Source organism: Esox lucius, chromosome 7, assembly GCF_011004845.1.
Source record: "Esox lucius isolate fEsoLuc1 chromosome 7, fEsoLuc1.pri, whole genome shotgun sequence".
Lineage (NCBI taxonomy): Eukaryota > Metazoa > Chordata > Actinopteri > Esociformes > Esocidae > Esox > Esox lucius.
Genome location: NC_047575.1, coordinates 26,936,276 through 27,224,633, shown reverse-complemented (window position 1 = coordinate 27,224,633; position 288,358 = coordinate 26,936,276). Strand labels below are relative to the sequence as shown.

The 288,358-nt window shown below is 40.9% G+C and overlaps 2 protein-coding genes across 11 annotated transcripts; both read left to right on the top strand.

The window, feature by feature from the left end:
• Window positions 1–61,664: 61,664 nt before the first annotated feature.
• LOC105011014 (CXADR-like membrane protein) lies at window positions 61,665–157,254 on the top strand. The gene is made up of 7 exons (XM_010870741.5): window positions 61,665–62,136; window positions 142,695–142,852; window positions 145,211–145,409; window positions 148,984–149,151; window positions 149,707–149,829; window positions 149,963–150,104; window positions 151,901–157,254. Exons 1-7 carry the CDS (start codon window positions 62,106–62,108, stop codon window positions 152,253–152,255), a joined length of 1,176 nt encoding a protein of 391 aa, XP_010869043.1. The 5' UTR covers window positions 61,665–62,105; the 3' UTR covers window positions 152,256–157,254.
• Window positions 157,255–190,207: 32,953 nt separating this feature from the next.
• gramd1ba (GRAM domain containing 1Ba) lies at window positions 190,208–285,620 on the top strand. Of its 10 annotated transcripts, none has more exons than XM_034293196.1 (24): window positions 190,208–191,277; window positions 197,021–197,092; window positions 252,031–252,271; window positions 253,400–253,420; window positions 254,396–254,440; window positions 255,454–255,477; window positions 257,707–257,727; window positions 269,779–269,863; window positions 271,648–271,751; window positions 275,610–275,705; window positions 275,866–275,946; window positions 276,198–276,313; window positions 277,312–277,471; window positions 277,596–277,785; window positions 277,919–278,062; window positions 278,230–278,354; window positions 278,503–278,645; window positions 278,955–279,058; window positions 279,598–279,807; window positions 280,198–280,288; window positions 281,422–281,433; window positions 281,674–281,781; window positions 281,929–282,049; window positions 282,213–285,620. In XM_034293196.1, exons 1-24 carry the CDS (start codon window positions 190,769–190,771, stop codon window positions 282,300–282,302), a joined length of 2,913 nt encoding a protein of 970 aa, XP_034149087.1. In that variant the 5' UTR covers window positions 190,208–190,768; the 3' UTR covers window positions 282,303–285,620. The 10 variants fall into 10 exon arrangements, with proteins under 10 accessions (XP_034149087.1, XP_034149088.1, XP_019903869.1 ...); XM_034293199.1 differs by lacking the exons at window positions 190,208–191,277; window positions 197,021–197,092 and adding exons at window positions 215,101–215,166; window positions 215,461–215,639; XM_034293198.1 differs by lacking the exons at window positions 190,208–191,277; window positions 197,021–197,092 and adding exons at window positions 215,105–215,176; window positions 215,461–215,639.
• Window positions 285,621–288,358: the final 2,738 nt, after the last annotated feature.

Sequence of the window (288,358 nt, the reverse complement as noted above, 5' to 3'; positions counted from 1 at the left end):
CCCATTTTCAAAAATGTGCATTTCCAGGAAATCACACCAGCAAAACCGTTTATTTCCTTTCACCGGCAATGTTTTCTTAAGAGACCAATAAGACTATTCTCATCAAATTGATCAACCCACATCCAATTAAATTGCTAGAATATACAGCACTCTATTTTATGGATATTGTCTCTGTCTGTTATTTACATAAGCAGTTTATTAAAATTCTGAACATTTGTAAATGCACTTAGCAAATAAAGTTGATTCTAACACCAGATTTTTTAATTAGACATAGGAATCCTGCTATGAATTACATATCTCAGCTCACCAGCATCAGACTCTGTTCCACTTTTTATTTCTTCACTATTTTCACATTTTCCTTGCCTTTTCTTTTTACTCACAGGAAACCTTTCATGCATGGTAATATCTCAGTTGACCAGCATCACATTCTGTTCTATTTTCTATTCATCATTTCATTATTTTCTCTGCCTTCTTTTTATACACGCTAGAAAATCCTTCATGCATGACATATCTCAGTTGACTAGCTTTTGTGGATATGACAGAATAGAGAGTCAGAAGAGAAGGGGTCCTTAAAAAAAACACCACCTCTATGGGGAAAAATAACTTTCAGTTTAGCCTTGAACTGATCTGTACTGATGATACCTTAAAATACTGTAGGTAAATAGGGAAATGGAGCATGTTATTAGTTCTCAAATGAAATTCAAGGTGATGTAAGTTATTAAAATAATACAGCAAGTAATCAAACCCATCATATCTTCCAACCTCTATTTGAACTGCTATTTACACCTATGTTTGCACTATCTTGGCTTCTTGCTTGCTTTTTAACATTGACCTTAGTGCTGCTTGTAGTGTTTTGTGCCAGTAGAGAGCCAGGGCTATCAGACTTATGCCTTCTGAAGGGAAAAAGATCCTTTAAAAAATGTTTTGAACTGAAACAAGTTCATAGCATCCCTCAATTATTTTAGCCACCAGACTTAAAATCCAGCTGTAATACAACAGAATTAATACAAATAAACAGGACTGAGCCAAAGTATGAACCCAGTGGACCAGGAGAGGGGTGCACGTAATTTGGTTAGAGCGCAAAAGAGTTAAATGTTTGCTTCATCGTCCTTCTAAAATGAAGCATAGCCTACTTCTTACAGCTGTTGAAATGTTGAGCGCATAGCCTCAGCCTACAACAAGCAAAGGGTAGCCTAAATAACTGTGCTTCTTCTCAGATACCCTAATTCCAATGCTGCAGGGGTCGAATCTCCAATCTCTGACGCGGGGGTCAAATTGCCCTGTCTGTAATATTGGGAGGTTACAGATAAAAATACTGTAACAGAGCAAACTGGATTTTCATCATTGGCTTCTTAAGTTGACCTGTGTCTATAAAAAAATAAAAAAGCTTTCCATCCAATTTGTATTCCATCCAATACCAAAATAAAAAAGCTTTCCATCAAATTCGCTGGATGAAAATAAGCCCCAGCTGAGACAACACAAAAACAAGTCAAAATATAGTAAGATTACTTACCATTGGGAAAATCTTTTTATGCAGTTCAACACAATGTTTGAAGGCAAAACTGTTGGGTCGCATAAGCTACTGTTTAAAAACCATGCATTGTAGTGACTAGATGGAATCCACTTGAAGAAAAGGCATATGACATGCCTTCTGAAAGACTCCGAAAGCATGAGGAAAGATTGTCTGGTCTGATGATATTAGCCAGTTTCAAAAACAACTGAATCTAAAATCTTATTCAACATCCATATTTAAAAGGCAGATGTTAACAAAATTACTGAACACAATTGTTGATAATACCTAATGGAGCTTTTGCCATTATCAGTAAAACAAGGAAACTGTTTGCTCCATCCACCGTAAATTTGTTTCTACTGTCATTCCAAAATGCTTCATTAAAGATCCCCCCCACAAAAGGAAACAGAACATAATAGGTGGAGGCAGGGGTCGTGGGTGGATTTGCACCCACATGCTAGTACGAGAATCGTTGGAGAATCAACACATCTGACTGTGAGTAACCTGACGATTAAATAGATAGGCAGAAGAGATCCGACCTCAGCTGATGCCTGCCAATTTCCCCTCGGGTTTACTGGCTCAACTGGCTATACTAATGCCTTCCCTGAAGGCATAGGAGGCCTATTTTTTGCCAATAACAGGGCATGATAACTGCTTCCATTGGGTGAGTTGAAACAATGTATTCCAATAAAAAATAAGAACTTGTGTTGCTATTGATCTATTTATTATCTTTACAGCTATCGCTATAGCAATGCAATTCGCTAGTTAATCCGGGCACTGTTCACATTAGTGAAACAATAGTGTAGCAAGCTAGACAAGCAAGATGTTGATACAAACTATGGTAGCCAGTCTTTCTACCTGTGTTGAGAAAACCGGGGCACAGTGTACAACTTAATTACACGAATACTAACCACTTAAAAAGCGGTATGTATGTAAGTATGTAAAAATGCCATTATTTGTCATATTTCTTGTTGCATAATGCCCCAAAATGTTTTTAGTGGGTGACAGGTCTGGACTGCAGGCAGAACAGTTTAGCACCTGGGCTCTTTTATTACGGTACCATGCTGTTTTACTACATGCAGAATGTAGTTTGACATTGTCTTGGTGAAATAAGCAAGGCCATAACTGAAAAAGACAGCACCCAATATATGGTTTCTTCTTTGCATGATAGAGTTTTAACTTGCATTTGTGGATACAGCAAAATACTGAGATCACAGACAATGGTTTTGTCTGTGATCTGTGTTCCTGAGCCCATGCAGTGACGTCCACTAAAGAATTGTGTCTATTTTTTATTCGGTGCCACCTGAAGATAATGGCCATCCAATATTTGTTTTCGGCATTTCCCTTGCATATATTAAAGAGATTTCTTCGGATTCTCTGAAACATTTAATGATATTACATACTGTAAATGATGAGATCCCTAAACTTTTTACAATTTTACTTTGAGAAAATGTATTCTTAAATTGTTCTCTATTTACCTGAGCATTCTTTCGCAGAGTGGTGAACCCCGCCCCATTCTCATTTCTGAAAAACCCTTCCTCTCTAGAGTGCTCTTTTTTATACCCAATCATGTTACTAACCTGTTGCCAATTAGCCTAATTAGTTGTGAGATGTTCCATCAAGTTTTTTATTTTAGCACACGATTTTTCCAGTCTTTTGTTGCCCATCCCAATATTTTGTAAAGGTGTTGCTGGCATCATATTTAAAGTGGGCCTACATTTTTCAAGGACCAATAACATTTCTCAGTTTCAGAATTTGATATGTTGTGCTTGAACTATTTTCTATTTAATATAGGGGTTAACTTGAGTTGCATTCTGTTTTTCTTTACATTTTACACAGTGTCCCAACTTTTTTAGAAACAGTGTTGTACATTCCTATGGGAAATGACAAAATGGCAGTCTTATGCAGTCAGGGATTTTATTAAGTGGGCCTAAAAAATAAATTCTGGGCAGCCTAATAAGAAGTGACTAATTAAATGCCCAGCTTTACAAATTAAAAAGTTAAGCATTTCTTTACTTGTAGATTTCTTGAAATGGCATTAGCATTTCTGATTCAGGCAATACTGATACCAGTTGTTCAGTGGTCTATATAAATATCCACTTTATTAAATGTTCAGTGGTCTATATAAATATCCACTTTATAAAATACACATATTTCTTCAATATGTATCATATTGTTATGATATCAATGTTTTGTACAAGCATATGTGCCGAGGTGTGAAATTTTCCCTGGTGACAATGATTACATTTGCAGACGAAATTGTTAGCATAGAGTAGCTGGTTATCGTTAGATAACAGCCTTCTATAACTGACTTTTTGTGAGGTTGGAAGTGCAACTGTGGCATATTACTCGACAAGAAAAACGTGTTTTCATTACCGTCAGAAATAAAAAGGATCCCAAAGAGTCAGCCGTCCTCAGAGTCATTTATCGAATTACACAATGCAGAAACCGACTAGTTACATTAACTACTTTAAAGTTGGCTTTACTAGCAATGTAATGTATAATCAAGAGCAAAACAATCAATTATAACCAGGCGGTTCGAATGTTATCATTGGATTGAATGGGCGTTATCAGTGGTTATCAGCCTCATAGATATGGGTCAGAAGGGGCCTGCTACGCCTACTGGTAGGCTAAGAAGGCTGTTATCATCCATTCACATGGTTAATGTAGTATTTAGATAATTTAGTATTAACTAAATTATCAAAGTTTAAAGGGACTCATTTTAATGGTCTTACCTGTAGACTTCCGGTTAGCAGCGACCTGGATTCGTCTGGGATTGGATCTGGAGTCTTCTCGTGTATTTAACCCATGATTAACCAAATTTGAATATTGTGAAAAGGTTCAATATTACCTGATGCCACACTCTAATCAGCTAATTAACCCAAAAGCACTGCAAAGGCCTTTAAATGGTCTCTCAGTCTAGTTCTGTAGGCAACATAATCATGGGGAAGACTGCTGACTTGACAGCTGTCCAAAAGACGACCATTGACACCTTGCATATGGACGGCAAGACACAAAAGGTCATTGCTAAAGAGGCTGGCTGTTCACAGAGCTCTGTGTCCAAGCACATTTATAGAGAGGCAAAGGGAAGGAAAAGATGTGGTAGAAAAAGTGTACAAGCAATAGGGATAACTGCACCCTGGAGAGGATTGTGAAACAAAACCCATTCAAAAAGGTGAGGGAGATTCACAAAGAGTGGACTGCAGCTGGAGTCAGTGCTTCAAGAACCACCACGCACAGACGTATGCAAGATATGGGTTTCAGCTGTCACATTCCTTGTGTCAAGCCACTCTTGAACAAGTCACAGCGTCAGAAGCGTCTTGCCTGGGCTAAAGACAAAAAGGACTGGACTGCTGCTGAGTTATGTTCTCTGATAAAAGTACATTTTGCATTTCCTTTGGAAATCAAGGTCCCAGATTCTGGAGGAAGAGAGGAGAGGCACAGAATCCACGTTGCTTGAAGTCCAGTGTAAAGTTTCCACAGACAGTGATGGTTTGGGGTGCCATGTCATCTGCTGGTGTTGGTCCACTGTGTTTTCTGAGGTCCAAGGTCAACGCAGCCGTCTACCAGGAAGTTTTAGAGCACTTCATGCTTCCTGTTGATGACCAAATTTATGGAGATGCAGATTTCATTTTCCAACAGGACTTGGCACCTGCACACAGTGCCAAAGCTAACAGTACCTGGTTTAAGGACCATGGTATCCCTGTTCTTAATTGGCCAGCAAACTCGCCTGACCTTAACCCTATAGAAAATCTATGGGGTATTGTGAAGAGGAAGATGCAATACGCCAGACCCAACAATGCAGAAGAGCTGAAGGCCACTATCAGAGCAACCTGGGCTCTCATAACACCTGAACAGTGCTACAGACTGATCGATTACATGCCACGCCGCATTGCTGCAGTAAATCAGGCAAAAGGAGCCCCAACTAAGTATTGAGTGCTGTACATGCTCATACTTTTCATGTTCATATTTTTCAGTTGTCCAACATTACTAAAAATCCTTTTTTTGTATTGGTCTTAAAGGTCCCATGACATGCTACTTTTTGTAGGCTTTAATATAGGCCATAGTGGTCCCTAGTACTGTATCTGAAATCTTTTTTCAAAAATTCAGCCTTGCTGCAGAATTATAGCCACTACAATACAGTCACAGAATGAGCTTCCTTCAAACGGCCCGTATTGGTGTCTGTGACTTTAAATTTTAATGAGGATGAAAAAGGCGGGGCAAGGTGGTGGGTGAGCGGGGCATGGTGGTGGGTGGGCGTGGCCTTTACTATCTTGCGGCAAAGGTAACGTGCATGTTTACCGGTATGTCTGGATCATATTGCAATGGCACGAAGACACATTGAAGCATTTCAGTTTGACCCAGAATCCGATCCAGATGGAGAAGCAACGGATGAAGAAGTTGCAACTCAGCGCCTCCAGAAGGATGTTTCCGAATGGTTAGTTAAAAATATTATGTCTATATGATACTTTGTTAGGATGTCTGATTATCATGTAAGTTAAAGCTAAAGCTAATCTGCGTTTGCCTTTTCATGTTTCTCTAATTTGTGATGATTTTAAAGCTGTGTTAGCATCTATATCAGTAAATATTCTAGTTTAGAGAAGAGGGTTTTTTTAAATGTAAAAATTCTCCCTTCATATCATGAAGTCACGTTACACAAGATATATAAAGCCTATATATTTATGTGCGCGCAGGACTAAATCATTTTGTTGTGTAACATTATGTACATAGTCGTCGGTGAAATGTTTGCCACAGACATGCAAAACTTTGGGAAGCTGTGTCGGCGCTTTTCCGGAGAAAATGAAATCATTCCACTGGTTCTTCTGTGGCATGTACGAAGGAAGTAAAAAAAGGCTTTGTTGCTCATCTCTACATCCTATTACTGAGCAATTATTGTGTTTCCTTCGCTCAAAAGCCATGATGCCCCTCCTCGTCGCGTAGACAAATTGAAGTCGCGCTCACACACATGTGTGCCTCACACCTGGCTCTATTTAAATTCTTTCTCATGGCGGGCAAAGCAGAAAAAGGGGAGTTACCATGGGAGTTAACAATTTCTCCTTGCGACGTCACAAAGAGACGGGTCCAGATCAGCCTGTTTGATTCTCCGTTTTCTCCAAGTCAGAGAAAGATAGAAAATGCTCAATTTACACCGAATGGAATTTTTAGAAAATTTGGGACCATATATAGGCTAGGTGAACTCATATTAATGTTAAAAAACCTCACAAAATGAAAATTTCATTTCAGGGGACCTTTAAGTAATATTCAAATTTTCTGAGATACTGATTTTGGGATTTTCATTAGTTGTCAGTTATAATCATCACAATTAAAATAAATAAACATTTGAAATATATCAGTCTGTGTGTAATGAATAAATATAATATACTCGTTTTTTTTTATGGAATTTCTGAAATAAATCAACTTTTTGATGATATTCTAATTTTATGACCCGCACTTTTGTAAACGTTTGTTCAGGGCCATTCGGGTGATTTCTGTTATCATTATGATTTAAAAAGGAGCCAAACAACTATGTGATAATAAATGGCTTCAAATGATCACTATCCTTAAATAAAATAGTTTTGTTGCATGATCAGTCATATTTTCAAAATCAATGACAACATTTCTGCCAGGGTATGCAAACTTATAAGCACAACTGTATTCAGACACATTCTTAGAACCATATGATTTGATTTGTGCAATATAAGGGTGGTACTTTGAACCTCTGATTAGACTTTGGGTGTTTTATGTGCTTGATTGAGCTTGCCTTGCAATATAATAATCGCAGAACAGAAAACCCCACCCATCAGGCCCTCTAGCCAGCCTAGAGCAAATGCTCAAACTATTTGAATGATTTACAGTTTGAACCCAGGTTTTAACAGTGGCAGTATAACGCTGACACACTTCTCCATGTAGAGAAAGTCATGCATAGTCCAGAAATTGTACAAGACAAAGGCCCTAATGAGAAAGGACAGCATGTCCATGACTAAAGCCATTAAGTCGCAGCCCAACAGTACTAAAGAGATCCAATGCAAAGAGACAGCTGCCATGGTTTTATGGGCAGAGGTTGGCAGGAAAATCCATAGAGTGATGCAATCTTAATGTCAGGGGTGCCACTCGGGTCTAGGACGGCAACAGCCCCCAAGTTTGAAAAGATTCTTGTTCTGGTCATGTTTTTTTATTTATGGGATTGTTTCTCCTCACTTGTCAGACATATTTCCTATTTGTTAAAGCTGATTTCTATATCAAGATTCTAACAATAGCAGTGTCAAACCATAGCATGAATTCGTAGTTACTATGTTATTAGGGAACAGTTGTTATAATGACCCTAACCCTAAGTTGTAACATTCTGTTTTAGATACCACTGAAACCAAGGGTTTTCAGGGAAAAAAACTGAAAAGTAGAACAGAAACAGGGAACAAAAATGATTTATAGTGTTCCCTAATAATATACAGTATTTTGTATAGAATATTCTTAATGTCTTCTATATAATTATTTAATTCAGAGAAGTTGTGAAATGTGTATCTTATATATACTAAAGACAAATGGGTATATGAATCAGTTTCACAAAGAAGTAACTATGCTGTCATAAAACAAAATTGTACAACAAACAAACAAGAAGACTTTGAAAGTAATACTGGAAAAATAACTCATTATTTATGTATAGTATATCTGTATTCATTTGTATTCATTCATAGTTTGTAATTACAGTGGATTGCATAAATGTAAGTACTCACATAGGAACCTTTGCCAAACTGTTAGGGAAATGTCAGGTAAAACATGTGTTTTTTAAGTAAATATTATTGTATGAATAGACTTACCCCAAAATACAGAATCTGTATTGGTGTCAAATGTGGTTCTACCAAGTATTGACTCCAGGTGTTGAATACTTACCTTACACATTTCAGTTTTTATGATTAATTAAAATGTGTGTATGTAGTTGGTGAAGGGGAGATAATTTAATCTGAATCCATTTTCATTCCAGACAGTAAAACAACAAAATGTAAAAAAGGATTCCACTGTATAATGTTTTAACCCTCACAAACAACCTACGTTAATACTTTTAATGTAGTCCAACAGCAGGGCCATGAATTGGGATTTGGGAGGTGGGGGGCCCTACTTTTTTGGTACCAAATTAAGAGGCTGATCTGCCTGCATTTACACACTCAGACAGATTTGGAAATTTTACTCAGTACTCCATAGTAGATGTCTCAAGACCAATTACTGGATCAAAATTATTCTGCCTGTTTAAATGTAGACTCCTAAAATAATATGGATCAACAAAAATGACCTGCCTTAAATGCAGCCAATAGCCGATGCCCTAGGCCAATGAGAAGGAAGTATCTCTATATAAACTTTCCAGCGTCACCGGCGAGCTCAATGAGGAAGCTATTGAATAGAGATTATGGATGGCCCATGAGCTTGAAACCAATAATTGAACATGTTTATATAGGTTGGTAGCTTTGCCGAATGTAACTATTAAGGAAGAGAGTACCCTTTAGTATTAATTTACTAGCCTAGTCTGTGAGCGTAATAGTATAAATGTGCTGGTCATAAAATTTGAATATCATCAGAAAGTTGATTTATTTCAGTAATTCCATTCAAAAAGTGAAACTTGTATAATGTATACATTCGTTCCACACAGACTGATATTTTTCGAGTGTTTATTTCTTTTAAGTGGGATGATTGTAACTGACAACTAATGAAAATCCCAAATTCAGTATCTCAGAAAATTTGAATATTACTTAAGACCAATACAAAAAAAGGATTTTTAGAAATGTTGGCCAACTGAAAAGTATGAACAGGAAAAGTATGAGCATGTACAGCACTCAATACTTAGTTGGGGCTCCTTTTGCCTGAAGTACTGCAGCAATGCGGCTTGGCATGGAGTCGATCAGTCTGGCACTGCTCAGGTGTTATGAGAGCCCAGGTTGCTCTGATAGTGGCCTTTCACACCAAAATCTGCATCTCCATAAAGTTGATCAGCAGCAGGAAGCATGAAGTGTTCTAAAACTTCCTGGTAGATGGCTGCGTTGACCTTGGACCTCAGAAAACACAGTGGACCAACACCAGCAGATGACATGGCACCCCAAACCATCACTGACTGTGGAAACATTAAACTGGACTTGTGGATTCTGTGCCTCTCCTCTCTTCCTCCAGACTCTGGGACCTTGATTTCCAAAGGAAATGCAAAATGTACTTTCATCAGAGAACATAACTCAGCAGCAGTCCAGTCCTTTTTGTCTTTAGCCCAGGCCAGATGCTTCTGACGCTGTGTCTTGTCCAAAGTGGCTTCACACAAGGAATGCGACAGTTGAAACCCATGTCTTGCATACATCTGTGGTGGTGGTTTTGAAGCACTGACTCCAGCTGCAGTCCACTCTTTGTGAATCTCCCCCACCTTTTTGAATGGGTTTTGTTTCACAATCCTCTCCAGGGTGCGGTTATCCCTATTGCTTGTACACTTTTTTCTACTTGGACACAGAGCTCTGTGAACAGCCAGCCTCTTTAGCAATGACCTTTTGTGTCTTGCCCTCCTTGTGCAAGGTGTCAATGGTCGTCTTTTGGACAGCTGTCAAGTCAGCAGTCTTCCCCATGATTATGTTGCCTACAGAACTAGACTGAGAGACCATTTAAAGGCCTTTGCAGTGGTTTTGGGTTAATTAGCTGATTAGAGTGTGGCATCAGGTGTCTTCAATATTGAACCTTTTCACAATATTCAAATTTTCTGAGAAACTGAATTTGAGTTTTTCATTCGTTGTCAGTTATAATCATCAAAATTAAAAGAAATAAACACTTGAAATACATCAGTCTGTGTGGAATGAATGTATACATTATACAAGTTTCACTTTTTGAATGGAATTACTGAAATAAATCAACTTCTTGATGATATTCTAATTTTATGACCAGCACCTGTACATTTGATTTTTCTCATTACTTTTATCGTGAACACACATGAAGAGGTTTTTAGATGATTCATGAAGATTGAGATTCTGCAGTTGTTATATGAAAAACAATGTTGATTTGTGAATATTACTTATTGTCATATTAACTGAGACTTTTTACAGGAAATAATGAGATTGGACAGATGATTCAGTAAACAAATCAGTTTAAAAGAACTGAACTGAATGTTTCTCATTCTGTTGGAGAAGTGCATTTACAGTATTACCACAACATTCTTTTTTTCTCCTCTCCTTCCTTCTTATGCTTCCCCCTCCCATTTACGCCTTCTCTTTCTACCCCCTCAAGTGCATCAGAAAAAAATTACAGTAGATTGATTTTGCACTGGCCTCAGTGGAGGAAAGTTCAAGCAGAGTAATGTGCAGGAAAGCCCACCACACAGCATACCAACGAGTAGGCCTGACAGAAAAGTGCTGAGGCAACCCTCTGCTATATGGGATTGTCTCATCTCCTAAGTGACGTTATGGATTGAATATTGACATGCGCTGCCTGCCAGCTAGTGAAACAACGGCTGCAAGGGCAAAAGCTACAGTGCAGGAAGGAACCGCCCTATTTTATTCATGCAAAACACTGGAGGAATTAAAAGTACCCACGGTGAAGGGGATGGACTATTAAGAGTGGCTGTAGGAGGAAACTCTTGGGGAGTCCTTTCAATAATGAAACGCAAGCGGCTAGTTGGCTTGTGGGTCTGGAGATTGGCACTGTCAAAGATAGAATAGGGACGGACAGAACATAGAGCCTGAATCAAGTAGAATAGACGAGTCTAAGTCTTGTACATTGTCCAATTCACCCATTATTGTTCATTCAGCTCTACAAATTTTAAATGCTGGTCATTTGCATATTGCATATTCCAGAAATTCAAAAGCCCTTCACATCAGTGTCAAGCATGCTAAACTAGACTTATGGTTTTCAAAATGAAAAGACAAATATGATTTTAAAGGGATTGTTCAGTGTTTTGGCTTTGAAGCCTTTTATCTACTTCCCCAGAGTCAAATGAACTTGTGGACCATTTCTATATTTCTGCATACAGTATACAGGAAGTTGGAGGTAGTTTAAGAGCCAAAACTAACTAACGTTTGCCTGCTATTTCCCTGCTTGTTAGCACCTGTGCAAATGCTCGATTATAAATTCAGTCAAACTGCACACAAATACATGAAAATGGTCTCCGCATGTTATTTGAACTCTATGAAAGTAGACCAAGAGGTTCATTACAAAAATCCTGTACTATTTCTTTAACCAGGAAATTCAATTACAAATCAAATGCTAGTGGCCTATACGTAAACATGATCATAATGCACAATCGGAATTATAGATGAATAGATCAGGGGCTATTATTTGTATTTAAATTTTTTTGGTCAATTTCAGATCCAAGGCTATTCAGAAAAAAGATCCGGGGCTATAGCCCCGGATGCCCAGGCCTAACGACTCCACAGTCTTTCACAATACAATGCTTCATTACACAAATAAACATTTCAACTTAGGATCAACCATGTCACAGCTTTTTATATAATTATAGTGAAGTGCCAGTTGGCGCACACTCATTTAACATGTACAGTATTGACTCTGCCACAGGCATATGTTGCACACCGTGTGAGTCATCAAAATAACAATCTTGTGTTCTGGCCTTTCCGGCAGTCTTGGTGGCTTCAGTGGGCACTCGATCAATTGAGGAGTGGAAAAGCATTGCCTGGTCTGACAAATCATGGTTTGGTTTACTTGAGTGGCCTGCACAGTCCCAAGCCCTCCTAAAAGAGCATCTTTGGGATTAAATGGAACAGGCTTTTTGCGACATGAATTTACTGCCATCCAATCAGCAGCAACTGTATGATGTAATCATGTCAGCATTGACTGACTTCCCTGTGGAACGTTTCCGACACCATGTAGAATTTATCCATTGAAGAAATACAATTTGCAATGGAGGTAAAAGGGCCAGATACAGTACTAGATAGTTGTACCTAACTATCTGGCCACTGAGTGTACTACTACATTTTACAGATTATTTACCAGTTATCTGTAGCAAACCTGTACTGCAGCAATATGTCTTATTATTTTACAAATATTTCTCAACATGATCCCAATGTCACCTTACTGCTATTGTCAGAGTTTTAAAATAAAATATATAAAATAACAAAATATAGATGTACCATTTGTTATTCAGTACAAATAGAGAAGTATTCAGGTGTTATTCAGTACAATAAGAGAACTATTCACGGGTCTGAATACTTATCAAGGTACAATATATGAATTATGTTTATAGCGTCAGGGTTCAGAAACATTGGTTTACAAATATGAGCACCCACTCCTAGATATGACAACCACCACCCAAAAATAAGTGCTGTTAGCTATTTCAGTCCAGTTCAAGCCCAGTCTGTAACCCAAGTGATCATTGAGATACTATAGCACTACTAGTATATTTACAGTGCAGTTTCATAACCTGTGAAGTATCGGACTGTACTTTTTACACCTTTGGAAGGTAACAGTTCTAATTGAAGTCTCATCTTCAGTAGTATATTTCTATTGTTTAATGACTAACTAAAATAAAAATCTTCAAACAAATAAAAAAAAGTCACTGAACTGCATGCTTTGACAAAGCAAACGGAGTGTATAACTGATATCAAGTATTTTCTTGTGGTTTGGACATGTTGTAAGGTAACATGACCTTCCCTGCTAAAATAAAGGTTTGATATATTTTTTTTAAATATCAGCACTTCTCAGAAAAACTAGTTCACAAGGAATTACGTAAAATAGTTTACATAGTCACCTGAGACCACGTTGAAATATCAGGGGGGCCAGGAATATGAACTTTTCACATTTGCCCATCCAGGGATGTCACTACTGTTGTTTGCTCCTTGGGGTTTAAGGCCAGGTGTTTTGTAAAAGCACTTTGTGACATCTGCTGATATAAAAAGGGCTTTATAAATACATTTGATTGATTGATTGATTGAACACTGGGACATTTTATAGTAGGAACATATTACTTAGAAGCATTTTACTGCATGCTCATTTGTTATTTGTGTTTGATGTTGCACTTAAGAAAATTTTAGTCGTTTGTAAGAGTTAACTAATAAAATCAAGCTGTGCCTCAAATACTATTTCAAAATTAAATTTTCACTGTTATAATTGCCACCTACACTACAAAAAAATCGGGAATCAAATGTTTACTTGTAATTCTGAAACCAGCAACATTAGCAAATGTTGCTAATATTTGCAAATGTTCTGCTTAATTAACACATTTGTATTAATTTAAATGTTTTAAACATATTTTCGGGAAAACAAGCAAATTTATTTATACAGCACAATTCATACATAAAAGCAATTCAATGTGCTTTACAAAGAAAAGAAAATATTTAACAATACAATTGCATAAAAACAAATACTCAAATGAAAACATCAAAACAACATCATAGTAATAAAAGATAGAGTAAGAAAATAGAAGTAGAATAAAAACGGTATAAAAATATAGGAGGCTATAAAATGCGGAGTTCCCCAGGGATCAGTTCTTGGGCCGCTTCTGTTCAATGTCTATATGCTACCTCTGGGCCAAAATCTACAGAACAACAACATTAACTACCATAGCTATGCAGACGATACTGAAATATATATGGCACTCGAACCATATGATGAACTTGCTTGCTAAATGCTGTAAGGCTAAACAGTGCAGTTAAGTTTAAGCGCTCAGTCATAGGCATGTGAAAAGCCTTTCTTGCAGTGTAAATTATTTTATGACCTTACCTGTGACCCTGGCTGAATCTCAAATTGCATACTTGCTTGCTATATAGTATGCCAGATTAGTATGCGAGAAGATTAGTTTGTCTCAAACCATAGTACACTGAAAATAGTATGCCAAAAATAAATACACGGATGGTCTAATATTTTTGGTGGATTTTTAAGTATAGTCCATAAACATGCTTTTTGGGGTAATATAGACCACAACCTCTCTCATAGAGTAAATGAGGAGGGCTTTCCACGATTCTCTCATACATTCACTTGACAAAAAAGTAAGTTACTGTCACCTATATTGATGGGCTAGTTGTTGTATCAATATCATTCAGGATTGAAAGAAAAACAAACATTGTTGTGCCATGAAATGAAATTGTTTTGGCAGTGTACATTTGTGTAAATTGTCTTCAGTCTCGGTAGCAATTGCTCAATTCTTATGTCTATTCCAAGTAATAAGATACAGTACTAGTAGGCACCAGTGGCAAAAGCCATACACTTCATAGATGCTATTTGTGGTGGAAGTAAGCTTCATAAGAAACATTAGTCTGTTTAACACAATGCTTAATGGTGTCTAGCTAAATATTCCAACTTGGCGTGATGTTAATGCATCACAAAATCATTTAATGTTGAGACACAATTTTATGAGGAGGTTGTATATCCCAAACAGTCCCAATACTGGCGTACTAGCTTATTATCTACTAAACAGTACATACTTCACCAAGTACGTACATGTAGTTATCCATCAGCACTTGAATCAGTTTATGTATTGTAGTCAGTGTTTACTTTATAAAATCTATGTTTGACTGCAAGTAATCCTGCGCCTGGTTCCTCCACTCAACCACCACGTTACAGAACGAACGACCCAAAGAAAGGAACCAGCAGGTTTTAAAACACGCCATGGGCACACTGGAACCGTGTCGGTGGCCATGGGAGAAGCCGGAGACGCCCGGCGAAGAATACCGGCGTCTCCGTGTTTATTTTGGTACTCCCCTACGATGTTGCCGACGAGAGGGGAGTATTCCTGGAAGGGGGACTGGGGCTCAGACCCACTCGTCTGATGACTCTGAAGACTGTGACCTGCTGGAGGGAGACTCCGCCTGGGGTATTGAGGGGTCGCCAGGGGGTTTTCCAACCCCGGGTGTGTGGCCCTCCATGGTACCAGGCTCTGCCCCAGCCCAGAGGGGGCTAATGAGGTGCCTGAGGGAGGCCTCTTCTGACCCCGAGGGGGGGTCCCTACATACCGGGCTCATCCACCAGGTTTGGGCTTACAGGTCACCACTGGTGGAGCCAGTAGAGACTTTCCCAGCCATTGGAAGGAGTGAGGACTCGTGTGGCTTTCACGACCTGCCTTACCAGTTTTCACCAGGGAAATTACACCTCAGCCCCCAGCACCCTCTCCTGCCCGGGGAGCCATCAGCAATTTATTTTGAATCAGTTTATGTATTGTATTTAGTGTTTACTCTATGTTCGACCGCAAGTAAACCTGTGTCTGGTTCCTCCACTCAACCACCACGTTACACATTAAGGATGTGGAGATGTCAGAGCAGATCAAGAGTGCAGAGAAGAGAAATGCTGGGGACTATAGAATATTCTGTATGACCTTTTCACCCACCAATTGCAGAAAGCACATTTCTACAGTTTTATCTGCTCTTCTCCTCACCAAATTACAATCTCTGTCCCTGTAGCTAGCAACACCTTTCATTTCTGCTCTAGTAGAACTGACAGTCTACTCACGGTGTACAGATTTCAGATTCTGACAGTCTGAATGGTAAAAAGACACCATAGTGATAATTTCTGATATATTTGTACAACAATCTGTCCAACAGGCATTGTGAAGCAGATTGATCAGTTTTATTTTTTGATTTAAAAAAATTACAAAATTGTCTTGGTTTCTTAAGAATGGAACTGTTCTGTTTTTTGTTTCTGAGTAAATGGACTTACAAAACATAGACTTTCAATCACAGTGACAAATTGTATTAATCTTAAGGTTTTCAATAACAAAATATGTTGTTGAAAGAGCTGTCAGGGATCAGTGGATATCAAGGACAATGTAATCAAAATCTCTTGTGCTTAGTCAGATTAAAAACATGGTGTTGGAGCACTTAACCCCCCGCATACAGTACACACACACACACAATGTCTCTGTGTTTCAGAAGCTCTGTGGCATCCAGGTTGGTATTGCGATAAAGGGGTTATTTTAGTGGGCAAGTCTCTGTGTGTATGCTAATATTTAGGTCTGTGTGTGTGTTATTGGGAAAGTCTGTGTGTGTTTTAGTGAATAGGTCTCTGTGTGTGTTAGTGGGAAGGTCTGTGTGTGTTTTAGTAGAGAGATCTGTGTGTGTGTGTGTGTGTGTGTGTGTGTGTGTGTGTGTGTGTGTGTGTGTGTGTGTGAATGTGTGCGATTGTGTCTTTGTTTCTTTGGCTGCAGGAGCAATGGAAAGTGAGAGAGTAGATAAGGGAGAGGCAGAATATGTGAGAGAGAGAAAAGAGAGGGATAGATTGACATTGAGGCTGCATTACTGAAGGACAAGTGAGCGGGACCGCGATAGCTAAAGCAGATGGTCAGCAGAAACAGCTTTGCCTGTATGAAGGGAACACACACACACACGTATGCAGTAGGACAGCTGATGTGGGCCAATGCAGCACAGCCACCTGTACAGAGAGAAGAGGGGAGGTGGCGAGAGAAGACAGAGCGGGGACAAGATTGAGAGTGTGAAAAAGTAAGAGGGAGAATGAGAAAATATCACGTTGACAGAGAGAGCTGTAAAATGACAATAGACTTGATTCATGCGGAATACATAATACAGTGTGAAAATGCACATCTTTTGAGTCATAGAACAAAGCAGTCCCTACGGTGATAACAGAACTCTTAGCAAAATCAACAGTTCCTGCATATTATGCTAAGACTTGGATGTTGTAGTAACCACTGCATGAGGTCTCCATTAAACAGTCAACACAGTGCTTCAGAGAAGGTTATCTTTTTGACAGGGTCTCCCATCTGCAGAGAAACTTTGAAGATCCTTTAGAGTGGCCACTATGTGCTTACATACATAAATATTTCTGATTTTCATTTTCAATACTAAAACATATACTAATCCTTCAAAAATGTATAACTTTCCAGAATGTATTTTCTCTCCCTAAATCTTTCTTTTGAGAAAATATAAAATGCACTTACAACTGGCAAGTCCCAAGGTCCAGACAGATTATTTAATAAAATAAACAATATTCAGTGATCAAGGAGCACTGTTACAAGCTCTGGATGAGAATGTTTACAGGGCAAGGCAAGGATCCGAAAGAAGTAACATCATATAAACTGCATTCCTTTAAAAACGATATCAGCAAAAAGTCTCGCCAAGAGGCTCAGCTTCTTGGAGAAAACAGTAGTTTGTTCAAATCAGGCTGGCCTCTTCCTTAAAAGAAAATTGTTCCTTTCATCTGTGACATCTCTTCAATATACAGTATATATTCCCAAAAATGAGCTAATGTGAAACTTGGTGTAATATACCTTGATATGAAGAAGGCCTTTGACCAATTCGAATGGTTCTACCTACTTGCAGTCCTACAGAAATGTAATATCCGAGAAGGGTCCATTGAATTGATTCAACTTTTATAGGAGCTGCTATAATACTGACCAAGCAGTTGCTATTGCCTGAAATTAAACTTCATAGAGGGACAAGAGAGGACATACAGAGGTGTAATTACAAAGGCAGCATCTCCCTATGCAGATAACTAACAGATCCTACATCCCAGATACACTAATATCAATCATTTTGTTGGTTGGAATATCTTCCATTTCCCACTCAAGATTTAATAAGTGGAAATTGTGGATTAAAACAGCAAAACAGTGCTACTCATTATTTATGGATTGGATTGATGGAAAAAATTGTCCCAGCATTTACATTTAGAACCCTCCAAATAGGAATCTATAGTGATCAGCATGGCTAGGTTTATTTATATTGTAATGCATTACTTAACATTTGTATTACTTGTTAATACATATATAATTAGATTTATTGATTAAGTATTTAGAAATTAAGTGTATTGTACCACTTGATATTAACTAGACTGAAGAGATTTGTTCCTATGTATTTACTTTTTATTACCATATATTTCTTATTTGTTACCATGTAATGAATACATACCATGTAAATAAACAGTTATAAAAGGTTTCTAGCTCTCTTCATTATTGTTTTCATCCTGTGGAAATGTATACATAAAACACTGCGCTGACACTCTAAGTTCAAATATGTTATATTGTAATATATTTTTTTTTGTGTCAAATACTGAATGTACACTTCTAAAAATGTGCAGTAGACTGTATATAAAAATAATCAAATTCTTTGATCCACAACACTTAACATGAGTCTATACAGTTTATCAATTGTATAAAATGAGAGAGGAAAAATAGAGAGGCCTATTTTGTATGCCTGTGTGTTTCACTCACCAATTTCCACTTGCACAGGAAACATGGTGGGTATGTGTGTGTCTGTCTCTATCTCGCCACCTTCACAGATGCCAAGTGCTCTAAAAATACTTGACATTTAATTTGTTTTAGAGAAAAGGGAGAAAAATAAATAAGTTTAAAGCTCAATATGTGCAATCGAATTGAGGTGAGCGCTCTTTCTTTCCCCAACCCTTTTGCTCAGCCACTGCAATCTGGGGTCAGTGACTCACAACATCTGTTATTGATCAATCAGCATCGAGGACAGAACTTGCCAAAGTGTGTGTCTGTGCGTGTGTCCGTGCATGTGCATTGGTGTGTCTCCCTTTCACTCCTCTTTTTGGTGTTTTCTGAATCACTGCTTCGGAGAGTTTCACTCGTCTGTGGAATATCATCAAAAAGCAATTACAGCAAAAAATAAAAAAGAAGGAAACCCTACAGTCATCCCTCCCATCTGGTAACCTATATATTTATATCTGTACAGTGGCAGCCAAGCCTGAACCTGCTGATACAGTGTCATGAGGAACCAGACACGGTGTGGATGAGTATTGCAGGAACGGGAGAGGTTAAACTGTGTCTGAGGTAGTTGAGGCATGACAGTGCAGGATGAAACTGGAGATTATGGGGCATCATTTATGAACATTGCTTTACAAAATCTACCCCAAAACTTGTTCAGCAGTTTTACCTGAAACATTTCAGAATGTCACTTGCATTCAAACTTATTTTCATCCATCCACATTCTTGTAGTTAAATGGTTATATTAAAAGCAGGCAGGTAGGCCTATGTTGTTTAGGAGGATATGACACACTCTTAAAAACATTCTAAATGTGTGTCATACACTCCAAGCAGCCTTTTCCCCATATTTCTTTAAGTACTTATCTTCTTTAACTACTGTATTGCAGAATAAATTCCTCTACTTTTCTACAACCACACGTCCAAAAAAGTTGAGATGCTGCATAAAATGTAGGGATGTCCAGATCCGCTCACCTGATCGGAAATCGGGCCCGATTACGTGGTTTCAGACTCGATCGGAATCGGACGTTACCTCCCGATCAGGACTCGGATATATTATGTATATATATTCTCATTATTTAACACATCTGTAGTTATGCGGTGGCACAGAGTTAGACCCTTTCGACTCCACACAGAAACAGCAACGCGTGCAGGATTGTATCACTTTGTTGTAGAGAAGCTATTGGTTAAATGCCGGCAAAGTAGAACACGGAAGCAGCTTGAAGCGGAAAGCGCGATTATTTCTGCGGTCTGGAGGTGTTATATAAAGCAAGTTTACCCAGGCAACCCCGCCGAAGACGAGTCAGCTCACGCTGTAGGAGAGTTTGAAGAGGAGAGAAAAAATGCCCCGTGACCGCGCGAAGGCGCAGGACATCACAGTCAAGATAGCTCAAATGATCGCAATGAGTGACCTGCCATTCGCCTTTGTAGAGAACCCTGGATTTCTTATGCTTATGGAGCACGTAGAACCGTCTCACCACTATTTCACAGAGAAAGCTCTGCCAGCCCTTTATAAGAAGATTTCTGACAAACTACTTGTCCTGTTATCAGATGTACACCATGTTTCGTTCACCACCGACATCTGGAGTTCGTACGTAGGTCCTGTTGTTGAATGTTTAAAATAAGGTGAATTAAATAAAAAAATAAGGAACATCCTGGATCTGTTTTTTCGCTCTTTTTTATTCTTTTTTTATATATTATAGAAGTATCGGATCGGGACTCGGTATCGGTAGATACTCAAAATCAAATGACTCGGACTCAAGGGCAAAAAAACCTGATCGGGACATCCCTAATAAAATGTAAATCAAAACAATGATGTGGAAATCAATTAAACCCTATATTCAATAGGAAATAATAAAAAGACTGAAACTGAGAAATGTTACTGTTTCTTGAAAAATATATTCCCACTTTGAATTTGATGCCAGCAACAACATTACAAAAAGTTGGGACAGAGGCAATAAAACACTGAAAAGGTGAGTAATATTAAAAAAACTAAACCTGGTGGAATATCACACAAATAATTAGGTCAATTGTCAACAGGTCAGTATCACCATTGGCTAGTAAAAGATAATTCCATAGAGGATGGATCAGTCAGAAGTGAGGATGGGGAGGGGTTCACCAATCTGTGAAAGACTGCGTGGGCAAATAGTGCAACAGTTTAGGAATAGTTTCTCAACATAAAATTGCAAAGAGTTTGGGGCTCTCATCTACGATACATAATATAACTAAAAGATTCAGAGAATCCGGAAAAATATCTTTACGCAAGGGACAAGGCCGAAAACCAATATTGGATTGCTGTGATCTTCGGGCCCTCAGACGGCACTGCATTAAAAGCAGAAAAGATTCTGTAGTGGAAATCACTGCATGGGCTCAGGAACACTTCTGATAACCATTGTCAGTGTACAAAGTATGTCACTGCATCCACAAATGCAAGTTAAAATTCTACCATGCAAAGAAGAAACCATATATAAACAAGATCCAGAAATGCCTCCCCCTTCTCTGGGCTCACTTAAGATGGACTGAGATGAAGTGGAAAATCTAAATTTGAAATTCTTTTTGGGAATCATGGATGCCATGAACTAAAGGGGAGAAGGCTTGTTAGCAGTGCATAGTTCAAAAGCCAGCATCCATGATGGTATAAGGGTGTATTAGTGTACATGGCATGAATGACTTCTGTGAAGGCACCATTAATGCTGAACAATATATACAGGGTTTGGAGCAACATATGCTGCCATCCAGATCTTTTTCAGGGAAGGCATTTTTTATTTCAGCAAGACAATGCCAAACCACATTCTGCATGCACAGCATGGCTCCGTAGTAAGAGAGTCTGGGTGCTAAACTGGCCTGCCTGCAGTCCAGACCTGTCACCCATTGAAAATATTTGGTGCATTATGAAATGAAAAATACAACAAAGGAGACCCTGAATTGTTGAGCAGCTGAAATCCTATATTAAGCAAGAATGGGAACACATTTCACTTTCAAAACTACTGGAACTGGTGTCCTCAGCTCCCAAACGCTTACAGAGTATTGTTAAAAGAAGAGGTGATACAACACAGTGGTAAACATGTCCTTGTTTTAACTTTTTTTAATGTGTTGCTGGTATCAAATTCAACATGGGCATATATTTTTCCAAAAACATTATAATTTATCAGTTTCAACAATTGATATGTTGTCTTTGTAGTATTTTCTATTAAGTATAGAGATAAATGATTTGCAGATCGTTGCATTCTGTTTTTGCATTTTATGCAGCTTCCCAACTTTTTGGAGCAACGGGTTTGGGTTCATTGTCCTTTTAGCTAATTAGCCTACAGTACCCTGTACCTGCAATTGGGGCCATAGTAGCATAGTATATAATTTCTAGTGCTGCGGTTTGCAAAATAATCTCAGGTAATATATTTCTTTCTGTATATTAACATGGAATGTGCATGGCAACCGGCAGATGTCTTCACAAAAAACTTCAACCTGCCCCTGTCCCAGACTGTTTCCAGAAGACCATTCTGATTCTCCCAGTGATCAAGTAAACCAAGGTAACACATCCTCGTGATTATTGCCCTCTTGGAGTCACCGCTGTCATCATTTGAGACATCTCGCAGGCACATTAGCCAGGTACAGTACACAAGCTAATGTTAGCTATTTAAAAGCAAAACAGCTTACTAGTTTGTGATTTGCCTTTCAACTTCAGCTGTTTTTTTATCTTTTTTACCCAATTTATTCTCATATCTGTAACAGTATTGGATAGACCACAATGTTAAGCTCCAACTGTATATACAGCACAGCAATACTGTACCTTACCCATTTTGTCCAAAATGTTACCAAAGATACCAGTCTATTTACTGTGTTTACCAAATATGTTCATATTTTGCAAAATGTGTGCTGCATTTAGTGACATGTACAGTAGCTCACTAAATTAGTTTTAGGGTTAGATAGCCTACAGTATATAAATTAATGTTAGAGTAAGGGCTAAGGTCAGGGTCGGGGTTGAGATTAGGGTTAGTAAATCTTTCAGAAAGGTTACTGTTGTAACCTAAAGGTTACAGTGTGTAGGACATCTCTAGATGGACTTTTGGAATGCTCCAAATAAAGTGTTAACAACATTTTCTAATGACAAATAAGAATCAAATAAGTATTCTATTCTGTACTTTCCCACTTTCTGATAGTTTTCCCTTGGCCACGCTTCCTTCATTTCATCCAGCATAAAATATAGAATTGCCGCATGGTGGAGGTGTCAAATAAAGAGGAAATTGCATGAGCTCATGTTTGACATATGCTGTGAAATGGAAAAGGACGGGAGCCTTGATAGATGTACATAAATAAGATGTGTATTCCCCCCTGGGCCAAGGTTCACAGTAGATTGGATGACTCAAAATGAGTTTGTTTAGTGTGGTAATTTTTATAACAAATCTGGGTCAAGGATTTGCCATACATTATTCTCCTCTATAAACGGTTAATGTGAACTGCTCTATACACTCACCTAAAGGATTATTAGGAACACCAGTTCAATTTCTCATTAATGCAATCATCTAATCAACCAATCACATGGCAGTTGCTTCAATGCATTTAGGGGTGTGGTCCTGGTTAAGACAATCTCCTGAACTCCAAACTGAATGTCAGAATGGGAAAGAAAGGTGATTTAAGCAATTTTGAGCGTGGCATGGTTGTTGGTGCCAGACGGGCCGGTCTGAGTGTTTCACAATCTGCTCAGTTACTGGGATTTTCAAGGACAACCATTTCTAGGGTTTACAAAGAATGGTGTGAAAAGGGAAAAAACATCCAGTATGCGGCAGTCCTGTGGGCGAAAATGCCTTGTTGATGTTAGAGGTCAGAGGAGAATGGGCCGACTGATTCAACTGATTCAACTGAAATAACCACTTGTTACAACCGAGGTATGCAGCAAAGCATTTGTGAAGCCACAACACGCAAACCTTGAGGCGGATGGGCTACAACAGCAGAAGACCCAACCGGGTACCACTCATCTCCACTACAAATAGGAAAAATAGGCTACAATTTGCACGAGCTCACCAAAATTGGACAGTTGAAGACTGGAAGAATGTTGCCTGATCCGATGAGTCTCGATTTCTGTTGAGACATTCAGATGGCAGAATTTGGCGTAAACAGAATGAGAACATGGATCCATCATGCCTTGTTACCACTGTGCAGGCTGGTGGTGGTGGTGTAATGGTGTGGGGGATGTTTTCTTGGCACACTTTAGGCCCCTTAGTGCCAATTGGGCATTGTTTAAATGCCACGGGCTACCTGAGCATTGTTTCTGACCATGTCCATCCCTTTATGACAACCATGTACCCATCCTCTGATGGCTACTTCCAGCAGGATAATGCACCATGTCACAAAGCTCGAATCATTTCAAATTGGTTTCTTGAACATGAAAATGAGTTAACTGTACTGAAATGGCCCCCACAGTCACCAGATCGCAACCCAATAGAGCATCTTTGGGATGTGGTGGAACGGGAGCTTCGTGCCCTGGATGTGCATCCCACAAATTTCCATCAACTGCAAGATGCTATCCTTTCAATATGGGCCAACATTTCTAAAGAATGCTTTCAGCACCTTGTTGAATCAATGCCACATAGAATTAAGGCAGTTCTGAAGGCGAAAGGGGGTCAAACACAGTATGAGTATGGTGTTCCTAATAAACCTTTAGGTGAGTGTACATTGAGACACTAATCACACAAATAGTGTCAGGGCTTATAAATATGTGATTGCTCATACTTGTAAAACAGCAGCAGAATGCAATGGTTTTCATGTGCTGAGATTAGGTTTTCGGAGTAGCACACATTCCATCAGATAATAAAAAAATATATTGATCTTAAACCGGCTGTGATGATTCCGGCTGTTCTAATATGGAAACATTTTAACCAAATCGTTAATTGAAGCTACATTTTAAAAAGGTCATTACAAAATGTTTATTTCCTTCTACATTTTTCCAGACATTTTGTAAGGTTCATTTACTTGAAAAAAAACCTTTTTTAGGTCTGGTCAGATATGTATTGCTTTGATGAAGGATCAGTAGAAGAATTGTAAGAAAAGATTCAACAGAATGTATTCCACACTTAATTCCACTGTTGCTGCAACCTCATCTCACTATTCATTAGTGTTCCTCATAGAATTTCAAATAAATCCTGATGTATTTTATCCAACATAAATTGTGTACTCAGCCAAATTTCCTGCTCGAGAAAGGGTGTTGTTGTGACGGTAATGAAATTAACAACCATATTTCAGTGGGAAATGAAATCAAGTTTTATTTCAGGCTTTGAGTAATATATTCAGAAGCCTGATCATATTAACATAATTGCAGCATCTTGGAAAAAAGGAACAGCAGCACACTTCTGAATCTTGTTTGTCATGCCACAGCAAATTTTTATTATTTTGTTATACTCAAAGACAAAAGAACTCACTGACAATGCCCGGCTGAACCAGGAAGTGACACCGATCCAAAGGTCACAGGTTCAAAGACTTCTACTACACAAAACATAGCTCTTTGACAGCTGACATTTCCATCTTTGAAACTGTCAATTACTGTATAGACAATAGACTGATATAGACAATGTAAGAGCATGATCATTAATTTCAGTAGTAGGTCTATCTTAGTAGGAGAATTGCTATCATGCTGCCTCTGCCTTTCCTCTGATAATGATATGTGCATTGCCTATAACATTGCAGTGATCCTTCCCTGAATGCACATCCAGGCTGTCTCCCAAATGGCACCATATCCCTTATTTAATGCCCTGCTTTTTTTATCAGTGCCCACAGAATAACATTTGGTATGCGATCGCAGTCTCTGCTGCCTTGAGTGGGATGTGTGTGTGGGGGGGGTCGGCTCAGTTCCAGGCAAAAGCATGGCTCCTATTTTTAGCAGAATGCTGGAAAGTTAGTGGCCGGAGTATACATTAGGATATCTAAATTTAGCACCTGGCCTTTACTTTCTCTCCTCCAAAGCAACCTGCATGTGTCTTCAAAATTAGGTTTCACTTCATCAAATCTTCTCTCTCTGTTTCTTTCCCCTTCTCCGAACCCTCTCCCTCTCGCTCTACCTCTCTGTACTACAAGGTCATTAGTTAAAGTCTACACGAAACTTTCACAGGCTCCACTTTTTAGAAACACCTTTATTGGGAAAGTATCATTTTTGAAATGTTTGGAAGTTTCCTGCCCATGGTATAATTTTAACAAAGACTGTGAAGTACGCAGTTCACTGGGCAACAGATAATCCTTGTACAAATACACTGAACATCCCACTGGTTTCGCAGACACAATCTCAATCACCACTGAGCTTGATTTTTTCATTCAATGACTAGGTTTAATCTGTGTCTGTGAAACCAGCCCTTTACGTAGTGAAAATAAACAATGACAATGTATTGATTGCATGTCTTCCCAGCCAAGAGTTATTGCTTGGTGGAAGCTCTGTTGGCAGCTATTACAGCTTTAAATCATTTTGAATATGATTCTACCGACCTTACACAACCTACTTGTCAAAAATGCTAAAGTACATAGAAACTTTGAATCATTGATAGACAGCAATATGCGAGCTGTACGGCTGTATAAACGGCTGTTGTTGTCCAAAGTCATGAGAAGATGGTGCAGTGCTATTCAAAATATTCACACTTGGTAAAAGCTTCCCACCAAGTGATAACTCCGCAAAGTAACACAATTATCTTTATTTCTAAAAATGTTGCCACTGGAACAAGTTCCCACCTGCTGCATCAACATCGCACCAATGCCCCCACAGGAGAAAGCTGTCCGGCTCCATAACTTTCCAGGGGCAGCCAGTAGGGCCAGCCCCGCCCCTGTCCCTCTGCGTCCTATTGGGAACTCGTCAGGGGAGGTATAAAGAGGCTACAGGAGTAGGGTGACCAGATTCAATAGGGTAAAATTCAGGATAGTCAAGGTGTGTGTGTCCCCCGCGCACACACACACCCACCCACCCAGCACCTACACAAAATTCACAACAAAGTATGGCCTACTATTTTACTGTACATCAAATTGTATTATCAAATACACAGTCTATTGTGTTTGTACTGAATGAATTGGACTGAAGCAACAAAAGAGCGTTTCACTCAGAACAACACATTATGCGTCTCTCTGGCAAAGATGAACAGTTTCAAATGTAAAAACTACATTATAACAACATATTGCATATGTGACAAATTAATGAATTGGATTGAACAACAACAACAAGAGTGTTTGCACTCCGGAAACATTACACATTCTGCTCTGAAAAATCTACACAGCCTAAGTTTCAGGTGTACACAACAACAACTGTAATAACTTAACATAATTAAGCCTACTCACTTTTGCTAATTTGATTTGGGGGGTTTGGAGTCTGGTGGCCTGCTTGTCCACCAAAGTGAATGTTGTTTAGAGTTTGATAACTCTCTCACCTGCCCCCGACTTTCATTTCGGGTAATAAAACCACCGTCCATGCCCTAAACACATGCTCTGTGTCTGCTCTTTGTGCCTTTCCCTATTACACTGTTTTAAAATGTGGATCACTTCGTTTGCATTTTAAAATGTGTAGTAAGTTTTTCAGATCTCTAGGAAAATAAATACAATGTAATATAATCCCTTTTCACTATCACTATAACTGAGCTAACAAACAATTTTGGTATACATATCTTTCCTTCCTTCAAAATCAAATCATTCGGATTTGACTTGAGTAGGTGAAAGTGGGTGGCCAAGGTCAAACAATCAAGAGCCAGGGCTAAGGGTATGCTACACAAGCCCTAAACCCTCTGACCTGCCTTAACCCCCCCACCACCACCACAACACATGTGACTTTAATTATTGAACACAAGTCTGCGGCAACATAAACATGTCAGTCATTTACTTCAGCCCTGGCTCCAGAATTGACCGTCCACAGCAGAATTCCATTTAGCTCATACACAAGACAAATGCTCCTAATCTAAGGTCACAAACTATTGATCAATATTGAACCACTGCCCATCAATGAATCGTCACAGAGATTTTGGCGCCTATTATCAACTGAAAAGGGTGGGACCTAATTACAATGCAGATTGTAATTCAAAAATATTTGGTTTTGTTATATTGTTATATATCACATTGACCTCGACATACATTTCATCAGTCTTTGAAATTAAGCTGAATAAGAGCTTGTTATAACAGAGATTACTGAGAGATGTTACTGAGAGACAGTCAATTTTACAATGTCACATGTACATTGTGACCTTTGTTTTGATGATAGAGACATTGCAGGTGGATGCAAATAACAGTCCAATAGTAATTATTGGTAGTTTGTCACTGTAACCTAACCAATGGGAAGCTAACCTACCAAAAATAAATGTAATTCATGAAAGTTAAATAATTAGCCCTGCAAAAATATATAAAATAATTCAAAATATTCATGGTAGAAAGTATGATTTCGCCCCAGAACATCATATGTGCATGTGCATGTACAGTATGAACAAACACATTTATAGGAAAAGCATGCAGTTCATTAGACTACTGATTAAATAATATTAAACATTATTATACGAAACTACACAGGAATATAAAAACTCCTCCTCACACCTCTCTATCACTTTTATAGCCAAAAACCTTGACATTAGAATACAGGATGGACTGTAGTTACTCAGAGGTTGTTTCATGTAATAACAAATCAAAACTAATGCATTATCTGGGACTGCATTCAGCTCCATCAGAGCACACTGAACTGGGTACCAGGTACCAGTTAACAAAGTGTTCATTAACACCAATGACAGAAGGCTCAGACGCATCTACTTACACATGCTGCCACAGTAGGTGGATGACAGTCTGGAGGGATGGCTCCAGGTAGGAATAGATACTGTATAGAACCTTTAGATACACAGAAGGGCACAAAAGCATCAGTCATACAATTATCTACGAATGCTCTTCAAGATCTAGATACATTAAAATGATTATGAACATTTCAAACATTTCAAATATAGCTGTATTGCCAAAGTCAGCTTTACCTGCTCTACATACACGCATAAACATGAGTTATATGTATGCGTTTTATATGTATGCAATGTATGCGCTGCACTACAAACAATGTTTAAGGGTTAAGATTTTACTCCAGTGGGGTTAAGGTCTGGAGGAAGGTTTTAAGAATGTTTAAGGTTAGGGTAAGGTTAGGGTTAAGGTTAGAAACCAATGTTGTTCATCTTACGTGATTCACAAGCATAGGGGTCTGAGTCAGTTGTGTTCATGCCCAGCCACCATCCCCGGTCACTACTGCCTAGCAAAACGTTAAGCTATTTAAAGCTGCACGCGCTTGCTATTGCCAAGTGCCATTGCTATTGCCTGTTATCTAGTGGCCGTAATAATGTAAGCGTACCGTAGCGTTAAATGGAGACACATTTGTTGTCTGGAAATGTTAATGGCAGGAATTTGCAAACGCAAAACTTTCCTTTGGGGTTTGTAAACTTACGAAATGGAAAGAGTGAACCCATGTGATCGGTATGAGAAGGGAAGTGTTTGGGCTGGAATTAAATTGTTTTTCATCATGCTCACAGACAAACTGTTTAGCAAAATTAAATACAGTACACCTCCAGTCTCCAATTTATCTTTCTACATGAGTCCGGATGCTTGACATCCTCCTTGAACTTGACAGCTTGACCCACTGAGTTGATTTCTTTCCCTTGTCGATGATAGGCTCAAGAGGCACATATACATTTGGCTGAAAAGTGCTGTGAAATAAAAGCCCAGATGTTCCATCACCCTTGTTCCAAAGGTCAGTCCACCCTGAGTTTTGTGTTTTTTACCTTGTCACCAAACATGGCCACCCAGACTCTGGGCAGACTCTTGTGGAGCTGTGCCAAAAAGAACCTGTTTGTGTTGTGTGACTTAACGTGTGAGTAACATATGACAGCATGTTACAGCTCTTGGAGGTGTGGGCCCCAACATTTGTTAATATGTTTGTAGTAATTTCAGAAGCCTTCCTGTACATATTCAGAAAACGTGTCTCTTAAAATTAAACAAAGAACGAACAAATATTACAGTGAGTGGTGCAGCCCAATGGGCAAGCATCCATACTGCTTCCCTCAAACTAACAATAATCCATGCTCCTGGAACCAACCGTGCTTCCAGACTGCAACCGTGCGGTGGCCACCCGTTCAAACAAGGAAAAAATACAACTGAAATACCATGTGTTTAATCAATTACTAAATAAACCAATGAAATGACATGGTTTGAGTGTCTAAGTCTTCATTATCTGGCATTATGGGTGCCTGGCAACCGTTCCAAGCGCATCAATAGAGGCAAAACAGAAAGGAAAACAGGATGCGCTTGTTGGATGGTGACACAAAAAGCAACAGGATATTAGAATCTCCCTAGTCTTAAACTTGTGTTTTAAAGGCAGGTTCAAACTACCCATACAGTCCACTGTTACAACCTGAAGGAGTCGCTAGAGAGTGAAGAGACCAGGGCAAATCTGGCCAATTTTTAGCTTTAGCTGGTTGTATATTGTATTGTCTCAGCTATATTAATATCTATCTAACTCCCAGCTATCTACCATGCCATCTATAAGAATTTATCTTCAAGCCAAAACATTACACAGTTTTAATGTCTTTAATTAATGTACCACATCTGTAAATGATTAAACTATAGATCAGGAAATTTGTAAAAAATATATTCTGGATTTTTAACCTTGCATCTAAATAAAACCCCTTGGTTGGGAAATATACACTACCGTTCAAGTTTGGGGTCACTTAGAAATGTCTTTGTTTTTTGAAAGAAAATCTAATTTGTCCATTAAAAATAACTATCATATTTTGTTATCACAGCTGAAAACTGTGCTGATTAAAGAAGCAATAAACTGGCCTTCTTTAGGACTAGTTGAATATCTGAAGTATCAGCAATTGGTGGTTTGATTACAGGATCAAAATGCCATTGTCAAGTATGGTGGAGGCATTGTGATGGTCTGGTCTTCGGTGGTGGTAAAATGGGAGATTTGTACAGGGTAAAATATATATTGAGGAAGGAAGCTATAACTCCATTTTGCACCGCCATGCCATACCCTGTGGTCAATACTTAAGTGGAGCCAATTTCCTCCTACAACAGGACAATGACCCAAAGCACAGCTCCAAACTATGCAAGAACAATTTAGGGAAGAAGTCCACTGGTTTTATGTCTATAATGGAGTGGCCAACACAGTCACTGGATCTCAACCCTATTGAGCCTTTTGTGGGAGCAGCTTGACTGTATGGTATTAAGAAGTTCCCGTCAAGCCAATCCAACTTGTGGGAGGTGCTTCAGGAAGCATGGGTGAAATCTTTTCATATTGCCTCAACAAACTTGATAACTAGAATTTCAAAGATCTGCAATGTTATAATTGCTGCAAATTGAGGGTTCTTTGACGAAAGCACGTTTGAAGGACACAATTATTATTTCAATAAAATCATTATTTCTAACCTTGTAAATGAAAATATGTCCTATTCATTTTGCTATATTTTCTATTCAAACTAATTTAATGGGATGCAAGGACATTTCTTCATGGGAAACAAGGACATTTCTAAGTGACCCCAAACTTTTGAACGATAGTGTATGTAAGGTTATGGTTTGAAGCAACGCAGCTTCATAATGGCTATTTCAGAGCGTCTAGTTGTAGAAGATCTTTATGTTCCAAATGTTTTCTTCTTAGCTCTCTTTCAAATGAGTATCGGCAGATAGTGGGTCGCATGAATCAGACCTTTGATTCCCAAGTCAATGTATCACGTCGATCACGTCTCTCAACTTGTCTTTGATGTGCGGCACCACTTGTCCCGGATGATTGATGACTGTTTCCCTGATGTCCTCTCCTTCCACATCAAAGCGGGTTTGATTTACAGATTCTATCTGCCACAGTAACATTCAACAAACATCCTGTTTTGCTGTTTTCACTAATGGATTTTTCTATTGGGATTTTTCTAAAGGTTTGCAAAAAATCTTCCATTGTGTCATTGCTTTTTTTTTGTTTCCGTTTGTCGCAATTTATTTATCCTTGCTGCTCTGGTTGTCTTTTTTCCAAGTTATTCTTGTTACAATGACAGTTAATGTTGGATGTATTCACTATTATTCAAAAATTTGGAATAAAGTAAAACAAAAGACATGAGCAAGTAGGTGTATCCAAACATGAATGAGTAGGTGTGTCCAAACTTTTGACTGGTAATGTATATTCAAATTAGTTGGCATGTTTAAGCTGCTGGAACCAGACTGTATTTATCGTTCATCTTGTCAACCAATCAAACCCTCATTCATTGAAAACACCGATATATGAGAGGAAAGAATAGGAAAAATTATTGTCGGATTTCCCGTAATTATACAATTTAACTTTGCCCTCTGCAGACCTACAGGACATAAACCAAAACAAGAAGCAAATATGTTTGTCTATCCTGACCCAAAACGAATGCACGGATGCGTACTACGAAAAACCACCAGAAACAGGCATAATAAAAGTTTTTGTCTGTACAGAATAATTCATAATGCATACTTGCCCATAGGGGCTTTGCTCCTATTGGTTTAGCGCTCTGCGAATAGGCAGTCACTGAAAATGTAAATACGCAAATCAAACCTATCATTGCCATCTGACCCATGGCTATAAAAGAGATTCTCACACTTTGCTCAGTCTCTGGACATACTTTTCTTCACGAGAAAAGCAGTCAGAGACCGGTCAGGGCATGAACACAATGGGCGACGCTCCAATCATAGAACTGGAGTTACAAAAGTAATTATCATTCTATTTAATGAAGCTTTGCACATAGGGGCTTCGCTCCTATTGGTTTAGGGCGAAGCCAGCGAGCCCAAGATGTACTCCCTGCCGGTCACCAACTGACCAAAAAGCTGCACAGGCAACCCGGAGCATCGTACAGAACCATGTCAAATGCATCACCCCAGCCGCTCAACGGACATAAATCACACTCCAGCCTCAGCCACACTGAGCACAGAGTGAGCCAGCGTACCCGCAGCCAGCGGGCAAAGATCCTCCAATGGCTAGCATAGCTAGCCGACATGGAGGCCGCCCTCGCACTCTGAATGGTCGCGACTACCTCCTTGGTCAGTCCTCGCCACAGCAGCCAGGCCCTCTCAGGAGCCAGGGCCGTAGCAGCTGGCCCAACACAGGGAATGCCCCGATTGAGCCGTTCGCCTGTGTCAACGCCCTGTGGCGGTATGGGATTGGCAATGGCATCCCCACCGCATCCGGGCGAAAAGGGGCGATCAGAATGAGCAACAGCCCCTCCGTCCGCACCCGAGACATGACAGGGAGAATACACTGGAGAGGGGGAAACGCGTACAGCCGTACTCTCGGCCACGACCGGTGAGCCAACTCGTCCACGCCCAACGGTGGCCGGTCCTGCGCATGAAGAGATCCACAGAGGGCAGTGCGCGTCTGAAGAGACCTCAGAGACCTGAGGTGCACCTGTGCCCATACCCTGCAGGGTCAGTGCGAATGCAGCAGCACGCGCCTGATTGTGTCCAAATCCAGCCAGTTGATGTGGCGCTTCGACGGAGACCACACCCCTCTGACTGAGTACGACTGGCACCTCCCGCCCCAGCCTGCCATGGACGCGTCCCTAAATACCGGGACCCAAACCGACACTGCCCATGGGAACCCCACGTAGCAGATTGTGCGGGTCTCTCCATTACACTAGGGCCGACTTCAGAGAGCTCGGGACCTTGATCAATTGCCGTTGGTTGACGCAAAGGATCCAACCGGAGACGTGCGAACCAGCGTAGCAGGCCCAGCAGAACCACCGCTTGACTGAAAACACCGACACCATAAGCAACGGCAGGCCGTGGTCCAGGGCCCACAGAGTGGCCTCTCTCCATGCTTCGGACATTCGCGCCCTGTGGATAACTGGAGCCCTAGAAACACCAACAGTTGACTGGGCTGAGGAGCGCTCTTTTTCCAGTTCACCGCAAAACCCAGGCGAGTGAGCTGAGTCACCAACCTGAACTTGTGAACCCGGGCCTGTTCCGCCAAGTGCACCAGAACCAAAAGGTAATCTAGGTAGGCCAGAACCCTGACCCCCTGACACCTCAGCGGTCCCAATGCTGCCTCCACACACGGTGAAAGTGCGGGGGGCCAACGCGTATCCAAACGGAATCTGCATGTACTTCACCATTACTGTTTCCACAACCCCCGAGAACGGGGGAGGTGGGCATTGAAACTGCTGCGCTTGACCCTTCCTCAGTGTCTTGTCCAACCAGCCCGACAGTGTGCATAGATGACGCCAGCCATTGACTGTACACTTCCGCATCCCTGACAGCCGCAGGGGGGCCGCCCGCAAACAGCCAACCCGAAAGGGAGAGGAAGCGCATGCACAACCTGGGCCGAGCTGTCCATCTCCCTATTGGTTACAGCCGTAACCATGGAGATAGAGGCTCCAGCAGGCGACACAGCCGAGTACAACTGGCCTGATACCTTTGTGGTGCAAGCGGAAAACTCCTCCACGCCTAACAGAACCCTGCCTGGGCTCCCACACACGCCAGCCACCGCGGCAGCAGTAGGGGGAGCCACAAACTCGTGGAGTCGGAGACCACCGCCCCCAGTCAGAGACTGAGGGCAGGAAGAACGCTCATCAAACCTACCCGGGCACGCAACAGCCGTCTGCAATGAAGACTCCCTCACTGATAAATAAGGTGCACACACAGCTTTATTTATCACAACAGAGGAACTCCATACCAAGCGCACACAGGGTGGGGAGGCATCCGAGGGTCAATCCCTCCCAAAGAGTCAGGAACGGCGCCTTTTGAACAGAGGGAACTTCCATTGCAGACTTTTGTACAGAGGGAAGGAGGATGAGTGGACAGCATCGGGGGGCGAGGCTCCCTCCCCGCATGCGGGTTTGGCAGGTGGGATATTTTCGGCCGAACACCGGCTTAGAAGAGCAAATGTCTCTTACTGACATGAGCGAGTGAGTGACAGACTGAGTACCCCTTGTTTAAATAGCACAGTGATTAGAGATGCAGACTATGGAACAACGGGTCCTGTGTTTGACTCCCGTCACAGTCAAAACACATTGTGCCTTAGGATTTGGCTGCCTACATGATTGTCTTGTCTTTTCACTTGACAAAAAAGTCAGTTATTGTCACCTATATTGATAGTTACTGTATTAAAGCTGTTAAACGGACAGTGGCAAAAGAGGATTTGTTCAGGATAGACAAAAACTTCTCTGGCTACAACCTTCAGAAGCTACGTTATAAGAAGCCTGCAATAAAAATGTTTACTGTTATATTGTGACTATTCCTGGTGGATTTTCTAATTGTGCATTAGGATTTGTCCAGAATAGACAAAAACTTTGCTGGCTACATAATTCTCTCGTCTTTTCAATTGACAAAAAGGTCAGTTATCATCACATACAGCTCCAGAAAAAATGCAGAGACCACTGCACCTTTTTCATTCCTTTCCAAAAAAGTTGAGTGTGGAACAGAATCGTTAAATTTGCAGTGGTCTCTTAATTTTAACCCTTCTGTTCCTCACTCAAAATCTTCCTTTTCAACATTTTTGGAAATGAAAGAAAAAGGTGCAGTGGTCTCTTAATTTTTTCCGGAGCTGTATATTGATATTTATTGTATCAATGTCATTCACGAATGGTTAATAAGCTGTTGAAACGGCCAGTGGCAAAAGCCATACAGTTCAAAGATGCTATTTGTGGAGGAAGTAAACTTAATAAGAAACGTTAGTCAGTTTAATACAATGCTTAATGGTGTCTAGCGAAATATTACTGGCCAATAAGCTTTTAAAATGACCAGTGGCAAAAGTCATACAGTTCATGGAATGCTGTTTGTGGTGAAACTAACATTTCAACTTAATAGGAATTGTTAGTTTAACACAATGCTTAATGGTGTCTATTGAAATATTCAAACTTTGCATGATCTAGATAAGTGTGCGGTTCCCTGTTGTAGTGGCTAAAGACATAGCCTCTAATGTGGGCGACCCTGGTTTGAATCCTGTGTGGGCAACAACATTCATCACTTTTAATTTGCGGGCTGGCTGAACTAGGCTTGCCTGGTTCCTTTTATGGTTTGGAAATGAACATGGGACAGAACCGTAATAATCACACCCGTGTCAACCTTTGCTGTTAACCACCTAACCTGGGAGAGGCAGGTAGCACAATCAATTTAGGTAGTAAAAAGACTAGGCTTGAAGTAGTGATTGCCATCTTGGCCTGAAGGAGTGATTGACAGCATTGCCATCTTGGCCTGAAGTCTAGATTTGTCTGTCTTGGTCCCAAGACAGCATGAGATGCCATCACATTCTAATTAATATCTCTGTGTGAGCTCATGCTAGATATTTATCCCCCTGTGAGTCGGGCACTCTTGAATCTACTGGTACCAGCCAATCACAGATAGAATAATAGGAGCTGGGAATTACAGTGTTTTGAAGACTTAAGAGTATCCTGAGCAAAGGGGACACCATGGTTTTAATATTTGTTATATCTAGCTGAATATACATTGTCTAGACTTCACATCTCATGGAAGTTGCCTTTGGTCTACATTCCACACAGATGCTGTCATAATATGGACACCATAATTTCCAGTGATGGCAGAATACTGCAGTGATTCGACAGGGCTGCCAAATACATGAAGGCTGTGGGGCAGAGGAGTTTACCTTGGGAGGTACACTGGATGTAAATGCAATGGGCTTCAGGTCATCATAGCAGTAATCCTTGCCAATATATCTACAATGTATAGAATGTCTATGTGGTGATATTTTGATTCTAGGCTGTAGACCTGCACACCATTATGTGTATGTGTGGTGTAGTTATTCCTGATATGAAAACTGTCAGTCAAGAGCTGGTGAAGAAATTGAAATAATAACTTTTGAAACATTTGACATTTCTGTTCACAATACTGGTTTGACTCCTCTCAAAAGCCCCCTTACCGTTACCATACCAACGGCTCTTTTCTGGGCTGCTCTCAAGAGAGAGGTGTTACTTTGTGTTAGCTAGCTAATTTTCTTTGCCCAGCTAATAAAGACCTGTCATTCATTTTAAAATAGTGTAGAAGACCGAAGAACGTGTGTTACATTTCTGAGAAGGAGGGGGGAGGCTTTCCAAACACTAAATCCTCTTAAAACTGCTTATAATAAAAAAACAACTGTTCTGCCTTTTCCTGTTTACTGGTTACTCTGTCATGTCCTGGATGTGTTAGTCCTGATCAAACCTTGTGTTTGTACTTCATAGAACAAAACTATTTGCAGTAGGAAGGGCACTTATTTGGTGACGAAACATAAACCTGGTCCACCAAAGGTAAACGCTTTGGCATCACAGGCTTTTAAATGGGGAAAGAAAATCAGTGTTTTGGGGGTTAACACTATAAAGCTGAGTCAAAAAGTGTTTATGCATCAAATAAACATTGATACCTAGCAATTTTGACTTAAAAAACAAATGGAAATGTCTACCTTCAGCTGCTCTTCTGAAGATTGTATACCACAGAAAAAGTGTTTTTATAACAATCCACTGATTGTAACTAAGGTTATTCATTACTAGCCCAAATGGTTTAGTCTTAAAAGTCGGTTTTGTAAAAAGACACTTTTGGGAGGACAGTGCTCTGATGAAACCTGAAATCAGAATTGATTGAAAGTCACAGGCCAAGACCACTCCATTTTGAAACAACCCCATTCTGTAATCTAGACAAAAAAAATGTACCATGTTTCCCTCCCCAATTTCATGATTTTTGTGATTAAGGCCCAGCTTGATCATAGCATGTCCCAGCAGACTCAGGACAGTTGATGTTGAGATGCAGTATACCAGTTGAAGGTTGGCATTTATCAATGTTGAACTTGAAGGAAAGTCCTGCATATCTCTATGCAAACCTCAACCCATACTTATGCACAGCCTAGCGGTTGAAATAGAAATACCATGCAATTTCGGAAAAGCTGGTAGAGGAATGTAAACTGAAACACATGGGGAAAATCTTATCAATAGAAATATGCTAACAGGAATGAGCAAACTGTTTCCTTCAGCATCGTACGCCTATAGGTATAGCAAGCATCAAAACCCTGCAAATTCTCTTTAAAGTTCGTATGCTAATTATAATTCTGTCATAATTAGCTAAAGTTGATAGTATTTCTTTGTTACTGAAAGAAAGTCTATAATATAGCTTGACTAATTGATCCAACATGTCCTCTATCAGTAGGCTATGCAATGCACACTGATCGAATGCATTATTGTCTACATTTAATTTTGACTTTTATTCTCAAGATTGTATTTTGACTTTTTTCTCGAAATATAACAACGTTATTCTCGATATTTAATGAGTTTATTCTCAAGATTGTATTTCGACTTTTTTTCTCGAAATTTAACGAGTTTAATCTCGCATAATGACTTTAATGCCGAGATGTTTTTTTGTTTTTTTATTATTGCATGGCACTAATCCTCTTCCGTAACTACTACTCTGACATAAGAAAGTGCCTTAAATATATGACTGAATGTTACAAACTTCTTCACAAATCTGTAATATCATTAATATATTGCTTGTTACTGTCCATATAATAAATGCACAGTTTAAATGGTTTTTGAAAAAAGCCAGTTCCTGTCAAGCTCAGCACAAGTCATCCAACTTGTAATCTGCTCAGAGGCAGTCAGCATTTTGAAGTTATATATCTATTAACTTAAAAGATATACATGAAAACATGTTTATCTTAGCTCCTTTTTAAATGCAATGTCTATCTTAGAGTCCTTTTATAAAAAGTATAATTTCTCATGGATATTTTTGTCACATGAAGCTGCTTGTATTCTTTGAGAAAAGTACTTTTCCACCAGATGCATTTTGGGAATATGTGTGCATTGCAAAAACATACATCACCCTCCCCTGTGTCCAATGAAAACCCCCACAATCTTCTCTAAATGAAAAACAAATGTACATAGCCCTTGCTTATTTTTGACTAACTGTCCCTTACATTCCCATGTATAAACCTCACCTCCATTCCCCAATCTATGAGCAACCATGGTGATTTTATGAGAAAAACCAAAGTTACAGAAATCTATAAAATATTCCTATTTCTGCTTTTTGTGCTCCATGAAAAGCAGTCAGGTGCCCAAAAGGTCAGCCAGGAGATTGGGTAAAATATATGTGTCCCTGAATGGAGACTGTAAAACCCCAGCACCATACCATCAAAGGAAAGACTGCTCATAACTGAGGTGGAGCCTCTGGCTCCTGTCAGCCATCTTGCCTCTTCTTTATGAGTCCCTCTTTACACATTGGAACCAAAACGAATTGAATATTTTACACAGGCAGCAATTTCATGAGATTATCACAAATCACACTATCATTGAGCCACTGGTTGGGGAATCTAGTGGACAAAACTGATAGAATTGACACATTCTTTCAGCAGTTTTGGCATTGGGAAGTTCTCGTCAGACTAAATATCATTCCTGTAGTATGTTTAGTAGGCTTATGACACTTTTATTTGAAATATATTACAGTATAACCTTATCCAAACCAGGCTTCCCTAATTTGCAGCCCGGAGACATTAATGGAAATAACATTTCTAAATAAGGATGGGAACCCCTTTAATCAGTAACACATCGAAAATCATCAAACCACTGACATACATGTTGAGCTGAAATGGTGCTCACAAGATTAGTGCAGTAATTGCAACGGTGCAAAAAGATTTCAGATCAGTAGTTAGTCTGGCCAGCAATCAGAACTTTCTGTAATCATGGATAAAAACAGACTGGGAACCCATGGTATGTGTCCTGGGTACTGACTTCCGGGGACTCATATCATATTGAGATTCTTTTTTTTTTTTGTAGCACAGCAGGACATTTTCTTACTCACATTATGACAAAATATTAAGAATTAAATGACTTCACTTCGGTAAAAGCAATGTAGACAACTTTTAAACTCTGATTTACAAAACAATGTTTGCTCTTTGGAAATGTCTGGTCATATGAAATGTGATAATAGCACACCAAATGGAACACTATTACCTAGATAGTACACTACTACTGACCAGGGCCCTTAGTCTGGAATATGGTGTAATTTTGGAGGCAGTCTGGGCTATTCATCAGCAAGATTGGCTCTCTGTGCAGTGTACAGTAAAAAGTCATGATTTAATACACTGTGTACATCAGCCAGACAATTATTTTCCCACAAGCAATCTCTTTAATTGTATGATCGGTATTCAGAGTTTGCGTCCTAAATTACACCTAATTTCCTATATAGTGCACTACTTTAGACCAAAAACAAGTCTAATTTAAAGAGAATAGGGTGTCACTTGGGACATAATCAGATGCTGTGTGAAAAATGCTTTCCCGAAACACATTTAGACGGTGCAGTGAATAAAACAACTCACAATTTAGTTAAACTTTAATTAAACTCTATAGCTACTCAACACTAATTGAGTTTAGAGTGTGCAAGTGTGTGTGTTTGTGTGTGCGCATCGGAATGTGTCATGTGCATCTGCTTGTGTGTGGCCATCGTCAGTCGTTACACATCATCATTCTTTCTTTTTATTTATTTGTGCCTCCTTTTCACCCACAAATTGTGTGGCAATTCATGATTATGGCCTTGTTTCGCAGCAAAGAACTCCCAGTGGTCTCAAGAGAATCGAAGGCTAAGGAGAGTCGAAGATATATGTACTCACATTGCACAAAGGCATTCTGCTTCTTATTCTGCTTGTAAGTGTAATAATATTATATATACAGTGCCCTCCAGATATATTGGCGAAAATATGCAAAACATACTATGCAAAGAAGCTTACACTGAAAATTTAAGACAAATCTAACCCTTAATATATGTAAAATATTTCAAAGACAAAATTAAAAAAAAAATATGTTTTACAAAAACCTGTGTGATTATTAATTATTAGCAACCTTATATACTTTTAACCAAACTAACACAAGTAGCTTTCCATTGATATACGGTTCTCTGGGTCATTAACAACATTCATCACCTGTTTGTCTGGGGTATAAATACCTGGTGACACTCACCAAACCCCCTTTTTCATGTATGAATATGTGAAAGGTCAGAAAACACTCATGAAATTGTGTTTTTAAGCAATTGCGGTAAAAAAAAACAAGAAGAATAAAATAGAAATAAAATAAGAAGAAGTTGAAATCAACTGAAGCTGTAATATTCCTTCCTGAAAGAGGACACTGTATATTCCCCCTAAAAACGGGGGGAAGGGAATTGGAGAATTCCATAAATTGGTAGAATCCTGGAGTCACCAATTCCACAGAAATTGAAAACTAGAATTAGATGACACCTTGCCACCATGCCAACAAGCTTCTTGTCAGAAGAAAGCCTTTACTCTTATAAAAGCATAAATAACAGTATGTAATTAGCATAGCCAATTCAGACAGGAAACCAAGAGGTTATTGTTGAGCAACGTACCAGCTCATGTCGAGGATCGCTCCTATCACAACATCAGATTTCATACTGACTATTTAATCATTATATTAGTCACTCATTTCTGATATGCGCTGGTCTCACTAGCATGCAGGTGGATATGTAATGTTGTGAGGTTGTTTTGCTTTCAAACTACCTGGGAACCTTGGGACTCTGTCAAGAATTGGTGTAATGTGGACCCTGGGACTCAAATACCAGGAGATTTTAGATCAAAATCTATCTGCCTCTACCAGGAAGCTAAAACTGGGTCAACATTGAATTCTACAGCTGTATAATGATCAAAAAGCTTTCCTCTAGATCAACACAAAAATACAGTTTCAAGGTTTTGCAATGACCATCTTAGTCCCCTGACCTAAACCCATTTGAAAACCTGTGGGGTTAGGAGTTCACAAACGAGGACCAAGGATGCTGAAGGTTCTGGAGAGATTCTGCATGAATGAATGGTCTCAGGTCTTTGCTATGTGTTCTCCCACCTTATCAAATGTTATCTTGGCAAGGGGAGGATGCAAAAATCACTAAATGCAGAGGTGTCAATGATTGTGTAAATTATTTTGAGAAAAATATTTAATATTTATTAATTTATTAAGGATACATTTTTGGAGACTTAATGAAAGGTTAAATTTTGAGTGTAAGACCGAGCTAATAAAGCAACAAAGTCATTTGTTCATAGCCTTTTATGCTAATCTTTACCAGAGGTGCCCGCAGTTCAGAAAGACACTATAGGTATACAGCATACAATCTATACCATAGTAAGTAAGACCTATACAGCGTTATTCAAATTAATGAGCAAAAGACTAAATGCCTCTATTATGCAAGACATAGAGCTTGAATAACAAGATAGAACTGACATTAACAAGGCATTATCAGAGAAAGAGAGAGATATTGAGAGAAATCCCAGCCTGAGTGGCCTTGCCTCAAAGCTTTTGGGGACAGACAGTGTATCTTACCACAGCTGACAAGAAGCAAAAAACAAAGAACAATTGATTCGAAAATCCTTTTATAACCATCTGAGTCAATTCCCAATTACATAAATATGAACAGATGTCAGACCTATAACAGGGTGTGACTGTATCAATTCACTGAAGTGTGAATATGGGGTTTGTTGATGGAAGTTGTTGAGAGCAACACATATTCCGAGACACACAAAACAATCTTAGCAAAATAGTTGATAAAAGTCAGGGGTGGCTGGTATTCACCTGGAGAACACTTCTCTAATGATAACTTGTGAGCTGGCAAGTGCCCGGCCTACCAAAACTGGCAATTATGTATTCTTCAAAAGCAACTGTGATTTCTCGTGAAACCTACTGTGTTCAATCAAGTGTCACATCAAGTGTCACAACGCAGTTGAGAGACACACACAAGCCTACAATATGACTGATTCATTGATAAAGAAAGTGTAAAATAACATGCACAGATGAAAAGAGAACATTAGTAATCTTAGCAATGTTATCTGGGAGGGTGCTTCATTTGCCCCTTGATTAATGAACACTTCTGGAAGAGTTATGGGTCTCCCTCCGCAGCGTGATCTAGAGTGCCTGTAGATTTACTACAGCCTGCAGTGAGTTAACGCACACACAAACACGCGCACACACACACAATAATCCCACAGGCAATTAAAAGGGGTGGGGGAAGGGTTGGAATGTGGTATGTAATGCATGCAGTGTCTGTGCTGTACATACATTTACATGGAGTACATACACACACACAGACACACACACACCAACACTAGAGCTGACCCCATTTAGTCAACTGGTCAATTGTTTTCTTATTAGGATTTTTATGGTCAAATTATATATTTTCTTCTTTGACACCTGTCTGATACGTGCCTGTGTCAGTGGACTGGTTAATTGCAGAGGCTCCAGATATGTCACACTCCATAACTCTGAGCTAGTGGTTCTCAAAGTGGGGGGTCGGGAGGTGGTTTTCAGTGTTGGTGAATAAATGTAACACAGTTGAATAGGCTATCCATGGCTTTAATAAGCTATCTGTTAAATGTATCATGTGTCTGTGTGCTTGTTCAGAACCAAAATACATCTAGGCCAGTCATCAGCATTGGCCTGCAAAATTGCATAGGCATGTTCAGATTAGTGACCTGAAAGTTTAAATTACAGAGTTTAGATCTATATTTTGATCACGCATACAGTACATAACACAGTTTAACAATGTTTTATGAATATATATTTGCCTAAACAATAGTAGGCTTTATAATGTCAATCCATCTTTTTCATGTTTGCTGTCTTTGGTAAATCACACTGCCTTCCACATTAAAGGATTAAAAAAGATTTGTGAGAAAGAATGGAAGCCTACCTAGTTGGCAACAAGCACTGCCCTTGGAAACGTTATTCTAAAACTTCTGCTGTATACAGGTAGGCAGAAAAATGTCTAAAACATCTTACATTCAGAAAAAAAAACATCGCAGTTTACATCAGATCAAATCATGCAAAGCAACAAAATTGCTTAAGATAATTATGCAGATGACACCCAAATTCATATAGCTCTCTCATCAATACTTCCATAGATTCACTCTGCCAGTGCCTAGAACAAATCACTGATTGGATGTCATGGCTGGCTCTCCACCTGTCCCTCGCCTGCACTTCTAGCTGTCATCAACCAAACGCACCCTTCCAATCACCTGCACCTGCTCCTCATTGTAATCATGCACCGGACCCCATCAACTCATCACCTGCCCGATACATGTCACCCAGATTGTTTAGTCCTTCGTCAATACACAACTGTTGTGTAGCGCTGCCACACAATTCTTCAGGCTGGAACCCTTTACCTACATCTAGTCTATTCTGTCCCATAGCGTGGTGGTGTGCTGTCAATTCTGTTGGTCCGTCGTGTTCTGCCCACTGTGTTGTGTCATTAAAACCCATCCGCCTGTAACTGTATCCGTCTGCCTTGCCCCTGTATGTTGCATTGGATGTGCCAGAACTTTCTGCAACTGAATAAAGAAAACTGGAATAATTGTTTTTGGTGCCAAAGACGAAACACTGACATTCAGTAATTACCTTGACACACTGTCCCTTAAGACTAAAAGTCAAATTAAAAATCTTGGGGTAATTATAGATTCTGATCTGAATTTCATTAGCCATATTCATTTTATAACAACATCAGCCTATTATCTCCTTAAAAACATATTTAGAATTAGAGGATTTATGTCCAAGATCTAAAAAAAAAAGGCCTGTTTTCTGGTCTCTCAAAAAAAAAAGCCCTCAGAAAATTACAGTAAATTCAGAACACTGCTCAAGTTCTAACAAAAACTAAGAAAGCTGAACACATTATACCAATTCTTAGGTCTCTGCACGGGCTCCCTGTATCACACAGAACTGATTTTAAGACACTACTACTCATCTGTTAATCACTGAATGCTTCAGGGCCAAGTTACATGTCAGACCTTCTCCCTTAGTATGAACCTTCTAGACCCCTCAGGTCATCAGGGTCTGGTCAGCTAACTCTTCCGAGAGTAAGGACAAAGGCTAGGGTTTAGTCATTATGCTGCTCATAGTTGGAACGAACTCTCTAAAAATCTTAGACTTACTCCAATATTGACCACTTTAAAATCTAGGCTAAAAACCTTTGTTTTCTTCTGCCTTTTATGAATCTTTTAATTATATTTTAGCTATCTTAAATGTGATGTTTTTATTTTTATGCTTTGTCCTTTATGATTAATTTATTTATATATATTTTTCTAATGTAAAGCACTTTGAAATTCCTTGTGTATGAAAAGTGCTATACAAATAAACTTGATTTGACTGGTGATTGTGAGTTTGCATGTGAAAGGAAACTTCAGGAGCATAACTGAGTCTTGGTTAGTGCATAGGGTTTGCCTTAATCTCTAGCTCCTAATATGATAATAATATAATAATGTATCCTTTTGAGTCATTTATAATTTTTCATCATTCAAATATTTGAATTTCTTAAAACATCTATTTTGGAACATAATCATTCTAAAATGCCAACCAATGGAGTGGTCTGGAGAGCTGCTAACTATTGGCTGAAAACCATGAGGACAGACTTAAAACATATGAACGACTTAAACTAAAGCATTCCTCCCATTTCAAAAGTGTATAAACACAAGGCTTTACAATATATGTAATTGGAGGCCCTCATTGTGTATTGAAATTGACAGTTTAATCCAAATTTATTTTGGTAGATTGCAGAAAAAAAGTGTAATACACTCCAGATATGTTGATATTTCTGGTTTGGTTAAAGAATCCATCGTACAGATCACATTTCAAAGTGAAGACTCTTTGTGTTCATCACAAGTTTAATTCAGCATATTACATAAGCATACTCAGAAAAAAATACATTCTTTGCAAATGGATAAGGTTCTAGAAAGAACCTTTTCCATCTGAAGAACCTATTTTGGCTGACCGTTCTTTGTTAGACAGTGTTCTCCGTGAAAGCTTTCAATGAACCGATTTTAAAAGAAAGGGTTCTTAGATGATTGTTTGGAAGGCAAGAAGTAGTCTCTGGAAGACAAGTATGTTTCTAGTATGTAATGCATGTAATGCAAGGTGTGGGACTACCTCTTCCAAATAAAATGTGCATTTATAGAGTTAACTGTTCCAGTGTTTTATACCTTGGATTAGGTGCAAATACTCTCTTTCAGTGTATCTATTATATATTTAGAATTTCATATTCATAAATCATGCCATTAATAACTTTTTATAGTAACAATGAAATCGCATTTCAAAAGAAATGTAAGTCCAGATTTACCCAATGTTTGCCATGCAGACCGAATTTGTCGCTAAACTTATATCAGAAAAAGCATCAAACATGTTATACTATCTTTTGAACTTGGCTCATTATGAAATGTTTCAGGAAAATTAAATTACGTGTTCAGCAGAATCTGTCACCAGTGGAAATCAAACCCTAGACTTTTGTGTAAGAAACCAATTAAGTCTACCATGAGACAATGATTCCAAAAGTTCCAAAAGGTACACAACACAAATTTAAATGGGCAGGACTAACATACTGTAACTGTTAAAGAGAATTGAAACCTTTCTGTCACATTCATCCTTTGAACAGCCCTTTACAGCTGGGAGACCTGCCCTGTAGTTGGGAAGCATCCTTGTAGGTGTGGCACCATAGTCCTGAGAGGCTTCTCAAACAGGTCTAATTTAACAGCTAGAACAAGATTCTAAATCACTTCTGTCCCACTTCTGGTATTCATCAGTCTTTTTAATAGGTTTCAAGATTTACTGATAGTGGACTTGCACTAGTGCGGTATAGTTCACAGATCATTCAGATGGACTTCTACAACCAGAGTGTGTTCAGCAGGACACAAGGTTCTGGGATGTTTTGATAGCCTATGAAATGTGCTATGCAGAACAAACATGCTTCTCCAACATAAAAAATAAGAAATCATGTCAGCTCTCTTATGGAATCACTATCTGCAATGTTTGAGGAAATTTTGCAACCTGGTCTTTTCAATGTGCAGCAACAGCACATATTGATACAGTAGGTGCAATGTCTACACTGAATTTCTGACCATTTTTGTGTTATTTTAGTGGATGAAAAATGTGGTCTCACTTTTTCATTTCACACTTTCCCCCTCTTCCTCACAGCTTCTGTGGAGCAGGTCTACGTTGTGGGTGCCCACTTCCAAATCATAATAGCGCTGGCACCAATGGCAGCAAATATCCTGCAGAGAGCACACTAGCGGGAGATGAAGCAGCACTGCCAAATTGCAGTAGGTTTTTGTGTTATCATACTGTAAGTTTCTTACAATCTACTGTGTATGATTGTTTTTGTTGAAATTAGGACAATTGTCATCTTTCTTAAGGACTCATTGTGTCTAGACCTACATCTTTGATGTAGAGAAATGTTCAGACACAACACCATGAGCATTCCTTACGCTGAGATTTAACATTTTTGCATGCTCGGATTGCCAATTCCCAATGAGCTGTCCATATACCTTATTTTCTTTGAAAGACATTGGTTTTTGGTATTAAAGAACTCCGCACTAGCCCAATTACACTTAAAAGGGAATATGTAACTCAGTAGGACAATAAGATCATCTTACTTTGTATCCCTGGATGCAAGCAACCTCCATCATTTGATTAATTAATTTCTGATTATTGTACTGTATATTTGAATGTATTTAGTTTCCATCAGTTCATCATTATTTATTCTACTGGTCTTGAAATTGTAACAAAATTGTATTATATCCCAACAATATTTTCTTCTGATCTAATATAGGTCAATACATTCTATATTTTCGCCTTCATAACAGCACTCCATATAGAGGGTTCCAGGTAGAACCATAAAGGTGGATAAAGGGGTTATTAGAACCCTTCACAGAAAGTTCTAGCAAGAATCATAAGAGGGTTATAGGTAGAATCCGTTACAAAGAGTTCTACATAGCACACCAAAAGAGTAAAAACAGAAGAACCCTCCATGTTAAGAGTGGACTGCTACCTGACCTGATATAATAGTTTAAACTGCCCATTGTCCTGGGACATGCTGATTAAATACCTTGTTTACAGATAAGGCTCTCTTCATTACCTAAATAAGGATTCTAAACCTAAATGCCTTGTAACTGAGGATGTTAAATTAATCATCATCAGTGTCTTCGCTGCCCCAAATAGTCTGCTCATTTGCCGGAAGAAAGTTGTGTCTTAGTGTGACATGCTTTCTGTTCCACCCCATGTTGTCATCGACCGTGGGGAGCGATGAGTTGGAGAAACAACATTGCATCATGTTGCATGAATAGAAGGAGTGGCTTTTAAATTTAGCACACAATGTCATTCATTACTAAAAGAACAAGAGCCTGTTCAGATCTTCATCTTCAAATAAAGCATGAATAAAGAACATTCACGTGCATGAAACAGCGTTTGTACTTTGAAAACAGCACTGCGCTTGAAAATAGTCCCCTGGGCTGTCAATTTTGACAGGACCACGTTATTGTTCTGCTGCCAGTCTGCGTATCTCCCTCCTCTCCTTAATCAGGTCATGATAATAAGTTCCAACCTCTCTCTGTGTTTTTTTCACGAGAAGACCTTCATGAATAATTGGGAAGACAAAATAAATAGGCCAGTGTAGCAAAAGTCTTTTGAAGTTGTCCATGTCAAAACTTAACAACAAAAAAAACCTGTGCTGGGAAGAAATCAAATCCCGGGGTGAACTAAATAAATATGTCCACCCTCTTTAATGAACTGATGTTTGGAGGCTCTATAAAGACACATTTTTGCGGGTGGTTCTGAATTCTAAGCCACCACCTATGGAACACAATCAGAATCAGAATCAGAATGAGTTATATTGCCGGATAAGTTCCACAACAAACAAGGAATTTGTTTCTGGCCGTACAATGTGTTGCTGCCGGCATGACTTTAAATTCAGCAGGCCACTCTTTGAGTACTCTCTCCAGCCTTTCAGCTCTCTATTCATTAAACATACAAAAAACTAACATATATGAAAAAGAAATAAATACAAACTTGTTGACCCTTATTAAGAAGAAAAAAAAGGCAAATAATGGCCAGTTGTGGCCTTTTGCCCTGGAATAACAAAGCTAGTGTTTGGAATGCATGCTGTAATGGTCAGGGCTGTACTTATTACTCTCACAATGTTCCAGAAACAACAATCCTCAATAGGTCCACTATCCAGGGACATTGAAGTATCTGATTATTAACTATTCTGGGAACACATGTATGCTCTACTTTTGGCCCCTGGTAGAAAGTAGCACATTAGGTATAGGGTGCCATTTGGAAAGCTGTTGATGCAATGAGGCTAAATATTTAAATTTTCCCCCCTAATTAGAAACCTTATTTGGTTCTGAGTTACGTCATCTACTGTGCGGCTTATTGCTTTGAGTCACCTATGTCGTTATTCAGGCACAACTCCACAAACCATCATTGCTGATTTTACTACGTAGCTCTTTTTTCAATGTTCTAATTAACTCACACATTGGTAATGGGTACTCTCTATAAAAATATATTTAAAGTACTATCACAATATTGAAATATTGAAACATTTGTTCATATTAAGTTGTTAGTTGGACACATAGTACAAATAGTATGATGTTTGACACAAATAGCACTTTAAGTTCTTATCATGGTTCTTATCATGAAATGTATGGTTCTGTCAGCTTTTCCATTTGCCAACTGACCAAGGTGGAATCCACGGCCAGATGCCATGTTTCGGCATAGTTTGGTAGGTGCTACTGAGCTCTAACTCCTAACGCTGGTGGGAGGACTCACAAACACTGGCCTTACAAATGGCTAAAAAACATTGTAGCCTGTAAAAGAAGCTGGTTACAGCATTGAGGTACTAGGACAGAGAAAGGTTGTGTCTGCGTGGATTTGGAACTGCCCCGAATGGGCAGCCCAGAGGTGGCTGAACAAATAGCCCAGGTATGGATGGAGGATTTGAGCATTGCCTGAAGGTAAGGAAGAGTAGCTCCTCTTGTTGCTTGATGCAAGATCCAAGAAGGTTCGGCATCGCGTGGCGGTCGGTGACAGTGCCTCTGGGATGGCAGACCGGGGTGGTGGTCCCTCTTTTTAAGAAGGGGGACCGGAAGGTGTGTTCCAACTACAGGGGGATCACACTTCTCAGCCTCCCCGGTAAAGTCTATGCCAGGGTACTGGAGAGGAGAATATGGCCGATAGTAGAACCTCGGATTCAGGAGGAACAGTGTGGTTTTCGTCCGGGCCGTGGAACACTGGACAAGCTCTATACCCTCTACAGGGTGATGGAGGGTTCATGGGAGTTTGCCCAACCAATCCACATGTGTTTTGTGGATTTGGAGAAGGCATTCGACTGTGTCCCTCGCGGCATCCTGTGGAGGGTGCTTCGGGAAAATGGGGTCCTAGGTCCTTTGCTAAGGGCTGTCAGGTCCCTGTACAACCGAAGCAGGACCTTGGTTCGCATTGCCGGCAGTAAGTCAGACATGTTCCCAGTGCATGTTGGACTCAGGCAGGGTCGCCGGTTCTGTTCGTAATTTTTATGGACAGAATTTCTAGGCGCAGCCAGGGGCCGAAGGGTGTCAGGTTTGGGGACCACACGATTTCGTCTCTGTTAGATGTACAGTCATTCTATTGCATCTATTGCACATCTGACTTTCCATCTACTGTAACCCTGCTGAACTCTGTGACCCAGAGAACTCTGTGAACCCTTAGACCCATCACGAACCACACCCCCCCCACACCTCTCAGGGACCTTGTTGCACTACTCCCTTTGTACTACTATGACACTGCCTTGCAAAGTCTGATAATGTAATATACATATACGTAATACCTGTAAATACTTGTATATTTTCTGCACTTCTGGTTAGATGCTAACTGCATTTCATTGCACTGTATTTGTACTTGTTCAATGACAGTAAAGTTGAATCTAATCAAAATTTTATTATTCATTATTTCATAATGCACTAAATCCAACTGAGGAAATAACATTATGACCTGAATTCTGAAACCTGTTAATGCTAGGTGTAAGACTGACACTATTACCACTTATACATTTTATTACTTTTAAATTTAAATTCTTCTTATATATTATTTTTATTGGATTATTACTTATGCCTGCACAGTTGAGGAAGTTTTGGAAACCAAACATCTCCTTGCCAATAACACTGTGGTTAATGGGTAATGACTAATCAACTTGAACTTGAACTAACTTGATTGTTTAGCTCTTAATTGGACACCAATTTAAAGGGAAAAAACAGCAGACACTAGGCCTATTGTTGAATGAGTTAGACACCCCTGGCTACTTGAGGATTATCTACAGTGTTGCATAGATGGCCCAGAGCGTGTTTGTTTTACAACGGTTTCACAATTGTTTTTGGACAGTTTATCCACACCATTAAAACATTAAACACTAGCAGAAAAGCATGTCACAAAACATTATGACCATTTACAGTTGAAGCGAATAACTTTGCACATGACAGCATATGGGTAGATTATATGGTAAGCGAATAATTAGCTCTCATAATCAACATGTTGGATGCAGGAGAAATGGGCAGGAATAACAACCTGAGTGACTTTGACAAGGGACCAGGGCCAATTGTTATGGCCAAACGACTTGGTCAGAACATCTCTGAAACAGCCAGGCTTGTGGTGCGCTGCTGGTCAGCAGTCTTGAGTACCTACTGACAGTGGTCCGAGTGGGGACAAATAACAAACTGGCAACACCACTGTCGGGTGCCCAAGGCTCATGGATGCACGAGGGTAACAAAAGCTATCCTGTCTGGTCTAAACCGATCGGTCTGCTGTGGACAGCCACGTGCATGGGGCACATGCCCCTTTGCTATCTAGTGTCCTTTCCAGTTGACATGTGCCTGCCCGCCTTGGTGACATGCGTCGCGCACACCGAAGGGCATGCGTTGTCCGTGTTTTTTACGCATGTCACTCACCCCAAAACGTCGACTGTCGGTGAGTCGACAACTCCTCCCACTTTTTCAGATTCAACACATGCCCCTCGGAAGGTCTGTACTGGCTGTGGAAAATGTTAATGATGGTTAGGGGAGGAATGTGTCATAACACGCTGTGCATCACATCCATCTGCGTATGGGGATGCGTAACCGCAGACCAATCAGAGTGCCCACGATGATGCCTGTAGCACCGTTGAAAGCGCCTACAGTGGGCACATGAGTGACAGAAATGGACCTTGGAGCAATGGAAGGTTGTCGGGTCCAATGATCTGCTGGGAAACCCCGGGTCTGGGCATTCATGTGGACGTCAATTTGAGCGCCACCTACCTAAAAATCATTGCAGACCAGGTACTCCCCTTCATGGAAATGGCATTCCCTGATGGCAGGGGCCTCTTTCAGAGGGATAATGTGCCCTGCCCCACATTATCCCTCTGATTGGTCATCTGATTGGTCAACAAGTCCAATCCATGGCTGCTCCACCTTCAAACTTACAGATTAGATGAGTACTAAGTTGAGAGGTGAAGGATCTGCTGCTAATGTTTTGGTGCCAGATACCACAGGACACATTCAGGGGTCTTGTAGAGTCCACGACTCAGCGGGTCAGAGCTGTTTTGGCCAACAGCATATAAAGGAGGTGGTTATAATGTTTTGGCTTATCAATGTATACTTACAATTCCATTATACCAAGAGCATTGTGAATGTGTTTTTAAAGTACTATTATATTAAACATATGATTAAACACTATTGTTCTATAGTATTGACACGTTTTATCAAGTTGGCTCAAATCTGTTTCTGGAGAGCTACTACCATCATGTCGATTGTTTTTGTTTTGATGCTGACCATGTTTACTTCAGCCTTGTTGATGAGGATTGGGGCATGTCCCTTCCTTTGCATACCAAAGTCAACAATCATCTAATAATTTTGCTAATATTGATGTAAATGTTGTTGTCCTTGCACCACAATGCAGGATTGCCTTGTAGGACTCATTGTTATTGGTTATCAAGCCTGAGTCATGGTGTCATTGGGAAACTTGATAGAGTTGGTGTTGTGCAAGCCCTCTCCGTTGTTGGTGAACATGGAGAATAACAGAGAGCTGAAGACAAACCCCTATGGGCCCTAGTGTTGAGAGGCAGCGAGGAGTTGTTATTACCAGTCACACCCTAAGGTCAGTCTAACTATTAGAAATTCCAGTATAAAAAGGCAAATAATGGTGTCAAGATCCAGCACTCTGACCTTGTTCATGGGTTTGTTCTAACTTTAGTGAAAGTACTGAATTCTTATCCAGAAGTGTTGAAACCATGTGAATAGCAAACGAAATGGGGACCTCCATGGATTTGTCAACAACTGAAGTAGGTCCAAGGACTGGGCAATATGCCTTTGATGTGGATGATGACAGGCCTCTCAAAGCACTTCATGATAAAGAGCTGAGTGCAGTGGGATGAGTGTCTTTAAGATATGTTACCTTGGTCTTCTTGGGCTCAAGGACAATGGTGGTCTCCTTCAATCAAGAGGGAACTGCAGCTGTATAACAAACGGATGAAAATTAAAGGAAAATCCTTTGTAATGACGGGTTTAAACAATGCAACCCTACTATAATATCCCTCTCTGTGTACTGTAGGTCCCAACAGACTGTTCTTGCTGACACAGTCTGATTACATCCAGCATTGACATTCTCAGCCACCTGGGAAAGTGTAACTCATCTACACCTCTGGAAAAAATGAAGAGACCACTGCACCTTTTTCTTTCCTTTCAAAAAAAGTTGGAAATGAAGGTTTTGAGTGAGGAACAGAAGGGTTAAAATTAAGAGACCACTGCAAATTGAACGTTTTTTGGAAAGGAAAGAAAAATGTGCAGTGGTCTCTTAATTCTTTCCAGAACTGTATGAAAGTAATGCCTCAGCATCACAGTCATCGAATGTGCGCTTTCAACCACAATGTCGGATCCTGTTTATTGATGTCACTGTTCCTATTGAAAATTCATGGATGGTTTTCTTCCACAAAATAACATCTCTTGATCATTATTAAAAAAAAGAAACACCTAACGCAATAATGTGGTGACATTACTAGGAGGCATCAGTGTTACACCACATTTTCACTTAGGGGTGTGCTCACTTTTGTTGCCAGCAGTTTAGACATTAATGGCTGTGTGTTTTGAGTATTTTGAGGGGACAGCAAATGTACACTGTTATACAAGCTGTTCGCTTACTACTTTACATTGTAGCATAGTGTAATTTCTTCAGTGATGTCACATGAAAAGATATAATCAAGTGTTTACAAAACTGTGAGGTGTGTATTTTTGAGAGATACTGTATACAGTTAAGCCCAAAAGTATTCATACCCATGCCAAATTTTGAGCCATAGTGAATTTTAATTTGACCAATAGGTTTCTTCCGGCTGGAAATGACATAAACAAGTGACAAAACACGTTAGAACATTGAGTTGGAGATACAAATTAATAACGTAACTATTTCTTAAGGTTTGGGGTCACTTAGAAATGTCCTTGTTTTTGAAAGGAAAGAAAAAAAATTGTCCATTAAAATACCATCAAATTGATCAGAAATACAGTGTAAACATTGTATGTTGTAAATGACAATTGTAGCTGGAAACAGCAGATTTTTAATGTAATATCTACATCGGTGTACAGAAGCCCCTTACCAGCAACCATCAGTCCTGTGTTCCAATGGCACATTGTGTTTGCTAATCCATGTTTGTCATTTTAAAAGTGTGTCATTCATACTGGGGATGCTGGGGACATGTCCCCACCACTTTTTGAAATGGCTGATTTTGTCCCCACCACTTTTTGAAAGCATTTCGTTAAAATGTTCTGAAAAATCAAGCGAACCAATAAATGTTAAAGGTTTATTTGCACAAAATAAAACTTGTTTAGATACAGAAAGAAACAATGTACATTGTCCAAAAAAAGTAACTTAAACAAAATAAACTATCACATTATAATTGAATAGATTGTTATTGCTGCTTCCACAGCCATCAGTGTGCATTTGACAAACTCCAAATGTATTATTTTACTCGTGCTTATGTGTATTGAAATGTCTGAAACCTAAAATAAACATCATGTGGTTGAAAACACTGCATAGTTGTGATATATGACAGTGCTGAACACGTCCGACTCTGGCCAGCCCAGGTGCGAAAGCACAGTTTGAATCTGGCAGTTAAGCGACGTCACTGAACATTCTAAATACAATGTGGGACCGTACTCTCAGGAGCACAGAAGTAAAAATCCCATATATGTGACCATAACGGTAATTTTTTATGCTGAGTATTTTCGTGTTGCTGACTGGCCTACGCTAGGCCCATTTTTGATGCGCGGCACCGTTATTCAATATTTTTTTTCTGTCCTGCTGTAATGTTTTTTTCATCTGATATTTTGTCCCCACCACTTTTCAACACAAACTGACGCCCCTGTTTAAAAGTATAATTGATCATTAGAAAACCCTTTGGCAATTATGTTACCACAGCTGAAAACTGTTGTGTTGATTAAAGAAGCAATAAAACTGCCCTTTAGACTAGTTGAGTATCTAAAGCCTCAGAAACTGCGGCCTCAATTACAGGCTCAGTATGGCCAGAAGCAAAGTACTTTCTTCTGAAACTCATCAGTCTATTCTTGTTCTGAGGAATGAAGGCTATACCATGTGAGAAATTGCCAAGAAACTGAAGATCTTGTGCAACGTTGTGTACTACCCGCTTCACAGAACAGCGCAAAACTGGCTCTAACCAGAATAAAAGAGGAGTGGGAGGCCCCGGTGCCCAGCAAGAGGACAAATACATTACAGTCTACTGGTCCTCAACCGGCAGCTTCATTAAATAGTACACTGGGATAAGAAAATATGTTTCCAGAAAGGTGTGCCAATTTATTGAACATAAAAAACGTAAATATCTGTCTGTAGAACATATCAATCCCTGGCAAATATTATAAAATGTGAATTAACTTTGTAATTATGGGGTATTTTGGGGTAGATTGATTATAATTGACAAAATGTGGCAAAATGTAATTGTACAGAATACATTCCTAAGGCACTGTACAGGCACAGTAGTAACATCCGCCCACCCGCCAAAGGTTGGTAGAATTCGGCTGGGCCGTGTAATGCAGTCACTCTTACTAGCCACTTTGGCGGGTGGCATTCTATGTATCTATATCGATGTACATACAGTGGCGTAGGTTTCATTATACATAAATAGGACATGCTCCACCTATTTTTGAAAATGGCATTTTGTCCTCCCCCATTAACCAAACTCTTATTATGAATGAGAGTAGCTCAAACTCTTTAGAACAGTGTGGAGGGAGGATGGTAAGCAATTGTGTAATTCAAATCAGACTGGCTTGAGGACCACACACAGGTTATTTGCTGTGAGGTAGGTGCTGGAAATGTGCACAGTGCTGTAGAGGCTACTGTTGCTACTAGCAACTGTGATGTTTGGCTCTTGAAAGTTTGGTGATCTAGCTGACATTACCTCTAGCTAACTGCCTCCAATAATGTATCAATAAGGTAGATAATTAGCTGATCTATCAAAAAATATATATTCAAACCAGCAACCATGTTAGGTTTGGTTAAGCTAACATTATATATTAACGATAGTAACAAAATATATATTGCTTGCTAGCTAACGTTTTGTTTGCTAGCTAGCGAACAGTCTAACATTAATACTACTTTCACCTCACTTCCTGCTAGCATCAAGATTACACCAGCCATGAAGACTTATGTTAGACATTCCGGTGTTTTTTCTACGCAAAGACCAAGAGAGTGCTACAGCTAGCCAGCTATGAGACATTAGAAGATATACACTGCTCAAAAAAATTAAGGGAACAAGTAATCATCACAGTATAACACCAAGTCAAATCAATCTGTCCAGTTAGGAAGCATAAGCAATTGTGAATCAATGTCACCTGCTTTGGTGCAAATGAAAATGATAACAGGTGCACTGGATTGGCAACAGCAAAACCACCCCCAAAAAGAGAATGGTTTTGCATGCAGTGGGCACAGACAATTGCTCTCTCCTTATCCTCCTGACTGATTCTTCTCTAGTTTTGCAATTTGCTAGTGTCCTTGTCACTACGGGTAGCATGAGGTGGTACCTGCAGCCCATTCGAGTTCCAGTCCAGCTCCTCCAGAATTCCACATCCATACGTGTTGTTGCAAAAGGTTTGCTGTCTCAAGAGCATGGAAGACATACCAGGAGATGGGCTGTAACACAAGGAGAGCTGGACAGGGCTGTGGAAGGGCATCAACCCAGCAGCCGGACCGGTATCTGCTCCTTTGTGCAAGGAGGTACAGGAGGAGCACTGCCAGAGGCCTACAAAATGACATACAGCGGGCTACTGGTGTGCATGTTTCTGACCGAACTGTCAGAAACAGACTCCATGAGGGTGGCATGAGGGCCCTACGTCCCCTAGTGGGACCTGTGCTCACAGTCCAGCACTGTGCAGCTTGATTGGTATTCACCAAAGAACACGAGAATTGGCAGGTCTGCCATTGGTGCATGTGACAGGCGTGAAAGAGTCTGGAGACGTCGTGGTGAATGTTATGATGCCTGCAACATCATCCAGCATGACCGGTTTGGGAGTGGGTCAGTTATGGTCTGGGAAGGCATATCCTTGGAGGGTCACACAGACCTCCATGTGCTAGCCAACGATAACCTGACTTCAGTTAGGTACCGGGATGAAATCCTCAGACCCAACATCAGACCTTATGCTGGTGCAGTGGGCCCTGGGTTCCTCCTGGTGAAGGACAATGCCCAGCCCCTTGTGGCCAGAGTGTGTAAGCAGTGAAGGCTTTGACGACATTGACTGGCCCTCATGTTCCCCAGAACTGAATCCAATTGAGAACTTCTGGGACATTATGCATCGGTGGATCTGACGCCGCCAAGTAGCGCCACAGACCATCCAGGAGCTCACTGATGCCCTGATCCAGGCCTGGGTAAAGACCCCCAAGGACACCATCCGCTGTCTCATCAGGAGCACGTGGGGCCATACACACTACTGAGTTACATTATGAGTTGTCTTGATGAAATTCACGCAGGTTGGAACTGTTACGGGTTGCTTCCCCTCCGCCCTGAGTCAGGTGGTTCGGTCCCTATTTGTTTTTTCACCTGGAGTGCTGGGGGTGTGTTCAGTAGGGCAAGGGGCGTGGCAGAGTCTTCACTGCAGAGCCATTCTTCGCAGCTGCACCTCATCCACATGATTCACTCCAGCTATATTTAAACCCGGACTGATCACCTCTTCGGCGCCAGTTCGTTATCTACTACCCATGTGGTACTTGGCTGTCAGTTCTAGTTACTTGCTACTTGCTATTATCATCCGTGTATTCTCGTGCGCTCTATTTTGCCTTTGTTCCCTGAGTTTGTACTTACCCTGTGTTTCTCTCCTGTTACCTGATCAGACCTGCTGCTTCCTCTGCTGCGCCTACTAGCTCCTGGCCTCACCACCCAACCTTCGCCGTCAGCTCTCCCCCAGCTTCGGACCTGCCTACACAGTATTCTCGGAGTACCCTGGCTCTCCATTAAAACCTTTTTTTTTAACCTACCTTACGTGGTCTGTGTGATTTCTCTGCGTTCTGGGTCAGACGTACTCTAACAGGAACAGCCTGTGATTAACTTTGATTTTCAGTGTGAGTCTCAATCCAGCCCTCAATCAGTAGGTGATTTACATTCATCGAGACCCGATGTGTGATTTAAGTGTTCCCTTAATTTTTTTGAGCAGTGTAGTTAGATAACTAACTAGCCTAATAGTTGATATCGTGAAAACGTGGCTAATGTTACATGTAGTTCCCCACATTGGTAGCTGCAGTTGACATTTCAACCTAATGTGGATCTTATAGATCAAACATTGCCATCAGATTCTGCAGGCGTCAATGTAGATCAAGCTGTTCATGTCATATTCTGTACTGCATTTTAGCAGGATCAGACGGTGACCATGACAGGGGTTCCTGTCAGCAGGATTAGACAGCCAGGGAGAAAAGGTCAACCATCGAGCTGAGGTGAAATGCTGCTACATGGCAGTAGTCTATAAAAGTGGATAATTTAAACAAAATAATTTATGTTATAATGTGCAGCCCATATCTTGAATGCTCACATAACTATGTTAGCAGAACCAGAAGGATGTTGAGTGTAGTCATGCCAGAGGGTTGTGGGAGGCAAAATGTACATGTAGATCCCATTATATCAGCCATACACATTGAAATACCGAGGTCTGTGTAGTAACGCTTCACTAACAGCACACATCACAGATAATAGCTTAACTAAGTAATATTTAGTAGTTTTATATATATATTTTTTTCTGTTTACCTGTATAAGCTTGTTGGACATCCCATTCCAAAACCTTGGGTATTTGCAACAAATATTTGTCCTACTCACATTTGAAATCAATCCTATGCCCCTCTCTATATATATTTTCTTTATTGCAGTCTTCTCAAAAGACATCTGAAATAATAAACTAATTACAATGTGACTGACACTACGAGCAATGCCCCTCCAACTCCCATTAGCACTACTTGCATACAGCGTTTGATTCTGGTCCATCTGTGTTAGGCTTATTGCCTTGCAAGCAAGTGACCAACAGCCTGAACAAAATAGGCTACAATGTAAGACACCATAGTCAACTTTAATCAGATACAATTTAATTTCCCAAAAACTAAATTGTGACTACTGAAAATGCTGTGTAGCCAGTCTGTGTTGCCCCTAATGGCACAAACAAATGGTGGACCAATATGTTTGATGCAACACCAGTAATGACACACACATAATTGCAATTGTTTGCAGTTGATGCTTTTCATCTCTCCAAATGTTGACACGCTATTATTCCAGAACAGTTGTATACACATCACAAAAACAATGGCGATCGTATTTTCATTCTTGCATTTCATTTTTTGCACACTACTTTTAAGTCAGTTCAGAAAATATATAGTTTTGTTATGTTAGGATAATCAAGTAGTAATTTGATGCTGGACTTTGTAATGATTGTTCTGTAATAAGTGCAGCTTTAATGACACATTATTGGGAGTGATGGTAATGTCTTCTGCTTTCATCGAGCCACACTGAGAATCCCTGAGCTGGGGAAAACACAAAGGCCGATACACCCTTGATACATTTTTAATGAGCCCCGGTCTTTGTTTCCGCCCTGTGCTATTTCAGGCCAAATTCAGTCAACATATATTTAAGATCATGTTCAGCTTTTGTTCTTGTTTATTCTGGTGTTGCTAGGCTTCTCCTCAGCAACGAACATTGGGAGATTAGAAGCTATTGACACATTCAAAACTATTCGTAAGTGGGAAAGTAATTAGGTAAAAGCATGATGACAGTGAAGTTCAAAATGAAAAAAAGTGGTAAATTTGAAAATTCCAAGATGGATGGTGTGTTAGAGTCTAAGCTTGTTTATTTGCAGAATTCACAGTTATTATTCACAGCCCTGACATTTTCGATTTCCCAGTTCTAAATTATTTTGAATGCGGAATATTTAGTATGATTACTGACATGGTGAGGACTGTCACAAATAGAAGTTATTGACAAACCCAATGTCTTTTTTTCGCTGCCACCTTATACCCGGGGACCCCTTTTTTTTCATGTCGGCCCATGCCCCTCGAAAAGTCTGTCCGCAGCCCTGCTTCTAATGCAAGCAAGGGATTTAGATATTTGGGGGGCATGTGTTCACCAAGTGTTCTTATTACGGGGAAGGAAGCAATATACCCACTTCTAACATTAGTGGGAGAATTCCCCTTCTCACTCCGCTCCTACGCCCTGGAATGCATGGCAGTTCCTACGCCCTTGAATGCATGGCAGTTCTTATGCCCTTGAATGCATGGCAGTTCCTACACCTAAATCCTACAGATTTCAATTTGGTTTCCCTACTTTTAATTAATTATGTGCCTTTATTAACACCATGGGAGTAGACTAAAGGATAAAACCTTTTTTCTAAACAGCACTGTTACCAATAGCCCCAATGTGTCATAAAATACAATAATTAAATTGCTTGATGGACCATGTTTGGGAAATATTAAAACAACTAATTGTGATGTTAGGGTAGTAGAAATTGTAATATGTTTTTTTGTTTTAAATAAAAAGGTCAATCTTTTTATACAAGCAGCCTCCAGAGGAACAAGTCTGTGATTCGCGAAAGGCTGGGCTACATTAAAGTAGCTTGTTAGAAATGAATAACCCAATATATTTTCATTGACTGTTCAAACAACAAAAAACAGCAAGACTGTCGCCTTTTTTCAAACATTAATTTTGTTCAGAAGTAGACCTAAAAATTTGATATTCCAGGCTATTGTGAAATGGTAGCCAACCCTAGTCCTGTGCTGTTTTTCTGTGTGACCAAATCATGATGATAATCTCTTTTTAGCTGATGGGAGTGACTACACTCAAACGGCATATCCAACTGGTAAAGTGGTGTAGATTACACAAGCAAGAACAATCATCTTTGAAAGGGTGTATTTTTTCATAACAAACAAGATTGCATCATATGACGTTTTGAGAAGCTAAGGATGGCCAGCTTGCTTTATTTTCACCCTAAATTTCCTTGCTTTATACCAGAGGCGTTGCTAGGATCACAATACATTCGGGGCTCAGCACCCATTTTTCCCCACATTAACTACTGGGGACAGGTGAGAGTATCATCCAAAAAGGACTCTACTAAAGTGTGTATGCCTTTAATTAGAATTGAGGAAAGTGACAACCACTTTTTACTATTTCCAATTAATCAATACCTAATCTGCTTATGTTTGGGCATATCATTCCCCTCACTCTATTGGAGCTGACTACAGGTTATGGAGCAGAATTGCGTGCTTCAGAAGACTCCCATAGATCACAGTGGCATTTTTGTACTTCACTATAGGGACTGACAGTGACCTGAAATCTGCCTGGTGATTGGTAACACACCGACCCCATTTCCCCTCAATTCAATCTTGTGTTACTGGCACATGGGCAGCTCGAATACACCACTAGAAACGAAAATATGTCTCTTATAGCCGATTGAAAATGAACGAATTGGACAACTGAACATCGAGTGAGTCATCAATAGGTCTAGGCATATATGCATTTACATTGTTTTCAAAGAAAGGTTTACATTTGTACATTTTACTTTTCCAGGGATTTCACATTGACATATACTCTCTCATTTTAAATTAGGCCCGAACATGTGGTTGAAGGATTTGTTATGGAAGAATTTAGTAACGTTATTGTGCACATTTCTTTTGCGAGGGTTTCGTTTGCGATCCACTGCAGCCAAACCAACTCCAGCACTCTTTCCTCACCGTGATGCTGCTGTAGTACCGTACCTGGAAATGTGATAAAGGGTGACCAATCATCTTCTCGCTGCTTGTCCGGTAGGAATATGTTGGTCTGAAGACGCTCGCGCTGGAACCGCAAGGGCATGCGTGCGTTCGCAACTATAGAGGTCCCCCTTTTCACTGGGCTACGTGCACACCTATTGCAATCGTTTTTTATCTGGAGCAGAGAGCGAAGGGGACACGTACCGATTCTGCGAGACGTGTTTCCTTGGTGAAGTGGACTGGAACTGTAATTTACAGGGGTGTTCCGTGAGAAAAAAATGAAAAGGTGCCGTTATAGGTTCTGAATGAGCACAAGGACATTGGGAGAACGTGTGACATGCGGTACAGAACCACTCAATTCAATCGCTCTATTACAATATCAATTTCATTGGGGAGCACAGGTATATGACCTCAACTCGTTTTATGAAAAGTAAGAAGACGTCGTTTCCTACCCGTTTGTGTGGAATTTTCGCTCCAGCTGAGAGTCGTGATGTCTGGCTCATTTCGCACATTGTTCCTGGGTAAGTTCAGTACATGAGCCACGCGCCGTATTATTAATTATATAATATATGTGCTGAATTGTAGCGCAATCAATGTTACACATGGTGTAGTTTAGTCTACGTTAGCCTATAGATTATGGTCTTTATAGCAATTTAAATTATAGGTTTACTACGTAATCCCTCTAAATGATTTTCCACAATGCGGCCACAGTTAAAGACGTGGCTAGGTCTTCCACAAGAACTTTCCGGTCATCCTAACCAAATCTGAAGTCGTAACTTTTGTATTTTTTTTTTTTTACTAATTTAAATGAAATATATCCTTCAGGATCTATTTACCCTATCCAATCATTACGTAGTCGATTCTACACTTAAACTGAAGAGGCAATGCTTGTTTAAATTCCTTTGATTTGAGTGTCCAACAGGTATTTTGAACACACCTTAAAATGCCTATGTTTTAGTCTTTTGCAAAGCTTCTGTGGCGTAGTGTATTGGTGATTGAAAGAACTTTGGAATGATAGCTTATCACAATTGATTTCCGTTGGGCAGTCCGTTAGATCCAAGAGCTAGGCTATGCGTAGGCTATTAGGCAATATTCCATGTATAAGGAGTAGTTGCAGTCTACTTAATAATTTGATTTATTATTGAGCTGTAATTATTAGGCCTAACATACAGCTATTTATATCTATAGCCTATATTTTTGTTGTTTTTGCGTGGGGTCAGACAATCAGATAAGGTCAGCTAATAAAACTGTATTGATAATTACAGAGCATACACAACTTCAGATACCGTTAATACTTTTTATTAGATGGCCCTGTCATCAACCGAAGTTGCTTGAACATTATCATAATTGTTAGGACGGAAAACTAAGCACAACTTAAGACGTTGTTCATACTTTTATTGTGCTGTTGTGTCAAAACTGCTTAATCAACATCATAACAATGTCAACACATTCAGGTTGGTCATGTACTGGTCAGTAAGCTTAAAAATGAAAGTAAAACGTTTTATTGACATTAGAACTTTAACATATGCAGATTCATCTGGAAAATAATGCACTTATACACAATTTTTATACAATCCAGCGATACTAAACTGTATGCATAAAATGTCCATAAGCTTGAATAAGAAATATGTGGGTTTGCCACTGCTCTTAAATAATTTAAGGTACAAACAACAAACTAATATTGAAAATGTATCAAGTAAACTTCAGCAACTGAGATTGCTTGTTAACATATTTTTGGTGTTGTTTGTACTGCTGTACGTTTTTCTACATTTTTAAGGTCTATAAATGCTTCTTAGGCATACAAAATAAAATGTGGATAAACCATTGACCTTTGCATATTTATTGCTGAGTATGATCAGATCAATGAAACCAAAACATGAGGAAGCAACCCTGAATGAATGACACCTTTTTCATAATTTTTTTGTCTTTTCAGTTTCTGAAATGCAGCTGGATTTGGACATAGCCAAAACACCATCCCAGAATGTCAAATTTTGCAGACTTGCTTGCTTTTTCATCCATCGTCATGCTCTCAGATGGGCATTTTAGGTCTAGCTCTGTTTTCCTTCCATACACCTTTAGAATTCTGTAATACACAGAGGTCATGTTTCATTCAATGATTGTGGGTTGTCCAGGTCTTGAGGCAGCAATGAATGCCCAAACCATTAAACTATTACCAACATACTTGACCTATTTTTGGAATGATCTGTTTGATTTTTGCCAGACAAAAGAGGAACGTTGTTGTCCAAAACTTTCACTTTTGACTCCCCTGTCCATTGAACATTCTCACTGGAATCTTGACAATTTTCCAGGTCTTTTTGGCAAAGTTGAGTCATTTATTATTTTTGAAACACGGGGGCCTGCTGTGGACATACTTTCCTTCCTCAGAACATGGATAGAACTTGCATAAAATGAAGGAACCTTGCATTTTACTCTGTATCAAAGTATTCTGAAGAACTCCGACAGTTTCATCTATTGTTGAGATACTAATGCGTCCAATTTAGATGTTGTGGCAGAACCTTTCAGCAAGCAGTTCATGCAAAGAAAAATAATAAAATGTAGCTGAGTTCAAGCAGTTCAGAATGAAAGTGCTCAACAACTTTCCCTTACAGTGAGGTGACAGATGTTGTAGATAAGTTGTACAGCAAGGTGAAAGATTGCATGGTGGCCTAAGCAGTTATTAAGTGTAAGGGAGCAATTGTTATTCATGACACTGGCTGTACTAGCCCACTATAACCCACTATAATAACTCAACATCTAAATACCACCCTGGAATACTATAACTAACACACAGCCAATGAAAACCCAATTAGTAACCTTACATATACTATAATAACTAAATTACCACTGCCACCACTTCCACACTACTAATTCAAAACCATAAATACTTAAAGAGCAGCAAGCACACCTACCTTTTTCCTTTTTTATTACAATCTCCCTTTCCTATTTAAATTACAATGTTGTTTGCATAATTTTGGTTTTAAGTCTGTTATTTATTTAACCGTCTTGGACTATTCTAATGACTGTTCCTCATTGCACCCTATGTTTTATTTAGTTATGGTATGTGAAAAGTATGCAGAATCAAAATTCTATGCTATAAATTTTTCTGAAAACAGCAAGCCATAGACATTGCATCATCTTTCCCTGGCACTCATTTAGTGTAGGCTGTAGTTTAGGTAGCTGCAAGAAGCACTGTTATAATGCCATCAATCTACACTAAACCTGCACACTAAGGCGACCTCATTCACTTATTTGGGATTGAGCAAAATCACAGAAAGCAGCATTAGTCACCCTGAACTAAATTATTTTTATGTGTGTTTTTTGTTGGGTCAGTGATGCTCTGAGAACCCCAATCTTAGGGATGTCCGGCTGAACTGTCGGGACGGACTGAGAGCAGAACATGCCGCCTCAGTTAGCCTGCTTGTCCATAGGGTGATGAGACTGAGTTTCCATTAGTTGCATTATGGCATTGAGTTAGACAGACCATGCAACCCAGCCCAAGCGGCAGATAGAACATGCTTTGCCGCATGGTAGTCATTTTGCCTCTGAGCATATCAAACAAAGCAAGTAGCTAATCGGTGAGAAAATAAGCATTGGTGGAAGGTTCTGCTTATCCAACTTTGTCATTAATTAGTATTGTCACAGAATTATGTTTTCCTTTGTTATTTTATTTTTGTCAGTAGACATGATATTAGACTGTCCTCTTAAAATGGGGAATCAGAATGAGAATGTATTTTGATATAGGTTAGCCTGCACATAAAATGATGCTCATCTTGTCTTACTTCATCTAGGGTGGTCATAGTCTCACCACTCAAGGACGTTTTTATTTCAGAAATTATATACCTCATCGGATAGGACTACATTTCGAGGAATATAATGAATAGAAAGACGTATTGTTCACTTGAATGGAATTCATTTTCTTTTCATTTTGTTTCTATAATATTTTCCTACCCAATTGGATTAACCCAGATGGATAACTCTTGAAAAAACTGTTGCTGGAAATGGACATATCCAAACATGGCTGAATGTTATTATTATCTGTTATGTCCAGGATGCTTCAACCCAAATGATTAGGGAAATACAGTGGAGTACATTATAACAAGCCTTTCACATTGAATTTCGTAACCTCCCTTTTGGAACAAGCTGACGGCCTCCATTGGAATTTTAGTTTTTGATGACTGACTGGGATGGTGAATAACCCTGGCACCATTCATGTGTCAGGGAGCTGATGGGGAAAATGAGTCTCCTTTCTCCTTGCAGTCAGTGTTGCTCCCCAGCCAGTTCTCCCCTCGGATTTGTCACTCGCCCAGTGACTTGCTGCTGTTTCACACTCTATTTTTAGAACACTTAGATGTTGACCTTTATGATTTTAGCTTTTCCCTTATATTTGTTCATCCCTCTTTCCATTCAAACCTTAGTATGAAATATCAAACTTGTAGTAATGGAGTCCCACAACTCACACATTACCATACCTCAGAGAATTACTTCTACCACTTGATTTTTTTTGTCATTTTGCACATCCTCTTAACTAGAATGACTTACAAGAGCAAATGGGGTTAAGTACCATGCTCAAGGGCACAGTGACATATTGTTCACATCTTTTGGTCTATAATTTGAACTTGCAACCTTTCGGTTAATGTCCCAACACTCTAACCATCAGACTGTCTTCCGCCCCTATGCATGTGTATGCCTTCATGTGATCTATCAAGTTGAATGCTAACAGTAAGTAAAAAAAACAGAAAGAAAATATCCGTCCCTAGTCTAGGTTATATTTAGAGAACATCTCCAGAGGCGGGCAAAGTATCAGTCAAGTGTAGAGATGACACGAGCTTCTAGACTCTAGAGCCAGAGGTTAGGAAGTGACATCTTGCTATGCTGCTCTGGCCTCAAATCACAGGCACTCACTCTTTCTGTCCTCTCTCTCTCTCTCTCTCTCTCTGTCCCCTTTCTGATCTTTTTTCCTCGCGTCTCTGTCATTCTCTCTGTTTTTCCCTACTCTGTCTCTTGGGTGAAAGCTCTAGTCAAGTGGCTCTAGATAGTAGCTCTGTTATTGTCTTACAGTGAGACAGATATCACTGTTGACTTTGCCTCTCAATCACGGGCCAGTTCCAGATAGCTAGAGCCTCACTGGGGTGCTTGCGTCATTCCTGTGCGCTTCGTGGACTGTCGCTAGGCACGTGTCACTCAAATCAAAACAAAAATAATATTAAGGGCCCTTTTAAAGGTCCTTGTCCCAGTTGAAGTCCATGCATGTTGAATGGTCGGCACATGGTGGAATCCTTATTTTCATTTAGGCTGCAATCAAAACAGGAATAATTGTAATACCAGTGACAAATGGAAAAATCGATAAAATCTATGGTGTGTGGTAGATTCTGAAGCAGTCACCTCTGGTTCATTATAAATCTCATTAGAAGGTTGTTAAAGGAGTTTGCGTTATGCTGCAATCCTGACTCCTGACATGGTTTTTGCTGTAATGGTAAACAACATCTTTCACATGACCAAGGCCACCTCAGTCTCAGGTGAGTGTTTCTCCAGGTTGGCTGGACCAAAGGGTGCTGCCTGTACATGGGGAAAAGAGGATCTGGTTATTGTGGGTGGGGGGACTCGGTTTTAATTAGCACAAAGCTGCACAACAGGGGGACACCCCCCCACAGAGAGTAACTTCAGCCAGCTGACGTAAATCACAGTGACACTGCTCCCATACACACACACACACAGCCCTCGCTGCCCGCACATTTGGTCCATCACAGCCAAACATGCGGCAACCACCTACTGTGGCACTGCTCCAAAATAGCATGAATGGAGAAAAGAATGGATAACCTGAGGGAGAAAAGTGAGCCTTGCTAAAACTGGAGGCCAAGTAGCACAGACATGCAATTTTCTAGTCCTAACTTTACCTGAGTGGATTGGTTAAAAATATATTTTGACCTGTTTGCCACATTTTTGCTTTATTTTGATACATCATTGATGCACTGATACACTTAGCAAAGTTGTGGAAAGTGTGCATATATCCAAGCAAAGCTCATTTAGCTCAGACAAGATTTGCAAAATTCAAATGTGCAACAAAGGCCCCTAATACCATAAGGTTGCATAGAAATATTTCTAGAAATGCTCTGTAACTGGATATTTCAAATTAGAACATTATTAAAATCTTCCTGAACAAGCTCATCTAAAGGAGAGTGATAAGATCCAGAAAACTATTTCTGATGCATATCCATTGAGAAATGCTAATTGATGATATCTTAGAAGCAGACAATTTGTGGTTCTCACTTGGTAAGACACATTTTTGGGAACTGTCTATAAAGTTGTTTCTGTGAAAACCTTACGTTTATTTAACTGGAAACATTTAGATGGCACAATGTTCACATTCCTACATATTGTTTACTTGCAAAGGGAGTTTAGTTCACTTCATGTAATTACTGTCTTTAGCTATGGGTGATTTCTAACCCTTATAATAATGCACCTAAATTAATAATTTTGTTGAATTATTTAATTGCAGTTTTTCCAGAATTATTGTTAGTAGATAGCCTTGCAATCTCAAAGCCAGTCACATTAAATATTGGTTCTTCCATCCTTGATCAAGACAGTTAATCCAAATCTTAGCTCTATAAGGCAGCACCAGTCCTTCATTTGTAAATTGCGAGGTATGTGCTCCACAAGAGAGGTGGATCCGGTGGGCAGAGAGGTGCCAGAATGTAAACTGGATTCATCATGTTATTGTAATTTAAATGAAATAGTTTTTATGTCAGTCGTTGCAACCTGAATAGGCTCTAAGTCTGTATAAATTGTCATCTACCCTTTTCTGTTTTACCCTTCTATGTACCCAAGAATCTCCTCATATTTTTTAAAACATGTACCAGTGGTTAAAGAATGAGGCTTGAAAGTGCTTTATTGTATTGGTGTTAAGAAGCTGTGCATCATTTGTCAGATTTTGGAATAGATTTCTTTCATGTGCCCCATATGGTTCGTTATGGAATGACGCTAACTAATCTTGATTACATGTATAGTTGCCCTGGACCATGGGATTTCTGCATATATGGTAGGTTCTCGATGGATGCTCTGTATGATATGACACTGGATGCTCTTTATCTTTTTGTCGACAAGACACTTTAGTGATGTAGGCTTAACATGTTTGTTGAATTGCCTTACTCATCACTGTGTTTCTTTGTCCTTTTAAAATATCTGCATTGCCTACTGCTGTCTTGTAAATTGAACCTGAAATAATTGTCTTTGAAGTCTTTATTTAATGTCTGTCTTTTTTTATGTTGTGTGCATAAACACCACACGCTCTTGTCATGGTGTCAGCTAATAGAGTTCCCAATAATGCATAGAATTGTTCTTGCGGTTCCCTGACCCCATCAATTTTAGGTATGATTGATTCAATTACAGACAGATTCAGAGTGCAGAGGACAAAGAACTCACGTCTCTACTTAAGTGTTGGGAAATGTTTTGAATGGTTTGAGTTTACTTTAATTCAAACCATGTGCACATTTGCTTTCATAGTGAAAAAAATAAGGCTGATGTTCATTTCCAAATATTTGTCTTGCATTAACAACGCCACCCTGCAGATGTATGCATTTATTTTCTCTCTCTCTCTCTCTCTCTCTCTCTCTCGCATGTGTGTTTGTATGTGTGTTTGTGTGCACATCAACATGATTTACTATCATTCTGGTGGGTTTGAACTTAACTATGAAACATGATCATTCCAAAATACTTACAGAAGTAAATATCCATGAAAGTCAAATATAATGGATGATAGATTGTGTTATAATTCATTCCATTGCTGTTTATTAATTAGTTGGCTTAAAAACATCAGTGACACTTCAGCGTATTTGATGAAGTATTATGTACAGTAGTCTATCGCTTTGTTAGGTTTCATTTTAAGATTAGGAACTCACTTTCTAATTGGCTTGAGACCTTGGCATTATGAGAAGTGCACTAGTTGAAACAGCATCAGTGGTGTCCATATTAGCAGAGTCTCACTCTCAGCGTGAGGTTGTCTTAATATGGGCACTGCATGCGTCACATGTTATTCTCAGTTCTCCTTTCAGAAGCAGAGCCTCGAAGATGACGCTCTGCTGTGCTCAGGGAGTCAACTTTGGTTTTTTGGAAGGCAAAATGTGTTACATGTACAACCATAGTGCCATTTATTCCCCAACCAGTGCCTCAACCTTCTGTGGAAATGAAAAGTAAACACAGTGGGAATGGGATTGATCCTGTTTGGGCTGGGATATTAAGTCCCACATTATTAGACTTAAAAATCCATGCTTATACTGCAGATAACTTTGCTGAAGTAGGCTTCTCACAGTCACCCCATTGTTTCCCTCTCCTCTATCTCGCCGTCTCCAAACAGATGGCAGCGCCATTCCCGTTGCTTTACGAGTCGTTACATTTTACTTCGGGGTGAAATGGAGCCTTTCCACCATGCTGGACGTGCAGATGTGTATCTTCACTGGTGTTATGTTTCCGTGGTGTGGTGGTTGGATTCTGGGCAAGCATCGCACCGGCCCTCGATTGGTCCTTAAAGTCATAATTAGAAAAACCTTAAGGAATGCGATTAAAGGGTCTCATTCAAGGATTTTCTCCAATGGAGCCATACTGAAATAACGAGGCCTCGGTCAGCAGAAAAAACGGCATGTGCTCCTCTAGCATCTCCTTTGGGCCTGACATGAGTTTCTGCAGAGCTGTTGTGTTTATGTGCTGTTGCTCCTTTTTATAGAAGTAACAAATTGAGCCTGCTTTGGGATTTAACGGAAATGTGTGAAGTTTAAACGCATGTTTCACTTTACCCACCTCAACCATTGTTTATTCATTCACTGTCTCTCCTGTGTCTATTCCTGCCCTCTTTACCTTGGTGATCATGTTCTCTGACAGGCTAACTGCAGTGTACACAGCTTCTGGAGAACACAAAAGGCTGTGGTCCCTCTCAGATACCTACATTTTCTTTGTGTTCACAGAAAATGTGACATTTAGGAAAAGACATGCCATTTAAAGGAGTCAGAGTAACAAAAATAAATCGATGTTGCTTTAGGCATTTCCTTGTGGACTTTAAGGTATGATATTCAAGATGTGACATCTAGAGGCTGTTGGTACAACCCATCTGTTGTTCTTCCTTTGTGCCCTTTTTTGGAAAATCTTATAGTGTTTCTTGTTAGCATAATTATTACTTTCAGTTATTATAGTTATTGTGTACTAAGTAGTTACTGTGGTAGTAGCCATCATTTCTGTGGTAGTAGCCGTCATTTCTGATTTATAGAATGGGGAAATAGTCAAAATTACACCTAAGGTAGGAGCAACTCATGGGGCTCTCCTTATTTTAGGGCTGTTATTTCATAGTGCAACAGTGGGTGAAAATGAGAGCCTGCCACTGTCTTGCTGTTGGGCAGAAATGGCAGATGTTAATATAAAATATACTGTATGTATGTATTGCCAGGCAGCGATGACTCCATCCACTCTTTTAACCTCTACGCTTGGATGCATTCCAGGCATTAAATAGTGAGGAACACAGGACCCACCCTGCCCGCCTCCCGCCACAATCCCCACAGATTTAATTAACAAGCCAATTAAATCTCCCCTACCCTGGTTTGGGTGAGAGAGCCTTAGAGATAGATGCCTGCTGCTTTAGCAACTCTCTCTAGCCGTAGTGGTCCATTGACCAACAGAAGGTATTTTCTGCAGCATCATCAACATAGCCATAACATTCGAAAATATGCACAAACAGAATGTCTGTGGCATGGCCTCAAACCAACAACGTTGCAAATCATGCCTCAACTCTGGAGCATTCCAAAATAAGCTTCCTGTTTTATATCATGTGTTGATTTAAGGAGTTTATGTATTGCATTGAAGGGAGTCTGCAAATCTAAGTGTTTTATCAGAGTGAGAAGTTCCGGTGAGATTATCAAACTAAACTGTTTGTAGAACCCGAAGAGAGACAGGTTTGACAAAGCAAATTAAAGCCAGCCTACAACATGGCATAGATGTAGTAAAGACGTAATTGGAAATTGGAATGTAATAGAAGTTATTTCTTTTTTATCTTCAACCACATATTGTTCTGTGGAAATCATCTTCATCCACTAAAAACTCCTAGAAGTAGCATCAAACCCAACCAGTTATGACTAAAATGTGTCTGCATCTTTTGGCTGGCTCCATACAAATCTTTAAGCCCCAGTTTCCTTTGTGGTGTATGATTTACACCGGCACCTTCTTTTGATGTAATCTGTGCTTCCGCGGGGCATGTAAGAGGTGAGGTTTATAGGATCTCCCTCCCTACAAATTATAAATGCTTGTGTTCTGCGTGTTGTTCATCCTAATGTCTGTTTGTTAATGTTTTAATAGCAACATTTGCGCTATAGGTGTAGTAGCATTATTGACACTATAGACATAGAATTATGTTGACTAGGCATAAGCAGTGTCTTGTACAGGGGTCTGTGTCACGCTTTCAAATGTATTTCAGTTTTTTTCTGTCTTAGAGGGCACTTCTTCTGGAAAGGTTATTATTGTCTTATCTTGTATTCCATTCATACATTTGCATAAATCCATTACCTCATAATCCCTTTTCCATTGTATATTTCAGGTCTTTCATACAGAGAGTGTTTTTCAATAAGACAATCTGGTTCAAGTCATGTGAAGGATAAAATAAATCTTAACCACATAAGCTTTATCAGAGGAAATAGCTCCTTAGTCAAGGAATGGGTGGATAGAGAGTGCAGAATGTGGCCAATATGTTTTAGACTGGATAATCTCAAACAATAGCTTATCCACTGTGACATGGGAAGGAATCCCAACATGCATGGTCAGAAGAGGCCTGCTTGTCAGCGCCACTGAGCACATGTCAACTTTGTAATACACAGACGGAGACGAATTGACACCACAGTGGGCTGAAAATTAATCGGGTGTCTGTCCTCAAATTTCACAGCACAGTGGACTGAGAAGAGTAGGAATGGATTTACAGAGAAGAGGAGAGGCCAGATCACAGGCATGAGATGGGATTCCATTTTCATCATCCCAGTTAATAGCACATGGTGCTTTCACACTTTATTGGTGACAACGAAGCTACCAAATATTTGATGGCCCTCGTAGCACCCCAAGTACCTTACAGGGCTGTCGCATTGTTTCACTCTTTTTTCAACACTGGTTCTGAAGCTGGTTCAGTTTTGGCCACAGAGTGTTCTTATGGGTGTTAATGATCGTTTATACGCTTACTAAGGCTGGTCGGGCAATAACCTAGCACAATCGATGTTAGTGGTCAGAACCTCGGTATAGCTTTCTACTAGAGTATTTGAATACATTGTGAATTAAAAGGGGGTGTTTATTAGCTACTCTGTAGAAACTGCTAGGATTGGAAGTGTTGTCGAAATATTCCTGCGCTCATATTCACGTTAATAATTCTAGTAGTTATGGGGCCCTTTTCTGGTCTAATAACCAAACCAGATAAAATGTTAGACCTTATACACCATAATGTGATAAGTCATGTAAAAAATAAATACATGCTGGCTATGCTGAAACCAGAGTTTGGCTTGGCCAAATTTCCTGCAATTCCATTTATCTTGACATTCGTAATGTTTTGTTCTTATTCTCACCAGAGGTCAAAAATCAGCCGGGACCTAAATGTCTAAGTACTTATAATGATTTTACATGTAGGATATTATTCATATATTTTTATACATACAGTAGGCCCATTATCTCTCACAAAGTTAAGAGTTTTCCATCAATCTAAAAAATACATGAAAATACAATAAAACAAAACCTGTTCTAATACCATGTGTCTTTATTAAGGGATTCTGTTTTATTCCCACTGATGCTGGCATGGCACTGGTTTTGTTTCAGGAACTGTCTTGTTATGCTGTGAGTCAGTGTTAGTGAGACAGCTCATTTGCACTCTTTGTTCACACAGCGATTGGTGCTTGAATGCACAAAGCATAGGTGTGAGGCCACGTTAAAGGCCACGTTGGTCAGTGTTCCATCAAACTTTCTACAAATGTGGACAGAACTGAACTGTAATATATTACACATAAACGTTTGTGTCAAAAACCAAGATTTTGCTCCACTACACCCATTCACCAGTGGATAAATGGTAGAATAGAACATAAAATGTGTTTACGGTTGATTCCATTCAAGCTACAATGCCCCGTTCCACCAGTCTTAACTGCCCCACACAGACACTGCAGTTCAATTCCAGTGATTTCTCAACAAGGGTTGTACTATTACACTCCCTATAACTGAAACTGTATTTCATAAACCTATAGCACAAGGAGAAGACACAAAGGTGTGGAGTGCATTCCAAATTGTGCTCTATTACCTTTTTCAGTGCGCTACTTTTGACCATACTGTATAGGGCGGCTGTCAAAATAAGTGCACTATGTGAAGAGCAGTGTGAATTTTGGGACACAGACTTACAGTTCCCCACTCATTCTATTCAGGACTGAGACAGGCCAATGGAATTACTCCCAGGGCTGATGTATGTCCATGACTCGGCTGCATCTTAATCACTGGGACAGTCCATATTTCACCAGTGTTTTCGTCTCTCCTCTGCTGCTTCATACGTACATAAGTACTACACGTACATAAGCACGCACGCACGCCCACACACACACACATTCGAAGAGAAATGCATGCACGCCAACACAAACACGGCAGTGTGTCCGTTGGTGTGGGGCTGTGTGTGTGTGAGTTTGTGGGGTGGCAGGGGTCAGTGTGCGTCTGTGTGTACATTTGTTTCTGTGTGTGTATATGTGTGCGCACATACCTGTGTAGCTCATCCATCATGGACGGTGGCCATCCAGTGCCCTCAGAGGAACATGGAGCTATCACTGTGACATTGGGCTCAGAGAGAGGAGAGAGATAGAGACAGTGGAGAGAGAGAGAGAGAGAGGGGGGGGGGGAGACGGAAGGGAGAGAGACAGTGAAGGGGGGGGGGGGTGGAGATGCATTGCAGCATCCAGTACCAGCATAACTCTTTTTCCCTGGAAAACAAACACCTGCATTCACTATATTTTTCAGTATCTCCCTCTGTATTTTCCTTTCCCCTACTCTCTCTTTCACAACTTTTTTTATTGTCTTCATCTGTCAATCTCCATATCTCTTTGTCCCTGACATTTCTCTGTCTCCCACCAACAAAGAATCACATATTAATCTTAGGGCAGACCAGACCAGAAGATAAACATCTATGGGTGACATTTCTAACTGAGTGGCACTTTATCCTTACTCATAAGGTTAGTGTTAAATATGATTGGTTAAGTTAATGGCTATGGAGGATAATTACCAATTTTCTTTTCCTCTGTTTGGTGTAATTTTACAGATAAACTTGCTTGCTTGTATTTATATAGCACAATTCATACATCGAAGCAATTCAATGTGCTTTACAAAGAAAAATGTATGAAAGTACAATAACAAAAACAAATAGTCAAATGAAAACATCAAAACAAATGAATCATCATAATAATATAAAATACAATAAGAAAACATATAAAAAATAGGATGGGATAAAAACATAGGAAGCTATAAGGCTAAACAGTGTGGTTAAGTTTAGGCACGTGAGAAGAGAAGTGTTTTTAACCTGGGGCACGTCTAAGATCTTCTGGTAGTTTATTCCAGTTTTGTACAGCATAAGTGCTAAACGCAGCTTGACCGTGTTTAGTTTGGACTCTGGGCTCTACTAGCTGACCTGTGTTCATGGATCTAAGAGCCCTGCTCGGTTTATATTCTTCAAACATTTCAGAAATGTATTCAGGTCCTAAACCATTCAGAGATTTTTAAACTAAAAGCACCACTTTGAAATCTATTCTGTAACTGACTGGATGCCAATGCAAATATTTAAGAAACTCTATGTAACAAATCCTGGGGAAAGGTGAGTCTAATGGTCAAGAGCATCAGGCCGGTGAAAAACAAAATGAGCTGATTCCTATTCCCAAGCTAACAAGGTGAATTGCTACCAGGTCACTGGAAATAAGAACATGTTCTAAGAATTATTGCTTGGTAAAATAATAATAAATAATTAAAGGCATCCATTGCTTGTTTTGTAAATGTGAATATTTTTATTTCTGATGCTTTACAGAAATCACATTGGCCAGCACAGTACAGTAATAATGTAATATACTATCCAAACTGACAACAGTGAGTCCACACTTTGCAACGTATAGGACCAATCATGGGTAACTGTCTTCCTCATGGACAAAAAGAGAGGTTTTTCCATTTTGCTGACTCAGTTTTAATCTAGCAACATTGTGTTTGCTGTTCAGATGTTCTAAATGCAAAGCTATCTAAAAATATGTCCTTATTTTATGTTTAGGTGATTAAACCAATATACTCATATTACATTTATATTTTGATCAATGGATTTTTGGTGATAGATGAGTACAAAGAAAATAAATGCACAATCTTAAGATTTTGCTTTACCAGCCTGCTTTACCAGTTATCCGTTTGTACTTAGCCTTCAGAACATTCACTACATACTTGCAAAGATTGTACCAGAATTTAAAAAAAAGGTTTCAAATAAAGAACTGTAAGGTGAAGTGAGGGTGAAAGGAGTGTGCCAAAATGGGATTGTGGGTAAGATTGTGGGTGAGTGCGGGGTTCTACAGTACATGAGTGGGTTGCGGAGCAGTTAGTGCTGGGCAGCCTGCAGAGGGGCAAGCTGTTCTGCAGAGGGGGTGAGTGGGATGGATGGGTGTGTGTGTGTGTATGTGTGTCTCTCTACATATGTAGGATGGCTCAAGTCACACTCACAATAATGCACTCCTTGTTGCCATCATATGTCTGTATTTGAGATGTGGATAATGTCATTTGTCAACAAATAGCCACTTCAGTAATTGACATCAAAACTGAAACAGACAGTATTCATACGCAAACAATTTCCTTCTTGGACTACTAGCAAGGAAAAGTGAAAAGCAGAGCTGCACGATTTGGATAAAATATTGAATCACGATTTATGACAAATATTGCAATTACGGTTATTATTTGCGATTTTCAAACATGGGTGTAAACCGCGTAAATAATCTCATTTAAAAATAGAGATCGTAGCCTACGTAATGTGTTATTAAACTGAATAAAAATCTAGATAAAAGTCAGTGTTTTCTATTTTATACTTATTACCAATTTGAAGGTGCAGCCTGTGAGGTATTGCCAACTTAGCAACTTTGTTGCTATATTTAGCCAGTTTTCAGGCACCTCTAGAGACTCTTTTTCAAAAAAGTGACTAGCGACAAATGTAGCAACTTTTTCTGGTGTTATTGGAGACTTTTGGAGACTCTGACGTGAAAGCACTTATCGTTCTCACTCAATGAGCAGTGAGTGCTGCCGTGGGCCCCTCCCCCGCCCAAAGCACTCACAGACGGCCCAGTCCTCGAGCAGCAGTCCCTCCCAGCTGCAGTGAGAGCAGGAGACGTTCATCCCTCCGCGTCCAGAGACTGCAAATGAATTGCGCATGCAGGAAGCCGCCGCTGACTGATCCCGCCCTGGCTTACGTTCACGGCGGGATGTAAATGTAAAATGTTCTTTGTCTAAAATAAATCACTTCATTTGACTCACACAGCCTCAGTCACTTTCTCACCTCGTCCACTGTCCAGGAATTGTGACATAAAAAAAACTAAACAAGAATCCACACAAAATAGTTCTTTTGTAGTTCTAAACATATTTAGGTTGTTTTTTACTAACTTTCTGTCTCTCCCATGACCTTATTCCTCTCCTACAGCGTCCATCACAATTACATGCACATGGCCAATTATGCAAATTAGGTGATGATGTAATTTAGTGACTTCTAGTGACTTTTAGGATAACCAATAGCTACTTTCCTTACTGAGGAGTTGGCAACAATGAGCCTGTGTGGAACTATTCGTTTAACTGCTCATGGTGTTTGCAGCGTTTGCTATGTTTGTGCCGTTGCCATAGCTGGTTAGGCAAAATTTTTCAACAGGTATATTTTCTCCCATATTAAGTTTGTAGGCACCAACACTGAAGCCTAAAGTTTTTATAGCCATGCTGTTGTGTATGTGGGACAATATGTTGGTGCCACTCGCTAACTTGAAGCAGACGTCTTCGCTAGCAGTTGCAGTGTTAACTCAGACTAACATTGAAAAAACATAAAGTAAGCAAAATTAGTCCAGGTATTACACTGAAAAACCATCAAGTATTTAAACAAAATTTGTCCAGGTAAGTATATAAGTAATCTACAAAAACTCTACAGCACCCACAAGAAAAACCATTACGGACATAGGATGCATGCTTGTTGCTTCGCGTGAAGCACATATTGTTCACCTTTTTTGGAGCAGAAAATCATGTGCAATATCCAAATCGTCAAGTTGGCGATTTGGATATTGCACCTATATCGCAATTTTGATTATATTTCAATTACTTGTGCAGCCCTAGTCAGAAGTGATGTCTCAAACGGATTGGGGCATTTTTGGATGTGTAATCATGGGAGAAAAACTATTTGAAATGTGTGTTTATTAAAGCTGATATACGGATCAGGATTAAACAGACAGACACATTACTTGATAAGCAGGAACAGTGTCTACTAGGCAATGTAGCTTGGGGAACTTTTTGCCTCCAATAGACCATTAATTTTTACCATAGATGTTTAAAAAAAAGACTGGTTATGTACGTTTGCAATGATCAGTCAGCAAAGCTATCAAGTGAATTATTGCCTTCAAAGCTTGGAAATCACTTTTGCTAAATGTTGATATATTGGAAAAAGTACAGGGTATAAACTTGTATTTTTTGGAGAATGAGTGGGGAAATTAATAAATTATCTCATCAAACATTGCGTTCTGTAGTGTCCAATCACCAAGCGTCACCTGGCCTATCTCCTCATAGAGCGTGCATAGATCTGGCGCACAAACACTAATGTTGGGAAGGTACTTGTTAACATAACTTTGTTCACTAGCAGTGCTTAATTTGAGAACAGGATCCAGCACCTCTCAGTTTTTTCCGGCAACCTACTTCTCACAGATCCGGTCTGCTGCTCATGACTTGTCTTTTTGTATCACTGTGGTCACTTTGCACTGTAAAAATTCCACTAGAAGCAATCAGAGTTCATAACGTTGTATATTCCTGCAGCCTTTTGTGGCCTCAACACTGCCTGACAATATTGTTGTTGTTTTAGCTGTTTGTTGTTCGCTATTTGAGCTACCGATGTGCTTTATTTGCCAACCATGTCTATGTCTCTAGCGCACCCCAATGTTTTCCAGGACCTCTCAAATTTACAAGTAAGCACTGGTAACTTGTAATATACTGTAGTTATATATACAATAAACTGCCATGTTTCAGTGTTTTGTGCCAGGTTGTAATCATCGTCACGGAGTGAGTAATTGCAAATCATTTTACCGGTTTCCCCACAAAGAAGCGCCGGTGGATCAGACCGATAAGGTAAATAGCTAGGTACCTAGCTAAATGTACAGTAACGTAATACATCAGTACTAGCTTCAACAATGTAGCTACGTACCTAACGTTAGCTACTAGGCTACTGGCTTGTAACTGGCCATCCTCAAAATCGCCTGATGAAAATAACTGAATTAGCCACCACTTATGTTAGCCAAGGAGCTAATTAATAGCTAAGGCAGTGCTGCTAAGGCTTGTGGGTAGTGTGGTATGTGCATGTTTAGAATAATGGATTTGAAGGTAAAACATATCTTTTTGAACACAGTGGGTGAAACATTTACAACCAACTTCCACAACACGGACATAAGAATTGTTTCACCATCTTGACAAAGAGCAGTTGCACAGTAGGGATCCTTAATATTTAAAATCTCTATGGCTCAAAACAATGGATATTTTGCACCCTGAACCTTACTTTCCAAGTCTATTCATTTTCAATTGAGTCACATGACCATGTGCACAGGGCAGTGGGGAGTAAAGATCAGTGCGAATCAAGCACTGACGGCACTGAAAAATAGAGCCACAGGCTATATTATGCAAATGTCAGATGAATTTCGCTTGCCAGCGAAAAGGCGTGTCAGGTACACTTTTCCCCTGGTTCCCTTTACATTGATTGGGAATAATATTAATAAGCGGGAAGACATATCATTTGGTATTATAAAGCTATGTCACCAAAATAGCATTCTATCACCTAAAAAATATAGCCAGAATCAAAGGCTTGCTGTCCCAAAAAGACCAAGAGAAGCTCATCCATGCTTTTATCTCTAGTAGGGTTGACTACTGTAATGGCGTCTTAACTGGACTCCCGAAATACTGTAAAACAGCTGCAGCTCATTCAGAATGCTGCTGCTAGAATGTTAACCAGGACCAAGAGAACAGAGCACATCTCTCCGGTTCTTAAATCTTTGCATTGGCTTTCAGTCAGTTACAGAATAGATTTCAAAGTGGTGCCTTTAGTTTATAAATCTCTGAATGGTTTAGGACCCGAATACATTACTGATATGTTTGAAGAATATAAACCGAGCAGGGCTCTTAGATCCATGAACACAGGTCAGCTAGTAGAGCCCTGAGTCCAAACTGAACATGGAGAAGCAGCATTTAGCACTTATGCTGTACATAACTGGAATAAACTACCAGAAGGTCTTAGACATGCCCCAAACGTATAAATTTTTAAATCCAGGTTGAAAACACTTCTCTTTTCACGTGCCTATGACTGAGCACTTACACTTAACAACACTATTTAGCCTTATAGCTTCCTATGTTTATATCCCATTTTTTATCTTTATATGTTTTCTTATTGTATTCATATTATTATTATGTTTTTATTTGTTTTTATGTTTTCATTTGACTATCTGTTTTCATGTTATTGTACTTTCATATATTTTTCTTTGTAAAGCACATTGAATTGCTTCGATGTATGAATTGTGCTATATGAATAAACTTGCTTGCTACGTCTTCACCAAATACACAAACATTAGGTAGGTAGCCCCTACACTGCTATTACAAGTAGTACAGCAGCAGCTGTATCCCCTATAGAACAATTTAGATTTTCATTAACCTGATTATTTGGTTTCCGACCAGTGTGGATTGACATCATACTACTATGTAGCTGTACCGAGCTGTAGGCCTACTAGCTAGCTAGTTACATGATCTAGTAAACGTGAACGTCCGGGATTAAGAAATAGTGTACATGCCTACAAGCGGAGGCAAGTGGAAGAGTGGTCTCTTAATTTTTTCCAGAGCTGTATATATAGATATATCCAAGACAGGATATATACTGTATGTATGTCCTTTTGTTGTATGTATGTCCTTTTGTTGTACATTTTTAATGTTGAAATAATCAAATAAAACACAGACCATAGGTGGTTTAACAACCATTTAATGAATCATTACTGAAAATAATATATTTGATATTTGACATTTATTTGCATACCTAAAGTCCAGCCGAAACATATGGACTCCATTCATTTCATGTCTCTCATGCAATTGTTTGTTATATAGAACAGGGAATATTTGATTATTTTTAGAGTTGACTATCATATTTCCTTATTAAGCTGACAGATTTATCAGAACTATTCATGAGCAGCCTTGCAAGTGCTGTGTAGCGAGGTCTTCCTCGTGTGATAGTGCAGCAGTCCCAAAACAGGTGGAGCTCGAAGCAGAGTGTGCCAGCACTGCAGAGGGGATGGATGAAGAGAAACCAGATGAAAGGCGAAGGGAGACCTGGGATGCGTTGGTCAGCTGAATGTGTGCTGAACAGTCCAGACAACCTTTTTACCTTTCTCTCCATCTATTCTTACTGTTAAACAGAATATATCGTCCCTCGATTCCCTCTCCCTCTGTCCTCTTATATCCCTCTCCCTCTACCCTTGTCCTCCTTTTCCTTCTATTCTTCTCTCTTAGCATCTGTCCTTCTCGGCCTGTCTTTCCCCTCCTCCCACCTCTTGTTCCTCTAATCCTCTCCTACCTTCTCTCTACTCTCAGTAAGAGCAAAGCATTCCACCCCTGCTAGTCTTCATCGCCATCCATTACAGCAGGGGGTTAAAGGGGGAGGCAGAACTGAAGTCTCTTTTTCAACACACACAAACATGCACATACTCGTAAATGGACGCAGACACACATGCACACAGGCGCATGCACACACATAATTATGAACATAAAAACATGCTGGCAGTTATAAACACAAGGACGGACACACTATGGAAAACACATGCAGATCGCTACGTTCACACACTTTCATCATCCTCAGAGGATGTCAACAGATTGATCAGAGTGGGTGTGCGGAGTCATTTCTCACATTATCAGGATGAGAAAACCATTTAACCAGACACCTACTGCGTGTGCTCATTCTAATGGACATGTGGGTGAGTCTACTTGCCTTCACACATTCAGTTATAAACAGCACAATATTCCCTAGGTGGCGCACTCTTGGTCAGTATTCCTTCTGTAGTGTAACTGGTCAAAGCTAGTGCACTAGAAAATTGGACGTCATTAGGGACATAACCTAAGACAGCTAGATGATTGTCATGGACAACAGGAGCACAACACAACCAGTCAATAAGGGACAAAAGAACCGACAGGCATTAGCAGTCACAGCAAGCTAGTCCTTTTAAATGGTGTTTAGGTGGGACAGCTGGCATAAGAGAAAATGACCAGAATGGAGAAGAGGGCATGGGGAGAAGGAGAGATAAGAGTGAGTGGATTGTTTTACTGTTGAGTGAGTGACTGAGTGAGGAAACCCATCTGGATACACCTTAACCAGTTTAAATGTAAGGATACTTACAACTTAAACTACTTTCCTGTATGTGTTCATTTTTATTTGGTGATGTAAAGACTCCCCAGTTTCAATCTTCAAATTATTTAATATTCTTGTAATTATTTAGCATGCTAATCCTCACTCAGCTTAGAAGCTAGAGACACTGTTCATACTTTGAAACATTCAGTACATTCAGTGCCAGGTTTCTTGCATACAACTTTTTTTTAGATTTTATGCTTTTTAAAGTATTTATCTTTATCTTATTGCACTTTCAAAACTTCCATTGACTTTAATGGGATACAAATTTTATCTCATTCACTTGAACCATTCAAGATACTTTGCTTCACAAATGTGTTTTAACCACACCAAGAAAATGTCTATTTTTTTTTATTAATTTAGAAACATATAGTATCTCTTGACCGTTCAAGCAGGAGATACCAAAGAATGACTTTGTTTCACGTGTTTAAGCTATCCCATCATAAAATGCTTCTAAGAAGCATTTTAAACCCGAAATGCTTTTTTGTCTCTTCTACTTTTCTGCTTTTCAGCATTAAAGTCTGAAGAATTATTCCACTACCACCCCCAATTTATTTTGACCACTTTAAAGAAAGCCCCATAAACTTAATTTAAGTATCTAGTTTTGTATTATTATTATAAAACTAGCCTGACAACATTGCACATTAATTTAGTTTTTCAACACAACAATTGATTCTAATTGATTGACCATTGATTTTGCTCTTTTTATAAGATAAACAAATGGCCTGAAGAGCCAGATAAAGATTGGAAAACACTTACACTAGGTGTGATCTTTGAAGACATTTTTCTCAATTATAGCATTAATTTATTGTTTGTTGGAATATTGTAATGAAATTAAATAATACATTAAATAAACATTGTTTATCATGCACTAGTTTGCATCAAGTATATCTTGATATTGACTTCATTGTGAATCCTGTGCCCTTAAACGTTTTGGCATGGTGAATTCAAGCCTGAAATGTGCCACTGGGAAGGCAATCATACATGGTCAACTTGTACTTTACTAATGTACTGGACTCTACAGGATTGCGTTGTACTTGTATGTGTTTGAGTGGTACCGTGTGTTTCAGTTTGTAAGGGCATGGCACTAGCAACTCCAGCAAATCTATTCCCACTAGAGTCTTATACGAAAATGAGTCAACGTTGTCACTTTGGATTAAAGTGTTGGCTACACAAATGGCATATGTTACAGTACTGTATAGGCCGATGCTATTAGGGCTGCATCAAAAGACCCGTGCCATTTAATTTTGAGATGAAGAATTACCATAAAGATCACATCACTGCTGCATAATCCTGTCTCTGACATCTTCATGCTTGGCATTGGGGCAGGGAGTGCTCATCATCTGAGTGTGTGTGTGTGTGTGTGTAATAGAGGAGTGACAAGTATGGGGGAGGGGCTGCATGCACCAAGGTACCATGTCGTGTTTCTCCACCCTCTCAACACCCCCACTGAAATCATTGGCAATCCATGCCCCGGCCTTTGCTATCCCACCCCTGCTGACCCCCCCACCACCCCACACACACACACACACACACTACCCCACCCCCAGTTGGCCGACAGCTAATCAGCAGGGCAGTAATGGTCGCCACAGTGATCGTAGCGCCTCCTCTCCGTCACGTCCTTCAGCCTGCCCGCCCCTAACTCAGCAGGTTTTTAAAATGAATCTCCCTCCACCCACTCGTTAAGAGATGTGCTGGCACCAGTCAATTGATTGTATCTATGGAAAATCCATGCAAAACCAGTGGAGCTGCTGCGTGGGTGATTGAGTTATGGGCTTGACACGTTCCAGAGAGCACACATAGCTCATGCACCAAATGCCACCCTATAACCTTTCTAGTGCCCTACTGTTGACCAGAACTGTATGGCCTAGCCTTTGAGCCCGGACAAATGTTAGTAGGCTAACATTTGTGAGGCAGATGTGAAGACATGACAGGAGAAAACCTGAGGTTCACCTTCCTGTGACACAGTAGGGGCAAAGTCAACTGCGTTTCATATAAAAAATGTAAGAGCTATGGAGAAGTGGGCTCAGTGTAGGTAATGTCACTGTAATGGTTTCCTATGTGCAGATGTTCCATACTTGATGATGCTGCGTTCATTTTATGCCAATGAAATACTTAATAAAATAATGAAAAAATTTAATCTAGAAATGAATTGCAATTACAAAATAGAAAAATAATTGTTTGCATAACTATTCACCCCCTTTGGTAAATAGCTTGTGGTTGTAATTGGCAGCCATTACTGCCTAGAGTCAGTTTAAATTCATTTCTACCAGCTTTGTACATCTAGACGCAGCAATTTTTGCCCATTCTTCTTTGCTAAATTGCTTGAGCTCTGTCAAGTTGAATTGAGAGTTTTAGTGAACAGCAATTTTCAACTATTTCCTCATATTCTCAATTGGATTCAAGTCTGGACTTTGACTGGGCCACTCAAGGCCATTCACAGACTTGTGCCGAAGCCATTCCAGCTTTGTCTATGCTGTGTGTTTTGGGCCGTTATCAGGCTGAAAGTTGAATCTTCATGGATTTTCAATGCCTCAATTGGTGTTTTTTAAGAATCTTATTCTAGATCTCCTTTAAATGGTACTTAGTCTTTATGATATACATTTTGTTAGGAATTTTACTAACCAGCTGTGAGACCTCCTAGAGAAAGGTGTATTTAACCTGAAATCAGGTAGACTCCATTCAACTAATTACTTGATTTTGTGATTTCTAAAGACAGTTGGTTGAACCACAGCTCATTCTGGTATGTCTTAGCAAAGTGTGTGAATACTGAAACAATAACAGTTTTTTTCGTGATTAATTTAGAACAATTTAGCAATTTTCTGTTTCTGTTTTTGTGTTGATCAGTGGCAAAAAGTCATAATATTAATTAAATGCATTTTTATTTCATGTTGTAACACAGTAAAATGTGGAAAAGTCCAAGGGGGATGAATATACAGTATCTCACAAAATATATTTAGCAAATATTTGATAATATCTTTTCATGTGACAACACTGAAGAAATGACACTTTGCTACACTGTAAAGTAGTGAGTGTACAGCTTGCAGTGCCATCAAAATAACTCAACACACAGTCAACATTAATGTCTATATCATTAAGGGCAACAAAAGTGAGTACACCCCTAAGTGAAAATGTCCAAATTGGGCCCAAAGTGTCAATATTTTGTGTGGCCACCATTATTTTCCAGCACTGCCTTAACCCTCTTGGGTATGGAGTTCACCAGAGCTTCACAGGTTGCCAATGGAGTCCTCTTCCACTCCTCCATGATGACATCACGGAGCTGGTGGGTGTTAGAGACCTTGCGTTCCTCCACCTTCTGTTTGAGGATGCCCCACAGATGCTCAATGGGGTTTAGGTCTGGTGGTATACCCTCAGCTTCTTTAGCAAGGCAGTGGTCGTCTTGGTGGTGTGTTTGGGGTTGTGTTGGAATATTGCCCTGCTACCCAGTCTCTGAAAGGAGTGGATCATGCTCTGCTTCAGTATGTCACAGTACATGTTGGCATTCATGGTTCCCTCAATGAACTGTAGTGCCGGCATCCCTAGACCATGACACTCCCACCACCATGCTTGACTGTAGGCAAGATACATTTGTCTTTGTACGCCTCACCTGGTTGACACAAACGCTTGACACCATCTGAACCAAATACGTTTATCTTGGTCTCATCAGACCACAGGACATGGTTCCAGTAATCCATGTCTTTGGTCTGCTTGTCTTCAGCAGACTGTTTGCGGGCTCTCTTGTGCATCATCTTTAAAAGAGGCTTCCTTCTGGGACGACAGCCATCCAGACAAATTTGATGCAGTGTGCGATGTATGGTCTGACAGGCTGACCCCCCACCCATTCAACCTCTGCAGCAATGCTGGCAGCACTCATATGTCTATTTCCCAAAGATAACCTCTGGATATGACGCTGAGCACGATCACTCAACTTCTTTGGTCGACCATGGTGAAGCCTGTTCTGAGTGGAACCTGTCCTGTTAAACCGCTGTATGGTCTTGGCCACCGTGCTGCAGCTCAGTTTCAAGGTCTTGACAATCTTTTTATAGCCTAGGCCATCTTTATCTAGAGCAATAATTATTTTTTTCAGATACACAGAGAGTTCTTTGCCATGAGGTGCCATGTTGAACTTCCAGTGACCAGTATGAAGGAGTGTGAGAGTGATAACACCAAATTTAACACACCTGCTCCCCATTCACACCTGAGACCTTGTAACACTAACGAATCACACGACACCGGGGAGGGAAAATGGCTAATTGGGCCCAATGTGGACATTTTCACTTAGGGTGTACTCACTTTGTTGCCAGCGGTTTAGACATTGATGGCTGTGTGTTGAGTTATTTTAGGGTACAGCAAATGTACACTGTTATACAAGCTGTACACTCAATACTTTCCGTTGTAGGAAAGTGTCATTTCTTCAGTGTTGGCACATGTAAAGATATAATCAAATATTTACATCTTTACATGTGAGGGGTGTACTCACTTTTGTGAGATACTGTAGATATTTTAATTTAACTTGCATGCATGCTCAGGTATATTCCTTTAGCTTGTTTTGTTTGGCCTAGAGATCATGCAAGCTCATTGGCTCATAGTGCCCGTATTGTTTTTGCTAGAGCGTTAGAAAATACAGAATTTAAAGTAGTGGGCAGATGGATGCTACATTTAAAGTTGTATGTGGATCAGTCCAACAGTTAAATTATCTAATGTCAAATGTGAACATTATTTCCCTTACAAGCAACACTTTGAGGTATATGGAGAGCCATTTTCAGTTCAAACGTATAATCAGATCATTGCAGCCCTGCCACAAAAATAGAATCAGAACTTAGAACAACAAAACAGGATTGAATGACCCAGTCTGCCACCTATTAAAAACCACGCATGGCTATAAATGACCAGTATAAACCATAAAATGTATATTTTTGACTATGAGGAATTCAGGATAGTTACGAACAAATTGTTGATGTCCCACATTTGTGGCACAAATGGAATCTTATACAAAACAACTTGATACTTCAATCTGTGCCTTTTCATTGAAACCATTGTATACAATCCTTGCAACAAAAAAACTTCTGGAATCAGTTCAGAATTGGTTGTTGAGTCTGCCAATTCTGATTTGTGATTTAAATCATGGTCATTACAGTGCAAAATATGGTTATCCTCTTGTGTAAATAATTCATTTAAGGCTACATCAGAAAAGATGGTTGAATCTCTGGAATTTGGTGGGATGGAGTTAAAAGGCACTAAAATCATCACATGGGGCTGGGTTGGGTTTGGGCAAGAGAATAAAGAGGACAATGAATATCGTGAAATATATAAATAAGGAGGATAACTGCACTGCAGGCCTGTGATGGCCAAGGGAACTGAGGTACAGGCTTGTTTATGCAGACTTATGTTCCCCCTTGAGTCTGGCACACCACCGATTCACAGCCTGATATATTTGTGGTGGGTTTTGGGTCCCGGTACATGATGCGGTTTGAGGTGCTGTGGTTGGTACTGTTCATGATAGTTATGGGATTGTGTATGTATGTCTGCGTGGCGTGTGTGAGTGTGTGAGTGTAGGTGTGCATGCAAAAATAATGCTAATATAGGTGGTTTACAGATAGATAATGCCATGTCTCTCATGGCTGATCTACTCCCCCAGTTATTTGGGAAATAGCAATAATCATGTGTAATGTATCCTAGCTAATGCTTCTTTGTGTTCCACTAAACTTTACAGTAATATTCCCTGTGAGCACCAAATGATGCTTGAAGTCAATGTTGGTGTTGATTATTTGTTGGTGGTCTGTCCGCCCTGGCCTAGATCAACAGATATTTTTTGATTTTGACCGCAAATAGATGGCAGAGATGTATTTTCTCAAGTCTTTAAAATACATTTGATAAAATACATATGAACACTTCCTTAAAGTCACTGCCTCACAGTAATCTTGCGTCATGGCAGCCAGCAGTTTGGCCAGGGGTTCAAAGTACTTGTGCTAAGTTGGGCTCCTGCAAGCTCACTTGTTCAAAGCATGTGGTCTTGTCCAAATGCGTGTGCTGGCGAGCATTTCTTGGTCAAGCAAAGCAATGTGAAGAAACAGAACTGTTTCAATTCCAATTTCAAAAACAAATAAAATTACATTTAATGCTAATGTTCATCCATGGTTAGTATATCAAGCTATGCCATGCAGTTCTCTTAATCACCAGTAAAGCCAGAGTGGGAACAGCACAGATACCTCTGCATCACCAGGCCACTGACAGATTTTTCTAGTGCCGCCCACCAGCTCAGTGAAACATGTTTGGAATGCCCCCAGGGTCTGTGCTGTGTTTGTTTAGTGCATTCATTTGATACAGTTAATGTTTTTTTTGGTATGAGCTATTTATACACTCCTGTTTATTTTCCATCTTATTATCTTTCTCCCTCTCTCTCTCTGCTCATACGCGTTGCATCTCCGACATGTGTGGTAGCGCCAGCTGAGGTAGATAGTAAATCTGAGAATGTCTGTTTACTGTTATTCATTCAAAAGGTACTCAAGCACTATAAAATGGAGTTTGATCTCTCCTTTTTGGCATTTCATGTTGTGAAACTGCTGATGCATTTTAAATCATAATTGGAAGTATTTTGCTTAATAGTACTAGCAGATTTTAATAACTAACCCAAGATAACCCAGAAGCTGTCCTCCACAATGGGAGACTAGTGAAACCGAGTGGGCAGAATCTAGGAAAGGAAGTAGGCAGAGCCAATTACAGGCTAGCAAGATCTTATTAGGTAATATATACCCATTCTATAAGCTTTCTGATAGTAAACCCCTACTCTGTGATCTTTGGGTGTGCAATTACTCAATTTGCTCTACATTCTGTATAAACAACACCAGGTTTGGAAACTATGGCAAAGGGCAAAGAATAAAATGTGTATAGTTCACAATGTTTTTAATATTCTGTTGCAATTTAAACACTAGAATAGGAGCAAGCTAAATAATTTGTTTCTGGCAAATCTTCCAGTAATAACAAACAAATGCAGTAAAGCTAGTTCAAACTAGCAATATGTGGGAAGATTTGACAACATGACTCCAACAATGACCACCGAAACAATTCCTTCATTAGGTTGTTGCACCCAAAATGTTTGTGAGTAAAAGAAATCACTGCTAGCTAGATTCTTCTTTGTGGATCTATGATTACAGCATATCCAGTTTGGTTTGTTGGTTTTGTGTTTTGTTCAGTTAGGGCTAGCATGGGTGCAGTAATTTGTATTATGTCCTGATTAGGTGTCCCGTATATTTATCTCGGACACATACACTGTCCTGTATAACAAATATAATGTGGTAATTAGACATTTTATGTGGAAATTCTATTGTTGTCTGACCTGTCATTTTGCCTTTTGGGTATTAGCAAAATATCAACATGGTTACTGAAACGAATATTAGCTCAGTCTTGCATTTAGTTTATTCATGTACTCTTAAGTTCAGTCCCAAATGGCGCCATATTCCTTATACAGTGCAGTTATTTTGATCAGTGCATAATTTGCCCTGGGCAAAACTGGTGTCCCATATAAGGAACAGAGGGACCTTAGGGCCACACCCCTTACAAAGTGGAAAGAACTAATAACACAGGGAAATATTCATAATTAGACCTTAATTGTAATTGTTGAGTATAGCTTCCTGCTCCTCGTGCTCTTACTCTCCCCTCCCTTCCTCTAGTTGTGAATAAGATAATATATGACTTTACTTGCTGACTCTATATTTTCAATATCCTTATTCAATTCATATTCTCTCTGATCTTAATGAAACGCTGCAGCTGCATTAATCATTGTCCCCACTAACGTTGGCCTGTGAAAGTACTCTCTTCGTTAGCAAGCTGCTGTCCCTCCTCTCAATGTATTTTTTCAGTCCTTGCTCAATCAGAATATATAATAAGAATTTCTTTAGAAAGTACCACTACTAGGCCAATTATAGTTGTTTTTACATCTCACTCTGTCTTCGTTTCTTCTTCTGCATACAGTGGTTGCGTTCCAACTTACATTATATTCCCTGTTTAGGGCACTTGTTTTAACCAGGGCTAAGATTGGATAATTATAACACTTTATAATGATACAAGTCAATTGTTTCTTGGGCTCAGGGGATGGTACAGCAATGGCCTTTGTCTCGGGTTTACTTTTGCCAGTTTGCCAGTTTTATTTTATATAATTTTCCTTGTCATGCTTTAATGTGTTTCTCCTGTCAAGGTGCTTTGGCACTTGCCCTATGCGCTAGTTTTCCCTGACACTGAATTTACCACAATTCACAACACTGATGAAGTTGGGGCAGACCCCTCTGTGGTTGTGGAGGCATCTGTCACCCATGATGGAAGACCGCATCCAACATCGAGGAAATCACTTCAATCACTGCACTGGCCTCAGGCTGCAGGAAGAACTTGCTGCTCTGGACTGTGCTGACCACTCTGTCTCCCATTCCATGTTTCAGAATGCTGCTATTGGCAAGGACATTTTCACCATTACCCTTAAGGCAAGATGGCAGGTTCTACCAACGAAACGCAATATAGTTCTCTGGTACCCTGCAAAATATTACCCATGCTGGATCTTACGCCATGAGTGAAGTGGAATGGAGTCTGTTGCCCATGTTGTGAGTGGATGCAGTTAATCAAGACTTGTACATGACCAGACATGGCTTCTTTGTCGACCTGGTAGCTATTGATGTGGGACTGATTGTCTAACCAACAACACACATTTACAAACACTCTGCTGTCAGAGGAACCTGGTTTGACATTGATGATCAGTGTACCTAATACGGCACACTATGTTGTGGTGTTGAAGGCCAGGGTGAGCTACTTGTGTGGGAAAGGACAGACTATTTGACTGCTTAATGGAGTAGACCTGACAAGCTCCTAATATACCAGTCACGACTCAACCGCCACCGGTACTGGTACTTGGGTGTCTGGGCCATGGTCACAAGCAGGCCTTAAACCAAGGCAAACCAAGGTATTGCTCTGTTTTAGCTAGTGGTGGGTATTGTTAAATACCTTGCGATATGATATATATCACAATACACATGTTACGATTCAATACATCACGATTCATCACGATATCACAACTGAATCATGATACTTACTGAAGTGCTAAAGAAAACCTTAAATGATATTAGGCTATATACTTGAAAGGACAGTCTTTAGCTAATCACCATTAGCAACCCCTAATAAAAAAAGAACAACTCAATTTGAAATGACACAGAACTTCTAAATGTAACCCTTTAGACTCCAATAGAATTCTAGAATGCTTCTGTTGATCACTGAGAACTCTCAAAAAGAAACAATATTTTCTCTTACATTTCAAACAAACAGCCATAAGCACAAAAACCAAAAATTACAATTGCATGTTAACTTTATAAAAAACACGTGCTTTAATTTGACAACACATTAATGTAACTTGGAATAATAGTTTTCTCCCATTAACAATAGAAAGAACGAACGTCTAAGTTTGCATTAAACGATATATTGCGATGAGAATTAGCCAGCAGTCGAAGTAGGTCGGTACAGCTAATGTGATCATAATAAAGTAAGCACAAGGCAAATCTCAAGACATAATAGTTTTTATAAATTACAAGGGGAGGTATCCATACATCTTTCGCAGATGCAGGACATCATCGCAATGAAGTGACAACGTCGTCAGCGAAGTACAACATTTTACTGTTTTTTGGCTAGCTAGTGAAAGTGACAGCCCGTTGCTGCACAAGTGAAACATTTGCGAGCAGACAACTTTCTTTTAGTCTGACAGACGAAACAAACCGGACAATTAGTTGTCTAGCAATGATATTTTCCATATTTGAATGATATCGGAAGAAATGCGAGAAAACAACCAACTACTATCAGGCGGCTACACAGCTACTGCAACGCTTTCTGTTAAAAGACTGAGCAAGCAACAATTTGAGCTCCACAGCTGATGTGCTTGTCTATATCAGGTTATCACGACAGGCTTGTTGTAATCTAAAAGATATTACCAACATTTCACAGTAGAAAGTATGGACAACACAAAACTTGTAGCCACAGTTTATTTCTTACCCACCTCGACATTATTATTTCTTTAAAGAGCTAGGACTTGTATAACCTCGTATCACCAAACAAAATAGAAACAATATATTCTAACCTAAAATAGTCAAAATGCCGCTTTGGCGCTAGCATTTTGAGTAAGGAAATTAATAAAACAAAAAAAGTCAAATTACAGCATACTCTTTTCTGGTTTCTTATTAATGACGACATCCATGGGAATACAGTAACAGGCTTTTATCAGGTAGCTTTTGTGATATATACACAACTATTGTTAAAGAAACACCCGTTCAGGGTGTAATTTAAAAGATAGCTGTCGACATCAATAATTAAATATCGATTCTAGAGATCAGAATATTTTCGAGTTGCTTTATAAATTACTGTAGATTTAGAAGAAAACCAGTCAAATCCTGAAATCGAAGAAGAACACTTATGTGTCATGTAATTATGGTACACCAATTAAGTTAAATCAACACTGTTACTGCATTGGTACTGTTGTGAGAAACGACATTAAAGAAATGGATTGAGAATTGTATTGATGCTGGGTGTAAAATGAAGACAAAGAGCTGGCATAATGTCTAGGATCAGAACCAACACAGTGATTGCCTGGAGAGAGGAGAGTGGATAGCCAAATGTTGGATTATTAGCAAAATAAACAATATATTCTCTTGTTTTTTAAGCACATCCCAGTTCAGTTTCAATCGGCATGATGCCTCTGGATAGGATAGAAGGAATGCCAGACCTTCAGTTCCCTATAGTGTTACTGAGACACTTCCAGAATGTCCTGCTGGTTTATGGCCCCGCAGATTCAGCTCCAGCTCAAATTGCATCCTATTCCCTATATACGGCAAACATTTTTGCTAGGGACAATATAGCTCTAGTGAACACTATTGGGGAAAAGGTACAATTTGGGATGCATACTATCTGATGTGGCTGTGGACATCCCTCTACTCACTGTGGGCTGAAGGGAAGTCTGCTGGCCTGTGGTATATCCAACACCCCAGGACTGGGCTTATGGGCTCCCTCATCTTCCTGAATTGTTTGGATTCCACCCCCCAATATTCCAGATGGCTGGAGGCTACATATGGTTCCTAGTCCAAGCCTAGAAAATAGCTAGCTGACTAAGTGATGTTCATGTTATTTGACTCTGACAAATGTAGCCTTGCTCTCCTGCAGACAAGGCTGATCAACAGGGTTTTGTGCACCTCCCAGGCTAACTTTTGTTGCCTGTCTGCCTGCCTGCTTTAGCTATCACATGGAGAAGATGTGGGGCAGTTTAATGAGCAATCAGAAGGGCTTTTAAGCAGCATACTTGGGCCAGTGGGAAGGAGGTGCTTGCTCCCAGTCTACCATGCGCAAACACCATCTGCCTTCTTCACAGCTAGCCAAGCAGTCTTCTTCCCTAGCTGCAGAGTACTAGCCAGGCAGTCTTCTTCTATAGCTTTCGAGTACTAGCAGGCTGCCTCCCTCTCTCACTCACGGATGTACTCAGGTTGGGAAAAGAATAGGAGGGGAAAAAATAAACTTGGCATGGCTCTCTCTGTTTTCTCTTCAGCTGGCACACGTGGCGATTCCCCTCTGCGTTGGGTGGTTAGAGAAAGCAATGCAAGGCGGGGGTGAGCAGGCATTGATTACATTAGGGAGCTCCTCCACTCTCTCTCACTTGCTCACTCACTCACTTAGTCAGTCATTGGCTCGCCCTGTCTGGTCTTTCTCAATTTGTCTTTTTTTCTTCTTTCAAGCAGCCTGGTTTGTCTCTCTCTGCCAATTACTGTTACAATCTCTTGATTGTCATAATTTCTCCTCATCTCTGCAATTCTTTCAGATTTGGTGAAAGCTCATGAGATACAATTGTTTGTATAGCATTTTTGACAGTGACAATAATTCCTTCATTAATACAATGTAGTAGGCTCTATATTTAATATGAAACAATTTGCTGTACACAGAATGTCACATACCAGGGTGGCTTGTTCGCTTCATAGAACTAATGAACAGACAGTGGAACTGAACCATACTAAATCGAATGATGTAGTGTGTTTATGTCATTTTGATAGGGGGAATGTTGCATTTGTTTACAGAAGCATATGATTGAGACAGACTCCTCATTTGTTAGCTTGATTATAAACAATAGGCTGTAAGTTAACATTGGGCTGTGGTTGTGTTATTCAGCAGCCTTTATAGGGCTTTTAAAGTATTTGTAATGATAACTGGCGCTATGGTCTCTAAGCTACACTGCTGGAGCTTTTGCCGGGACACTCAACTCAACAATCCCAGGTTTTTCCCCAAATCTTGTTTCAATTAGAATGTGTTGACTAGAACAGGCTTGCATCATTGTGACGGGCAGGGGCGTAGGTTTCATTTCAAATGTGAGGGGGACAACTTTTTGCAAATGCCCATGGTTTTGGAATGTTATGGCCAACAAGCTCATAAGGCATGATAAGGTGTGAAAAATACAGCCTTTAGCCATTTCATGTAATCTTACTTAGTTAACATATTGTATGTGATGTGTGCTCTTAGTGAAGAGCTACTACAGATCTGTTTTTCAATGTGTTTGGCTGATGTAATGGGATCTACATGTACATTTTGCCTTTACTGTACTTGAATTTCACGAACCCTCTAGCATGACTACGCTGGTCGACTCAACATCCTTCTGGTTCTGCTAACATTGTTCTGTGAGCATTCAAGATATGGGCTGCACATTATAACATACATCAATTTTGTTTAAATTATCCACTTTTAAAGACTACTGCTATGTAGCAACATTTCACCACAGCTCCACGGTTGACCTTTTCTGATCATGATCCTGGCTGTCTGATCCTCCTGACAGGAACCCCTGTCACGGTCACCATGTGATCCTGCTAAAGTGCAGTACAGTATATGACATGAAAACTTTGATCTACGTTGACACCGGAAAGATCCTGTTGACAATGTTTGATCTATAAGACCCACATTAGGTTAAAATATAAAATGCAGGTACCTACGTAGGGAACTACATAAAACGTGAGCCAACTTTTCAATAGATCAACAATTAAGCTAGTATGTTAGCTAGCTACTTTCAAGGTTTATTTGTCAAATGCACTGAACAACACAGTGTCATCCTACACAATGACATTATTGTGACATGGGACCCGACAACTATGTAGTGAGAGTTAAGAACAACAATTTATAAGCAAAAATATAGCCAGACAAAAAAATAAAGCAACACTATACATAACACTGTACACTAGCAACTACTGTAAACTAGCAGCAATATGGGTAGAATTATTGAATATTATAGAAACATAAGAGTAATAAGCTTATGAATGGTGGCATAGCACACTACAACAACATAGTGAGAATGAAGAAAAAATATATACACAATATATGCAAGAAGATAAAGCATTAACATACATTGTACACTAGCACCAGTTTAAAATGAGAACTGCAAACTAGCAGCAATATTGGTGGTGGTATTGAAATTATAGATATGGCATGTCTGGCAATAATATACATAACAATGTATATAAACTAACAATGTATATAAATATTTATTCTAATGTCTCATAGCTAGCTAGCTGTAGCACTCACTTTGTCTTTGCATAAAAAATTCTGTATAACTTAAGTATTGTCTTGGCTGGTATCATCTTTGTGCTAGCTGTGAGTGAGGTGAAAATAGTGTAATGATGTACTATGTAAACTGTTTGCTAGCTAGCAAACAAAACGTTAGCTAGCATGATAATATATATTTTGCAACTAATGTTCATATGTGACGTTAGCCTAACTACACCATACATGGTTGCCGGTTTTAGAAAGACACTCTGATAGATAAGCTAAATATCTACTGTTGAAGTAGTTGGTTTATTGGAAAGGAGAATAACACACCAGGAGTCAGGTCAATTACCGTACCGCATATTCCATTTATTACAAAGGCTTTTTGTGTCGCCGCACAATGTCTGAATTTCAATAGTCGCATCAGCATTATTTATACTTCAAACACGCCTAAAAAGTGGAGGCGTTAAGCTAGCCAAGCAAGTGTGCCATTGGTCCAATTTATGTTCTGTACCTTATATGTATAAATGCAGCACAAGCATCCTCTTGCCCTTTGTGGTTTCTGTCTGGTGTCTATTCAGCCCTGTTCCAGACTATGTGTGTTGCACCTTCAGTTTCAGCTCATGCTACAGACACTTAATATTTTGCTTCATTGCTTACAACAGTTCAACAACTTATACAATCAGTATATCTACACTACCTCATTCATGTTACGTGAGGTAATTAGCTAGAGGTAATGTCAGCTAGGTTACCCAACTTTCCTGAGCCTGAGATCAAAGTTGCTAGTAGCCTCTACTCTCCTACTTTACCAGTTGGGATGGGCGGATCGATACCAAAGTATCGATACTTTCGATTCTCACTTTTCTTTTTGAAAATCGATCTTTACATAAAAATATCGATGCCAAGTGCTTTCTTTAACCAGTTATTATTATTATTTGTTTTATCAACTCGATGTGTTTTCGTTGCTGAAACAAAGTTTTTAACAGTAACTAGTTCTGCTGTCGCCTTCCGCTCCTAATATAACCTACACACAGGCGTGCTGTAACACTCAGTCACAGTAAAAGAACTAAGAGTTGTGTAAGTTACCTGTACGTTCTTGGTAAAACGGAAACAAAGCGTTGTTTGGGGTTATTTCATTCCAATAATCAAACGTGAAGCAACATGTGATCTTCGTAAAAAGTCTGTACGATATTTTGGCAATACTACAAACTTGTTAAAACACAAGAATCAACCACATAAAGTACAGCGGATGCGATCAGAGGAGAGAACGCAGGCAAATACCCCTAGATCTGATTACATAGTACTGAGGCAGTTGTCTGACGTAAGCCATATGTATATACAAAGTATAGTGTATTTGAATCAAGCGTGCCGCACAAGCCCTGAAAAGTGAAGCCAAAACGTCTCGATCGCCCCCTGGTGAGTGGTCCCAGTATAGGTCATAAACCCCGCCCTCCCCATGTTATTCAATGGGACGCAAGACCAACTATACAATTAAATTACCCTTCAAATATATTTTTTTCCGAAGCTGGTTTCTGTCATTTACTGTAGTTTGTATCACCCTAATGTAAATTCAAGAGTTTGTTTTTAAAATAAGTTTGTTTTTAGTTAGTTATTTAATGCTCTAAAAACGGTGGTGTGACGTCGTGATTCACAGCTGTGATTGACAGCTATCTGAGCCGAGGAGCCACTGAATCTTCGGAGGACTGAGGAGATTGGAACTTTACATTTAATCTCTAAATTTCTATAATTTCACACGGACATAATGGGTTGTTCTGCAGTACATTGTGCTAACCGATCTGGCATTTCCAATCGATCTTTGAATTTTTTTCGGTAAGTTAAATTTATAAGCTATTTAATTAGTAAATAAATGTAATGGGCTAACTAACGTTAGCTAAAAGACAACAAGCCTCGTTAATAGCCATGTTAATAGCTAGCAGGTGATCGTTAGCTAGAAGTTACCAATTATTTTTGTATTATGCCTATTCTAAATTAAGGTTAAACATGATGTAAGTTAGGCTATAACAAATCGTCTAGGTTTAACAAGCAAAGGTTGTACTGTACTTGGACTTGCGATTGATTACGGTATGCGCATTCTGCGAGGGAGAGTGAGGGCGGGGCACAGGGGTGGGGCCGTTGATTTCGCGGCTTTAGGGCTTTACTTCCTTCTCGCTACTGCGCATAACTACTGCGCAGAACTGGTCCCAAGATCGCTATCTGCGCAGACGCAAGTCCAAGATGTCAGCGCCGTATCAGGACACTGGTGGCTTCATTTTTCACCAATGGAAACGAGCGAAAGGGCGTCGTCCATTATATATACAGTCTATGATTTGAATAGATAATATTCTTTTTTTTTATAATTTCAATGCAAAGCAGGAAATACTATTTATTTTGCAAAATAGGCTATCATAGTGCAGAATATTACAGTGGGTGCATTTAAATGCAAACTAATACTCTGATACACCGACTAAGGTTAATATTCTCTACTATGTAAAAGTTGTTCATATTTCCAAACAATATCTGAATTCATTATATCAATTTTGAGGGAAAACTCTTTTTACAGCATTTTTACAGCATAGAAAGTATCTCATAAAATGTTCTCAAAGTAAAGATCTCAGTGCTCTATAGGGTATACAACTCTTACGCTGGCCATTATTTTATCACAAAGTTTCACTTATCAAATTGTGCAATGCATTTTGGAACTCTTAAAACTTTAATAATTGCATGTAGCTATTTAATCTAACCATTTTAGGTTGTTATGTGAGTTATAGAGTCCAGAAAGACTTAAAAACGTTATATTTAGCTTGTAGAATTTTCTTCCATAGATGACCCTCAAAGAGCAGCAGAGATTACAAGAAACCTTGGAGAGATGAATGTGAAGGACCTCCAGACAATCTCGATTGTTGAAGACAGAGGTTTTGGCAGGGCGGCCCAACCCTTTTCCTGGAGATCTACTGTCCTGTAGGTTTTCTCTTCAAACCCATTTTGTGACTAACCTGTTAAGCTTTTCAACCAGCTAATTATTAGATGCAGGTGTGCTAAATTCATTGGAGAGAAAACCTACAGGACAGTAGATCTCCAGGAACAGGGTTGGGCAGCCCTGTTTTAAGGTATTTGTAAAGTCCCTTGATTGGTACTGTAAAATCCCAAGCTGCAAAACTCATGATGGAGGGTACAATTGCAGACCTGTATAAAGACATAGTAAGGGCAACTTTACAACATGCAAACAGTGCTGTTCTCACAACAGAAATTTGGATTTCCGTATTTGATTGTCCTTTCCTTTCATTACAGCCGGCAAATATATACCCAAGACTTTTAAAAGTATCGGTATCGGTACTGGCATCGGGATACTAGCCTTGGTATTACTTGATATCGGATCGAAGCAAAGTGACTGCGTGTGGTCCTAAAGCCAGTCTCATTCGAATTATGCATTTGCTTACCTTACTGCCACTGCACCGTTCTAAAGAGTTTGAGATTTTCATTTAATGTTGATAAATAGTGGGGGAGACAAAATGCCATTTTCAAAAAGTGGGGGGACATGTCCCACTCATGTATAATGAAACCTACGCACCTGGTGACGGGTAAAAATGTTATTATTTAGAACAGTGTACAACCTGGTAACTGGAGTACTAAGCCTTGTTCTACCTTCCCAGTTTGACATATTTTTCAGTCATGCATTTAGTAGCCTGGATACAGATCTGTTTATGATTTTGCCTACTGTATTGTCATTGTCAATTCCATTAGGGCAAGATAATTTAAACAGGCTGGCATTCATGCTATTGAAAGATTTAACAATGTTTAATATTGACTCTGTATCTGGGTAAAACAGCGCCACCAATTTCTGTATTTGTTGCTATTGAGCGATTCACTATATGCTCTTTTATTACAATAATAACAGATGGGAGAAAGTGTTTAACAAGGTTTTTGTTGTTTGCTGTAATGTATTTGTGGTAAAATTGTTTCAACATTGAGGATTTTAGTAATACTCATTATTTATTACCCTTATCCTCAAACCCAGTATCACATGGTTTGACTTAAGTCGCTACCTTTAAATCAAGATCTATATACCTGTTGTACATTTTAAACAAATTATAGGAAAACTCCCCCTATATCCTTTTTGAATTTTCTTTCTTAGCATTATGGTATCTCTAATGGAGAACTCCCTCTGCATGGTGGGTTTGTGTGTATTTGTATGGTATCTCTAATGGAAAGCTCCCTCTGCATGGTGTGTTTGTGTGTGTTTGTATGGTATCTCTAATGGAAAGCTCCCTCAGCATGGTGGGTTTGTGTGTGTTTGAATTGTATCTCTATTGGAAAGCTCCCTCTGCATGGTGGGTTTGTGTGTATTTGTATGGTATCTCTAATGGAAAGCTCCCTCTGCATGGTGTGTTTGTGTGTGTTTGTATGGTATCTCTAATGGAAAGCTCCCTCAGCATGGTGGGTTTGTGTGTGTTTGAATTGTATCTCTATTGGAAAGCTCCCTCTGCATGGTGTGTTTGTGTGTGTTTGTATGGTATCTAATGGAAAGCTCCCTCTGCATGGTGTGTTTGTGTGTGTTTGTATGGTATCTAATGGAAAGCTCCCTCTGCATGGTGTGTTTGTGTGTGTTTGTATGGTATCTAATGGAAAGCTCCCTCTGCATGGTGTGTTTGTGTGTGTTTGTATGGTATCTCTAATGGAAAGCTCCCTCTGCATGGTGTGTTTGTGTGTGTTTGTATGGTATCTAATGGAAAGCTCCCTCTGCATGGTGTGTTTGTGTGTGTTTTTATGGTATCTAATGGAAAGCTCCCTCTGCTTGGTGTGTTTGTGTGTGTTTGTATGGTATCTAATGGAAAGCTCCCTCTGCATGGTGGGTTTGTGTGTGTTTGTGTGTGCATGTTTGTCTGCAGTGTTGTGTTTATGAAATATTCTGATGATTTGACCTCTCAATCCTGGCAGCCAGAATGACTCCTGGTGTAGCGGGGAGTGCTGAGTGGAGCAGAGGTGAAGCATTCTGATCAATTTCCATATACATCAAAAGCTGTCTCCAGGGATGACCTGTCATTGTGGCCGGGGTGGACCTGATCCATGCTATTTTGGGCTGTGTGTGGGTTAACGTTAGTGTCTGTCTGGCTGTGTGTGTGTGCATGTGAATGTGTATGCATGTGTGTGAGTGCACGTGTGTATATCCTCTGTATAATACTTAGATGGGGAGCTCCTAACTCAACCTAAGGTGGCAGTGTGTCCCTCCCCGGCCCTGCTGACAGCAGGAAAACGATGGGGCCATATTTGATGGATGTCCACAGTTAACATGACGGCCGTGGAGCATCAATCTCTACAGCCTAATTAAAATACAAGGTGATATGCAGTATTTACACACCCAGGGCAAGGTCAGATGCTCTTGGAAAACCCTTAGTCGTTCTCCCATTTGGGATAGCCATTTGGAATGTGTCTATAATGAAGCCCCTACCAGAGGGAAATGGCCTATCCTTCAGATGTGTAAAAGGTGAAGCCAAGATTCTGGGATAGGTATTAGGAGGGTTAAGTTCTCTCCAAGGAGATATTTGTAGGTATGGTATGGTGATAGAGTTGTCTGACGTGAAGGTCATCACTTGCTTTGGTTGTCTGACACCAAACGCTGTGATTGTCATCTGACTGCTATGCTATCTAAGGAGACAGAGATTGTAAATATTTGATTGGGATGTCTAAGAGAGGGGGAATAGAAAATACACTAAGCAGAAATTTGGCAAACTTGTAATTATTTTGTAACTTTGGGGCTGAATATGCCAATGTGTACTTCACACATCATGTATAACCTTTGAACAGAATTACTACATTAACACAACATCAAGTTGATAGCAACTGTTTGAAGTTGTGAGGAAGCATTTAGAGTTCTACCAATTCAAGTTCCAGCCAATAAGCTTTCAGCCCCTCACCATTTGAGTGACTGCAACCAAAATGTACACTGATGAGTTGCACAGCAAAAGAAGGATTGCCCAGACCTTTCCTCCATTTTTCAGTGAGGTTCGAGAACAGTAAAGGAATAACTTACCGTTGTGCTCATAAGTTTGCATACCCTGGCAGAAATTGTGATATTTTGGCATTAATATAGAAAATAAGAATGATCATGCAAGAAAAAAAAAATTTGTTTAAGGATAGTGATCATATGAAGCCATTTATTATCACATAGTGGTTTGGCTCCTTTTTAAATCATAATGATAACAGAAATCACCCAAATGAAAAGTTTACATACCCTTGAATGTTTGGCCTTGTTACAGACACAAAAGATGACACACACAGGTGAAAATGGCAATTAAAAGTGAATTTCCTACACCTGCAATTAGTGTCTGTGTATAAATAGTCAATGAGTTTGTTAGCTCTCACGTGGATGCACTGAGCAGGCTAGATACTGAGCCATGGGGAGCAGAAAAGAACTGTCAAAAGACCTACCAAACAAAGTAATGAAACTTTATAAAGATGTAAAAGGATATAAAAAGACATACAATGCCTTGCAAATGCCAGTCAGTACAGTTCAATCACTTATTAAGAAGTGGAAAATTCAGGAATCTCTTGATACCAAGCCAAGGTCAGGTAGACCAAGAAAGATTTCAGCCAAAACTACCAGAAGAATTTCTCAGGATACAAAGAAAAACCCACAGGTAACCTCAGGCTGCTCCTGAAAAAGATGGTGTGGTTGTTTCAAGGAGCAAAATACAACTATACTTGAAGAAACATTAGCTGCATGGTCGAGTTGCCAGAAGAAGCCTTTACTGCACCAATGCCACACAAAAGCCTGCTTACAATATGCCCAAAAGCACCTTTACATGCCTCACAGCTTCTAGCACACTGTAATTTGGAGTGATGAGAACAAAATAGAGCTTTATGGTCACAACCATAAGCGCTATGTTTGGCGAGGGGTCAAAAAGACCTATAGTGAACAGAATACCATCCCCACTGTGAAGCATGGTGGTGGCTCACTGATGTTTTGGGGGTGTGTGAGCTCTAAAGACATGGGTAATCTTGTGAAAATTGATGGCAAGATGAATGCAGCATGTTATCCGCATGTCTTCAGCACGAAAGCTGCACATGGGACTCTTTTGGACTTTCCAGTACGACAATAACCCTAAGCACAAGGCCAAGTTGACCCTCCAGTGGTTACAGCAGAAAAAAGTGAAGGTTCTGGAGTGGCCATCACAGTCTCCTGACCTTAATATCATCGAGCCACTCTGGGGAGATCTCAAACGTGTGGTTCATGAAAGACTTTGCATGACCTGGAGGTATTTTGGCAAGACGAATGGGCAGCTATACCACCTGCAAGAATTCGGGGCCTCATAGACAACTATTACAAAAAACTACATGCTGTAATTGATGCTGAAGATCTAAGGGTTTGCAGACTTTTTACCAGGGGTCAGTTAATTATTTTTATTTTATGATTGTGCCATTTTGTTATGACCATACAGTTGAATGTGAATACCATAAGAAATAAAAGAAATGTGTTTTGCCTGCTCGCTCATGTTTTCTTTACAAATGGTAAATATATTACCAATTCTCCAAGGCTATGCAAACTTTTGAGCGCAACTCTATCTGCACATAGTTATTTAGTATACAATGTTTGTGGAACAGTGTAGACTGTTTAGCTCTACTTTCTGAACTATTATCTAAAATTGTACAATAAAGATCTCGTTAGAAACATGTAAATGTCGATTAACAGTTGGTTACTAGTTATGTGTCATTCAGAGCTTCTCTCGTTTATCAGAGAAACTAGTTGGTAAAATTTCTGCTTCACTTTCTCGTTGCCCTACCAACGCTGCCCTACCAAACGCTGTTTACAGTAGAGGTGGGCAGCTGTTGACCTCAACTGAGGATGTCGTCGGGCGGTGGAAGGAGTACTTCGAGGATCTCCTAAATCCCGCTGACACGTCTTCCATTGAGTAAGCAGAGGATGAGGGCTCAGAGGTGGACTCGTCCATCACCCGGGCTGAAGTCACAGAGGTGGTCAAGAAACTCCTCGGTGGCAAGGCACCGGGGGTGGATGAGATCCGCCCTGAGTACCTCAAGTCTCTGGATGTTGTGGGGCTGTCTTGGTTGACATGCCTGTGCAACATCGCGTGGCGGTCGGGGACAGTGCCTCTGGGATGGCAGACCGGGGTGGTGGTCCCTCTTTTTAAGAAGGGGGACCGGAGGGTGTGTTCCAACTATAGGGGGATCACACTTCTCAGCCTCCCCGGGAAAGTCTATGCCAGGGTTCTGGAGAGGAGAATACGGCCGATAGTAGAACCTCGGATTCAGGAGGAACAGTGTGGTTTTCGTCCGGGCCGTGGAACACTGGACCAGCTCTATACCCTCTACGGGGTGTTGGAGGGTTCATGGGAGTTTGCCCAACCAATACACATGTGTTTTGTGGATTTGGAGAAAGCATTCGACTGTGTCCCTCGCGGCATCTTGTGGAGGGTGCTTGGGGAATAAGGGGTCCTGGGTCCTTTGCTAAGGGCTGTCAGGTCCCTGTACAACCGAAGCAGGAGCTTGGTCCGCATTGCCGGCAGTAAGTCAGACTTGTTCCCAGTGCATGTTGGACTCCGGCAGGGCTGCCCTTTGTCACCGGTTCTGTTCGTAATTTTTATGGACAGAATTTCTAGGCGCAGCCAGGGGCCGGAGGGTGTCAGGTTTGGGGACCACACAATTTCGTCTCTGCTCTTTGCAGATGATGTTGTCGTGTTGGCCCCTTCTAACCAGGACCTTCAGCATGCACTGGGACGGTTTGCAGCCGAGTGTGAAGCGGTGGGGATGAAAATCAGTACCTCCAAATCCGAGGCCATGGTCCTCAGTCGGAAAAGGGTGGCTTGCCGCTTCAGGTTGGTGGAGAGTGCCTGCCTCAAGTGGAGGAGTTTAAGTATCTAGGGGTCTTGTTCACGAGTGAGGGAAGGATGGAACGGGAGATTGACAGACGGATCGGTGCAGCTTCTGCAGTAATGCAGTCGATGTATCGGTCTGTCGTGGTGAAGAAAGAGCTGAGCCGCAAGGCGAAGCTCTCGATTTACCAGTCAATCTACGTTCCTACTCTCACCTATGGTCATGAGCTTTGGGTCATGACCGAAAGGACAAGATCCCGGATACAGGCGGCCGAAATGAGCTTTCTCCGCAGGGTGGCCGGGCGATCCCTTAGAGATAGGGTGAGAAGCTCGGTCACCCGGGAGGAGCTCAGAGTAGAGCCGCTGCTCCTCCACATCGAGAGGGGTCAGCTGAGGTGGCTTGGGCATCTTTTTCGGATGCCTCCGGAACGCCTTCCTGGGAAGGTGTTCCGGTCCCGTCCCACCGGGAAGAGACCCCGGGGAAGACCTAGGACACGCTGGAGGGACTATGTCTCCCGGCTGGCCTGGGAACGCCTCGGTGTCCCCCCGGAAGAGCTAGAGGAAGTGTCTTGGGAGAGGGAAGTCTGGGCATCCCTGCTTAGACTGCTGCCCCCGCGACCCGGCCCCGGATAAGCGGAAGAAGATGGATGGATGGATGGACTTTCTCGTGTAGACAAGTGTGGTTCTGACAAGAAAACCTGCCTGGAGTATTGGGGTCATTTTGGTATATTTAAGTGCATAACCACAGAATTTATGCGCACTAACCAGTTGGCAGTATTTCACTAATATTCAGTGGCACATTCATTCATGTTATACATATTGACATGAACTGAAAGTCTTGATGCAAATCCGCAGGTTGGTCAACAGGAACAAAGCAATAGCTGGTGTGTCTCTCTTGAATAACTGATTGGTGGTGTCTGTAGAAGTTAATGACTAACAACTGATTGATGGTGTCTGTAGAAATGTATGACTGACTAACAAATGACTTATGGTGTCTGTAGATGCGGTTACAGTTTATTTTGAGAGTCACAATTTCCATCTGTAGATATTATTTAGAAACTAATACTATCAACAAACTAGCGGTTGATAAACAACTGCTTGCTAAGTTTAAGGTTAGATTTAGAATAATGTTCCAGGTAAGGGTGAAGGTTAGGGATAGGATAAATGATAGGGTTAGGATATAGATAAGGGTTTGTGTTAGTAGATAGTCAGTAAACCATCTGTAGAGCATTTGCAGGCACCCTTCTGGGACTCAAAATAAAGTGTTCCCGTAGATGATAATGCCTGACTAGCAACTGACTGGTTTTGCCTGTAAAAACGAATTACTGACAAACACTGACATGTGGTGTCTGTGTAACTGAATGGAGAGCTCTGATTTTGGCTGCTGTTAAGGCTGCGCTGTGTCAGTCATACCAAGACAATTTAAACTTATTAGGTTGAAACTAAGCACTAAGTTTGAAACTAAGCACTAAGTTTTTACCAGTCTCATATCAGCTAGCTTGCACTCAGATAGAAAGGATGGAAATATTAGAGGCATGTCCTCAGGGTTAGGTAGTTATTGATTTTAAATCACACAGTACAATTACAAATATTAGCCTGGGTAACTTGGGGGGAAAAATAAATATAATCACAAATACATTCTTTAAAACATAATGTAATGACAAGAGAAACATTTTGTTTAATAAACATTGACAGCATCTCTGTCATTTAGTGCACCATTAAGACTTATCTCATTCTTTCAGGTAGTCTATTGTCCTGCTAATTGTCCATTAATGGTTCATTGCTTCTTTGGTAATGATGATAGAATAGGTAAGCCGTTCAGAACATTTACACCTGGCCCACTGGTCAGTTAGAAAGTCGGTTGGATTATTTCATCCTCCTGCTTGTTGCTTTGGAGCGGTGTGACTTTACCCACTCTCATTTGTGCTCCAGGTAGTGGGGAGATGTCATATGATAACGTCAAGGTGGGGATGGCTTTATGATGAAGCATATAGGCCTATTTATAACCTAATCATATTTGTGGTATAAAGTTAAGCAGAGACGTTAGGGCCCCACCCCCAACAAAATGCCTTTATAACTGCATTCCAAGCCATTAAACCGTCCTTTGAAAAATGTCTTAATTAAAGTTGTTGAGCAACAGCAGCATGAGAAGATTGAGAGGACTACCGCTAGTTGGTCCACTTAAAGTGGCAATGACAGCAGTAGCATGGCAGCATCCTGTGTGAAAGGCAGAGAAGACAGTGATAATGCAGGTCCACCAGCATTTAGCTACAACGCACCGTCCCATTTTAACAATTGATTGGCATGCCCCTGGTTTGTTCATATAGTGCCATTTTGGAAAGTGAATACAGTGTAGGACAGCATGTGCAAGAACTGGGTATGCCTACATAATTATTAAAACTGGACAGTATATTGCCAATACAAATACAAACGTGATTCAACTGATAGGATGACCATCCAGTGCCCTCCTGCTGAGCTGGAGTAGAATGATGACAACAATACTAGAATGATGACAACAAAGACTATAAAAGCACACTTGAAGCAGTGGAGCCCGTCCTGATTGGTCAGTGCGTGGTCAATGCGTGACACTTTTACAACGTAATTATTAATGTTAGCTCAGCCCTTTTGAGCGAATACCAGCTCCAGTGCTGATAATTCCAGTTGTAAAAAAGCTCCACATCCCTAAAGGCTGTAGTGCCTCAGGACTGATCATTGTGTTAGGTGTGTTAAAATAGACCTGAACCAGCAAGACCAACAGACAGACGACAGTCAGGGTTTGGCATCTGCTAGGTATTATATTTACATCAGTATTTCATATAATGGTATTGTGTGTATTGTGGTTGTGTGTCATTGGCCATTCTTCTGAGATCACTTCAGGATTTAGGCCACACCCGTTTAGTTACTCACCATATGTCCTTAAGAAACAAAGAATCATGGAAACTATAGTAATGTCACAACTCTAGCACTGCCTTGTTAAATAAAAGGCTACTTCATTACTTTTTTGCTGAAATATTTTTTCAACTGATGATTTGCACAACTGTTGTGGAGACAATGTGGACCATTCCTTTAGGAGAGAAAGATAGACATACAGATAGGAATTAGCTAGATATTTCACCTTGACAGCAATTCAATCATTATAATGAACAAGCATTACCATGAGGCATAGCAATTAGTGATTTTAAAGTGTTACACATGTATTTAATGTCAACATACTTTATTTAATTAATTGTTATGCTATTGATAGAGTATACTGCAGGACAAGGGGCGTGTCTCTTTAGCCGTCACAATGGAAAGCTTGAGTTGCGCCTGTATTTAGAATGAGACCAAGCCGCTGGTTTCTGTTCCCTTCATACTGCACAGCCTGCGGTGTACCGTAGGGCCGGGCACTAAACTTGATGAGCATGCGACGCCACTAACCTGGCCGAGAGTCAAACCTCTCCGTTACACAGCGTGAGCCTGTCACCCGCTGCACCGGGCTCCAGCGCATGGGCTCTCTGGGTTCAGTTCACCCGTATATCTCTCAACCCACGCTGGGGCACATGGACAGACATGCGTGTGCATAGTCGCACCGCTCGCATGCTCCCGTCAGTGTTGTTTTATTACTTTCACTCACAACCTTCCTCCACTCGGCTTTGCCTCTGTGTCGGGATCTGGACTGCATTGCAGCACAGTGACTATGACTGGTGGTTTTGTTTCAACTGAAGGGCTGCCAGGAAATGTGCAGAGAGGGGGAAAAAGCGAAGCATTCTCAGTTTGTGAGGAGGTGGGTTATTGAGTGTTGTTGGCTTGTTTTCTGTCCCTGCTAATATATATCCTGGGTTTTATAGGAAATCATGTGTATTTAATTATTGAAGAGCAGATATCTTGACCTTTGATGTGAGGTATGACTCAAACGTTGGTAGGGAGGTGGTCTGGTGAAATTTACAGTGAAGGTGTGGGTCTAATAAAGGAAGGCCAGCGGGGTTAGCTGAAGTGCTGAGGCCTGGAAACAGCTCCATAGCCCTATAACCCACCATACAGGGAAAAGATGGAGGAGGGATGGGGAGGAGAGGTGGGGGTTAAGTGGGTGGAGTTCAGAGGAAAATGGAGCAGGGTAGAAAAACAGCAGAGAACAGGGAAGGGGGAAGGAGCGGATTGCTGATAAAAGAGAGGTAGGGAGGAGGGGGGATAGAAAAGGAAAGGCGTGGCTGGACACAGTGAGAGATGTGGGTCTGGGGAGGACATCTATGCATGTCGCTCAGGCAGGATTTGAAACACAGCGGTTCACTACCATTTTGGCCATAATAGACAATGCTCCACCAATATCTGACCAATTACATGCATTTCTCTAAGAGGTTGTTTCTTAGTATTGTGGTTGTTTAAAGGTGCACACATCTCTTTTTGGTCTCATTTCATCCATACACATGTCGAGGTTGAGTTGGGTTTCAGGTCAAACTTGAACAGGTTTTTCAAACTTTATCCAGGACCTCAAAATATTTTCACCCAATGACCAAGGGCGTCCTACATTTTTATAAACACATTCTCACATTGTATGAAAAGAGTGTATTTGACACCAACATTCACACGCTTGTTTTTACCACACCAAACACAACCAGCGAAGCACAGTCCAGCTATTTCAATCACCTGAAATAGCTGGAAACAAACCAAAGTGGCTACATCCATCACCAAGTCTCAACATAGATGAAATTACTGCATAGGAAAGATATGATTGTCAGTGGAGGTGGATTGAAGGGAAAGCCATATCCGACCCAATTCAAATTCTTCAGGTAAAGCCTAAAATAAATCCATCAATAGGTTTACTGAATCCACAGGATCCCAGTTTGTAAATCCCTGGAATAGAGTATTTTCTATCTAGCACATGTCCAGTCTTAACATGCTCCCCGGTGTAGTCGTGATATAGGACTTCCCTTTTCTCTTGTCCTAATCCTCTCACTCCATTACCTCCTAGGCTCCTACTCCAAGAGACCTGCATGGCTCCAATTTGTCTTCTTTGTTTGGAGAAAATGCTACTCTGTTTTCCTTTGAATTTCCGTCCGTTTGATCTCATGTCGGTGCTGGATATAGTCAGCATATCGGCCAGTCATAACAAGCAAAGCTATTACAACGCAGCATTGTTTGACAACGACATATGTAATCCATTATATAGTGTAGTAGGTGAGTTTTACAGGAGGTTGACTGAAAGAAGGAAAGGGAGGGGCCTAGGGGAAAGGCAGCGCCAACCAAAGTCAATTGGTCTTTGTTCCTCTGTTCTCAGGAGGTCTAATTTCCCCTAATACCTCATTATTCTAAATCACGCTTCTTCATCTTCTTTGTGGGAGATGTGTTATTGCCACCTCAGTGTCTGCAGGAGGCACTTCTAGCAGCGTTGTTACAAGCAGCTCTGAATGAAAGTTGGGAATTGGGAGTCGTCCCACGTTTTTCACTGCGTGTCAAACTCGGCTCATGAACATGCCACTAACTGTGCCAATGCCAAACGGCCCCCTGGGCTAGGGCCATTGTCCCTGCGTTGGTTGGTGTTAGTCATGGTGACAGAGAGGCACGACATGATGCTGTCGGGTGTGTCGTGTTCTCTTCTACAATGGTACAGCAAGAGGTTGACTCAGTGTAACTGGACTGGGCTGTGGTCCGGTATAAGTCACTGTCAATCGCCTTTCATTGAAATTAAAGCCAGACTGACCTCCCTAAACTTGCTATTGAGGCTAGTTTGTATTAGGTGGGGGAACTGTTAATTTCTTTAATAACTATTAAGATCAGGGTTTTAGTTTAGTCTTGATTGGATAATCAACAAACCTGTAAATATCTCTTGGGGTACTGTAGGAGGCGTCATTTGCCCAATTCATACTTATCAACCAATAATTGAGGTTTGATCATGACTGGATTCCAATCATTTCCTCAGTAGATGGGCAACATGTGACGTAGCTTTTGCTGCCTTCATCTTGACCCCTGACAAGGATGAAGGTCGTTGTGTGACAGTTGGTGACAGGGCTGTGACTAACTCCATCAGCACAGCGATCGGGCTGATGATGCTGCTGATTATGGTGTTCATGTGAGGACAACCACTGTACATGATGTCATTCCATCTGCACTGCGGGGAAATGACATGTCGCTGTTGTCAACATTAAGTCTAGTGATCACTAAACAGGGCACACAGATGGCTACAGACGCACCTTGCCAAATCACATCATTAGCTGCTTTAAAGATCAATCACATGCAATCAGAAGTCAATGCCACCAAATATAATGTGGAAGGGTAAAACGTCCTAACAGCATTTTGATGGTTAAATTGGTCTGAACATGTTCTGCACCCGATGGATATGATTTCTGATTTGTTTCAGATCTCTGTCACACAGTTGCATGTGTTTTGCGTCAGTGTCCTCAGTGTGAGCATGTGTGCCTGTGTCTGTGTGTGTGTGTTTTGTGTCTGCGTGTGTTATATGGATGGGTATGTCTTGTGTGAATGCTGAATGTTGTTGAGATCAATCATGATCAAAGCCTGTCTCTTGGCAAGTAGCTCAGCACTCTTCTCATTCCTCCTTCCCTCTTCCTTCTGCTCCTCTGTCTCTTGCTGTGGGGAGGTTTTATTTAACCTTTATTTAACCAGCAAAAGACCTTTGAGGTTTGAAAATCTTTTTTTTTATGTCAGAGATGTATGAAGATACATACCACAATACAATTAAAAAACATTATCAGGAAGAAGGCAGAGCGCCTACAACACACAATACATTAAAACAATCACACTGGACAGTTTTTATCATTAAAAGCTTTAAAATCATACAGCAATAGCATCCCTACAATTTTAAAGGTACAGGGAAAATGAAGGGGTTTTAGGGATACAACCACTTTGTGGCCACACATAGTCTTAAGGTATCCAGGAAGTCTGCTCCTGTGATGAGGGGAAGATTTGAAATGGGTTCATCTACCTGAGCAGAGACTCACTCATGTCATGAATGAAAGCTCTGAATGTGACTTTAAATGTGGGCCCAAGAGGGAACTTCCAGTTTGTCTAATGGTTCACATGTTTGTTTCCCAGGAGGGAGAGCATGATTCAGATCCCACCAGATACAGTAGGCAGAACAAGTATTTGATACACTGCGGAATTTGCAGGTTTTCCTACTTACAAAGCATGTAGAAGTCTGTAATTTTTATCATAGGTACACTTCAACTGTGAGTGACGGAATCTAAAACAAAAATCCAGAAAATCACATTGTATGATTTTTTAATAATTAATTTGCATTTTATTGCATGACATAAGTATTTGATACATCAGAAAAGCAAAACTTAATATTTTGTACAGAAACCTTTGTTTACAATTCATACGTTTCCTGTAGTTCTTGACCAGGTTTTCACACACTGCAGCAGGGATTTTGGCCCACTCCTCAATACAGACCTTCTCCAGATCCTTCAGGTTTCTGGGCTGTCGCTGGGCAATACAGACTTTCAGCTCCCTTCAGGTCTGGAGACTGGCTAGGCCACTCCAGGACCTTGAGATGCTTCTTACGGAGCCACTCCTTAGTTAACCTGGCTGTGTGTTTCGGGTCGTTGTCATGCAGGAAGACCCAGCCACGACCCATCTTCAATGCTCTTACTGAGGGAAGGAGGTTGTTGGCCAAGATCTCGCGATACATGGCCCCATCCATCCTCCCCTCAATACGGTGCCGTTGTCCTGTCCCCTTTGCAGAAAAGCATCCCCAAAGAATGATGTTTCCACCTCCATGCTTCATGGTTGGGATGGTGTTCTTGGGGTTGTACTCATCCTTCTTCTTCCTCCAAACATGGCGAGTGGAGTTTTGACCAAAAAGCTCTATTTTTGTCTCATCAGACCACATGACCTTCTCCCATTCCTCCTCTGGATCATCCGGATGGTCACTGGCAAACTTCAGATGGGCCTGGACATGTGCTGGCTTGAGCAGAGGGACCTTGTGTGCACTGCAAGATTTTAATCCCTGATGTCCTTACACAGCTCTCTGGTCTTGGCCATTGTGGAGAGGTTGGAGTCTGTTTGATTGAGTGTGTGGACAGGTGTCTTTTATACAGGTAACGAGTTCAAACAGGTGCAGTTAATACAGGTAATGAGTGGAGAACAGGAGTGCTTATTAAAGAAAAATTAACAGGTCTGTGAGAGCCGGAATTCTTACTGGTTGGTAGGTGATCAAATACTTATGTCATGCAATAAAATGCTAATTAATTATAAAAAAATCATACAATGTGATTTTCTGGAGTTTTGTTGAAGTGTACCTATGATAAAATTTCACTTCATTGGGGGTGTCCAGGTGGGTCCAGGGGTGTCCGAAAACCAGTCAGTATCTGGTGTGACCACCATTTGCCTCACAGAGTGCAACACATCTCCTTCGCATAGAGTTGATCAGGTTGTTGATTGTGGCCTGTGGAATGTTGGTCCACTCCTCTTCAATGGCTGTGCGAAGTTGCTGGATATTGGCAGGACCTGGAACAGGGTGCCCTATATGCCGATCCAGACCATCCCAAACATGCTCAATGGATGACATGTCCGGTGAGTATGCTGGCCACACACGAACAGGGATATTTTCAACTTCCAGGAATTGTGTACAGATCCTTCAAACATGGGGCCATGCATTATCATGCTGCAACATGAGGTGATGGTTGTGGATGAATGGCACAACAATGGCCATCAGGATCTCGTCACGGTATCTCTGTGCATTCAAAATGCCATCAATAAAATGCACCTGTGTTCGTTTTCCATAACATATGCCTGCCCATACCATAACCCCACCGCCACCATGGGCCACTCGATCCACAACATTGTCATCAGCAAATCGCTCACCCACACGATGCCATACACGCTGTTTTAAGCTGTTTTAAGAATAAATGTCCTGGCCTTGATTTTGACATTTTAATTAATGCAGCTATGTGTTTCAGAAATTTCTCGGAAAGTTAATTTTTCAAAGCGATGAGCGCTGAGATTGAGGGGCACCGGTGGGAAAGTAATTTTTTTATGTCCTTAAGTTGATTACTTATTATACTGTCATGAATACACTGGCATTGAAATTAAATCTGAGCAAGACATTCACTCACTTACTGTACATTGATTAGTAAGATACATAGTTTGTACAGTATGCATGGAGTCACATGGTATTGTTCTCTAGAAGGGTCACCGCCTCCATACAGCCACTCATATCAATTATTATTGATATGATTATTGATTGTCTACCAATTATTGATTGGTAGACAAAATTTGATGTAAACACTGTGTGTCTTATGCCAAAGTCAGCTGTGTAGAAGCGTTCCATCAGAAAGTAGCTTTAAACTGATTTATTCTGTCCTTGAGTCCTATCATCCATACAGTCCCTAAGGAGGACAATAAGCCTTTATGTGGTACAAATAGGATAGGGAGACACTGGTTAAACAGATGGCCTGCATCATATTTCCACAGAAGGTTGCAGGAAAAGAGGTATTGAATGAGTTGGAAGAATGTTGCAAGAGAATACAAATATGTAAAAGAGGAGAGGAAGTGGGAACTGGACAGATAGTTTAGAAGTTAGAGTATCTGTGCAGTAGCCAAAATGTTGTTAGGAGGGGAGAGATAGGACTGGGCAAGGATATCCATGGGGACAGGGTTGACTTTGGTGTCACTTGATGATATCTCCTTCAGACCTCGGTCTGGCTTTAGTCTAAACTCTGACCCACACATTGGAATGTGGTCTGTCAAACATTAGCCAACAGTTGCAGACCTTGATCAACACAGCTGTATCATCTAAAGCCTGTTCTGATGGGGTTGTATTTCATAGTGCTGAAAAAATAAATACACCCATTACTCCAATAGCCGGGGTGGCCCTCTTTGACTGAAATATCTATCTATCTATCTTTCTATCTATCTATCTATCTATCTAATCTGTCATCAATTGTATCTATTTATCTATCTGTGTCATGTTTGAGGGCTTTCTTGCACACAAGGCCTGCATCAACATCCCCAACTGCATCTCAGTAGGATTGCGGTCTGGGCTTTGTCTTGGCCATTCCATAACCCTCTGTTTTCTTCTTTTTGAGCCATTCTGTTGTCACTTTCTTGTGTGTTTTGGGTCATTGTCCTATTGTTGGATCCATGTTTACATTCTACTCAAGAATTCTCTGATACCATATTGAATTCATCGTCCACTCAGTGATGGCAGGTTGGCCAGGCCCTGAGGCAGCAAAGCAGTCCAAACCATAATCCCATTTCCTCCACTATTTTATGGTTGGTATGAGGTTCTTCAAAGGAAGTTTTTTTTTTTCAACAAACATTGCGTCTGATATTGCTTCCAAATAACTCCACCTTTGACTCAGCTGTCCAGAGTACATTGTTTCAGTAGTTTTGGTCTTTATTCAGGTGTTTTCAGGCGAACATCAGTCTTGTGTTGATATTATACTTCCTTCCTGACCTTCCATCTGGGCCAAGTTTGTTCAGTCTCTTTCTGACAGTTAACACATGCAATTCAACATTGATTGTGGCAAGAGAAGCCTGTTGATACCTTGATGTTACGCATTGGTTCTTAGAGACTTCTTGTGATGTGAAAGAATAAGACAAAGATAAATAATGTCAGAACTTTTTCCACCTTTAATGTGGCCTATAATGTGAAAAATTTAATTGAAAAGAAAACTGAAATCTTTGAGGGGGAAAAACTTTCTAAAGGACGTCTGAAGGTTTTGTGCCAAAATTGCCTGGTATTTGGAACTGTTCATAATTCCCTCCACCCTGACTAAGGCCCCGGTTCCAGCTGAAGAACAACAGCCCCAAAGCATGATGCTGCCACCACCGTGCTTCACTGTGGGTATGTTGTTCTTTGTGTGATGTGCAGTGTTGTTTTTGTGCCAAACATACCTTTTGGAATTATTGCCAAAAACTTCAATTTTGGTTTAATCAGACCATTTTCTAATCTTTACGGAAGGCTGCCTCCCAAGTTACTCTCTAATTATATTTTAAATTATTTGCATCTGATTAAAAAAATATCATTTAATTTGGTGGTTAAGGTAGAGGTGTATAAACGTTTCCATAAGGATATTTTATTTCTATATATTTTAAGAAAATAAATAAATTAGTTAAAACATCAAAATATTTTAAAAAGTAAAACGACAATTTTCCAGGGAGTGTACTTACTTTTTGACATTACTTTATTCATTTTGTTCTTTTCTTTTTCCTGACTCTTGTTTTGTTTCATATAATGGAATGTTTACCGGCATTTCTCCCACCCTTTTCTTACATGGTTGACAGTATAGTATCCTTCAATCTACTTTTAATTAATTTTCTGTGTCTGTGTTGTCTCAAGCCTCTTCTGCCGTAGGGGTTACTGCCACTGCCATTCAGAAATGACACTCCCGTTTACAGTGTGCAATTAAAATAGCATGACAGTAGTGAGTCAGCTCAAGCCTAGATAACAATGTGAGGAAGACATTTTGTCTTCATCACAGTATAGCGTTTGACACATTATATACTGTATGAGTATAAGAATATCAGCATATCCAATTATAACAGGATTGACATTTAGATGTCAATAATGAATTGCACAAATGTTTCTCACATTCATGGTATTGACCAGAATGGAACTGTCTGGGGAGGTTTACTTCTGCACTGTTTAAACAATCCAGTAATTCTGGAGGAGTAAAGATTGCTTTTAAACTTGTTAATGACGATAATGGGACATTTTGCCACATGCTTTCTCACAAATCCTCCAAAAAAATATAACCTATGCTTTTGGGGAGGAATAACAGAGTCTAATTATACAGTTGATAACCTCATTGCAGATGTTAAATTTTCTCATACTTCGTATTATTTTATGACTCTGTTGTCATTATTTATTTATTTCTTCCACAGACACATGGATGTTAGTAATAAATATTCAAAATGAACATCAATAAATGAGGACAGTCAAAGTATTCAAATAATTAATAGTGATTAATGACATGATTTTTATAGTTATTGATGATGTTTTTTTATTCATATTTAAAAAAAACAATGCATTTAGTTACAGACATACTACAGTAGACATTGATTGTAAGGGACAAAACCACAAAACAATCAGTTGATAAAAATGGTTGCCAGATCTTTGCCGACCTTCACAAAATCACGCATATACACACGTGTATGGAAGGTTGTTAGGGATGTTAATACACTATGTTCTAGCTTGAGGCATTCAAAATGTCTTCTCCCAATTTTTAAAGGTATTTGACTACATAATTTTACAGGAGAAAAGTATTGTCACCGGGAATAGAAAAACCATTGTCCGACAAACAGCAATAGTTCTGCCAGGTCTGATTATTTAATAATACTTTAATAATAATTTCATTTAATAGCTTCAGCTGTTGGATCTAGCCTACTTATAAATGTCTTCAGCATGAACTCCTAACCTTCTGCTAATACAACTGAGATTATATGCTTCAATCTTTTGACCTGAGAATTGTAGCTAAATTTAATCTATGTACTGTTCAGAAAACAATTGTGTGAAGTTAGTTATATCAAGAGACGTTCGGCAACATAACCGCAGCTGTCATTCAGTCACTCTGATGACCACATGTAGAGATGTTGACTTCTGAATATCAGTATAACAAAGTCACACTAATGACTAAAGGTGTCCGGGCGTAACATTAAAGGCAGATATTTAAGCGACTAGTTTGCATAAGTTTGATCCATGTAGTGGTTAAATGAGCTGCCGAATAAACCTTCACAATTAGCACGTCTTCCTAACCTCTCCCACAACAACACTATCAGGAGTATTCTGTACACCGGGGAACATACGATCATCACCATTAAACCAGCTTCTGCTTATCAAAGATTGTTAATTCGTGTCGTACGTTCAACTACCTGTCTCATTACATCGGACAGTTCACTAATTTCTAGCTGTATAAAGGTCTTTGGATGAGCAACATCGAACATTACAGCAAAACGCTGTTCCTCTAGAACTTGTTTACTGTCTTCTATTCAAATAGAGCATCAATTTGTTTTAAGTACTTTCCTCTTCATAACTAATCAAAACTGTTTCAGCAATGGCTCTCTCGTCCCTCTGGAGCAGACATGTGGTGATCAATTTTTGAAAGGCAATGAAATCACAGACTCATGACAATTGCCATGCACATCATATTGGCCATGCACAAGTATTGTGATAATATTGAATTGTGAGGTTCAAGAATGTGAAGTGTGAATCAGTTTGGTAGTAACAAACCGTCTTATCCTCTGCTACTTGACTTATTACTCTGCTCTTTTTTGCAGTATTGACACAAACCATTTAAAGTACTTTACCTTCATGTTGACCTCTGGTTGTTTGACCTATCAGCCTCTTTAGCCTGGGTCTGACTCAGCATGTTGTGATGTTTTCAGTAGGATTAGAGTAGCAAACCGAAGCTGTGCATGTGTGTGCGTGTGTGTGTGTGTGTGTGTGCATGCTTGCGTGTGTGTGGCTCACACTTAGAGGCGTTGTCTATACACCTCGTCAGCCAACACCATGTCATCATCTCTACCAGACGTCTTAGTCCTTTAGTGTCCAAGAATGTCTACTCCGCTGGAACTTGTGTGAACATCACGTAAAATTACCATTAAATCCTATGCCCATATCCCCTCAAACCATGGCATCATTCTGACAAACGACCACCCACTCTTCATTGATCTCCTTCCCTCACCCCCCGTTCTTTGCTGGTGAAATCCATCTGAAATCCCTTATCACAAAGACACCACACCACAGAAACTAATAGAAACATTGAATAGATGGCTTCACCCTGATATGTCCTGATGAAGTCGCTCTGATACGAGAAAGGCTAACCTATAAATTAGTTTCAAAGCTAGCACACTGCATATGATGAAGCAACCTAGCCTCAAAGAACAGGGATTGACATCATTATATTTGTTCAAATATTTATTTCACTGTGGCTTTTTAACTGAGCTTGCAAACAAGCAATCAAACCAACTGAATAATCACAAAATCTCCAACCCATCCATGTAGTTGTACATGGGTTGTACAGATTCAGGTTGTCTGGCCTACCATTGGTTGGTTAGCTCCTTTAGCCCCATTACTCCCAGAGAGTAGATGGCTGTCAAATTAGGCCATATTCCCTATATACTACACAGGTTGGGCCAGGGCCATACAAAACAAAATGATGAAAAAGGTTCTTTAGAGTTCTTTGTCAGGGTGTGAAGGTGATATGTGGCAGCATTTTCGTAGAGTGAAGTTTTTTTTACTGCTGTGATTGGTTCTTTACCGCTGGGATGCTTGTGAAGACCAGTGTTTTCCTTCATGCCACTGAAATTGTTTGTGAGAGGTTGTTTGTTAGTGGTGATGGTAATATGTGTCACCATCTTACTTGTACTGTCCAAAATTTAAAATAATCAATTTATCACATATTCTTCTTTATACTTATCACAATTTAATATTGTTGAAAAAATCTGATTGCTAATTATTTTGTCTTCGGATCTACACATTCTCTTTCCAACACAAAGAGAAGAAATTGAATTTGAAGACCCATTAAAATAAAAACACAAAGATAAAAATAATGAAATAATATAAAATTATAATCTATAAATATATAAAAACAATCATTAGGCCTAGATGGCATTGATGGCAACCCCAATGTTAGAAAGTGAGCTTTACCGCTTAACTCCATACCTTGTACTTCTACACTTCTAGCAGCATGCTACGCTCTGGAATAGTTTCTGTAATGTAGTACACCCTTGGCAACTTTTTGAGGGGAAGGTGTGGTATGCCTATTTATGTAGTGCCTTTCTACCAAATGAGGTAGAAAGCAACAACAAGAAATGTATGCACAGTGGCTTGGAAAAACTCCCTGGTACTGTCAGAAGAAACCCAGGGAGGGTCTGGACTGATAATTACGATTGAGACAGGACAGACTGAAATACAGCTCCGTAGAAAATTAAGATATCACTCTACCTTTTTCTTTCCTTTCCAAAACCTTTGAAAAGGAAAGTTTTGAGAGAGGAACAGAAGCATCCAATTCTGTTCCTCACCCAAAATCTTCCTTTTCGACTTTTTCTGAACATAAAGAAAAGACGCTGACACACATGAGCATTAGGGGCGGGATGAAGTGACTCCGCCCCTGATTTGCACTGGAGAGAGGATATTCCAGTGGAGAGGAAAGGCCACCAGTCAACACAGAAAGGATGGTTTGTAAATCCAGTGCCTTGCCGTTTACCTTCACAGCCCTGGGCCAGACTACACTTAGTCATAGATCCTGCCAAAGAGATGAGTCTTCAGTAAACACTGAGGACCAGTTTCCTGGACACAGATTAAGCCTAGCCCTTGACACAAGAAATCAAGGTCAGTGGGAAATCTACATAATTAGTTTCAATGTGTCTGGGAAACCAGAAACCAGGCCTTAAAGGTTGAGGCTGAGTTGGCGTCTCTCACATAAATTGGCAGATCATTCCGCAATAGTGGAGCTGTATGGGTGAAAGCCCTGCCTCTAGCTGTTTGTGTAGAAATCCTAAGCACAGTAGGAAGGCCTGCGTCTTGTGACCGTTGTGTACATGAAGGTATGTATGGCTGGACCAATTCAGAGAGATACGTTGGAGCATATCAATGTAATTCTCAGTAGAACCATAGAATCAGCCCTTGTCTTAACAGGCAGCATAGACAAGCTAGTACTGGAGCAATGTGATAAAAATAATTTGATTCTAGCAGCCATATTTAGCACTAATTCAAGTTTATTTAGTGCCTTATCGGGGTAGCCGGAGAGATTAGAGCATTGTAATATTTTAATCTTGAAGTAACAAAATTGTGGATTAGCTTTTCATTTATAATTGTTCAAATTTCTGGATGGATAAAAGCCATTTTTAAAATATATTTTATATGTTCAACAAAAAAGAGATCAGAGTCCAGAGTAATGCCTAGGGGTCTCACAGTTTTATGGGAGATGACTGTCTAGGTTTCCTGTGAGTATTTCTTTGGACCTAAAATGAACATTTCAGATTTTTTATGCAGACAAAATTAACATGTTGGTACATTTGTAAATACAGAATATAACCTAGATTGTTTATGAAATGTAAATGAAAAATGTCTGTCAGGTGTGTTTGCTTAAATAATATCAAAGCACTGTGAAAAAGTGAAAAAGTGAGCTTGACAGCACTGGCTATGCTTGGGGCAGACTCCATTAAGCTAACAGGCTGGCTGTGAGCCTGCTGCCTGTCCTGCATCGTATCTCATGGTGATGATAGAGGAGTTAGAATGTTGTCTATTTTGCTGGATAAGAGAAGAACACCACTCCAGCTTAAATGGAGTTCATCACTCTTTAGCAGGTCAATGTTTGGCTCTTTTTGTGCATGAGTCCCTGAAAAAGGGACGGTTATCTACAAATTCTACCTTCTGGGAAGGGCAGTAATCAGCTTTCAACCAACTATTACAACTATTGCTGTGGATCTCGTTACTGAATGTAACTGTTAGGGGGCCAGAGACATTTATTCATGGCCAACATATCTTACTTGCTACATTGCCACTATAACGTTTCATATGCTGGGCTTTGGGACCTCTTGACTGTTTCATCCTCATACTGTTGATGTCAACGTGGATAACAACATCCCGACTGTTCATCCCAACTGAAATTTCCCCTAGCAAATTTGGTCACTGATCTCATGCACTAATGGATAGACAAGCTGATGTTATACTGTATTTAAATTCCATCTGGCAACATCGAGCATGTGAACAAGCCTTGCTCAGGACACATGCTCAAATGGTGGAAGGGAGCCAATGCCATTCGCTACATGCAAAACATTTTTTTACATTACCCAAAGTATACAACTGAACATAATGGAAACAAACATACTTTTCAAAGGATTTTCCAGAAACCGTAGACGTGTGCATGAATGGTTTAGCAACAACCTCAGAGCCCTGCACATCCAAGGTCCATCAACTCCATCAACGATCCTGTAACCCCCAGGTGCCAAGCTTCCATTTTGGGTTGGTAAACATTTCAGTCTCAATTGATTGTCATGTTTATTTGTTTAGCCCTAATCACACAGTTTAGCTTTCTTGTACAGCAGCGGGCAATCTCATCCACAGAGCTTTTGTCATGTCACTAAACATTATTGGATCTATAATGTAATTGATTTTTGCTGTAAATAGTGGCTCTGTAATCTATATTGAGTATAAAACTGTTACGCTAATTTAATTTATTATAATCTTATCCAGGATCTTTATTATTGCATTATGGGTATTTTTGGTTAGTTAGATAAGAATTAATCATTTCAAAATGCATGCCATTTCTGTACTGTGAAGAGAAAACACTGTGAGCTCGACCAGCGAACACAACTGAACTTCAATTGGGTGTCTAAGGCTTTGTACACTTGAGGCCCAGTGTCAGCAGTGGGATAAACACTTAAGCTGTGTGAAGATGTGGCAGCCGCCAGTGCAGCTGAGATGGCTTAGACCACCAGATTTAACAACCACTTCACAGCTGTGTCCCGCTGCGTCCCGGCCGTAAAAGGTCAGAAACATGTAGCAACATCTGTCAGTAGAATAAACAGCTGAAGTTCTAACGTATAATATTAATCTGGAAGTTGCACACCATCAACAGCGTTCAACTACCGTTAATTTACTTCCCCCTGCTATTAAATAATGTGGTTTCTACTTGTTGACTTACATTCAGACCAATATGCTTCTTAAAATCAGTAGATTTGGAAGTTGATAACCACCTATGTTGGAATGCAGTACAGCGGGGCTATTCAATTCCGGTCCTGGAGGGCCGAAACATTTCTGGCTTTATCCACTACTAATAATACGGGTCTGCATCGGACCTGAGTTGCCAGGTGAAGGCAATAAACTAGCAGGTCGAACCAAAAAACAGAAGTGTCTCAGCCCTCAAGGGACCAGATATGAATAGTCCTGCAATACAGGAACATGATAAATATGTCAGTGCTGTAGTGGTTTTGACCGATAGATGTTCTGAACAATCACCATAGCACACAAAAGCAGGAAGCTAAATCCACAAAACGTTTCCTCTCTTGGGCAATTCCTTCAACTACCTCCTTGCATGATGATATGTTGTGTAATTCTCTATCTCATTGCTGCCCACAAAAAGAAATAAAAGGATGGCATAAAACTCCACCAGCCTCTCTCAGTCCTCCTTAGAATTCCAGTCACCAAGGATCGCAATAATCTCACTGTCGAGTTGCATCATTAGTTGGTGTCTTAAAATTGCCACTAGCGGTTTCTTACCCACCCAAATAAAACCTAGTCCTGTTTCCGGTTCCAAGGCAATGGAAAATAACCAAGCACCATCAAAGGTTGCTCATGCAGGTTCCTCTAGCGCACAAATACACAAATGTGCATTAAGTCACAGTTGACTTGACATGGGGCCAATGGTGCCATCCTTGAGATACCTGTTGTGTGACTATGTCACCATGGAGGGTGTCCATGGTGACCTGTCACATGGTCACATGTGTTGTTAAACTCTATTTAGCTTTACCCGATGCATGCTGAGCATGACCTCATCATGTCATTAGGCCTAAAATCAGCACTTACAGTTTAGAGTTGGTCTCTGGGGGACTTCCCACCTAAAAGTCCCTACAAATCCCCCACATCCCAGCTCTCCTCTTCCCTCCTCTCCCACACTCCTCTATGCTACCGGCCCCTCAGGTCCAGATTATGGATCTCAGAGCAGTGAAATAGTCCTGTTTTTCCTGCTGGAGAGAAAGTCTAATTTCCTTGTCCCCCAAGTGGCTTGAGTATAGCCGAGTTGCAGGGTAAACAGAGACACATGCACACACACTCACAAACAGAGAAAGTCACACATGCAGAAAGACGCACATACACCGCATGCGTTCTGTCTTGGATTGTTGTTGTAGCCTCCCCTTTCTTGCCCCATAGTCTCTGAAACAGAAAAGGATCGTCTAATGAACACATCTGCACATTAATTTAACCTCCAGGAGACGTATCTGCCCACTCACGTCATAGTTCAGACATTCAGACCTTCTCAGTGTTTACTCTGTAGCCCCTGTACACGCTGAGGTTGTGCGGCAGTTCATGCAGTCGTTCTGGTGCGCAAAAGGATTTGCTCAACGGTTGTGCTGAAGAGAATTTTTTTTTAATCACAATCTTTGGGTGAAATGTTGCACGTCATTATTGCCTGATTAACATCTTTGACGTGTTAATGTGACATATAGGCTGTCTAGGCGCAACGAGGTGGTAAAAACCTGATCGCCGGTTATGGTGTAAAGAGCCATGTGCGTGTTGTCCTCGATTACATCACTTCCTCCATTAAACCCATCAGATACATTCACTCAATATGCCATAAATCACAGAGAACGGTCTCTCTCATGTGAATTCACTGCACAGGCATTCAAAGGCAAACGCGCAAACATATGCAGTAGCTCATTATACGCGTCCCAATTTCTCTCTTCATTTGTCTTTTCTAACACACACAAGCATGCCCACAGACTACCCACAGATAGCTGGGGGAGGAGGGGAACGTTATCTAAACCGGGTCCTGCAGAACTCTTCTTTTATCTTCTCCCCCTTTGGAATTCGCCACAGCGCTACAGGTCCTGTCTTTTGTTTTAACACAAAGCCTCTAAGTCAGCGAAACCAGAGGCGTGCGCCCGGCCAGTGGCCCAGAGTTTGCGTCTTCACTCCTCTTTAAGGCAGCAGCGGGTTGTGGCCTTCATCTTTCTTCGGCGCCATACACAATTCCCTCTTTAGTTAAGTGGAACAGATAGAATACAGAGCAGCACTCAGTAGGCTCTGCCAGAAATGAGATTTTACACGCTGGTGCCGAAAGCAAATCCATTTATTTTGTACTCAAGGGTTCTCCTAGCTAAAAGGGGTTGTGCATTGATTACATTTCAAGTGCTTAGAATGCCCTGAGTGCCCATCTATGAGGTATGTAGCCAAATCGTAACAGAGGACCAGGCATATGCATTTTAATCACAAGAGAGCGATGTAAAAAGAGACAGCGCTTGTGTGTGTCTGGGAGTATTTGTGCATTTGTGCGTGCCGTGTATGCTTGTCGACTTTGAGATAGGAGATACACGGTCTATTACAGTCTACACGTTTAATATTACAGCAGCCTACGCATTAAGAAATACTTTTCTTTCTCCATTTCAACATAATTTTAAAATATTTATTCTCCAACTTATGAGTCTACGGTATATTCTCAGTTAGGGCAAATCCCTCGGTTTTCCAACACCTTTGAGGGCAATCTGTGATTGGTATATCAATTTTTTCATAATAAATGATATACAGCCTCTGGTCCTTAGAATAGGGTGTATAATTATGGCCTTGTAGCTCAGTTGATCTGTCTTAAACTCCCCAACCCTCAGCTGATTACCAAAACATGGCGGGGTCACCGTGTTGTTGTTGTCTGAATCCCAACTTGCCTCTTGGGTGTTTTTCCGCTCATTTGTAGCCAGCTTGTTTATTCCATCCCTTCAGCACGACTGCCCTGTGTCTGATGAAGGATCTCTCCAGAGCGATATATAAAAATGAAAATTCAAATGACCATGAACAAAATATTTGAAAGTAGGATCATTAATAGCGAGCAGAATCCTTGCACACAATCTTAGAACAGACGTTCCGTCCAGCTGTCTATACACACACAGACACACACACACACTCTCGGACGGGCCTGTGTTTGGCATGGCGTCTCCACACATTGTTTTAATCTGGGCTGAGGGAAGTGATAGAGATGTGAAATAGAAGCCCAGGGTGGGGAGGGATGGGGCTTTAGCCTATAAGCACACCATTCATCTAGTTCCAATCTCCTCTGTGTGTGTGTGTGTGTGTGTATATATATACGTATAAATACGCATGCATGTGTCTGAGCTCAGCAGGACAGGTTCTCAAGTCACTGCGGTCTGGATTCAATCAAAGCCAAACCCCAACCAGACCATTACACTTTTCACAAGAAAAACACACCCATTCATTCAGAACCAAACAGGTTAGGTTGCACATCACTCAGTGAATTCTGACCTGCAGATAATGTCACTTTTATGTAGTGTGTTTCTTTTGAAAGCCACAGTGAATGACACTGAAGTTCCAGCTCCCATACGTGGCGGCACAGTTGACTACTGTTAAACTGCATTTTGTAGGACTACATTGCAGTCCAGCAGGTCAAAGCAAAGTAGTTTTGATCCACTTTACATCCTGCAGTTTTCCATCCACCATCTGGAAGCCCCAGTCAGTGTGGTACTGAAGTAGAGCATTGCGTTTTACCATTTCATCTAGTAGCCACAGGATCCTCTTCCTGTCTCTCTGTCTCACTTGGAGGACACAGCCTATTGGGCACTTTATCTAAGACCACAGAGTACAGATGAAGGCTCAGAGAAAAGAGGGGAAGGCTCACAGAAAAGAGGGGAAGGCTCACAGAAAAGAGGGGAAGGCTCACAGAGTAGAGGTAAAGGCTCAAACAGTAGATGGGAAGGCTCACAGAGTAGAGGGGAAGGCTCACAGAGTGGAGGAAAAGGCTAAAAGAGTAGAGGGGAAGGCTCACATAGTAGAGGTAAAGGCTCACAGAGTAGAGGGGAAGGCTCACAGAGTGGAGGAAAAGGCTCAAAGAGTAGAGGGGAAGGCTCACATAGTAGAGGGGGAGGCTCATAGAGAAGAGGTAAAGGCTCACAGAGTATGTGGGAAGGCTTACAAAGTAGAGGGGAAGGCTCACAGAGTAGGGGTAAAGGCTCACATAGTAGAGGGGAAGGCTCACAGAGTAGGGGTAAAGGCTCACATAGTAGAGGGGAAGGCTCACAGAGTAGGGGTAAAGGCTCACATAGTAGAGGGGAAGGCTCACATAGTAGGGGTAAAGGCTCACATAGTAGAGGGGAAGGCTCTAATGTTTAAACTGAATGTTTAAGAAAAAGTGGTCACCACAAGACATTTCTTTCATATTATGAAAAGGCTACACTAAGCTACAGTGTGTTAAACAAAACTCTCCCTGTCATCATGAGAGCCAAACTAGTATGCCAGCAGTGTAGATGAAACATGCATTGGATTGTAGCTACACAGTTGACCTGCGTCTCATCATGATCTCTCCGGCTATTAAAAACCTGTTGCAAAAAGAACCTTAGAATAGGATACCCACATGGAAAACTCATGCAAAAAATATATGCACATATATGTAGAGGATTGCTCAACATATATTTACATATGTGCCCTGAATATATACATGAAAAATGTAACTTGCGCTTCTCACAACATCATAATACAATACATGTCATATATTTTAACGCTGAATATTATGTGTGAAAATAATGAAATATATGAATATGCAGTACTTTAAGCATTTCTCATCAACACATCATGGAATTAACCTTCAAGACATTATTTTCCTTGTTGTAGTGAGTTTAACTAATTATCGTTGGCAAAATGGGGAGCAAACCAACATAACCACCAAGCTAGGCCTTATTGCATTACCTTAATTACTGTGAAAAGACAATTATTATCTTTTACAACGATTTGTAAATTGTACAGTATGTATTTACCATAATTTTTATTAAATACATTGTAAATGCAAGTAAAGAAACAACTAGTTAGTCAGTCATCTTAATTTAATAAGGACCTTTATTCACAGTATCATACAACTGCCATTGTGTCACAAAATAATGATACGTTTAGTAAACACACCAAAGTTTTGACTTTAGTCACTGTCCAGCAGCATATAGGGTATAACTTTTTTTCAAGACTCATTATGAAAACAATATGCATACATTTTAAAACAGTATCATGAAAGCCATTCCTCTCTGTAAAGGTACTTCAAAGAAATGACTAGATAACATAATAAACACATGACGGGAAACTATGGAAATATGTCAGTTAGATGTTAATGCTAAATGCATATTACCAACTATAATTTTGTCATTTATGTAAAAATATTTACATGTATTTAAGACATATTTGAAAACGGCCAAAATCGAATATGTAAAAATATGTATGTACCATTCCTTTTCAACTTTTCTGGAAAGGAAAGAAAAAGGTGCAGTGGTCTCTTATTTTTTCCGGAGCTGTATATGGCCATACAATAGTAATACATATAATAGATATAAAAGTATATGTTTATAAAAATATAGGCAGATATAAAAATATCTGTCAATATATAATACTTCCATGTGGGTAATAATAATGTCTTAGTGTGGAGTGTGAAGAAACCTATAGTGTGTAATTTACATACACACAATAGACATTTCAATCAACACATCAGACATTTCAATCAACAAAAGGACAAATATATATAAAAATAGAAAGATTATTTTCTTAGATATGGGTCAATTAGCCTGATAAAGCCAACCTATTTTTTATGATACCATAATTTCCCCCACATAACTAGAAAGAGAGTTTTCTATTTACTCCAGGAATGCCTAAAACATACAGTGGGGAGAGCAAGTATTTGATACACTGCCGATTTTGCAGGTTTTCCCATTTACATAACATGTAGAAGTCTGACATTTTTATCATAGGTACTCTTCAACTGTGAGTGATGGAATCTAAAAACAAAATCCAGAAAATCACATTCTATGATTTTTATAAGAAGCATCTTAAGGTCCTGGAGTGGCCTAGCCAGTCTCCAGACCTGAACCCAATAGAAAATCTTTGGAGGGAGCTGAAAGTCCGTATTCCCCAGTGACAGCCCAGAAACCTGAAGGATCTGGAGAAGGTCTGTATTGAGGAGTGGGCCAAAATCCCTGCTGCAGTGTGTGGAAACCTGGTCAAGAACTACAGGAAACGTATGAATTGCAAACAAAGGTTTCTGTACAAAATATTAAGTTCTGCTTTTCTGATGTATCAAATACTTATGTCATGCAATAAAATGCAAATTAATTATTAAAAAATCTGACAATGTGATTTTCTGGACACTTCTCACCGTTGAAGTGTACCTATAATAAAAATGATAGACCTCTAAATGCTTTGTAAGTAGGAAAACCTGCAAAATAAGCAGTGTATCAAATATTTGTTCTCCCCACTGTATCTGTCAGGCCCTTCATACCACATTTTATTGCTCATGTTTGGTTGGGGTACAGTTCCTGGGGTAGTATATGTCTGGCCGGGCTACAGTCCCTAGTCTAGTTTGTCTGGCCGGGCTACAATCCCTGGTATAGTTTATATCTGGCCAGGTTACGGTCCCTGGTATAGTTTATATCTGGCCAGGTTACGGTCCCTGGTATAGTTTATATCTGGCCAGGTTACGGTCCCTGGTATAGTTTATATCTGGCCAGGTTACGGTCCCTGGTATAGTTTATATCTGGCCAGGTTACGGCCCCTGGTATAGTTTATATATGGCCAGGTTACGGTCCCTGGTATAGTTTATATCTGGCCAGGTTACGGTCCCTGGTATAGTTTATATCTGGCCAGGTTACGGTCCCTGGTATAGTTTATATCTGGCCAGGTTACGGTCCCTGGTATAGTTTATATCTGGCCAGGTTACGGCCCCTGGTATAGTTTATATCTGGCCAGGTTACGGCCCCTGGTATAGTTTATATCTGGCCAGGTTACGGTCCCTGGTATAGTTTATATCTGGCCAGGTTACGGTCCCTGGTATAGTTTATATCTGGCCAGGTTACGGTCCCTGGTATAGTTTATATCTGGCCAGGTTACGGCCCCTGGTATAGTTTATATCTGGCCGGGGTACAGTCCCTGGTATAGTTTATGTCTGGCCGGGGTACAGTCCCTGTAATAGTTTATGTTTCCCCGGGTTTCAGTCCCTGTAATAGTTTATGTTTCCCCGGGTTTCAGTCCCTGTAATAGTTTATGGTTGGCCGGGTTTCAGTCCCTGTAATAGTTTATGGTTGGCCGGGGTACAAGTCCAGAATGGCTGCCTGCACCACCAATTAGTACTGTTTTCCTTTGTGGATTGTTTAGGTTGCTTCACAAATGTCACACTATTCCATGTTTGGTGTCCTGATTTTGACTAGGGCCCATTGGGCTCTATTTCAAACAGGTTTACTGTTTAGGGAATAGGGTGCCATTTGGGAATAAGACTTAGTCATGTTTTTATGGCCCCCTTAAAGTGTTAAAAGAATGTATATGGCTCCCTGACAAACCTCCAGGCTATTACATTAGAGCTAATGAAAGCCAAACTAACTTGCAGTGGTACTTATGATGATAATCTATGTTTTTGTGCTAGCAAATCAACTGGGATAGAGCATTCTGTTGAAGACAAAGATGTGTTTTACACATAAACTGGTCAAAGGCACACACACGCCCACAAACAGAAGCACACACAAATGGAAACACAGGCGCGCGTGCACAGGCTCGCACACCGCAAGTCAGCTATATTTTCTACCTAATGGGCACAAAAGTTGCAAATTGCAGCAAAACAGACTTGGCAGCACAACAATCTGTATTAAGTATTGATCTAAAAAGGTCAATGCTCCAATTGAACAGCAGTAGTGCATCCTGAAAGCAGCTACTGTGGATAGTGATAGGGCCATATATTAAGAGACAATAAAAGTGCCAGTTGATGTCAAGCTCATGGTGACACTAAAGGACGGATGGGTAGTATAGGGTGGAATTCTTCTTTATTTGTAGATTTGGGGGATAGCATGATTTAACAGTTGCGATAACTCAGTTACAATGGATCAGTCGAGTGTTGTATTATACCTCTGGCATCCTCAAAGTTCTTACTGATAAAAGTGTGCTCCCCTTGGCTATATCACTGAGCAGTTTTCAAGGTAGACTGTGCTTAGTCAGCAGAACAGATATGAAAGTGGTATTACAGTTGAAGAGAAATGTTTTGTTGCCCAAATCCTATTTTTACAGCAAATCTATTGCCCCGTACGTACTCACGTTAAAAAAACTGATCTCATTTGTCACAAAGCTTGTGAAAAGTTTTTGTGAAATTTTGTTGTGTTACAACAGAGGGTTGTCTGTGCAGCATTTGTATTCAACCATTGTGGGGTGTCGCCACAAAATGTGGTGCTAAAAAAAGGGAGTTCCAGTATTGAGTTGCTATGCTGGAGTGCATGGTCATTTAGGTTTATTTCCATACAGGTAGGTGGGGGAGCCGTGGATAGGTGGTAAACAATAGCAGGTGCAGCTATGTGATGAGTGGGAGGTGTGTGTCTCAGTGAGTGTGTGTTCGACGTCAGTTTACATGTTTGCTTGTGTTATGCATGAACAAGTGTCTGTGTTTGAGTGTAATTATGTGTGACTGTGTGTAGGTGGGTAGGGTGTGCACATAGTCAATATGAATGGAATGCAAAAAGGGAGCCAGATGTGGGTGGCTGGGTAGCAATTTTCATAATGATTTGGTGGCCTGTTTTAACAGCCTTACCAACATGCCAGTGGGTTGAGGCTGAGCAGGTTCCTGTTGTTTGTAGACTTGACGCTCTAGTGACCATGTCATGTCTGCCATGATGTTGTATAGAGAATAGTCTCAGGCTGGGGTGGCTGGTCTGTTTAAACAATATTCTGTGGTTTGGGTGGCTGGTTGTGTAGAGAATAGTCTGTGGTTTGGTTGGCTGGTTATGTAGAGAATAGTCTGTGGTTTGGTTGGCTGGTTGTGTAAAGAATATTCTGTGGTTTGGTTGGCTGGTTGTGTAGAGAATATTCTGTGGTTTGGTTGGCTGGTTGTATAGAGAATAGTCTGTGGTTTGGTTGGCTGGTTGTGTAGAGAATAGTCTGTGGTTTGGTTGGCTGGTTGTGTAGAGAATAGTCTGTGGTTTGGTTGGCTGGTTGTGTAGAGAATAGTCTGTGGTTTGGTTGGCTGGTTGTGTAGAGAATAGTCTGTGGTTTGGTTGGCTGGTTGTGTAGAGAGTAGTCTGTTGTTTGGTTGGCTGGTTGTGTAGAGAATAGTATGTGGTTTGGATGGCTGGTTGTGTAGAGAATAGTCTGTAGTCTGGGTGGCTGGCTGTGTAGAGAGTAGTCTGAGGCTTATTTTTAGAGCCTTCCTCTGACACAGCCTGATGTAGAGGTCTTGGAAGGTAAAAAAAAAACATCACATTCTGAAGTGCATTGCGATCTAGGGTGATATTCTCGCCACACCAATGTGAAAATGATCTCAGTGTTGCTGCTGGAAAACCTTGTACAGATCTGAGGGGCTTGTCACATTTTTCAGCCTCCCAAGAGGGAACTATCTCTGACATGTTTTCTTCAAAATTGTCTGGGTGTGTGTGGTCCATGTTTTTTGGTGCCGATTATTGCTTGACGCTTGAAGCTGTCCACCTACTTCAGTCCTGTGAACGTGGATAGCAGCGTTCTGAGCCCCTCTCTTTTCTGTATCCCACCATCACCTCCGTCTTAGTGACTTCTGAGTGCGCGATTGTTGTCCTGACACTACCAGGTCCCTGATACCCTTGTTATCAGCTGTCTCGTGGTCATCAGTGGCCAGACCTACCACCCTTGTGTCCTCAGGAAACTTGATGACGACGTTGGAGTCATAGGTGGCCACAAAGTCGTGGGTGAACAGCGAGTACAGGAGGGGACTAACCAAGCACCCCGAAGGGCTCCCAGGTTGAGGGTGAACATGACCTGTTGCTCTCTAACATAATCAGCTGTGGGCCACTCATCAGGAAGTCCAGGGTCCATTTTCGGAGGGAAGTGTTTAGTCTTAGCTTAGCCGATGATCAGAATTCTCACATAGGTAGTGTTATTGAGTAGCTGGGAGAGGTCTGTGTGGTGCAACGAAGATTGAGTTGTCTGTGGATCTGTTTAGACATGCTGTTCTTTAAGACTTTATTGTATTTAAGCTTTCTTTTTCAGTAGCAGATGCTGACATCGTTTCCTAATAAAAACATTTGTATGAATTGATATAAAACCTATTTTCCCAATTAAACAACACTTATATCGTTCACCAAACTTAATCAATTTAAAAATGACGTTATCTAGTACTTAGGCTCGTTAAGGCATTTACCTCATCTGGTTGGCTTGTGTTGCTGGGTGGCTTGCAGCTTGGTGTCCCTTTTTTTCTATGATCATTTGCAAGTTGACCACTTCCTTATTGAGCATCACTGCTAGTTACTGTTTGAATTATTTACTTGTAGGCAGGAAGCAAGAGTATATGGTTGTGGTCAGATTTGCCAGAGTGAATGTGGGGGTTGGTATTCATGTTTGTGCATGGAGAAAAAGTGATCCGGTTTTGGTGCCTCTAGTTGCTCAGTTTGTGAAAATTAGGTCAATTGGATTTAAAATGGATTTTGAACATCAAGGGAAGTTCATTTGTATATCAGATTATATTATTGGTCTTAAACCTTTTCTAGTATTTCTACTTAAAAAATAAGTAGTGAGGTACTAATATCTTTCTAGCTTTCAAATATGCAACAATTTCTTATGTCCCCTGCCATGTAACTTTTCCCCAGATTCTTATTCTGTTGTTGCTTTGCTTTTGAATTTTGTTGTTGTATTGCAAGATAATTTTTTGGTTCAGTTTATGCTATTTGACAGATCTAAAAAGTTAAGTGTTAGGGTTAACTGTACTGTTTGGATTGTTTGTACACTGTAGAAAGTGGTCAGTTGAGCTAACAAATAGTAGTGTAAAGAAGAGTTGTAGCATTACATGCTGCATTCGTTTTTTAGCAGCATTTCACTTTCTTGTAAGCAGAATTGATCTTGCCAAATAAACCTCACAGGAAGGCAAACTGCTTAATACTATTTTAGACATACTTTTTTTCGCATTTCAAATATAAATGTCTGACTACTACTTAAATATTATGTTAAATTCAAAAAATCAAGTAAGATTAAGTTATTCAATAAATGTTAACCAGTAAATTAATATTAAATGATCACAACGTGGAAAAACAAACAAACAAATGTTATATTAACTCGTGTTATTTTTGCTGTACTGAAACACATTAAGTGTTATGAAATATTATTGACATATGAGTCTGAGATTTATGATTTGAGTTCTACTGACCTTTGTAGATGTTTGAATAGTCATTACTCAAATTAATTTATTGAGTTATTGAGCACTTTTCAGAGGGTTCTGGATTTGATGCCTTCAAAAGTAAGCATATCTCTTGTGTCAATCAATTGAATTGGCATAGATGAAATGTTAACTATGAAATGTTAACAGGCAAGTTCCTGTTGTTGTATGTTTATTGCAAACAGGTTAGTTGCTAGCAGAATTTGATGACCAGATGAACAAGTTTTGTGGGTTTATTTACTTCTTCTCATAAATCGTAGCTAATCACTGTGGCTAATTGAGGTTCTTGCACACTGTGGGTTGATGTGTGCTACCGTGGGAGTGAGAGATGCTACCTGAGTAGTTTGATAAGGACCGGCATGTTACTAAATTTAAGAGGACACCCACCATTCTCACATATTTGTAGGAAAACATTCAGGGCCATTTTGTGGCTTTAACAAATGCTTTTTAGTTAATTACCAACCATTACGTTTTTGCTCCTGTCTGTGAAAACAGACTTCAGTGTTCTGTGCCCCTGGCTTTGGTGAGTGAGCTGTGAGTTCTGTGATACAGTACACTATACACTGTAGGGAGACAACAAGGGAGATTAGCAAGTCATGCTAGGAAGTTGTTGATTTAATTTGCACCACTGCTAAAGGAACAAAGGGGGAAACACTGAGGTATACTGACATCTTTAAGACCACCAGTGGTGGTCCTGTGTTCCAGCAATGTAATTATAAGCCTCTCAGAGAAGGAGTTTCGATCCAGGATCATAATTAATTTTCTGGTAGCCTGATCTTAAATCAGAACACCTGGGCTGGCTCTTTGATCCCAGAGAAAGGTATACAGCCGTGGGGGCAGGAGGTGTGTCTGCACAGAGGGAGGGCACACCCACACACTCTAATGTCTCTGCCATAAATATTCCCTTCACATATCAAACCAAGAAGAGCAGAGAAGCTTTTCATTTCGTATCAACGTGACCACATTTGACAGGGAAAGTGTTCTGTGGAGTGTCAGTATTCAGACTGGGATTCTTTCTCATAAGGAAGGCTGTTAGTAAGAAATGGTTGTCAGAATTGATAAAAGGTCCAAAATGCAGATATGCTTAACGTAACAGCTGCGTAAACAGAGTAAGATACATATTCAAATTCATCAAACATATTGACTGCAGTATAGCGAGTAAACAATTGTGTGATGAGAGACAGAAAATCTATAGAATCCAGACATTTTGGTGGAACACCAGGTGCCTAATTGATTGTCAGATATCAAATTGTGTATGTGTGTGAGTTTTTGTGTGTTTGTGTGCTTCAGAGACCTTAGATCTAAGCAGCCTCTGAAGGGATTCTCCGGGGATTCTTTCTGACAGTTACTGTTCCATGTCTCTGCCCTTTGCTCTCCGACCTCTGACCTCATACCTTTCAACCCTTTTCCTTTGAACGATTCTCTCTTTTTTCTGTCTTTCCTATGCCCACCCCCTTTTTTTGGTTGACATGTCTATGTGTGTGTGTGTGTGTGTGTGTTTGTTTGTGTGTGTGTGTGTGTGTGTGTGTGCACTCCTGTGTCTTCTCTGTCTCTCTGTCCTCCCTGTCCTTCACTCATCTGGTGGGGATGGTTTTTGAGGCTCATGGTGTTGTGTGTTTACTGTAGTCACTATTCTCTCTGGTCAGGATGGTGTTGTGTGTTTACTGTAGTCACTATTCTCTCTGTTCAGGATGGTGTTGTGTGTTTACTGTAGTCACTATTCTCTCTGGTCAGGATGGTGTTGTGTGTTAACTGTAGTCACTATTCTCTCTGGTCAGGATGGTGTTGTATGTTAACTGTAGTCACTATTCTCTCTGGTCAGGATGGTGTTGTGTGTTTACTGTAGTCACTATTCTTTGAGGAGCTCTGTGCAGCTGCAGTGTTTTATCTGCAGTGAAGCAGGCTTGACATTTGGTGATGGCTTTTAGCACTTGGGCTCTACAAAAGCCTGTGCATGGTATTTCAACCCCCAGAAAGGCGCAAGCACATCCATTCAAAAATGTGTGAAAGTGAAGGAAATGGTCTTAGTCTTTGAAGTTGTTTACTATTATGGAAGGTGCATCAGTAGCCAATTTAGTGTTTCTATCCTATTTTACACAGAGCTGTAAGCCTGTGTAAAATAGGATAGAAGTATTTTCAAGTCCACCCTGTCTCTGCTTAAGGAAGATATTGACACAGTGGATTAAAGAAAAAGCTAATTAACCTTTTCATCAGTTTCAGCAGTTCCTGAAAGGCCTGTATTTCAATAAGATCCACCTTGAATTAGCTCTAATAAGTAAGGAGTTCAATTTTGGCCAATGTCCAACAATTTGGTTTCATTCTCCATCTACTCTGGTAGAATCCTCACAGACACACGAGAGAGATGGAATTAAGTTTGTTTCCCATATGGCACCTGTTTTGCACCGTAGACTCAGACCAGGGAACTATGGGTCCTGGTGCGAATGTGTGCACTATAACGGGGCTGAGTGTGTTGTTTGGGAGGCAGCCTCAATAATCAGGTGTTGTCTGAATGTCCCACCAGTGATGTTTAGGAGGGGTCTAATTACCATAATCTAATTGCTCAGGCAGATTTTTGACTTTTGTGGGAGGCCTGCGGCAGGCTTAGCGTTATATCACAGATCACATCTCAGAAATCTTTGAAGATGGTTTTCAAGGTTGCCACTTGTCAGGCCTAATTATGTGGTTCATTTTGACAGTCTTTTCTCTCTATCTTTCCTTGACAGTGTGTTTGTGTGGGTGTTGGTGTGTGTGGGTGCGTGGGTGCGTGTGTGTGTGTGTGTGGGTGTGGGTGTGTGTGTGTTTGTGTATGTGGGTGTGTGTGTATGTGGGGTGTGGGTGTGTGTGTGTGTGTGTGTGTGTGTGTAGGTGTGTGTGTTGGGGGGGGTGCTGCTGGGCATATGCTATCCCAAAAGCAGCTTGATGACAGCACCTTGGCCCACACCCTTTTCAGACTTACGATACCTCTATGTATTCAGGGCCTGTATTCACACAGCATCTTATAATAGAAGGCACACTCCGACTTAATACTGTATCATTAAAAATACAAATCTGATCTTAAATCAACAAGATGCTTTGTCCCTGTGAGAGAACGATATTGTGGGACAGCTCCCACCTTCAAAGTGGTGCCTAAAGTCACTGAAGACATAGGCTTTGATTTTTAATAGGCCAGGAATTATTCATAACCTCACCCCAGTAGACCAGATGCAGTGGAGGTCTAGCACTGCATACGGTATGGAGAAAACCCAGTAATTGCATTAGCACTAGTAAATATTTACTCTATCGCACATAAATGAGGTAACATCTTGGCTGTGTTTTTCTGGAGAAAATTAGGTTAAGAAATGTTCAGATTGTATGTGTCCCTTCATCCTGTCAGTTGTTCTGATGTTGTGTGTCCCTTCATCCTGTCAGTTGTTCTGATGTTGTGTGTCCCTTCATCCTGTCAGTTGTTCTCATGTGTCCCTTTATGCTTTCAGTTACTGTGATTGCAGATGAGTGTGTTATGTGAGGTGTTTATTGAGCACAAAATGGCTCATCCAGACATAAATTCCCCCCTTTCCTCTGATCCATGTCTCCTTCAGGCTTGTCCACTCAGAGCTGGTGGCACAATCAAAAATTTAGATTTTGCCTTCAAAAAAGGAAATGGGAGGAACATGGTAACATTAAGGTTGACATGCCTTAATTTGATGTGACATGCTAAAGTGCTTTGCCACATTATGTGCTTGTCTTTTAATGTTTAAAGTGTATTTGTCACGCTTCTAAATTCTCCCATGGCACATAAAAAAGGGTCACAACGGGTCAAAGTACAGTAGACGCTGCACACTTAGTGGCTGAGGGGAGTATTACAACTATCACCTTACATGCGGAAATTCAGCTCTGGCTGGTGGCTAAATAACAATTTTATCCCGTCACAGGGTACTTATACAGGGTCGTTATGCAGCGACCCTCAATCTTTTTTACTGGCAGGTTGAACTGTCTAGTGGGGGAAAGGCGTTGCACTGTCAGGTACCTCTGCTCTCAGTTGGCCGAGGCTGTCCACATGGGTTGGCGGTGAAGCTCTAGGATAGGCACTAGTTTCTCATGCTGGAACACCAAGCCCCTAATGAGCGTTGTATTTCACGCACCCTAGAAGATGTGTGAACGGCCAGGTGTGTGTGTGTGTGTGTAATATTGAAATACTGTAGCTGATTTCAGGCACACTATGTTCCATTATGCAGATATGATGCATGCCATTACAGTACATTTGCATTCAGACTCACTACTAACACACAACTACTAACACTACTAACACAAATCTACTAACACAAACCTACTAACACAAACCTACTAACACAAACCTACTAACACAAACCTACTAACACTACTTCTTATCAGTCTGAATTATTCATGCTATTTTTTTGTCCCTATGGGGAGAACATACGTTATAACTGAACTCACAGACTGCTTCATTTGTAGTTGTCTGTTTATCTAAGTTGTTGTGTTTTCTCCTCAGATCACACAGGCAATGTGCTGACTCGGGTGAGCAGCCAGGCTAGAAACGCTAGGCAGGCAGGCCGTGTGACTTTGGACGGTTTGAAGGGTATGAGGCTCGATGTGTCCCACTGGCTTCCATGCACTCCTATAATAAGACTGGAGAGGAGGCTGTGGGGAGGAGGGAATTTACTGGAGCACGACTCCCCCTAGGGCATCTTCAGAAGAACCATCCCTCTCTCTCTCTCTCTCTCTTTCTGTCTTTCTCAGCCAAGCGGGTTGGGTCTTTTATGTTAATAATCAAGCAGGAACACTTGTACTGTTCTCACCCAGACTGGTCAACAATGCAAAGCCCGGGCCAGAACATCGTAGGCCAAACAGTTGATCACAATCTGCTGGAGGACTTGAGAAAGGGGGCATAACAATTGTACGCTTTGGCCTATGGCATCTGCGTGCTGTGATACAAGACTTCTGCTATATCTCCTCAGGGATCCTCTTTCACACTCGTCTATTTTCCCCTTTCCTGGTTTGCCATTACACAACCTGTACAGTATTGTTTTCTTCTAATGATCTGACTGATCATGTGTCTGAATACACTTAAGTGCAAACCAATACAGTGATGTGGACAGAACTTCATATGGGCATGTAAAATGAGTCATCATTAAGGAAGCTATTACCTGTATTTTCTTATTTAAGAATTTTGCCTCTTCCTCTTAGTCCTTTATTTGAATCTCTCTCTCATAGATGATTGCCAGGGTAGTGTTTTCCACCAATAGCAGTCAACTGCGTTGGCATAAAACAAGCATTAGTGTGCAATGCTTCTGCCACAAACCATGAACAAAAAGTACTATGCATGAACATAGACAACTCTGGCCTCTTCTCTGCCGGTGAAGTATATTGGGGGGGGGGGGGGCTACAACAAAAAGACTGCGGGGATAGGAGACTCAATATTTTTAGGGTCTGCCATTTTGTTGACAGGAGAATGTACTCCTAACAGAGGTATTCTACACAATAATTACAATTTCATGTCTTTTAAATGTAATTTTTTTTACAATTCTTAAATGAGAAGACATTGCAAACAGCAAGTATCTCAGATTTCTGAAAGTGTTGTGCATCTTCCACTGTAGACTGGCCTCTGTTGGTCCAATGGTCTATGCTGCAGATATGGCCTGTCAGCGAAACTCTCGTCTGTCTTGTCTTCTAAGTTATTTTTACGGAGACAGTCTTTTGCTTGGGTCGGGGTCTTGCTTCGCCTCTTCGCATCTTCTGCTGGATATTGGACATTGATTTTCTGCCATTTCCTCAAAGCAGGATGCCTGTTAGCATGTTGGTTACCACAGTCATTATTGAGTACAGAGTCTTAGCCTACCTAGACATAGCATCTCTTTTGTGACTTTTGTGTGCAAAGTAATTACGTTCACTAAAGGGTTCCTGCTCTCACCTGCCTGTCACCCCTGATCTTCTGAGTGCCAGGCAATGTAATCCAATTAGGCCCATTTTGAGTAATCATTAGCAATTAGCCTGTCGTCCTTACTCCAGCTCCTTTTAATTACATATCTTCATTGCTGCAATTATGTATCACAAATGGGGGGAAGAGGGGTTATTGGTTAGTGCTCTATAATTAGCTTTTATGCTAGTGCCGTGGAGGGCTGCTGATTTGTTAGCCATGTGAGGAAATGTGGGAGTGGGCAATATGTAGAGTCAGCTTGTGAAAAGATGATTGCATTTTATTCAACCAGACCGCAATAATATTCACACAATCATGAAAAGAATAGACATTTGGCACCCCCAAAAAAGAAACAGTTAACCTGGCACACCTTTCTTGCAGATTGGTAAGAATTTGCTTGCAAGTTGTCAAAAAATGTATTTTCATTTAGTTTAATTTATACATTTTTGAATATTTCTGAGCTTACATTGGGTTGTAATAGGTTCCCTAAAAAGAAGTCATACTCCTAAAACATGCGTTCCAGCATGGCTTCCACTGAAATTCTGATAAACTGTAGGTAATAATTCAAGAAATAAAAAATGCAGGTATAATTTTGCATTGGAATGTTTAGATAGTCCATCTATTACTATCATAAAGATATATTAAGCAAATTGGGTGTATTTCTTCTTTTCCCTCATTTTGGCTTTTGCTGTGAACCCACAACATGAGGTCAAAGGGAACTCTCAATGCAAGTGAAACAGGCCATCCTTAGGCTGTAAAAAAATCCATCAGAGAGATAGCAGGAACACTAGGAGTTGCCAAATCAACAATTTGGCACAATGTGAGAAAAAAAGAATGCCCTGGTAAGCTCTGCAAAACCAAAGGTTCTGGACAACCACGGAAGACAAGTGGTGGATGATCGTAGGATCCTTTTTATGGAATAGAAATGAGCCTTCACAACATCCAGCCAAGTGAAGAACACTCTCCAGGAGGTAGGCATATCATAATCCAAGTCTACCATAAAGAGATCTTCACAACAGCAAATACAGAGGGTTCACCACAAGGTGCAAACCATTCATAAGCCTCAAGAATTGGAAGGCCAGATTAGACTTAGCCAAAAAACATCTAAAAAAGCCAGCACATTTCTGAAACAGCATTGTTTGGACAGATGAAACTAAGATCAACCTGTACCAGAATAATGGGAAGAAAAAAGTATGGAGAAGTCTTCGGACGGCTCAGCATACCACATCATCTGTAAAACACAGTGGAGGCAGTGTGAGGGCATAGCCATGCATGGCTTCCAATGGCACTGGGTCACTAGTGTTTATTGATGATGTGACAGAAGACAGAAGCAGCCGGATGAATTCTGAAGTGTATAGGGATATATATATATATATATATATATATTCCTAAACGTTTTTTTTTTGCAATTCCTAAACGTTTCATGCAATATTTTTGTTCAACCGCTTGAATTAAAGCTGAAAGTCTGCACTTCAATTCCATCTCGGTTGTTTCATTTCAAATCCATTGTGGTGGCGTACAGAGACAAAATTATGAAAATTGTGTCAGTGTCCAAATATTTCCTAACTGTAGGATTAAGGGGTCCATTTGGGTTGCCATTTAAACTCAACACAAACTCGGCCACTGAGGAATATTTCTGTTGTTGTTTCCTCCTCATTTTTTTCTGCCATCCATTGTGATGAGCCAGATCTCTGTGTAAATCTCCCTTGACGCCAGTCTAATCCCAATCTAATGCCATCCTATCCTTAACCCTCTCCACCGCCTGGCATTGTACAGTTAATCCAGACCACGCCTCCTGTGTGTTGCGTCCGGCATTTGTCTGTCAATGGAAAGAGGGCCTAAGGGTTCACAATGTATTTCACTTCATACTTCAGCTGGATGGACACATGCTGTAGAGTTGGGGTAGATTTACAGTCATTTAGCACAAGACCGTGAAAAGAAGATTGATCATCTTTAGTTGAATATACTTTTCTTGTGATGATTGGCTGACCTATGCTTGTGTGAGGAGCAACCTCAATCAATTCTCTAAGAAATACAAAGAGTATTTTCAAATACAAGTAAATGCTCAAGCATTTGAGGCCAGGTATGAGTATTTGAAGTAATACTTAGACAGGAAATAATTTACATGACAATGCATATGAGTACTATCTACTGGTTGATTAAGAATTGATTACATATAACTACCCCTAAGTAAATAAGTTGTATAAACAAGGTTGGGTTACTTATGAGTAAGTATGACAAATGTTGTAGGTACAGTGTTTTACAATGTAAAATAATAGGCTACTTTGACTGTGAGAAGTCAGCTAAAAGAAGAAATCTAATAACACTTGGATTAGCAAGGCATTCAAGGCTGGCCCAGCTATAAAACCAGGCTTCAACCTAGTTCACTTGTTTTCATGTGATGATAGACAAAATAAGTGTTAAAATGGACAAAACATACATTAAGCTTAGCTATTAGTTACATAATACAAATATAAGTGGTTAGCTCAAATTAATAATAATTCTGTGTGTAGGAAAATATAGTTCATATCAAATGGTGTGATGAATTGATCATATGAAGTGACAAAACCTGTCAAACAATATGATATAGTGTCACACCATGTGAGGTTTCAAGCTCTTAGCACAAGATTGGGCCTTGTGGTTATTGAGCTAGTGTCCCAGCAGCATACCCACTGCAACATAGAATTAAAAGTAATAATGAAAAAGTTATTATGTAAAAAGACAGTAGGAAAGGGTACTGAAGTGGGAGTACCAAAAATATATGATTTATTGAAAAAATGACAAGCAACAACACACATTGTAACCCTTCAGTGTCCTACTGAGGTGTTTTCAGGACTTCCTGGTTGAACAAGGACCCCTCCTCCCCAAGGGTCTACAAACAATTTCCCGTTTAAATATCACAATACTGTGTCACACCATGTGATTTTTAAGACAAAATCTTTTTGTTTAGAGATAACTCAAAATATTTTGGCTGGACTCACTAATTGGCGTATTTTTTTATCATTCTGTAAATTATTGAGGAGTGTTGCATTCATTTTCCTCAGTTTTATTCAAGTTTATTCAAGTTTAAACTTTGTGAAACGGGCTTGAGACAATCATACCTTATGAGCTTTTTCATGTTTGGTTGAACATGTCCACATAAAGCAGCATGTTCTGAAAAATATAGAAAAGTGTTTTGACAAATTGAAATAGTATTTACTTATTTGATATTTGACTCTCTGAACCACAAAAAGGCCACGTCACATCAACCACCCGTGTGTTTTTGGGGGCTGTGTGTGGGGGCGTGTGCGTGTGTGTGTGTGTGTCTGAGCTCATGTAATGCATCTCTAAGCTTTTTTCCTCTCTTCCCCCACAGTTCTGCTGGGTACGTTGACAGTGTGTGCCCAGACGGAGATGAAAAGGGTTGTCGGAGACAACGCCACACTGCCCTGTCACCACCAGTTTTGGGCGGGCGACGCCCCAACACTAGATATTGAGTGGCTCCTCCTCAAACCCAGCTCCAAGCAGAGAGTGGTGAGTGGTTCCCTTCTCTGATGGCATGGGTTGTATCTCAGTAGTCTGACATGGCTTCCTGTTTGTCTCTCCCTACGTTTCAGGTTATGTCTATAATTGCAATTCCCTGTGGGAGGGAACAAAATACAACCCTAACAAATTAACTTCACAAAAAACATTGTAGATTCATGCCTTGAACACAGCCAGGTTAGAGGGTGACTCCCCCAAGGCACCCATGCCTTCCAGTTGCTATAGATTAGGACTCGCTCTTCACCTATCTGATCCAGAACTGACTGTACGGGGCCTCCAAAGGTATCATAACTCGTTTACTCCCTGAGGGATATGGGCTTATAAACATAACCTTATGTTTTCATTTAGTCTGCTTCTTCCTCGGAATCCAGCACAAACTGCTGGCTGCACATGCGTGCATAATGCTCATACTGGACACTGAGCGTTTAAATCCTGTTGCTCCTCTGAATAAAATGCAGGGGGCAAAAAGGGCATCAGCTATGGAGTGACTGGAGTGACGCAATAACCCTTGGACTAAAGGTTGAATTCGGGGCACAACGTCAATTGGCAGTCACCCAGGGTGGGTCATAACAAGTATGGTCTGATATCAGAGGAGGAGGAGGACACACTACCAGGAGTGATGGGGAGAAAAAGCTACCGCTGCGGATCGTGATACTGTATTTCGTGATACATTGTATTGGATCTTAATATATACAAATAAACAGGAATACAGTAGCAATTAACAAGAATGGATTGTTTTCCGGAAGGTAATTAAAATCTTGTGAGAAGAAAGTCATCAAATGTTTTGAAGAAACTGCATTTGAAAACGGAAAATGCAGTGAAAGACCCAAAACTGCCTGCATCTGATGCAGACAACAGTACTTTAAGGTCACTTAGATAAGTGACAGAAGGAAATCCAATGAAGTGCTTGCTCAGCATCTGGCACAGTCTTCTGGCACTGAAGTACCTGTTATGTCTGTGAGAAGACGTCTTACATGAAATGGCCATCTTTGACTAATTGGCAAAAATTTTATCTTTCAGCGTTCACAATAAAGGCCTTGGAGAGGAAGCCTGCTGATCTCACAGTATTAGATTTTGCCAAAGTAAAGAAGTAAAATAACTAGATTTAAAATAGCAGTTAGGGCAAATCCTGTAAGATGCTTGGTTGAAATAATATGACATTGTTAAAACAGTCCAATGTGATGTACTGCATTGGCCCAAATGATATCACAATATGTCCGTCGCTATTTTGAATTTTCTTGTCACTAAAAAGGACTGAATCAAACTTTTATCTAATTCTTAACTTCAAATATCTTTCAGCAGGCTGCTTCTTTTTTATGACCGGCAATTTGCAGATGGGCCAAGTGTTCTTTCCATTTGGCCTCTGGTCAAGCTAGCCTCCGAGGTACCGTCAGGCCTCCTAGACCTTTCCCTCCACTCTATCCCTATAGATTAATGAAATTGCTGTTGCTACACTTTGCCTCTGGTGAAGGATGGTTTACCATGCCTGAGCTTTATCCGCAGTAAAAAAGAACTGTTAAATTTAACCAATTTACTGGCTCTGCTTATATATCTATGGTCATATTTAGTACCTGCAATGGGGGTTATAAACTTTGAGTGCTGTGTGTGTGTGTGTGTGTGTGTGTGTGTGTGTGTGTGTAACTGTATTTAGCATACCTTCTTCATCCCCTCTAGGTGAGTGTAGTTTTCAGACAGGTTTAGGAAATGAAAAGACCCATTGTCACCTGGTTGGGATGACATTTTGTTTACCACCTCCAGAGGTAGTCTGACAGACATCATGTGGAGATGGACCTCGACAGTGAAAACACTGTCAGTAATCATGCTCTCCCCCTTTTAAACCACTGACAGGTGGCAACATTGACCTCTGGCATCAACATCTTAAAATGAAAAAAAATGTAATAGTTTAATTTCAAATAATTTGCATGCTGGTAGGGACCAGGGAATCTGTCACACTGCGGACAGATGCGAGACACATTTTAATGTGTAGTGCAAATCTGAAAATGTAACTAAAAATCTAAGCAAATGTTCTGTGTTTCCTGAACATCTAATTGTCCTATTAAAACGAGAGTCCAGTTAACATCTTAAGGTCAACAGGGGTGACCTTATGTGGCATATCTTTTTGTGTGTGCACGTGTGTTTCTGACATAACTATATAATGGGGACAAAAATGTCCCCAAACGTATGTGTGTGTGGGCTTGTTCGTGCTTCAGTATATGTGTTTCTCGTATGTGCATGGATCCAACTAAAAAACCAAGATAGCCACATTTAAAACAATGGTTCCACACCAGTCCTGCTATATGAAGCCCACTTCTTGTATTTCTCCATAACTCCTCCCTCCCTCCCGGCTAGGTGATCACCTACTTTGCCGGACGGGTGTACGACCCCAACGAGGCGGAGGCTAGCCGGCTGTCCTTAGCCGGGGACTACCTGAAGGGGGACGCCTCCCTGCTGATCAGTGACCTCACCCTGGGTGACTCTGGCGAGTACAGCTGCAAGGTGAAGAACGGCGGGAAGTACCAGTGGAGCACGGTGAACCTCATAGTACTGGGTAAAAAAACTGTTTGTTTTTACACCGAAAACCAAAGGAACACCAACAACAGAATAGAAAGGACAAAAACACCACCGTGCAGCGCCGTTTAAAGGGCTCCACTCCATGATCAAGAATAAACTAACCCTCTGGGAGTTAACACAGAATTCACTGCCATACAGTCTAATAACAGTATAATAACTGAAAGAGCAGTGGGCTGAATTGTAACCCATGCGGCAGAGGTCCATTTGCGCCTGAGACAGCAGCCATGACCTATGCAGTACCACCCTTATGTCACTTCATCAGAAACGCCGGGCCTCTCTGGTTAGTAACAGTCATGGCACTCGTAGCGCTAAGTATGTGGGTTCGAAAGGGAGGTCATTTTGAAAATGTATGCAGGCTCTCACGCTGACTATGTGGAATGCTGAAGGTGGTGGTGCCGACCGGCGCCTGAGAAAGTGATAGCTGTGTATTGATCTAGTACAGAGTTCTCTCCAGCCTGCCCCCCCCCCCAACCCCCACCCCGAATCACACCGCCACAGTCTCCCGCATTAAGACACATTTACACATGCCTTTGTACAAATTGGCCCGCAGCTGTGGACTGCCACTTGATTTTCATGGAAACAAACATTAGCAGTTGTCTTGTTCAACAGTAAGATAATGGGGGGGGGCTGGCCTCCTCCTGCTCCTCCTCCCTGTAGCTGCATCCTGAATTCATCCGACGCAGCAGAATGAAAGGAGATCAGTGGAAGAAAGTCCTGTGATGGATGGAGAGAGAGAGAGGGAGAGAGGGAGAGAGAGAGTGAGAGAGAGAGTGTGGGTGAGTGGAATGTTATGTAGGTGTGTGTAAGGAATCACTAACTAAGGCCTAAATAGTATAGTCCAAGCAGTCATTGTTGTAATGAACTTGCTTGCAATTTGATCACGTTTTGGTTTACATTTTTCTAATTAGATTTTTCAGTAAATAAATGATCTAGTGTTTCAGATGAAGGTCAACAGTTAATAATCAATGATGCACAGTACATTTAAATATGTCTTTCATGGAGATTCACAAATGTGCAGTTACCAGAAAACATTGGCATAATGAGGACAGCACTACACCTTGCAACAACAACAAGCATCTGCATGTCATTAAAAATGTAACATTAAATATTTACATTGCATTTTTCTTTGGCACGCCTAGTAGCCAGTTCTGTCTTTGCTTTAGTCAAATCATGCATAAAATGTATATAGTGTGCATTTTAAATGTATTTCTAAATTGGCTAACAATGCAATATGGCATGTAGTGTAATAATAATATATTAAATAATAAATGTAATAATAATACCATAGTAATATAGATTTATAATAGTCTGTAAGTCAAACTTAATAGCTTAAACCACATTAGGAGATATCTTAACAATTGTGGTGAAAATAAACTAATGTTTTATATATTTCCCATTCAATTCAACTCACTATCAATTGATCAAATTGATCTGTTTGATTTGTGTTTTCCCAATGTATTATAGTATAGGCTTTCCAGGGTGGTGCTTTATTGGATGCAAGTTGTACTTATATTATGTTTGGCCATGGTATTTGACTAGAGACATGTTATATTGTGTGTACGGAACCAAATAGGAAGCACAAATTATTCAGATATGACTTGGGAAAATCAATTTGGTCAACCCTACAAATTGAAATCCCTAGTGGGAAACTAGTGAAGAATTCTGCTGTCAGCCATTATGGAAATGTCCTCTATAACCACATGTTTGGCAAAAAAATTAAAGGCTAAATTCAGGCTATTAATTCAAAGAAACTTTAGTTAGTTGTCAGCTAACAAAAATGCAGCTTCCAAAGTATTAGCCAATCATCTTCACCACAATTTGTTGTTTCCCATCTCAGACCTGGTTAAGAATACACCATTACCAAATGTATTATCAGTTTCATTTAATCTTTTTCGGCCCTCCTGTCAGGTTTGTTTTAACTGAAAGCGATATTTTTTTTTAAATCAACCAAAGAAATGACACCCTCATCCCCATGAGCCCTGAGATTTGACTGCTGATGGTAGACCGACATTCGGATGTGGTGCACATACCGACAGAGGTCATTCATCAGTTGGGAGAAGAAGGCGGGTTCCTTGGTAGGGCAGGAGGGCCTTTGGGATGACCCCCCGCACCCCCGCACCCCCGCACCTCTAACCACTTTACAGGTGGCTGTGCTGAGAGGGATGTCCTCAGGCCGACAACCTTTCCCCTGTGCATGGGCCTCCAAAGAGAACGGCGAAGGCTCTGGCGGCTTCTCTGGCCCACGCTCTTCTCACCTTCGGATTCGTTTGGCAGCTCTCACGCCTTTACATCGTTGTTGTTTTTGCGGTCTGTTAGGACACACACACACAATGGCAGTTAATCCTTTTGTAACGGGGTTTGTCCTCTGGGGGCCCATATCCCCCTATTTGTAGCAGCCTGATCGGTCCTGATGGGAAACAGCTGAGCAGGGGTGGGGCAGACCCTGCTTGCTGTTTCCAGAATGTTCCCTCAGCCGCGGGTGATCTTTCTGCATGCTCTCCCCCTGGTCCTGAACCACTGCTGGTAGTGCCCTCTCCCTCGGTGGGGGCGAAACGCTGATCGGGCAGGCGCGACACAGTATTTGTGTCAATAAGTTGGTAACATTTTCAAGTCTGCTTTGTTATAATAGCATACAGTCAGCCATTTGGAACCTAACATCCATTATGTCCCTTCAGCCCGACCTCCAGAGTTGAAAGCTTGTCTGCTAGGGCGGGGAATGTATTATAAAATAAACCATAAGCGACATGTTTGTATTTCTGTTGCTTAAAATAATAGTACAGCATGTACTGTGCCCTGTGTTTGCTCTCTCCACCTCTTTCTCACTGACTCCAATGATGGACACATCCGCTGGTTGTGCTTGGCATTATGAAATAAGTAAAAACAAATGATGAACAATGCTACTGCCAATTTGACAGCTTTATTTACTGCACACCATTTGTTTGGCTCTAGTAGTAGGTTGGTTGTCGTTCCTTTATGGTGCTAAAGAGCTACTGGGTAAATACTGTAATGCGGGTTTGATTGTACTCTGCCCTACTTGTTGGAGTCTCTTCTTCATTAGGTTCCTTGTGACTTCTAGTTCAACCTTGGTGGCTCTCAGTTCCACTTTCAGACTGGGCATCTAACTCTATGTGGTCTTGCATCTGGACACCGTGTTCTTCAGCTCCGCGGTTAAAGCACAGTGGTTTCCAAGCTGTGTACCATGTGTCTCAGGTGTTGGAGCTCAGTTCAGTTCTCAGGTTGGGTGGCAGTTTTTGTGTTGGCTGGCAACTTGTTTTTGGATGTCCTGGCTCTCATTACAAACCTTGTGTCCCTGTTTCCCCAATTTCGAGCCCAGGATGACCCAGACTTACATAGCACCAACCCCCCAAAACAACCATTACTCAAGATTACTGACAAAAATGCTTGTGGATCATATTATAATTCCAGTCCAAAATACTCGTGGACCATATTATTATTGACTGAGTTATTTAAAAAAGTACGTTGTGGAAAATATGAGCCCATCATTTATGCACCAGGAAAGTGTGTCTGACTCTCTGTGTCTGCGTTCCCAGTGAAGCCATCTAAGCCCCGCTGCTGGATGGAAGGCCGGCTGTTGGAAGGCAGTGACGTGAAGATGAGCTGTAAGTCTACGGATGGCTCCGACCCCATCAGCTACAAATGGGAGAGGGTGTTGGACAAGGGCAAGTACATGGGGAAGCTGCCCCTGCTGGCCCTCATTGGTAAGCCCTATAGTCCATGGCATACATGGTCGTTGTGTGTGTGTGTGTGTGTGTGTATGCGGATGCAGTTTCTGAGGACATGGTTGCCACCATAAGCCTTCAGCACAAGTACGTCTGTCAGATTTGTCAACTTCCACTGGGATTTCCATATTTGAGACTAGTAAAAAGAAGCCCAACGCCTTTATTTTGGCATTCATTTTTATTAATTTTTTACTAAATACCCTTTAAAAGGACACACTGTACTTAACATAATGTAATTTAACTTTGTGCCAGGATGCCAGATCAATTTAAATGCAGATGGTCCATCTGTATTAGTACATCCCTATATAATCGTGGTCACATCATGTCAGTGACAGGTGTTGGTGCTGTGGAATAGTTCTTTTCTATGTCGACTCCACCAGTGCTACTCACACATCCACTGGCCATGCAGTATCACGCAATGGAGACGCCATCCTTTGGTCACTCTTCATGCCTTCCTATAATTATCCATCGTACCCGCTGGATGTATTTGGTGTTTGACTTACGTTGCATCGCTGTCCTGTTTCCCTGTGTAAGATCTGAAGAACCCAGAAATAGTGACGCTGAGAAACCTGACCAAGGAGAGTGCTGGGGTTTACAAGTGTACTGCCAGCAATGACGTGGGGGAGGAGAGCTGCACGGTGGAGGTCAAGCTGCACTGTGAGTGGCCCACAATAACCCATAATAACACACACACTCACACACACTCACAACGCACACAACACACACAGCCGTGTGAGCTACCTTCTTTCCAGTCTGTGGTACATTATTTTGACGTTTGCATAAAATGTAGACGTGCGGGGCATGGGTGTGGTGGCGGGCGCTGTGGTGGGCGTGTCCTTCGGCGTCCTCCTCATCATCCTCATCATCTGGCTGGTGTTTCGCAAGAAGGAGAAGAAGAAATACGAAGAGGAAGAGACTCCCAATGAGATCAGGTATGCACAAACACACGGCCACACACGTTTAAGACAGCTGGGCAGATGTGCTAATAGAGTGGACGTACACAAGTCTTACCATGTGGCTGTATCATCTACCTATTTTAGCTGAATGCACTCATCGTACGTCAATCTGGATGAGAGTCTGCTAAATGACTAAGATGGAAATGTTAACACCGTCACCATTTAAAGCGGCCTGTGTAGCCTCCTGTCTGTAGCCTGTCTGTGCGCCCCCTTTCCCCTCCCTCTCCAGTGTAGCCTCCTGTCTGTAGCCTGTCTGTGCGCCCCCTTTCCCCTCCATCTCCAGTGTAGCCTCCTGTCTGTAGCCTGTCTGTGCGCCCCCTTTCCCCTCCCTCTCCAGTGTAGCCTCCTGTCTGTAGCATGGCTGTGCGCCCCCTTTCCCCTCCATCTCCAGTGTAGCCTCCTGTCTGTAGCATGGCTGTGCGCCCCCTTTCCCCTCCATCTCCAGTGTAGCCTCCTGTCTGTAGCACGGCTGTGCGCCCCCTTTCCCCTCCATCTCCAGTGTAGCCTCCTGTCTGTAGCACGGCTGTGCGCCCCCTTTCCCCTCCCTCTCCAGTGTAGCCTCCTGTCTGTAGCACGGCTGTGCGCCCCCTTTCCCCTCCCTCTCCAGTGTAGCCTCCTGTCTGTAGCATGGCTGTGCGCCCCCTTTCCCCTCCATCTCCAGTGTAGCCTCCTGTCTGTAGCATGGCTGTGCGCCCCCTTTCCCCTCCATCTCCAGTGTAGCCTCCTGTCTGTAGCACGGCTGTGCGCCCCCTTTCCCCTCCATCTCCAGTGTAGCCTCCTGTCTGTAGCACGGCTGTGCGCCCCCTTTCCCCTCCCTCTCCAGTGTAGCCTCCTGTCTGTAGCACGGCTGTGCGCCCCCTTTCCCCTCTGTTTCCCTCTGGTCATGCAGCTTCAGTGCCTCTCATAGCCACATCCCAGTGTCCTCAGTTAAGTCTGATAATACTGCCACTGGGGCCGGGAACAACAGCAGCAATTTCTTTGGTTGTCTATGGCGGAGCGTCTACATTGCTGCCTATTTGCAAGTGTCAGGCTGAATTATGCAGACACGGGGGAGGGCTGGGCATCAATAATGGAGTGGCGTGGCAAGGAGATGAGGCACGGAGCTTCTGTCCTGTTTACATACTTAGTGTCAGAGGTGATGCACTAGCTCACACAAGCACACTTGTGTGCACACAACACTCACGCGTCCACACACACACACACACACACCGTCAGACTGAGGTCAGACAGAGGTCAGACAGAGGTTTAATTACTGTAGAGAATGTAAGGGATCTCTAAACTCATACTGTAGTGACGATACACTGCGCAGTGTTTGCAGTGCTCTCCCAACGTTCCGGCCTTGCTGGAGTTTTTGAAAAACGGATGAAAAATCACTGTGGTTTATTGCTGTCTACATTAATATTACAAATCACTGTGACCCTGTGTCTAAGCCGGATGACCAAACTCTAAAAATGTCCTATGAATTCCTTGGTCCGACATGTTATCCCACTTATTCAGCCATTCGGAGTACTTATTTAGCCTGCTACTGCTGTTACTTCAGAGAAAACTTGAGCTTTGTATAAAGACATAAAGGCGCATAATGTTTTATGGATGTGGACAGACTTTACATGCATTACAGTCTGCATGGTTGACATGCATGGTTCACAACGCATGTAAACCATTACAGATATGCTTACAATGAACTGACTGTAATAATGTGGAAGGTTGCCATGTCATTCATGAAGAAATATCCTCCATGTTTTAAGCCACGCATGTTTTTGCCTCTGTTTCAGGGAGGACGCTGAGGCTCCCAAGGCCAAACTGGTGAAGCCAAACTCCCTCTCGTCATCCCGCTCTGGGAGCTCTCGTTCTGGCACTTCCTCCACCCAGTCAATGGTCCACACAAGCGCCCCCCGGGGGCCGCGTGCCTGCTTGCCTGCCGTGGCGGCCCTCAAGGAAAATGGCCAGTCCCCCAGCTTCCCACAACAGCCCCCCGCTTACACACAAGTGGTCCCCAAGACCCCAGAGCCTCGCATGGCTCCAGCCAAGCCCAGCTCTCCCCCGAAACTAAGCCCGGGGAACCTGGCTCGCATGGGAGCAACACCAGTAATGATCCCTGCCCAGACCAAGGCCTTCCAGACTGTGTAGGAGCGAGGAGAGGAGAACCTGGACTTAGACAGACAGAAGAATCCCCAGTACGCAGCCAATAGCAAACCCCAGCCTGCGCCCCGAGAAGACCAGTCACACCATGAGTACAACCCCCCTCACTCACAGCTAAGGACTAACCAACCAAAAATAATCATGGAGTGCATTTATTAAGGAATTTCGCCCCCTCTCATGTACAAAAAGCACTGGACAAAATATCTTGTTTGCATGGCATCCGGTGACATGTGAAATGTCATTTTGTTTTTCTTTTCATTTTGCCAACGAGGGCACTGATGTGGATCAGATTCTGAGGTGGGGAGGAAGAAGAGGAACCGGGGTGTGACCTGAGTAGAGATGATGTCTTTTTAAACCAAAGTGACAGAGCCGTGAAAGCCGGAACACTGTGGACGAACGGAGGAAGGGAGTGAGAGCCAACAGAGGACTGGAAAGTAACAGAGATGCAAAAGCTATTTAGCTGGCCAAAGAACTGTCCAGGGTGGCGGTCGCCTACGATCTTCTACCAACCAGATCAAACCACACTACAGACAACAAATAGAAAGAAAGAAATCCCAAACAGACCTGAAGTAAATTGCTTTCCAAACACCTGCTTTATTCACACAGAGCCAATCACACTTTGTCACACAGCCAATCACGCACCGCCACACAGCCAATCACACACCACCACACAGCCAATCACACTCCACCACACAGAGCCAATCACACTCCGCCACACAGAGCCAATCACACTCCGCCACACAGAGCCAATCACACTCCGTCACACAGAGCCAATTACACTTCGCCACACAGAGCGAATAAACATCTCCAAGGCTGCTTCGCTGGCTTCACACACCTGTTCCGGGATTCTCGCCAAGGCCAGCATGGCGATTGGTTTAGAAATGAGAGTGGATGAAGTTCTCTGCCTCCCTGTGCGAGGTCCCCGACAAGCGGAGCTTACGGTTTCAGGGGAAATGAAAAAAGCCTGGGACCAGGTTTTCGCTTTTGGATGTTAATGTGGCGACACCCCATCTCAACCGTCCTCCACATTTACTAGATTGGTGAATCAACCCCCCCCCCCCTCCACACGCAATATTCTTCCATGGTTGAACAGTGCCCCCCCCCCCCCACACATACACACACACAGCATATTCCTTCTTGTCATCACTAGTATGTGGGGGATCTGTTTCGGGCATTTTTTTTTTTTTTACATCTGCTATGGAGGGAAGTTTGCCTTTGTACAAAGACGTTATAGTTTAAGACACACAGAAACATGTCACCTGTCACCCTATCAACAACATGGTACTGATTTCCCATGTTTCCTCGGAATCCAGCACAATACACTCAAGTCTGGAGGTATGTAATATTATCTTCCCAATCCATGGACAGCGTCATTGAAGCCCAAGGGTTGTATGACTGGGTAGTCATCATAGGGGATTATTAATGGCTGTGATGTGTATTGCTGTGGGAGAATATTTTATGTTAGCTCTTTGTCTTTGTTTAGCTCAGATTCTTCACAGGATTGTTTTTAAAGGGGCAGACATAACCCTATCGATAAAGTGCCACTTTTGATGTTTGATGAGTATAGTTGACAGCGTTTCTGATTTGGTTTGTGCCATGTTAATAGCGTTGCCCTTAGTCCAAATGAATGAACAAACGTATGAATGTGTTGCTATACCTTGCAGTATATAAAGTCATTGGATAAAACCTTTTTCCCATGAGGAGCAGAAATGTGCAGCAATAAGTTGAATCCCTTGCAGTCGAAATGTGTCTGTACCTGAATACATTATATGTTCTGTATTAAAGGAAAATTAGCAAAGAGCCATAACACATCATTGTAGAATAGAATCTGAAATCACATGTGTTGACTTGGCACCCTCTTGTAATTAGGGAAGAATGGCCGTGATGATCCTGAGTGCCTTGAGTTAACATACATGTACATATATTGAAAACATCTGACTATGTTAAGGAACACCGCTTCACAGTGATTGATTCCGTTCCAAGTAGGAATAATAAGGACAGTAGCCTGGTTGTCATGCTAGCTTTAGTCAAACTCAAATAATTCCACTGAATCTCCTCACTGGAGCCAAACAAAGTATAAACAGTAAAAGGTCCTGGCTGAAAGTGTCAGGTTATGTTATGCCCTCCATTCTTTCTGAGCTCTCCTCAGATCCAAAGGTGTCACTTCTGCCTAGCGACCGTCTTGTCTGCCTGTACATGGTAACACATTGGTCCCTTAACGTTGTAACTGGTTTCTCTCTCAAAGGGACACGCCTGATTTTCCAGCGCCCTTGCAATTCAGTTGTTGTGATGGATGGCAGGTCAGGCGGTATTTGGAGAGACTGATGCCATGACGACCCCCACGGGAACCTAGCACACACATCTGGGATCCATTGGGGGGGGGGTCTTATTCTTGTCCCGCAATATATAGCATACTCAGACCTCTGAAATAGCTCGATATGAGGACGCAGAGGTCTTTACTCCTTGAAAGGAGTTAAATGTAACCCGGCTTCTGGTTGATACTTGGTTGAAACCCCCTGGTTCACCTTTTTCAATCCTTTTTTCAAATTACCTCAGTTGTAACATGGCATTATCTCATGAACTGTGGGCTGTTCCAAGACCGAAAGAAAGGCAACAACTTTGACTTGATGAGTCTCTTGAGTCGGTTACAATCTGAGAAGTGCAGGCCGAGTAGCTCCTTTCAACGAGGAGACGGATGAGTGGCGAGGTGAGAGGATGACACCTGAGGGAGAGCTCCAGATTGCCCACCACAACCCTCTTTGAATTTCCCATAATGCCCCTGAAAGCCAATTCAGGGAGGCTGAGTGGATGATTGAATGCAGCTCTAATAGCTGTTTGATAGAGTGGGATACGCACAGGATTTGATTTCCCCCTTATCCGTGTGGCCGTGTGAATTTTCCTGGTTGGTGAGACACCTTTCACTGCCCATCTCATTCAGCAGTGGCGGGCGCTCCACGAGTCATTAGGACTTTTACCCTTTTCTTTGAAACGTCTTCTGTGTCAGGCCAGTAAAAAGACCACCTTCTCCAAACCATACTGGGGTTGGAATAAGGTGAACCACAGGCGTTATGTTGCCCTTTCACCGTGTGCCAATTACTAAAGAACATTACTGTAGCTACTAGGAAACATGGATCTCGATGTCATTAATTAGTGTGTATCTACTCTGAAGTCCTCCACAAGGGTTAGAATGAGGAGGCCTGTGTGGTACGTACCAGGCATACAGTGTAATGTTGAAGGGAGGAAGAATCCATTCAAAGCAGAAAAATGATGGAATGCATGTCACAGATACTTAACTAGAGAAAGATCAAAACAGTATTTTTTGCCTCAATGCTTATATAAATATATAAATGATAATCTTGTACATAAAAAAAAAAAAATGTCATGACTGTAAAAAAAGGAAAGTTTTATATTTTTGTTGGGTTTGTTTTGAGATTGTTTGTTTGGGTTAATTATTCAATCCGAAGTACTTTCATGCACTTTCTTAAAGATCCAGTGCAGTCAAAAACGTGATTGTCTTATTTTTTTGATGATATTTCCATAGTATAAGATCAAAATAACAATGTTGAACATTATGATAATGCCCTTTTTATGAAAGAGCAGGAATTTCAGCATGTTTGAGTGGGACCTTTGGCCAACTGCATGATTCCTCAAGGTTGATTTTATTATATTAGACCAATGACTGTTCAGCTAGGTAAGGGGTTAGTTTCTAGACCATCAGCCAATCAGGTCTGTGTACTGACAAATATTAAAATAGGTTTCATAACACCCACACAGTCATACTGAGCATTTCAAAGGCCAAAGGAGGCTCAGGGAAATAAATTATATTTAAACATATTTTGTTATATTCCAAAAAGGAAATGCACAGTGATTTATTCAACATAGTGATGACCTAGAAATCAATTTTAAAAGACTGCATGGGGGCTTTAAACTGTGCTGTTTGTGTTCAGCTTGCGTGAAACACCTTTGGCCAGCGTACTGAAATGTGTAGGGGAATATGTAGTTTGGAGAGCGTTTACACAGCGGCAAAACATGGCAGAGACATCATGGTGGAATGCAAATACCTGGCTGACATGATGTAGGACTGTGAAACCTAGTTATTTATTGGGGACATTCTAGACATTCTGAATACGTACATTTGCTAAACGTATTGCCAGTGTGTGCCAATACTCTCCATACTAAACTGTATCTTCCAGATGAATTATGTATCCATCGTGCCTACATTTGGCAGGAGTATGTGCGCTGTTAGGAGGAATATATATATACATATATATATATATATATATTTTATTTTTATTTTGTTGACAACGCCAAAAGCGAACTGAATCGAGAGAGAAAAAAAGGTCATATGTTGATGAGTTTGAAACATATATTTAGTTTAGACTAGTCCAAAATCATAAAGTCTGGCACGTCATGAGTTTTCTTGTGATCGGATATGCACCATGATGTATGAGTAAGATTGGATTCAGATTTTTTTCTATGTTCATGTGCATTTGCCCACTAATACAGGATGAACAGCTATGGTGATCACTATCTATGGCACAGACAGTGAGAGACCTGCCCTGCAGCTCAGCCTTTGTTTACGTAGCTAAGATAACAACTATCACATTTTAACTAAAATACTGAACCAAACTCCTTAGTTTGATGTGTTATTGTGCAACTAAAACCTCCTTGGCTAAAACATAAACATTTATTACAGATTTCTTCAGTTATGGTTATCTTAGATACATCTTTAAGCAAGTGACTGACTTCCTTTATAGGTCTCTCACATGGGACAAACATCAGTAACTGCCACTGTGAACCACACCTCAGACGGAAATCTGTTTCGTAATGAGAAATTAAAAACACATGGAATCAGTGTGTAAGTCACTCTTTAAGTTGTCATAAACCAAAATGCCATGTACCCCCCTTTGAGTCAACAAATGTATATTTGTACAATATCTCAATAAGTAATGTTTTGGTTTCTAATAAAGCATTTGATGAAGAGCCACTTGGTATAATTGTCCTCTACTTCAGCCATGCAGAAAAACGCAGAGAAGAATTCCTGGACACATGAAGCCATTTCACTGATGATTTTGAATTGTATTTGCTTTTATGTTTGGGACCTGGCTCAAATTGTGTCGGGGAGACAAATCTCAAATCCTGGTCCCACTGGCCTCCTAACCGCTGCACCACCCCTCTAATCAATAATCTGTACAATACGCCATAAAACACAGCAAATGAAAATACCTTGTTTCCTTGACTGGATAGAATTAATTAAATTCTCAGAAATACAACTGAATGAATGGAACAGCAGTTCAATTATATGTATTCTATAGCTATGCATTTAACTATATCTGATAGGCAACATTTTGATAACCTTTCTCAGAATAAAAACTCTTCCATTCTGTGGGGCAGTGAAGGACATACTGCGGACGGATGACCATGAGGATACCGTTAGAAGCACCAGATGGGGTCTGCATGCTGTGGTTCCCTTCAGTGTGGCACTTTAGCAGAATAGACACTGTCCATCTGTATGTCCCAGCAGATTAGGGTGTCTATAAGAAAAGTCATAAATATCCATTATAATCTTAGAAACTGCTGGACAGTGAGACAGCTGACCTTCTAATTGAATTCAATTTTCGGTGACTCTGCGGCAACATGCTACAACCGACCACTGTCCTCCTTATTAATCCCCTCACCCGTGTGTTTGTCTTACTAAGATGCTGAAGTAACACCTTCTGTATATTATTATTATTACCATGGCACAGTATATTAACATCTGAACAAGTAGGGCTACATTGAAAATGAATGAAGGACTATGATGCCGTCTAGTGGTTAAGTATTGCTATTACATTACCTCTTCTTAGGTCCCCATCGGTGTTTTTGATCTTGGATGTAGTGCTAGCACACTTCATTCAACATGTCATGTTATCGTCAGTTATTGCGAGAGCAGGGTTTCAGTTTTGCTCACGGATTATAACACACCGCACAGAACGGTGCAATCGGCCAGTACCGTCCAGGTTCCGGGGTTTAGTAATTGAATGGTTGCCTTGACATGCCGTGACTCCTTGTGGCGGTTTGGGCGCCTGTGAGTTTCAAGTCTAGACTTCCCGTGCAAGCAGTATGACATGAATCAGAATGGCAAAGGATGTGCTTCACATATGTCGAAAGCAGGACCTTAATCACAAATGTCTTATTGTGATTTTTTTGGGGAAACGAGATTAATAAAATAAAATATGTTTAAAAAATGACGTTTGCATGCTTGTTTTTATGTGAATAATGTACTTCAAAATCTTTTGACAAGTGAATAGAAACCTGGCTAATGTCAGAATCTACCATAGTAATCAAGCATCGAGAGGCAACCACGCACCGCCGTCCAAAATAAACATTAGCAAATGTAATCATAATCATAACTAAACATAACAAATTGACATTATAATTTCTACCGGTTCTAGTTTAACTGTTTACTGCGGTTATGCGAGTAGTTTGTCCAAGAGGTGTTGCCGTACCCTAGCAGAAGCCGTTGATCGACTGCTGTTGGTAGGCACAGGTAGGTACAATCAATGTCTTACACTGTACTGTTTCTCTATTTCATTACATTCAAATGTATTATAAAGTGGAAAACTAGAATGTTATTTGAGTGTTACGTAGGCTATCTTACTGTCGAATGTGATAGTTTTAACATGAACACGTCATTTTGTCATTGCAGTGGAAACAAACGTTTTTGGTGAAAACGGGCCGATTTGCGAGTGCTAATCAATCAACCATCACTAACGTTATCTATTCATAGCTAAGTTACCTGGAAAGTCTATTAGCCACACATTCACCCAGCTACCGAGAATGGTGCTCATGTGCGTATTCAACAAACGTTAATGTCTTTTTTTGGGGATTTGTCAGAAAGCCCATGTGAAGTTTGAGTGAAGTGTCAAACATTTATGTTGCCCTGCATGTGTAATTTACTTAGACAGTAGTCTTTTTCATTGATTGCATATTCGTATACTGTATAGCTGCACTTGCTTAAGATTAATAAAATTGTTAGTGATGGTTTGATTAATAGAGTGCAAGCAGTTTTATTAGTCAGCTTTCATTCACATTGAGTGTCTGTCTTGAGCAAAAGGACGCGTGGCAGTGACATTCAATCAGTTTTTTGGGCAGCCTCAGAAAAGAAGAAGCTGAGAGCAGTAAGAAAATGAGTACCAGTCAGATGATAGAAGTAGTAGCACAAGAGGCGAGTCAATGTTTATTGATATAATAATCATTGTCAATCAGATCAGAAGGGGTTAGTAATCCATTCCTTAACATCATGGCAAGAAACACCACTTGTTTACTGAAAATACTTATTTCATGTTCACTCTGTTGCGTTCAGAGTAAAGAGAGAGAGGGACAGAGGGCATGAGGATGCCAACAGAGCAGGGAGAACAGGTGACATGGAGGTGAGTGAGAAAAGGAGCAAATATTGATGACTGATCTGATATCGCCGTGTTGGAGTTGTTCCTACAACATCATACTTAATGTTGGCACAACTGAGGTTAGACTTAGGCACAGGCTCCACTGAGGTTAGGTTTCGGTACAGGTGTCTCTGAGGTTAGGTTTAGGCACAGGTGTCTCTGAAGTTAGGTTTAGACACAGGGAAATATTATATCTTTGGGGTAACCAACTAACTACAGGTCAGTTGCAATAATGGTCATGGAGAAACATTAATAGAAACATGAATTATGATGTTGTAGGAACAACTATGCAATATCAAATTGTGTAAATATTAATGGTTAAGACACTTATAAATATTTCTTAAAAATGTGAATGTTTTTCTTGGGGGGACCCCCAGCTGATTTGGACCCCCCTTGACTAGTAAAATGTGGTTGTATTGGTAATTGTAGTGGTAGTTGTATGTCATTTTCACAGGATTATTATTTTTATGAAAGCTTATGAAATGGCATAGCTAAATGTTGATATTTATGTTTTTCTAAATCATTACATTAAGCGGTAGCCTATGATTAATCATTGATGAGTTTCAAAGCAGAATCCCTTTTTTAATTATCATTTTTACTCAAAGTAGGCTTTCAAGATGAATGTACATACTGTACTCAGAGCGTCTGCTGAAAGTGTTAAATGTGAACGTTACCTTTTGCAAATCAGGTTCGTGAGCAAACATTTAAAAAATCACCTATAAAGTATAAGAGGTGGGACTATATTCGGTTTTGACTATCATCAAGTGCGTGTTTTCAAACTTTCTCTCAGTGCGTGGTGGCAGGTGCCTATAAGCAGCCATTCGCGTAGCCTCCACTACCCCACCCCCAGTGAAGTGTAGCTCGATCCTCTCCGTGCGCTCGCTGTCGGATAATCGATCAACCGTCTCTACCATAGATGCAGGCAGAAGGACTGGCAAAACAGAACATTCCGCCGAGTGCAATCTCTAACGTTTGACGTTTTGCGCCCCCCCCCCCCTCATTAATTAAACAAACCAAATGGCTTTTGCAAACCATGCACATTTGATTCCCGAACTGAAGCTCGAAGAGGCTGAGGGGGAGTGTTTGACGAGGAGCATCAGTCTGGGCCAATTGCAGCGTTTACATCAACGAAGCAAGCCGCCTTCACCGACTGGGTCTAAATCGAGAGGACACAGGTAAGCATACTTGTCAGTAGCTACGTTTAAACGTAAACGACTTTGTGATAAACGTACAAAAAAACTAAAAAACTCCTGACCCAAACCCATAATGTCACGTGGGATGTAGACTGCATGGTAAGATATCGATTACTGTGTGTAGGGTATTGTAACTAGGAAGCGCGCCAACTCTTTTGTAAGTACATTGTTAACGGAATGCGTTCGTAGGTATTAATACAGTCTGGTCCTGTGCACATGAAACTGCATTCGAACATTTTACACCAACGTGGATGTCTTACAAATTGGACTAGCAAACTACTGATGAAAGTGTGATGTCTGTGTATAAAGTATACCCACCCTTGGATATAATTACAACATGTTTACAGATGCTCTGATTAAGGTCTGATGATTAAATGCTCAGCTATATGACGTTTGGTTGTTGTGAAGTGTTTTGCTTTGATCCTAATTGTACCTGGACCCCTGTTAATGTATGGTATTACTGTGTACTGTGGGTGTCCTCTGTTTGAAACTCTATTAACCACAGAGGTTGACCTGGATATTTCTGATGGGAGGACAGTGAAAGTCACATGTAGTAGAGACCAGGGAGGAATCCTACCTGTAGTAGGCTTGCTATTTGATATTAGGCAGGCCGTGTTCCTTTATGCCAACAACTGTGGCAGGCTATGAGTAATAAGCAGAGGCACTACTGTTCTTCAGGTTGTGGATCCTGAAGGGCACCTCTGAATTGCTGCTTGGCCTGGGAAAGGCAGCGGAAGGTGGGGGTTGGAGTGGCTGGGACCCTCTTCACTGCTTATGGTATTGACTCCACTGAGTGCCCTGCCTGTTCCAGGACACTTAAACCGATACAGTACGTTTCAGTGTTGGCCTGTAAACTTAGAAACGAAACCACATCTTGCAGTACGTGAACCTAAAACCCCTTCCTTTTTCTAAATAATTGTTTGTCATGAGACAATGTTTTCTTGAGATGTCATGAAATTACAGCCGCTAAACATCAATCAAACATTCAAAACCAAAGTTGTCACCGTGTTCAGTGTAATATACACATTCAAAGTCACTTAATAGACACATTCAACACAGAAGGTCACTTTGTATCAGACACTTATTCAAGTCACTCTAGTGGTAAGTCAACATTTACTGAATGGACTCAAAGTTATCACCTGGTTGGTTTAGCTTATCTGTCCCCTTTGTTCCCTTGACCTTGGCCTTAAGATGTGCAGAGTTAAGATGATGAGGTGTGAGGGGCATGTTTCAGCAGTGTGACAGCATGTCTTTATCCTTGGTTGTTTGTACTAGGTCTGAGGACAGAGTGGGCCAAGCAGCCCTAACTGGCAGACTGGTCTCAAGACCTAAGGTCAGCACAGACCTTGTGTTCCAACCAAAAAACATGGTCAGGATTTGGCTGCTGAGGTCATTCATAATATTGTAAAAAAAAACTGTTTTAATAAAATGTTCTGTCTGCCAGCAAGAGGGGAGTGAACCCTTTTAACATTAAAGGTTACACAGGTTGTGAGCTAGGGGTGTATATGACGATAAATCACAATGTCGATCCAGACCTGTGTGTGTGTGCGTGTGACTGTGTGTGGGTGCCGTACCTTATTCATAACCACTGGCTCAGGACTGGCTCACGTTAAGACAATCTTGTTATGCCCTTAAAGGGGCACTATGTAGAATCCTGTCTCTAACCAATAACACAACATGTCTCCGCCTCGTCTTCCCTTACCGAACAAGGCCGGAATAGTACAAGCTAGTCCAGGGTGGTTTAGGGTGGGAAGGACGGTACTGTGTCTAAAGCCGGTCTAAGGAGATTGCAAGTAATGTAAACTGAAAGATGGCCCGGCGAGAAAGATTAAATGGGGAATATGTCCGTCACTCTGATGAATTCTGTAGAAAAGGATTATTTAAAACATTAACTTAACATTAACTGCAGATGTCTACTGGCCATTTTTGTTTATTTTTATGCTAGTAGTACTGTAGAAATCTTAGATATTGCCCCTTTAAAGTAAATGTTTTGCTTAGTTATTATCTAGATACTAACTGGAATCGTTAAGGAAGAAAACGGGCCTAATGGCTGGGAATGATTGCTGCTCCTGAATTTATGGATGGGAACAGTAGGAAATGAGCCATTGTTACTGTACCACACTGAAAAGGGATATTTTTGCAGATCCTCCCTTTGTGTTGGAAGGGTTTAATTAAGGGAAAAGAAAAGAGAGATTATTATATGATCTTTGGAGTCCCAACCCGCGGAGGCCACAGAGGATGACTCTAAAGCTTACATACTGTAGTCGGATTTCATGTGGAATAAAACCTACCGCCCCGCCCTTAATCCCAAGTGGCATTTCTCAGCATGCCACCACTTCAGTGAAATATAATGGAAGGGTATAATGGCTTTGGCATGTATGGCTGCCACTGGAACTGTATATTTTAAATATCCATTCTTTGAGACATAAAAGCTGTGATTTGCATGCAAATGTAATGTCCATAATTTGCCCTTAACTTTGATACTCAGGTTGACCTTCCTGCGGAATCGTACAAAATCCACTCCTATGCCCTACAGGCAAGCCTACATAAGCTCTACGGCAACATTCAAATAGCATATCTACAGTTACTGTAGGTCCGGAAATAATTGGACGCTGACACAGGGTTTGTTATTTTGGCTGTTTGCCTAAGGTACAGTCTCTCAGCTTTAATTTGAGGGTATTCACTTCCAAATTGGAAGAAGGGTTTAGGAATTACAGCTGTTTAATATGTAGGCCCCTCTTTTTCAAGGGACCAAAAGTATTTAGTTAATTGACTCAAAAGCTATTTCATGGGCAGGTGTGGGCTATTCCTTTGTGATTTCTTCATTAAATAAGCGTGTAAAAGTTCTGGAGTTGTTTCCAGGTGTGGCATTTGCATTTGGAAGCTGTTGCTGTGAACACACAACATGCGGTCAAAGGAGCTCTCAATGCAAGTGAAACAGGCCATCCTTAGGCTGCAAAACAAAATCCATCAGAGAGATAGCAGGAACATTAGGTGTGGCCAAATCAACAGTATGTTACATTCTGAGAACAAAAGACTGCACTGGTGAGCTCTGCAACACAAAAAGGCCTGGATGTCCACGGAAGACAACAGTGATGGATGATTGTAGGATCCTTTCCATGGTAAAGAAAAACCACTTCACAACTTCCAGCTAAGTGAAAAACACTCTCCCGGACATAGGCATATCATTATTCAAGTCTACCCATAAAGAGAACTTCATGTTAGCAAATAGGGTTCACCACAAGGTGCAAACCATTTATAAGCCTCAAGAATAGGAAGGCCAGAAAAACCCAGTGCAGTTCTGTAACAGCATTGTTTGGACAGCTGAAACGGAGATCAACCTGTACCAGAACAAAGGAACAAAGAAAGTATGGAGAATGATTGGAACGGCTCATGATCCGAAGCTTACCACATCATCTGTAAAACACGGTGGAGGCAGTGTGATGGCATGGGCATGCATGGCTTCCAATGGCACTGAGTCACTAGTGTTTATTGATGATGTGACTGAAGATAGAAGCAGCGAGATGAATTCTGAAGTGTGTAGGGGATATATTGTCTGGTCAGCGAAGCTGATTTGTCGGCACTTCACTCAGATTCAGCCAAATTTAGTGAAGTTGATTGGACGGTGCTTCACTTTACAGATGGACAATGACCCAAAACATACTGTGAAAACAACCCAGGAGTTGTTTGAGGCAAAGAAGTGGAGTATTCTGCCATGGCCGAGTCAATCACCTGATCTCAACCTGATCGAGCATTGAGCTCAACAAAACTTAAGGCAGAAAGACCCACAAACAAACAACAACTGAAGACAGCTATAGTAAAGGCCTGGTGATGTCCATGTGTTCCATACTTCAAGCAGTCATTGCCTGCAAAGGATTCTCAACCATGTCTAAAAATAAATTTAATATTTTTTTTCGATTGTGTCAATTTGTCCAGTTACATTTGAGCCCCTGAAATATGGTATGAAAATGGTTGCAATTCCTAAATGTTTCATACAATAATTTTGTTCAACCCCTTGCGTTACAGCTGAAAGTCTCCACTTCAATTGCATCTCGGTTGTTTCATTTCAAATCCATTGTGGTGGCGTACAGAGACAAAATAATGAAAATTGTGTCAGTGTCCAAATATTTCCAGACCTAACTATACCTTCCCTGCTACTTTGGAGTAGTCAAAAACATTGGTTATATACACTATACTCGTGCTGTTGTCTGCTGCTGGCAGTGGTGAGATTTCTGTCACTTGGCACTCTGTCAAATTGGCCTTGGAGGGAGGCCAGGCATGGGACAGAGAGCACTGGTGCGATCAGATTTGTGTGCTGCTGACACGCTGGCTTGCCAACCGGGTTTCCTTGCCCAGGGGTATACGGGCAGCCGCGGCCAAACACCATGTGCATTTGGGAGCAACAGTGTTGCTATTGGACTGCCCAGAGTCATTGATCTTCAAATCACCACACATTCCAATCGACAACTGATGATGTTTTGAAGATAAGCAGTTCTTCACCATACCTTGATCCAGCTGCACCAGTCAGACACGCTGACTGATTACAGTACATACAGCTCTTCCTCTTGAACGCCTGTCATTATGCTTCCGAAGGACGCTGCTCTGCATGTCAATGGAGTAATCGTGAAATATGGGATATCTGAACAGTAACAGATAGTCTCAACACTATACAGTCAACTCAGGATGTATTGACACGCTTCATGAAATCGAGCAAAAGTGAATAAAAAAAAAAGAGCAACACAAACAATGAGTCATTGAGTAACATTAATGTTGTTGCCGATCGTGTTTCCATCAAAACATATTCTAATAGCGGAATTAACAAACAATTCATATATGAGTATATATGTTTATATATGTATATGTACATATACAGTTGTGCTCATAAGTTTGCATACCCTGGCAGAAATTGTGTAACTTTGGCATTGATTTAAAAAATATGACTGATCATGCAAATAGAACTGTCTTTTATTTAAGGATAGTGATCATATGAAGGCATTTATTATCACATAGTTGTTTGGCTCCTTTTTATATCATATTGATAACAGAAATCACCCAAATGCCCCTGAACAAAAGTTTACATACCCTTGAATGTTTGGCCTTGTTACAGACACACAAGGTGACACACACAGGTGAAAATGGCGATTAAAGGTGAATTTTCCACACCTGTTGCTTTTTAAATTGCAATTAGTGTCTGTGTATAAATAGTCAATGAGTTTGTCAGCTCTTACATGGATGCACTGAGCAGGCTAGATACTGAGCCATGGGGAGCAGAGAAAAACTGTCAAAAGACCTGCGTAACAAGGTAATGGAACTCTATAAAAACAGAAAAATGATATAAAAATATATCCAAAGTCTTGCAAATGCCAGTCAGTACAGTTCAATCATTTATTAAGAAGTGGAAAATTCAGGGATCTCTTGATACCAAGCCAAGGTCAGGTAGACCAAGAAAGATTTCAGCCAAAACTGGTGACCTCAAGAGAAGTACAGGCTGCTCTGGAAAAAGACGTTGTGGTTGCAAGATCACCGAAGACTTTGCATGACCTGGAGACATTTTGCCTAGACGAATGGGCAGCTATACCACCTGCATAGACAACTATTACAAAAGGCTGCACGCTGTCACTGATGCTAAAGGGGCAATACACAGTATTAAGAACTAAGGGTATGCAGACTTTCGAACAGGGGTCAGTTAATTATTTTCTTTGTTGCCATATTTTGTTTTATGTTTGTGTCATTCTGTTATGACCGACAGTTGAACGTGAATCCCATAAGAAATAAAAGATGTGTTTTGCCTGCTCGCTCATGTCTTCTTTACAAATAGTACATATATTACCAATTCTCCAAGTGTATGCACACTTTTGAACTGTACATACAGCTCTGGAAAAAATAAAGAGACCACTGCCCCTTTTTGTTTCCTTTCCAAAAAAGTTGGAAAGGAAGGTTTTGAGTGAGGAACAGAAGGGTTAAAATTAAGAGACCACTGCAAATTGAACGCTTCTGTTCCTCACTCAAAACTATCCTTTTTAACTTTTTTGGAAAGGAAACAAAAAGGGGCAGTGGTCTCTTAATCTTTTCCAGAGCTGTATATGTTTACTCTTGTGTGTATATATGTACACACACACACTGCACCTTGGGGGAGTTGGGAGTCCTATGGGCCTTCCCAAGTACACTATAGAAGACATACAGGGGGGAGAACAAGTATTTGATACACTGCTGATTTTGCAGGTTTTCCTGTTTACAAAGCATGTAGAGGTCTGTCATTTTTATCATAGGTTCACTTCAACTGTGAGAGACGGTATCTAAAACAAAAATCCAATAAATCACAAACAAAGCAAACAAAGGTTTCTGTACCAAATATTAAGTTCTGCTTTTCTGATGTATGTGCTTTTACTTATGTCATGCAATAAAATGCAAATTCATTCATACAATGTGATTTTCTGGATTTTTTGACAGACCTCTACATGCTTTTTAAGTGGGAAAACCTGCAAAATCGGCAGTGTATCAAATACTTGTTCTTCCCACTAGCTGCCAAAATTAGATGCAAATCTAGCATCCTTGGGAATAAGCATTGTAGGTGCCACTTATTGAATAAGGGATCAGGTTCCCTTATTCAAACCCAGGCCTCTTATTGGAATGTAATGTCAATAAATGGAACATTAGCAAATACAATTCTTTATCTAACCCACAGTGTCCTATTTTTTCTTTTTGCAAAAACAGTACATGCCTTATCTTGGTCATCTTGCAAGGCAGAAATGTAACAAAATTCTGTTAAAATCACACCTTTTTATTGACAGAACATGTCTGGTACTTTGTCAGATTGTTGGAACATTTTGTCAATTGAATGGTATTGCATTGTCATTTCCTTGTGCTTTGCCTATAGTACAAATACTTGGACAGATAAACTTCTGGATAAACTGCCACACTGGAGGGCTTGTGTAGCAATCGGCTGGGATTTGTCAACATGCCCATGTAAAAACGCAAGTATTAACCAAACATTCCTGATAATAAACCAGAAATAGAGCATCGTGTATTAATGATGGCCATGGTTTTAAGCGAACATGTTTGTATTATAACTCACCAAGCTTTTTCAAATTCTGTAAAGAGTTTGTTGTTTATACATGCAATTCCCAGCCAGCTACAGTAGGATTGTGAGTTTAACAGTTTGTCAAATTTGTCTACAGGTCAAATTATTCTTAGATGAACAAATGTTGCCTTCCAAAGGTATGAATGATTTAGTAATTTTAGTCCACAACCTCCAGAGTTTGCTGAGTAAACAAACTTTAACACATAAGATCATTTGAAGTCCACTGCATCATGCCCTGTTATGGGAACTGCTCCACACATACTTGCAAGGCCCTACAGCAGATGGTGAAAACATTCCATCTCATCACTAGGGCAGTTCCCCCACCCATCCAGGTCTTGTATCCAAAGCTCTGTCTGATGAGAGCCTTCAGCTTTATCAGGGAGCCTTCACATTCCAGCCATGCACTTATTCTTTTTACAACTGTTGGTCAGGGGAATGTTGGTCAAGGGGAATGTAATCAAAGCATAGGGGCCTCATACTTAGAGGATTATTCGTTTTTATCTGCAACATTTCTTACCTTGACCTGTTTGACCACAAATGCTCACTCTGTTCAACTGGACACACATGGACTCAGGTGTGACCACACGGAAGTATTATATATTGACATATACTGTATTTGGAAAACATTTTATTATGTGCCTATATTTTTCAAACATATATGTATTACTACTGTATGGCCATATATTTCATACATATATTTACATATTCGATTTAGGCCATTTTCAAATATGTTTTAAATAATGTCTTGAATGTATATTTATTTACCTAAATTACAAAATCATAGTTGGTAATATACATTTTGCATTTACATCTAACTGATGTATTTCTATATGTGTATTTTTTCCTGTCATGTGTTTATTATATTATCTAGTTGTTTCTTTTAAGTACTTTTACAGAGAGGATTGACATTCATGATAATGTGTTAAAATGTATGCATACTGTTTTCATAATGAGTCTGTTTAAATGAAAACTTGGAGTACAAAGTTATTCATTATATTGAAACTGAAAAAGGTGCTATATTCTGCTTGACAGTGACTAAAGTCAAAACTTTGGTGTATCTACTAAACATTTATCATTATACTGTGACACAATGGCAGTTGTATGATACTGTGAATAAAGGTCCTTATTAAATTAAGATGTCTGTCTCTAACCAGTTTTTCTTTACTTGCATGTACAATGTATTTAATACAACAATTTAAACTTAGAATCCAATCTAGAGTAAGAATATGCATTTTACTAACCATTATAAGCTGCTTTTACTCACCATTGCATGATTACCGGTGCACCTTTTACATTTGAATTGTCCACTCATCTGTATTTTTCCTCCTAATAATGTATTTATAAATTCAAATATTGATTGTGTGTTATTCATTTAAAATGGGTATATTATACTTTTGTAAAATGTAACCTTTGTTTTAGGGGGGCACAAAAGTCAATGTAAGGCGAATTAACACCCACCCCCCACAACCACCACCACCACACACACACCCATAATGTGGTTTTGTATCTAGTGCGGCTAATTACTTACCTTGATGTAGAATCTCACTCCGTACCACTAGATGGCATATTTGGGTTGTGCATAGAAACTGACTTTGCTATGGTATTCACTTGTGAAACACTGTATTCACACCATTGTAAAACAGGTGGCAATGGAAAATGTTTGTCATAGAAATAAAGCATTTCGTGTTGGACAAATGCAAGCTAGTCTCTCCCTGTTTTGGTCCAGTTGGGGTCCAAGTGAATGCATTGCCCTGTTGATCACTGGTTCATTAGGGGACCTGGCTGAAATTGTTCTGGTCCAGTTGGGGTCCAAGTGAATGCATTGCCCTGTTGATCACTGGTTCATTAGGGGACCTGGCTGAAATTGTTCTGGTCCAGTTGGGGTCCAAGTGAATGCATTGCCCTGTTGATCACTGGTTCATTAGGGGACCTGGCTGAAATTGTTCTGGTCCAGTTGGGGTCCAAGTGAATGCATTGCCCTGTTGATCACTGGTTCATTAGGGGACCTGGCAGAAATTGTTTTGAGATTTTTTCTGACAGGACTCCTACCTCATGTCAAAACACCAGCCAAAAAACAGTTGTTTATGTTTCAAATGTTCAGTTTACATGTTTTGCCATGAGCTGACGAAATCCTTTACCAATTGTGCAACAATTGTAATGCAGTTCTACCAATTCTGACATGTGGTTGAGACATGTTGTCCTTTTCCTGTACATTTCCTGTACACATTCTGTCAGAACACCTTTTGCCATATTAATATGATAATAATATGACAAAATGAATGGGGGCCCATGGGAAGGTGCCCAGCATGCCCGGTCTACGTTCAACCATGATTTTTACAACTTTAGATAGTTGGCTAGACAAGCAAACAATCTAAAAACTGTCGGCTGACATGGCTAATCAAATAACTATCAGTGATTGACATAACAACAGAACTGGCACTTGAGCTGTCACAATGCATTTCTACTCGGTACTCTCGCCAGCCTATTTTTAGAGGTTTATTCCTCTAGCACGTTGCGTAACCTCACTCTCTAGAATTTCGGATCTGTGTTCCCCGCGTTGCGTAACTCCCCGTCTCTCCCAGTGGCGCCCAGTTTCTTCCGTCAACACGACACACAGTAATGGCCCCAACAGCGCGGACAATGGAGTGTTCTCAGACGCCCGCCGGAGAATGAGTCAAATCCAGGCTATTATCCACTGGGGTTGGGGGTGGGACAAATGGCTCACTATACCCTATGGAGACTCTGGGCCCAGGCCAACAGTGTTCAAATGTAGTGCATATTGAATAGGATGTCATTTGTAACTCAATCACAATCCGAATAGTCTTCCACACTGCCCGTCAAAAAGGCCGATTACACCCCCACGGCCAGCAATGTGCCAAGCAGACAGAGTTCTTCTCTCTTTTTTCACCAGGCCGATGGGTTGATAGAGGACGTACAAAGCTCAAAATCCAATCCAGTCTGTTCCTAGGATCTTCTGCAGTGTCACCTACTGTTTCAGTGTTAGTTTTGGAATTTGGATCCAGGTGTGTTTAGACTGGATTAAATTGGTTGTAACTATTTGGCATCTACCCACCTAATGGCTCACCTGTCACACCAAGTTCAACAACCTGGAACCAAACTCTGTCTTCAGGACAGAACTGTAGGGTTCGGTCCTGAAGATAGAGTTTCGTTCAGGGTAAGTTTCTTTAGCGTGTGTCTGCTGATTGGTGCTTAAAACTGTGTTGACAGTCAATAATTGTTTAGTTTTTTCCCCAATATTACAAATCACCTACCATCAGACTTATTAGAATATTTCCAAACACTGTTGATGTTTTTTTTCTTCCTTGCATGTCTTTTGTGGGTTGCTGGTAGCCAGATAATTGGAGGCATGTTAGCTTAATTTCACACCAAATAGAATGTGTTTATTACCCATTTTGATGATGACGGCTCCTTTTTCATGGCCTCAATCAGAATGTGAGTGAGACAGACTGTGGTAGAAGGAAGTTCATTTATTTTGCCTAATGGACAATGCTCAACAACTTAATGAAGTGCTTAGACAACCTTTGTTCTGGAGAAAAAACAAATACAAAACAATAAATTGAGAAGCACTTGACATAAATTTGGTGTTTTGGTAATTAATGTTCGGATTAACTTCTGTGATGAGGTCAGAGGCAAAGATGACAAACTTGTATCTTTGCTTTTTGACCCAGATCGCTACTTGTCCGGTTGTTCCTGATCCTTTCAATGTGTAATTTAGAATAAAGTGCACATGGTTTCCATGACAACATGAGGCAAAAAGAAAAATCTAGCTAGCTGCCGAGGGTATATTATTGTGCACTGCTTACTTGTGTATAATGTATTTTTAATTTAAATTACCTGTCAAACAGACGCTATAATGCCGAAAGCATTTACAGTGGTCTCGGACGCTGGGTCTGGTATATAGCACAAGCAATAGTGTTGTCCGGTCTGGTTCCCCATTGACACAAATAGACTCATTCATACAGTAATTGGAAATATGTTTATTCAAATGTCAGTGTTTGACCTTCAGGAATTTGACTGTATACAAATAGTTTGCTCATATTATTTCCTTATATTCAGCCTTTTATGCTACTGTTAACTGGTTTGCATTGAGAATAGATGGAATAACTCTGGGGTTAATTAGATTAATATTTGGGCATGCAAAAACGTTTTTGTGCTGTTCTAGATAAGATTGAGAGGCACTTCTACTGAAAGTAGGTCATGCAAAGCTACTGACTTAAGCGAGTTTCCCCCTTAGGTGGCACTTCATTTGGAGAGTCCATCTAGAGATGCTCTACATCATTAAATTGTGACTTTAACACACTATTATACCAGCCAACCCCAATGTATGTCCATTCACTGAAGTATTAGGCTACATTGTAAGAAAAAAACCTGATCTAATAAATAATTTATTAATTGTATAAAATAAATGACTGATAACTGTACAGAGCAATAAACATCTGTTGCTAGCATTTCGGTTAGTTGCCTTTGGCAAGAGCATGACCAGACTAATACTGTTTACAATGGTTTGTTTTGTGTTTGTTTAATGGTTTGTTGGCGTGTGTGTGCGTGTGTGTGTGTGTTTACTGGCACATTGTGTGTCCTTCGCTGTTGTGTGAGATTACCCTTGGATTTAGGCGCTCTACAAAAACAGATGGCTCCTCTGTAATGCATGCATACATCCAGACCATTGAGAGCCATCACATATAGTAGGAATGATATGATAAAAAGAGGAAATGCTATAGGTTATATACTTCACTGCTGTGAGTGCTTGGAGGCTGAATTTCTACCAAGCTGCAGATACGGCATGTTTTCTGGAGGATATGGACTGCTGAATCAGTCGGATTGAGACAGAATGACTGTGTCCCAAATTGAATCCTATTCTCGTTTTTATGCACTATTTTCGCGAGGACCCATATTTTCCTGGTCAGACGTAGTGTAATATGTAGGGAACAAGGTGCCATATAAGATGTCCCCCATGCCTTGCTGGGATATATTTACCCCCTAGAACACCATGTCACCCTTCTCAGCTCGCTGAAAAACAAGTGTAAAAGTTACAGGTCTAAGTGATGTGCTGGTTACAGAGAGCAGTGGAAAGCGAGGGAGGGATTACTGAAATCAGTGCAAGAGTATGCTAGCAGATAGAGAGAGAGGCAAACAAAAAAGAGTGAGATGAAACAAGCGAGCAGAGGAGTGAGCTAAAGGAGGGAGCAAGCGCTAAAGAACAAAAAATATGAAAATGTGAGTGAGTCGCTGAAGAGAGGAGCACGAGAGAGCGAGGCAGTGAGAGAGCAGGCAAAAGGAGAGCAATAAAGGGCATTGTAGACCTGAAGAGGATGAAACACGTCTTAGGAAAGTACTCCAGCTTTTCGTGTGGAACGGAACTGAATCTCAGATTTGGCTTTTCTTCACGCACAACTGTGCTTCTCTGAGATGCATTTAGAGTGACTGGACTCGAGGGAGTACAGGACAGGAAATACCTGCTACTCCCTTCTCCCCATCTCTGGTTGTACTCTAAGCAGAGGACAGTGCATGAACAGTGTATAACAACTAACCAGGAATTTGGAGAAGCGGAATGTGGAGCAGGGAGGTAAATCCAACCATTTCAGTACAAAATGTGTATGTCGTTTTGTTGATTTGAATCAGAACTGATTGCTTTTTAATGTTATGTGATGCTTGTGTGAGAGCGGGTTAATGTTTCCTGTTATTGCGTGTATGGAAGTGAGTGTACGCGTGGATGTGACGCTGGCTGAGAACAGGTGTAGCTGTGGTTGTGTGCATTGTGAAGCCCTGCTTTGTGTGTGTATCTGTGTGTCAGTCATGTGCATGTGTCTTGTACATGTAAGTCTGCAGACTGTGTATGTGACAGCCGTGTACGGTCTACAGAGTGAGGGGACAGAGCACGGTGTGGAGTAGTGCCTAAATCTAACCTGGGACATACTGTATGAACTAAGAACGCCTTAGTCACTGGTCCTGTCCGAATGGTGATAGCAAAAAGCAGTGGACCAAGGAATCTGATCAAGTTGGCTTTTACAGTAATTCCAAACAATAGATTGTTCCAAAAACAAAAGATCAGAATTTCCCTGAAATGTAATAATCCTACCTCTACTGATCATGTTTCAGTATTTCCAGTGGGGCCCAGTGTAATCTCATGCCTGTGTCTCCGCTTTCCCTTAGTATCCCTTCCAGCAACGACCCTACAGAGATTCAATGACTGCATCCACAAAGGTGGTAAAAACCAAACTGAACTGGTCAAAATATAAATGCAATAGGATGTAGAATACGGTCTGCCTGCTCCAAAGCTGATGCAGTCATCGCCCTTGTAGTCTCATACTCATGAAGCCATGGCATTTTACCTGATGCAGCCTACAATGATCCCCACTATACGTTTAGTTGAAGAGCTGCATTGCTGAGTTTGCTGTGCATTCGATTTTTCAGCCTCACACGCTGTACTGTAGCTCCCTGAACCTGTCTGAACATCTGCTGCAGTACATAAATGCCACTCACTCAATGATCTGGTGTTGTTTCTTTGACTGTTAGTCTTGAATTTTCAGCGACCCATTTTATTTCATGGCATCTTGATTGGTTTCCCTGCATGGAGGTCTATGTCTCCATACAGTATGGTATCTCTTCTCCAGAGAGCTAAAGATGTATAGGGGAATTCTTAAAGCCCCCCGTGGTTAAAGATGGTGGGTTGTCTGAGGGCATGGATTTTGAGGACAAACCCATCATGCAGTACAAAAAGGTTGACAGAGAATCTCCTCACCTCCATTTTCTTTTTTCCCTTAATTCTCATGGAAGAAGCGAGAAGTAGATGACAACGTTTTTTACTTCTCAACCATTCAAATTTTTGTTGTAGTAATTTAAAAAGAATCTCTCAACAGCTTGAAAATTTATCAATAGCATAAAGCAGAATAAGGTCACTAAGCCATGCATTAATTTGTGTTGTAATCCTTCATCCATTAGATAAACACAATTAATAACATAGGCCTACTGTTTTCCTCATGAAATTGGAGTAGAATCAACCTGGGCTGTATGTGAGCATAGTATATCCAAAGTTGCATATAATTTCCAACCTTTGTAAGACAATTATAGCTATCCTACATAACACCATAAAAGCGTGCCTATCAAATTCGTAGCCTAAATACCAGCTGTGATAAATCATGTTAAAGATAAAAACACTGTCCTTTCTCTGATTCCATTGGTCTAGTCTAGGACACCTAGGCAGTTTTTCTCCCCAAAATACATGATGCAACTTATTTTGAAGCCGTGATTACGTTCAGTATGAACATAAATTGGTGCAATTACGTTTGTGCTATTGGTCCATGACTCACTATTACTTTGGGCCTTAACATTTCGCTATTATGTTGGTCCTTAACGTAATCGACTGAAAATGAAAAACGCCTTGTTACGAATAACATTTAGGTTAACGGTTAAGGTTAAATTTAGGGTCAGGGTTAGGTATACTGGCGTTAGGGTTAGGAATCATAGGGTTAGGTTACCGTTAAGGTTAGGCATCTCAGTACTGAGGTTAGGATGAAGGTTAAGGTTACAAATACAGTAAATACCTGTCTAAACAACATAGCACTGGGATATGCTGATATTGAAGCTTGAGAGCTTTGCTTTTGAAATGCAACTGATGCTATTGGGGGAAAGTTTTGCACTGTGCACCAATGAAAGGTTGTCTGCACATTAGGTCCATAACGGTGTAGCTAAGTGTGCAGTCTGGGTGAATGCCTGCGTGCAATACACATTAGGAACTTGAAAATGCCTTTAGACCTTACCCCTACCCTAATTATGCCATACCACTGCTGTAGTCACACCGTCTTGACTAATGTTGGGATGTTACTAGAAAAACAAATGTGTTACAAGTACATAATGGGTTTTTTTGCTACACTTTATCAACTGTTTGTCACAGATTAGTTATGCTGCCCCTTCATTAAGGTTGGGTTGTTACCATGGTAATTTGCAAAGTACAATAATCTGACCTCTGTGCTAGGAGTTACAGTTTGAACTTTAACTTGCATTGATAAACAATCAAGCATATAAACAAAATGTTTATATCAAACAAAATCTCACTAGTAGATGTTCGGGTAAATAATAATTTTTCACATACCGGTTGCCACATTGTGCAATACCCGCTATGTTGTACTGCTGTTCAAAGTGGGATAAATATGAATCTGGATTTGTAGGTCAGCTATGAAACCATAAGACATGACTACTGTGAAAACTGCCGTGGCATCTCTTTTTACCTTACCTGACTACATTTCTTTCCCCAAAATGCCTGTAATAGGCTTGCATTGAATATGTTACAACCCAACAACATTGCAGGAGGCCTACACATATTTTATCAACATGAATCCACATTTGGCAGTTTGCAGGGATAATTATTTGCCCTAGTCGAGGCTCACAAATCAGGAATTACAAAGTAGCCTACCTATATGTATTCCTTAAGAATGCGTTGTTCAGGTTATGGATCTATGGAGTATCTACTGTAGGCTGGCTGTACTTACTAACAAAGCTTCAACACCTGAACCATTATATTCAGCTGGTACAGTATCTAATCATGGTGGCATTTAAGTATGCACTGATAAATGTCTACCCAAACATTCCAAACATATCACCTCAGTGAGGCCCTCTGTACACACCATGTCACATTGAGCGCGAAATGACCGGCAGCATAAATGTCTCCCTCCACAGTTGAAGTGCAATGGAATTCTTGTCCAATCTCCATCTTTAACGCCCAGTCCTTTCAGGTATTCCTGCATAGCTGTTTACGGCGACGGCCTTGAACAAAGCAAACTTGTTGGCGACAGGCCATGTTGCTTCTGACAACAAATCTCGCTCAACCAAGCACATTCACGTAGGCACTGCGTGCTTTAGGCCACCACTAGACCCGGCAGGTGGTCAGCTAATTTGTACAACCCACTTAAGCGCAGCGAAAATATTTCAAAGACGCACTTGAATCTACAGCACCCCAGCATGTCGTGAGATTTTCGATTGGATTTGGCTTGTTAAAATAGAGCCCTGGTGTGTGACTCATGTTAAAAGATGCAACAGGAATCTAATGTAGCCTTATGTCAAAGATATTTCAGCATTCCTTCCCAGCTGGGAAGTGGTAGTAAAGGTTGTTGATAATATGTGATAATTCTTGAAGTTTCATGTTTCTCCCCCCTGATGACATATATTTGCTGGGGCTTAATGACGTTGTTTTGAACAGCCTTAATGTTTGCACGTTTGTGTATGTATGTGATGCTTTGTGAGAATGTAATGAAATCTCATTACTCTGACGCCTGATGAACTTGCTTGGCTGAGATGTAACTGCTCTGGTAATGTAATGTCTAATCAGGCACTACAATTACAGTTCGTTCCATTAGAAATCCTGACCTCTGAAGTTGGCCCTAGATCCAAGGGAACATTTTCTTCTGCTTTGTTTTGCAGGAGTAGATTGCTAGCAATATATTATTGCAGTTACATAGCTGAATGGCTCTTGATGTAAAGAAGGTCCATACAGATACAGAGAGATTAAGAGTTTTTGGGTGCAATACATCATGAAGCCGTGAGCATAGTCTTGTTAGTCTCTGTGGGACTGGTGGCCAGTTGCTGAGGGCTACGGCCTATAGAAGAAAATGTTCAGTGGCACACGGCTCAAGAGCCCCATGAGGGATGCAACATGTCTAGCACTGCCTAGGAAGTAGAAAACCATTGTCAGTACAGATTTCCAAGTGCAAACCCCTCTAGCAACCCACTCAGGCACTAGCTAAGGTTGACGGGTCAGTGAGCATGCCCAAGAATGGCTTTGTGCAGATGCTTATGAGAGGCTTGCCCTGATATTCAACTCTCCTGAATCTGTTGGGATTTGTTCCAGTTATGAATGGCTGTAAATACAGTTTGACATGACATAGTTGGGGAAGAGAGAAATGTGGTACTGTATAAGTTAATATCTTCATTTACATTTAATCAGTCAATCAATCAAATTTATTTATAAAGCCTGTTTTACAACAGCAGTTGTCACAAAGTGCTTCTAAAGAAACACCCGGCCTTAAACCCCAAGGAGCAAACAACAGTAGTGTTGAATTTCAGTGGTTAGGAAAAACTAGAGAGGACCCAGGCTCAGAGGGGTGACCTGTCCTCTTCTGGCTGTGCCAGGTGAAATATTAAAGCATTGTAGGGAGGGCATCCCAGTGGCGACGAGAGCCCACCTGGCAAGACAGCACGAGTGGACAGTATCAAGCCTTCTGGTCACCTTCACACCCCTGGGCCAGGCTACACCTAATCATAGACCGTGCTGTACAGATGGGTTTTTAGTAGACACTTGAAAGTTTGCACTGAGTTTGCATTTCAACCTTAATTGGCAGATCATTCCTCAGTAGTGAAGCTCATTGAGAAAAGGCCCTGCCTCCGGCTGTTTGTTTAGAAATTCTAGGTACAATTAAAAGGCCTGCATCTTGCTATCGTAGGTTACGTGTAGGTATGTATGGCTGGATCATTTCAGCAAGGTAAGTAGGAGCAAGTCCATGTATTGATTTATAGGTTAACAATAAAACCTTAAAATCAGCCCAAACCCTAACAGGCAGCCATTGTAAGGACACTAGTACTGGAGTAATGTGTTAAAAAAAAGAAATCTAGTTATGATTCTAGCAGCCATGTGCAGCACTAATGGAAGTTTATTTATTGATTTGTCAGGGTAAGATGAGCATTGCAGTAATCTAGTCTAGAAGTAACAAAAGCATGGATTCATTTTTATGCATCCATTTTGATAGAAAGTTTCTGATTTTTGAAATGTTTCGAAGATGAAAATAAGCAACTCTTGAGACGTATTCTTTATGTTCATCTAAGGAGAGTTCAGGGTCAAGGGTAACGCTTAGGTTTCTTACAGTTTTTTGGGATACGACCATGCAGCCGTCGAGGTTCACAGTGAGATCTGCTAACAAAGCTCTTTGTTTCTTGGGTCCTAAAACAAGCATTTCTGTTTTTCTTGAGTTTAAGAGCAAGAAGTTCTCTGTCATCCACTTCCTAATATCTGAAACCAATGCTTCCAAAGTAGCAAATTTTGGGGCTTCACCATGCTTCATTGAAATATATAACTGTGTGTCATCAGCATAACAGTGAAAATGTACATTGTGATTTGGGATTACATCGCCCAGAGGCAGCATATATTGTGAGAACAATAATGGGCCCGGAACTGAGCCTCGAGGAACACCAAAACATACCTTTGACTTGTCAGATGATATGCCATCCAATCTAACAAACAGATATCTTACAGATAAATAAGATTTAAACCAGGTTAGAACATGTCCACATAGCCCAATATGGGTTTCCAGTCTCTCTAAGAGAAGGGAGTGATCAATAGTGTCAAAAGCAGCACTAAGATCAAGAAGCCATTAGAAGGTCATTTGTTACCTTCACAAGTGCAGTCTCTGTACTATGATGGGATCTGAAACCGGACTGGAGTATTTCATAAATGTTATTTGTCTATAGGAAAGCATTCAGTTGTTGGGAAACACATTTTTCTAAGATTTTTGAGAGGAACGGGAGGTTCGATATTGGCCTATAATTGTTTAATATGTCGGGATCCAGATTAGACTTTTTTAGAAAAGGCTTAATTTCCGCAAATGTTGTGAGTTTGGTATACATATGGAGGAAAGAGAGCAATTTATTATGTTCAGCATTGGCTGACCAAGCACAGGAAATATTTAAATATAAATGTAAATCATTTGGACTCTTTTAATAGAATTCTTTTTGTACAGTATTACAATGAGCTATTCATTAAATGCTGTAGAATATGTCACAATATTCATAGTGGCTGGTGGATTGTAATGCACTTTTCATTTATTTTCACAAGAGCAACTTTGGGCTACAATCATCCATTAGATCTACACACTAGTAGGTAGGAAATGTTGGTATAATGTAACTTTTACCCCCTTGAAAGTGGCTACAGTCTCAGGGTTTTCATTGCGTTATATGTGTGCTGATATTCTTTAATTTTAATAAAATTATAGTGATTATAGTTATAGGTTAGAGTATGCATGTATAGGCTGAAGATCCAGTGCTTGAACATACATGTGTGTTTGTTTGCATGATCCTTCCTTATAGCGCTCTACTTTTTATCAGGACCCATGGGGCTATGTCAGGAATAGGGTGGCATTTTGGAGAAATTCCCCACTGGATATATACTGCCTGAAGTGAAGTTCATATTTGGTAGTACTAATGGAAACGAGAGGGCTGGCATTAAATTGTGCTTTGTGTGCTGTATGTGTCATACAGTTCCCATTCTCTTGTGGGGTGTTCGAGGGTTTTAACTGGGGCAATGTCATCTCCACTTCAAACACTCCAAAACATGGTCAGTCAGCTGATTTAGTAGCACAATATATCAAGTGGATTGAATATGAAATGAAAATTACATTTGCACCAAATTAATTAAATGGTACTTGCTGGTATATTATTTGCCATTGAAAACTGTTGTGTTTAAAAGAGGCAAGCCAAAAAAAGAAGTATACTTTAAGTGTATTATTTTGCTACACTAAATAGAATTGAAATAGTATTCAAGCACTATTTAAACAGTGTTACATATACTAACATGATAAAATGGAACCACTGCATTCATACTTTAACATGCATTATACAGGATTACAAAGAGCATTAGAGTACATTTAAAATCTACTCAATTTATTTCAAATATATTACATATGGCTTTTTTATCGAGTAGTATGCAGACTGGTGAGAAATGTGAGATCAAGACGGCGAGAGCAAAAGATCTGTGACTTTGAAAGAAATTTCATTATTGGGTCTCTGACAGTGCCCCCATCCCCAGGACAACAGGGTTGGCTGAATCTATTTGTGTATGAAAATTGTGTGACTCCTGTTACGGCCATTGCAGTGACCAGATCTCAACCCAACTGAACCACTATGGGAGATTTTGGCCCAACATGTTTGACAGAGTTCTCCACCACAATCATCAATACACTAAATGAGGGAATATATTTTGTGAGAACGGTGTTCCATTACTCCAGTAGACTTCCAGAGACTTGTAGAATCTATGCCAAGGCACATTGAAACTGTTCTGGCAGCTCGTGGCCCAACACCTTACCGAGACACTTCTGTTGGTTTTTCCTGCAATTTATCACCTGTCTGTATGTTCAGTCTACTTTACCTCTTTAAAGGGCACTGTACCTTAAACTCATTGGGCAGTGCTTTGTAGATACACTTAATGCAATGCGTTGTAGATACACTTAATGCAATGCGTCGTAGATACACTTAATGCAATGTGTTGTAGATACACTTAATGCAGTGCGTTGTAGATACACTTAATGCAGTGCGTTGTAGATACACCTAATGCAGTGCGTTGTAGATACACTTAATGCAGTGCGTTGTAGATACACTTAATTCAATGCGTCGTAGATACACTTAATGCAATGCGTTGTAGATACACTTAATGCAGTGCGTTGTAGATACACTTAATGCAGTGCGTTGTGAGCGGAGAAGGCAAATGCTCCTCTAAGTCAGACGGTCCCCACCATACATTCACATGGGAGGAACATTGCGTAACACACCAGCCAAGGGCCAGAGGTCCGCAGGAGGTGACTGAAATAAAGCTTTGGACAGGAGGAATCCACACAGCCGTGGAGATGGTCACTCCTGTTGGCGTGAGTAACGGTCTCACTATGAAGGATGCTGTGGGGACGTTGATGCCGTTTTTAATTATCGTGCCTAGAGTTTTAGGGAAAGTATACTTTGTTACTTTTTAATCATGTGTTACGGTTTTGTGACATCTGTGTAACTCAACACACAATGGGTAATGAGTTGCTTACTCATACAATATGTCAGCGTGGAACAGTGTGCTTGAATTCACAGCCCAGAATAGTTTGAATTTATAATGTAGAATGCCATACCATGACAATTCAACTCATAGCAACACTGATGGAGATGGCATTCTCAAAATGATTTGTGGATGTGTATTAAATCAATGAAAATTAAAATATAGTGCACTTTTTTAATTGACCAAGAATGTCTGGACTCTCAGTCGATTGTGATGATCAATATTAGTGCTTGTTGGCTTCTTGCCTTAAAAAAACGAATCATTACAGCGGTGAAGTTCACAAGCAAATGTTATTCAATTAAAAATGTATTGCCTAGATATTCAATTTGGTATTGCAATGTCAGACAAAATGTTTATGAAATTGGTTTGAGCCACTGCTATTATTAAATAACAAAGGTTAACAATCTTATCACGTCTTTTTTTTGCAAGGCCTTGTGGTATTGAGAATCTTGTTATGTGACCCTATCTGTTCCACATTGTTTGCCAAGTGATGTTCGGATGCTGAAAATGTTTTCACTTTCACTTTAAATGTGTTAAAATTAAATCATAGCATTCTCAGTACAATTTCACAGGTCTAATGGAACGGTATTTGTGTAAAAACTGTTATTGTTTAATATAAAAAAAATATATTAAGGGAAAATATCACATTTCCTGTGGGCTTTTCAAAATGTTTGCCTTCACACAGTCAAATTGCAATTTTTTTTATTAAGGCTAGGCAATTCTTCCAGTGCTTGTCTTCCTGACTAATAGCTTTCCCATCTCAACCCGATTTTACCTGATTGGAATGGTGCAAGCAGTAGTCAAGCTGTAAGCTGTCTGTTTTTGCCGGACCGCATAAGCGAAGCCGGTCAAGAAGAGTGAATGTCTCTTACTGAGTGAGTGACTGACTGACTGAGTGACTGACTGACTGACTACCCACCTTGTTAAACAGTGTAGTGGTTAGAGAAGCAGAACTGTGAATGATAGGTCCCGCGTACAAATTTCCTCACAGTCAAAACAAATAATGCATTAGGATTTGTTCCGGATAGACAAAAACCTCACTGGCTATAACATTCAGTATCTACGTTATAGTAAACCTAAAATAAAACAGTTTACAGATATATTGCGACTGTTTATGGTGGATTTTCGAAGTAAGAATCCATGCATGCTTTTTGGGTCAGGATGGACAAAAACGTAACTGGCTACAATATTCAGTAGTTAGGTTATATTAAACCTAAACTAAAACTGTTTACAGTTATACAGTATTGCAACTATTTCGAAGTACGCATCCATGAATGCTTTTGGGGTAATATAGGATAGATCAAAACCCCTAGGTGAAAAAAAGAGTTTCCACGATACACTAATTTTTTTCACTTGATAGTTATTATATAAACTATATCAATAGCTAGTTTATCAATGTCATTCACAAATGAATGAAAAACAAAAGTTTTTCTGCCATGAAATGAAATAGCTTTGGTTTATCTTCAGTCTCGCTAGCAATTGCAAATTTTTTATGACCTTAACAAGTATTTAGTAGATACTAGTAAGCCTATTACTGACTAATAAGCTGTTAAAACTGCCAGTGGCAGAAGCCATAAAGTTAACGGATGCTATTTATGGTAGAGGTAAACTGGTTAAAGATGCAGCCTCTCCCGTGGCAGACCCGTGTTCGAATACTGTGAGGGCATCAACATGTATCGCTTTTAATTGCGTGCCGGCTGAACTAGGCTTGCCTGGTTTCTTTTTTGGTTTATCTTTCCTATGGCAGAGTCAGATTGGCTTACTGCATTCATTATTATGTGATATAACTGCATTATTTTTTGCTATTTCCAGAATTGTGTTTTACTAGTCAAATTCACTTATTTCACTTGTTTTGCCCATTCGTTTTGAAATGCAAGATGACACTCAATCTCCTTGTATGTTAGCCTTTTATTGATGGTGGGGATCAGAGTGAGACAGGTGAAGACACTAAAGTGGAGACTGGTATTGATCCCTGGTGTCATTGGGGAGCCTGTTCATGTGAATGGGACAGGGACAGGGAGCTTTACCCCGGGATCACCCCTGCCTGCCTGCCTGCCTCCTTGTCTGCCTCCTTGTCTGCCTCCTTGTCTGCCTCCTTGTCTGCCTCCTTGTCTGCCTGCCTGTCTGCTTTATATTGGTAAATGCAAATAAAACAAAGTATATGATACTAGATCCCAAAACATAGATTAGTATTATCTCAATATTACTACCTCAGAAGGTACTCTTACAGAACGAGTTCCATTCCACAAATACCCAGTAATTTGGTTAGTTAAGAAGCTTTATTTTAAAACAAATATTTTGGTACTGGTTAAGAAATTAAAGGGTTAAATTTGTATTTTTGCCAGACTGCATAAGCCTGCCTAAAAGAGCGAATGTATTTTATTTACTGACAGACTGACTGACTGACTACCCCTTGTTAAATAGCGTAGTGGTTAGAGACATGGGCTCTGGAACAACAGGTCCCACGTTCGACTCCCATAATAGTCAAAAAGCATTATGCCTGAGATTCAGGACAGAAAATAACTTTGCTACAACCCTATGTAGCTACATACAGTATCTCACCAAAGTGAGTACACCCCTCACAATTTTGCAAATATTTGATTATATCTTTTCATGTGACAACACTGAAGAAATGACACTTCGCTACAATGTAAAGTAGTGAGTGTACAGCTTGTATAGCAGGGTAAATTTACTGTCCCCTCAAAATAACTCAACACACAGCCATTAATGTCTTAACCGCTGGCACCAAAAGTGAGTTCATAGATACTATTTGTTGTCAGGGTAAACCTAATAAGAAACGTTAGTCAGTTTAACATAATGCTTAATGGTGTCTAGTGAGATAGACCACCCTTAGGCCGCAAAAAACATTAGGAGTGGCCAAATCAACAGTTTGGTACATTCTGAGAAAAAAAGAATGCACTGGTGTGCTCTGCAGCACAAAACGGCCTGGATGTCCGTGGAAGACAACAATGGTGGATGATCATAGGATCCATGGTAAAAAAAAAAAAAACTTCCAGCCCAGCAAATAACACTCCAGGAGGTAGGCATATCATAATCCAAGTCTACCATAAAGAGAATACTTAATGAGAGCAAATACAGAGGGTTCACCACAAGCTGCAAACCGTTCATAAGCCTCAGGAATATAAAGGCCAGATTAGACTTGGCCAAAAAACATCTAAAAAAGCCAGAACTGTTCTGGAACAGCATTCTTTGGACAGATGAAACTAAGATCCACCTGTACCAGAATGATGGGGGAAAAAAGTATGGAGAAGGCTTGGAATGGCTCATGATCCGAAGCATACCACATCATCTGTAAAACACTGTGGAATCAGTGTGATAGCATGGGCATGCATGGCTACCAATGGCACTGGGTCACTAGTGTTTATTGATGATGTGATAGAAGACAGAATCAGCCGGATGAATTCTGATGTGTATAGAGAAATATTGTCTGCTCAGATTCAGCTAAAATTTAGCGAAGTTGATTGAACTGTGCTTCACTTTACAGATGGACAATGACCCAAAACATACTGCAAAAGCAACCCAGGAGTTTTTTAAGGCAAAGAAGTGGAATATTCTGCAATGGCAGAGTCAATCACCTGGGCTTAACCCGATCAAGCATGCTGAAGACAAAACTTAAGGCATAAAGACCCACGAACAAACAACAACTAAAGACAGCTGCAGTAAAGGCCTGTCAAAGCATCACAAAGGAGGAAACCCAGCATTTGATGGTGTCCGTGTGTTCCAGACTTCAAGCAGTCATTGCCTGCAAAGGATTCTCGACTAAGTATTAAACATTTACATTTTATTTATTTTTTGTTAATTTGTCCAATTACATTTGAGCCCCTGAAATAAGGGGTCTGTGTATGAAAATGGTTACAATTCCTAAACGTTTCATATAATATTTTTGTTCAACCACTTGAATTAAAGCTGAAATTCTGCGTTTTACTTGCATCTTGGTTGTTTTATTTCAAATCTGAGCCAAAATTATGAAAATTGTGTCAGTATCCAAATATTTCCAGGCCTAACTGTATGTGACTTAGACTGTTGGAGCAATCCATGTTATGAATGAAGTAATTTACCTTATACTGCTTGCCAGAGTGTACATTCAGTCATTATTTGTCTTATTAGGTTTGTGATGCTGGAGTTTTTAGATAATCAGATCTGATATTTCTAAAACAAGATATCTTCCCACGGGTGTTATGTCTTTGTTTAGAGATGCATTTCTATTCTGACACGTGGGGCAAACTTCTCTCCACAGAAAGTGATATGCCACGCAAGAAAGCTCTCTGTCTATAACAGAATTAATAGTAGATAACAAAATGATGAAGACAGAAAACAGAATAGAAGGTGATGCTGGTCACCTGAGCTACAGGATGCCATGCATGAAAGGTTCACTATCAATCTTGTGTGGAAAAACGTACAAAAGGAGACCGAAAAACTTTGGAATGATAAAGCAATAGAAAGAACTGAACGTAATGTACCATTGATCACAATACCGAGTAGATGGATTCTTAATGTTGCTAGATCGAATCCCCAAGCTGACGAGGGGAAATATCGGTTTCTGTTCATAGACTACTACTGTACCTGGTTAAATGAGGGTACAAAAAAGGTATTGAGAAATATGCTGAATGGGTCAGCTTTGACCAGCTTTATCTGCTGAAGATTTGCTGGGAAACCCCTGGTGGATTAAGCTGGTCACAAACGGAGGCCTCTGCTACCACACTGTGCTTTAGGGCCCAAGCCATGCTAGCGTCGACCGAATGTTGTCACTAAAGGATTCATTATTTGACTATCATCTAAAGAGCTGCTTTCTAGAGTGTTGTGTGATCTTAATATTTGTCCTAATATTTTGACTAAAAACGTATTTTAAAGAGACACATGCCACCACTATGAACTGTTGGGTTTATGCTATCCATCTATTTGGGTGGTCATGTGAAGGCCATAGTCCATCATGACGGGGAAAACACCGTCCTTGGATAGGGATAGACATCAAGCAGGCAGAGTTGTCAGCATCATTCATTTGGATGAGACCGTGACAGAGATAGCAGTGGTGGGGGATGCAATGGCAATGTCAGCCAGTCCCAAGATGCCTCCTTATAAACCCCACCCTGGTCCCCCTTTAGTGTGCTGTGCAATAACCTTGTATTGTGAACAATACAATTAACAGATAGCTAAAGGTCTTAAGATAGAAGCTTTCAAAGTAATTTAGTATTCCCTTATTCCAACATGAATTTGAAAAAACTGCTACTATGTAGAACAAGGCAATTTACAATATAACTATTTAAATAAAATGAACACATTCTAATTATAATTTTTGTCTTAAAGAGGAAACATCATTGTTTGTCACATTAAAATGTAATTTGAAAACAATAAGCCATGAAACAAACGCCTGCATCGCTGCGATGATACATGACACATTGGAGGCAGAGGATAATTGATGTTGGTGATTAAAAAAAAGTATTTGATAGAATGCAACAAATGATTTGATGATCTCCACCTGTAATGATTAAGCTGTAATAAAAACAGTTTATCTACCTTATTATGCTGACCGGGTAGGTTATGTCAAATGGGGAATTTGGCCTGTTGCCCTGCTCTTGGCTCACTGTGCTGCACTACTGTGTGCTGCCGGTGGTATGAGTCTGCCAATATGCTAATCTAGGAGCAGATCTACTTTAACCCCAGAGCGCGACAACATATAAGGGATTCAGAAGACTAAGAGGGATGGGAAGTAGTCTGACATTGACTTTGAAGACAATTCAAACAATGTCCTAAATAACCTATATATATATTTATATATAATATGTGTGTATATGTATATACAGTGGGGAGAACAAGTATTTGATACACTGCCGATTTTGCAGGTTTTCCCACTTACAAAGCATGTAGAAGTCTGTCATTTGTATCATAGGTACTCTTCAACTGTAAGTGACGGAAACTAAAACAAGTAATTCATTTGCATTTAATTGCATGAAATACGTATTTGATACATCAGAAAATCAGAACTTAATATTTGGTACAGAAACCTTTGTTTGCAATTACAGAGATCATACGCCGGAATTCTTACTCGTTGGTAGGTGATGCAAATTAATTATTTAAAAATCATACAATGTGATTTTCTGGATTTTTGTTTATGTATGTAAATATGTGTATATATGTATGTATGTATGTATATATGTATGCAGGCTTACATATGAAAGCCTGCATTTCAGTTTTTTTCTGTCAAGATGGGGTGCTGAGAGTACATTAATGAGAAATAAAATGAACTTTTTTTATTTTAGCAAATGGCTGCAATGAAACAAAGAGTGAAAAATTTAAAGGGGTCTGAATACTTTCCATACCCACTGTATATATATATATATACATATGTACAGTCGGGAGAACAAGTATTTGATACACTGCCGATTTTGCAGGTTTTCCTACTTACAAAGCATGTACACTCACCTAAAGGATTATTAGGAACACCTGTTCAATTTCTCATTAATGCAATTATCTAATCAACCAATCACATGGCAGTTGCTTCAATGCATTTAGGGGTGACATGAGCGTGGCATGGTTGTTGGTGCCAGACGGGCCGGTCTGAGTATTTTACAATCAGCTCATTTACTGGGATTTTCACGCACAACCATTTCTAGGGCTTACAAAGTATGGTGTGAAAAGGGAAAAACATCCAGTATGCGGCAGTCCTGTGGGCAAAAATGCCTTGTGGATGCTAGAGGTCAGAGGAGAATGGGCTGACTAATTCAAGCTGATAGAAGGGCAACTTTGACTGAAATAACCACTCGTTACAACCGAGGTATGCAGCAAAGCATTTGTGAAGCCACAACACGCACAACCTTGAGGCGGATGGGCTACAACAGCAGAAGACCCCACCGGGTCCCACTCATCTCCACTACAAATAGGAAAAAGAGGCTACAATTTGCATGAGCTCACCAAAATTGGACAGTTGAAGACTGGAAGAATGTTGCCTGGTCTGATGAGTCTCGATTTCTGTTGAGACATTTAGATGGTAGAGTCAGAATTTGGCGTAAACAGAATGAGAACATGGATCTATTATGCCTTGTTACCACTGTGCAGGCTGGTGGTGGTGGTGTAATGGTGTGGGGGATGTTTTCTTGGCACACTTTAGGCCCCTTAGTGCCAATTGGGCATTGTTTAAATGCCACGGCCTACCTGAGCATTGTTTCTGACCATGTCCATCCCTTTATGACCACCATGTACCCATCCTATGATGGCTACTTCCAGCAGGATAATGCACCATGTCACAAAGCTCAAATCATTTCAAATTGGTTTCTTGAACATGACAATGAGTTCACTGTACTGAAATGGCCCCCACAGTCACCAGATCTCAACCCAATAGAGCATCTTTGGGATGTGGTGGAACGGGAGCTTTGTGCCCTGGATGTGCATCCCACAAATCTCCATCAACTGCAAGATGCTATCCTATCAATATGGGCCAACATTTCTAAAGAATCCTTTCAGGACCTTGTTGAATCAATGCCACGTAGAATTAAGGCAGTTCTGAAGGCGAAAGGGGGTCAAACACAGTATTAGTATGGTGTTCCTAATAATCCTTTAGGTGAGTGTATATATATATACACACACATAGATATATATATATACATACATGCATATATACACATATTTACATACATAAACAAAAATCCAGAAAATCACATTGTATGATTTTTAAATAATGAATTTGCATTTTATTGCAAATTAGATGTCTTCAGGCCTAGAGACTGTATGTCTTCTTATTTTGACTTCTGTGGAAATATGTTGGGATTTCTCAAGGTGATGTTTATTATACAAAGATGTCTGTGTTTTTATGTGAATGCGGTCCCCGTCAGTTGCCATTGATCTCCTGAAAATGTCAGGATCTCCCTCCCTGGACCAGTGGGAACTCAGATCCGACTTAGAGCTGTGTTCCAAATTGTACCCTATTCCCTACTTTTGACCAAGGCCCATTTGAAATAGACAGCCATTTGGACTACAGGCAGTCATTGTGCCTCCCATCACAGGGGAATGAACATTAAGAACGACAGAAACCATTTTCTGTACATTGCAATCATTTAGCAGACACTTACTCGTAGTGGCTTACAGTTTGTATTATTTTTGCACAGACCCCTGTGGGAATTCAACCCACAACCCAGGTGTATAATGTGCAATGGTGTACTGACTGAGCTACTCAAAACCAACCGGAATGCAAGTCCCCATGCTCTGTGTATGTGTGTGTCCCTGTGTCTATGTGTTTTGGTTCATGCATGTGTGCATTTCTGCATTGCCTGTCTTTACGTAGAGTATCTCTGTGTATAACTATGAGTTGGAGCTGTGAATACTTTCATGCATGCAACTACACCACACTTAATTTAGCTTACTGTATGTAGTAAACCTAATCTGACTTTCAGGTCATTCATGTGTTACCAGGGACTAGAGCCAGAGGGCGCTGAAGAGTACTCATCTAAATGGGCTAAGGACACCCAGTGACAGCTGCATCTGAAAAGTGCAAGGTTCACTAGAGCATTTTCCCAGGACGAGTAATGGCACCAGAAGATGCCATAGTGCATTTACACAGAACCATCCAGTTGGAAGAGCAGTAGTAACGTTAAACATCCACGTCCGCTACCTCATGGAATACAGTACGCAAGGAGAGTAAATGACGTCCTCGTGCCAACTGTCAGATGTCTCTGACTCTGATATTAAAAGTCAAGCAGTCTACTCATTCTAGTCGAATTGGAGAGGGATGAACAGCCAGGCTGGAAAGGACAGGTCATGACTTCTCGGAAGCTCTGAGGAGCAGCCCTGATCTACCACAATATAAAAGGTGTAATCACAAGCCTTGACCAAGTCCTGAATCCTTCAACTACTTAATACTCTGGACTAAGCACCTAAACCACCTCACTCCACAAAGTATCCCGGAAAACATCCATTCCTACACTATCAGCCTGCCTGGATGCCCGAAACCCCTTGTCTGTCTTTGTGTCTATATGAGCCAGTTGTTGGTGGGACAGAAGATCATGACTGAGACCCTTCGGCTCCCCTCCTTCCAGGTACAAGCCCCAGGGGACTGGGAGCCCCAGAATGGCGACCCAGGATCGGGTGGACCCGCCGGGATGGAGAAATTGGAGTTGCGCTCCGGGGCCGGTGACCCGTCAGCCCTCTCCAGTTCTGCCACTCCGTCCCTCCGCCGCAAGCGCTTCAAGATGCGTCGCATGAAGAATGTGCAAAGCGAGAGCGGCATGACCCCTGCCGAGTCTGTGCCGGCTGCGGCGGCGAGGTCAGAGGTCATGAGTAAAGGCCAGGGGTCGCACTCTTTCTCAGGGGCCATGGAATACCTGCAGCTTCCATCCATTGAGATCACCCCGTCCAGTGACGAGGACACTGCAGCCAACTGGTCCAGCTGCTCCACTCCCAGTGCTTCGCCGCGGCGTAAGCGCTTCCTGCTGCGCCGCTGGCTAAATGTGCGTGAGAAGAAGGAGCCCAGCAGTGATAGCAGGTCTGTATAGAAGCTTGGCATGATGTTCCCCATAGGCCCAGACCTAGGATCATTTCCCACCTCTATTGTCTTATGCCAGATGCCACCGCTCTTTCGCAATACATGTCCCTCCGTTCGATGTCGTAAGACTTTTAGCTTTTCAACTGTGTTGAAATTTGGATTGAATTGGCAATTGTAAAATAAAAGCACTGCTTTCTTGGGGGAAAAAATCTGTTTGTAGATCATGCCTGATTGTGCTAGCAAGTGAGCAGGTGGATTCAAAGACAACTAACGATATTATTGTTATACAGATGCATAGTGGAGAAGGTTAATACTCTTATGAAATGAGATAGTTTGATGATTGGACCTGCACTGATATGTCTCGTACCCACAAACAATAAGGGGATAGTTAGTTACTGCAGCAGCTCTCTACTTTCTATCTGACCTGAGACAATGCTTATCCAGTGTTAACCTAAAAAGTCCAGTACACTCAAAAATTGTATTGTCTTTTGTAGATACACACTATCACGAATTATAAAATAATGCTGTAATATTTTTTAAATAATTATATATATATTTTTGCCACAAACAAAGACTGCCTGACATATCTGCCTGCTTTGGTGGGATGGAGTTTTGCCTTTTGTCTAACTATTGGAGCTTGGCCCTTAGTTGCGGAAAAAGATCTGACGTCATACATATATTGTGTATACAGACTTGAGGCCTTTCTTTTTCTGACCTACGGTATGTAGGAGAAGCAATTCTTTGATGTCACAGTCAAACAGTCCTAAGCCACGCCTCGGCCGTGGCTTGCAGAAGCAGCAAACGTAGACTACACAACGGTTACAAACATCGATACAGCAGCAGGAACCACCTTAGAAGGAAATACCAGCCAAGAAGCATTTGCCAAAACAGTCGCTCAAGCAGTGGCGGAATAAATTCAACCATACAACTCACATTGTTTCAAGACCACGGACAGTAAATGTGGTCAGACAGGAAAAAGTTGCGCTGTGTTCGATTTTCGATCTAGGATGCAACAATAAATTAAAAAAAAGACAATAAATCACCACAACCAGAAATGCTATATACCCAGTACTACCTATTGCAACGTCATTAACTGTGTTTTTACCACACAACCAGTGATCTAAAGTTGAAATATTTTACACACTGTATTCAATAAGATATGAGTGAGAACCAAGGTAGAGATGAAAACAAAAAGTCCACTCACTATTACAATTTTTATTTACAAAAGTCCATTCTCTTAAACCTGAAATCATTTTTCTATTGAGATCATAGCCAGGGCTGACAGTCGGGCCATCGCCATTGTAATATACTCACTGCAAAAAGCTAACCAGCCAGCTAGGCTCAAGCGTGAGAAAACAAGATAAAGCTCACTATTGGCTCTGAATTAGTGACATATACTTAGGCCTTCTAAAGGGCCTTGAGAAATCATATAATTGTCCTACCTATTACAAGACAATTTGTGACTGGTTGAGTCTACTGTACTTTCAAAATACTGCTCCAATTGAAGTCAATGTGAATGATTGGATGGTGCTATATGTTCAAAGCTTGAGGGCCTAGCCAATGAGGGTTGAGCCCAACTAGATTATTTCTACCAAGAGAGTACCAAAGAAAAAATCTCTTGAATATTCACCCTTCTTTTCAATAAATTTATTTTCAGAAATTCAATAGGAAGATCCTTACAATTAAGACAAAAAAGATTAAATGAAATCAATGAAAACAAAATTCCAAGTTCTAGTAGATAAAAATGTATACAGATTTGTATGTATCCTTACTGTAGGCCCTATCTGAAGGCATAGAGGGCACTGATGGTTCCCCACTGGCCTAATGGTATTCAGACTGTGTGCGATGCTGTCATTGGCAGGCAGTCAAAAGGTCTGATCTGATGAAGTGAATGTTCTTCAAATCCTTTCTGATTTTTTGATGATAACAGGTCCCAATTTAATTTCTTAAGCATTACTTTGATATTTGGTTGTTTTTGCTCTTAACTGTCTAATGCAATTTGTGTAAGCTGGTGCTGTACCATAGCTTGCATAAATAATTTGGTGGGTGCTGTCAAAATTTAGCTGTATGTTCACCTAAAAAATTGTGAAATACACATAAGGAATGTCCTAAATGTAGACTAATTGTAGACAATTAAACTCTGATTAATTGTGTAATATTTTGTAGTTTATTACAAGTAATCAACATTTTAGAATGTTTTTATTTGGCCCTAAATAAAAAATAAAAAAAAGTGCAGGAGCTGCCTTTTTCACAGTTGTATCTCAGAGGTTCCCAATCTAGGATGCAATATTATTATATTTTATGTGTTGGTGTATTATTAGTAATAACATTGATGTCAATGTTATTAATATTATCGGCCCTGTCTTTTATTCAAGGATAGTGATCTTATGAAGCCATTTATTATCACATAGTTGTTGAGCTCCTTTTTATATCATAATGATAACAGAAATCACCCAAATGGCCCTGATCAAAAGTTTACATACCCTTGAATGTTTGGCCTTGTTACAGACACACAAGGTGACACACAAATGTGAAAATGGCAATTAAAGGTAAATTTCCCACATCTGTGGCTTTTTAAATTGAAATAAGTGTCTGTGTATAAATAGTCAATGAGTTTTTTTAGCTCTCATGTGGATGCACTGAGCAGGCTAGATACTGAGCAATGGGGAGCAGAAAAGAACAGTCAAAAGACCTGCGTAACAAGGTAATGGAACTTAAAAAGATGGAAAAGGATATACACATATTTCAAAATCTTTGCAAATGCCAGTCAGTACTGTTCAATCACTTATTAAGAAGTGGAAAATTCAGGGATCTCTTGATACCAAGCCAAGGTCAGATAGACCAAGAGAGATGCCAAGACGAATGAGCAGCTATACCACCTGCAAGAATTCGGGGCCTCATAGACAACTATTACAAAAAACTGCATGCTGTCATTGATGCTAAAGGGGGCAATACACAGTATTAAGAACTAAGGGTATGCAGACTTTTGAACAGGGGTCTGTTCATTTTTTTCTTTGTTGCCATGTTTTGTTTTATTATTGTGCCATTCTGTTGAGACCTACAGTTGAATGTGAATCCCATAAGAAATAAAAGACGTGTTTTGCCTGCTCACTCATGTTCTCTTTACAAATGGTACAATGGTAGCAATTCTCCAAGGGTATGCAAACTTTTGAGCACAACTGTATGTTTGCATGAGCATACTGTTGCAAATTAAATGGATGAAAGAAGCAGACCCTAAGTTAAGAACATGACTAACATCTGTTGTCTTTGGAACATAATTAATAATGGTTTAACATCCTTAAATATGATAATAATGGTTTTGGAACTAAATCAATGCGGGTAAGTGGGGTGTTGAACAAAATGTCCTCCTGTCGGTTGTCGTGGGAACAGATGTACTGTAGCCAAAGGTCCAACTGCGCCTCAAAACATGTACAGGACTCAGGGCCTTTGACCTGTAAAGCTTTATCTAATATATGTTGTCATTTTGGACTGAACCATGTTCCAGGTGCTAGTACTCTTTAGAACCAACACAGCTTTCTGAAGATGTGGTCTATGTCCCAAATTCTGTCATACTCCCAACATAGTACAATACAGTAATTTATTTATTTTTATTTTAATCTTTATTTAAACAGAGAAAAACAGTGCACTTATTTTCAGGGCCCTGAAAACAAGTGCACTGTAGGGAGAAAGGTGCCATTTGGGACATGGGCTTTCTTGGCTAATTATAAAACAGTACTGCTGTGTAAGTTGGCCAGCCAGCCTTTAGTTTGTGGTGCTCTGACACATGAATGGAAGACGGTTTCTGCACCCACGCCTCCTTGTTGTCATGGCAAAGCCTTGCCAAGATGGCTATGGCAGAAACAGACTGGAGGCCAGGATGCTCTGAGGGATTAGTTGCTATGAGATGCTTCATTTTTCCCCCTACTTTTGTGTATGTGGTAGTGTGTTGGTTAAATGTAATGAGGCCTGTCTGAACAATTGAGATTGTAGTGTTTTTTGTCTTCCATTAAGCTGCAACTTAATGGAAAACATCCCCACTGTTTTAGCCTAAATGCTGGTAGGACACTTAAACAGAATAACTACGGAGAACATTAAACATTGTGATTGCTGTCACCATGGGAAATATGTTTTGATATTTGTTACATTTTGGAATCCATGGCAAGCAGCCAGTGTAGAAATCACTGTAGTTTCCAGGTTGCTATAAATTGAAAGGTTTCCTTGACTTTCACTGACACCTCTTTGGTCTTCATGCTGACAGATACATATAGCAGACTCCAGAGGCACATGTAAAGCATTTCATCAAGACTAGACATTGACAGCATTGATATTGTTGCACAAAATGTGTGACACGATACACCTGACTAACCAGAAACATCTGTCAAGCCAATTGTTCCACTACATTTAGTGCCCTACAACACGGGATGTGTGTATTTACAGTGTTGTTGTTACTAAATGGTGAAACCAACTTCTACACAAATACCCTAAAATATCATTACTTAAAGCTCACAGTTCTTGTTTGAGGTCCAAGTCAAGATTTTGAAGTATAGAGCCAAAGAAGAAATCCTTGTCCAAATACTTGGAGTGTACATTCTATTACAACTCGTGACTTTACCATAACAAAAAGGTATTCTCAAGTCACATTCACATTCAAAAATGTGTCATTCTGATTGGGCATTTGTATGCATTTGTTGTTGAACTGAACTTTTATTCTAAACATTTTATTAATAGAGATGTGTGAACAATTAGTGCTTGCTCTGACGCTGTGAGTCTGTTTGAGCATTTAGCAGAAACCCTGGTGTGATATTGGAATTTTCAAAGTAGTACTTTGTTTGAGATTTATGCAAATAACCATTCAAGATGATCCACATCCAGTTATGCTAATTTTACTTCTGCACCAAACTGAAGAACAAAAAACCGACTTGATCACTAAGAACACATAAGGATAACTTCTTTTTGTCTTCTGTTTGGCAGTGTTTTACAACAGTTGGTTTCACTGATGACATTCGATATTATGAAAATGTATAACCGAGAGGGGATCAAATGAACAAATGACTGCTGCTCTCTAGTGGTGGATTCGTCTTACACCAACATCAACATCATTAACAATTCCTATCAGGTTTTCTGAATTTTACAGTCTGTGAGCTTAGCTCAACTGTTGTGAGAACCACTAAATATAATTATTATTTAGGGAGATTCTGGAAGTAGAATTGCTCTAATTGGCTCTTCAGAATGTAATTTAGTTTCCTGTGCCAGCAATTGTTTACAAAGTTGTGTTTTCAACTGTCACCTCATCAGTGCCCGCCTTCTTTGCTATAGCACCGTGTGTAATGTCATTCTTTTATGTGTTACCCTTATATGGGTTTATATGGGCTACAGTACCTGTCATAATTATCGGGCTGCCTGGACCAGCTCTTGGAGAAGAATCCATACCAAACATTTTCATAGAAGTCGCATATCTTCTTTGTGATTCCTTCAGTTAAGCCTGGACCCAATTAAAGGTTGTTCTAGTACATCATTTGTGAACATTACAGAAGTCCTACTTTTACTGAAACAGTGTCAAAAGGACTGCTTGGTTGTTTACGCTGCAGATTTACTTGGGTTTTACATACAGTACACGTGCATGCAAAACGAAACACAGACACACAAACAGCGATGTCGACACACCTCTGTGATTGGGTGTAGTAGCCAACATGTAGTGTATATTCCAGCCAACTAACCCTAACTCTCTGTTCCCCCCCCGCAGGGAGAACAGCCTGCACAGCAGCCATGAGGAGGACCCTGCTCGTTTCCTGACGCCACACAGCCGGGAGGAGAGGTGTGTGTGTGTATGTGTGTGTGTTTGGTTTTTGTGCTTGTGAGGACATTTTGACTGGCTGTTTTAGGCTTAGGAGTTTGTTTTTTAGGATAAGAATAAGTGTAGTGGTTGGGTTTATAAGGGGTTAGCACTGAAGGAAAATAAGAACATCAATTGTTTTTCTCTGCATAAAGGTAGGGTAAAATGTCTGAGGATATTTTACTATATGTATGTGTGTGTGTGTGTGTGTTTGTGTGTGTGTTTGCATGTGCATTCCAACCTGTCACCAAACACATGCGTGTGGGCTGATGTGTGGTGGGGTGTCTCAAACAAGGAGTACATTTTGTCAAGTGACAGGGAGAGGAGGAACGGGGAGGGAACAAGAGAGAGAGGGCCTGGTCTTAAAGAGGAGTATCCTGTCCATTAAAGTGTTACCTGTGAAACATCTCTTTCACACTGAGCACAGGTACAGTTGAATACCCTAAAGGGATGTGTTCATTAGGAACCAAACCTTTCTAATCAGACATGCTCAGAATAGTCCCAGGACATTCAAAGTGGTGCTGATGAGGTACTATAATATTGCTTTGAAGAATTGCATTTTGACGTTTTTTTTAAGTGGTTGCAAGCATGCTTTTCGACTGTTATGCCCTCGTCCAAAAAGGCGAAGCACGTGGCCCCACATACCCCCAAATATCCTCCCCCACAACAAAAAAGAAAAATGCATTTCCATCATAATTCATGAAACATGTTCAGGTTTTATAATAAAGATATAAAACAATATAATACAAATAAATACAGCTTTTAGATTTTACACCTTTAGTAGTGTTTCATTCCATTGAATTCAGGTCTGAAAAACATCAATACTCCTAAACCATCCACTTCTCCTACACATCCACGTCCTCGTCAACATTGCTGCCGATAACAACAGTGCGGTAGGCAATAGAAGGCCAATCACCTGGAAACACTGAACCCGAAACTCCTCCCATCTCTTTTCTCATTAAACCCAACCACATATGAACAGATAGGTATCACTCAGTGTCTCGCTGAGCCTTGATACCCTTCTTAGATCATCTCTGGGCCAGATCACTCTCCGTCTGCCTGGCACGCTGATTCATTTATTTATGGTGGAACTCTGAGGCTTGCCTGGTGTGGTGCAGCTACCAGCCGGGTTAATGATTTATGACGGTGCAAATGTGGTCACGTCAGCGCTTTAGCCTTTTCCTGTGAGAGCGCTTGTGTGTGACGTCAGTTCTACTTTAACGGTGTGTTTCTGTGAGTGTGTGTGCATGCGTGCCTATGAAGTCAACCCTAAATTTCAGGGTTGTTAAAATTTGTCAGGAGGTTTTTGACTGCACCCCTGAAGCTTCTGTGCATTTTTGCCCATGGTAAAAGGGTTAAAAAATATACGTTTTGGACCTGAATTCAGTATTGGCGTTACATTTTACGTACCCACTCTATATTCAAGAGCTGCTGTGTCTCAATCAAAAATGGGCACAAACAACTCTGATTACGTTAAATAGTTGCCAGTTGGCTCAAATGTAATTATTCCACTGTTCTATCGTTCGTTACATACATCAGTCTGAGACTGCTTCCATTAGAGTTTGTGATGTCATAATTAGGGGTGTTGTACAAAACAAAGCCATCACAAATTGGAATTGTCTTTAACCAATCAGAATATAAAAGTGAATGTCCTACAGAGTTCTGTCTCTGGCCCGGTCCATGTTTTCTGCGACCACTTAGATTGTTGGGTCATTTATGTGATCTACTTAATGCAGAAACTAAAGAAACGAACCTCCATGTGTGGCATAGTGTTTGGCTCTAGCAAGGAGTTTGGATTTCCAAGCAACGTAAATACGATGTAAGGTAAAAACCTTTGATAACTAATGTTAAATGTTAACAAATTACTTTTATACTTTAATAAGCAATATATTTTAATAAATTGTGTAAACAAATTACAAAGCTCTGTCACATCGCAACACCTTCCAATAGATTTGGAACACTAGAACATTTGGGGGAATACTAGACATCCGTGACCAGCCTGATTGCAGATTTCCACTCTTCCCACCTGGGAAGCCTAACACAACCACAATTTCCAGTGATAAAGGAATGCATTTCAGGATAAGGAGGGGTATACAAATGGGATAACTTGGGACAGCTTTCAGCAACATGGGGACAGCTTTCAGTAATCTACTTGTTCAGATCCCAAAAGTTACTTTCTGACCATTTCTATTATGGGCTAATACTCGTTATAAAAGTAAGCAGAGGGCTTGGAGTCCTGATAATCATTCTTCTTAGACATCGTCCAACCTTGATTAAGAGACACTATTTTGTATTTGTTCATCAATTACAACCCCAAAATATGACTTTGATTTGTTGCTGGACAAATCACGTCAGTGTGTTTGTTCTTGTGAACATAATAATAAATGTCCTCTCCCTTTCAACAGATTTTATTTTGAGCAAAGTTAACATGCGTTAATATTTGTATGAACATAAAAAGATTCAACAACTAAGACATAAACTGAACCAGTTTCACAGTCATGTAACAGAAATTGAATAATGCGTCCCTGAACAAAGGTGCATGAAGCTGCATGAAGTTCCCTCCAGCTGCATGAAGTACTGTACTGCAGTGCATCTCCTCATGGACGGCACCAGATTTGCCAGTTCTTGCTGTGAGATGTTACCCCTCTCTTCCACCAAGGAATGTGCAGCTTCCCGGACCTTTCTTGGGGGAATGGTCCTGGCCCTCGCTCTCCAATCCAAATGGTCCCAGACGTGCTCAATGGGATTGAGATCCGGGCTCTTCGCTGACATTCCTGTCTTGCAGGAAATTCACACACAGAACGAGCAGTAAGGCTTGTGGCATTGTCATGCTGGAGGGTCATGTCTGTGCCCATAGGTGATGTTGTAGCCAGTGATGTCTGGTAAGGGACTGCCTTACAACAGGCCTACAAGCCCTCAGTCCAGCCTCCCTCAGTCTATTGTGGACTGTCTGCGCACTGATGGAGGGATTGTGTGTTCCCGGTGTTCCTTGGGCAGTTGGTGTTGCCATCCTGGACCTGCCCCGCAGGTGTGATATTCGTATTTAGCGATCCTGTGTAGGTGCTGTTACACGTGGTCTGCCACAGTGAGTATGATCAGCTGTCTGTCCTGTCTCTCTGTAGCGCTGTCTTAGGCGTCTCACAGTACAGATATTTCAATTTGTTGCCCTGGCCACATCTGCAGTCCTCATGCCTCCTCGCAGCATGCATAATGCCTGTTCACACAGATGAGCAGGGACCCTGGGCTTCTTTCTTTTGGCGTTCCGCAGAGTCAGTTGAAATGTCTTGTGTCCTTTTTGTAACTGTGACCTTTATTGCCTACTGTCTGTAAGCTGTTAGTGTCTTAATGACCGTTCCACTAGTGCATGTTTATTAGTTGTTTATGGTTCATTGAACAAGCATGGAAAACATTGTTTTAACCCTTTACAATCTGTAAAGTTATTTGGATTTTTAGAAAAGTATATTTAAAATACAGTGCCCTGAAAAAGGGAAGTTTCTTTTTTTTGTGAGTGCAGTTGGATCTACCACAGTGTCATTATGCTGTACCCATCTGGCCTGCCGACACACCAATCAATCCATGGTGAAGTTTCTCTACTACAAATCCTAACTTCAATCTATAGTCAGGAACATTCTAAATAACCCCAGGTGCCTTTATTTCTTTTGCTCATTCTCCAATACTGCACATTTTCTTCAACATGACGATCTGGTTATTTTTGCAATGAAACTCGTATTGTCAAAATCTTGGATGCCTCATATGTTTTTCAGTCAGTTCAGTTCAGAAGTGAAAAGAAATCCACACTGGTGCAACCGCCACAGGCAGAAGGCATCATAGCTAGTAAAAGCATGGAAATAATCTGCTGCTGTGGCTGTGATTAATCTATTACCACCAAGAAGCTGCTCGTAACTCTGTGTAGATGTAATGAATGTGTGTGTATATATATCAAACACCTGGACGCACATACTCATTAAAGGGATTTCTATATTTTTACTATTTTCCACACTAGAATAGTGAATAGTGAAGACATCAAAACTATGAAATTACACGCAAATCAAAATACATAGATTCTTCAAAGTAGCATTGATGACAGCTCTGCACACTCTTGGCATTCGCAGCTTTTCCTTCACTCTGAAATCCAACTCATCCCAAACCATCTCATTTAGGTTGAGTTTGGGTGATTATCGAGGCCAGGTCATCTGATGCAGCACTCCATCACTTTCCTTCTTCGTACAATGGCCCTTACACATCCTTTGAAGAATCTACAATTTGAAAAACGTTTAGATTTGTATTTTGATGTGTTTAACACTTTTTTGGTTTCTACATGATTCCATGTTATTTCATAGTTTTGATAACTTCAGTATTTATTATACACTGTGGAAAATAGTGAAAATAAAGAAAACCCTTGAATCAGTATGTGTGTCCAAACTTTCAACTGGTAGTGTACATGTTCTCATGTTTTTTGATCTGCTGACATACTACCTCCAGACTGTGGCCGGAAGCAAATAGGGGATCATTATGGATCACCATGTGCCGTCAGAGAGCCTTTAAATGAGTCCCTGGGCACTAATTTCACCCATGATGCTTATTTTCGTCACACTGGGTCATGCAGTATAGCTTTGTAACACCTCATCCCTGCATTACCTGTTGAGACATTCACTTCTGTACATGGCCAATGAATGATGTGATGGGCGGGCCAGTCCTCCTTGGGGAGAATATATCCAGCCAGCGCAGCAGGCTACAACCCCAGCCAGGTATACAGATACAGAGTATCATGGTACGCTATGACACACTACGCCAGCAGAGCCTAACAGACCAGGTGTTCAGAGGAGCAACACAGAGGGGCCCAAGAATTGGGTCACCTAAGGAGAGGGACTAGAGGGAGAGTGAGGTAGAGAATACATTATAGAAAGCAGTCTTTGAAAGAAGATGAGGCAGGTAATGAATGAAGGATGGAGATTCTCGGGAACGGAGTAAGACCAATTTTGTGGAAGTGATTGAATGCTAATGGAAAGAGTTTCAGAGACTCTGGAAGATATATTTGATGGATGCAGCTTTGTTAGATCAAGACCTGCCTCTTGCTTCGGACCCCAACTCTTGGCCCCAACGGAAACACCCTTTTTTGGGAGGGGCGGCTTTGACCAGGAGTGACTGGTCCCGTGGCTGGGGGACGTCACCATGGTGCAGAGTGACCTGCTAGGTCAGATGTCCTGTGGTCTTGGGATCAAGCAGGGCTGTCACCTGCGGGTGACCTCTCTGAGGAGACGACTGGCTTTCCGCAAGGTCAAGTGAGTAGAACTGACATCCCCCATGTCCCTCCCCTCCCGGGCGTTCTCTCTTACTCTCTCTGGTGTGGGACATTCTGTTGATCTACTCCAAGACTTGTCTGTTTGTGTTGCTGACCATTGCTCAACCGTATTCAACTAATCCATCACTTGATGGGCAGTGGATGAAACCCAGAGTGTTAGTATTGGTATGGAACAACAATGTGTCCTATAAAGGGGCACCAAAACCTCCATTTGAGGAGTGTTGCTAATGACCATATGGAGTGACACTGTAAAGGTAAAGATGTTCAAATGACGCTTAAAGGGAAAATCCATTGCTAGATACTATTTACTATTATCAATACATTGTTGTTGATGAGGTGAAAATAGGTTGATTTGATGTTGACCAGCAGTGACCACAACATGCAGATGTTTGTTTATTGATTATTAATTTTACTGTCTACTGTATGCCAAGATTTGGTGGACCAAGAATGCAAAGTTGTTTGTGATTTGTATTAGTTCATAGTTACTTAAGTTATGAACTCTTATAGTTGTGTGTGTAGGTTTGTGCACCAGGTCATTTTGATGAGGTGCACTGTATTTCGATTGCTTTAAAGTGAATGCAACCTTATTAATGATTGTGTTGAGTAGTGTTTTGCAAGGGAAACAAAAGCTATGTTTTAAAATGGCTTGGAAAAAAGATTTTCTGCTGAGAATGTAGTAAAAGATGTTTGCTGAATCATGAATTCTGCTCCAAGGTGTTGAAACCATCATTGTTTTAGGTGCTGGACAAACTACCTCATTGTGTGAGGAGTATTCAGCCTTTTATATTTGTCGACCTGGCTTTTTCCAGGTGCTGTTTCACCTCAGACAACCTAACCATGTGTGTGTGTTTGTGTGTGAGTTAGGGGTGTCGCAATATACCGATATCGACGATAACCGTGATATTAAAAAAATGCAATATTGATATCATGTTAATAATACATGATAATATCGTTTTCACTAGGCAAAACTAAAGTTGTATTTTTCCAAAAGCCCCTCTCGGTTTTTCGATACCTGATTCATGTCACTTCTAGACAATAATGTGCTTAAACAAGGAGACTGGACCTATGCACTGGCCTTGAAATCAACTCGTTAGCCCCACTAGAACCCCCGGGAGAGATCCGCAAAGATGTGCCGTATTTACATGGAAAAAAGGACGTATTTGTCCAAAAACTCCTCTCAGTTTTTCCAAAGCTTATTCATGGACAAATGATGCATGTGATCAAACTACATGTCTGGATCTATACACTAGATTTTGAATGAACGCCTTTTCATTGCCTGTTCACTAGGCGAAAATGTTTAGAATTTCTCCTGAAACTCCTCTCGGTGTTAGGCCTTGTGGATCTTTTGTTTAGCAGTTCATCTGGTTGCCATTTCAATATCCATTAAGTGTAATTGCTCTTTTTATAAGCCTATTATTTATTTTTGTAGAGTTATGGTTACAGACTCTCTCCACCGCCATACACTGGTATTTTGAGTGTAATTCATTTACGATAATCATGTAGTGAAAACGTGATATCGTGACAGCCCTAGTGTGAATGTAATATGGTTAATAGTGACTGTACTGAGTGAGACAGACTGTATAGATAAGAGGAAGTGCCAAATGACCCATTGACCTGAGACTGACCTCGTCACAGTCCGTGGTTCTCAGGCGTAGAGAGGGGGAGCTCCAGGTTAAGGCTCCTCTGAGGTAAAGATTAGCCACCCTAATCATTAGTGGGGCGAATTGCAGAAATCCATTACATTGCTTGTATGTAGGGGAAACCGGAATCTCCTAGACACAGAGAAAGAGCAGGTCTGATTAAATTACACACTGTCCTCTGGCGCCCTCTGCCAGTCAAGACACATAAGAGATAGAAGCCAGTAACGTGCATCTCAGTAGTCCCCTCTTTAAAAGAAAAGGACACATTACAGCGGATTCCCAGTGTGTCTTCCTTGTTGCCTTCACCAGACTGGTGTTTCCAGATCACTGGATGTACGGAAGGGCCATGTTGTTTACTTCATGTTCAGACCTCTTGCAAGTTGTGTCCTTTTACTATAAACGGCTTGTTGAGCAGTGTTGAACAGTGTTGAACAGTCACTCCTAGAGCTCTGGTATGCAAACCATATTGTTCTGATTCAGTTTGGACAGGGATTACACCATTTTGAGAACTTATAAAGTCCCTGGTTTTCATGAAATCCTGAGAGGTCCTTAAATTAATAATTTGCCTTATGCCAAGGCATCACTCGCATTGCTTGAATTTAATTAGGCACTAATGAATTAGACAGCGTGCCCATAACTAGGCCAAATGTTTCTACAGTATTTTTTCATTTGCATCTATTTAAGTAAATTATTGTGTGTGTGTGTGTGTGTGTGTGTGGGTGTGTGTGTGGGTGTGTGTGTGTGGTGTGTGTGTGAGAGAGAGAGTGAAAGGGAGATGTATAGAATTGGAGAGGAAGCAAGTCAGAGTGAAGTAAGAGACAATGAGAGAGTGCTAGTGAAGCAGAACCAGGCCTTATTTATCTTTCTTTGCCGATTGGCTCATTTCTTTTCCACAACTGATGTAATTGTCCAAGCCCCTTTGAAAAATGCCCTGACAGACTTTATATGGCAGTCACATCCCTCTCTCTCCAGGGAAAAAGCGGCTATCCGGCGAATTCCAACCTGAACTAGGTGTGTCTGTGTGATGACAGTCAATACAAAATCCCCACAGAGAAAGTAAAACATGACAAATTGTTCTGCAGAGGGTTTTTTAGCCCGTCCCCACTGGGTTTAGGGGTGAGGTTTTCTCATATAATTAAGCATGCATATCCAATGTTATGTGTTGAGCAAATGCAAAAACTAAGGTGGTGTCATATGGGATTCCACTCTTGTGGAGGTTCTATTTGGCCCCTCCGTCGCTGATCTCTTTCGCGCCGTCATCTTTGTGGCATGTGCAAATGGCGGAGGCCTTTGGTCCCCACAAGGATAGAAAATCAAATGTGAGTGTGTGTGAGAGAGTGAAATTGCATGAACCCGGGTGTCCTGAGCCTGTGTGTGTACTGGGTCTGTATCTGTTCAGGGCACTGGCTCTGAGGTGGAAGACAAGGTGGTGTTCGGTGGCTCCGAGGTGGAGGACTGGGTGGTGTTCAGTGGCTTCGGGGAGGAGAACTGGGTCGTGTTCAGTGGCTTCGGGGAGGAGGACAGGGTGGTGTTCGGTGGCTCCGAGGTGGAGGACAGGGTGGTGTTCGGTGGCTCCGAGGTGGAGGACTGGGTGGTGTTCGGTGGCTCCGAGGTGGAGGACTGGGTGGTGTTCAGTGGCTTCGGGGTGGAGGACAGGGTGGTGTTCGGTGGCTCCGAGGTGGAGGACAGGGTGGTGTTCGGTGGCTCCGAGGTGGAGACTGGGTGGTGTTCGGTGGCTCCGAGGTGGAGACTGGGTGGTGTTCGGTGGCTCCGAGGTGGAGACTGGGTGGTGTTCGGTGGCTCCGAGGTGGAGACTGGGTGGTGTTCGGTGGCTCCGAGGTGGAGACTGGGTGCTTCCGTGATGCAGTGGCAGCAGCAGCACTGTGGTGTCATATTACTATTTCTGATGATTCATCCCCACCATACTGTAGCATGCAGCAGATCACAGTTATCTGAACCCCTACACACACACACACACACACACACACACAGCAAAAGAGTTAAATCTCAGGCCAACTGTCCACATTTCTCTTATTCTGGACCATCATTTGCTATTCTGGTCGTTTGCTAAACTCTCTCCATCCTTCACTAATTCCCTTAGCTTCTCCTCCCCTGACTTTTATGTGCTCATTTAGATGAAGGTGCTAGATAGCGTATAATTACGATGCTAATTATAGTCTTGCAGAGTTCGTAATGTCTCTGTGGCCTCTCTGTAGTGTCTGTGGTGCCTTAATAGGAACTGTGCGTCTCGTGTTAAATGGTGACAATTGGAGCAGAGGGTTATGGGGAACATTTTATAGGATCCCTATTAACTAGGGCCAAAAGCAGCAGGTACTCTTCTCGGCGTCCACACAGAACACATTGTGCAAGACAGAACATCAACAGACAATGTTGCACATACCCTACTACATACAGTTCAAATATGAATACATAAATTACACATATTTAAAATTGCAATACATGAGTAGATATGCACATGGCTAAAACAACTTACAATTAAGATTATACGTTGCAGTTCCCAGTCAGAATGTATAGATCCCCTGCATAGAATGCGTAGATCTATAAACACTGTAATCCACAAGGATGTCGTTGTTTTGTCTAAGCAGGCAGGCCAGGTCCTGGGCTCATAAGTCCTCGGTTTGGCAAACAATTACAGTGATGTGTTGTTAAGCCTACATACTAAGGTGGTACCATAGTGGTACAGAAGTAGACTCAAACCATGTGTCTCTTCCTTTCACTAGAGATACTATTGACATGATGAATTTACATAGAAAGCTTCCCCGGGTCAATGAAAATTGACTACTGGCTTGTTTTTTCTTTGTTTATACACATCAGTACCAAAGCAAGGTTGACTATAGGCCTAGAGCTTATTTTCGCCCTGCAGAATCTCGTCCTAGCTCCTCTTGCATCAGAGATTTGACTTGAGTTTGAGTTTGTACTTAGATTTTCTTTTATATTTAGAAGTGACTTTTTTCAGTGTCCAAGGTACCACTATGGGGAGAACAATGGCACCTAACAAATCTCTATATTGGACTTATAAAGCATAACTGTAATGTATTCTCCTGACAAAAGAATTCCTAAACAATATTGAATAATATTGACAATATTGAGATGACGTTTGTGTTATTTGATGGAAACCTTATTGAACTTCAGTGGTTTTAATTTTCTAATGTTTCTATACAGAAAAACCACCGCTAGAAACATGCTTTTAAGTGCCAGTTTCCAACCCTGCTCCTTGGGATGTCATGGACAACGGCCAATCAGATTGCCTAAAATTATGCAATAAAAAACATTGGCGCATCGTTAGCTGTGACCCGAGGTGCCCTACAATCTTTGAAGATCCACCAAGAATTGTTTTTAAGCGACAAGAAAGTCCCAAGGACATGTTAGTAAAAGCAGACCTTCCATCTCCTCCCCCAGCTAGACATTTCCTTAAGTAATATTCCCAATGTGAAGTATTTCAGAAGACGTTGCACACAGGATTACTTTCAGTTTTTCAAACACTCAGATATTGGCAAAGAGATACAAATTAAATGCAAAATATCCCTCAACACCACCAACATCATCTATTTAATTAAGTGCCCATGTGGATTAGCATATGTGGGGAAGATGCACAGAGAGATACATTAAAGGGATCACAGAACACAGACACTGCAGAAGGAACAATGATATCAAGTCCCCATGCCGAGTCCACTTCTCCCAGATACAGCTCAAGCTGTCTTCCCTCTGCTACCTAGGAATCGAGCATGTGACACTGCCACGTAGTTTGGGGTTATATTTACATTATCCTCTTCAAGGGACAGTCATTTTGAATACATTTCCTCCACACTTTTTATCCAAGAGGTCTCAATGAAGAACTACACATTAAACCTTTTCTCTAAAACCTTTTTATCTTCACAGGTGGCTGCCAGTCATGTCATATACGCCAATTTTCCTCTTTCTAGATATATATATGAGCCAAAACATTATGACCACCTGCCTAATATGGTGTTGGTCGTCCATGTGCCGCTAAAACTGTGCCCACCCACCAAGGCGTATTATCCTGCTGAAAGAGGCCAAAGCCATCAGGGAATATCATTACCATGAAGAGGTGCACCTGGTCTGCAACCATGGTTATTTAGGTGGCACACATGGTTATGTCAAATTGATGTCCACATGAATGCCCGGACCCAGGGTTTCCCAGCAGAACACTGCCCAGAGCATCACACTCCCTCCACCATCTTGTATTCTTCCCACAATGCATCCTGATGCCATCATTTCCCCAGGTAAACGGCGCACACCTACTTGGCCATCCACATGATGTAAAAGAAAACGGGACTCATCGGACCAGGCAACATTGGAGTACAGGGCTTTGTATGTACATGAGGAAAATGTTGACGTGCATGCTAGCGACCTACACGTCTACATTGCCATAATGTGCAACTGGAATTATCAATGAATAGAGCAGGGGCTCATTATTGTTTTTTTGGGTCAATTTGAGATCCGGGGTCATAGCCCACTGGGGACAACAATACACTATTAGACAGGTGGTCATAATGTTATGGCTGATGGGAGTATTAAGTCCAAGACCCGATGTATGATTCAAGCATTCCCTTAACCTTTTGAGCAGTGTATACAGTAAACCCCCAGCTATCCACGGTTCCACCTTCGCGAACTCAAGAAGTCCGAAATTCTAAAAACGCGCTAATTTCAGCCATCCAAGCGGTTAGTGCAAATGTAAGTGCAAATATAAAGAAAATATAAAGTAAACTGTTCATGACATAACGATTATGCAAATAAACGGTCACGCACGCGATATGTTCTTTTCCTAGATGCGATTGTGTTGAATTAATACTTATCTGCGATTTGTGTCACTTTTCCTCATCCGCATAGATTACTGTTTGGGGTCACTTTCTTTCCATTGAAATAACATGACATTGATCAGAAATACAGTGAAGACGTTGTTAATGTTGTAAGTGACTCTTGTAGTGGGAAACGGCACATATTTTATGGAATGTCTACATTCCAGTACACATCATTGTTTGTGTATATTATATTATCAAACGTATTCACCATGGGAGAATACCACAGTTGCGGACATTCTTTTATTTTTTTCGATCGCTTTTCTGGCCTGCACCTAACATATTTGATCTGCACAAAAAAAAAACACAGAAACCTCCTAATTGTGTCCTCCATTTGAAGAACTCCATATCACATTCATTCAACGGTCTTCCTACTTTCCCATAACATTTTAAACACCGCAATCTATTTGAATCATAAATCTTCAGCAGTTTCATCTTGATACATTTGCCAAATGGTGTGAACACAGCTTGAATCAATTGCATGGGGCCTTTCTTCCTACTCATGTGACTGCCCGAAATTAGGTCAAGAGTTGGCAGAGATGGTACGCTGTGTGGTGCTCTATTTTATTTCAACAGGATAGTTCAGGATTCTGATGGCTGTATTTACTGTCATTCGGATTGCTGAGTCGAAGATGCAAGTCTCAATCTGTTGTGAATGCAATTCTCCGGGGGAGGTTAAGGCAGAGGTTAAGGTATGTCTCAACAAGTCCCAATTACCAATTCAGTTTATTGTGCCTGTTTTTATTTTTCATTTATTTTTAAGGAAGTATTTTCCAGAAAAACATAGCTCGATAAAAATGTGCATTGCTTTGCGTTCGTTCTGAATATGGGGAGTGTGAAAAGATCCCTGGTAATATCTCTTATTTGTACATGTCTGTCAACTTTTAGTATATTCATATTCTTAAAAATATGCATTTCATCTCTCCACTACTTTCTTTATTTTTGTAAGATATAGTCATTTATGGATCCAAACCCGTGCTGCAGCATAAAAGGCCTACACTGCTGGACCGCCGTAGGCCACAATCTTGTGTGAGAATGGTATTGATATTCGCTCTTTGAGTTGATGTTTAGTCGATTTTTTTGCCAAGACATTTTACAAAGCAGGGTAACACCAAGAAGCTTGGGGTATTCCAATTACTGTCAAACCATGAACTTCTGGTTGTAAATGAAGATTTAGAGTTTACAAACGTGATCCAAATACACTACTTTTGGTTTTCAATGTATTTAGGGACAATATTATTTTTAGATTTAAAAATTTACTTGGGGGTTTTGTTATTTTACTTACTGTAGCCGTTGATGTGCTGTTGATGCTAGTGTCAGATCATTAATAAACATTGACAATGGTAAAGGCCCAAGTCAGCTCCCTTGAGGAATACCGCAGTGTCACAGAACTCACAGCTTACTGAAGAGGTTATCTACAGAGACAGATTGTCTAAGGAACTTTCAAGGTTACTGGCTAGTTATTACCCTTTCTATTGCCATTTCTTCAGATAAAGCAATTTACATGATAATCAATCTGCCTTGGTAAGAGAAGCTTCCAGTCTTGTCGCATTCTGATACAGCATTGTGAATAATGATCGCAAAAAAAGCTGCCGCATATTATACAGGTCAATGAGGCTGACATCAACGTATACTGTTGCAAACCAAATGTTAGACAAGTTGCATGGGGATAGTGTGTATTTGCTTGTGGATTTTAGGTAGAACATTTATACATTTCGTTCTGGGCAGTGGCGTAGTGGATGTAGTCTGGCTGACACCTGACTTGAAGTTCTCTTAACATCAGAGTCTGGAAAAAGTATTTTGATGTTGTCCGCAAAAGGTTTTAATAATGAAGGGGATGAGCTCTCATTTTTCAAGGTGGTGTCTTCCACTGGATGGATATTCCCATTTTGAATTGAACAAATCATGATCTATGTTTCACCAAAGCACTGCCCCATGAAAACAAGCTGTCATGTTTAATTACAAAAAATTACAAATAATTTGGGACGCTGTGCAAAATGGAAATAAAAACGGTATGCAATGATATGCAAATCATTTATCCAGATTTTTTATTCAAAATAGTACAAAGACAATATATCAAATGTTGAAACTGTTTTGGGAAAAATACATCAAGGAATCAAGGAGGCCAATTGCTGTAGTTTTGAAAGTGAAATGTTTTCCCATTCTTGCTTGTTATAGGATTTCAGCTGCTCAACAGTTCGAGGTCTCCTTAGTATTTTTCGTTTCATAATGCGGCAAATTTTTTCAATGTGTGAGGCCTTCCCTGCAAAAGACGTCTGGATAGCAGCATATTTTTCTCCAAAACCTGTATATATTGTTCAGCATTAATGTTGCCTTCACAGATGTGCAAGCCACCCATGCCACCCTTTTGAACTGTGTTCTGATAACATGCCGGATACTCTTTAGACTGGAGAATGTGATGTCCATGATTCCCAAAGTTTGATTCGTCAGACCACAGGACAGTTTTCCACTTCGCCTCAGTACATCTTAAATGAACTTGGGTCCAGAGATGGCAGCGGCATTTCAGGATCTTGTTTAGATATGGTTTCTTCTTTGCATGGTAAAGTTTTAACTTGCATTTGTGGATGCAGTGACATACTGTGTTCATGGACAATGGTTATCGGAAGTGTTTCTGATTCCATGCAGTGACGTCCACTACAGAATCATGTCTACTTTTAACACAATGCTGCCTGAGAGCCCAAAGATCAAGGCCATCCAATATTGGTTTTTGGCCTTGTCCCTTGCCTGCAGACATTTTTGTGTATTGAATTGAGTCTATAACACAACAACATTTTGAGAAAGTGAAGGGATCTGAATACTTTCCCAAAGCACTGTATGTAGAGGTAGGGTAAACATATATTATAGCTTGAGATGTGCTCTATTTCTATACCAACCTTTAATTCAATGTTTGAAAAATCTATTGTGGTATTCATTTAGACAAGTCAGCTTTTTCTGAGTTGATGTTAAAATATTAAGTTAGATTGCTTCCAGATTTCACTCAGCCTGATCAGACTGGTTTTGTAAAATTTGAATGGTTAATTTAATGCTTATATTAAATATCACAATCCATCTTGGCAGGAATAAAGACCTCATTACTACGACTCCACAGCAGGTTCATTAGTCAAAGATTCAGCTTTTGACAGAAAGGAAAGAGCTTAGATTTACAGTGTGTTCTTTAATCCTGTCTATACCTATTTGAGTGACTTTAAAACTGTATCTAACCCTGAGTCTGAATGTCTGTTTAATACTTGTGTACGTAGCCCAAGCTTGTGGATCTTTTGGTCTCCACCTGAAATACCATATGTCCTAGTGAACGTTAACAAATCCTCCCAAGAAGACAAACCCACTTTCCACCATAGGCATTTTACAGATGAATCTTTAAAGCGCAGTCAAATGTGTGGTGCCTTTTAGTGCTGTCCCTGGTGCTGAATGGGGTACTCCAGGGAATTTAAAGTTTGTAAAAAGTTAGGGAACTAATGTCATAAGAGTAATTTACAAGCTAAGGCTAGGTCGTTGAATTAGTCTTGGCAATTCCTCTATTTTGTATATTAATAAACTATTATATACAACAGAGCACTAAAATAGTCATGAACCTACAGATTATGTCTAGACTGTAAGTATGGCAGTTTATTTTCTCTCTGTTCATATTTTGTGGAATCAACTGCTATCTTCTTAGACTCCCCTCCGTGACTCACCATATCAGGCTTGGTTTCCCTTAATGAAACCCTATGAATGTGGCACGTATCATTACATTTGAGTGGTTGGAATTCCTCCTTTCATCCTGGCACTTCCTGTGCCCTGTGGCGTTGTCTGAGGGAAGGTTTCCATAGCAACGGGTTCATTTATGGCCACGTGACACTGAGCTTTGGCTCCAGTGCATTTTAGCTAATGTGACTCAGCAAAACATGACTGTAGCAGGAAACAGAGGAAGACAGCGACGGGAAGAGAGCAAAGGCAGCCCCTCGGCCCACTCTGTCATTCCCTCCCTCGAGTCCTATTCCATTTCCTTGCGAGTTTGTCCCTCATTGGTGTGCTGCCAAATTGAGTTTAGCAGGGAGCAGAGCAGCGCTTCACTGGAAAACCTTCAGAATGTTGTAGCTAGAACAATTTCCCATCCAAAACAGATCATATCAGCAGGTTCTGTAAAGTTGCACTATCCTAAACAAGCACTTTTGTTCAACACAGCTTCTGTTGCCCAGGCCAATGGTAGAGCATGTTTGTCATAGAGGCTTCATGCTGTGGCGTTGGGCTGTACTGACTGACAGTTAATGTGACTTTACTAAAGACAACATGTGAGCCCCGGAAATGTGATCAGACACATACACACATGCAAGTACAATTAACTTTAGGTTTTACTGTTACTTCCACACACACACACAGTGTGTTCCATCTATCCTGCATTAAGAGATTAGAGAGGCCAGCTGCTAGGACTAACTGAGCCAAGAGTTTGTAGCCACACAAAACACACACACACAAACTTTCACACACACACACACACACACACACACACACACACATAGTAATCCCTTCAGAGGGTCTGGATTTTAACAGACATTGAGAGTGAATGAATATGTGGATGTGGGAGCGATGTCTGTATGTGTTTGTATGTGTGTGATACAGAGTGTACAATGGATATAAAAAGTCTACACACTCCTAAAATGCCAGTGAACATTTCAATTGAAAAACAAAACAAAATAACCTGGTTGCATTTTTTTTTTATACAGCACACATCTTGACGTGCCAATATTTCCCCACTTTTCTATGCAAAAGCACTCCAAATCTATCAGATTGCGTGGACATCTCCTGTGCACAATCCTCTACAGATCACCTCACAGATGTTCAATTGGATTCAGGTCTGGGCTCTGGCTGGGCCATTCCAAAACGTTAATCTTCTTCTGGTGAAGCCATGCTTTTGTAGATTTGGATGTGTGCTTTGGGTCGTTGTCGTGCTGAAATTTGAACTTCATCTTCAGCTTTCTAACGGACACCTGACTAAGACACCTGTTCATAATTCCCTCCACCCTGACTAAGGTCCTGGTTCCAGGCTGAAGAAAAACAGCCCCAAAGCATGATGCTGCTACCACCATGCTTCACTGTGGGTATGGTGTTCTTTGGGTGATGTGCAGTGTTGTTTTTGCGCCAAACATAACTTTTGGAATTATGGCCAAAAGGTTCAACCTTGGTTTCATCAGACCATAACACATTTTCCAACATGCTTTTGGGGGACTTGATGTTTGTTTTTGCAATCTTCAGCCAGGCTTGGATGTTTCTCTTTGTAAGAAATGTCATTCCGTCTTGACACCCTACCCCATAGCCCATTCATATGAAGAATATGGGAGATTGTTGTCACATGTAGCACACAGCCAGTACTTGCCAGAAATTCCTGCAGTTCCTTTAATGTTGCTGTAGGCCTCTTGGAAGCCTCCCTGACCAGTTTTCTTTCCCGTCTTTTCATACATTTTGGAGGGACGTCCAGTTCTTGGTAATGTCTCTGTTGTGCCATATTTTCTCCACTTGATGATGACTGTCTTCACTGTGTTCCATGGTATATCTAATGCTTTGGAAATTCTTTTGTACCCTTCTCCTGACTGATATCTTTCAACAATGAGATCTCTCTCATGCTTTGGAAGCTCTCTGCTGACCATGGCTTTTGCTCTGAGATGCAACTAAGAAAATGTAAGGAAAATCCTACTAGAACAGTGGAACTTTATTTGTGATTAATCAGAGTCACTTTAAATGATGGCAGGTGTGTAATGTCTTCTATTTAACATGAGTTTGAATGTGATTGGTTAATTCTGAACACAGCCACATCCCCAGTTATAAGAGGGTGTGCACACTTATGCAACCAGGTTATTGTAAGGTTTTTATTTTTCATTTTTCCCCCTCGAAGATTTCAGTTTGTTTTTCAATTGAATTGTTCACATTATAGGCCACATTAAAAGTGGAAAAAGTTCTGACACAATTTATCTTTGTCTCATTCTTTTACATCACAAAAACCTGGCATTTTAACAGGGGTGTGTAGACTTTTTATATCCACTGTATGTGTCTGTATGTGTGTGATACAGAGTGTCTGTATGTGTCCGTATGTGTGTGAAATAGAGATGGAAGCAGTACTGTTCAGTTGAGGGGTGGAGCTAAGCTGGTGGAGAGCAAGATTGCGGCTGGATTGGTTGTGAGAGGAATGGAGCATGCCCAGTAGGATCTACAGCCTGCTAAGCGGTAGAGCTCTTGCTTTCATCTGCAGAGGGAGAGAGCACAAGCGGGCGAGAGAAGGTGAGAGAGAGTAAGTGATATGGGAGAGTGTGCATGTGTGCAGCCGCCACCACTGTATTCTCTCTCTTACCCATTCACACACACAACACACACAGACTAACGCACAAACGAACACTCTTTCTCAGACTCACACACACGCACAGAGATGAGGCTGAAAGCGGTCAGGACAGGCTGTGGGAACGGACAGCTTAAGCAGTGCTAGGGCTAGTGTTAGCTGTGTAGCATTTCTAGCTAGCCAAGCCAGTTAAGCTAGCTGGGTCCTTTTTTTCCTTTTTCCGTTTCTCCGTCGGGCAGGGTGAGCTCCCCTCACATGTGCTCTGCAGACAGACCTGGGGCCCTGGGACTACCCGCCCTGCCACCACTCGACATGCTAAGGAATGACTGGCCGGCCGAGTGGGGAGACCTCGCTGTGGGCATTGGACAGCAACACTGCTGCTTACCTCTGCACTAATGAAGGGCTTCAAGCTCGCCTGGTAAGACCACTGGCAATCATCTGTCGTTATGGGGAGACACTGATGATGGAGGGAATGAGGGATGGAGGGGGAGGAGGGTCAGGAGGAGGGTTAGCCAAGAGCTTCCCTGCCCTGACCCACTGTTGGTTTACTCCATTCTGCCATTTGCTCACCTTGTTTTCTCTTCCACTCTTCCTGTCATATACTTTGCACATTCCTGCTATTGGCGGGGGGGGGGACTGTTTTCTGAACCTTTCCTAAGATGTGGGGAAGGGAACATTGTCTTCCTCCGGTCTCGTTGGTATACCTATATCCCCATTTATTTTCTGGGTTTTCTCTCCTGTCCTTGTTTATTTTTTTCTTCCCCATCTCCTAAGTTGTCTACCCTCCCTCTGTTCTCCTCAGTTCTCTACCCTCCCTCTGTTCTTTTTTCCTGGATTAACCTCTCTTATCCTCTCATCTCTTCATCCGCTCCGTGCTGTTTCCACTGTTTGTGTGTGTGCCTGCCTCCTGCCTCTGTCAGATATTTTTAGCACTGGCCTCCACCGATTGTTACAGTAAGGAGTCGGGGAAAGACAGTGAGAGACAGGGAGAGGGAGAGTGAGAGACAGAGATAGGGAAAAGGGAGAATGCAGCAGCAGCAGCAACACTTTCAGAGTGCCGTAGTGAGCCATCTTTCTCCCATTCCCGGCAGTCCTTCCGCAGTGTCCTGAAGCCAGTCACGCTTCTCCACCTAATTTTAGGTTCGTGCCTCAACCAAACCCCCCCCCCCCCACCCCCCCATTGTAGTCTTAGAAGCTGAAGAGGTACATTTCTTTTAAATTCTCCAGGTTGTCTGTGTAAAGCCACCTTGAAAATGATTAGAATCCCTGTCATATGTGTGAGAATAGCTGCCATTAGGCTTTTTCTAAATGTTTTTTTTACACTGGCAAACACATGGTAAGGAATTCTAGATCGTTCCCCCTCCACACAAAATCATTCCAGATCCTTTATATCTTTCTTCTGCGCTTATGGACTTTAACAGGTTTTCAGTGGGGTTCATGCCCAGAGACTTGATTTTGTGATAAACTAACAGTTTTTATGGATTTTGACATGTGCTTGAGATATAGCTTCATCTACTTGCAGGTAACTTCCAGCCTTCTGTCAGAGGCAAGCAGGTTTTCTGTTGAAATATCCTGGTACTGAGCAAAGTTTCTGTTGTTCTTGACATTAGAAAAAAAAAACAGGCCCAGGATGAATGTAAGCAAAACAGCTCCATAAATTCAGAACCACCACCATATTTTAGAGTAGCTATGAGTTAGTTTTAATATTTTTTTATGATTCTAAATCCCCTACTGGTGTGCGTGATAAAAAATCTCTGTTTTAATGTCATCCAACAAATCTAAATGCCTGTAGTTTACTTACGGCATTAGCACATTTGTGTGTGTGTGTGTGTGTGTTTGTGAGTGTGCGTGTGCAGCCTTAGCCTGCCGCAGTGTGACCTGCCCTGACTGCATCTGAATGAGGGCAGATTAGAGCCCTACTGTATTTTCTGCCTCCCTGATGATGTCTGCAGCTTTAGCGTCAGTCACCACAACTAGCATGCTAATCGGAGGGCTAACTACTCATCGCTGACTGGCTAACAGCAAAACATTACCACTGGCACTGACCGACACAACATTTAGTCGTATTCTCTTATGTGTAATAAGCTGTGTGGATGTCCATTTTAGATTGAGCAGAAATATAATTATTTATTTAGCAGTGGAAAGCTGGTTTTGTCACTTATGGCAAGCGCAGGCTGATTAGGATGTTTCAGGGGTTTGTATTGGATGGTGGACGATTCACTGGTTTATACTGGTTCTTGGAAGATTCAGTGGTTTGGACTGGATGGTGGATGATTCAGTGGTTTGGACTGGATGGTGGATGAATCAGTGGTTTGGACTGGATGGTGGATGATTCAGTGGTTTAGACTGGATGGTGGATGATTCAATGGTTTAGACTGGATGGTGGATGATTCAATGGTTTTGGTCCTAGCGGGCAAAACTGGTTGATGTAACTTAATAATGACTACATTTCTTTCAAGCAGTTGCTGGTGGTAATTACATAATAACAAAAATAATGTGTCTGGGCAGAGAAAGGTTGTGTTAGTACGCTGAATGACAGGACCCAGATGCTTGGGGAACCCCAGGACCTAGGGCCAATTCAATTGGTTCCATCACACCAGGCAAGCTCTGTCAAGCATATATTTAAATGAAAACAAATACTTGTTGAGGCCAGGTCCGGAAAGGTCATAGTTATAGGAGAGCTAGGCTGAGGGTTGAGAATTAAAATGTGGTCTAATTAAGACCGTGTCTGTGCCCCAAATAGCTCCCTCTTTCCTTCACAGTATTATAGTGTGCTACTTTATTTTGACAAGGGCCCGTAGAGACTCAGAGCCAACCATGTCCGCTGGGTTTGGTCCTTTCATTAGACCTTCCTGGATCAATCCCCATGTCTAGAAAAGTAGAACTCGGCTGTCTAAGAATAAAGGCAAACACATGTTGGTTGGAATTAAGGGAAACACATGGGGACCCAAGTGGAATGGATTTTGTTTTCATTTTGTGCTGTTAGTGTTTAATGTTTTGTCTATTTCCACCCCTGTGCATCCTGTGCTGAAAATGCAAACATTCTTTTAAATACTGTTTTATTGGTGTATAACTATAAATATTGCATTTTGTAGGGTTGCAAACCAACTTTGCTATATAACTGGAAACTTTCAAAATTAGGTCATTTACAGTATACGTTACGAATTATTTGGATGAATTCATATAAATATTTTGAAAAGTGTCTGAGTTAAAGAGGAAACATTTTTAGTATTTAATGTAATTTTCTCATTCATTCAATGCTTAACTTGGGCCGGAACGGTCTGGAACGGCGTTTCGGTACTTAGAATTTTAGGCAAACAGCGTTCCATTTCCTTTTTTAGGCTATCTGGGGTAGGCTACATTATTGGAACAAGCCTTTATAACACATTTGATGAACATAGTCTAATGTGCAATTTTCTCAGTTCCTGCACTTATTTTATTCAGTCAAGCACTGCATTCGTTATTTGGTGTTGTCAATTCCTATCTACAATATTTTTATTATAATTATCTTACTTTTTATTAGATTTTTCTATCAACATTCAGAGGTGTATAGCTGGAAACTGCATTCATTACATACAACCCTAAAGATACATCTTATTTTGTTGTCACAGTAAAAGATAAAACCAGATAAACCGTCTATATGAAAAAAGTCACATAAATGTACTGCTTGAAAATCTATGTGTCCCCATACCCCTCCTTGGGCATTCAATGGTCCTACCACTATCACAGAATATTTTAGGAAACACTGGAATACAGAAAAGACACTGGAATACATAGGAAACACTGGAATACAGAAGAGACAATGGAATACGTAGGAAACACTGGAATACAGAAGAGACAATGGAATACGTAGGAAACTCTGGAATACAGAAGAGACAGTGGAATACGTAGGAAACACTGGAATACAGAAGAGACAATGGAATACGTAGGAAACACTGGAATACAGAAGAGACAGTGGAATACGTAGGAAACACTGGAATACAGAAGAGACAATGGAATACGTAGGAAACACTGGAATACAGAAGAGACAATGGAATACATAGGAAACACTGGAATATAGAAGAGACAATGGAATACGTAGGAAACACTGGAATACAGAAGAGACAATGGAATACGTAGGAAATGCTGGAATACAAAAGAGACAATGGAAAACGTAGGAAATACTGGAATACGTTACTGAAATTAGCAGTAACTTTATAACCCTTTGTGTGTAATCCTATGTGTTGTGTAATCTGTTATAATCGGGATATCATTTCTGCTATGACATTTGTCCCTCATCACATTACACACTCTGTACATTTGTGATGCATTTGAGAAACCGCTGATCAGTGGTCCCTCATCTCATGAACACTGTAAAACCATACTGTATGTCTTTTAATTCTCACACAAAATATAAGATTAGATTAGATTCAACTTTATTGTCATTGAACAAGTAAAAGTACAGTACAACAAAGTGTAGTTAGCATCTACCCAGAAGTGGAAATAGAAGAGGGCAGAAATGTAAAAGTTTTAAGTTTATGTATATTACAAGTGGAATGTATATATGTGCAATGAAGGCAAATGCAGTACAAATGGCAATACTAAATTTGCCATAAAGGCAAATAGAGGAGGCCAGAAGATATACACATATTAACTACAGAATAGTGTATGTTACAAGTGGGATAAATAGTTGTGTGAGTACAGTTGGCAGTTCTAAATGGCATTCTGTGTGCAATCGAGGCAAATTGAAGGAGTAAGGTGGCATGTGCAACCAGGATGCAGAGATAGCAGCAATGAGGTCCCCAAAAGGTTTAGCAGGGTTACAGTGGATTCTCCCCTGCTGGTGCGGGAATGAAGAGTTCTGTATCGCCTGCCTGATTGTAGGAGGGCAAACAGTTTGTGGAATGGATGTGAAGGGACCCTGATGATGGCACGTGCCCTGTGTAGAGGTCTATGATGGCTAGGAGCTGGGCACCAGCAACAAATATAAACATTGAAAACAATATTTGCATGGGTTTACCCACTACACAACTTCCATACATATAAACACACATTTAGTCTGTACTATGAGTCTTTGAGAGTAGTGTGGTGAGTAGAGTGAGAGTAGTAGCTGTCAGACAAGCTGTTCAGACACACAGACCTCAGTCTCCTTAGATGACTGGGCCATCTATGGCCACTGCATGGCAGCCCTCCAAAAGGCAGCCCTCCCATCCACTCCAAGACCCATGACATCCCATCCACTCCACGACCCATTCCAGCCCATTCCCTCCAGGACCCATGCCATCCCATCCACTCCAAGACCCATGCCATCCCATCCCCTCCAAGACCCAAGCCATCCCATCCCCTCCAAGACCCATGCCATCCCATTCCCTCCAGGACCCATGCCATCCCATCCCCTCCAAGATCCATAACATCCCATTCCCTCCAGGACCCATGCCATCCTATCTACTCCAAGAACCATGACATCCCATCCCCTCCAAGACCCATGCCATCCCATTCCCTCCAGGACCCATGCCATCCCATCCCCTCCAAGATCCATAACATCCCATTCCCTCCAGGACCCATGCCATCCTATCTACTCCAAGAACCATGACATCCCATCCCCTCCAAGACCCATGCCATCCCATCCCCTCCAAGACCCATGCCATCCTATCTACTACAAGACCCATGACATCCCATCCCCTCCAAGACCCATGCCATCCCATCCCCTCCAAGACCCATGCTATCCCATCCCCTCCTAGACCCATGACATCCCATCTACTCCAAGACCCATGCCATCCCATCACCTCCAAGACCCATGCCATCCTATCTACTCCAAGATGTAGGTGGGGTGGGGTGCAGTGAGGGAAAGAAACAGAACTACTCCGGCCTTGTACACCTGGGTTTATAATCTCCCCCATCTCTGTCTGTTTTCTTCTAAATGGACAAGACCATGCTGAAACAAGTTGAGTTCAACTGATACTATGTTCCACTGGAGCACCATCAGATGATACTGTTGTGTTAAACCTGCTTGGTCCTGTAGGAGCATATCTCTGTTGTCTACAGTGACTTTCTTTCCTCTTCCCCTCTGAAACATCTGACAAAACATTTCCAGAAAGCAATATGGTGATCATCAATTTTTTTCATCTTATCTTACAAATTCTTATCAGTGTTTATGTATTTATTTGACAGTTTAAAAAGACAAAGCAAAGAAGAGAAGGGCTAAAGCCACTTTGCCCAAATGCAAAAATGACCACTCACGAATGGCAACAATCATTATGCAGAATAATGTGATTAACTTTGGCTGAATTCTAACTCCACATTTTTTACACTTAGATTGCTTTGTTTGACATCTGAGGCCTGATCTTAAAAGACTTAATATTGCACATACATCCATGTCCCTGTTTAGATGGTTAAACAAATGGAGCACACATAATCTACTTAATGAACCATGAATCTGTTTCCCCTCAATGGTTCTATAGAACAACAGAAAGCTATGGGCTGCCATACCCAGAGTCAGTGAATGGTGAAGCCACAATGATGTTGAGTGACAAACTGCAATTTACAGGAACACGATTATCCCATACCATGGGCCTACAATGCTAGGTTAACCTATCATAGCTTCATGGGGTTATCCTTCTTTGCTGGATTAGCCTAGCCTGCTCCAAACCTGAGCGACAGATGGCTCACTAGCATATTTGTTCTGTTCAGGATGGGGAAAATATTTGTATTTTTTTAAAGCCACAGGGGAATGTGGTATATGGCCAGTATACCATGGCTAAGAGCTGTTCTTAGGCACGAGGCCTTATAGCGTGCCTGTTTTAGCAATATACCAACAACACTAGCAAAGACTGTATAAACCACTAACCAAAATAATTAGGGTAGTAAAAGATAATATGATGTCATACCTTTGGTATACACTTTTATATACAACAGCTATCACCCAATCAGCATACAACATGTATGACATCACAAAACATTTCACTGTTCCATCTGTGTTTCTAGCTGGGTTATAAGAGCAATAAGGAGTAAGGGGAGTTTGTAGTATATTGACAATATATATATTGGCTAAGTCCACTATACTGGCAATCTGCAATATGTTGTACCCAAGTACAGCTCCTAACTGTGGTTTCTTGGCTGTATACCACATCTTGTGGTATCTTGAAGCTTAAATATACCACTGTAATACCATTATAAACTATTATAGATGATTTTGTTGTAATTTCATTGTAAGTGCATAGTTCCTGTAAAGCTTAATCCCTACAGTTTCACTTAACATTTAGTTGCTTGCTCCAGGATAGGTACATCCTATGTTCCTACAATTTTCTTACACTGCGCATGATTCAGTATGGCTTTTGAACCAGGAAAAAAATTTACAGTACTAAATGCCTTGGTAGGCTTGTTACAATTGTTGTTAACAAGCCCAAATATGGTATTATATGTGGAAATAAACACAAGGGCTCACGGCCAAGTAGCAAACCTAGCAGCCTCAGAGCTCTCCAAGCTAGCACGCTAATGACCTATCCTCCTATTGTCTGCACACGATTCCACAACTTGTAAAGCGGGGCGCACCGTTTCCATTCATGAATTTAGACAATGCTAATAATGCTAATTACAGACTGAATAGCTGAATAATGGATTGTTTGAAAAATGACTGTGCCCTCAGGAACAACTCAGGGTAAATGAATCCAGCCCGAACTATCCCTTTAATATAAAGTTCTACCAACTGAACCAGTAATAAAACATTCACCTCACTCTCTAAAATAGTGATACACACACACTCACACACACAAATAACATTGTTGGTTTTTTTTTTGAGGGGGGGGGTGAAGGTTAAGGTTGTTATTGCCATCCCATCTCCCGCCACTGCTATCTCTGTCACTGTCTCATCCATACGGATGATGCTGACAACACTGCCTTCTTAATGTCCATCCAAGGACTGTGTTTTCCCTGTCATGATTGACTATGCCTTTCTGCGTTAACCCCTTGGAGTTCACTACATTATACTCTGTATATCACTGTAACAACGCAGATCAACCCATCAGTCCATGGTGAGGGCATGTCTCCATGTGTTTCTCCCATTCTCTCTCTCTGTCTTATTCTTGTTATCTGTTTGTCTGTCTGTTTGTCTGTCTGTTTGAGTAGGTCCCTCATTGTGTACTGTTGCCACGTTGTCACGTTGCCATCTCAGTTGCTTGTTGTCTAAAGCCTCCTGTGTGTCCAGGGCGGGCTACTGCTTTAAATTATCAAATTAAATTCATCAGCACTTTTCACAGCAATGTAGCCCAAATTAATGGTCCTGAGTTTTGAGTTTGGGATCGGCATGCAGTGTACGTAGCCTATATATTTCTGTCAGAGAGAAGACCCTATACAGCCTATGTACAGTGTTTGTGACCGCTTTAGGGTAGTGTTGGTATTCCACCAATCACAGTTCAGGTTTGGTTGACCTGGCTTTCTATAGCTTGGCTGTGTGGTCATTGGACAGAAAGACAGAGTCATAGAGCTGATGTCAGCTGTACACCACATGAAACTGGCATTGTATGGATTTCTCTCTGCCTGTGAATGTTATTGTGAAGTGAGGTGTGTAGGCCTATGTTCCACCTTCTTAATCCTGTTCTTTGTGTACTTTATAGCTACTTATTACTATTTTTATTATTTTATTATTATATATTTTTAAACACAATAAATGGGGACATTCCAATTATTATGTAAACGTTTTAATGGGGCAAATAACCCTTTCACCAATGCCTCAGGCAATTTACCATGAAAAATACTTTGAACAGACATCAATCATGATCAACTCGCTAGGTGGGAAGCATCAACACAAGAAGCCAGGGACATATTACCTCCCTGACCAAGGCCCTGGCGTGCTCTAGGAGAAGTGTTGGTGGTTTCACAATGATGGAGCCCACTGTGCTGCCTGGGAACTTTTCATTTGTTATAACCTTATCCAAGTCTCTGCAGAGAGTTCCTTGGAAATCATGGCTTGGTTTTTGCTCTGAGATGCCCTGACAAGTGTGGGACATTATAAAGACAGGTGTGTGCCTTTCTAAATCATGTCCAATCAGTTGAAATTGCCAAGGTGGACTCCAGTGAATGGTGGATCATCTCACAAATGATCAAAAGACACAGGATACACCTCAGTTAAATGGTAAAGAGTCTGAATACTCATGTGCATGAGAGATTTCAGTTTTTCCTTTTCAATAAATTGGCACACATTTCCAAAACATGTTTTTGCTCTGTCATTATGGGGTATTGTTTGTTGATCGATGTCAATATATTTATATGTTTTTTTAATCACTTATAAATTAAGTCTATAACACAACAAAGTAGTTACACTACCTTCAGAAACTGAAGGGGTGTGTATTCTTTCTGAAGAAAGTTTCACTTCTTCTCAGGACCTCAGAATCCTTGTTCTAGTAGGGAATCAACATTTAAGGCTGTACAGTAGTAGAAGGTATTCTTTCTAATGTTTTTTAACAGGTTATTACACATTGTTCCGTGGCTCTGAACTCCCATCCACCAGGGATTCACAGCCCAGGTGCCAGTCCACAGCAAACCCCAACCAATGCATAATGCCGTCACGTACTGTCTTCCACTTTGTGTTTCAATCATTTGATTAAATGGAGACTGTCAAAAATAGAAAGTGTATCCCCCCCATATAAAAATCACTGCTTCGCCCCTGGGCACTGCCATTGTCAGTAATCAAACAATTAACCACATCAGTAGAGGGAGTAGATACCTTCATGTCATGTCAAAAATAATTTAATGTTTATGTCAACTAGTATATCATCTTCATGATTTTGTTTGAAAAAAATATTTTGTGTTTCATTTTACAAGAGTAAAATAATTACAATTTAAAATGGACATTTTGGCCGTAATGTGGCTTTTTTTTTTTTACTACACATGGTAGTCATCAATTGATTGTTGATTTTTTTTGCTGAAGATTTATGATGTTAGTAATTAATTTGCTACAGGCTGAGTTTAATGGAAATAACCATAAACTTATGTTGGCACACAATGTGTTTATGTGTGTGCGCACACTATCTCTGTAATGAGAATACAGAACCTCTGTCAATGGACTAACTTCATTAGTGATTATTCCACAGAGGGAAACATCAAAGGAATGCACACTCTGCATTTAAAAACAACAGCAGACAAGCCCAAATGCCACAAAGAGAATAATCTGTTTCCCTACCCTTTATGCCCTACAATTCAAAACACAGGTCACTCTGGCAGCTACACACAGTAGAAGCGTACATATATCTGCTTGAAAAAATTACCTCCATATAATACCTTTATAATATACACTGACACTGCCTGTGATTGGTTGTATTTTGGCCCCCTTAGTAGTGAGGTTTTCTCTGATTTGTCGAATTTGTTCAGTGTGTTGTTGGCTGTGGTCTGATTGGTTGCTTTTGGCTCAGGCCACATGGTGCTATGTGCAATCAGCAGAAAAATCCTGTGGGCATTCATATTCAGCGTTACTCAACCAAAAAAAAAAACAATCTCTCTATAAGACACTGCAATGGGTTGGTAATGTGAACGATTGAGCTTTGCACCCTGAATAAAGCAAAACATACTGTAGTGTCATATATTTTTGTTTTCAGGCTCAAACAAAGAATTAGAGTACATCAATCTTTTTGGGCTTCTATTTTTTTCATGATGTTTGCTTTTGTCGTGTCCAGAACCTGCATTGTAAATGTGATAAAGTAAAACAGAATTATCTGGACAGCTATACATAATATAATGTTGAGGTACTTTGGAAGGATTCTTCATCATCCATGCCATTAAGTGAGCTTTTTTAGAGATAATTTAAGGCTGTTATAGTGGAGAGAACAAGCATTTGATACACTGCCGATTTTGCAGGTTTTCCTACTTACAAAGCATGTAGACGTCTGTAATTTTTATCATAGGTACACTTCAACTGTGAGAGACGGAATCTAAAACAAAACTCCAGAAAATCACATTGTATGATTTTAAAAAAATGAATTTGCCTTTTTTTGCATGACATAAGTATTTGATCACCTACCAATCAGTAAGAATTCCGGCTCTCACAGACCTGTTAGTTTTTCTTTAAGAAGCCCTCCTGTTCTCCACTCATTACCTGTATTAACTGCACCTGTTTGAACTTGTTACCTGTATAAAAGACACCTGTCCACACACTCAATCAAACAGACTCCAACCTCTCCACAATGGCCAAGACCAGAGAGCTGTGTTAGGACATCAGGGATAGAATTATAGACCTGCACAAGGCTGGGATGGGCTACAGGACAATAGGCAAGCAGTTGGTGCAATTATTGGAAAATGGAAGAAGTTCAAGATGACTGTCAATCTCCCACGGTCTGGGGCTCCATGCAAGATCTCACCTTGTGGGGCATCAATGATCATGAGGAAGGTGAGGGATCAGCCCAGAACTACACGGCAGGACCTGGTGTAATGACCTGAAGAGAGCTGGGACCACAGTCTCAAAGAAAACCATTAGTAACACACTACGCCGTGGCATGGCATCATGGCATGGCATGGCATCATCTTCCGCTTATCCGGGGCCGGGTCGCGGGGGCAGCAGTCTAAGCAGGGATGCCCAGACCTCCCTCTCCCCAGACACTTCCTCCAGCTCTTCCGGGGGGACACAGAGGCGTTCCCAGGCCAGCCGGGAGACATAGTCCCTCCAGTGTGTCCTAGGTCTTCTCCGGGGTCTCCTCCTGGTGGGACGGGACCGGAACACCTTCCCAGAAAGGCGTTCCAGAGGCATCCGAAACAGATGCCCAAGCCACCTCAGCTGACCCCTCTCGATGTGGAGGAGCAGCGGCTCTACTCTGAGCTCCTCCCGGGTGACCGAGCTTCTCACCCTATCTCTAAGGGATCGCCCAGCCACCCTGCGGAGAAAGCTCATTTCGGCCGCCTGTATCCGGGATCTTGTCCTTTCGGTCATGACCCAAAGCTCATGACCATAGGTGAGAGTAGGAACGTAGATTGACCGGTAAATCGAGAGCTTCGCCTTGCGGCTCAGCTCTTTCTTCACCACGACAGAGCTATACATCGACCGCATTACTGCAGAAGCTGCACCGATCCGTCTGTCTGACACTACGCCGTCATGGATTAAAATCCTACAGCGCACGCAAGGTCCCCCTGCTCAAGCCAGCGCATGTCCAGGCCCGTCTTAAGTTTGCCAATGTCCATCTGGATGATCCAGAGGAGGAATGAGAGAAGGTCATGTGGTCTGATGAGACAAAAATAGAGCTTTTTGGTCAAACTCCACTCGTCGTGTTTGGAGGAAGTAGAAGGATAAGTACAACCCCAGAACACCATCCCAACCGTGAAGCATGGAGGTGGAAACATCATTCTTTGGGGATGCTTTTCTGCAAAGGGGACAGGACGACTGCACCGTATTGAGGGGAGGATGGATGTGGCCATGTATTGCGAGATCTTTGCCAACAACCTCCTTCCTTCAGTAAGAGCATTAAAGATGGGTCGTGGCTGGGTCTTCCAGCATGACAACAACCCGAAACACACAGCCAGGTTAACTAAGGAGTGGCTCTGTAAGAAGCATCTCAAGGTCCTGGAGTGGCCTAGCCAGTCTCCAGACCTGAACCCAATAGAAAATCTTGGGAGGGAGCTGAAAGTCCGTATTGCCCAGCGACAGCCCTGAAACCTGAAGGATCTGGAGGTCTGTATGAAGGAGTGGGCCAAAATACCTGCTGCAGTGTGTGCAAACCTGGTCAATAACTAAAGGAAACGTATGATCTCTGTAATTGCAAACAAAGGTTTCTATACCAAATATTAAGTTCTGCTTTTCTGATGTATCAAATACAATGCTAATGAATTACTTAAAATTCATACAATGTGATTTTCTGGATTTTTATTTTAGATTCCGTCACTCACAGTTGAAAAGTACCTATAGTAAATATTACAGACTTCTACATGCTTTGTAAGTGGGACAACCTGCAAAATCGGCAGTGTATCAAATACTTGTTCTCCCCACTGTATATCAGCATGTGTAGAAAAAGTATATTCAGTGTTGAAAGAGCAAATTTTAAAAATATTGATTGGGTATGTTTTGGGAACATGTTTCCTGGCAAGGAAACACTATACTAGTGATCATATCCCCATGCATCCCGAAAAAGAGGGGGTGTTGCTAATATTTATGACAGTAAATATAAATGTATTCTTTAACACCACTAGTTTTATGAAAGTTAACTAGGCTGAAAAATCGTTTTACATAGCTAATATATACAGGCCCCCCGGGCCATACACAATGTTCCTCAATGAGTTTCCTGAATTCTTGTCTAACCTTGTAGTCATGGAAGATAGTATTGTAATTTTTGGCGATTTCAATATTCATATGGAAAAGTCCAATGACCATCTTCAAAAAGCCTTTGAAGCCATAATTGACTCAATGGGTTTTATCCAACATGTCTCAGGTCCAACACACTGCCGCAATCATACTGTAGATTTAGTCCTGTCACAAGAAATAGATATTGTAGATCTAATAATTTCCTCCCAAAATTCTGGAATATCGGATCACTGTCTTATTACAGTTACCTTAAAAACAAGAAATCCACTTGCTCCGCAAACAATGAGTTTCAAAAGCCGTACTATAAATTCTCGGGCTACAAATAGATTTCTTGATATTCTTACAAGCTCGCTCATTAACGACAGATTAAATAAATCCGCAAACTATCTAATGGAGGATGTAAACTCAACACTACGAAATACTTTAGATACGGTTGCACCACTAAAAACTAAAGAAATACGCAAGAAGAAACTTGCTCCCTGGTATACAGACAATACTAGAGCACTCAAGCAAGTCTCCAGAAAATTTGAGCGAAAGTGGCGCTCCACCAAGTATTCAGACTAGCCTGGATAGACAGTACACTACAATACCACTCACATCTGCTCGATCAGGTTATTTCTCCAACCTGATTGAGGGGAACAAAAACAATCCAAAATGTCTCTTTGATACAGTTGCAAAGTTAACAAAAAAGCAACACTCAACAAGTGAAGTGGGTCTTCACTTCAGCTGTAATGAATACATGAACAAGTTTGATGAAAAGATCATTACCATTAGAAAACAAATAACTGACTCTTCCTTAAATAGTTAAAATCCCCAAAATCTCAGTTGTCGTGAGAATGTCCTGAACCTCTCTGACCAGGTGTCAATGGGGACACTTGAATTTTTTGATACCGTATCGCTCAAAACATTCACAAAATATGTAATGAGTTCTAAACCCACAATTGTCAGCTAGACCCGATTCCAACAAAATTACTTAAGGAGCTATTTACTGTGCTAGGTCTCCCAATGTTGAACATAATAAATTGCTACCTTTCCTCCTGATGTGTACCAAACTCACTAAAAATAGGGAAAATTAAGCCTCTTCTGAAAAAATTTTGAATCTATAGGCCAATATTGAACCTCCCGTTCCTCTCAAAAATCTTTTATGACAAATAACATTTATGAAATGCTCCAGTCCGGTTTCTGACCCCATCATAGTACTGAGAATGCACTCGTGAAGGTAACAAATGACCTTCTAATGGCCTTAGACAAAGGTTCCACATCCGTTCTGTTGCTTTTTGATCTTAGTGCTGCTTTTGACACTATTGATCACTCCCTTCTCTTAGAGAGACTGGAAACCCATATTGGTCTACATGGACATGTTCTAACCTGGTTTAAATCTTATTTATCTGAAATATATCTGTTCGTATGTGTGGATGGCATATCCTGTTTTGGTGTTCTTCAAGGCTCTGTTCTGGGCCCATTATTGTTCTCACTATATATGCTGCCTCTGGTGATGTAATCCGGAATCACAATGTCAATTTCCACTGTTATGCTGATGACACACAGTTATATATTCCAATGAAGCATGGTGAAGCCCCAAAATTAGCTACTTTGGAAGCATGGTTTTCATATATTAGGAAGTGGATGACAGAGAACATCTTGCTTTTCAACTCAAGAAAAACAGAAATGCTTGTTTTAGGACCCAAGAAACAAAGAGCTTTGTTGGCAGATCTCACTGTGAACCTCGACGACTGTAAGAAACCTCTGCATTACCCTGATAAATCAATAAATAAACTTAAATCATTTCTGCACACAGCTGCTAGAATCCTAACTAGAACAAAAAAATGTGAACACATTACTCCAGTACTAGCCTCTTTACACTGGCTGTCTGTTAGGGTTAGGGCTGATTTTAAGGTCATATTGTTAACCTATAAATCAATACATGGACTTGCTCTACTTACCTCGCTGAAATGATCCAGCCATACATACCTACACGTAACCTTAGATCGCAAGATGCAGGCCTTTTAATAGTACCTACAATTTCAAAACAAACAACCGGTGGCAGGGCCTTTTCTCATTGAGCTCCACTGCTGTAGAATGATTTGCCAATTAAAGTTAGAGATCCAAACTCAGTGCAAACTTTCAAGTGTCTACTAAAGTCTCATCTCTACAACATGGTCTATGATTAAGTGTAGTCTGGCCCAGGGGTGTGAAGGTGACCAGAAAGGCTTGACACTCTCCACCCTTGCTGTCTTACCTGGTGGGCTCTTATTCAGGGTGGTTGCAGTTGGTGGGGGTCCCTTTGGTTGATGCTTGGCAATGTGGGTTGATTGATTTCCGGCCTGTTGGACCCTGTCAGAGGCCTCCCCCGGATAGGGCCACAGCGTCACTGGACCCCCCTGTCTCAGGTCTTACGCTGCTATATTATTGTGCTGGGGGAGTAGGGTCAGTTCTTCTTCTCCACTATAAATCCCAGTATATCTAAGGAATGCATTTAAAAATAATAATAACTTAGGAGGACATGAGGTCTTGGCCCACACCTGAAGAGTACCAGGCTTGAAAGACCCATTGCTGTCCCTGACCAAAGTCCTCCCGGTTGTGTTGCAGATCAAGACGATACCTGACAATTTCAGCTGTCACTCTGCTGACATCTCCCCCCTCCCCCGTGTTGTCCCTTTCCTTGTCCATCTGGTCATGCTTCTGATCAGGACTAAGTTTAAATAGACTCTGGAGCCCACATGCATTTATTAATTATTACAATTTGTACTATTAATATGTTCACCTGGCACAGCCAGAAGAGGACTGGTCACCCCTCTGAGCCTGGGTCCTCTCTAGGTTTCTTCCTCATTTCGGCCGTCTTAGGGAGTTTTTCCTAGCCGCTGAAATTCAACACTACAGTGTGTTTGCTCCTTGGGGTTTAAGGCCGGATGTTTTGTTATAGCACTTTGTCACCACTGCTGATGTAAAAAGGGCTTTATAAATAAATGTGATTGATTGATAGAGACAGAAATTACCTGTATGTGAAATGTGAACATTATCAATTACATTTCTGTATAGACTTATAGTTTTGGTAAAGATGCCTCTGTAGTAGATTGCTAAGAGTTTTTTTTTTGTATGGATAATACAAGCATACTAATTAACTCATCACTAGCATGTATATGTGCCCAGCATGCCAATGCTGATCATTTATTAATGAAGACAAGCAACATTTAGGTTCTGAAGTACAAACCAGGTGTTTTAGAAACACTAATTTATAGCAAGACCAAACACAAAGTATCCAATACAGTGAAAGTATTAGTTTAAGGGTGTGCACACTTATGCAACCAGGTTATTGTAAGCTTTTTATTTTTAATTTTTCCACCTCAAATATTTCAGTTTGTTTTTCAATTGAATTGTTCACATTATAGGTCACATTAAAAGTGGAAAAAGTTCTGACATGATTTATCTTTGTCTCATTCTTTTACATCACAAAAACCTGGCATTTTAACCGGGTGTGTAGACTTTTTATATCCACTGTATATGAGAAATGTTCTTTTTTCCCCCATTAAGTTTCACAGTTCCTTTGAGAACCACTGTCCAAGACATTCCATGTAAAGGAGGCTGTAGTTACTTATCCAACATTCTCTGGGGTTTTAATCTGTTGGACCAAGTGATCTGGAGCTTCCTTAAGCTATTTGGGGATCACATTTTTCATGTGCTTATTTTTTAGCCCACTTTGGGAACTCTGGCTAATGATGTTTCTTCAATAAAGTGTCAACAATATCATAAAATGGTCACATTATTTTAAATATAATACGTTTTTTACATAGACATGATGACGTTAACAAACTTCAGCACTCTCTAATTAGATTTTTGTCGTGCAATGTTGACTGTGGCCTACATAAGAAAAAATGCTGTTTGTCTTAGAGTAAAATGTTTATATTACTGGCAGTTATGCTGAATGCAGTGATCATTATGTTGCCTAAATCTCATTTGGACCTTGTTGCAAACTGAAAAATATCCCTTTTCACTTTCTACTGTGTTCATGTCTTCTCGGCTGGGGAGAATGTGGAGATCTGGGAATGAAGGGAAGGGAAAGCGTGTATTGTGTGTTCTCATGCCAGGTGCTGTGGAGACCCAGCTGTGTGTTTTTTGGCGCTGTGTTTCCTGGGAGCAGTTTCAAAACGCCCCTCATCTTACCCAACAGAGGACAGATTCCGCCTTCTCTCATTTTCTTTTACTCTACTCTTATCTCTCACTCTGTTTCTCTCCATCTACTCTTTTCCCACTCTGTTTCTCTCCCTTTAATCTTATCTCTCACCCTGTTTCTCGCCTTCATTCTCCCTCTACTCTTCTCTCACTCTTTCTCTCCCTTTACTCTTATCTCTCACCCTGTTCCTCTCCCTCTACTCTTCTCTCACTCTGTTTCTCTCCCTTTACTCCTATCTCCCTCATTCTCCCTCTACCGTAATCTCTCACTCAGTGGTTTAAAGTGATATTGACTGGCGTTCCAAATGCACAGTCAGCTCCCAGTTAACTTAAAAGGTGTACTTCCTCCCTTCCATCCACCACTACAATGAAAACCTAAATTTGTTCTAGAAATGTTTCAGTCCACACTGTGTTGCCAGGTTTACAAGCAGAGTCCTGTTGACCCAGGTCAAGTTCATTGTATTCAGATCACAGTTGATGTTCATTGTATTCAGATCACTGTTGATGTTCATTGTATTCAGATCACAGTTGATGTTCATTGTATTCAGATCACAGTTGATGTTCATTGTATTCAGATCACAGTTTATGTTCATTGTATTCAGATCACAGTTGATGTTCATTGTATTCAGATCACAGTTGATGTTCATTGTATTCAGATCACAGTTTATGCTCATTGTATTCAGATCACAGTTGATGTTCATTGTACACCGTAGCATTAGGTCCCTAAGTTCCGCCTGGTCCACTTCAATTTATCTCATTCTGTTTATTTAACTGTTATTTAATCAGACAGGTCAATTGAGAACCAATTCTCCCTTTCATTAACAACCTGGCCAAAGGCAGTTATTTGCAAGAGAACAAGACAGTACACAGAACCACACACAATGGAAAAACATAAATACAAATGTAAACAGTGTTTACAAGGGAATACACAATAAACATCCAATTACATTAATTAAAGCGCAACAGATTGTTTTTGAAAAATTCAGCAGGTGCAATAATTGGACAGCAGCTTGTTTAGTTTGTTTATGTAAAGAGTGAGGTGGGGTGAAAAGTGTCAAGATTTAGGTGTTTTGCAATTCATTCAAGTAATTGGAGGAGGCAAACTGAAATTAATGTTGGTCAAAGAAGAGGTTCTAGAGTGATAATTAACCATATGTTGTAGAAAATTACCCCTGAAGTGTATGATGCTGCCATGACCATGGGTTGTTTGGTATTAGCACACAGGTATCCTCTAGAGTGCAGCAGCTGGGTCTTAGTGCTGAGCCAAGGTTTGGCAAACAAGTCAGGTGCAGCCAACTAGTGAGCGTCAGCTTGGAGAGATGTAAGGCTGCTGGTGCTTTTTTTAGCATCTGCTGGTGCTCTTGAACCTATAGTTGGGCATGCCTATCTGTAGTTTTCTTTGTATGTATTTACCACCACCATGAACAAATTACTAATCTGCTCAGATGAGAAAGAAGTAAAGACAGAGCTGGCCCTCGACCAAGGTAAGCTGGCTACAGCACCTTGGGTACATGTTTTCCACACCTGGATGCATGCTATTACCACTCACGTTGGGCGCTCATTGATTAAGGCTACAGACCAGTTACCTAGAGGATTAGGGTGTTTTTACAGTTCATAAAGATGCCCCCCCCCCCCCCTTTAAACATTTCACATTTTGTTGTGTCAGTGCCACAGAGTGCAACTTTTTCCAAAACATTTACACATTTGCTCAACACTTAATAAACAAAAAGCTGCCACCCACCTTATAATACTGCAATCCTACATTAATTTGGGTGTAACAAAGCACCTTTACAATCACATAGGCCTCCATCTATGTTCAGTTGCAGTGATTTACATGACTTCAGGATACATTTAGTATTTTCTGTACGTCCACTCTGTTGGGAAATTATTTGTAAATCAACCATGAGCACTAAGGACTTTTTTGAAAAACTAAGAACAACGTTGGGGAAAGACACAGATCAGGGGATACGTATAAAGATATTTTATACTCAAAATGAGATGTATGGCAGTATCTCAAATAATGTATGACATAGCAAGGGAACTGATCAGAAAGGTTACCAAGAGGCCAACGGCAACACTAGTTAGTGTGCATGTGACAACAATATCCCAAGCACTCCAAGTGGGGCCAGTATGGGAACATTTTCCTTTTTGACCTAAATGCAAAGTGTTAAGTTTGGCTCAAACCCAACAGGGCAGATAATCAAAACAAAATGCATCCCTACTGTGGAGTATAGTGGTTGAAGCATCATGTTATGGGGATGTTTCTCATGTTCACACACTGGATGGTATGACATTTTTTTTGCAATGTACAGAAAAGACCTTGAGAAAAGCCTCCTATCCTCTGCAAAAAAGCTGAAATTTGGACAGAAGTTCACCTTTCAGCATGAGCACCTCCCACAGCACACAGACAGATTTACAGTAGAATGAATATTGAATATGAAGTTGGTCTGGTTGTGAACATTTTGTAGAGACCTATCTCTGCCGACTCATAGCTGTAATTACAACAGAAGATGCTTCCAACAAGTATTAACTTAGTGGGGTGGAGACTGATGCTAAACCTAATGGTTGTAGGTTCTGATCAGTAACTGAAAGATCAAATCCCTAAACTGACAAGGGGATAAATCTGTTGTTCTATCATTAAGATAGAACAACACTCTGTTATACAGTGGATTTAAAAAGTCTACACACCCCTGTTAAAATGCCAGGTTTTTGTGATGTAAAAGAATGAAACAAAATTAAATCATGTCAGAGCTTTTTCCACTTTTTATGTGACCTATAATGTGAACAATTCAATTGAAAAACAAATCGAGGGGGGGGGAATGAAAAATACAAATCTTACAATAACCTGGTTGCATAGGTGTGCACACCTTCTTATAACTGGCAATGTGGTTGTGTTCAGAATTAACCAATCACATTCAAACTCATGTTAAATAGAAGTTATTACACACCTGGCATCATTTAAAGTGACTCTGATCAATCACAAATTAAGTTATGCTGTTCTAGTAGGATTTTCCTGACATTTTCTTAGTTGCATCTCAGAGCAAAAGCCATGGTCCGCTGAGAGCTTCCAAAGCATCAGAGGCAAGGGCTGAAATCCCAGGGGGGTCGGGGGGGTCAGGACCCCCCCCATCTAAGGGTTGTCCCCCCTAAAAATATCCTTAAAAACAATGCTGTGTATTGTAAATAACATAATCATATATACTTAAATATATTTATATGTCCATAAGTATTAAAACGATACAAACCCCAAATTATGCTTTTTAAGTTTAGAAACATTTTGAGTCCCCCCTCCCGTGCCTCACAATGGTTTGGTCCAAAGCCTGCCTTACCCGTCCAGCGAGAGCGTGGACGAGAGAACCACACACTGGTAGTAGGATTCGCTACAGTAACGCTGGTTGTGGAATGTAGTAAGTAGGCGGTTCAAAGCTATTTTATTCACATTAAACATCGGATGAAGGTTTTCTTTTCTCAAATAGAAATGATGCTGAGTAATTAATAAATTAGTCATGACATAAAAGTTCGCTATGTTTAGTGTAATATTATGTAACGTTACCTAGCTTGTTTAATAGCTTGTTGGATAGAAATGCACCTGGCCACTGCAACTAACGTTACCACGTTATCTGTGAACTGATATTAGGGTTAATATTGAAGATCTACAGGTTGTGTTCTGCTCAATATGATGTTAAGTATGGCTGATCAGTGGGTTTGCTGATGTTAAATATATATCCTCTGTCCCAGACGAAACCTAATATTTATGTGGTTGAAGCAAGATCATTTTATAATTATAATTTGACCGCGTGGTGAACCTAATGTAGGCCTATACTTAGACATCTGACGTTAAAGATTTGTGTTGCTGCCCAGATAAAATGACGGAGAAGAGAAAAACGGACATAAGATCCTTTTTCAGTACACCAAAACGCAAAGTAAGTACAGTAAGTCGTCATATGGTCAATTTAGTCAGCTTTTTCATTGAATCAAGAGAAACACTGAAAAGAAGGATGATGGTACCATGCTAGCCCACACTAATGATAGTATTAAGGCTTTCCTCTGTGTACACGTCCTCTACAAGTATAATTGTGGCTGTATTATTTGTGTCCCCTTCAAAAATTGCTCTTCAGAAATGTTATGTTTATTGTCCCCCCCTACTGTTAAATCAGATTTACGCCCTTGATCAGAGGGATCTAATTGTTGAAAGATAGCAGTCTGGAGAAGGGTACAAAAGAAATTACAAAGCATTAGATATACCATGGAACACTAAAGACAGTCATCATCAATTGGAGAAAATATGGCACAACAGAGACATTCCCAAGAACTGGACATCCCTCCAAAATGTATGAAAAGCCAAGAGGAAAACTGGTCAGAGAGGCTTCCAAGAGGCCTACAGCAACATTAAAGGAACTGCATGAATTTCTGGCAAGTACTGGCTGTGTGCCAAATGTGACAACAATCTCCCGTATTCTTCATATGAATGGGCTATGGGGTAGGGTGGCAAGATGGAAGCCTTTTCTTACAAAGAAAAACATCCAAGCCCGGCTGAAGTTTGCAAAAACAAACATCAAGTCCCCCAAAAGCCTGTGGGAAAATGTGGTATGGTCTGATGAAACCAAGGTTGACTGCACATCACCCAAAGAACACCATACCCACAGTGAAGCATGGTGGTGGCAGAATCATGCTTTGGGGCTGTTTTTCTTCAGCTGGAACCGGGGCCTTAGTCAGGATTGAAGGAAATATGAACAGTTCCAAATACCAGGCAATTTTGGCACAAAACCTTCAGGCATCCGTTAGAAAGCTGAAGATGCAGAGAAAGTTTACCTTTCAGCACAACAACGATCCAAAGCACACATCCAAATCCACAAAAGCATGCCTTCGCCAGAAGAAGATGAACGTTTTGGAATGGCCCAGCCAGAGCCCAGACCTGAATCCGATTGAACATCTGTGGGGTGATCTGTAGAGTCCTGTGCACAGGAGATGTCCTCGCAATCTGACATATTTGGAGAGCTTTTGCAAAGAAGCTTGGGCAAATATTGCCACGTCAAGATGTGCCATGCTAACAGACTCCTACCCAAAAAGACAGTGCTGTAATAAAATCAAAAGGTGCCTCAACAAAGTATTAGTTTAAGGGTGTGCACACTTATGCAACCAGGTTGTGTAGACTAACAGGGGTGTGTACACTTTTTATATCCACTATATATATATAATATATATACACACACATATATATACACACATATATATATATACACTCACCTAAAGGATTATTAGGAACACCTGTTCAATTTCTCATTAATGCAATTATCTAATCAACCAATCACGTGGCAGTTGCTTCAATGCATTTAGGGGTGTGGTCCTGGTCAAGACAATCTCCTGAACTCCAAACTGAATGTCAGAATGGGAAAGAAAGGTGATTTAAGCAATTTTGAGTGTGGCATGGTTGTTGGTGCCAGACGAGCCGGTCTGAGTATTTCACAATCTGCTCAGTTACTGGCATTTTCACGCACAACCATTTCTAGGGTTTACAAAGAATGGTGTGAAAAGGGAAAAACATCCAGTATGCAGCAGTCCTGTGGGCAAAAAGGCCTTGTTGATGCTAGAGGTCAGAGGAGAATGGGCCGACTGATTCAAGCTGATAGAAGAGCAACTTTGACTGAAATAACCACTTGTTACAACCGAGGTATGCAGCAAAGCATTTGTAAAGCCACAACACGTACAACCTTGAGGCGGATGGGCTACAACAGCAGAAGACCCCACCGGTTACCACTCATCTCCACTACAAATAGGAAAAAGAGGCTACAGTTTGCACGAGCTCACCAAAATTGGACAGTTGAAGACTGGAAGAATGTTGCCTGGTTTGATGATTCTCGATTTCTGTTGAGACATTCAGATGGTAGAGTCAGAATTTGGCTTAAACAGAATGAGAACATGGATCCATCATGCCTTGTTACCACTGTGCAGGCTGGTGGTGGTGGTGTAATGGTGTGGGGGATGTTTTCTTGGCACACTTTAGGCCCCTTAGTGCCAACTGGGCATCGTTTAAATGCCACGGCCTACCTGAGCATTGTTTCTGACCATGTCCATCCCTTTATGACCACCATGTACCCATCCTCTGATGGCTACTTCCAGCAGGATAATGCACCATGACACAAAGCTCAAATCATTTCAAATTGGTTTCTTGAACATGACAATGATTTCACTGTACTGAAATGGCCCCCACAGTCACCAGATCTCAACCCAATAGAGCATCTTTGGGATGTGGTGGAACGGGAGCTTCGTGGCCTGGATGTGCATCCCACAAATCTCCATCAACTGCAAGATGCTATCCTATCAATATGGGCCAACATTTCTAAAGAATGCTTTCAGCACCTTGTTGAATCAATGCCACGTAGGATTAAGGCAGTTCTGAAGGCGAAAGGGGGTCAAACACAGTATTAGTATGGTGTTCCTAATAATCCTTTAGGTGAGTGTATATATAATACACACACACAGTTAAGCCCAAAATTATTCATACCCATGCCAGATTTTTAGACATTGTGAATTTCTATTTGACCAATAGGTTTCTTCTGGCTGGAAATGATATAAACAAGTGACAAAACACGGTAAGACATTATGCTGGGGATACAAATGAATAACCTAACTATTTAATTTATTTATACTCTAAAATTAATGAATTATGGAAAACTATTTCAAATAGATTTCTTTGTTAATATTCTGAAAAGTACAGTAAATGTATGTATTATGCTGTGACAGTGGCTATTTAAATATTATTAAGGAAATGTAACTGTTATAAGAACTGAAATGCCACTTCTAACATGTGTTTGTATTGTAAATTGTATAGTACAGGTCTCAGGTAAGATGGCTGTCAAATTGCTCCATTCTGATTTATAGGGGCTCTATGACATTAGCCCATCTACTGTTCTATTATCTATGCGGAAAGCATTGTCTGTGAACACAGTACATCGCTGAATCCACAAATGTAAATTAAACTCTATCATGCAAAGAAGAAACCATATATTAACAAGATCCAGAAATCCATTGCTTTCTCTGGGCATGAGTGCATTTAAGATGGACTGAGGTGAAGTGGAAAACTGTCCTGTGGTCTGACAAATCAAAATTAGAAATTATTAATGGGAATCATGAACACTGCGTCCTCTAGACTAAATGGGCTTTTTATCAGCACACAGTTCAAAAGCCAGCATCCGTGATGGTATGGGGATGCATTAGTGCAAATGGCATGGGTGACTTGCATATATGTGAAGGCATAATTTATACTGAACAATATATACAGGTTTTGGAGCAACATATGCTAGCACCCAGATGATGATGTCTTTTTTAGTGAAGGTCTTGCTTATTTCAGCAAGACAATGCCAAACCACATTCTGCAGGTATTACAACAGCATGGCTCCATAGTAAAGGGGTTTGTGTGCAAAACTGGCCTGCCTACAGTCCAGACCTGTCACCCACTGCAAACATTTTTGCATTATGAAATGAAAAATACAACAAAGAATACCCTGAACTTTCATGCAAATGAAATCCTATATCAAGCAAGAATGGGAAACATTTCACTTTCAAAACTACAACAACTTGACTCCTCAGTTCCCAAATTGCTTACAGTGTGTTGTTAAAAGAAGAGGTGATGCAACGCAGTGGTAAACATGCCCTTGTCCCAACTTTTTTTGAAACTTTGCTGGCATCAAATTCAAAATGGGCATGTATTTTTCCCAAAACAATACAATTTCACACAACCTTTTATATTTTGTCTTTGTACTATTTTCAATTAAATATGGGGATAAATTATTTGCACATCATTGCATTCTGTTTTTATTTGCATTTTACGCTGTGTCCCAACTTTTAAGGGAACGGGGTTGTACTAAAATCGTGTTAAAATTAAAACACCTTTTTAATTCATTAACTAAAAATAAAAACCACAAATAAAAGTTTTTAATTGTGGATAGTATGTAGATCAGAAAAAAAGAATGCTAATTGAAATGTGAAAAAGTTCAAGGTGGGATTTCTATGGACACTATACTCAATCATGTACTGGGTGCAGATATGCCCTGAAGGCAGAAATTAATGTTATTACTTGGCTCAGTGAAGAGGGCAGCACTTGCATTTCTAATAGGCTGAATGCTCTGAGAGGATATTTGACCAGAGTCAGAGTTTTCTGCTGCTTTAAATCCCAACCTTCACCCTTCTCTACTCCTAACCTTAAACATTTACTTTAAATTAGTGACTTCATAGTTGGGACTTAAGCTCCGCCCTTTCCAGTGAGTCAAACTCTCACCCTAATTTCCTCTTTGCAATCCCAACTCCTTAATTAGGCTTAAGCTTCCTAGATATGAGTACAAACAGACCAGTAACTACAGTAAGCCTAAGCCCCCTAGACATAAGGGGTACTGCCAAATCAGTAAGCTAGCTATTGGCTTTACTATCTCTACTTGGGGTCCTATTTAGCCTGGTTGGTAGAAAATGGCACTTGAAAGGCCAGAGTTTTGGGTTTGATACTTACTGGGGGTTAGGATAGGGGTAAAAGTATAAAAATGTATTCTCTCAATACTGTACTGAACATTAGTCTGCCTAACTCTAACCCATTCAACATTAGTCTGAACACTAAAGAATATCTGAATATTTGTCATTTTTCTCCCACTGTCACTATGCAAACCTGCGAGCCTGATATCATATTTTCCACAAATATGCATTTCTTTATCAAAACAAAAGAACATGACAAAAATGTGGTGTATCACCCTCCATAAAGGCTAATGGTTTCGTAACAACTGAAGCAATAGACTTCACTTGCAAACCCGGGCCATTAATGGTGCAAAGCTGTGTTTGTGTGTGTGAGTGTGTGTGACTGTGTGTTTCTGGGGGGAGGGGCGGATGCGGATGGGCTGACAGTGAGGTTTCGGTGACGTCAGCCAGCAGGGCTCCATTCATGAACAGCATGAATAATTGAGGAGCCGGCCCTGGCAGGCGCGCTGCACCAAGCAGGAGCCATTATGCTAAGCAACTAGCATCAGCAGCCATCTCTCCTCAGCCTCAGCATCAACTGCACCGCAGAAGGAGAGAGGGGGCGAGAGAGAGGGAGAGAAAAAAGGCATGTAACAGAAGCGGGAGAACAGAAAGAGCCGACAGGAAGCCGGGGGAAGGAATGAGAGAAAGGGATCTTTGCAGCAAATGAAGAATGCACCTTTAAATCATTCGGCGGTGAGAGGGTGGGAGAGAGACCAAGAGAGACTGAGAGGGAGGGAGAGAGACTGAGAGAGAGTCCGGGAGGGAGGCCATGACAGTGTCTGTTTGAGAGGCTGTGCTTGTGTGTTTTGCGAGAGATATAAGAGGGCTAGCCGGTCATCAGCCTAACACAGACCCCGCTCACGGACCCCTCTGTCTGGGATGCAGCCCTCCCCATTTCCAGTCTCTCCTCCGCCCTCCTCTTCTTCCTCCTCAAGCTGTTCGCTGAGTGAATGAATGAAGCAGGAGGGAGCTGATCAGGCGTGGTTCAGTCTTTAATGGCTACCAGGTTAGTTCCTGCATTTCTTGGAGGGTAAACCACGTTGGAATCTTCAACTTACACTGTATTGTACAAATCATTAGGCTTGCTAATTAGCGTAGCCATGCTAATGCTAAACAGAGCATGCCACGATGGAGGGCACTGGTTACCTTAGATGTGAAGGGAACAGAAAGTCTGAGCATTGCCTCATTATTTTACATCAAACAGCTACAGCTAATACTGATCAGGTATTATAGTGTAGAATTATTGGCCTTATGTGTGGGCGTGGTAGTAATGAAAAGCTGAGGATCAGACAGTTTGTTTCTTATATTCCCAGCACGTCCACAGGCAAGGTAACCTGTTTTCTCCATCATCGAAGGCTCTAATTAGCATTAGCCTTTTGCGAAGCTTGTTAGACATGGTCGCCCGCTTCCTATTTGCTACTACTGTAAGTGTAAGGTGAAGACACTAATGGACATATTGGTTAGACTATGTGGGTTTCAGTGAGGGAAACAATAAAATCAGGAATTGAAACCTGAATTGAACAATCATCTCTAGAATGACTACAAGACATTGAGATTGAGAATGACTGGCTGATTGATGAATCCATTTCTCTTCCTCCATGTTAATATCACCTTGATTTATGAGCATATGGAAGGTGGAGCTTCAGTAGCATGTGTCCAGGGCTGTCAGTATATTGTTCCATTAATCCAAATTGTTCCATTAATTCAGTGCCTTTTGAAATTGGTAACTTGATAAAAAAAAAACATATGACATAATTTCATTTCTAATTGAAGAGCACAACCTGTTAATGAATCACAATTATCTTGTGGGAAAAGCATAAAATAACACTTCACAACCCCACCTTCAACTAATGAAACAGAATCTGAAGTATAGTGTTTTGGTAAAATTGGTCAAGACTATGATGTCATTCTTATGAGGTGGATGAGCTGGCCAATCCCAGGTCTTAATATTCAGCATATGGATCAGTGTGTGCCCACACTATTCTGTTGTTGGGAGTATGCACACACTTTTTAAAATACAAAAAATTCTCACCATTAAGCGAATCAAATCTATTTCACTTAAATTGTACTTAAGATTTCTTAGAAATCTGGAAACGCTGGTCTATTACTCAAAAACTGTAATAAATGCCCTTGCAACAATGGAAAATGGAAAAAAATAGATAAATAGAACCAGATCACCTGTTTTACAGTATGACTCTCTGTATTCGATGTTTATTTAGAAAAATGAAAGTAAAGTAAAAATAAATGTCCACTGTAATAAAATGAAAGTTAAATTCAACATGTTTCAACTTCAACAAAAATTAAACACTCGATTTAAATAATAATCTTGAGGAATGACTATGAAAACAGCTAAAAGAACAACAAAATACAGATATGTAATTTCATCTCTATCAACCCTTGATTTATACAAATCTGATTTATTGAATTGCCCATATGTTCTATATTAAGGGGTAGGTCATCATAACGTATACACTGGATATCGACAGTTTCCTTTGCATTTCTAGAGGTTTCCTCTTCAATTTGACCCTTTTTCTTAAAAAAATTACATTAAGAATGACAATTTATTGTTTTTCCATACCTTAATTGAGCCCTCACTGTTATATATGGACTCCATTTTGTTCTGGTAGACCTTTTCAGTTCCTTCCCAGTTGAATGAATGTCATTTGATCTTTGACACAAGGTAACAATGTGAGGGGGGGTGGGAGTATATAACCATGCAGACAACACACTCAGGAAACCTAGCACCCTCTCCACTTCTCCCTGCCTGATGGAAGTGTAATAATTTCTGTCTCTCATAGGGTCAGATTGGCTCAGCCTGAGATTTACCTACGAGCTACAGCACATACCTATAAGTTAGACTCTAGAGAACAAACGTAGCTACTGTACAAGCTGGACCTCATACTCCGCTATAGACTCAGAAGGACAAATGAAGCTATAGGCTAAAGCACATTACCAGATATAGGCTACACTCTTGGTAACAAACTTAGCTATAGGCTACAGCACTGTTTTTCAACCCCGATAGGCAGTACGTTTCTGTACCAGGCTGTGATGCCGTCTGAGTGTATGCTGTCAGTTCTGTATTTTGTGAGGGTTCTCTAGGTCATGGCTCTTCAAATCCAGCCCTGGAGGGCCGAAACACTTCTGGAACCACTTTCCTGCTTTAGGTCATATAGATTTCTTTAGCCAACTGAGGTTGAAGAGGCGCTTTTCGGCCTCCCTAACCACAGTGTCATTGCGGTTGAACCATTCAGGTTCTTGTCGAGGACTCTACAGTGACTCCGGTAACTAGCTTACACATAGGTGAGAGTGGAAACTTGTATTTGCCTTAGATGGATAGGAGAAACAATTCATTGTTTTGTGGCATGCTGGTCATATTTTGGCGGCAGCATAAACTACACCCCTCTGTGAATACTCCTTTTGCAATATTGGTTATATGGAGTTTATTTGTTAAATTAAGTACAAATATAACATTAGTTACCATTGGTGTATTTCAATTTGTGTACTATTATAATGGGATTTCAGTATGATTAAGCAGATTGTCCAAGCTTACCAGAGGATCGCCATCATCAGGGGCCTCATGCGCGTAAACCACGAGTACGTCAGTTTTGACGCAAAAGTTGGCATTTATCATGTTGAACTTGACAGAAAGTGTGCGTATCTCTATAAAACTTTCAACCCATGCGTATTCACAGCCTAGCGGTTGAACTGATGAAATACCATGCTATTTCGGAAACGCTGGGTTGAGGAATGGCAACTGAAACACATGGGGAAAATCTTATCGATAGAACGATATATCGATCGTATCGATATACGAAAAGCCTACAGGAATGAGCAAACTGTTTCCTATAATAGGCCTCGCATGCCTCAAACTCCTATAGCCTGTAGCTGATCCAAAAAACGTTTAAAACTAATAGGTTGTAAAACGTAGCCCTTTCAGTGGGCATATCCATACAGTTTTGGCGCTTTTCCACTGCATGGTAACGGTTCGCCTCGACTCTACCCACTTTGGGAGCTTTTTCATTGCATGGTACCAGCTCGACTTGTTCCCGTGTGTGTCGCGTTGGGGGTGGAGTCATGGTTGTTTTCCTGTGATGTCACTATGGGCGGGTAAATCTGCGGTGGAAAACCAACCGAGGCGGGCCGAGTCGAGCTGGTACCATGCAGTGGAAAAGCTCCCAAAGCGGGTAGAGGCAAGACGAGTTGAGTCGAGCCGGTACCATGCAGTGGAAAGGCGCAAATTTTAAAACAAGACAAACAATAGTCCCATGTGCATGTGCGTAAAGCAATACATTCAACATTGCATATTTTACCATACTATGTCGATTTATATAAAGTTGCTTACTTTTACGACCTAGAGGTTGTGTTTTCGAATGAGCTACAGCGTTATCACAATTTGTAATTTGTAAAATTGACAATACATTTCAGAAATGACTTTTATTTAAAATTCTCGCGGAATGAAAATGAACAGGACATAAATAGGTACGCTTATTCACCACAAATCGAATAAAACAGCCAATGGGCTTACTGAAATTAAAAAATATAGGCTATGCTGCTAAACGACAAATGCATTTCACTTAAATGGAACAATCATTTTAAAACAAGGTCTTTCCAAGACTCGTTGATCTTCTTTAAAACTTATGAAATGTTATATACTTTCTTAGCAACATTATCCAGGCTACTATATATTTTAACAGATCTAGCTTTTGTACAGTCCTCATTGAAACCCTACGGAACGCTGCCGCAAACCCCCGAAATCCCACTCTGGTATGCCAGTGCATGTGCTTGTAATGTCGCGAAAATAACAGCTGAAGTCCTAGACCCACGTGACTTGAACTGGGCTTGACCAATTCACTTTTATTTTGTGTCTGTGTTGATATGTTTCTTGGTTGTGAAGTTTAAATGTTATGATTAGCCTAATGGCAAATGATCCGTTACTGCAACTACCCCACAGCAAATGTCGATCGGTGTTGACATCTAGGACTTTTCCACTCAGACCCCCCCAATGATGCCAGCGATTTGCTAGTCAATAGAGAAAATATGTCACGCTGCCCACCTCCTGTAGTTAGGACACGTTAGGAGTAGTGTTGTCACGATACTAGAATTTCTAACTTCGATACGATACCTTGAAAAATATCGATATTCGATACCATTTTCGATACCACAGAGAAAAAAACTGCCACAATATTAAGGGGTTATTTTTTTATTTAAAGCTAAATATAACAAGTCTAGAACATATATTTTACATTAACAAAAATGTCCTGAGGTAGTGCACTTGTTCAAAAGCCTCTCAGATTGCATTACATTCAAAAACCAATAAAGTATGCCAAGAAGTGTGCTCAGTGTTGAGCCCAACACAGCCCAAACACCAGCTCTGCATGTCCCAGGTTTCAGGGACAAATTGCAGAGTTACTGCCATGAACGTGGAAGTGGCTCTGCTTGTCCACAGATCAGTGGTGCATGAAAAAAAGGTTTTCCTTCCAAGATGGTTCATTACTATTTCTTTTGTTTCGTTATATAGGGCTGGGATTTCAGTGTGCATGAAAAAGTTGCGTGAAGGAAGGGCATACCTGTTGTTCAAATGTTCAAGAAGTTGTTTGAAGCCAGGTTTCTCAACAGTATACACAGGAACCTGATCCATGCAGATGTACACTGCTACAGCCCTGTTCAACTTCTTGGCTTCATTTGAGTTTGCTTCATACTTACTTTGCTGTTCAAATACAGCTGGTAGTGTAGGTTGTGATTGTGTTGTTTTTGTTGCAGGTCGAGTCTCATCTTCTTTCTGGTGCTACAAGAGAATGCCAAACTTTAATAAACATTTTAGACCACACTTTTAAAATGAACTGAATGAACTAATCTAAAAACTTAGGTTAATGGTAATAGATATTTGTTAACATGAATAAGCAATGAAAAATACTTACAAAACATTTTTTAATCAAAGTTAAAAGTTGATTTAAACTAACATTCACTAATACATGTACTGATTAAAATCCAAAGTTCTATTTGTTAATATTTTTTCATTGGACCAGAGCTAACATGATCCGTTATATTTTTATTACCTAATACCTACAGTTATCAAAGATTAAAATATACTGTAACAAATGCATTGCTCATCGGTCATAAAAGCTGGTTAATACATTAATTTGATGAACAGATTTAAACGCAAACGTGCGTGCATCACACGCGAAAACTGTGCTCACTGGATCGACATGAAGTCGTCAAGTCACCTTTATTTATATAGTGCTTTTAACAATACAGATTGTGTCAAAGCTCTTAACAGTATCAAATTGGAGGATAGAGTGTCAGTAATGTATAATAATAATACCAACCTTGAGAAATTCTTTATACAGATCCGGGTGTCGGTCTCTCAAGTGCTTTGCTATATTAGTGGTGTTAGCGCCTTTTGTTAGCGCTGTTCTGTAGCATCTCTTGCATATTGGCTTGCTTGTGTCCTTCGGCTTTCCATGTTCATTTGCCTCATATGCAAAATATTTCCAGATAGCACTCCTGCTGTGTTCCTTATCAACCAAAGCCGGTCGCACGGGCGCTGCACTCGCCATCTTTCCATTCACTTCACCTTTGCTAACCAGAGCGAATGAGACGAGTGGGAGTGCGAGTGCGCGTGTGGTGGTTGTCAACGCGCCTTTGGAGACAAGTGAAAGTGAAAGCGCGGCTAGTATCGATACTTCGGGAAATGAGTATTGGTACCGTTCAGAAATTTCAGTATCGATATTTATCAAAATATCGATATTTTTGACAACACTAGTTAGGAGTGCAGCAAATCGCTTTCTCGCGTCCACATTGACTGATATCTGATCACTATTTTATTAACAACATCGTCTTGCAATGCGGAATATTTATGACTGCTTGTCGGGCAACTTGATATGATTCGAAAATGACAACTTTTTAGATTCTATATCAGATAATATTATTTGAAGTTCACATTATGGGAAATGTATTTTCTAGTAAATTTTTTCTGACCGGTCTCCACTGCTTGTGTCGACTGAAATAGCATAGTCAATAGGGCTTCTTTGGATACCTTATTATGGGTAATTGTAGGCGTTCTTTGAGCGGAGACCGTAAGCTCGTTTACTACGCAGAAGTGGTCTGATTTATTAACCTAAGCATGCGTATGTGTTGCGTACGACAGTTTGATAAATCCCAATAATGTTGTGTGCACGCAAATCGTAGGATTTCGACATACGCCATAATTTTGTTAGAAACGTACGCAAGATTTATACATGAGGTCCCATGACCTCCCCTCAAACACACAGCCGCACTAACACACACCACCTAGTCTTCCTATCCAGCTATAATCAGCATCCCAGTACTGTGTGTACCAGGGCGGCTTCCTGTCTAGTCTGTAATAGACCAGATGAGAACTGATAGAGTTATGAATTAAGAGAGTGTCTGGCGTCTCATGCACCAACTGTCCCTTAGGTAAGATAACAACACACACAAATGCGCTCACAGCACTGGAGGTCAATCACATCCGCCCAATCATAATACCACTCTCACCTGCTAGGACCTGAGATGTGGGAGTGTCAGTTAACATGGCTGTGTACAGGGAATACCAGTGCCCGATCAACGTGCAGGGGTGCTTCTGGTCATTTATGTACATACAGGTGGGGCTAAAGTGAACAGCCACTCATGTATGTGATTAGTGTGAACATGTTTGTGTGCGGCGCCAGTACGCATATGAAGATGGGTGTTGGTTTGTGTGTGATTGAGGGAGTGTGTACGAGTGTATGTGCGAATGCCTCCAGTGGGTTCGTGCATGTTGTCAATATCAAAGGTTGGTAGTACAAAAACAGAACAATGCAGATAGATTGGGCAGTTATTTGATGCTCGTTTTGCAGTCTTCTTCAACAGTCGCATGGCTCAGTGACAGAGCTGAACGGGTTCCTGTCAGATCTGGACTTAAGGCACTGATACCGCCTGCCATACCTGCAATGCAGTAGTACAGTACAAAGAAGGTTATTTGGCTGGGTGGCTGGAGTCTTTGACTATATTTAGGGCCTTCATCTGACAGCGCCTTTTGTAAAAGCCCTGGAAGCAATCATGGGTGGTGCAGTCGCCATGCCAGACAGTGATGCAGCCATTCAGGAGGCGGTCAGGGGTGCAGATGGAGTCATTTAACACTGGTTAAAGGTTGGATTGAATGACCAGATCTGTATATCAATTTGGAGGATAATTATAAAAGAAATAGTTCTGAGCAACCCAATTCTTACTTTCAATTTGTGAGATGTGTAATTGATTGTGATTAACGATCATTGAATTTATGAATTAAGGGACAGAAGAACAAGTCTGCTAAAGCTTTACTGTAGGCTCAATGAGAGAGCAAACTGTATATGACCCTGTTCGTGTTATTAATTCCACAAAAGACAACAGCAGTAGATGTGACAGGTGTGAGTTCATGTAGTAGCTACAGCTGTTGAATCTGGCTTAGGCTACTTTAATTTACAAGCTGCTACTTCTAGATCTGGGATCATTTGCTGACACCTTTCATTTGAGCTGTAAATTAAATCCATAGCTAAATAGAATTTGTCCTGTTTTGATAAAAAACATTTTTTAGAAATGTTGCTTTGCCATGGCATTGTAATGGTTAGCTAGCTAGCTTCTCATTTACAAATTATGTTTTGCTGATATCTAAAGAAAGGCCTGAAAGTGTTTTCATGGTTGAACTTTCTGTTCTATTGAGACAGAGCTAATAACATAACAGCAGCTGCCATCTAGTCACTCTGCCTCAATTAACACATCATTAATGTGCTGTGTTTGATGGCTTTGATTCATTCTTATCTGAATGTCAAAATTCAAACCAAAGTATTTCCAAAAAAATGAGCCTCAGTTAAATTTCTTAAGTGAATTATTGAGTATTATGGAAGTGTTGTTTACACACAGGAGTAAAATGAAATCTCCCATAAGTGCAGTGCTGTGAGTTATGTCCTCTCTCTTTCTTGTTTTGGAATCTGTTTGCTTTCCCAGCCGGTCTCACACAAACGCACACACACCCACACACCCACACACCCACACACACTGCTTAAATAATACAATTTGCACCCGAAGCCCCGGGTAATATAGAAAGGGTTGTAAACCGGAGAAAGAGGATGGGAAACGGAAGGAGTAAATAAAGTGGTGTCAGGATACCCCACAGGGACACGCTGGGTTGGAGCTTACTGTTGGAATAAAGGGAGAGAGACTGATGGAGGTGGAGGGAGGGAGGGAGGGAGGGAGGGAGGGAGGGAGGGAGGGAGGGAGGGAGGGAGGGAGGGAGGGAGGGAGGGAGGGAGGGAGGGAGGGAGGGAGGGAGGGAGGGAGGGAGGGAGGGAGGGATTGAGGGAGGAAAGGAATGGGTGCCAGCTCTGCAGCAGAGCAGTTGTTCTCTCAGCAACCGTGAAGAGGGTTTAGTGGGTTTACTGTTCTCTCCACTGAGCCGCACCAACAAAGTGCCTCGGTTGACGTCAAATGAAGTACATCTACTGAATCTGCCAGCCGCTAGATCAGGTCCCCCTTTATTTATTATTCATTCTGATTTAAAAGGAAAACTGATCTTTGATTAGCAGTCCTACTCAGAGACGATGGATGACTACGTCCTCTTAGAGACTATATAGTGCAGCAGTGTAGAAAATGGTCCTCTGTTGTCAAGGGCAAAGGCAGTGCTTCATCATGGTTCCCTTTAGTTTTTAAGACTAAAGTGAACACACTTTTTTTGATTGGGAGATTCCTGCTGCTTTCTTAAATAATCTGATGGTCGAACAAAACTTGGAGTGGAAGCCTTTTTTTAAAAGACCTATGTTTTTATATGTTTTATGTTTTTAGTTCACACGGTACTGTAGGGACACAGTATGACACTGATCCAGACTCTGAACAGAAGTCATTTTTATTTGTTTAAGTCTGTTCAACTTCCTGCTTTTGAATGTTACAATGTAATTGTAGAATGCACAAGTTTCAACTTTAGATAAATACTTTAGATATCAAAGGTATCCCAGCCCTTTTTGAAACAGCAGCTTGTGTTGGTATAAAGGCTGAAATCAACACAAATCATGGCTGTTTCATATTCATTTAGATCATGCAACCAACAATTACAATGTAAGTAGATCATTAATTCATTATCCACTTACAGTGGATAATAACATTTATAAAAAAAACACCCAATGTTGAGTATAATTTGCACACCCCACAATATTTTGTACCTTTTGTAGTAGTACCTTTTGCTTGGAGTTCAGCAGTACACCCGTTCTATTTGAACATGTCTCTGTCAACCTAGCACACCTGAGTTTTGCAATTTTATCCAACTCTTTTCAAGCTCAGGGAAATTGCTGGGGATCTCCTCTTTAGGTCAGGCCACAGACATTCTGTAGAATTGAGGACTGGGCCATTTCAGGACATTGATTGTCCTTTTTGCAAACCATTTCTTGGATGATTTGGCTGTGTGTTTTGGATTATTGTCATATTAGAAGGTGGAATTCTTCTTTAACTTCAGCTTTCTGGCAGAGGGAAGTTAGGTCGGCTCCAAAATCCCTTCAGCTATTCATTGTCTGCTATATTCTGACCAGAATATGCATGCAGGCTTAGATGTTTATTTTTTTTTGTGAGCAATGGCTTCTGTCTTGACATCCCACCCCACATCATATTGAACACACACAAGACCAGGCACCATCTGTACAGGTGTAGAATATGACCCTTAAAATGGCACCACATAGCCAAATCCGTAGAATTTTAAATAGGTTTTACTCTGCAAACAAATGACCATCCATCTGGCCCTTTATCACCGAGTACACGTTTGGATCGTTAGGATTCAGCCCATAAGTGCAGTGAACATCCCAGTCGAAACAGGAATTGGAATCACTCTCTCTCTTCCCGCTCCCTTCCTCCGCCACAGCACTGCCAGCAATTCCAACCGGAGCACACCTGCTTGCTCGCCTGTCTTGCGCCATCGCTCTCGCTCTCCCACGCCCCAGCAGAGCTTGGAGCCCAGCGGTGAGAACATGGTGGAGAAGGGTCACTTGGACCCACCCTCGGACAAGGACAAGTCCCCCTCCACCCCGGAGCAGGTGGTACAGCGCACCTACAGCCAGTCGGTACACTCTGCCACACGCAGCCACGGGGGCAAGAACTCCAAGGTGAGCCCTTACGCCTGGACCGAACATATAGCCAATATAACACACACACGCGCACGCACACGGCCGGAGACCAATACGTTAACACTTCACATTAAGTTGCCCTCAAAGCTATGTGCACGGTACTACTGACATAACTGAGGCGGCAACGCAGTAGTTACATGGGTAGGGAAGTATAACTGCCAATGGTAAACTACATTATGATGGATTGAGGTGGAGGCAGATGTTGCACAATTGGAACGAGGAATGTGTGACTACAAATTCACTTTCTGAATGCTACTTCGCCTGTTCCATTAGGTAACGCATGTTTTGAGACTGTATGTGTGAAATCCATCTGTTAATTACCTTGTCTGTTGCTCTTACCAACATGTTATGATAATGTAATAAACTGTGTATCCTTATTGATCTAAATATTTAAATGATTGGACCTGGTAACATCAATTATAAGGCACAACCTCAGTTACTTGATCTTACAGAGGTAACAACACAATAATAAGCTTACAGTTAATAACAGTTTCAATAGGCTTTACCAGGTTGGAGTTCTACCTACAATATTTAACTACTGTGCTGTTAATTCCGTTATTACTCGTTACATAGTAATTAGTAGGGCAACTTGAAGTGTTACATACAATAGTCTATAGGGAGTGAACAATTCAAAGGTGAACATTTATGCTGGCACTCAAGTGCAAAGACACAGTAGAAGTAAAACACTCGTCTTGCATTGTCTACATTCCTATCTTAACAACAGATACAACTGCATAGATCACTATGAAGAAAGTTTCTCTGCTCTTCAGTAGAGATTTTTTTTTTAATTGTCTTCTTAGTAAAATACTTAGTTTACTTCATTATATTATTCTGAAGTTCCTTCATATTCCATACCATGCAGATGTCTTCCTGTCATTTCCACTCTCAGGGATTGACATCTGTCAATTGTCATGCTTTTGTAAGCCATATAACTCTGTTTTACTTTGAATACATTGCTGTTGCATTTCTGAACCATCTGAATCGTCTTCAAAAGCACCCACCAGCCCAAATCGGCAACTTAAATTGTTACGGATTCTTTTTCCTCCTTATGAATTTGCTGTTTCTTTCTTTTCTGATTTTCTTTGTTCTTCTTCTCATGCATGCTAGTCTCACAAGCGACTTTCCAAAGTAAGCATCTCTCTTTTTCTGGTCTCTCTCCTTCCCGGTAGCAACTTGTACTCATGCTTTGTGACCTGTCCCTTTATCCCTGCGGTACGCTAATGGTTTCTCCTCTTTTCCACTGTTGACCTTTGTCCTTTTTACACATCCTACCGTACCCTATCCGATGAGAGTTCCCAACCCACTCTGTGCTAAACGATTTAAGCCTGATCTAGCGTACCCCCTTTGCTAACATGTACTATACCTACTCCTGCACTGACCTGTCCTTGTCCCCTTCGTATCATGCTAGATACTGTCAGAGCGCTAACTCACTGCTTTGCCCCGTTTTTGCCCATCTAACCCTTTTCTACTGTTTTCTAACAAACCTTTTCATTTATTTGGCCGGTCCATTCCTCTTTATTCTGTGCTGCCCCTAAATCAATAACAGTCACTGGGGTTTCCCCCACTTTCTGTGTCTTATTGCTATGTACCCGTTAACCTCTCATCTCTACATTGACCATTTATCTGCATACATTTCCTACCTTGCTATTAAGAGTCTACATTAAAGTATAAACTACTTGTATCATGAAATATGGCTTTTGCTATCTTAACCGTCTTTAACTTCTCTTGACCTTGTCTAACACTTTGTCAGGATTGTGTTCATAAAAGCACGGAACATCCAGTGTTTTAAACCATTTTTGCAATGGTTTCTTATTGGCCAGGTAGTCCCTTCTGGTTTCTGTATATTCAGTTTGGTGCCTAATGAACACGACCAGACCTGTTCTAACACTCTCGCCTGACCTATCCAAAATGATTCCCTATGTGGTTTTCTGTCTGAAATGCTCTGTGTTACCGGTGAAGTTTCCCTCAGACGCTGATCTTGGACGCTGATCTCAGATCTGTACCTAGGGGAAACTTCTCTTTAAAGCAACTGTTCATACTGTTCCTTGAATTTGATTGAGGATTGTGCTGTACCAGTAAAGTCTGTTCTGTGGTGTTTTGTAGCATTGCTGTGGTACCAGGACAGACCCCGAGCATGAATATTTGAAGGCATGTACGCACACACACACACGCACACGCACACACAGATACAAATACACAGCTCTGCATCTAACGGAACCAAGTTAGCTGCTGAGATATGGACTGGGGAGGTTGAATATATACTGTTTCATTGTTTTTACACAGTTCAGACAGTAAGGAAAGTGGGTGGGTGGACACAGGCATTGACCCCAGAAAGGGGGTTGTGTATCTGTCATGTGACCAGCCTCCCATGGCTCTGGACTGGAGGTGGAAGGCCAGAAGGAATAGTCATCACTGATATCTATGTCCTCAGTTTGAGTACACAGTCCCTGCACACTGTCCACACACCAAACACATACTCTCCGCACACTGTCCACACACCGTCCACATACTCTCCGCACACTGTCCACACACCATTCATATACTCTCCACACACTGTCCACACACCATTCATATACTCTCCACACACTGTCCACACACCATTCATATACTCTCCACACACTGTCCACACACCATTCATATACTCTCCACACACTGTCCACACACCATTCATATACTCTCCACACACTGTCCACACACCATTCATATACTCTCCACACACTGTCCACACACCATTCATATACTCTCCACACACTGTCCACACACCGTACACGCATTCCCCCGCACACTGTCCACACACCGTACACGCATTCCCCTGCACACTCTTTCTTATCCTCTCCCTTAAGGCTCTGACAGATAGGAAGCAATAAACATCATCAGACTCCCTTTTGGAAAACCGTAAGCAACACATGAAAGCCGCTGACAACACATCCACATGATTCCACCTCTGTCATTCCCTGCAGCGTGTCTTAATATATGGAAAACATCAGATGTGTGTCCTCTCATCTCATGTGCAGAGCTGATTGTGTCTGTGTTCATTTGTTCTCCGGTAGCTAGCACACTGTCATGTAATTCCAGTCTGTCTTAATGTGAAATCTGTGTCTTCTTAATGCCTAATCTCTCATCTGCATGACTGCTTTTGTCTGTGTTGATTTTCTTTCCAGTATGACAGACTAAAATTGATAAAAGTAAGCACTGATCTTTTATTTGATGCCCCACCTTCATGTCCCTATTAAACCTACAGTACCCCCCCCCCCTCCACACACAAACAAACACACACACACACACACTGTTCCTTGGTATGCTGTACATTAATACTCAAGATGTCATGATCTTCTTATGTGCTTGCAGTATACTCACTGTTAAATTCCAGACATGGTTGTGACTGATATCAATGTATCTGGTTAGAAGGTTGTCTGGACCAGAAAATCAGTGCAACCAGCGGGTGACGTCTTTAAGATATTATGCGTTAAATGTTGCTAACTGGACCCTTTCTCTTTAGTATGTACAGTATGGCTGACAGATTAGCAGCCCAACCAAAACTAGATTCTTCTTTTATGATTACTTATCGTCTTAATAAACAGCTGTGTCATCACCAAGAGCCATCAGCCCAAGTGTGTACATGTGAAGAGTCTATAATGTGTGTTTCAGTTTCCTATTCTGGGTGTATGGGCTTTTTCTCCGACCCAGAGAGAAGGTGATTATTAGGAGCTGGTACATAAGTGCTGGGCAGGAACAAAAGCTTTACACACCAGAGATAATGAAACCCGGTGGTAGTTTGATCCAGACTGTCTACATACCAGGTCTGGTCTTGCTGTCCATTCCACTGTGAGAGGACCACAGTGTGAATTTGGATTTGGACTAGAACTTAAAGGTGCTACACATTCTGTGGAATGATTCCATTTTAGTTGTAATAGTGTATCTGCACAAATTGTTGAATGGCCACGTTTCACAGTATTACTTACCTATCAGCGGTGTGACTGGCTGTCATGTTTGAATATTTATTTTTCCCGTTAGCCCAGTATAGTTGTCAAAATGGGAATACCATTTTAATTTTTTTATTGCTGGAGTAAGCAGCTAAATAGATTTTCTTTTATAACATCCTGTCTCTGAAAATCTACAATTTCTGTTTATTTAAACTGATTTACTAAACTGAAAGTAAAGTCCGTCTCCACTAGTTTGTGTTGCAAGGGAGAGGAGACTTGTTTTGAATGAAGAATAATGTAATTGTAATTCATCTACCTTCCATAAGGGGGACCAAACCCATGTGTAGCACCTTTAAACTAGAATACATGTATTTGCCTTGATAATGTTGTGGTGTCTGTTGCATTCAAATAACATTCAAATAGGACAGTGGCTGTGCAGTATTCACCAATACAGTAGAGTCCATATATATTCACAACCATGCACTATATTGTTATTTAATAAGTGTATATTAACAGTACTATATGTAAACAATTGAAATGTAGAATATATAAACAGATATCAAACAGAAAACAATTGGCACCGCAGAGCTAACACGTGGTTGCACAGCCTTTGGCACAGATAATTGCCAACAAAGGCTTCTTATAGCCAGCAATATGCTTGCTGCACCTTTTTACTGGCAAATTTAGTCCACTCTTCAGCAGCAAGTGGCTCTAATTCTTTCATGTTTGAGGAGTGCCCTCCAGTGACTGCAGTTTTCAGTTCTCGCCTTAGGTTAAGGATGTGCAGATTTCTTGACAACCTTTGCCCATTCCAGGACCCTGGTACCGGAGGCTCTAACGCAACCCCACAGCATTGTCAAAACGACCCTCCCGTGTTTGAACGAGCCTAAGGCCTGGAGGCCTTGTTCTGCTAATTAACCGTTCGCAATGAAAAACTCTTTGGCACTGCAGACCAACAGTGTGTTTACAGACAGCCAAGTCAAGCAGACAATAAGAGGAAGAGAAATTAAAGCATCCTGGAACAGTGCAGGAACAAACGCTGGACTGTTCCGGAGTGGTCCAGTGACCATCATAGTCACCCAAATGTAGGAGACACAGCCTCCCCTGACTAGTCCATTAGTACTGAGCAGAACCCTCTGGACTCTGGTCAATTGTGTACAACAGGGAATAATCTGCTCTTTAGGAGACATAGTGTTTCAGTGGCCTATAATACAATATAATACAATATATTACAATATATTAATGCACAGTAAAGAGGATTAACACACATTAATAGATAGGTAATAGATTTTCCCAGATTTTTGTAAGTTGCCCAATGCTGCCCTCTTCTGGTTGATATGAGTGAAGTTGTGTTGGTAGTGGGACTGGATAGAAGCAGGATAATTCATTTTATTCATTTATTTATTTTTGCTCTAGCAGTAACCTGTCTCATCTTTCTCTCTTTTCCTTGTCTCTTCCACCTTGCCATTGGACTGTTGTTTGTGACCACAGAAAAGCCAGAGCTGGTACAACGTAAGTCACTTCCTCTTTTCCTTTCTGTCCTGGATGGGCTGCATGTGTGTTTTGCGTGTTGCATGTCCCCATGGCACAGTGGGTTGCAGTGAGGTGCTAGCAGTTCTGGGTTTGGTTCCCACATGGGCCACATACAGTGTGTGATTGTGACAGTGTGTTAGAAGGCCAATGGAGCACTTTTGGGATGAGATGCAGCTGGGTGATGGTGTCACAGTATGGACCCACATCCTTGTGGAACCTTACCTACACCACGTAGAATCCATGTCTTGTAGAATCCATGTCTTGTTGAATCCATGCTGGTATTGGATGGGTGTTTCTAATGAACTGGCACCTGAGTATATTTTCCCATATTAAAAGGCTCCTTTCTGATCAGTACAGTCTCATGGTGAATGATTTGCTAATTGTTACTTTAATGATGGATACTGCATCTTCTCACTATCTAGTTTTAGAAGGGCTAGATGTTTCTATGCAGATTTAAAAACTCCAATCTTTGAACTTGTTAATTCAATTCTCATAGACAGAAAAATAATTAGAGGCTTATTTAAATGACATTAAATGAGTCATGAACATTTCCTCAGTTGCCACTGGAGAAAAATGACATTGATTCAGTATGAGGAAGAAGTTCAGTCAAATTGGTGTGTTTGTGTTTCGATTATTTGACAAACTGAATGACTAACTCTTGTTAAGTAGGGTTGTGGTTAGTGACGCAAACTATGGAACAGCAGGTTGCGTCTTCGACTCCCGACGCAGTTTAAACACATAATGCATTAGGATTTGTACTGGACAGACAAAAAGTTTGCTGGCTACATGATTCTCTCGTCTTTTCACTTGACGAAAAAGGCAGTTATCGTTACTTACATTGATTGTTCGATTGTTTTTGTGTCAATGTCATTCACGAATGGCTAATAAGCTGTTTAAACGGCCAGTGGCAAAAGCCATACAGTTCATAGATGCTATTTGTGGTTGGAGGTAAACTTAATAAGAAATGTTAGTCAGTTGAACACAAGTCTCAATGGTGTCTAGCGACATATTCAACCTCGACATGATGTTACTGCGTGACAAAATGATCACATTTTGAAATGCTATACGAACACTCGGCTAATGCTTAGCTCCGTGGTGTAATGGTAAACAACATAGCCTGTTACGTGGGAGTCCTGTGTTTCAATCCAGGGAGGGCAACAACAATCGTCACTTTCTATTGCGGGCCAGCTGAACTAGGCTTGCCTTGATCCTTGATTATATATGTGTGTGTCAGGGCCAGCTCCAGACTTTTGGGGGCCCTATGCCAAATGTTATTTGGGGCCCCGCTTATGTCGTGACCACTTTTGTCGCTTTGATAAATAAACTTTGAACTTGAACTTACGCCTAAAAGCGGCCCTGATGTGTGTGTGAGCAATATGGTGTTCATGGTTTGTTATGCTTTTGTGTGTGCGCGTGTGTGTGTGTGCTTGTGTGTGTGTGCGTGCGCATCATCTGCACTTCTGTAAGTAAGTATATTGGTCTGCTGTTGCATTTAGTGGCCTCATGACAGCAAGAATGGTGATAAGCGGTGTAGGTAATTTAAGTCCATTGTGGCGTGATGAGTCCATCTCCCTTCATCTTTCTGATGAACCCAGCAGGCTCATGTACTCTGGATCAGGGCTGAGTCCCAAATGGCACCCTATTCCTTACACAGGGCACCACTTCTTCCCAGAGCCGTTAGGGCCCGGGTCAGTAGAGTAGAGGTGCCCACATCTGTATATGAAGGGATTCCCTTTGGCTGAATGAGTCAGATCAACTCAGACCTAACCCCACCACTAACATCACCAGAAGCGCTCAGTCAAACTCTTCCCTTTCGTCTGTTTCTAATTATAGGCGTACAGGGCAGCAGTATATCAGAACATGGCTTCATTTCAACCACTGTGTTGGTATCGGTCATGTTTATTAGGCACCACCTCATAATGTAAAAAAATAACTGACCGCTGAATAGATTGATTTGGCTGAATGAGAAAGAATCTGACCATTCCATTGGTCCTTTAAGTGAAATATCACCCCCAACCAGGGCACTGGGCTATGCAAACGAATTTGCCCTAACCCTAGTGGGTTTTCAATAATGTGAAGAACTTCCTGTTTCTGAACATCAACAGGAAGAGGGAATTTATGAGACACAGTGGCGCAAAATCTGTACTTGCGTTTTTCAGATTATCCTAAAGTTGAAAACCTGTGAGAGCATAGAGGGCTAACAATCCATCAGATGTATTTCTGTTTGTGTGGACAGGAGATCGTATAATCAACACAGCTGGGCGTCCTTATTAACAGAGGGTTTGCTTCTGGCATTTGGTTTGTTGTTATGCTAGCTAGCTACTTTGGTTATTTATATGCCACTAAATGAATCCAATGTCAACAATAAAATGTTGCATGTTTAGTTTACACTGGCTAATGTGTTGGGTGTTATATCTTGCTGAACCAACCAACACAATTGTTTTTCCGTATTTGTGCAAAGGAAATTCAAACAAATCCACATAATTATATGATCCTAGGCATACTTTTCCCCCTTACCTCTAAAATACATTACAAAACCTCAAATAGTACTATGTACTTGCTAATAAGTGTTCTTGAATTCCAACAACTGCCTTTAAGGAGTTGAAAGAAGATTCCATAGAATACTGGGTACATTTTGATCTAAAAGTGTCAGTCACCTAGGACACTTTAGTGTTTGGCTGCCCTTTGGTTTTTTCACCAAGCACTCTTATCAAAATATTACTGATGTTTTAGGATAGTTTCAAATGCTGGCATAAAGTTGTACTCATAAGTTTGCATACCCTGCCAGAAAATGTTGGCATTGATTTTGAAACTATGACTGATCATCGTCTTTTATTTAAGGATGGTGATCATATGAAGCCATTTATTATCACATAGTTGTTTGGCTCCTTTTTGAATCAAAACGATAACAGAAATCACCCAAATGGCCCTGATCAAAAGTTTACATACCCTTGAATGTTTGGCCTAGTTACAGACACACAAGGTGATACAAACAGGTGAAAATGGCGATTATAGGTGAATTTTCCACACCTGTGGCTAAATTGTAATGAGTGTCTGTGTATAAATAGTCAATGAGTTTGTTAGCTCCCACTTGGATGCACTAAGCAAGCTAGATACTGAGCCATGGGGAGCAGAAAAGAACTGTCAAAAGGCATGCATAACAAGGTAATGGAACTTTAAAAAGATGGAAAAGGATATAAAATATATATCCAAAGCCTTGCAAATGCCAGTCAGTACTGTTCAATCACTTATTAAGAAGTGGAAAATTCAGGGATCTCTTGATACCAAGCCAAGTTAAGGTAGACCAAGAAAGATTTCAGGCAAAACTACCAGAAGAATTCGGGATACAAAGGGAAAGTCCACAGGTAACCTCAGGAGAAATACAGCCTGCTCTGGAAAAAGATGGTGTGGTTGTGTCAAGGAGCACAATACAACGATACTTAAACAAAAATGAGCTGCATGGTCGAGTTGCCAGAAAGAAGACTTTCCTGCGCCAATGCCACAACAAAGCCTGGTTACAAGATGCCCGACAACATCTTGACACGCCTCACAGCTTCTGGCACACTCATTTGGAGTGACAAAACCAAAATAGAGCTTTATGGTCACAACCATGCAAGACGACCAAAGACTTTGCATGACCTGGAGGCATTTTGCCAAGATGAATGGGCAGTTTATACCACCTGCAAGAATTCAGGGCCTCATAGACAACTATTACAAAAGACTGCACGCTGTCATTGATGCTAGAGGGGGCAATACACAGTATTAAGAACTAAGGGTATGCAGACTTTTGAACAAGGGTCAGTTCATTTTTTTCTTCGTTTCCATGTTTTGTTTTATGATTATGCCATTCTGTTTTGACCTACAGTTGAATGTGGGTCAAAATGAAAAACATGTGTTTTGCCTGCTCGCTCATGTTTTCTTTACAAATGGTTAATATATTATCAATTCTCCAAGGGTATGCAAACTTTTGAGCACAACTGTACATTGAAATCTCAGTGCAAAGCTCTCAATGTGGTGAACAGTGAATTCTCAAAACAGAGTGTCTATGTTGGAGTTAGTCCAAGTAGTCCAGTGTCACTAGACTCCAGTGACTGATGAGGCTATGTTTTAAACACAATACAGTGTCTTGGTCATGCCTAATTAGAGACAGATGAGGTGTTTCTGAGCCTAATCCTGTGTAGAGACCTGGAAAATGCAAACCACTATCTGACTGAACTGATGAGGAACCAATTCAGGTCTTTGTTGTTTGTCCCAGAAGCAGAATTTCTTGAGTCCACATGTCTTGTGTTATAACATATTGTGTTAGTATTTGCAGGCTGTGTTGAATGAGCTACTTAATGACCACAAGATCCAAGAGCCCAAACCTTTTCACACAACCAAATAAATGAAAGAAACACACAAAGGGATTCAATTTGAAATGTGTCATTTCACCACATGATGGCTTTAACACACGCTGTGAAAAGCCACAGTCAAATGTGTTTTTTAAACTACTAGGGTCGTTTAAACAATGCCTGATAACTTGTTGTTCCAGGTGTATTAAATACAGTATATACTCTAAATACTGTCTGGGTGTGGATATATTTATGTTTAAATATCATGTTTATTTATTTTTACAGTATATGCTCAACAGGTTTAATTTATACTTCCAATTCATTGGAAGTCTTTAGAACAGGAAAAGCTAACAGGGGCAAAGAGAGGATATTAGTCATCCCTAATGCACCCTGCAGTGACAAAGATATGCAGGCTGCTATCCAACACACTGCCACATGTTCACCACAGATCATTTAAAAGTGTGGAGGCACCACTTAAACTGCTTCATCTACAAACAAAACATTTCTCTATTGCAAAGTGTGTCTTTACGGTGTGTCTTACCGAAACACCTCCCTTGTTCCTTCTGGTAATTTCCGAGACTGCAGTGTCTCAGGCAGATGTTTTTTGTGGGGGGGGGGTGGAGTGGGGCAGGCTGGAGGGGAGGGCAGTCTAGCTGTGTGAATCACCTTTTTGGTATGAGAGAGTGGGGGGCCCTCCCAAGCCCCTTACCCCAAATCAGCCCTGTGAGAGGGAGTTCATTCACCTCATGTCCAGAGATCGAAGGAGTCGGTGGTAGGCAGGGAGGGAGAGAAAGAAAGAGAGAGAGGGACAGAGAAAGAGGTCGGTTTGGGGCGTTGTCCTTGGCCCTGCTACATTGTTTACACCATGGATGACACACTCTGGCACACATACAATGACCCTTACTGATCGCTCCTCTCCCCCTTCATTTCTGTCGGCCTCTATCTCTGCAAACAAAACCTTTCAATCCATGTTTGCCTCCCTCACTTTTCCTGGAAAAGAAATTCGCAGCGTGCCATGAAAAAACCTGCCCCGTGTGGTTGAAGTCAACACCTCTAGGGAGACGGATGATTGGATGGATGTGGACACACAGATACATGGGAGTTGGATCCAACCCATCCTCTGGCCCTTCACGCTGGGGTCAACAAAGTTCGTTGAGGAGGCAGAGGAAGAACTTATCTAAGGAACCTTTTCTGTACTTCAGGCTTGTTGTTGCTGCCCTGTACAGGAGGGAGTGGGGGGCTGTTCCTGAAAGGGTGGGAACGGGGGGGGGGGGGGGTTTGAGGGGGTGTGTGTCCGTGAGAAGATACAAGCATGTGTGTGCCATGCACACAGGCAGAGAAACACACACACACACATTTCCAGCACTCAGCCCCTTCTATTCCCCACAGATAGGACCTCCCATTTCTCCTCCCTCCCTTCTTTCTCTATCCTTCCCCTTTCTCTCTCTCTCTCCATTAACACATAAACGCTCCTCCCACACAACGCTCCTTAAGAATTGTTTTCTAAAAGCATTCTCTGCAGTAGGAGTATCCTAGAAGGAGTACACATTTGGGATGTGGCTTGTGTGCTCGGGATTGTGGCCTGTTCTGTGTGGTCAGTTACAGGGACTTCTCTCTGTCGTCCTGGGACACTCCAGTTTCATTGATGAGTAGCTGGTCCTTCGTCGGACAGGCTAAAGCATCCGGGACTGACCAAGGAGGATCTTTCTGTTTACTCACTGAGGACAAACTCTGTGTCAGACTACGACTGAGTGGGATAGAGAGAGAGACAGAGGGACACCACTGCTCTTTTGGTTTGGGATTTTATTGTTATTTGCTCAGTTCAACGTTTAGGTGCTGAGACTTTGGCCTTGAATGGTTTTTCTGTGCAAGTAGTTCTATTTGTGGAAATAGTTATACTTTTCTCCTCTGTTGGGAATGTTTATGTCGTGATATCTTGGGATATACAGAATGATGCTTTGGGGAATCATTTGAGGTGATTGTGCCATTCTGCAGCAACAGGAGGTGCCACTATCTGAAGTCCTTTTAAGGGTGACAAGAGTGCTTCATTCACCAGGCTCATCTGTCCTGGACATTGTAAGAGAGCTCTGAACTCCATGTGGATGGTTTTAAACCACCTTCATAGTGTTGCAGGTACAGCCATTGAAATCCTCTTTGCATTCGGTTGTATTTTCCTCTAGAATGACTGGAGGCTTGACATATAACTGTCCCAGGTCTTAATGCGATCTACACCTGGTCCAGATTTGGTCTTTACCTGATCTACACCTGGTCCAGATTTGGTCTTAACTTGATCTACACCTGGTCCAGATTTGGTCTTAACCTGATCTACACCTGGTCCAGATTTGGTCTTAACCTGATCTACACCTGGTCCAGATTTGGTCTTACCCTGATCTACACCTGGTCCAGATTTGGTCTTACCCTGATCTACACCTGGTCCAGATTTGGTCTTACCCTGATCTACACCTGGTCCATGTTTGGTCTTAACCTGATCTACACCTGGTCCATGTTTGGTCTTAACCTGATCTACACCTGGTCCATGTTTGGTCTTAACCTGATCTACACCTGGTCCAGATTTGGTCTTAACCTGATCTACACCTGTTGCTGACTTGGTCTTAACCTATTTTTAACCCAGTCTACACTTTGTCCTGAGTTAGTCTTAAACCATCATTAACCAGTACCAACTGGCCTCTAAAGACAAGGGTTAATCAATTCAAACCCAGAAACAGGACCAGTGAGAAAGGTAGGGTGGAAAGCCTTCCCTTCCCAAAAGAAAGTGACTTCCTGAGTGTAACACAATATTCCCTATAGTTCCTCTGTTTACCTTTGGGACACATGCCTAACTGTACTCTATGGATTTAAGAGAGTAATCATTGACACCAGTTGATTTATGGAGTTCTTGCTATCTGTGTGTCTGGACTTCTAGTTAGAGGAAGGAATGTCACCTTGTGTGCCCCCAGTCATTAGAAATTACATTAGGTACTTCAGTCAAGTCAGAATGTTGTTGTATCTAATAGCAGGGAACACATTTACTTTATTGTAACTAAATATATATATATATATATATATTTTTTTTTAGGGTTTTATATAGAACATTTTGTAATAGTTTACTGCTAAGCTTTGTAAAATATACCCTAATGAATTCTGTATTTCTGTTTTAGTAAGCTCTGCTAGATAGTGGTTGAAGTGTAGTTGTGAGTGACATACTAGCATCTCTCCTGAATCTTGGAAGCTTCAGTGAAGCGCTGTATTTGTTCCGCTCAAACCAGAAGAGAAAAAGGGAGAGGGAGAACAGAGTGTGGGGGACAGGGAAAGGAAGGGGCTGATGACAAACAGCCAGTCCCCTGAAGGCTTAGGTTACTACAGGTCAAACTTAGGCACTCTGTGTGTGTGTGTATATATCTATCAGAGTCATGAGTCAGGGCTGAACGCTTGGCTCTTCGGCCTTGAGGAATTCCATCCCTTCAACGACAAACGGGGGAATACCAGACCACTCTTCAGGCCTCAGGGAGAGAGACACTGCTCACACCTTCCACCCCAGAAAAAAGAAAAGGAAAATGCGAGGGGGAGGGGAGAGCCAAGAGAAAACGGACAACCAGGCCATGGAGCCGGCATTCAGCATGTACACAGAGACAGACTGTGAGTCTCTGTCTGATTCAGAGTCCATCCCCCAGCCACAACGCCAGGAGCCCCAGGTCCACTGGGAGACCTGGGACTGGGAGTCAGAGAGGGTCCCAGCCGTAAGTCACCCTACCTGGGCCTGGGATGGAGATGGGTGTGAGGGGGTTAGTGCGTGGGAGTTACAGTTTGAGGATCCCAAGTTGGTAATTTACTTCAAAAGGATTTGTTATTTTTTATACATACATTTTGCCCTTTATTTAATCAGTTTGAGTCTCATTAAGGGGGACTTGGACAAATATGTTTTTGTATGTGCTAGTCAAAACATTTGAAGCCCCCCATGTCATTATGCATCGTAGATTTTTTTATCATAGATTGAAAATCATTCAATGTCATTTGATGTTTTAGTTTTAAGTTATCAAACCAGAACATTAGATTCCAATGAACTGTCTGATGATGACTGTAGTCCATATGCCAGCCTATTCAATGTATGGGGCCCTGCTTTTCACAGGGCTCTATAGGGGCTCTGCGGCACTACATAGTAAACAGGGTGAGATTTGTGACAGACTTAAATGCCCTGAGTGACTCCGAATAATGATTCACTTGGTCTGTTTCGGTTTCTTTCACCGGATTGAGGTTGGCTTCTGACTAGTGCTCAGTGGGTTCAGAGCCAGAGAGAGAGGATGTTTGACTTGTACCCTTTTCATTTTATAGTATACAGTAGTTCCTATGGCTCTGTCTAGCATGGTAGCTAAGCTCAAAACACATTCACATCCTGCAGAGTTTTCCATTGATGAAACCTTTTTTTTTACCCTTTGATAAAGTTTTTAAATTCTTGCTTTGTTTTGGAGTGCCGGTTGAATTTTATGATTGCACACCCTCAATTTAAAGATTATGTCTATCCTAACAGATGCATACTAGGAAACAGTAGCCCAGTTTTATCTTGCTATCTTGTGCTTTGCTCTACCAACCTCCCTTCCTAGGTTCTTCCCACTCTGCTTCACTGAGCTCCCACTCAAAACAATAACTAGTGGGCTATGGTTTATTTGTTCAGGTCTTTGATGGTGCAAAACCATGCATGGAATTCAGGGAGCTTCAGTACATTAGGTGGAGGACCTCCCCCTATTGTCTGTTCACAGGACCCCAATAACTGCACAGAAGTAGTTAGCTGCTAGCCATTAGGACAAGCGTCCCCGGGTATTGCCTTCCTGCAGTTTATTTAGCGTTACTGTGAAGGAAGTAGCTAGTAAATACCTTCTTCGCAGTGGCATTGTCAATGTTGAAAATAATTATTGTTCTTTTTTTTTCCTTTTTTTTATAACTTTTATATTTTTACTTAGATAATCATTCACAATTTTTGATAGGCCCACATCATTCCAACACAGAAACATTCAGTTTTAACAAACTCTACTTGTATATATATGTGACTTATAAAGTAATTATAAGTCATATTTCATAGAAGTCTGGAGACACTTAATTACACTTTAAGACCACCGCCCATGTCTTTACGCAGAGGGGCACTCCTGAGACGTGTGGCTTTAGATGTTACTCATTCCTGTAAGATGCATACGATTAATATAAATGATTACATTTATATTGACGAGCTATGATCAAAATTATATACTATCTAACATACCCATTATCTATAGCTAGGCGTGCCACGAGATCTCACGATATTAAAACGTGGCGGTATTTCTCGTCGAGCTGAAAAATATATCAGCGTGACGGAGTGTGAGGGTGAAATTAGCAGCCCCCGTCACTTTCAAATCGTTTGTGTGGCAGCATTTTGGTAACCCGGTAGGGATGTGTTTTGTACAAGATTTCACTATCCTAATAGTATTCGGTTACCGAAAACCATGTTTTAAAAACTACTGATAGGCCTACAACATGAGCGCTGCTACATAACGCGCAAAGGAGGGGATGTCGTTCTCGTGCAACATTGGTTTAGTTGGTGTTCGTGTAAGATAAGCGCGAGTATGTAGGTACATAATTAGAAGATAATATTGATCAACACATAACATTGAGTTTATTGGATTAAGAGTTTAGGGAAGCTAGTTAGCTGAGCTAGCCAGCAATATGCTATTTGCTTAACTTACTATTTCCTGCAGTCTCAAACACCTTGGTTCCATAGCCAAAATGTAACGAGCGTTTTGTGGCGCTCGTTACAAAGGTACATTATTTTCAGTAGGCCCCTAAATATATGAAATCTTCCCTCGAAAAATTTCATCCACTTGCTATCATTTGCGTCTTTTTGACTGACTGGACCCCACCACTCTACTACCGCTTTGACTGACGATTGTTACAACAAACACGTATGTAGATGCACGTTAGAAAAACAACTTAAAAGCGTCTTTATATATTTTTCAAATGTCATGGTATATCGTCGTATGAAAATGTTTAGATATGTCTATTAATTGCAACCAGAAAAATTGCAGCAAAATTGAATACCCACACAAGTACTCGGTTACTAAATACATTTCGGTTATTCGAATTTTCTGTGCCCATCCCTAGTACCCGGTGGAAAGAGCGAAAGTGTGACAGACAGACACAAACAATATGTAAGCACTGTAAGAAAATGTGGCTCGGGAAAGGGAAGTTTGGGGTGCCCTGCTGGAGCTGCTGCCCCCGCGACCCGATACCGGATAAGCGGATGAAGATGAAATGATGTAAGAAAATAGTGCCGGTGTTGTGCCGAAATCATCCCCCCCTGCCGAAAATCTCCACCATTCGCGTGAACGCGCGCTGTCTTGATTCTCATTGCTGCGACTTGTTTCCTTGTTGAGAGGACAGTTTAGCCTACATATTTCATTGAACATCGTTGCAAAAAGCTTTAATTTATTTGTGTATATCAAGGCAGCAATCGATAACCACGTTTGGCTATGTTTCATTTGTTTTTTTTTAAGCCAGGCTGATCGCGTGGGAAGGCACTGTCTGCAGTTTTCGATTGGCTATGTTTCAGGTGTATTACTATAAACAAAATATCGCCCATTTCTTATTCGACTATTGTTTTCTATAAATACTATAAAGTATTTGACTGTAGTCACAATTTGAAGCAATTTTGGGGAGAGCCGTTTTCCTGCCTGCCGAAATTACCCCCGTCCCCCCCAATCTTGGGACTCTGGCGTACTTCATAGTCATTTTGGTAGCTCATGTTGACCACCTGACTACCACAAAAAGTATTTGACCCTAGCCCCATTTTTTTTTTTTTTTTCGGCAAAGCCATTTTCCTTCCTGGCGAAATTATACACCCCCCCCCCAAACTGGATTTTGCTTCGTAGCAAAAAGCTTTAATTTAATTGTATACATGGAGCAATCGATGATCAGTTTGGCTGTGTTTCATTAGATTTTTTTAAGGCAGGTTGATCGCGTGGGAAAGCACACCATTTCGTATTCGACTAGTGTTTTCTAAAGTGTAAGGATAATAATTCAGCCTTAATTTCTCTGAAATGTTTATATATTTTTATAAATTATATTTATAATGTTCTCCTATTTCAACTATTAGGGTAAGACCATATTCTTGCCTGCCAAAATCAGTAGTGCCACAAAAAGTATTTGACTGTAGTCACAATTTGAAGCCAGTTGGGGGGTGGGGTAATTTTTGGCCATTCTCCTGCTTGGAGACTGCATCTTGGGACTGCAAAGTCTGCTGAGTCTCATGCGATCTCGTGAGCTAACTTGGAATATCTGGGCTACTTTTCCATCAATGTCGCTGGTGAAAAAGTCGCTTGTGGCGGGTTTTTGGGTTACCTCTGAGCTTCACCGCAGCAGCAGCATAATTTATGTCTTTATATGCTATAGCGTGTGTTTCTATGCTGTTATCACAGTCAGACGTCTGCTACGGTATGGTTCGCGGCTCCACATGCATACTGCATCTTAAGTTTTGTTGGGCTGGTTTTCAGGCATTTTGGGCTGGTTTTGGGCAGTAACCTGGCAAAACTGCCCCTAATAGCTACTATCATTTCATCGCGCAGGCCGTCGTGTTTTTATATCTGTTTGTATATTTATGTGTGGAGTATTTATGAACAAGTTATTTTTCATAATAGGTTGTCCCTCTTTTAATGTGTTTTGTGTTTTTCATCTACAGGTATTGAGTCCCACTTATAAGCAACGCAATGAGGACTTCAGGAAACTCTTCAAGCAGCTACCTGACTCAGAACGCCTAATCGTGGGTGAGTTATATGAAAATAAACGATGGAAATGTATTTATTTATTCTCTATCACCCTTGGTGGTGGTGTTCAGAAGGGAACAGAATAAGGACATCTTTGTTCTTCAAATCGTAAACCCTTCTCACAAAAACAGTTTTCTCCTATTTAACATGCCCAGCTTTTATTTTCTATGTCCTCAGTTGATTTATAAGTGATTTAAAACTACTGATGTCTGTATGCATGGATCCAGTGTATTCAGTGAAATTAACTGTTTTAAATGTTACAAAATGAAACTGCACATGTATAGCAAATACAAGTTTCAAGCATAGACTGTATATATAATGGACGACGCCCTTTCGCTCTTTTCCATTGGTGAAAAATGAAGCCACCAGTGTCCTGATACGGCGCGGACATCTTGTACTTGCGTCTGCGCAGATAGCGATCTTGGGACCAGTTCTGCGCAGTAGTTATGCGCAGTAGCGAGAAGGAAGTAAAGCCGTAAAGCCGCGAAATCAACGGCGCCACCCCTGTGCCCCGCCCTCACTCTCCCTCGCAGAATGCGCATACCGTAATCAATCGCAAGTCCAAGTACAGTACAACCTTTGCTTGTTAAACCTAGACGATATGTTATAGCCTAACTTACATCATGTTTAACCTTAATTTAGAATAGGCCTAATACAAAAATAATTGGTAACTTCTAGCTAACGATCACCTGCTAGCTATTAACATGGCTATTAACGAGGCTTGTTGTCTTTTAGCTAACGTTAGCTAGCCCATTACATTTATTTACTAATTAAATAGCTTATAAATGTAACTTACCGAAAAAAATTCAAAGATCGATTGGAAATGCCAGATCGGTTAGCACAATGTACTGCAGAACAACCCATTATGTCCGTGTGAAATTATATCAATTATAGAAATTTAGAGATTAAATGTAAAGTTCCAATCTCCTCAGTCCTCCGAAGATTCAGTGGCTCCTCGGCTCAGATAGCTGTCAATCACAGCTGTGAATCACGACGTCACACCACCGTTTTTAGAGCATTAAATAACTAACTAAAAACAAACTTATTTTAAAAACAAACTCTTGAATTTACATTAGCGTGATACAAACTACAGTAAATGACAGAAACCAGCTTCGGAAAAAATATATTTGAAGGGTAATTTAATTGTTTAGTTGATCTCGCGTCCCATTGAATAACATGGGGAGGGCGGGGTTTATGACCTATACTGGGACCACTCACCAGGGGGCGATCGAGACGTTTTGGCTTCACTTTTCAGGGCTTGTGCGGCACGCTTGGTTTCAAGAGCCAACCATAGTAGACAACAAATTTTTTGAACTGGATTGTTTAATCTGTCATGAACAGGGCCCATGTTTTAAGAACCTGGGCTTATAACAATCCTCCAATATGAGCAATCTAGCATTTTTCAGATTTTGGCAATGAGATGACTGGATAGATATATTTGTTTTATGTTGGGAAATATTTGTAAAGAATATGTTGCTTGCAGACCATTAATTGTATACTTTTTTTTTTTTACTAACATTTCTTAACATAAAACCAATATCAGCATACAATAATAGATTTTAAGTGTTGGTATTTAAAAATTAAAATAATAAAGCTAATTCGTCAGTGAAATATCAAGGTACGTTTTGTAATTTAGTAAGATGATAGAATTGCACAGCGGTGAGAATGCTTTTGTGAGGCGCTGTATATATACAGTGTATACATATCTGCATATCTATATATGCACATTCATTTAGTATAGTTAATGTTTATTTATGTAACATTGTCCTTTCATCCTGTGGTAGACTACTCCTGTGCTCTGCAGAGAGATATCCTGCTGCAGGGGCGTCTTTATGTCTCAGAAAACTGGATCTGTTTCTATAGCAACATCTTTCGCTGGGAAACGCTGGTATGGACTTTAGACTTTTTTTGTACTGGGTTACTCTGTGTCTTACTACACAATGTTCAAAATTACCTTCATACATTTTAGTAGTTCAGTTGAAGCTCTTATCCACAATTACTTTTATTTCTCTAACCATGTTTTGGATTTCTTTTTCTTGGTGCTTTTCCCTCATCAGATATGAAACATGAGTCCTGGTTTGGCATGTGCTTATTTCTACTCACCAAACCACATGGGACCTACACAGTCTATGTATGAATACCAAAATAAATACCACATTGTTTAGAAAGTAGGAAACTGATGGGTAGACAGTGGGGCGGGGAAACCGTGGTAGGAACTGGGAATAAACCCTGTTGTTTGTTGGGGAGCTGTGTGTGTGGTTCATGCCGGGAATGATAACACTACACCTGCACCAGATAAAAGACACGTGTCTTTATCAAGTGTCTTTAACATGTGTAAATGAGAAAAAGCAAAGTATGTTTATAGCCGGTGCTCTCACACAGGTGCACATCAGTTCCTAACACCCATTCATGCCTGTGGAAAAATGCTGCGTGGACCCAGTTGCCCTTTATTTTACGTCTAACATGGATATGCCCCCTTTAGATGACTGCCCCCATCCACAAGACACAGGTTATTACTGAGGGTTCAGTGAGCGTGAAAACATTGTAAACGGCATGGCTGTCTCGGTCGTCAGATATCAACCCAAGTGTGCAGAGCATGAGACAGCAACCACCAAGAACAAAACCAAATTATGTCATTTATTATGGTGTCACATTCCTCCATTAGTGTTCCTGACAATTGAATGGTTCCGTGAAGTGATTCTGGTAGCCTGTGGTGGCTCAACGCCCCGTTAAAACACTTTAGGTTGGTGTTCCCTTTATTTTGACAATTAATCAAATCAAATGAAACTCGGCAGCACACTTACCTTAAATTACTTAAAAAAAGAGAAGCAGTAAAAGGTATTCACAGGATAATTATATAAGCACAGAGGATCTGTAAAATACTATAAAAGGCCTGACTAAAAAGGTGGGTCTTTAATTGTATCCCAGTTTCATAATATCCCATATACAATGAACAAAATTATAAATGCAACACTTGTTTTTGACCCCATTTATCAAGGCCTATTTCTCTCAAATATTGTTCACAAATCGGTCTAAATCTGTGTTAGTGAGCACTTCTCCTTTGCCAATACTGTGGAGAGAACAAATATTTGATATAGTGCCGATTTTGCAGGTTTTCCCACTTACAAAGCATGTAGAGGTCTGTCATAGGTACTCTTCAACTGTGAGTGACGGAATCTAAAATAAAAATCCAGAAAATCACATTGTATTTAAAGTAATTATAAAGTAATTCATTAGCATTTTATTGCATGACAAGTATTTGATACATCAGAAAAGCAGAACTTAATATTTGGTACAGAAACCTTTGTTTGCAACTACAGAGATCATACGTTTCCTGTAGTTCTTGACCAGGTTTGCACACACTGCAGCAGGGATTTTGGCCCACTCCTCCATACAGACCTTCTCCAGATCCTTCAGGTTTCTGGGCTGTCGCTGGGCAATACAGACTTTCAGCTCCCTCCAAAGATTTTCTATTGGGTTCAGGTCTGGAGACTGGCTAGGCCACTCCAGGACCTTGAGATGCTTCTTACGGAGCCACTCCTTAGTTGCCCTGGCGGTGTGTTTCGGGTCGTTGTCATGCTGGAAGACCCTGCCACGACCCATCTTCAATGCACTTACTGAGGGAAGGAGGTTGTTGGCCAAGATCTCGCAATACATGGCCCAATCCATCCTCCCCCCAAATAGGGTGCAGTCGTCCTGTCCCCTTTGCAGAAAAGCATCCCCAAAGAATTATGTTTCCACCTCCATGCTTCATGGTTGAGATGGTGTTCTTGGGGTTGTACTCATCCTCCTTCTTCCTCCAAACACGGCGAGTGGAGTTTAGACCAAAAGGCTTCTTCCATTTTCTAATAATTGCGCCAACAGTTGTTGCCTTCTCACCAAGCTGCTTGCCTATTGTCCTGTAGCCCATCCCAGCCTTGTGCAGGTCTACAATTTTATCCCTGATGTCCTTACACAGCTCTCTGGTCTTGGCCATTGTGGAGAGGTTGGAGTCTGTTTGAGTGTGTGGACAGGTGTTTGTACGTAGGAAAACCTGCAAAATTGGCAGTGTATCAAATACTTGCTCTCCCCACTGTATAATCCATCCACCTCACAGGAGTGGCATATCAAGAAGCTGATTAAATTATTGCACAGGTGTGCCTTAGGCTGGCCACAATAAAAGGCCACTCTGAAATGTGCAGTTTCACTGTATTGGAGGGGTCAGGGGGGGGTCAGAAAACCAGTCAGTATCTGGTGTGACCACCATTTGCCTCACGCTGTGCAACACATCTCCTTTGCATAGAGTTGATCAGGTTGTTGATTGTGGAATGTTGGTCCACTCTTCAATGGCTGTGCGAAGTTGCTGGATATTTGCAGGACCTGGAACACGCTGTTGTATATGCCGATCCAGAGCATCCCAAGCATGCTCAATGGGTGACATGTCCAGTGAGTATGCTGGCCATGCAAGAACTGGGATGTTTTCAGCTTCCAGGAATTGTCTACAGATCCTTGCAACATGGGGCCGTGCATTATCATGCTGTAACATGAGGTGATGGTCGTGGATGAATGGCACAACAATGGACCTCAGGATCTCGTCACGGTATCTCTGTGCATTTAAAATGCCATCAATAAAATGCACCTGTGTTTGTTGTCCATAACACACGCCTGCCCATACCATAACCCCACCGCCACCGGGATTAATCCGTGAAGAGAACACCTCTCCCAAGTGCCAGATGCCATCGAATGTGAGCATTTTCCCACTCAAATCAGTTACAATGACGAATTGCAGTCAGGTCGAGACCCCGATGAGGACGACGAGGATGCAGATGAGCTTCCCTGAGTTTCTGACAGTTTGTGCAGACATTCTTTGGTTATGCAAACCGATTGTTGCAGCAGCTGTCCGGGTGGCTGGTCTCAGGCGATCTTGGAGGTGAAGATGCTGGATGTGGAGGTCCTGGGCTGGTGTGGTTACACGTGGTCTGCGGTTGTGAGGCCAGTTGGATGTACTGCCAAATTCTCTGAAACACCTTTGGAGATGGCTTATGGTAGAGAAATGAACATTCAATTCACGGGCAACAGCTCTGGTGGAAATTCCTGCAGTCAGCATGCCAATTGCACGCTCCCTCAAAACTTGTGGCATCTGTGGAATTGTGCTGTGTGATGAAACTGCACATTTTAGAGTGACCTTTTATTGTGGCCAGCCTAAGGCACACCTTTGCAATAATCATGCTGTCTAATCCGCATCTTGATATGCCACACCTGTGAGGTGGATGGATTATATCTGCAAATGTTAAGTGCTAACTAACACAGATTTAGACAGATTTGTGAACAATACTGTAGAGAAATAGGCCTTTTGTGTACATAGTCTTAGATCTTAGATCTTTGAGTTCAGCTCATGATAAATGGAAGCAAAAACAAAATTGTTCCGTTTATAATTTTGTTCAGTGTATGATTAAGGCCCTTCTTCATCTGAGCAACTCCCAGCAGAACCAGGACAGTCGATGTTGAGATATGTGTCATCCAAAGCACATCCTGCTGGAATCCATAGGATGTCCCTGGTTGACTGGTATTGACTGATGCAATCAAAGATCATGTACCATGATTGCATCTAGATTGTTGCAATACATTTCCCTTAACTTTATACCAAAACTAAGCATGCTTAGTCCTTTTTAGCACAGCTGGTCAAGTGTGGCGCTGGTTAAGCCAGGGTAGTGGGTTTAATTGTGGTATTTGTAGTCTTCAGCGTGTTGTTTCCCCATGCATGCAGCTGACGGTTCGTCTAAAGGACATCTGCAGCATGACCAAGGAGAAGACGGCCCGACTCATTCCCAATGCCATCCAGCTGTGCACTGACAATGACAAGGTCAGTACCAGACACGCGCACTGACATGTGCGCCCATAACCAGAGTTGGAACCTTGGTCTGCTGTACATGACTCTGACACTATAGTCATTATTTCATATTGCTACATGGCAATATTGCCACATTTTCAAGTTGATGATGTCCTTTTCTTGCTTTCCACAGCACTTTTTCACCTCGTTCGGAGCAAGGGATCGGACGTACATGATGATGTTCAGGCTATGGCAGAATGCTCTGCTAGAGAAGGTATTGCAGTTTTATGTGTGGTAGTTGAATTATATTTTTACATTTTATTTGCAGTCACAGTGGGTGTCTTTTGCTCTTCTCATACACTGATTTCCTACATGTAAAGTTTAGTTAGTCATTAAGCAGAAATTGTATTCAGAGCGACTTCTTATCCTTATCTTTCTTTACCTTCCCTCTATTCTCTCTCTTTTCTCCCTTTTCACTCTTTCCTCTCTTTCCTTGCTCTCTGTCCCTCTATTGCTTTCTCTCAGCCCTTGTGTCCCAAAGAGTTGTGGCATTTTGTCCATCAGTGTTATGGTAACGAGCTGGGTCTGACCAGTGATGATGAGGACTATGTGCCACCAGATGATGACTTCAACACCATGGGGTGAGTTTTAACCCCCCCCACACACACACACACACAAACGCGACAAACAATTTTGTCCATTGACAAACAATTTTGCCAATGGAACCAGGAAAATTACACAACATTAAAGGCACATTTTCTAAAAACGAGCAGTATAATCTTGCTTGTTAAGAAAAATATACCACATTTTAAGGATAATAAGAAATATACTTGATAAGCCATATATTCTTTGCAGTGCATCTTCCATACCTCAAATCCCTACTGGATATTACCTACTCTCACCCACTGCTTGTAACTCCACCTTGTCCTTTAGCATTCTGGGTAGTTGTGTTGTGATTGGCCACGATTACAGTGTGTTTGTGTCACAGTCATATGGTGTTAGGGAACTCCAACTGGAGGGAATTTTCATTCCATCAAGGTTCTTCAGCTGACCCTGGGGATCTTCTCCACACCACATGGATAACTGAAAACCCCTTATTGAACCCTTTCTGTGCCTACACTATATTAATTATGGTTGGCACACAAACTACGCAGACACAGAAACTACCCTACACCTATTCCCTCCAGTCACCCCACCAGACACCCCTCCAGTCACCCCACCCGTTCCCACCAGACACCCCACCCGTTCCCACCAGACACCCCACCCGTTCCCACCAGTCACCCCACCCGTTCCCACCAGACACCCCACCCGTTCCCACCAGTCACCCCACCCGTTCCCACCAGTCACCCCACCCGTTCCCACCAGACACCCCACCCGTTCCCACCAGTCACCCCACCCGTTCCCACCAGACACCCCACCCGTTCCCACCAGTCACCCCACCCGTTCCCACCAGACATCCCACCCGTTCCCACCAGACACCCCACCCATTCCCACCAGTCACCCCACCCGTTCCCACAAGCCACCCCAACCGTTCCCACCCAGTCACACCACCTACCTGGACCATGTACCATGAAGCGACGGTGCCGTTCTCCGAGCTGATAACCTTCACCTACAGCTGTTGCGCCTCCCCGTGGTGTAGGTACTGCGAGGAGCTGCCCGTGGAGGAGAACGACGCCAACGACGCCGCCACCCTTGCCAAGAGTCCCGACGCCAAAGGCGACACCAGCCCCCTGTTGTCCCCCAGAGCCTTCCCCAACAACGCCCTCCCGTGCCCGGGCGCCTTGGACCCGCTCCTCCCTGTGAGAACCACTGGACACTTACCAGCCTTTACTTTATATGGCCTCCAGTTAAAACCTTTCAAGTTTGTGCCATAGGGCACTGATCTAGGGCGATGGTTTGACCCTTAACCTTTGACTCTTGTAGTTTGACCTGGCCAACGTGGACGAGTTCTCTGTGTGTCTCCCCGATGGTGAAGTCCTGTCCCTCCCGTTGCCTCGGCTGGACAACCAGAGCAGCGGTCACAGCAGCCCTGCCGCCTCGCCCTCGCTGGACTTCAACGACAACGAGGACCTCCCCACCGAGCTCAGCGACTCCTCCGGGACGCACGACGAAGGTCTCCAAACGCAGACGCATACACGCGCGGCCGCTAACTCGCGCTAACTCTTTCACTCACTCACACAAACACACGCGCGCACACGCACTCACTCACACGTCCTCTCGTTCCTCGTCTTCTGTTTGATCATCAGGGGAGGTGCAGGCTTTCCATGAGGACCTGAATGGGAGGCAGTACATAAATGAGGTGTACCAGTTCAGCGTCGACAAGTTGTACGACATCCTGTTCACTGAATCCACGTTCATGAGGGACTTCCTGGAACAGAGACGGTTCTCAGGTAAGACCACACTACCCATGAGAACATGGGTAAAAACATGGGCGTGTGTGTGTTTGTGTTTGTGTCAGTCTTAAACCTGAGCTGAGGTCAAACAAGCAGGGTTTGATGTTTCCTGAGGTCAAACAAGCAGGGCTTGATGTTTCCTTCCACATTTATTCTTCGTCTAGACGTGGTCTATCACCCCTGGAAGAAAGACAAAGAGGAGACCGGCAACCAGACCAGAGAGATCATGTACACCATCTCCCTCACCAACCCCCTGGCCCCCAAGACGGCCACCGTCACTGAAACTCAGGTGAGTGGAGCCTCCCAGTGGCAATAGCAGGTTGTGGCAGTTTCAATTTCAATCCAATTCGTAACATACAAATTCAGCCCACCGAATTAGTGTTATATGAACACGGTGTGCTTCAGATCGCTAACACAACAGAAATTGTATGTTCTAGACACTGTACAAGGCGAGCCAAGAGAGCGAGTGCTACATCATAGATGCCGAAGTCATAGCACACGATGTCCCCTATCATGACTACTTCTACACCCTAAACCGCTACATGCTCACCAGAGTGGCCAAGAATAAGTGTCGGCTAAGGTGAGATATTTTTCCTTCTGTAATTCCTGTGAGTGTAGATGGGTGCTTCACCGCCTGACTCCTCACATTCCCATCAGGGTGTTGTTCAGTAGGCTACACTGCAGCAAGAGGATTTACAACACAAAGTAGTTTGGACCAGTTGACTTAGTATCGATACATTTCACTGTTTCACAAGGTTTTCTCACAACCAAACAGCCTTGATGATCCAGTACTTGACCTTAGGTGAAATTGATTGTACCCTTGATGCATACAGTGTACCAAGCAAGTGTACATGTAGTTCAAATATGTGTTTGCGCATGTGTCCTGCAGGGTGTCCACAGAGTTGCGCTACAAGAAACAGCCCTGGGGGCTGGTCAAGGGTTTCATTGAGAGAAACTTCTGGAGTGGCCTGGACGAGTACTTCAGGCACTTAGGTCAGTTGGACTAGGATTGAACGTAGAATCTAATATTTGGTAATGGCTTTGAATAGCCTGATAAACAATCCTGCCCACTGTGCATCAAGAATCTGCATAACAAAACAATGTAAGCTGGCAAGACACGGGTGGTCATAAAAGGCTAAGGATTTATATAGCTGAAAACATTTCAAACCGACATGTGTTTGTATTCTCACTTGAGTGTCTGGAATGTCTTTAATGATTGTTCTCTAAGATAAATTATTAAAGTATTTACCTCAGAGAGTGTGAGCCATGAAGTCAGTCTGCTTAATCCTCTAGCTGGCATTCCAGTCTGTTTCCACTTAAGCTTACCCATAACATACTTACCAGGTAACAGAATAGTAAAAATTAAAAAACTTTTGGACTCTAGTTGTCTTGACAATCAATCATAACAAAGGAGTCAAATGTAGTGGCAGGCATGCTGTTGAGTCTTTGCATGTTTTAGTAGGACACAGCCTTTGAATACCATACAGTGTCACACAACCTGGAAAACAACAATAGCCTATTCCTCTATGCAGAGCTGGAGCTGAGTAAAGTGGAAGCAGTCCTAGCCGAGTCCCACAGACAGTCCCCCAAGGCCAGGGCTCTCCGGGCAGGAGCGCTAAGGCGGCGGAAACGGCCTCTGGTCCACCTGCGTCCCCCACACCTGGACGAAGCCCTCAGTCCTGTCACCACACCCGAGGATGAGGAAGAGGTCACCCACTGCCATCGCATCAAACATGTGGCAGGTCAGGGGGCTATGGAGGGACTGACTGACCACCTATGACTTAGAAGGGGTCCTTCTTACGGCACCCTTAATCCTCAAGCCACTGTAATCAATAGCCTAGGCGATATCAGTTCGACTCAGGCTTAAATAGTGTTTCCGATTAGCCAGATTTGCATCAGAGAGAGATTTTTTTTAATAGTTAAAATTTTCGATTTGGCTACTGCAATCACTCAACTGTCTGAGTACCCGCCACAATGGCTGTGTAACATAAGACTAGTGTTTCATAGCAGTAGTTTACAGTCACAGACATTTACCTGTGACAGTAACACTGAATTATCACAGAAATAGAGTATTAGGTATTGCTTGGCTAATTTACTGTATTGATCCAAAATGGCTACCTCTTTTCCTGCAGGTTCCACTCAGACCAGGCACATCCCAGACCATGTCCCAGGGGGTTTAGCACTCTACAGTGTCTCCAAGCTACTCCTTATCATCAGCTTTGTGTAAGTTTCTTTTTATCTTTCACTTTGTTTTGACTGATAGTGGGAGCAAAGATAAAGAATGAGTAGAAGGGACAAAGCCTTTCCTCTGTCTATTCTGGTAACTGTATTCATATAGGTGGAGAACTCAGACTCATCCTCCTCTAAATCTAAGTCTTCTAGGTCTTATCTTTGTGGATAAAGATTCTTGTCTCTACTTTTCTCTCAGTTGTGACATTTTTGCAATATAATTATTTCATCCAGACGATCCAGATCTAAAGCCAGATTTGCATCAGAGAGAGATTCGTTTTAAATGGGTGGCAAATGTCACCTTCTGAGGTGACGCGTGACACTTTTCTACACTTTTACTCCCCGCGGCTACTTAGGTCTAAAGACAACGTCCCCCTCAGTGTCTGTTTGAGTGAAATGAGCGCTGACGTAGGATGTCTGGTTCTGTAAGTCCTTCCAGCTCCATGAACAGAATCATAAAGCACCACTAAAAACCTTTCACACTGGCACCAAAGCAACCCACTGGCACCAGCAACAGCACTTGTTTGACCCAGTGGGCCATGTTAGTCGGGTGACAAGTTAACAACAGCAAGTAACAACATGGCCAGTTGGTTTATAGGCCTTCCAGGTCAGTGGTCTGGTCAAAGCGCTGCGCCATGTGCTTCAGCTTACAGCGTTGAAAGAGTTTCTTGTTGCTAATGTGACTTGGAAAAAGTGTTTGAAAATGATGTTAATGTTATTAAGATTAAATTGTGTTCGTGAGAACTGATGTAGCTTCTTTTTTTGTTGTCTGAGGGGGGCACGTTTGCTAGCAAAGTGTGGTGCTGTTGCTGATTAACTGCTAACGCTGTCCTTAGCCAACTGATTTAACAATGTTGTCTAAATAAAACATTTTCCAAAATTTGACAAGTGGTGTCTCCAGTTCTGCTGACATGTTAACATGACCATCCATGTGCTTCCACTTCCCAGGTGTATTGAGACCACTAACATGAATTAAAAACCTGACACATCTTCTTTTATTTGTTCCCTTTCCTACTAATCCAAAGTGGAATGTATGAGGGGACATAAAACACTGTCTTGTTCCTTTTCTGTTGGTGTGTGTAATCGTCCTCTTTCTCTTCCCCTGTCTCCATTCATGCATCCCATAGGATCTGTATAAGGTATTCAACTTTTTTCATAACACTGTGTTGATTTAATGATTCGATTTGTGTCTGGTTCACCCTGTACCGCACATTCAGTAGTTTTAACACCCTTCCTTTGCAGTAGTTCTAGGCATTCACATTCAAGGAGTATACTACCATCCCTGATATTGCAACATAAATCACTAGTGTTAAGCAAGTTCTGTCTCTCTCCCCTCTTTTTTGCTTTCTCTCTCTCCCACTGTCTTTGTCCTTCTACAGCCTAGTATTGCTGGTGTTCCTGAACATGATGCTCTTCTATAAGCTGTGGATGTTGGAATACACCACACAGAGTCTCACATCATGGCACGGCTTGCGACCACAGGAAAGGTACTTAACTCAAATGCACTACAAACCAACATTTACTTGGCTTTGAATGTGAGTGAGATGGTAAAGCTAAGTACATTTCCCCATGAAAACATTCTACTGATAAACACAGCTTATTGTGTGTGTGTGTGTTTCTCTTTCCCTCGCTAGTAAACTTCCGCAGACACAGTTGGAGTGGGCCCAGCTCCTGGAGTCACAGCAGCGCTACCATGATGACGAGCTGCAGAAGTGGAAGGAGATCATTAAGTCGTCTGTGATGTTGCTGGACGAGGTGAGACAGCCAGTCAGGGCAAAAACGACTTAACAGTTCAGAGAAGGATCCTTCACTCACAAACTTTATCATTCAAGAATGTGTATCATATATGTCCTGATTTGCAATGCATGTTTTTGAAGCTGAGCTTTGCGCAGTTCACATTTCCTTTGTTTCTTTACAGATGAAGGACTCATTACTGAAGCTGCAAAAGGGCATTGGCTTAAGAGACTATAACCCTGAATCGGAGGAGAAGAGGAGTCGATATCACTGACAAATGGACAAAGCCACCTGCCTGGACATTATGTGCAATATCCAACCTACTATTTAAGGAAAACCTTTTGAGAAAACAAGAGAGATGTTCTCTTGCAAGTTGGACAGGGATGATGACTGCAAGTCTCCCAGACCAACTGACCACACCCCCACTATTCAACCTCTTTCAGGAAGTAACACCAGGGCTGGAGTGGGGAGGCTGCTGTCCACATCACGGGGAAAGACAGCTGCGCCTTGACCCACATTTAACCTTTCTATCACCTCATTGTCAGAGAATGTCCTACTGTAAAGCATTTATGAAATTTTTTGTTCATTCTCTGGGCCATGTGTGGACAAAGCAAAGATAGTAGGGCAGATGTGGGGGTTGGTAGAAGCATGCAATTTCTTTTCTCCGTCTGAAAATAACATGCTGTTTCTGGTGGAGGTGTATTGAAACCTCTGTGTAGTCTTTCTCGGAAGAGCAAAGAAGTCAGACTGGGTATGGAGTCAGTCCGTAGCCTTTTAAGGACATTTTGGACAAAGTTATGGAGCTGCAGTATCCCTCTCTTTTCTTTTTCTTTTTTTAAGCTCTTTGGACTCTGGGACCAGGTTACAATCGTAACGGAACCACAATCAGTGTGCAGTGTTTCAACACATCCCATCATTTCTAGGATAGAACTACGAAGAATCAATGTGTATTATAAATATACTTATATATACTGTATGTATGTATGTATGTATATATATATATACACATATATGTATATATATGTATATATATATATATATGAATCTATTATAATGACCTGTGTATTTTTTTGTAGAAGTATTGCAGTCAGGGCAGATTTTTACCAGGCTTCCATGGTGTATCAGGGCAGGTTTCCCTGAGAGCTTGTGCCATGGTGTTGTGTTTCTATGTTTGTGTTTGTGTGTTCATGTTTTCTAAGGCATGTTCTACTATTTGTAGAGTTGCCCCCCCCTCCCCCCCTTGATTTCATTTGTGGACAGGGGAGCTAGCTATAGCTGTTAGCAGCACTGAGAATGTATTGGATTACTGGTTACGTTTCTAGCTTGTAAGAATGACGAAGTGGTCTGCCTTTGCAGAGGTACACAGTATGTTCCGATAACGCAACATTCTTCCGGAAATAGGTCAGTTTTGGCCCTAACCAATACTTAACCATGCTGCAGTGGTTTAAGTGGCGCAGAAGGTTTTTCCGTACCCTGTGGTAACTATTCAGATATGCTCAGTCCCATCTAGTGATTGCCAAGCATATGTAGCAAAAAACTACAGATTTCTCACACTAATCTTACTTTAGATTAAAAAAATCAGCAAAAACAGCACCCACTAGTGGTCCCGCCGGCGGGTTTTATTATAAATATGTAATAACTATGTTTGACTCTGAAGACAGATTGGTGTACAATGTCTGCTAAATGTTTGGCTGCATGTTGACAAGATGTTGTGCAATCCTTGAGAGGATTATTGTCCCACAGAGCATTTCTGAATAGGCTCACCAGTATACCAATAAACACTGTGTTATTTAATCCACTGCAGTAACATGTTAAATGCCATCTCAACATTGTGCTTAGGTTTTATCCAAACACCTCTTAAACCTTGTCATTTAGGAAGATTTGATTAATGGAAACATCTATTCATTGTTGCCAATATTTATGTGTCAACTTTTTTGAGCCGTATTCTTGGCGTCTTTTATTTGGCCACTTTGTGTTGTATCAATTCATCTGTGGCTGCCCTGTATTGGCTAGAATAGAATGTACTCAGAGTACTGTCTAGGCTTTGGTATTGGGCCTTTGTGATATTACACATGCAATGGAGCTTGAATGTGTCCCTACCTGCGCTTCAAAAATCATTCAGGTTTTTCCCCAGTATTTGTTATCAGCCCAAATACTGTGTCCGAAAGAGAGAGAGAGAGAGTGTGAGAGCATACTGATCAATGTTAAGAAAATGTGGATGTGATATGTCCTTCTATGAACTTCAGTGTGCTCAGTTTTTGAACGGAGAGGCTGTGGATAGTATTTTCGGCAGGGTATTTTTCAGAGTGAGATGGGATTTTATAAAGGGATACTGCAGCTGTACCGAAGAACGGCGATTACTACAATGTATTTGATGATTAAAACTGTGAATTCCTCATTGAAAAATATGCTTGAAGCTGAAAAAAATAAGAAAAATGAAAATTGTGCATTATTCAGAGGCAGATATTTATGATTTATTTGTGTACAGTGTATGCGGAACAGGTATTGCAAAATAGCAGCCTTTTAGGCACTTTGGGTAGGCCAAAACATACACTGAATTATTTGGAAGATTTCAAACAGTTAATGTTTGGTCCGACCTCCTGTACTCCTCTGTGTCTTCCCAAAGATGTCTGCCATGGGCTGTGTCCTGGCGTTTTGGATGTGTCAAGCTGGTATGGTCTACCATTTCCACTTGGTTTCTGTCTGTCCATTTCAAATGCTGGAGAATATCTATTATAGCCAAACCAATATTTTAGTGTCTCTCCCATCTTATGGAAGTTTATATCGGTCATGATACATTTCCATTTTAAGATTAATTTTAAACCTGATAAGTCCTTATTCGTCTGTCCCCTATGCATTTATCCTTGACAGGACTCAAGGAATTTTAGAGCCTTTGGAAACAACAGAAAACAAAACAAAGCTAAGCTTGATTCATCCAATAACTGTGCTGTTTGATGGATGGGAATGAGGACATACAGTATTCAGTGCAGAGTTATAATAACATCAGAGTTTAGAAATGTTACCCAATGGGATACAGTGCTTCACTAACAAGCAAACAAGCCTATATGGGGAAGGACCTACTAGAATTTTCCCAATAATAAACACTAGTAAAAATAAAATTGCTGTGCTGTGCCCTAATGAATATGAACTTGGACTCACAAGAGGGTTTGTTTGGTACATAAATGTGTGTGGAATGAATTGATACAGTGTAGTACTTCACAGAAATTAGGAATATGATTTAAATTATATCTGAATGATTTTCCCAGACTTTGATTTGCTTTGATAAGTAGTTAATAGTTCATGTGAATTTGTTCAGCCCAGCAAAAAAATGTGACAATGAAATGATTTAGGGCAAATGTATTATTCCGATAAAGGTTCCAGGAAGAGATTATACTGTTGTGCTGAAATGTTTGCATACCCTTGGAGAATTGGTAATATGTGCCATTTTTAAAGAAAACATGGGTGAGCAGGCAAAACTTTATATTTCTTTCTTATGGGATCCATATTCAACTGTAGGTAATAACAGAATGGCACAATCATAAAACAAAACATGGCAACAAAGAAAAAAATGAACTGACCCCTGTTTAAAAGTCTGCATACCCTTAGTTCTTAATACTGTTTATTGCCCTCTTTAGCATCAATGACAGCGTTCAGTCTTTTGTAATAATTGTCTATGAGGCCCCGAATTCTTGCAGGTGGTATAGCTGCCTATTCGTCTTGGCAAAATGCCTCCAGGTCATGCAAAGTCTTCCGTTGTCTTGCATGAACCGCACCTTTGAGATCTCCCCAGAGTGGCTCGATTAAGGTCAGTAGACTGTGATGGCCACCAGAACCTTAACCTTTTTCTGCTGTAACCACTGGAGGGTCAACTTTTGCTTAGGGGTCATTGTCGTGCTGGAAAATCCAAGGGCGTCCCATGCGTAGCTTTCGTGCAGAAGAATGCAAATTGTCTGCCAGTATTTTCTGATAACATGCTGCATTCATCTTGCCATCAATTTTCACAAGATTCCCTGTGCATTTAGAGCTCACACACACCCAAAACATCCTTTTATCTCGAACAATTCTGGCCTTTTTGGCTAAAATCCTTCTTGGTCTACCTGACCTTGGCTTGGTTTCAAGAGATCCCTGAATTTCCCGCTTCTTAATAAGTGATTGAAAAGTACTGACTGGCATTTGCTAGGCTTTGGATATCTTTTTATATCCTTTTCCATCTTTTTAAAGTTCCATTACCTTGTTATGCAGGTCTTTTGACAGTTCTATTCTGCTCCCCATGGCTCAGTATCTAGCCTGCTCAGTGCATCCACGTGAGAGTTAACAAACTCATTGACTATCCATACACAGACACTAATTGCAATTTAAAAAGCCACAGGTGTGTAGGAAATGTACATTTAATTGCCATTTTAACCTGTGTGTGTCACCTTGTGTGTCTGTAACAAGGCCAAACATTCAAGGGTATGTAAACTTTTGATCAGGGCCATTTAGGTGATTTCTGTTATCATTATGATTTAAAAAGGAGCCACCAAACAACTAGGTGATAATGAATGGCTTCATATGAGCACTATCCTTAAATAAAATACTTTCTTTTCATGATCAGTCATATTTTCAAAATCATTGCCAACATTTCTACCAGGGTATGCAAACGTATGAGCACAACTGTAAGAAAGTGTGCTGTACTTTACATTTCTTGTCTGTATCTAACAATGGCAATTGTTTCTGTAGACTAGGTGACCCTTAGCAAAGGAGAAGAAAGCGTTCATTCATTTTGAGTTATGGTGCAATCAAAGATTATTTCAAAGAAATAGTGGAGAATTTTGATGTAATCGTCCATCCAAATGACTTGTTGACCCTTAAGGAAAACACTATGTATTGTAGTTCATATAATTTAAAAAGCAGTCTGCTGTCATTAGTAAGCATAAATGCCATTTTACAGATGCTTTTCACCAAAGTCACTTACAGTCATGGATCCATACATTGTAACTATGGGTGACTCTGGGATTCAAAACCAAAATCCTGGCACTCCAAGCATCATGATCTACCAGTTGAACCATACAGAAGATAGGGTCTCTTAAAAACAGGAGATCCTTGATGACCCTTCTATAGAGAATGGATGCTAGCTTCCTGTCCCGTTTGATTTCAGTCACAATCTCAGATATGTTCTATGCATGTTTTTTTTAAATAATGCAGTAACGCCTAAAATAGTGCAGACAAATTAACTCAAACTACATTAATGTACTGTAGTGTTAGTTGAGAGCTTGAAGACTGCTGTGAAACGGTCAAATAATGTTTTCTTTAGTAGAATGGTCAGTAAGCATGTTTGAGTGTCTGAGAAAAACAAACTAAATACGGTATGTTGCACCCAAAAAGTTGGATTGGTTTCTGAACGTTTGCTGAAAAGCTTTATCCATTTGAATGCTCACAAAGCCGCCGCTTGAGCTCCACACGTTTGGCAAAACGGTAAGAAATTCTAAACCAACGAAGGAATACAACGCCTACGTAGAAAATAGTCTTAAATCGAGTGAGACAAATATTCAAACGGCACATTTTAGAGCTTGTTTGCGGTGAGACTTCCGTGGCAATCCCAAAAAGCCTGCCCACCAACTCTTTCAAACCCCTCACCTCAGTACGCAGATGCACGTACACAGACACCAAGGCACCTCAGACAAGTTCTTTATAACCTTTTTTCATCTGACAAACATTTGTTGTTGTGACATTGTACGTATATCCTCTGTGTGCATACATTTTTTTCTTATTTTCTTTGCATTTCAATCTCCACTATATAACTGAAATATGTATACAGATAATATACTGTATGTATTTGTGTATAGTTCCAGTATACAGACTTGAGATCCCCATCTGTGCTGGGCATGGAATTGGGGTGAAAACATTGAAAGAAGAAAAGTTACATAGGCTTACTGGTTTGTGGAGGAACAGAGATTGAGGGAATGAAATAAAAGAATCAATATAATGTATTTTGTTGCTGATTCATATCTGTCTGACTCACCCCTCCAACTGTCTGTCTCTCCCTACCAGTGGGACAAAAAGACAGGGATATTATTTCAGTATGGGTCATTTTTATGTGCTCCTGTGGATTTATAAACATACAACTCACAGTCCCCAATAGAAACATGCAAAGGTGGGACTCCCAAGTTGAGCAGCAGCTTCATCATTAATGGTTCTGATCCTGGTCACATCATACCAACAGAACACGGTAGTCCCTCAAAACACTGGTCCAAAGTTGGCTCAGCAAAGATCAGGTTGGAGGAGGGATGATCGGAAAGGATTGCCTTACCACATGCACAAGCAATTACTTGTGGCGGGCTGGGTTCCTGC

Coding starts and splice junctions, on each gene's coding strand:
- gramd1ba (XM_034293196.1), top strand. CDS start 190,769: ATGAGCCAGTTGTTGGTGGGACAGAAGATCATGACTGAGACCCTTCGG. Junction 269,864..271,647: donor CTCAGAACGCCTAATCGTGG/GTGAGTTATATG, acceptor ATCCTGTGGTAG/ACTACTCCTGTGCTCTGCAG. Junction 278,063..278,229: donor GGAACAGAGACGGTTCTCAG/GTAAGACCACAC, acceptor TTCTTCGTCTAG/ACGTGGTCTATCACCCCTGG.
- LOC105011014 (XM_010870741.5), top strand. CDS start 62,106: ATGTCTGGCTCATTTCGCACATTGTTCCTGG. Junction 149,152..149,706: donor GCCCCTGCTGGCCCTCATTG/GTAAGCCCTATA, acceptor TCCCTGTGTAAG/ATCTGAAGAACCCAGAAATA. Junction 149,830..149,962: donor GGTGGAGGTCAAGCTGCACT/GTGAGTGGCCCA, acceptor CATAAAATGTAG/ACGTGCGGGGCATGGGTGTG.